At 46.2% G+C, this 286,650-nt stretch overlaps 8 protein-coding genes and 6 long non-coding RNA genes across 43 annotated transcripts in view; 8 read left to right on the top strand and 6 right to left on the bottom strand.

Annotated features, from left to right (window-relative positions):
• LOC149350769 (uncharacterized) overlaps positions 1 to 353 on the bottom strand; it is a 2,122-nt gene extending 1,769 nt beyond the window's left edge. The window contains exon 1 of one of the 3 annotated variants that reach the window (XR_016290446.1): positions 207 to 353. This is a non-coding gene — a long non-coding RNA (uncharacterized LOC149350769). The other 2 variants (XR_016290445.1, XR_016290444.1) reach the window with 2 other exon arrangements.
• A 6,381-nt stretch (positions 354 to 6,734) lies between these two features.
• LOC149350768 (tubulin beta chain-like) lies at positions 6,735 to 12,989 on the top strand. 2 transcript variants are annotated; one of them, XM_089579908.1, is made up of 7 exons: positions 6,735 to 6,887; positions 8,019 to 8,127; positions 9,137 to 9,244; positions 10,500 to 10,744; positions 10,889 to 11,088; positions 12,154 to 12,590; positions 12,732 to 12,989. In XM_089579908.1, the coding sequence occupies exons 1-7, from the start codon at positions 6,831 to 6,833 to the stop codon at positions 12,911 to 12,913; spliced, it is 1,338 nt and encodes a 445-aa protein (XP_089436034.1). In that variant the 5' UTR covers positions 6,735 to 6,830; the 3' UTR covers positions 12,914 to 12,989. The 2 variants fall into 2 exon arrangements, with proteins under 2 accessions (XP_089436034.1, XP_089436033.1); XM_089579907.1 differs by having other exon boundaries at positions 9,134 to 9,244.
• A 13,651-nt stretch (positions 12,990 to 26,640) lies between these two features.
• LOC149350767 (uncharacterized) lies at positions 26,641 to 38,707 on the top strand. 11 transcript variants are annotated; one of them, XR_016290438.1, is made up of 8 exons: positions 26,641 to 27,256; positions 28,158 to 28,214; positions 29,814 to 29,970; positions 30,033 to 30,233; positions 30,298 to 30,354; positions 30,492 to 32,282; positions 33,084 to 33,135; positions 33,316 to 38,707. It is a non-coding gene; the product is annotated as an uncharacterized LOC149350767 (long non-coding RNA). The 11 variants fall into 11 exon arrangements; XR_016290443.1 differs by having other exon boundaries at positions 26,642 to 27,647; XR_016290442.1 differs by having other exon boundaries at positions 26,646 to 28,214; positions 30,033 to 30,094; positions 30,159 to 30,233; positions 30,440 to 32,282.
• Positions 38,708 to 45,368: 6,661 nt separating this feature from the next.
• Positions 45,369 to 51,623, bottom strand: LOC149350766 (tubulin beta chain-like). Of its 2 annotated transcripts, none has more exons than XM_089579905.1 (7): positions 51,471 to 51,623; positions 50,231 to 50,339; positions 49,114 to 49,224; positions 47,614 to 47,858; positions 47,270 to 47,469; positions 45,768 to 46,204; positions 45,369 to 45,626 (listed from the first exon to the last, which is right to left on the bottom strand). In XM_089579905.1, exons 1-7 carry the CDS (start codon positions 51,525 to 51,527, stop codon positions 45,445 to 45,447), a joined length of 1,341 nt encoding a protein of 446 aa, XP_089436031.1. In that variant the 5' UTR covers positions 51,528 to 51,623; the 3' UTR covers positions 45,369 to 45,444. The 2 variants fall into 2 exon arrangements, with proteins under 2 accessions (XP_089436031.1, XP_089436032.1); XM_089579906.1 differs by having other exon boundaries at positions 49,114 to 49,221.
• A 14,116-nt stretch (positions 51,624 to 65,739) lies between these two features.
• Positions 65,740 to 68,666, top strand: LOC149350765 (uncharacterized). Its single transcript, XR_016289468.1, has 2 exons — positions 65,740 to 68,142; positions 68,542 to 68,666. It is a non-coding gene; the product is annotated as an uncharacterized LOC149350765 (long non-coding RNA).
• Positions 68,667 to 71,162: 2,496 nt separating this feature from the next.
• On the top strand, positions 71,163 to 72,887 carry LOC149350764 (uncharacterized). The gene is made up of 2 exons (XR_016289467.1): positions 71,163 to 72,363; positions 72,763 to 72,887. It is a non-coding gene; the product is annotated as an uncharacterized LOC149350764 (long non-coding RNA).
• A 28,075-nt stretch (positions 72,888 to 100,962) lies between these two features.
• On the top strand, positions 100,963 to 102,347 carry LOC149350763 (uncharacterized). Its single transcript, XR_016289466.1, has 2 exons — positions 100,963 to 101,823; positions 102,223 to 102,347. It is a non-coding gene; the product is annotated as an uncharacterized LOC149350763 (long non-coding RNA).
• A 6,740-nt stretch (positions 102,348 to 109,087) lies between these two features.
• On the top strand, positions 109,088 to 109,935 carry LOC149350762 (uncharacterized). The gene is made up of 2 exons (XR_016289465.1): positions 109,088 to 109,411; positions 109,811 to 109,935. It is a non-coding gene; the product is annotated as an uncharacterized LOC149350762 (long non-coding RNA).
• Positions 109,936 to 135,925: 25,990 nt separating this feature from the next.
• On the top strand, positions 135,926 to 141,230 carry LOC149350761 (uncharacterized). 2 transcript variants are annotated; one of them, XM_089576931.1, is made up of 4 exons: positions 135,926 to 136,259; positions 137,041 to 137,158; positions 137,776 to 138,097; positions 140,545 to 141,230. In XM_089576931.1, exons 2-4 carry the CDS (start codon positions 137,141 to 137,143, stop codon positions 140,571 to 140,573), a joined length of 369 nt encoding a protein of 122 aa, XP_089433057.1. In that variant the 5' UTR covers positions 135,926 to 136,259; positions 137,041 to 137,140; the 3' UTR covers positions 140,574 to 141,230. The 2 variants fall into 2 exon arrangements, with proteins under 2 accessions (XP_089433057.1, XP_089433055.1); XM_089576929.1 differs by lacking the exon at positions 140,545 to 141,230 and having other exon boundaries at positions 137,776 to 137,945; positions 138,000 to 139,047.
• A 2,656-nt stretch (positions 141,231 to 143,886) lies between these two features.
• Positions 143,887 to 255,286, top strand: LOC149350758 (uncharacterized). Of its 12 annotated transcripts, XR_016290425.1 has the most exons (9): positions 143,887 to 149,342; positions 150,144 to 150,195; positions 150,376 to 150,504; positions 232,366 to 232,469; positions 233,294 to 233,366; positions 245,272 to 245,359; positions 248,813 to 248,948; positions 252,612 to 254,587; positions 255,081 to 255,286. XR_016290425.1 is itself a non-coding variant. In XM_089579903.1 (8 exons), the coding sequence occupies exons 3-6, from the start codon at positions 150,452 to 150,454 to the stop codon at positions 248,813 to 248,815; spliced, it is 303 nt and encodes a 100-aa protein (XP_089436029.1). In that variant the 5' UTR covers positions 143,887 to 149,342; positions 150,144 to 150,195; positions 150,376 to 150,451; the 3' UTR covers positions 248,816 to 248,948; positions 252,612 to 254,587; positions 255,081 to 255,286. The 12 variants fall into 12 exon arrangements, 1 of the variants encoding a protein (XP_089436029.1); XR_016290423.1 differs by lacking the exon at positions 233,294 to 233,366; XM_089579903.1 differs by lacking the exons at positions 232,366 to 232,469; positions 233,294 to 233,366 and adding an exon at positions 152,688 to 152,846.
• LOC149350760 (tubulin beta chain) lies at positions 160,929 to 167,262 on the bottom strand. 2 transcript variants are annotated; one of them, XM_089579898.1, is made up of 7 exons: positions 167,109 to 167,262; positions 165,817 to 165,925; positions 164,676 to 164,786; positions 163,171 to 163,415; positions 162,827 to 163,026; positions 161,329 to 161,765; positions 160,929 to 161,189 (listed from the first exon to the last, which is right to left on the bottom strand). In XM_089579898.1, exons 1-7 carry the CDS (start codon positions 167,163 to 167,165, stop codon positions 161,008 to 161,010), a joined length of 1,341 nt encoding a protein of 446 aa, XP_089436024.1. In that variant the 5' UTR covers positions 167,166 to 167,262; the 3' UTR covers positions 160,929 to 161,007. The 2 variants fall into 2 exon arrangements, with proteins under 2 accessions (XP_089436024.1, XP_089436025.1); XM_089579899.1 differs by having other exon boundaries at positions 164,676 to 164,783.
• Positions 228,929 to 229,885, bottom strand: LOC149350759 (NEDD8-conjugating enzyme UBE2F-like). Its single transcript, XM_089579902.1, has one exon. The coding sequence runs from the start codon at positions 229,703 to 229,705 to the stop codon at positions 229,136 to 229,138; it is 570 nt and encodes a 189-aa protein (XP_089436028.1). The 5' UTR covers positions 229,706 to 229,885; the 3' UTR covers positions 228,929 to 229,135.
• Positions 252,692 to 263,595, bottom strand: LOC149350757 (uncharacterized). Of its 3 annotated transcripts, XR_016290421.1 has the most exons (6): positions 263,285 to 263,595; positions 262,991 to 263,103; positions 262,392 to 262,468; positions 260,502 to 260,649; positions 260,237 to 260,365; positions 252,692 to 254,599 (listed from the first exon to the last, which is right to left on the bottom strand). XR_016290421.1 is itself a non-coding variant. In XM_089579900.1 (5 exons), the coding sequence occupies exons 1-5, from the start codon at positions 263,424 to 263,426 to the stop codon at positions 254,495 to 254,497; spliced, it is 585 nt and encodes a 194-aa protein (XP_089436026.1). In that variant the 5' UTR covers positions 263,427 to 263,595; the 3' UTR covers positions 252,692 to 254,494. The 3 variants fall into 3 exon arrangements, 2 of the variants coding, with proteins under 2 accessions (XP_089436026.1, XP_089436027.1); XM_089579900.1 differs by lacking the exon at positions 260,237 to 260,365; XM_089579901.1 differs by lacking the exon at positions 260,237 to 260,365 and having other exon boundaries at positions 262,991 to 263,169; positions 263,285 to 263,424.
• A 13,278-nt stretch (positions 263,596 to 276,873) lies between these two features.
• Positions 276,874 to 286,105, bottom strand: LOC149350756 (lysozyme 2-like). The gene is made up of 6 exons (XM_089576928.1): positions 285,892 to 286,105; positions 280,685 to 280,826; positions 279,079 to 279,170; positions 277,826 to 277,889; positions 277,219 to 277,294; positions 276,874 to 277,091 (listed from the first exon to the last, which is right to left on the bottom strand). The coding sequence occupies exons 1-6, from the start codon at positions 286,036 to 286,038 to the stop codon at positions 276,977 to 276,979; spliced, it is 636 nt and encodes a 211-aa protein (XP_089433054.1). The 5' UTR covers positions 286,039 to 286,105; the 3' UTR covers positions 276,874 to 276,976.
• Between the last annotated feature and the right edge of the window lie 545 nt (positions 286,106 to 286,650).

The following is a 286,650-nucleotide window of genomic DNA, read 5'->3' as shown; positions in this document are numbered from 1 at the left end:
AGAGCAGCCTAGCTGTATCACTTTAACAAAAGCTCAAATACATGCAAATGCCCTGTTTTAATATATTCAACGCTGCACTTTGGTATGTAAAACACTGGCTGATATTGTTTTGTGTTTTGTAAACCAAAGGTTAAATCAGGCGCGTTAGTGGCTTAGCCGGCAAAGCCGACGCTTTCACCACAGAAGAGAAATGGAAGGTTGCTTACTTTTGCGGAAAACCAGGCTCACATCTCAGTGCAACACTGGTAGTAAACGATACCGCAGAAAAAGGGGAAAGAAAATGCAAACTGCAGCGGCGTGCCAACCAGCGCGGAAAAAACTGCGCAGCGAAGCTTACTACAACGTGCGCAGCATCCGCTTCGCGCGCGTAGCTATCGCTAGCCTCTGCAACGCCAAATGACCAAATGAAGTACTAAATTTCTAAACGTAAAAATAAACAAATCATCAAAGAACCAAAAAACAAATTGAATCTAATACTTTCAGGTAAAATAAGCACTTGAAGCTTCCATTTTTTCTGCTTTAAACGGTTAAAACCACTTTGGCAAACTATCCTGCATCGCCACCGTGCGGAGCGACACTAAACAGCAAGCTGCGGCGTGACTCAAGAAAGATTGCCTCCAAGATACGCCGCCACGAAAAGATAGCGCGCGGGTGATCTGCGCGATAAACCGCGCGAGCGAGCTCGGCGAAGGCGGCGGGAAGGCGGCGAAGGCAGCGTGCGCTGCGCCTGTCAATCCGCATGCTGCCGCCAGCTAGCCGAGGCGTAACAGAGGCGTTCGCAACATGCAGCAAATTTTTTCACTCGCGTAACTACCGTCGGCTTTCAGGGCCATTATATGTTACCTAAATCCAGTCTTACGAGTGGTGGGTTAGCTGCACTCGATGTGGAACGTGATTCGGGCTCCGTAGGAGAAAACGCGCTTTCTGTGTTCGAATACAAAGAGCGCGGTCTTTGCACCGGCGCGCCTGCTCTTCGAAACGTCAAGCAGGAGAGCCATCTAATTTATATGTGCCGTGATTTAAGCATGTTTAATCCACGGAGGCAACTCTCTGCTGATTGCTGGCGCATCTCCTTGACGTGGTCTCAAGTTCCACGTGTTAGAATCAAGTCTAGAAAACATCTGACTACAGATGTTTCACAGAAGTTTCACAGCAAACGTCTGACTGCAGATGTTTAAGAGACGTCGCAGAGGAAACTTCTTCTTGTCGACATCTATGAGACGTTTGAACACAGCGCAAGACGTTTGTAGTCATTTGAAGCTGTTCCGAGACGTTCGTAAGACGTTTAGTGTTTCGTGGGCACTGTCAAGCCGCGCACTCCTTAAATAGTGTATCAAGCAGAAAATACACTTATAGTGAGCAAAAAAAATCTGGCAATACGGGGAAATTATGGCATAGAACAACTGGAACGCAACATCGACTCTCATTTTATGCGAATCACTGACATGTTCACTAGGATAGCAAAACCTAAAAACTGGGACTTGTGCTGTAGCTTTCTTGAAAGCATGAATTCACAATTTCTGGAAGTAGTAAGCCAAAGGAATGCTCTACAGGAGTAACCGCGCAACCTACGCTTAGAACAGGTACCTGAAAACTGTTTCGGCGTGGCCGACAACAATGGTTGGTTCCGTCCATCATGCAGTTTGAAATGCCGTATCTATAAACCGCATCAATTAATTATTTCAATGTCTCATCGTTTTATGTTTTTGGAGGGCAAAAAGACGTGCATATAGCCAGGCGGCGCTCAGGCTCAAAGACGTCGCTTGCGGCGCTCGAAGTGAAAGACGTTGAAGTTTGCAGGCTCCCCTCCCGAGGGACATATATTTTGTAAGGCCAACAACAACAACGAAAGCTGCCAAGCTCTCCCATCTCTTTGTTGTCAAAGGCACCGAGACAAATCTGGTGGAACATTTGTTTAAATCATTCTGGGCGTCACTGAATATCCAACTGCCGTGCAAGTTTTACCCACCCAGGTTACGTTAGTGAAGCATTTTATGTAACACTGTCAAGCCGCGCACTCCTTAAATAGTGTATCAAGCAGAAAATACACTTATAGTGAGCAAAAAAAAAATCTGGCAATACGGAAAAATTATGGCATAGAACAACTGGAACGCAACATCGACTCTCATTTTATGCGAATCACTGATATGTTCACTAGGATAGCAAAACCTAAAAACTGGGACATGTGCTGAAGCTTTCTTGAAAGCATCAATTCACAATTACTGGAAGTAGTAAGCCAAAGGAAAGCTCTACAGGAGTAACCGCGCAACCTACGCTTAGAACAGGCACCTGAAAACTGTTCCGGCGCGTGGCCCACAACAATGGTTGGTTCCGTCCATCATGCAGATTGAAATGCCGTATCTATAAACCGCATCAATTAATTATTTCAATGTCCCATCGTTTTAAGTTCTCTGAGGGCAAAAAGACGTGCATATAGCCAGGCGGCGCTCAGGCTCAAATACGTCGCTTGCGGCGCTGGAAGTGAAAGACGTTGAAGTTTGCAGGCTCCCCTCCCGAGGGACATACATTTTGTAAGGCCAACAACAACAACGACAGCTGCCAAGCTCTCCCATCTCTTTGTTGTCAAAGACACCGAGACAAATCTGGTAGAACATTTCGGGTGTTTAAATCATTCTGGGCGTCACTGAATATCCAACTGCCGTGCAAGTTTTACCCACCCAGGTTAAGTTAGTGAAGCATTTGATGGTACACTGTCAAGCAGCGCACTCCTTAAATAGTGTATCAAACAGAAAATACACTTATAGTGAGCAAAAAAAATTGGCAATATGGGGAAATTATGGCATAGAACAACTGGAACGCAACATCGACTCACATTTTATGCGAATCACTGACATGTTCACTAGGATAGCAAAACCTAAAAACTGGGACATGTGCTGAAGCTTTCTTGAAAGCATCAATTCACAATTACTGGAAGTAGTAAGCCAAAGGAAAGCTCTACAGGAGTAACCGCGCAACCTACGCTTAGAACAGGTACCTGAAAACTGTTGCGGCGTGGCCGACAACAATGGTTGGTTCCGTCCATCATGCAGATTGAAATGCCGTATCTATAAACTGCATCAATTAATTATTTCAATGTCCCATCGTTTTAAGTTCTTGGAAGGCAAAAAGACGTGCACATAGCCAGGCGGCGCTCAGGCTCAAAGACGTGAAAGACGTTGAAGTTTGCAGGCTCCCCTCCTGAAGGACATATCTTTTGCTACAACAACAACAACAACAACAACGACATATATTTTGTGAGGCGAACAACAACAACAGCTGCCAAGCTGTCCCATCTCTTTGTTGCACCGACACCGCGACAAATCTGGTGGAACATTTCGGGTGTTTAAATCGTTCTGGGCGTCACTGAATATCCAATTGCCGTGCAAGTTTTACCCACCCAGGTTACGTTATTGAATCATTCCATGGTATACTGTCAAGCCGCGCACTCCTTAAATAGTGTACCAAACAGAAAATACACTTATAGTGAGAAAAAAAAAATTGGCAATAGGGGGAAATTATGGCATAGAACAACTGGAACGCAACATCGACTCTCATTTTATGCGAACCACTGATATGTTCACTAGGATAGCAAAACCTAAAAACTGGGACATGTGCTGTAGCTTTCCTGAAAGCATCAATTCACAATTTCTGGAAGTAGTAAGCCAAAGGAATGCTCTACAGGAGTAACCGCGCAACCTACGCTTAGAACAGGTACCTGAAAACTGTTGCGGCGTGGCCGACAACAATGGTTGGTTCCGTCCATCATGCAGATTGAAATGCCGTATCTATAAACCGCATGAATTAGTTATTTCAATGTCTCATCGTTTTAAGTTCTTGGAGGGCAAAAAGATGTGCATATAGGCTCAAAGACGTCGCTTGCGACGCTCGAAGTGAAAGACGAAGTTTGCAGGCTCCCCTCCCGAGGGACATATATTTTGTAAGGCCAACAACAAGAACGACAGCTGCCAAGCTCTCCCATCTCTTTGTTGTCAAAGGCACCGAGACAAATCTGGTGGAACATTTGTTTAAATCATTCTGGGCGTCACTGAATATCCAACTGCCGTGCAAGTTTTACCCACCCAGGTTACGTTAGTGAAGCATTTTATGTAACACTGTCAAGCCGCGCACTCCTTAAATAGTGTATCAAGCAGAAAATACACTTATAGTGAGCAAAAAAAAAAATCTGGCAATACGGAAAAATTATGGCATAGAACAACTGGAACGCAACATCGACTCTCATTTTATGCGAATCACTGATATGTTCACTAGGATAGCAAAACCTAAAAACTGGGACATGTGCTGAAGCTTTCTTGAAAGCATCAATTCACAATTACTGGAAGTAGTAAGCCAAAGGAAAGCTCTACAGGAGTAACCGCGCAACCTACGCTTAGAACAGGCACCTGAAAACTGTTCCGGCGCGTGGCCCACAACAATGGTTGGTTCCGTCCATCATGCAGATTGAAATGCCGTATCTATAAACCGCATCAATTAATTATTTCAATGTCCCATCGTTTTAAGTTCTCTGAGGGCAAAAAGACGTGCATATAGCCAGGCGGCGCTCAGGCTCAAATACGTCGCTTGCGGCGCTGGAAGTGAAAGACGTTGAAGTTTGCAGGCTCCCCTCCCGAGGGACATACATTTTGTAAGGCCAACAACAACAACGACAGCTGCCAAGCTCTCCCATCTCTTTGTTGTCAAAGACACCGAGACAAATCTGGTAGAACATTTCGGGTGTTTAAATCATTCTGGGCGTCACTGAATATCCAACTGCCGTGCAAGTTTTACCCACCCAGGTTAAGTTAGTGAAGCATTTGATGGTACACTGTCAAGCAGCGCACTCCTTAAATAGTGTATCAAACAGAAAATACACTTATAGTGAGCAAAAAAAATTGGCAATATGGGGAAATTATGGCATAGAACAACTGGAACGCAACATCGACTCACATTTTATGCGAATCACTGACATGTTCACTAGGATAGCAAAACCTAAAAACTGGGACATGTGCTGAAGCTTTCTTGAAAGCATCAATTCACAATTACTGGAAGTAGTAAGCCAAAGGAAAGCTCTACAGGAGTAACCGCGCAACCTACGCTTAGAACAGGTACCTGAAAACTGTTGCGGCGTGGCCGACAACAATGGTTGGTTCCGTCCATCATGCAGATTGAAATGCCGTATCTATAAACTGCATCAATTAATTATTTCAATGTCCCATCGTTTTAAGTTCTTGGAAGGCAAAAAGACGTGCACATAGCCAGGCGGCGCTCAGGCTCAAAGACGTGAAAGACGTTGAAGTTTGCAGGCTCCCCTCCTGAAGGACATATCTTTTGCTACAACAACAACAACAACAACAACGACATATATTTTGTGAGGCGAACAACAACAACAGCTGCCAAGCTGTCCCATCTCTTTGTTGCACCGACACCGCGACAAATCTGGTGGAACATTTCGGGTGTTTAAATCGTTCTGGGCGTCACTGAATATCCAATTGCCGTGCAAGTTTTACCCACCCAGGTTACGTTATTGAATCATTCCATGGTATACTGTCAAGCCGCGCACTCCTTAAATAGTGTACCAAACAGAAAATACACTTATAGTGAGAAAAAAAAAATTGGCAATAGGGGGAAATTATGGCATAGAACAACTGGAACGCAACATCGACTCTCATTTTATGCGAACCACTGATATGTTCACTAGGATAGCAAAACCTAAAAACTGGGACATGTGCTGTAGCTTTCCTGAAAGCATCAATTCACAATTTCTGGAAGTAGTAAGCCAAAGGAATGCTCTACAGGAGTAACCGCGCAACCTACGCTTAGAACAGGTACCTGAAAACTGTTGCGGCGTGGCCGACAACAATGGTTGGTTCCGTCCATCATGCAGATTGAAATGCCGTATCTATAAACCGCATGAATTAGTTATTTCAATGTCTCATCGTTTTAAGTTCTTGGAGGGCAAAAAGATGTGCATATAGGCTCAAAGACGTCGCTTGCGACGCTCGAAGTGAAAGACGAAGTTTGCAGGCTCCCCTCCCGAGGGACATATATTTTGTAAGGCCAACAACAAGAACGACAGCTGCCAAGCTCTCCCATCTCTTTGTTGTCAAAGACACCGAGACAAATCTGGTGGAACATTTCGGATGTTTAAATCATTCTGGGCGTCACTGAATATCCAACTGCCGTGCAAGTTTTACCCACCCAGGTTACGTTAGTGAAGCATTTGATGGTATACTGTCAAGCAGCGCACTCCTTAAATAGTGTATCAAACAGAAAAAACACTTATAGTGAGCAAAAAAAAAATCTGGCAATACGGGGAAATTATGGCATAGAACATACTTCGGGTTGCCCACGTAGCCTCGTGAGTCTATAATGTGCAACGACAATGAAAACAAAATCGGCAGATTTTACGCCTAAACAAATTCCGTTCTAGCGCGAATAATATTAAACGGTGGCACAACGAAAACAGAGTAAACCAGCCAGAGGCGCGCATGCGGCGACAACACCGTTCGCCCCTGCTGCTACAGGGAGAACCCCGTCCGTCAGGATACGTTTTGAAACAAGAAATAGTTCCTATTGCATTAGGAAGGTATTTTACGCTTCATTCGCTACGTGAGCTTAAGATCTGATAACCAAGTTCGCTAGTGTATTTTACTAAAAAAATTATTGCTCCCGCGCTTTTTTATTAGCTATCAAACTGCCACGCTTACGCGTAGGAACACAGATGTGCAAGAAGTGGTGCTGCGCCCCACGGCTATAAATGCCCTCGCCCCTACCCCGAGCCCGGCAGTCAGAATTTTGACAGGTCTTGCCCGGTGAAACATTGGAACCTCAAGATGCGTGAGATAGTGCACATTCAGGTGGGGCAGTGCGGAAACCAAATCGGCGCAAAGGTAAGTCACTGCTTACCGACGTGGATTATTTCGTGGCTCAAGCGCGTGCTGTTCTCTTCCTGACCGCACCAGTGTCCGTTCTGGTATGTTATGCGTTCAGATTCTGGTTGTCGGCACCGTTTTCGAAAATTTCGTTGCAGGATATCGGCGTAAGTATTGAGCTGTTTGGCAGCAGTCTCGTAATCACGTCTGCTGTGCGTGTGTTTGTGTGGATGGGGATATTGTACCGAGCGCACATTTTCAAATCTCTTGATCGCTGCTTTCGTTCTTGTGTAAACGTTTTACCGGCTGCTTGCGCTATGCGTTATATCTCTTTTTCATTGCGTCTGCTGCCTCATCTTGTGCAAATCGTTACTTTACTGCGGCATTCTGCATTGGAGGCGGGGTGCAGCATATCGCGAACACTGCAACCGTCTGATGCCCGTCGACCACCTAGGAGTGATGAGGGAGGTTGGGGAGCGTATTGCGCCAGTTTTTGATTCGTTATGTGGTGAAGCGATTTGAAAGGCTAATGTGCTATTGGCCATTAACGTATCTGCGAGTGGCGAGCTCCGTGATGCGTCACCGGTTAGATCAGAGAGCCCTAGAATGCCCGTTGTCATTGGGGACCGGTAGCAGCCATGCTACGTCGTTTGAAATCCAGTGACGCGCCACAGCGTGTTTCGCGCGAATTTTGAAGAAGTGTAGAGAAGTTTTGGTTCCGAGTCTTTCTTTTTTTGTTATAATTAGCAAGATATTGCTCTACTTAGAACAACTGTGTGGTATTCGCAGCCATAACCGCTATATAATTTACAATTGCATTTCTTCTCTCACGCTGTTTCGGTTTCAACAGCCGAACGAGGCATGAAACTGCACTATAGTTGCTGCTCACTGCAGCGATTGTGTTGCAATTTTTTTTATGCCTAACGTCACCCATACTGACCTTAGACTTTGCAGCTGTCATTTAGCTGTTTGAAATATCTACAGCATGAGATAACAAATTCAGTTATAAATTGTTTAACGGCCGTACGCAAATACCACGTGGTGATCCATGTACAGTAACGTCTTGCGCATCATTACAAAGAATATGTGCTGCAGCAGTCATCGCTGTTTGGATTGACATCATGCAAATTTGAATTTTCCTGTTTGCAGTTCTGGGAGGTGATCTCAGATGAACATGGTATTGACCCTACTGGCACATACCACGGTGACTCTGATCTCCAGTTAGAGCGTATCAATGTTTACTACAATGAAGCATCAGGTACTTGCCAATCTTTATTTCGGTCAATACTTTTAGTCATTGCATCGGGCGCGCCCTGCTGCTGTTTTGCTCTGTTAAAATGACGTCTGACCTGTAGCGGAACAGTTTAAGCGGTGCGCTCATGCATGGTTCGGACATGCTTTTTGCCATGCTCGCAGTGGAACTAGTGTTGTGGCCTTCAGTTCCTGGTGTTACAGTTCTGCTCGCTGTATTTCATTCCACGATAGCCACTATAGGACGGGCTAACAAATTAACGCTGACTTGTCTTGTATCGCCCTTTAGTGTTTCTGAATGGCTTTGTACTTGTCTTTGATGTCTAGCTATATATACTCAGTGTCATATTTAGTATTCTTTCCAATTTTTGTATAAATGCAGATATACAGCTCTTTGGTTCAGGATCTCTTGTAATTGGCATATGAAGTTATAAAGATGCACCTGACTTCTCACCAAAACTTCATTGACCTTTTTACAGTAGCATTACATGGATGGATTGAAGCTTTGGCTGTAATACAAGGAGTTGCTATTACAAGCTTAAACAGTGGAGACTAAAGCTGGTGCATTTACTGTGCTCAAAGAGGAATTCACAAATGCGAGCTGACTGCCATTGTCACATTGCCTCTGTTGCCTTTTGTGCAACTTTATAGATGCCTTCCACATGTCGAAAACAACCATCATTGTGTTCCATATATAACTGCCACCAAACATCAATGGTTCCAGTGGCAGCAAGTGGCTTGAACACAGTGAACATGTGTTGCTGTTCTCCTGCTTTGCGGCATTGTTAACAATTAGCACTCACTGCCTGTCAAATTCAATCCTTCTTGGAACTACTGTTTCAGTCTGTCAGTATTCTATTTGCTTGTCGTTATTTGTTGCATTGTTCTTCCTTTCCTTGCTTAGTTGCTGCCTTTTGTCTCATTGTTCTGACAACTATGTGTTCACTGCATGATGTAATTTCAAACACCCAGCCTCTCTTCTACCATTGAGTGCGATTTTCTTTTTGCTTGAGGAGGTAAATACGTGCCTCGGGCCATTCTGGTTGATCTGGAGCCGGGAACCATGGACTCTGTGCGGTCTGGACCCTTCGGACAGCTCTTCCGTCCAGACAACTTTGTCTTTGGTAAGCAGCTGCTCACTACTGTTGCAGTCGGCATCTATTCCTTCACTGTGCACTTAATTCTGAAACAGCTTGCGGGAAGATAACATTTTTATGCAGGCGATGTGTGGCTCAATGGTTGTGGCGCTCGGCTGCTGACCCGAAAGACGCGGGTGTGATCCCGGCCGAGGCAGCCGAATTTCGATGGAGGCGAAATTCTAGAGGCCCATGTACTGTGCGATGTCAGTGCACGTTAAAGAACCTTGGATGTCCAAAATTTCCAGAGCCCTTCACTATGGCGTCCCTCATACCCCTAGTCGCTTTGCACGTTAAACCCCATAAACCAGGTCAAATTTTTATGCTATGCCTTGAAGTGCTTTTCGATATTTCAATGCCTACAGTAGAGACCCATCTTCTCTCTGTCTGGCTAGCTGCTGCAAGATGTCCCATATGACTGTTCTAATGGAAAGTGGCCTTATAAGACTACTGTCTAAGGTCATTGACCCACTTAGGCTTGCGATACACAAGCTGTTGTTGCATGTACATCTGTTGCCTTTGGATTTTAGTGAATGCTGTTAATGGGCAATCCTCCAGGGCAGATGGTGATGGCATTATTGTCTGTCATGATCCAAAGCTTCAGTGGCCACTTGCCGGTGAATTGGAATATGAACTTGGCGGGACAAGGGAATGGGCACCCCAACTGTGCAGTCAAGTGATCCAGGTTGCCTAAAGAAACCTGTCTGTACGTGGTCTTGCAAGATAGGACTACAGCTGTAGCTTTTGCTTTTCCCCTGGAGGAGGGTGAAGTCCCCTTCTGGAATTTAGCTTACTCTTTCACTTGTGTTTAACCTTTGTTGCTGGCTTAACAAGTCTGCAAAAATTGTCTTTCTTTTTCCCCTAGTTTATTTTGCAACCTGTATTACCTGCTGCAGTGGCTTCATGGCTATGGTGTTCCAGCTGCTGAGCCCTAGGACAGAGGATCGAATCATGGCCGCTGCCTTTTGGCGCAGGCAAAATGCAGAAACTCCTGTGTGCTGTGCGATGTCAGTGCAGCTTTGGGATGCTAAACCCCATATACCATGCCATTCATTGGCTAAATCATTTACACAAGACTCTGCTTAACAGTTACGTTCGGGCATGTTCCTTTTTAGTTGCTGCTCACTCTTGCCTTCACATCAATTGGCCCTTCGCAGGTACTTCTGCGCCTGCTGCCAGCAGTATCCTTCTGTGTTGAATGTTTCCGTTCACAGTATACCCTTCTCCTTGTCTGCCTGTTCAGGCCAGAGTGGTGCTGGCAACAACTGGGCCAAGGGCCACTACACAGAGGGTGCGGAGCTGGTGGACTCGGTGCTTGATGTCGTCCGCAAAGAAGCTGAGGGGTGCGATTGCTTGCAAGGTTTTCAACTTACCCACTCCCTCGGTGGTGGCACTGGATCTGGCATGGGCACACTCCTCATCTCGAAGATTCGTGAAGAATATCCCGATCGGATCATGAACACCTTCAGCGTTGTCCCCTCCCCAAAGGTTTGTACCAACATCATTCCTACTGTTTGTACCATGTCTTCCATACTCTGGCCTCTCTTTAAGGTGTCTTCCTTTTGATTTCTCATTATTTTTATTGCTGTCTGTGTGCATCTGGTTCTCATGGTCTCTTTCACTTTCCACCAGGTTTCGGACACAGTCGTTGAGCCCTACAATGCCACCCTTTCCGTGCACCAGCTGGTCGAAAACACAGACGAGACCTATTGCATTGACAATGAGGCACTTTACGACATCTGCTTCCGAACCCTTAAGCTCACCACTCCCACCTATGGAGATCTCAACCACTTAGTCTCTGCAACGATGTCTGGTGTCACCACTTGCCTCAGGTGAGAGTTCAGTAGGTAACAGTTGCCCAAAAAGTTCAGTTGCAGTTGACACAGTTGTGCACAGTACTCCACTCTTTTGATAAGGATGACAGAGAGAGCACTCCTGTGACTTCAGAGTCTAGTGTAGTTGGAACTTCTCTTTAGTCCTCTGCCACAGTGCTCCTCGTAGGCTATATATGTGGAAGCTCTGTATATCCTTGGACGTGTGCCAATCGCAGCTTTTTTCCTTGTGCTCTTATGCAAATAGTCACCATTTGTTGTCAACACCTTTCGGAGCTCACCTATAAATTTTTAGGGCACACATTGACAGAGTAAAGGTAGGAACTCAAAGTTATTTTAGTAATATTAGGAAGCACGGATGCTACAGTGAGGTTTATGGCGGTGAGAGTGGGGAGGGCTTCCTCTTGGTGTAATATCTTCGCATTTTCTGTTGTCGCCAACTTCCACATTTACCTTGTGACCAGTAAGCAAGCTATACAGGTGCCATGTTGACTTAAGAATGGGCACTTTCTGATGTAGTGTGTGTGTGCTTTTGCAATGCTGTCTCACCCTGCATCGCATCGGCACTTTCATTAAACAGGAGCAGATGAACTTGAAAACAGGTTTCCCTGTATTATGTCCTTTGATTAGTCCTGAGTAGCGTACATGTCAAGGACTTAAAACTGCATCCATGTGCACAGCAAGAACTAATGTTCTTTTCGTCGTGAGTTTCCTTTAAAGGCTTCATTGCATTCAGAAGGGCCAGAGAAGCCCCCCCCCCCCCCCCCCCCCTTTTTTTTTTTTGCATGCTCTGAGAAGTATGTCCACCAGTAGTACCAGTACCAAACTTCAGTTGTTTTCCTGCAAGTACTGAAACTATTTTACAATTCAGTATTCATAAAAGTTCGGCTTCATGCAATTGACCCTGATGTGTACAATACACTTCAGGTGGTTGTTTGTGATAGTTTTACCCCTGTTGGTCCTTTGGCCTTGCAGTGCCACATGGCAATGTCAACCAATGGAAGCAAATTTGCCTTCTTGCTAATTTGCATCGGCACTTATCAAGGATCTTCACTTCCCTCCCAGGTTCCCTGGACAGCTCAACGCTGACCTTCGCAAACTGGCAGTCAACATGGTGCCCTTCCCGCGCTTGCATTTCTTCATGCCAGGCTTTGCCCCACTCACATCCCGAGGCAGCCAGCAGTACAGGGCCCTCACGGTACCAGAGCTGACGCAGCAAATGTTTGATGCGAAGAACATGATGGCTGCTTGCGACCCTCACCACGGACGTTACCTGACAGTCGCAGCTGTGTTCAGAGGTCGCATGAGTATGCGCGAGGTTGATGAGCAGATGCTTAACGTGCAAAACAAGAACTCTAGCTACTTCGTGGAATGGATCCCGAACAACGTAAAGACCGCTGTCTGCGACATCCCTCCTCGTGGTCTCAAGATGTCTGCTACTTTCATTGGAAACAGCACTGCCATTCAGGAGCTCTTCAAGCGCATCACTGAACAGTTCACTGGTCAGTATCCTGCTTGTTCTGAAACTACTCCTTTTATGTGCATGCTGTCATTAAACTGCCCATTTATGTCAGATTTTCTGGTTCAATGTATTGGTTATGTGGCTGATTTACCTGTGACCATTTTACTCTATACTTGTGCAGCCATGTTCCGTCGCAAGGCTTTCCTGCACTGGTACACTGGGGAAGGCATGGATGAAATGGAGTTCACAGAAGCAGAGTCCAACATGAACGACCTGGTGTCCGAGTACCAACAGTACCAGGAGGCCACGGCTGACGAAGAGGGGGAGTTTGAACATGAAGAGGAGGCCCAAGCAGAGGCTTGAATTTTTTTTTTGCTCTATTACTTTATGCAGGGGCATTTTTTTTTTGTTTGCTTGTAAATAAAGTGTATATATTTAATCCTGTCCTTAATTTCTCCTACTGCAAGTCTATATATATGCTTCAAAGCAGCCAGTTCTGTCTTTTAGTGTACCCTTTCAGCCTTCCCACCGTTTCCCAGAACTGTAGATAGGGATCGAGTTAGAGTTGAAAAACAACGTGGCAAATGGCCCTAAAAGGAGGCCTTCCAACTAATGCCATTGGCTGATTGCCATTTTTGACTATTGCCATTGATATTGGGAGGGGGAGCCACCTCTGAATGGCATTTGATGCTTTATGCTTGTTTTATCCATCTGCAATGCCTTCTTGCAGGCCTTGAATGAAAGCATATTAATGCTCAATCTGGTGGCTTTACCAAACCCTCAAAGGCTATCATCAGCTCTGCATATTTTTCGCTTGCTCGGTTGTGGCTGTTTCTGTTCTTAGATTCAGGGCAGTTGGGTCAGTGCAGATCTTGTATTGTGGGAGAGAGGAGGTTGATGAGATGAACTTTAATGGGACATGTAATGTGGAACAGGTAACAGTGGAGCAGATTCCAACAGGAAAGAAATTCCTAGGGGAAGGGGGCAGCAGAGCGTATAGTGGGGAAATGTACATTGGAGATAAACTCTATTGTTGCAGCTGTGGCTAGTATGGACGTGCCTATACTCTATTTCATACATAGCAGCAACGCTGTAGAAATAGTGCGCCCGCGAAACCATATTACTCCGTCGCGTATCATTTGTCCTTCTCGAAACCTCTTGAGTGTTTGGACAAAAACAGAGCAGTATAAAACGAAGTGGTAGCACAGGAAATTGCGGTTGATGTTCCGTACTCCGACCCTCTGGCTGTAGTTCTCACTCGGTGTGAACTACATTTTAGGCACGGATGGAGTAAGGGTGATCCGCCCTACCAGCCATGTATCGGTCTGCCAAAGTCATTCTTGCTTCTCAAAGTCTCAGAGTTGGAGGACAAAAATGTGGCAAGAAGCAATACGACGTCTAGGAGATTACCATTCATGGCACTTTGCAACAAAACATGCTTGTGTTCACTTTGGTTGTAGGGTGAACTACTTATTGGGCGCGGACTTTACCTGCATGAACAGGCACGCTAGCTTTGGCTGCGGTGCCTGCTGTGTACGAAATGGAGTATAATTGGAAGTTAATGGAAGAGGCCTTTGTCTTGCAATAAACATAACCTTGCTGACGTTGTTAGTTCGTGTCTGTGTGGTTTGTGCTCTGAGAGGATCCTCACGGCTTTGTGGTTGATTTTTTCCATCCCTGTCAGTCCCTGCCGATTGGCCTCAGTCAGGGCTAGAGCTATGACAACCTCTTCTGCTGCCTGTGTAGTCTTTGTGCGCACTGACGCACCAGTAATTATTTTGCCTTTGGCATTCACTACTGCTACTGCCCTCGCATTTTCCTCTGTTCTGTATTTGGATATGTCCACATACAAAACCATCAGTTTCTTCTTTAGAAACCTGTCAAACTCCGATAATCTCGCGCCCTCCTTCCTTCAGGCTCTTCAGGTCAGTTTTTCTGGGCACCGGTTTAGCCAAGAAAGTGCTCCTTGTTTTGTTGTCAATGTCTGTCTTGTCTTTGCCCCCGTCTTCTGCCAGGTATCCCAGCTTTACCAGTAGCGCTCTACCAGCGGGCGTTTTTTAAGTCTTTACAGTTGAAAAAATCCAGTTGAAATCTGAGCATGGTTTTGCTGTGGTCCTCATAGGTGCCATACGCCCCCATGTTATGAGCTTCTCAATCGAGATGCAGTTCTTGACGCCTAAGGATTGCTTATAAGCCTTTCTAAAGCGTATTTCCATTTTGTTCTTTTCTGTTTTGTTAAGTTATAGGTACACTACCATCATTTGGGTCCCTGACACTGGGGTTGAGGGAAATGTCATGATAGACACCGTTGTCCAAGGGCTCACGAACCCAAAGGCAGGTATGCCGGTCGAACCCTTCAGCACGCCAGAATCTTACGGGGAGGCAACGAAGGCATTGCTGGGAGCGCGCAAGAAGTGCTCAGACGACTGCAAACGGACACCTATCCAAGCATAGCCATATATCATAAAATTTGCCCGAATAGATAGGTGAAAGCGTGCATGGGGTGTGGGGGGCAATGCTGCGACGTGCCACGCCACCTGGGGCTGTCAAAAAAGCCCTTCGCTACCCAAGATAACTAGCCCTAGTCTAGATCAGTGGGAGGCCCTCCTGACTGACTCCGACCCGCGGGCACACAGCTTATGCTGGTTGCAAGGGCCAAGGCAGTGGCGGAGGCCAACAGGATCCTGGGATAGAGAAGACCGACCACTGAAGCTCAAATCTCTCTCTCCACCACTCCTATATGCCCTACCTTTCTCTTCCAAAATGTGTTTACTGCTACAACTGGCTGATGGCAAATCACATTTGATTTGTATTGCTAGCCTGAATGTGTGGGTAGGGTGCATAGTGCTGGGTGCAAAGTATGTAAAATGCATCAACTGATTTCACTGACAAAGGAAGGTAAAGGATAGTTAACTCAGTAGTTTGGGAAGTATGCTACTGACAAGTACAAGTCCAGACTTGGTTGTGTCGAGTGTCGACATGGACACTGTGCTGTTTTTCACTCAAACTAATCCCAACCTGTTTAACTGGAATTGGTGAAAGAGTATGGTATGGTAGCCTGTGATCCACTACGCTTAACCCACCCAGGTTCTGTTGTTTGGGCTGTGTTGCGCTTTATGGCTCATAACCCTTTGTGAAGCATGAAATTTTATGAAGTTTCACATGCATAAAAATGGTAAAATTTTACTCAGAATGACTCTAGCAACTTACATTGCGTCCGTTTCACGTTTAAAAAAAATTTGCATTACAGCGGAAAGTCTTGGTGTTGCAGATCACTGAGGATGCAGATCCCCAATACTTTTATTCATAGAGCCATGGTTGGAAGGAGTAATGTGTTCTGCGAAACGCTTGTTCAGTTCATTTACAAGTGAACAGACCTTTCCAAGCCTATTGTTGCCTCCCTAGCTTTGCAATGATGCACCGTCGTCTTTATAGACAGATAGACAGCACCATTCAAAGCTAGCACAGATTTCCTTTTTTTAGGCTTCTATTGCTGTTGTGAACCCCTGTGCTTCGCGTTACAAGGCTTACTATTGTTTGCTTCACTTTCATGTGCTGTGCAAAAGTCAAAATCTACGCATGGCACATCTACGACACCTGTTAGCAAAAAATAGAAACTCTGTAATGTTTGTTTAAGAACTCGATAGAAGGCAGAAAACAAAAATTGTTTGATGGGTGTACCGTTGTTTGTCTGCGTGCATGAAAAGCAAAGCAAGAAAGTGGTAGTATATGGGTAGCACTGTCCTACAAAGGGATAAGCAAATAAGGGTATTGTGCACCAAATGCAAGGTTTAATATGTTTGCTTAGTGGGTAAAAAAAGTTTTGAAGCGAAAAGCTTCACTAGGCTAGTCAACACCGGGTCTGGCGTATGCTCCGTGATCAGAATTAGCCACAGCTGCGCAAGCACAGAACCGAGCGACGTCACAGAAGAGGCGCAGGTGGTCGAAGCGGCCGCAACCGCTGCCTGACCTTTCGGCGAAGCCGCGCGCTACTGCGCATGTGCGCCGCCTCCTCACCGCCGCTACTACTGCGCGCTTGCCTCCTCGCCACCGTTTGACCTTTTGTTGCAGCCGTGTGTTTACCACAGTTACTACGCATGCGGAAGGAGGGCTATATAACTAAGCATAACAAAGTCAAACAAAGGATAACTGCAGCTTTTCGCTTGTAAATCCAGGCTTAACCAGAGCTAAGCCACTGGCAATTTTTTTTAGACATTATAATCTGTTCAGGATTTTCACTTCTTTTAGGAAACTAAAAGTGTAGGAAATCTTGACAAGAGAATAGTATTCCAGAGGCAAGCTTGAGTGGAAAGGGATGCGTTCATTGTGAAATTGCATATTGTCTTTTATTCTCTAGCTTCTTGAGTTCTCTACATGAATATAAAATGCAGTTCATGGTGACCACTTCACCACATTGTTCGCATGCAGGTTTCTTGTAGAACAAGGTAGAGCTGTAGTATCAAATGAACTGCCAATTTCATTTTAAAAAATTTCTGTGCTGCCCTCCACATCATTCCATAGGGGAGATGCTGGAAGAGTACAACCGTGTTGCAATTCTTTGATCACTGCTTCAGGACTGCTACAAAAAGGAAATGACCTAAGATGTAGAAATCTGTCCACTTGCTGCTTCTTCATGACAGCGCCTTCCTGCCATCAAGCCCGCTTGCACTATAGGTTTGTTAGGCACAACTAGGCATCAGCCATGCATGCCAACACCTTACAGCTCAGATATATCTCCTTTTGACTATTTCAAAAGATGTAGCTACATTTGGAAGAGGCAACGGATTTCAGGCAGGAGACTGTTTCATCAATGAACTACAAGTAGTCTTGAATAGTAGTAATAATAAAACAGCATAGACTCCCTTTAAGACAAACTTGAAAAAAAAATTTGTTCGTCTTAATGGGAGAAACCCCCCAAAAATGTGAAACATGCTATGAGAGTAAATATGGTAAATGAAAACAAATAAAATGACCCAGCAGTAAGAGGATAATTGAACATGTATGGCACTATGCATGTAGTGAGCTGAACAGATGAGGACATAAAACAGCCCTTTACAGTGCAGGATATGCTGTCAAAGCTCCGGGGGAGGGGGGGAACGCGCCGCGTGGCCTCCGCACAGAGTTGAAAACGACGACGAAGCGGTGGTTAGCTCTCGAGACGCGCTGGCTCTGTAATTAAAAAAAGGCTCTGTCTTGGGTTCTCTCCGACGCCTGCCTGCACAGCTCCTCAGGTCGTGACACTGCTGGAGATGCAGCCGATGCTCCCTTATCCTGCGGATGACTCGATGTGCCCACCGCTTGTGACCACCCTTGTCCATCATGCCAGCCGGAGGCTCTGAGCCTGTCCCCCAAGGTCTTCCCTCTTGACGGCGCACCATTGACCTCCACTCCACTCAAGGCGACAGCAATGCCCGCCCTGACTACGACTGTCCCTTCAGCCAGCCCCACCTATCTGACCCTTGAGACCCCACGAACCCCTAAGCCCTTTCATGGTGACCAGTTCGAGGATGCCGAGGACTGGTTGGCTCGCTACGAATCGGTTTTGCAGGAAGAATGTTTGGCGGTAATCTGGGCCGCCGCTAAGTTCCAACCATACCTGTATGGCAGAATGTTTTGTGTTGTCACCGACCGCCACTCGTTGTGCTGGCTGAAAAAATAAAAGGACCCTTGCGGCCGCCTAGCTCGTTGGGCATTACGCCTACAGAAATTTGATTTCACTGTCACCTATAAATCAGGCCGGAAACACGCTGATGTTGATAGCCTGTCACGCACTCCCATCAAACCTCCTCCACAAGACACCACGAGCTGCGTCTGCTAATCGAACATCTTGAAGCTGGGCCCCCTGAAATACCACGGTACCTAGCTCGTGGGCTATCATCGTTCTGCCTTCGGAGAGGGGTGCTTTATAAAAGAACTCTACTTCCAGTCTGACAACTTACCTGCTCGTCATACCGTCTGATCTACAATATGAAGTCCTCCTTGTCTGCTATGATGAACCGACTTCCAGCCACCTTGGTGTTACATGCACCTTATCCTGAATTCGGCAGAACTACTACTGGCCACAGCTCACTTCAATGTCAAGCGCTATATCCAGACATGCCGGCAATGCCAGCGGTGAAAAAAACCCGCACTCAAGCCTCCTGGACTGCTTCAGTGCATCGAGCCGCCACAAATACCATTCAGCAAAGTCGGCATGGATCTTCTGCGGCCATTTCCTCTCTCGTCGACCGGCCACAGGTGGATAGTAGTCTTCACAGACTACTTCACCCGCTACGCTGAAACGAAGGCCCTTGCGTGAGGTACTGCCGCCAAAGTTGCACACTTCTTTATGCATGACATCGTGCTTAGACACGGCGCCCCATCAACCATCATTACTGACCGAGGCAAGGCGTTTACAGCCCGGCTCTTCCGTGACATCTTAATGCTTAGCCATATAGCTCATCGACCAACAACAGCATATCATCCCCAAACCAATGGTCTAACGGAACGGCTCAAGAAAACATTGGCGGACATGATCTCCATGTACGTCGACGGAACATAAAATGTGGGATGAGATCTTGCCATACGTCACCTTCGCATATAATACAGCGATGCAGGAAACCACCCAGTTTACCCCGTTCTGTCTCTTCTATGGCAGGAAGGTCCGCATGATGTTGGACGCAATGCTCCCGTAGGGCGACGCAGAGGTCCCTGCTGAAGCAGGCCACTTTATGGAACAAGCAGAGTAAGCCGGTCAGCAGGCCCACTTGCACATCATCATCATCATCAGCAGCCTGACTACACCCACTGCAGGGCAAAGGCCTCTCCCATGTCTCTCCAATTAACCCTGTCCTTTGCTAGTTGCCGCCACTGTATCCCCGCAAACTTCTTAATCTCATCCGCCCACCTAACTTTCTGCCGTCCCCTGCTACGTTTGCTTTCTCTTGGAATCCACTCCGTTACCCTTCAGGACCAGCAGTTATCATGCCTTCGCATTACATGCCCTGCCCAAGCCCACTTCTTCCTCTTGATTTCAACTAGGATGTCATTAACCCGCGTTTGTTCCCTCACCCACTCCGCCCTCTTCAGATCTTTAAAAAATATCTGAAGCAAACACGAAGTCAAATTAGCATATTCAAGTTTATTAATTCTGACATTACGGAAAACCAACTTCCTGCTGGTAATGGCAAGCTTATAGTGAACATCTTACCGGGAACTGCAAGAAAAGGAAACCGAGGGGGTCATGTAGGGATGCTACTGACGTTGACCTTCATGCACTGACGCGCGCTCGCAAAGTTCGCTTCTGAGCTGTCCACTTCTTCATCGGAAGAACTGATAAGCACAACGCCAGCACTGCCGTCCTCACTCCCTGAAACAATGTACACTTCGGTGTCTCAGTCACCATCGTCTGGAGAAGATTACGACGAAGAAGAGCGTCTTTTCCGAGAAGACGGGCCAGCAAAACACGCGTCGCCTCCGCCGGGTGCCATTTTTAAAACCCAGGTTGCCATACGAAAGAAAAAACGTTTATGCGATAGAAGAAAACGAAATTAACAGGTCAGTGCCGCCATCTGTCGAGCAAAATGTCATCTAAGCCACTCGTCCGAAACGAGGAAGAGAACAACCTATTCAGAGAGGACGAGCTACAGTCGTCCAAAACGGTTTGGGGACGACTTGGCAAGGACGAGCACAGCTCGTCCAAAACGGTTAAGGGGTTAACTTAAGCTGAACCCTCTTTGTTAGCCTCCACATTTCTGCCCCATAGGTGAGTACCGGTAGGATACAGCTGTTATATACTTTTCTCTTCAGGGATATTGGTAAGCTACAATTCATGACCTGAGAGAACCTGCCATACGCGCTCCACCCCATTCTTATTCTTCTAGTTATTTCCCTCTCATGATCCGGATCTGCGGTCACTACCTGCCCTAAGTAGACATATTCTCTTACTACTTCCAGCACCTCGCTACCAAGTGCGAACTGCTGTTCCCTTGCAAGGCTATTGAACATCAAGGATCAGCAATCCGCTGATGCCCGACACTATAGCCTTCGGCACAGGGACGTGCAGTACGAGCCAGGTGACCAGGTGTGGGTGTGGACACCCGTGTGCCGCAAGGGGTGGTGTGAAAAGCTTATCCATAGGTATTTTGCCCACGCAAAGTCCTGCGCCGCCTCAACAACGTCAACTACAAAGTTGTTCCCGATGGAACTGTGATCGTCAGCCCTCAGCGCCAACGGCCTGAAATCATCCATGTGGTACGCTTAAAGCCATACTTTTCACGTGACTGAGCGACCTTTATCCCCTTACCCCATGTGCGAACTTGACTCTCCCCGCATCTCAACTAGCACGGATTGCCTCACACCTATTTTTCATTTTTGTTCCTTCTTCTCTCCCTGTACATATCCCATTCCACATCGAGACAATGTTTGCTTTCGTGGGGGGGGGGGGGGGGAATAATGCCACGTGGTGCCGCACGGCTACCGCGCCGAGTTGAAAACAACGACGAAGCGGCAGTTGGCTCTTGAGGCAAGCTGGCTCTGTGGTCTGGCTCTCTAATTAAAGAAAGGCTCTCAGTCGTGGGTTCTCCCCGATGCCTATCTACACGGCATCTCAGGTCATGACAATATAAATATCCCATTTGAAAACGGCATTGGTCTATACTTCGTCTCACAAGATGTTTGCAGCACTACAGAAGGCAGAGCTCTCTCGTCCAATCAGGGCTGCAGGAACACAAAAAATAGTCCCTCGAATATTTCAGCAGTGTAGGACTATTAATCAAACAATAAGCACAGCAATTGAAAACATAGTTTGGACTGGTAGATTTAGATGGTATAGATTGCATCAATCACTTGTGAAATTTACAGACAAAGCCCGTACGAACACAGCTCTGCGGAGGCTTGCTGCGAGGTAGTGATGCATTGCCATTTTCCAACATGGCGCCGGCCGAGTCGGTTGTGTCGTTTGTGTGCCCTACACCGACAGTGTGCCGTTTTTCCAAGCTGGCAATCGCAGTTGGCTTCTTGAAGTGCTTCGCGTCGAGAACGAGGGCACTTCAAGTACGAATGCGCTCATCAAGAGGACGGCAAAACTCACCCAGGTGAGCGAGCGAACGCTTTACCAGTGGACAACGCAGACGTTGAAGGCGGGCCGAATGTTGTCGCCGAAGAAGCCGGCAGCGTTACAGTGATGGACAATGCTCCATATCGTTCTGTGAAGCAGGATAAAGTGCGGCGGATGGCCTCAAAAAAGGACATAGAGACTTGGCCGTCCAGAAAAGGTGTCGCGTGGAGTAGCGACATGGTGAAGGCCGAGCTCATGAAGCTTGTCAACAACGTGAACACAGGTGTGGACCGATACCGTGTGGACTGCATCGCCGAAGCTGCTGGCCGTCTCGTTCCGCGCTTGCCACCCTACCACTGCCAAGTGAACCCGATAGAGCTTGTTTGGAGCGATGTCAAGGGGTGCGCGCAAAAGTCGGGACCATTCAGTACTGTCGCAGTGAAAGTAAATCGTCTCTCATGAGATATGGCAATGGCTGTTGTGGACGGCTCCGGATTAATATTGACCGCGTGTGCGTTGACTTTCGCACAGCGCATGTGGTTGTTTTGCATTTCTCCACCATCGACATTCGTCTGCCCCGGCCTGTATTCGACCCAGCTTAATAGTGTAGTCACCATGTTGGAATAAATTCATATACACATGACAGGAAGACTGAAAATAACTGTAACGTTACTACAGAGGAACTGATACGAACAAGTGGCGACAAAAAAGAAAGTGGGGCCAGTCCCATTGGAACGGGCGTCTGCCTGCCCAAAAACAAACAGATGAAAGAATAAAGAGACATCAAGCGCCACCTGCTGGAGGTAAAAAGAAGCTAACTACTAGTACGCCTTCTTTCACCATGATGGAGCCACCTGTCAATAACTGCCAGTGCGAGAGGCACGTAGGAACACACTAATGTAGTGACGCGCCATCCTGATTGGACGAGAGAGCTCGTACCTTTCGTAGTGCTGCAAACATCTTGTGAGACGGAGTATAGCTTTCTTTTTTTTTCACCATCTCTTTTTCGCTTGCTCTCCTCCGCAGCGACTGCTGTTTGCATTGTTTCTTTCGTTCCTGACTGGATTTTTGAGGCTCCGAGTGCTCTGAAGGTCCCCAGCTGGGAAGCCATCACAGTAAAAAAAAAAAACCATTGTGACCAATTGGAAATTACAAATGGATCCAAATGAACTTAATAGGAGTCGTAGCAATTGGTTGGTCCAATTGGATCATCCATCTGGTTTTGCAGATTCACTTGAGTATCCCACTGGTTCCAGATTCCATTTAGAGTCATCTCTCCCAGTTGGATGATTGGGAGGGGTGACACCATTTGGAATCTTGGGAACCAACTGGAATTAGCAACACCAGTGTAATCCAATTGGCTCGATTGAGATTCCAATTGGACATGCCAGTTGGTTCCCGAGATTCCGAGTGGTATCCCACTAAAAAAAAAAAAATGGGTACCAATTGCAGTTGCGTATTTTGAAGCAGTTGGAAGCTCCAACTTGAATGCCTTGAGCACTCCAAGAATTTTGACGCACATCATGGACGCAACATGCCGGGCAAGACGGTACGCCTTCTGCATACGCAAGGGGCTTGTGCCTGAAGAAGTTAGCGCTTGTGTCTCGTCGTCGTTCCTTCTCGTGGTGTGCATGGTTTGCGCTATTTTTTCTCTAATTCAAGTGAACCAACAGAAAGATCCAATTGGATGTTCCAGTTGGTTTCAAATAAACAATTAACTAGAATTCGTCGTCATTCCTTCTCGTGGTGTGCATGTTTTGCGCTAGTTTTTCTCTAATTCAAGTGAGCCAACAGAAAGATCCAATTGGATGTTCCAGTTGGTTCCAAATAAACAATTAACTAGAATTTCCTACTGAAAAAATGAATTGGGAGGAAATGGTTGCCTTGACTGAGATCAGAATCATAATCATCAGCCTGACTAAGCCCACTGCAGGGCAAAAGCCTCTCACATGTCTCTCCAATTAACCCTGCCCTTTTTTTGCCAGCTGCAGCCACCGTATCCCCACAAACAGTGAACTATAGTGAGGTCTTTGTAAAAAGTTATGAGCAGCTTTATCTGCCGAATTGTTCTCATCATTTTCACCATCACTGCGCGCATATGCATAAATGAAATAACCTTGTTCATCGGACAAGCACCACTGTCTCCAGCAGGAGGGTCTCATGAAGTGGGTGCATATAAGTGGAGGAATAGCTAGTGTGTTCTGTGGTCATACATTTACTGCGCCTGTGTTCCTTCCACATGATGCAGGCTTGTTTGTCTTAATTCACTTCATAAAAGCGTGGAATTCTCATAAATTCAGTTCCCACTTAAAAATGTTGGCACTAAGCACACAGCGGTGCAGTCCTACCCACAAAACGCAAAAAGTGCTAGTAGAAATCTAAAAGACTACTACACCAAGATGTTTTGAAGTGTTGAAGACCTCCTGTAGCTTACGATAATACAATGGTATCTAGCGACTATTACCCGGATGTCTTGTAGACTTCTGAGTGATACCTAGATTAGCTGTATAGATGTGTTTTAGCCGTTTTGTATCCGTGGTAATATAATGCTATTAAATGAAAGGCACTTTATGAAGAGCCCATGCTTGACGTAACATCACAAGCAGTAAGAACTGTGATGAAAATACAAATGTCTTGCATGCTTGGGAGATAAGAGAGCGTGTGAAAGAGCTTGTTGCTGTGCTGTCTCTTGCTCCTCTTGTGTACCTTTGGCCTGTTGTCTCCAGATTAAAGGTGCATTTGCTCTGAGAAGAGGTCTAGGCAGCAGGTAATTGGTGCATGAGATAACATAGCAGTTTCTTTCGTAACAAAATTTTGCATATCAAGAGTGCAAAAAAAACTGCTGCGTCATCTCATGTAACAGTTTCCTGATCTGATAAGCTCAAACATGCCTTTAATTTGTAGACAACAGGCCAAATGTCAGGGAAGAGGGACAAGATAGCATAGCAACAAGTTTTCTCACACACCCTCAATACACACATTTTTTCTCCCAAGCGTGCAAGACTTCTGTATTTCCTCCAAACTGAGTTCTTATTGCTTGCTCGTGAGACATCAAGATGGGCTCTTCGTAAAGTGCCTTTCACTTTTCCTGCTGCGTAACTACAAGTGAATTTTGTACACGGTCGTCCACTTCTAGTTTGAACACGGCTCCGGGCAGCCGGCGCTCCGCGCTGCGCCTCTCTCGGGCGCCTTGGTAACTAGCGCGCAGGCGCAGTGGAAACCATAGGCGCGGCTTTCGCCGCGTCGTCTGCTACAGCGCGCCAGCACCGCGGAATCGTGCTCGCCTTGCGGTGAAGTTGACTTTCGCATTGAGCGCGCAGAGCGCGCAGGCGACTCTTGTTTCCGACACACCAACTTGGAAGCCCAGCACCTGCGCGTGGTTCAGAGCTGCGTCCACGGTGGCAAATGCTTTTCCTTACCGGTTTTTCGTGCAATCAACGCGTAATGAAAGGCTGCTAGGGGAAAAAAACTTCCTTCAAGTGTAAGTTCAAATCATTTACTCTGAGACCGCCGCCATTACTTAGTTGCAATATTTTACAATTTAAATTGGAATCACTTCGTGCCCACTAGCCACAATAAGCCGCCGAGTCACGGGTCCTTTCATCCGCTCAAAGTTCCGCTTTGCAATGTCAGTGCTAAATATATGGCGCGCTACTATGGAGACTGATTAACACATGCATTGCACCATGCGAATCGTCAAAAAGAAAGAGTAAACGAAACTCATAGGCATGTTTACTCGACATGTAGCACAAAAAAGTTACAAATTTGAAAAAATGAAGACACAAACAAAAAAATAAAAAGTCATGAAATAGGATTCTATGCAACTAGGGAATGAAATGGCATGTGTGCAGGAAAAGTCGACGTAGAAAGAGAAATAAAAAAGAGTGACAGCAATGCAAAATTCGTACTGTTCGAGCTTACACTGGCACAGTTAGCACAGGCTAGGTTCCTTATATCTCACGCTTGAGAACTAATAGCGCGTGGCATCACCGCCGGCTTCAATTACTGCTCTCATTCTGTCCGGAAGAGATGTGTACAAAGAATCACACAGGTCAACATTGGCCCTCAGTTCTTGCCACCTCTCTTCAACTGCAGCCCACAGGTTGTCCGCTGATAGGCCATGAAGGCTTCGAGAAGACAACGACACCCTCACATTGCCCCATAAATGTTCGATTATGTTTAAGTCTGGTGACTGAGGTGGCCAGTCAAGCACTGCGACTTCACGCCCCTCCAGGTAAGAGGAAACCTTCCTCGAAGTGTGAACTGGGGATCGGTCATGCTGCAGGATGAAGTCCTCTTCTGGAAAGGGTCCCCCCACCAAGAATGGTAGCAGCACGTCATCGAGAATGCAGCAGTAGCTGTCCGACGTGAACCTGCCGTGTATTCTGACCAGCGGTCCGAGGCCGTCCTTCGTGAGCGCTCCCCAAACCGTCACTGAACTTCGCCCGCTCGCGGCAACTCTTTGGAGGAACTGGGGCATGTAGCTGTAAGAAATGGAAAGCATACGGATGATTCTTTTCAGATGGATTGGTGCTCCGGCTTGTTGGTTCCTCACTGAGGGGGAAAAAGGAGCGCAAAAAATAAAAAACAGCCTAATGAAGACGGGCACACACAGAGAGCTAACTTCCAGGCGTCGCAGAAAAAAAAAACCACCACGCATTGGGTTTCCCAATACACATTGCAATAACTCATGACCTACTTGTCCTACTGGTATGGCGTGCTAACGCAAAGATATACTCGATATTCTCGGCACTGATCTGAGCTTGCATAATTTGACGGCAACATATATATATTAAGCGCACGCTTTGTACTTTTTTTAGTCGAATAACAGCTATGTTTTTGGTACTAACATACCCAGTCAACCACGGATATCCGTAGTACGTACGATTAAGATCCGAATCTCCAGTGCCAGGCGGGGATGTCCGTAGGGCATGCCTACGGACGTCCATATCCGGACATACGCATCGGAGATTCGGAATATGTCCGAAGGACGTTCGTTATCGGATGGCTGGCGGATATCCGCGGACGGATGTCCGACGGGCATCCGGGAATATGCCTGTAGGGATCTGAACTTACGACATCACATAAATATTTTGTTTTTCCTCGCATAAAAAAAATTAAAAGAATTTCTATTTTGCAAACGACAAATTCAGCCGATCAAATTTTTATACCGGCAATTAGTTGCATATTCGGATTAATGAATTAACATCACTCGAATATGGCGCTGATATGAAAGACCCTGAATTAACTAATTACGTGACTCTCCGATCAATGCCCTTTTCTCTTCCAGCATTCAGCCGAGGTAACCGAGGCATGCTGCCTTCCATGAAAGCGAAACTCCTACCAGGAGCCGCGGCAGAACGACAGGCCTTAAAGTCGATCCAATCCAATCCGTCAGCCACCAGTTACGGCGTGGGCTGCACGGTGCACAACAGCGCGATCTTTGCGTAGTTTTTCGTGGCATCGTGCTTCTTTCGACCTTTATTTTTGCTACAGTATGCGGTTTGTTTGTTCCGCGGTTGGTTGGCTGTGCTATAAATGTGATCAATCACCTATGCGCTCGACAAGACCTCCTTCTGCACCCGAAGCTGTCGTGAAATAGCCCCGACGTCGTACTGCACCCGACTCTGTTTCCTCGGATGAAAGAAGCGGCGTGTTATAACTTGCAAGTAAGTAAATGTGCTTGAAGATTACTTTGATGGTGTTGCCGTGGGATGAGCAAAGTGCTGTGGAAGTTACAAGTACGATGCGATAGCTGCCGCAAACGTGTTTACAGCCTGTCGCGAAGCTTTGTAAGCCAGTGCATCGCGCTTCTCTCGTTCTACACTACGAAAAAAATTGAGACGAGGTGTAAACATGCATGGTGTGAATCTTAAGGCAGTTGTACGTAAGTTCTTAATAGCGATAAAACAGAACGCACGAAAAGGACAATGTCGGGGCTGTGTGTTTTGCAGTGATTCGCGACTGATTTCTTATTTTCTTACTGTCTTTGCGGTGTGTATGTGGCCCGCCTGCGGAGTGTATTGGTGCCTAAATTATGCCATGCCATGGAAAGTGCAGGTAGGTTGAAAATAAATAAAGCTTATCGACTTGTTTCAACATTAGGCTTGTCAAATAGATGTTTCCAGCCATCTACAGCACAGTAATTTGCGCTGTGCAGTAGCATTGTTTAGAAAACTGAAGTGTTCTGTTAAATTTCCAAACTTCAGTCACACGTTATTCACCTATTATCGCTGCGTACTAACTGCAATGAGGCCATGCAGTGCATTGGTGTAGCTTTGTCAAACATGTTCATGCTCATAGGGCTCAGTGCTGAGCAAGGTAGCAGGTCCATATATGGCACTCCTAGAGATACATATCCCTGGATTGTGAGCAGACCTCTCTTCCTTACTCCTGTGGAGCTGTGGATCATCAGATTTGTTGTTAGTGCCGGCTGGGTGCTTCATCAGCGAACCTTGTGAGCGGGCTTGTTTCAACAAAGCCATGTTTTGCTGCATCATGACGTCTACGTTATGTTGACAAAGTGCAGTACAGGTTGCTCTCTCATATTTTGTTTCCTTGGCCATGCAGTATGGATGTGACTGACCTATGACCTATATTACCTGAGAGTACAGCAGCAGCTTACAGGTAAGTTTTAGGCAAATTACAGGCAAATTTCTTCCTCTCATATGATTGATACTTTCTTTTTCTTTGCTCTGTGCAGTGGAGGGCATCTGGCTATAGTGCAGTGTACTTGTACAGTGGTGGATAAAAGTTTTCGGGAGGCGAGTTCTTGGGAAAAATTTCTGTACTGTGCTGTTAGCCAGAGCAGTTTAATGAGGGGAGATAGATGTTCAAACTTATTCAACAAGTTTCAGCTGACTGCCTAGTGAGGCAGTGTAAAAATAAATATTTTTCTGGAAATGCACATCCCACAAACTTTTCTCTACTGAGCCTTGTGTTAACCACTAAGTCATCAGGTAGCTTGCAGGTGTGTGTTACGGATTCCTATTCTCACACTTGAATTTTTTAGACATTCAGTATGGATGTGATTGCCTGTGGGAGTAGCTGTAGTGTCTTGCACTGCAAACACATTGTTCATGCACTGGCACAAAGCTGTTTGCAGTGGGGTGTATCTCTTCTTTTATGTTTGCAGTGTTTTTAAGCAAAATATATTGCATTTCAAGAAATATTGTCACCTCCGTTGGTTACTACATAAGAGTTGTGCAAGATTTAAACTTGTTCTCGTAGCTACAGATGCCTAACCTTGAACTATTTGTTGCAGAAACAGTCATAGTGAAATATATGTGCAGTCTGAGGAACACTGCACTCGTTACACACCTGCCCATCACCTCTGAATGCATGAACGGCTTTTATAATTTGACAGAACTCAAGAATGCAGTGGTGAATGCCTTCCATCCAGTGGCATTGACCAGTTCTCAGACGTCATAGTTATTTCCTTAACGTGAAATCCCAGGTGGCTGGCATGTACCTCCGTGAAATGTGATTAACCGCCACATCATGAAAACCAGTCGACGGCATTGGCTGGAGGGCTTTTGTTAAGGGGCATTCGCTGCTGCATTCTTGAATTGCATCCTACTATAGTGCCAAAAGTTCATATTAGATGAAGGGAACATACCAGCCTCTGTTATGTTCCACTACTTCTTCACAAGCTTCCTAATGAAATGTTCTTGCTTAATGCGTGCAAAGCTGTTAAACTGTATTTTCAAATTCTTCCAGCCCTAACACTCCTGACCGCAAATTGTCCCATGCCGATTTTCTTCGTGCCTTTACAAGTCTTTTTTTTAACTTCGTAGCCTGTTTAAAAATTTATCTTCATTATTACTATTTCAGTAATATGCAGGGAAACATAAATGTGGTGTTATCTTTTCTCATGCAGCCGGTGGGAAAAAAATTGCCTGCTGTCATATTTTTGTCTTTTTTTCAGACCTTTGCGACCCGAAGGTAACATACCTCTGCAAGCCGTGGTTGGCACGGTGACATTGTAGATTATTAGCTTGATTTTGTTGTGTGTGCTATATGTATTGTAAACTCTTGTGCACCTCTTATCTCATCATAGAGTTGCATTGGTATGTGGCAGCAAGGCTGGAGAAACTATGGGTCAAAATTACGCAATTCTCTTGATATTGTCTTTCATTAATGTTTTTACTTACAGTATCTCGCACTTAAATATTTGCTTAACCTTTCAGTAAAAGTATTCTATTTGTGTTTCGGTTTGTTTTTCAGAGCATCCCTTTTTTTGAATACCAAGTTCAACCATGAGAGTACTGCCTGCACGCAGTAACCTTTCCTATTGCATGAAACTTCTGCCGGTATGACGTGAATAGCCTGTTGTGCTACTGTTCTGCTATAGCAGGTTGCAATACAGAGCAGCAGTCTACATGTAAGTTCGTAGTGTTAAAATTTCCAACTCCCCAAATGCATTTTTCACTTTTTCCTTTGCAGCTTGTATGTGGACAGCTCGTGCAATTGATTGTTGTTAATGTGCCACATCGTAGTGTCAACAGGTATGTATTAGTTGCAGTGTAAGTGCATGTTGCCCACTCACAACCTGTCCACTTGTTCCCTCAGGGTTGCTGCACGGACGTCACCAGCCCATTCAGAGCAACCGTGTTGTAGCTTGCGCTACAGAGCATTGGTCTACATGTAAGTTCGAAGTGTGTTGAAATTATCAGCTCCCCTCATGCACTCTTCATATTTTTCTTTGCAGCATGTGTGTGGACGGTTCGTGCAATTGATGGTTGCGAATGTGTGACATAGTCAGCAGGTATGTTGTAGCTATAGTATTTTTTATTATGATCTTCAGTGGCAGTATCTTGAATTGCAAAAATCATGTACTATTTCAGTGACAGTATTTTTGCATTTTTGTTTGTTTTCTTGGGAAAAACTTCTTTTTTACAACAGATTCAACATGAGAATACAACCTGCATACAGTAACCCGTCCTATTGCATGGGACCTCTTCCAGCGTCAAGCGTGAAGAATGCCTCTTGTAGGTTGAAAGCATGCATTAATGCCTTTAATAAAAATGTTTGATTTCAAGACAACTTGCTTTGTGTTTGGTTGCTTCCTATAGGCGTATGCATTTGACGTATGATGAGGCCTGTGCCTGATATAGAACACTGCGGGCTTGTATATAAACTCATTTAGTATATGACAGTTATATTAGTGGCTGCAGTCACCAAGGCCTGCAACATGCCAATGTCCTCTTTAGATCCGCGGATATCCGTATCGGATGTCCGTGGGAGATCTTTCCAGTTACAAATGTACCTCCGTCGGACGTCCCTCAGAGATCCGTCGGCGGATCTCCCACGGATATCCGTACATCCGTTAAGGGACGTACATCGTACGTCCACTGGACATACAGTGGTTGATTGGGGTACAGTGACATATCACCTACCATAAGCTAAATTAACCCCACCACACAAGGAGCTGTCGCGGGAAGAAGCCGTAGCTTGGAGGCCGCTACGAACAAACACATACCGACCCTATGCAGCATTAAACGTCATGAGGACGTCCTCAAATGGTCACAACATCCTCATCCCGAACAAGACATTCTGAGTACCTTTGAGTGCATTGATAGCTAAATGTCTCGTGAGGATGTCCTCATTAATTAAACAATTGGAGAGACACTTAAGCTCCACCTTAAGGGTATGATGCGACAGCTGTAATGGGTTAATGCCCATATATGCAGTAGCTCATTCTCTACTTTAGATTCATAGATCCCTGGGAGTACTCCCCTCCTGGCGCCACTGCCCTGCGATGGCAGGTGCTGCCAGCGGTGGGCCTTGTGTAGCCAAGATTTCTCTTCCCGAGCGACCAATCATTAATTTAACTGCCACTGTGGGCCCAACACGGTGGGCAGGCCAGGTGAGCAGCCTGCCACAAAACCGGCTGCAGACAAACACACAACAGCTAAATGCAGAGAATGGCCACTATAAATGCTAGCACAGTAAAACGCCTGTGTGCTGTGCGGAGTCAGCGTATGTTAAAGAACTCCTAGTCGTCCAGATTAATTCGGAGCCCTCCACTACGGCGTCCCTCGTTGCCCATGTGTCGCTTCGGGACGTTAAACCTTGCAATTTACAACTAATCATGAAGTGAAAGTTGTATTAGTTTTATGAAATTCAGTGACTGCATGAATAAACCAAGCAAGCCAAGAACTCAAGCAGTATATTGTTGATGGCTTGTTTTGTGGTATGTCATGATGAAAATATGGAAGAACACTTTGTTGATGAATTATGATTGCCACATTTCAGTTTATTTGTGCAGCGCTGCCCTGAGCTGTATCATCTGCTGTTTGCCCTTTTATATGCCTATCTGCTAAAGCTTATGCAAGCTTTGTGTTTTGCTTCAGGTCCACAGTTGGTTGTGAACGGAGGAAAAATAAGAGAGCTGAGGGAATCATGACAATCTGGGTGCATTACTGCATGGACTTGTCAGGTTTTTGTTTCATTGCAGCTGAGGGTTCCAGAACTGAGTCTTCTGACTGGTGCTGCTCTTCATGTGTGCTGACTGTTTGACAATGTAAGGGAGTGGCCCTTTTGCAAGCAGGGATCCTTGAATTTTTTGGTAAACCATTGCACTGTGCACATGTAGCGTTGACCCTGCCTCACTTTGTACATTTCTTTTTGGGCATAGGCTGTTCAGCAGTGGTTTTCAGAGGACGTCCTGGTGTGCTCAACTTCTAAAGTTTTGTAAGCACTCTTTACAGCTAATACTGTTTTTCTTTCACTTCTTGCTTTCTTGTATAGGTGTAGGCTGTTTGCTAAAATTTGGTTCACAATTCCTGTTTGTTTGGCCTGACATTTTGGTTTTGTTAGGTCTGCTACAGTTTATTTATACAAGTACCTGCAGCGCCCAGGGGCATTATAGCAGGGGGGACAATAACAGTAAACATATACCTAAAATGAGCATGTCACAAATATTAAAAATAAACAATAAGGCACATTTGTCTAAAGTGAAATAGAAATAGTTCTACTATGATTGACCAGAAGAGCAAGGCTTACACTATGTTCATGTAGATTCATTGCGGCAGCTTGTGCGTGGTTGTTAAATGAAACTGTATGCGTAAAGCACATGCAAGAGCAAATCAAGAACACCAGCCATTTAATGTTGACGGCTTGTTTTGTAGAAGGTGAGAGGAAAACATGGTAGTAACAGTACTGCCATAGCATGGTTAAAGAGCTCATTTCTTTGTGACTTCTCTGGGCTAATTTATCTGTGCTTTGTTGATTTACATGCCTAGTTCCTGAAGCTTATGTGAATATTTTGTATATTGCCTGAGGTCGGCTGCTTATTGCTCAGAGGGAAAATAAGTAGTTGAAGGAATTATGTGCCAACACTTATACATTACTACATGGGCCATTTGTCTAATTTTTGCTTCATTAGCATTGAAAGTTCCAGCAACAAAGGGATCTGATTCAAGATCAGCTTTTGATATTTTGGTATGTTGATTGTTCTCCTGGCCTCAGTGGTGCTGCTCCGTGTGTGCGCAGGTTGTTCGAAGGTTTACAAAAGTCACCTGACTGGCTGCGCTCCTGACATTTGGTAAGCCAGCTGTGCAGCTTGCACAGTCCTTGCTTCCTTTGCATGCTTAAGAATCGTGTGTAACATGAGAAACAGTTATTAGTTGTGGGCTGTCCTGTCTATTTTGTGTCTGTTTACATGCATACAATCAGACAAAAAATATTGAGTGCTGAAAACTGACAAATTTTTCTGTTTGCCCAGTTACCATGGCCTTATTTCATGCCCTCTGTGGAGTGCGACCGCTGGCAACATTTGTGTTGGAGTCTTTACGGAAGACATGGGCCTGGTGCCTACCATGTATAGCAGGCGCACATCAACTGCTCCTTCCAAGTGACGTTTCTTATTGTTATCTTGAGGTCATTTTTCACGTGTTTTGATTCAGCACTTTTTTGTTGTTTTCAATCTTAAGTAGCAGGTATGTTTTATTGAGGGACTAAAACTTTAACTGAAGCCATTTCTTGCTTTTCTTTTGCACTAAGAACAATGCCTGCATTGAGAAACAGCTGCATTGGTTATTTTTATTTCTTTAGTGTAATTTTTTACTTGAAGTTTTACTACGATTGCACTTAATTAACACAATTTGCCCTCTTAAAGCTTTCGTCTCTCAGCAGGCATTGCAGGAATAAGTCACATGTACAAAATTCACTTGTAGTTACGCAGCAGGAAAAGTGAAAGGCACTTTACGAAGAGCCCATCTTGATGTCTCAAGAGCAAGCAATAAGAACTCAGTTTGGAGGAAATACAGAAGTCTTGCACGCTTGGGAGAAAAAATGTGTGTATTGAGGGTGTGTGAGAAAACTTGTTGCTATGCTATCTTGTCCCTCTTCCCTGACATTTGGCCTGTTGTCTACAAATTAAAGGCATGTTTGAGCTTATCAGATCAGGAAACTGTTACATGAGATGACGCAGCAGTTTTTTTTGCACTCTTGATATGCAAAATTTTGTTACGAAAGAAACTGCTATGTTATCTCATGCACCAATTACCTGCTGCCTAGACCTCTTCTCAGAGCAAATGCACCTTTAATCTGGAGACAACAGGCCAAAGGTACACAAGAGGAGCAAGAGACAGCACAGCAACAAGCTCTTTCACACGCTCTCTTATCTCCCAAGCATGCAAGACATTTGTATTTTCATCACAGTTCTTACTGCTTGTGATGTTACGTCAAGCATGGGCTCTTCATAAAGTGCCTTTCATTTAATAGCATTATATTACCACGGATACAAAACGGCTAAAACACATCTATACAGCTAATCTAGGTATCACTTAGAAGTCTACAAGACATCCGGGTAATAGTCGCTAGATACCATTGTATTATCGTAAGCTACAGGAGGTCTGCAACACTTCAAAACATCTTAGTGTAGATGTCTTTTAGATTTCTACTAGCACTTTTTGCATTTTGTGGGTAGGACTGCAACGCTGTGTGTTTAGTGCCAACATTTTTAAGTGGGAACTGAATTTATGAGAATTCCACGCTTTTATGAAGTGAATTAAGACAAACAAGCCTGCGTCATGTGGAAGGAACACAGGCGCAGTAAATGTATGACCACAGAACACACTAGCTATTCCTCCACTTATATGCACCCACTTCATGAGACCCTCCTGCTGGAGACAGTGGTGCTTGTCCGATGAACAAGGTTATTTCATTTATGCATATGTGCGCAGTGATGGTGAAAATGATGAGAACAATTCGGCAGATAAAGCTGCTCATAACTTTTTACAAAGACTTCACTATAGTTCACTGTTTGCGGGGATACGCTGGCTGCAGCTGGCAAAGAAAGGGCAGGGTTAATTGGAGAGACATGTGAGAGGCTTTTGCCCTGCAGTGGGCGTAGTCAGGCTGATGATTATGATTCTGATCTGTCAAGGCAACCATTTCCTCCCAATTCATTTTTTCAGTTGGAAATTGTAGTTAATTGTTTATTTGGAACCAACTGGAACATCCAATTGGATCTTTCTGTTGGCTTACTTGAATTAGAGAAAAAGTAGCTCAAACCATGCACACCACGAGAAGGAACGACGACGAGACACAAGCGCTAACTTCTTCAGGCACAAGCCCCTTGCGTATGCAGAAGGCGTACCGTCTTGCCCGGCATGTTGCGTCCATGATGTGCGTCAAAATGCTTGCAGTGCTCAAGGCATTCAAGTTGGAGCTTCCAACTGCTTCAAAATACGCAACTGCAATTGGTACCCATTTTTTTTTTTAGTGGGATACCACTCGGAATCTCAAGAACCAACTGGCATGTCCAATTGGAATCTCAATCGAGCCAATTGGATTACACTGGTGTTGCTAATTCCAGTTGGTTCCCAAGATTCCAAATGGTGTCACCCCTCCCAATCATCCAACTGGGAGAGATGACTCCAAATGGAATCTGGAACCAGTGGGATAGTCAAGTGAATCTGCAAAACCAGACGGATGATCCAATTGGACCAACCAATTGCTACGACTCCTATTAAGTTCATTTGGATCCATTTGGAATTTCCAATTGGTCACAATGGTTTTTTTTTTTTACTGTGATGGCTTCCCAGCTGGGGACCTTCAGAGCACTCAGAGCCTCAAAAATCCAGTCAGGAACGAAAAAAACAACGCAAACAGCAGTCGCTGCGGAGGAGAGCAAGCGAAAAAGAGATGGTGAAAAAAAAGAAAGCTATACTCAGGTCTCACAAGATGTTTGCAGCACTACGAAAGGTACGAGCTCTCTCGTCCAATCAGGATGGCGCGCACTACATTAGTGTGTTCCTACGCGCCTCTCGCACCGCCAGTTATTGACAGGTGGCTCCATCATGGTGAAAGAAGGCGTACTAGTAATTAGCTTCTTGTTACCTCCAGCAGGTGGTGCTTGATGTCTTTTTATTCTTTCATCTGTTTGTTTTTGGACAGGCAGATGCCCGTTCCAATGGGACTGGCCCCACTTTTTCTTTTTTGTCGCCACTTGTTCGTATCAGTTCCTCTGTAGTAACGTTACAGTTATTTTCAGTCTTCCTGTCATGTGTGTATGAATTTATTCCAACATGGTGACTACACTATTAAGCTGGGTCGAATACAGGCCGGGGCAGCCGAATGTCGATGGTGGAGAAATGCAAAACAACCACATGCGCTGTGCGAAAGTCAACGCACACGCGGTCAATATTAATCCGGAGCCGTCCATAACAGCCATTGCCATATCTCATGAGAGACGATTTACTTTCACTGCGACAGTACTGAATGGTCCCGACTTTTGCGCGCACCCCTTGACATCGCTCCAAACAAGCTCTATCGGGTTCACTTGGCAGTGGTAGGGTGGCAAGCGCGGAACGAGACGGCCAGCAGCTTCGGCGATGCAGTCCACACGGTATCGGTCCACACCTGTGTTCACGTTGTTGACAAGCTTCATGAGCTCAGCCTTCACCATGTCGCTACTCCACGCGACACCTTTTCTGGACGGCCAAGTCTCTATGTCCTTTTTTGAGGCCATCCGCCGCACTTTATCCTGCTTCACAGAACGATATGGAGCGTTGTCCATCACTGTAACGCTGCCGGCTTCTTCGGCGACAACATTCGGCCCGCCTTCAACGTCTGCGTTGTCCACTGGTAAAGCGTTCGCTCGCTCACCTGGGTGAGTTTTGCCGTCCTCTTGATGAGCGCATTCGTACTTGAACTGCCCCCGTTCTCGACGCGAAGCACTTCAAGAAGCCAACTGCGATTGCCTGCTTGGAAAAACGGCACACTGTCGGTGCAGGGCACACAAACGACACAACCGACTCGGCCGACGCCATGTTGGAAAATGGCAATGCATCACTACCTCGCAGCAAGCCTCCGCAGAGCTGTGTTCGTACGGGCTTTGTCTGTAAATTTCACAAGTGATTGATGCAATCTATACCATCTAAATCTACCAGTCCAAACTATGTTTTCAATTGCTGTGCTTATTGTTTGATTAATAGTCCTACACTGCTGAAATATTCGAGGGACTATTTTTTGTGTTCCTGCAGCCCTGATTGGACGAGAGAGCTCTGCCTTCCGTAGGGCTGCAAACATCTTGTGAGACGAAGTATAGACTAATGCCGTTTTCAAATGGGATATTTATATTGTCATGACCTGAGGTGCCGTGTAGGTAGGCATCGGGGAGAACCCACGACTGAGAGCCTTTCTTTAATTAGAAAGCCAGGCCACAGAGACAGCTTGCCTCAAGAGCCAACTGCCGCTTCGTCGTCGTTTTCAACTCTGTGCGGTAGCCGTGCGGCACCACGTGGCATTATTCCCCCCCCCCCCCCCCCTCCCCCACGAAAGCAAACATTGTCTCGATGTGGAATGGGATATGTACAGGGAGAGAAGAAGGAACAAAAATGAAAAATAGGGGTGAGGTGAACTATACAATCCGTGCTAGTTGAGATGCGGGGAGAGTCAAGTTCGCACATGGGGTAAGGGGATAAAGGTCGCTCAGTCACGTGAAAAGTATGGCTTTAAGCGTACCACATGGATGATTTCAGGCCGTTGGCGCTGAGGGCTGACGATCACAGTTCCATCGGGAACAACTTTGCAGTTGACGTTGTTGAGGCGGCGCAGGACTTTGCGTGGACAAAATACCTATGGATAAGCTTTTCACACCACCCCTTGCGGCACACGGGTGTCCACACCCACACCTGGTCACCTGGCTCGTAGTGCACGTCCCTGTGCCGAAGGCTATAGTGTCGGGCATCAGCGGATTGCTGATCCTTGATGTTCAATAGCCTTGCGAGGGAACAGCAGTTTGCACTTGGTAGCGAGGTGCTGGAAGTAGTAAGAGAATATGTCTACTTAGGGCAGGTAGTGACCGCAGATCCGGATCATGAGAGGGAAATAACCAGAAGAATAAGAATGGGGTGGAGCGCGTATGGCAGGTTCTCTCAGGTCATGAATTGTAGCTTACCAATATCCCTGAAGAGAAAAGTATATAACAGCTGTATCCTACCAGTACTCACCTATGGGGCAGAAACGTGTAGGCTAACAAAGAGGGTTCAGCTTAAGTTAACCCCTTAACCGTTTTGGACGAGCTGTGCTCGTCCTTGCCAAGTCGTCCCCAAACCGTTTTGGACGACTGTAGCTCGTCCTCTCTGAATAGGTTGTTCTCTTCCTTGTTTCGGACGAGCAGTGCTCGTGTGTGGCTTAGATGACATTTTGCTCGACAGATGGCAGCACTGACCTGTTAATTTCATTTTCTTCTACCGCAGAAACGTTTTTTTTTTCGTATGGCAACCTGGGTTTTAAAAATGGCACCCGGCAGAGGCGACGCGTGTTTTGCTGGCCCGTCTTCTCGGAAAAGACGCTCTTCTTCGTCGTAATCTTCTCCAGACGATGGTGTCTGAGACACCGAAGTGTACATTGTTTCAGGGAGCGAGGATGACAGTGCTGGCGTTGTGCTTATCAGTTCTTCCGATGAAGAAGTGGACAGCTCAGAAGCGAACTTTGCGAGCGCGCGTCAGTGCATGAAGGTCAACGTCAGTAGCATCCCTACATGACCCCCTCGGTTTCCTTTTCTTGCAGTTCCCGGTAAGATGTTCACTATAAGCTTGCCATTACCAGCAGGAAGTTGGTTTTCCGTAATGTCAGAATTAATAAACTTGAATATGCTAATTTGACTTCGTGTTTGCTTCAGATATTTTTTAAAGATCTGAAGAGGGCGGAGTGGGTGAGGGAACAAACGCGGGTTAATGACATCCTAGTTGAAATCAAGAGGAAGAAGTGGGCTTGGGCAGGGCATGTAATGCGAAGGCATGATAACTGCTGGTCCTGAAGGGTAACGGAGTGGATTCCAAGAGAAAGCAAACGTAGCAGGGGACGGCAGAAAGTTAGGTGGGCGGATGAGATTAAGAAGTTTGCGGGGATACAGTGGCGGCAACTAGCAAAGGACAGGGTTAATTGGAGAGACATGGGAGAGGCCTTTGCCCTGCAGTGGGTGTAGTCAGGCTGCTGATGATGATGATGATGTGCAAGTGGGCCTGCTGACCGGCTTGCTCTGCTTGTTCCATAAAGTGGCCTGCTTCAGCAGGGACCTCTGCGTCGCCCTACGGGAGCATTGCGTCCAACATCATGCGGACCTTCCTGCCATAGAAGAGACAGAACGGGGTAAACTGGGTGGTTTCCTGCATCGCTGTATTATATGCGAAGGTGACGTATGGCAAGATCTCATCCCACATTTTATGTTCCGTCGACGTACATGGAGATCATGTCCGCCAATGTTTTCTTGAGCCGTTCCGTTAGACCATTGGTTTGGGGATGATATGCTGTTGTTGGTCGATGAGCTATATGGCTAAGCATTAAGATGTCACGGAAGAGCCGGGCTGTAAACGCCTTGCCTCGGTCAGTAATGATGGTTGATGGGGCGCCGTGTCTAAGCACGATGTCATGCATAAAGAAGTGTGCAACTTTGGCGGCAGTACCTCACGCAAGGGCCTTCGTTTCAGCGTAGCGGGTGAAGTAGTCTGTGAAGACTACTATCCACCTGTGGCCGGTCGACGAGAGAGGAAATGGCCGCAGAAGATCCATGCCGACTTTGCTGAATGGTATTTGTGGCGGCTCGATGCACTGAAGCAGTCCAGGAGGCTTGAGTGCGGGTTTTTTTCACCGCTGGCATTGCCGGCATGTCTGGATATAGCGCTTGACATTGAAGTGAGCTGTGGCCAGTAGTAGTTCTGCCGAATTCAGGATAAGGTGCATGTAACACCAAGGTGGCTGGAAGTCGGTTCATCATAGCAGACAAGGAGGACTTCATATTGTAGATCAGACGGTATGACGAGCAGGTAAGTTGTCAGACTGGAAGTAGAGTTCTTTTATAAAGCACCCCTCTCCGAAGGCAGAACGATGATAGCCCACGAGCTAGGTACCGTGGTATTTCAGGGGGCCCAGCTTCAAGATGTTCGATTAGCAGACGCAGCTCGTGGTGTCTTGTGGAGGAGGTTTGATGGGAGTGCGTGACAGGCTATCAACATCAGCGTGTTTCCGGCCTGATTTATAGGTGACAGTGAAATCAAATTTCTGTAGGCGTAATGCCCAACGAGCTAGGCGGCCGCAAGGGTCCTTTTATTTTTTCAGCCAGCACAACGAGTGGCGGTCGGTGACAACACAAAACATTCTGCCATACAGGTATGGTTGGAACTTAGCGGCGGCCCAGATTACCGCCAAACATTCTTCCTGCAAAACCGATTCGTAGCGAGCCAACCAGTCCTCGGCATCCTCGAACTGGTCACCATGAAAGGGCTTAGGGGTTCGTGGGGTCTCAAGGGTCAGATAGGTGGGGCTGGCTGAAGGGACAGTCGTAGTCAGGGCGGGCATTGCTGTCGCCTTGAGTGGAGTGGAGGTCAATGGTGCGCCGTCAAGAGGGAAGACCTTGGGGGACAGGCTCAGAGCCTCCGGCTGGCATGATGGACAAGGGTGGTCACAAGCGGTGGGCACATCGAGTCATCCGCAGGATAAGGGAGCATCGGCTGCATCTCCAGCAGTGTCACGACCTGAGGAGCTGTGCAGGCAGGCGTCGGAGAGAACCCAAGACAGAGCCTTTTTTTAATTACAGAGCCAGCGCGTCTCGAGAGCTAACCACCGCTTCGTCGTCGTTTTCAACTCTGTGCGGAGGCCATGCGGCACGTTCCCCCCCTCCCCCGGAGCTTTGACAGCATATCCTGCACTGTAAAGGGCTGTTTTATGTCCTCATCTGTTCAGCTCACTACATGCATAGTGCCATACATGTTCAATTATCCTCTTACTGCTGGGTCATTTTATTTGTTTTCATTTACCATATTTACTCTCATAGCATGTTTCACATTTTTGGGGGGTTTCTCCCATTAAGAAGAACAAATTTTTTTTTCAAGTTTGTCTTAAAGGGAGTCTATGCTGTTTTATTATTACTACTATTCAAGACTACTTGTAGTTCATTGATGAAACAGTCTCCTGCCTGAAATCCGTTGCCTCTTCCAAATGTAGCTACATCTTTTGAAATAGTCAAAAGGAGATATATCTGAGCTGTAAGGTGTTGGCATGCATGGCTGATGCCTAGTTGTGCCTAACAAACCTATAGTGCAAGCGGGCTTGATGGCAGGAAGGCGCTGTCATGAAGAAGCAGCAAGTGGACAGATTTCTACATCTTAGGTCATTTCCTTTTTGTAGCAGTCCTGAAGCAGTGATCAAAGAATTGCAACACGGTTGTACTCTTCCAGCATCTCCCCTATGGAATGATGTGGAGGGCAGCACAGAAATTTTTTAAAATGAAATTGGCAGTTCATTTGATACTACAGCTCTACCTTGTTCTACAAGAAACCTGCATGCGAACAATGTGGTGAAGTGGTCACCATGAACTGCATTTTATATTCATGTAGAGAACTCAAGAAGCTAGAGAATAAAAGACAATATGCAATTTCACAATGAACGCATCCCTTTCCACTCAAGCTTGCCTCTGGAATACTATTCTCTTGTCAAGATTTCCTACACTTTTAGTTTCCTAAAAGAAGTGAAAATCCTGAACAGATTATAATGTCTAAAAAAAATTGCCAGTGGCTTAGCTCTGGTTAAGCCTGGATTTACAAGCGAAAAGCTGCAGTTATCCTTTGTTTGACTTTGTTATGCTTAGTTATATAGCCCTCCTTCCGCATGCGTAGTAACTGTGGTAAACACACGGCTGCAACAAAAGGTCAAACGGTGGCGAGGAGGCAAGCGCGCAGTAGTAGCGGCGGTGAGGAGGCGGCGCACATGCGCAGTAGCGCGCGGCTTCGCCGAAAGGTCAGGCAGCGGTTGCGGCCGCTTCGACCACCTGCGCCTCTTCTGTGACGTCGCTCGGTTCTGTGCTTGCGCAGCTGTGGCTAATTCTGATCACGGAGCATACGCCAGACCCGGTGTTGACTAGCCTAGTGAAGCTTTTCGCTTCAAAACTTTTTTTACCCACTAAGCAAACATATTAAACCTTGCATTTGGTGCACAATACCCTTATTTGCTTATCCCTTTGTAGGACAGTGCTACCCATATACTACCACTTTCTTGCTTTGCTTTTCATGCACGCAGACAAACAACGGTACACCCATCAAACAATTTTTGTTTTCTGCCTTCTATCGAGTTCTTAAACAAACATTACAGAGTTTCTATTTTTTGCTAACAGGTGTCGTAGATGTGCCATGCGTAGATTTTGACTTTTGCACAGCACATGAAAGTGAAGCAAACAATAGTAAGCCTTGTAACGCGAAGCACAGGGGTTCACAACAGCAATAGAAGCCTAAAAAAAGGAAATCTGTGCTAGCTTTGAATGGTGCTGTCTATCTGTCTATAAAGACGACGGTGCATCATTGCAAAGCTAGGGAGGCAACAATAGGCTTGGAAAGGTCTGTTCACTTGTAAATGAACTGAACAAGCGTTTCGCAGAACACATTACTCCTTCCAACCATGGCTCTATGAATAAAAGTATTGGGGATCTGCATCCTCAGTGATCTGCAACACCAAGACTTTCCGCTGTAATGCAAATTTTTTTTAAACGTGAAACGGACGCAATGTAAGTTGCTAGAGTCATTCTGAGTAAAATTTTACCATTTTTATGCATGTGAAACTTCATAAAATTTCATGCTTCACAAAGGGTTATGAGCCATAAAGCGCAACACAGCCCAAACAACAGAACCTGGGTGGGTTAAGCGTAGTGGATCACAGGCTACCATACCATACTCTTTCACCAATTCCAGTTAAACAGGTTGGGATTAGTTTGAGTGAAAAACAGCACAGTGTCCATGTCGACACTCGACACAACCAAGTCTGGACTTGTACTTGTCAGTAGCATACTTCCCAAACTACTGAGTTAACTATCCTTTACCTTCCTTTGTCAGTGAAATCAGTTGATGCATTTTACATACTTTGCACCCAGCACTATGCACCCTACCCACACATTCAGGCTAGCAATACAAATCAAATGTGATTTGCCATCAGCCAGTTGTAGCAGTAAACACATTTTGGAAGAGAAAGGTAGGGCATATAGGAGTGGTGGAGAGAGAGATTTGAGCTTCAGTGGTCGGTCTTCTCTATCCCAGGATCCTGTTGGCCTCCGCCACTGCCTTGGCCCTTGCAACCAGCATAAGCTGTGTGCCCGCGGGTCGGAGTCAGTCAGGAGGGCCTCCCACTGATCTAGACTAGGGCTAGTTATCTTGGGTAGCGAAGGGCTTTTTTGACAGCCCCAGGTGGCGTGGCACGTCGCAGCATTGCCCCCCACACCCCATGCACGCTTTCACCTATCTATTCGGGCAAATTTTATGATATATGGCTATGCTTGGATAGGTGTCCGTTTGCAGTCGTCTGAGCACTTCTTGCGCGCTCCCAGCAATGCCTTCGTTGCCTCCCCGTAAGATTCTGGCGTGCTGAAGGGTTCGACCGGCATACCTGCCTTTGGGTTCGTGAGCCCTTGGACAACGGTGTCTATCATGACATTTCCCTCAACCCCAGTGTCAGGGACCCAAATGATGGTAGTGTACCTATAACTTAACAAAACAGAAAAGAACAAAATGGAAATACGCTTTAGAAAGGCTTATAAGCAATCCTTAGGCGTCAAGAACTGCATCTCGATTGAGAAGCTCATAACATGGGGGCGTATGGCACCTATGAGGACCACAGCAAAACCATGCTCAGATTTCAACTGGATTTTTTCAACTGTAAAGACTTAAAAAACGCCCGCTGGTAGAGCGCTACTGGTAAAGCTGGGATACCTGGCAGAAGACGGGGGCAAAGACAAGACAGACATTGACAACAAAACAAGGAGCACTTTCTTGGCTAAACCGGTGCCCAGAAAAACTGACCTGAAGAGCCTGAAGGAAGGAGGGCGCGAGATTATCGGAGTTTGACAGGTTTCTAAAGAAGAAACTGATGGTTTTGTATGTGGACATATCCAAATACAGAACAGAGGAAAATGCGAGGGCAGTAGCAGTAGTGAATGCCAAAGGCAAAATAATTACTGGTGCGTCAGTGCGCACAAAGACTACACAGGCAGCAGAAGAGGTTGTCATAGCTCTAGCCCTGACTGAGGCCAATCGGCAGGGACTGACAGGGATGGAAAAAATCAACCACAAAGCCGTGAGGATCCTCTCAGAGCACAAACCACACAGACACGAACTAACAACGTCAGCAAGGTTATGTTTATTGCAAGACAAAGGCCTCTTCCATTAACTTCCAATTATACTCCATTTCGTACACAGCAGGCACCGCAGCCAAAGCTAGCGTGCCTGTTCATGCAGGTAAAGTCCGCGCCCAATAAGTAGTTCACCCTACAACCAAAGTGAACACAAGCATGTTTTGTTGCAAAGTGCCATGAATGGTAATCTCCTAGACGTCGTATTGCTTCTTGCCACATTTTTGTCCTCCAACTCTGAGACTTTGAGAAGCAAGAATGACTTTGGCAGACCGATACATGGCTGGTAGGGCGGATCACCCTTACTCCATCCGTGCCTAAAATGTAGTTCACACCGAGTGAGAACTACAGCCAGAGGGTCGGAGTACGGAACATCAACCGCAATTTCCTGTGCTACCACTTCGTTTTATACTGCTCTGTTTTTGTCCAAACACTCAAGAGGTTTCGAGAAGGACAAATGATACGCGACGGAGTAATATGGTTTCGCGGGCGCACTATTTCTACAGCGTTGCTGCTATGTATGAAATAGAGTATAGGCACGTCCATACTAGCCACAGCTGCAACAATAGAGTTTATCTCCAATGTACATTTCCCCACTATACGCTCTGCTGCCCCCTTCCCCTAGGAATTTCTTTCCTGTTGGAATCTGCTCCACTGTTACCTGTTCCACATTACATGTCCCATTAAAGTTCATCTCATCAACCTCCTCTCTCCCACAATACAAGATCTGCACTGACCCAACTGCCCTGAATCTAAGAACAGAAACAGCCACAACCGAGCAAGCGAAAAATATGCAGAGCTGATGATAGCCTTTGAGGGTTTGGTAAAGCCACCAGATTGAGCATTAATATGCTTTCATTCAAGGCCTGCAAGAAGGCATTGCAGATGGATAAAACAAGCATAAAGCATCAAATGCCATTCAGAGGTGGCTCCCCCTCCCAATATCAATGGCAATAGTCAAAAATGGCAATCAGCCAATGGCATTAGTTGGAAGGCCTCCTTTTAGGGCCATTTGCCACGTTGTTTTTCAACTCTAACTCGATCCCTATCTACAGTTCTGGGAAACGGTGGGAAGGCTGAAAGGGTACACTAAAAGACAGAACTGGCTGCTTTGAAGCATATATATAGACTTGCAGTAGGAGAAATTAAGGACAGGATTAAATATATACACTTTATTTACAAGCAAACAAAAAAAAAATGCCCCTGCATAAAGTAATAGAGCAAAAAAAAAATTCAAGCCTCTGCTTGGGCCTCCTCTTCATGTTCAAACTCCCCCTCTTCGTCAGCCGTGGCCTCCTGGTACTGTTGGTACTCGGACACCAGGTCGTTCATGTTGGACTCTGCTTCTGTGAACTCCATTTCATCCATGCCTTCCCCAGTGTACCAGTGCAGGAAAGCCTTGCGACGGAACATGGCTGCACAAGTATAGAGTAAAATGGTCACAGGTAAATCAGCCACATAACCAATACATTGAACCAGAAAATCTGACATAAATGGGCAGTTTAATGACAGCATGCACATAAAAGGAGTAGTTTCAGAACAAGCAGGATACTGACCAGTGAACTGTTCAGTGATGCGCTTGAAGAGCTCCTGAATGGCAGTGCTGTTTCCAATGAAAGTAGCAGACATCTTGAGACCACGAGGAGGGATGTCGCAGACAGCGGTCTTTACGTTGTTCGGGATCCATTCCACGAAGTAGCTAGAGTTCTTGTTTTGCACGTTAAGCATCTGCTCATCAACCTCGCGCATACTCATGCGACCTCTGAACACAGCTGCGACTGTCAGGTAACGTCCGTGGTGAGGGTCGCAAGCAGCCATCATGTTCTTCGCATCAAACATTTGCTGCGTCAGCTCTGGTACCGTGAGGGCCCTGTACTGCTGGCTGCCTCGGGATGTGAGTGGGGCAAAGCCTGGCATGAAGAAATGCAAGCGCGGGAAGGGCACCATGTTGACTGCCAGTTTGCGAAGGTCAGCGTTGAGCTGTCCAGGGAACCTGGGAGGGAAGTGAAGATCCTTGATAAGTGCCGATGCAAATTAGCAAGAAGGCAAATTTGCTTCCATTGGTTGACATTGCCATGTGGCACTGCAAGGCCAAAGGACCAACAGGGGTAAAACTATCACAAACAACCACCTGAAGTGTATTGTACACATCAGGGTCAATTGCATGAAGCCGAACTTTTATGAATACTGAATTGTAAAATAGTTTCAGTACTTGCAGGAAAACAACTGAAGTTTGGTACTGGTACTACTGGTGGACATACTTCTCAGAGCATGCAAAAAAAAAAAAGGGGGGGGGGGGGGGGGGGGGCTTCTCTGGCCCTTCTGAATGCAATGAAGCCTTTAAAGGAAACTCACGACGAAAAGAACATTAGTTCTTGCTGTGCACATGGATGCAGTTTTAAGTCCTTGACATGTACGCTACTCAGGACTAATCAAAGGACATAATACAGGGAAACCTGTTTTCAAGTTCATCTGCTCCTGTTTAATGAAAGTGCCGATGCGATGCAGGGTGAGACAGCATTGCAAAAGCACACACACACTACATCAGAAAGTGCCCATTCTTAAGTCAACATGGCACCTGTATAGCTTGCTTACTGGTCACAAGGTAAATGTGGAAGTTGGCGACAACAGAAAATGCGAAGATATTACACCAAGAGGAAGCCCTCCCCACTCTCACCGCCATAAACCTCACTGTAGCATCCGTGCTTCCTAATATTACTAAAATAACTTTGAGTTCCTACCTTTACTCTGTCAATGTGTGCCCTAAAAATTTATAGGTGAGCTCCGAAAGGTGTTGACAACAAATGGTGACTATTTGCATAAGAGCACAAGGAAAAAAGCTGCGATTGGCACACGTCCAAGGATATACAGAGCTTCCACATATATAGCCTACGAGGAGCACTGTGGCAGAGGACTAAAGAGAAGTTCCAACTACACTAGACTCTGAAGTCACAGGAGTGCTCTCTCTGTCATCCTTATCAAAAGAGTGGAGTACTGTGCACAACTGTGTCAACTGCAACTGAACTTTTTGGGCAACTGTTACCTACTGAACTCTCACCTGAGGCAAGTGGTGACACCAGACATCGTTGCAGAGACTAAGTGGTTGAGATCTCCATAGGTGGGAGTGGTGAGCTTAAGGGTTCGGAAGCAGATGTCGTAAAGTGCCTCATTGTCAATGCAATAGGTCTCGTCTGTGTTTTCGACCAGCTGGTGCACGGAAAGGGTGGCATTGTAGGGCTCAACGACTGTGTCCGAAACCTGGTGGAAAGTGAAAGAGACCATGAGAACCAGATGCACACAGACAGCAATAAAAATAATGAGAAATCAAAAGGAAGACACCTTAAAGAGAGGCCAGAGTATGGAAGACATGGTACAAACAGTAGGAATGATGTTGGTACAAACCTTTGGGGAGGGGACAACGCTGAAGGTGTTCATGATCCGATCGGGATATTCTTCACGAATCTTCGAGATGAGGAGTGTGCCCATGCCAGATCCAGTGCCACCACCGAGGGAGTGGGTAAGTTGAAAACCTTGCAAGCAATCGCACCCCTCAGCTTCTTTGCGGACGACATCAAGCACCGAGTCCACCAGCTCCGCACCCTCTGTGTAGTGGCCCTTGGCCCAGTTGTTGCCAGCACCACTCTGGCCTGAACAGGCAGACAAGGAGAAGGGTATACTGTGAACGGAAACATTCAACACAGAAGGATACTGCTGGCAGCAGGCGCAGAAGTACCTGCGAAGGGCCAATTGATGTGAAGGCAAGAGTGAGCAGCAACTAAAAAGGAACATGCCCGAACGTAACTGTTAAGCAGAGTCTTGTGTAAATGATTTAGCCAATGAATGGCATGGTATATGGGGTTTAGCATCCCAAAGCTGCACTGACATCGCACAGCACACAGGAGTTTCTGCATTTTGCCTGCGCCAAAAGGCAGCGGCCATGATTCGATCCTCTGTCCTAGGGCTCAGCAGCTGGAACACCATAGCCATGAAGCCACTGCAGCAGGTAATACAGGTTGCAAAATAAACTAGGGGAAAAAGAAAGACAATTTTTGCAGACTTGTTAAGCCAGCAACAAAGGTTAAACACAAGTGAAAGAGTAAGCTAAATTCCAGAAGGGGACTTCACCCTCCTCCAGGGGAAAAGCAAAAGCTACAGCTGTAGTCCTATCTTGCAAGACCACGTACAGACAGGTTTCTTTAGGCAACCTGGATCACTTGACTGCACAGTTGGGGTGCCCATTCCCTTGTCCCGCCAAGTTCATATTCCAATTCACCGGCAAGTGGCCACTGAAGCTTTGGATCATGACAGACAATAATGCCATCACCATCTGCCCTGGAGGATTGCCCATTAACAGCATTCACTAAAATCCAAAGGCAACAGATGTACATGCAACAACAGCTTGTGTATCGCAAGCCTAAGTGGGTCAATGACCTTAGACAGTAGTCTTATAAGGCCACTTTCCATTAGAACAGTCATATGGGACATCTTGCAGCAGCTAGCCAGACAGAGAGAAGATGGGTCTCTACTGTAGGCATTGAAATATCGAAAAGCACTTCAAGGCATAGCATAAAAATTTGACCTGGTTTATGGGGTTTAACGTGCAAAGCGACTAGGGGTATGAGGGACGCCATAGTGAAGGGCTCTGGAAATTTTGGACATCCAAGGTTCTTTAACGTGCACTGACATCGCACAGTACATGGGCCTCTAGAATTTCGCCTCCATCGAAATTCGGCTGCCTCGGCCGGGATCACACCCGCGTCTTTCGGGTCAGCAGCCGAGCGCCACAACCATTGAGCCACACATCGCCTGCATAAAAATGTTATCTTCCCGCAAGCTGTTTCAGAATTAAGTGCACAGTGAAGGAATAGATGCCGACTGCAACAGTAGTGAGCAGCTGCTTACCAAAGACAAAGTTGTCTGGACGGAAGAGCTGTCCGAAGGGTCCAGACCGCACAGAGTCCATGGTTCCCGGCTCCAGATCAACCAGAATGGCCCGAGGCACGTATTTACCTCCTCAAGCAAAAAGAAAATCGCACTCAATGGTAGAAGAGAGGCTGGGTGTTTGAAATTACATCATGCAGTGAACACATAGTTGTCAGAACAATGAGACAAAAGGCAGCAACTAAGCAAGGAAAGGAAGAACAATGCAACAAATAACGACAAGCAAATAGAATACTGACAGACTGAAACAGTAGTTCCAAGAAGGATTGAATTTGACAGGCAGTGAGTGCTAATTGTTAACAATGCCGCAAAGCAGGAGAACAGCAACACATGTTCACTGTGTTCAAGCCACTTGCTGCCACTGGAACCATTGATGTTTGGTGGCAGTTATATATGGAACACAATGATGGTTGTTTTCGACATGTGGAAGGCATCTATAAAGTTGCACAAAAGGCAACAGAGGCAATGTGACAATGGCAGTCAGCTCGCATTTGTGAATTCCTCTTTGAGCACAGTAAATGCACCAGCTTTAGTCTCCACTGTTTAAGCTTGTAATAGCAACTCCTTGTATTACAGCCAAAGCTTCAATCCATCCATGTAATGCTACTGTAAAAAGGTCAATGAAGTTTTGGTGAGAAGTCAGGTGCATCTTTATAACTTCATATGCCAATTACAAGAGATCCTGAACCAAAGAGCTGTATATCTGCATTTATACAAAAATTGGAAAGAATACTAAATATGACACTGAGTATATATAGCTAGACATCAAAGACAAGTACAAAGCCATTCAGAAACACTAAAGGGCGATACAAGACAAGTCAGCGTTAATTTGTTAGCCCGTCCTATAGTGGCTATCGTGGAATGAAATACAGCGAGCAGAACTGTAACACCAGGAACTGAAGGCCACAACACTAGTTCCACTGCGAGCATGGCAAAAAGCATGTCCGAACCATGCATGAGCGCACCGCTTAAACTGTTCCGCTACAGGTCAGACGTCATTTTAACAGAGCAAAACAGCAGCAGGGCGCGCCCGATGCAATGACTAAAAGTATTGACCGAAATAAAGATTGGCAAGTACCTGATGCTTCATTGTAGTAAACATTGATACGCTCTAACTGGAGATCAGAGTCACCGTGGTATGTGCCAGTAGGGTCAATACCATGTTCATCTGAGATCACCTCCCAGAACTGCAAACAGGAAAATTCAAATTTGCATGATGTCAATCCAAACAGCGATGACTGCTGCAGCACATATTCTTTGTAATGATGCGCAAGACGTTACTGTACATGGATCACCACGTGGTATTTGCGTACGGCCGTTAAACAATTTATAACTGAATTTGTTATCTCATGCTGTAGATATTTCAAACAGCTAAATGACAGCTGCAAAGTCTAAGGTCAGTATGGGTGACGTTAGGCATAAAAAAAATTGCAACACAATCGCTGCAGTGAGCAGCAACTATAGTGCAGTTTCATGCCTCGTTCGGCTGTTGAAACCGAAACAGCGTGAGAGAAGAAATGCAATTGTAAATTATATAGCGGTTATGGCTGCGAATACCACACAGTTGTTCTAAGTAGAGCAATATCTTGCTAATTATAACAAAAAAAGAAAGACTCGGAACCAAAACTTCTCTACACTTCTTCAAAATTCGCGCGAAACACGCTGTGGCGCGTCACTGGATTTCAAACGACGTAGCATGGCTGCTACCGGTCCCCAATGACAACGGGCATTCTAGGGCTCTCTGATCTAACCGGTGACGCATCACGGAGCTCGCCACTCGCAGATACGTTAATGGCCAATAGCACATTAGCCTTTCAAATCGCTTCACCACATAACGAATCAAAAACTGGCGCAATACGCTCCCCAACCTCCCTCATCACTCCTAGGTGGTCGACGGGCATCAGACGGTTGCAGTGTTCGCGATATGCTGCACCCCGCCTCCAATGCAGAATGCCGCAGTAAAGTAACGATTTGCACAAGATGAGGCAGCAGACGCAATGAAAAAGAGATATAACGCATAGCGCAAGCAGCCGGTAAAACGTTTACACAAGAACGAAAGCAGCGATCAAGAGATTTGAAAATGTGCGCTCGGTACAATATCCCCATCCACACAAACACACGCACAGCAGACGTGATTACGAGACTGCTGCCAAACAGCTCAATACTTACGCCGATATCCTGCAACGAAATTTTCGAAAACGGTGCCGACAACCAGAATCTGAACGCATAACATACCAGAACGGACACTGGTGCGGTCAGGAAGAGAACAGCACGCGCTTGAGCCACGAAATAATCCACGTCGGTAAGCAGTGACTTACCTTTGCGCCGATTTGGTTTCCGCACTGCCCCACCTGAATGTGCACTATCTCACGCATCTTGAGGTTCCAATGTTTCACCGGGCAAGACCTGTCAAAATTCTGACTGCCGGGCTCGGGGTAGGGGCGAGGGCATTTATAGCCGTGGGGCGCAGCACCACTTCTTGCACATCTGTGTTCCTACGCGTAAGCGTGGCAGTTTGATAGCTAATAAAAAAGCGCGGGAGCAATAATTTTTTTAGTAAAATACACTAGCGAACTTGGTTATCAGATCTTAAGCTCACGTAGCGAATGAAGCGTAAAATACCTTCCTAATGCAATAGGAACTATTTCTTGTTTCAAAACGTATCCTGACGGACGGGGTTCTCCCTGTAGCAGCAGGGGCGAACGGTGTTGTCGCCGCATGCGCGCCTCTGGCTGGTTTACTCTGTTTTCGTTGTGCCACCGTTTAATATTATTCGCGCTAGAACGGAATTTGTTTAGGCGTAAAATCTGCCGATTTTGTTTTCATTGTCGTTGCACATTATAGACTCACGAGGCTACGTGGGCAACCCGAAGTATGTTCTATGCCATAATTTCCCCGTATTGCCAGATTTTTTTTTTGCTCACTATAAGTGTTTTTTCTGTTTGATACACTATTTAAGGAGTGCGCTGCTTGACAGTATACCATCAAATGCTTCACTAACGTAACCTGGGTGGGTAAAACTTGCACGGCAGTTGGATATTCAGTGACGCCCAGAATGATTTAAACATCCGAAATGTTCCACCAGATTTGTCTCGGTGTCTTTGACAACAAAGAGATGGGAGAGCTTGGCAGCTGTCGTTCTTGTTGTTGGCCTTACAAAATATATGTCCCTCGGGAGGGGAGCCTGCAAACTTCGTCTTTCACTTCGAGCGTCGCAAGCGACGTCTTTGAGCCTATATGCACATCTTTTTGCCCTCCAAGAACTTAAAACGATGAGACATTGAAATAACTAATTCATGCGGTTTATAGATACGGCATTTCAATCTGCATGATGGACGGAACCAACCATTGTTGTCGGCCACGCCGCAACAGTTTTCAGGTACCTGTTCTAAGCGTAGGTTGCGCGGTTACTCCTGTAGAGCATTCCTTTGGCTTACTACTTCCAGAAATTGTGAATTGATGCTTTCAGGAAAGCTACAGCACATGTCCCAGTTTTTAGGTTTTGCTATCCTAGTGAACATATCAGTGGTTCGCATAAAATGAGAGTCGATGTTGCGTTCCAGTTGTTCTATGCCATAATTTCCCCCTATTGCCAATTTTTTTTTTCTCACTATAAGTGTATTTTCTGTTTGGTACACTATTTAAGGAGTGCGCGGCTTGACAGTATACCATGGAATGATTCAATAACGTAACCTGGGTGGGTAAAACTTGCACGGCAATTGGATATTCAGTGACGCCCAGAACGATTTAAACACCCGAAATGTTCCACCAGATTTGTCGCGGTGTCGGTGCAACAAAGAGATGGGACAGCTTGGCAGCTGTTGTTGTTGTTCGCCTCACAAAATATATGTCGTTGTTGTTGTTGTTGTTGTTGTAGCAAAAGATATGTCCTTCAGGAGGGGAGCCTGCAAACTTCAACGTCTTTCACGTCTTTGAGCCTGAGCGCCGCCTGGCTATGTGCACGTCTTTTTGCCTTCCAAGAACTTAAAACGATGGGACATTGAAATAATTAATTGATGCAGTTTATAGATACGGCATTTCAATCTGCATGATGGACGGAACCAACCATTGTTGTCGGCCACGCCGCAACAGTTTTCAGGTACCTGTTCTAAGCGTAGGTTGCGCGGTTACTCCTGTAGAGCTTTCCTTTGGCTTACTACTTCCAGTAATTGTGAATTGATGCTTTCAAGAAAGCTTCAGCACATGTCCCAGTTTTTAGGTTTTGCTATCCTAGTGAACATGTCAGTGATTCGCATAAAATGTGAGTCGATGTTGCGTTCCAGTTGTTCTATGCCATAATTTCCCCATATTGCCAATTTTTTTTGCTCACTATAAGTGTATTTTCTGTTTGATACACTATTTAAGGAGTGCGCTGCTTGACAGTGTACCATCAAATGCTTCACTAACTTAACCTGGGTGGGTAAAACTTGCACGGCAGTTGGATATTCAGTGACGCCCAGAATGATTTAAACACCCGAAATGTTCTACCAGATTTGTCTCGGTGTCTTTGACAACAAAGAGATGGGAGAGCTTGGCAGCTGTCGTTGTTGTTGTTGGCCTTACAAAATGTATGTCCCTCGGGAGGGGAGCCTGCAAACTTCAACGTCTTTCACTTCCAGCGCCGCAAGCGACGTATTTGAGCCTGAGCGCCGCCTGGCTATATGCACGTCTTTTTGCCCTCAGAGAACTTAAAACGATGGGACATTGAAATAATTAATTGATGCGGTTTATAGATACGGCATTTCAATCTGCATGATGGACGGAACCAACCATTGTTGTGGGCCACGCGCCGGAACAGTTTTCAGGTGCCTGTTCTAAGCGTAGGTTGCGCGGTTACTCCTGTAGAGCTTTCCTTTGGCTTACTACTTCCAGTAATTGTGAATTGATGCTTTCAAGAAAGCTTCAGCACATGTCCCAGTTTTTAGGTTTTGCTATCCTAGTGAACATGTCAGTGATTCGCATAAAATGTGAGTCGATGTTGCGTTCCAGTTGTTCTATGCCATAATTTCCCCATATTGCCAATTTTTTTTGCTCACTATAAGTGTATTTTCTGTTTGATACACTATTTAAGGAGTGCGCTGCTTGACAGTGTACCATCAAATGCTTCACTAACGTAACCTGGGTGGGTAAAACTTGCACGGCAGTTGGATATTCAGTGACGCCCAGAATGATTTAAACATCCGAAATGTTCCACCAGATTTGTCTCGGTGTCTTTGACAACAAAGAGATGGGAGAGCTTGGCAGCTGTCGTTGTTGTTGTTGGCCTTACAAAATGTATGTCCCTCGGGAGGGGAGCCTGCAAACTTCAACGTCTTTCACTTCCAGCGCCGCAAGCGACGTATTTGAGCCTGAGCGCCGCCTGGCTATATGCACGTCTTTTTGCCCTCAGAGAACTTAAAACGATGGGACATTGAAATAATTAATTGATGCGGTTTATAGATACGGCATTTCAATCTGCATGATGGACGGAACCAACCATTGTTGTGGGCCACGCGCCGGAACAGTTTTCAGGTACCTGTTCTAAGCGTAGGTTGCGCGGTTACTCCTGTAGAGCTTTCCTTTGGCTTACTACTTCCAGTAATTGTGAATTGATGGTTTCAAGAAAGCTTCAGCACATGTCCCAGTTTTTAGGTTTTGCTATCCTAGTGAACATATCAGTGATTCGCATAAAATGAGAGTCGATGTTGCGTTCCAGTTGTTCTATGCCATAATTTTTCCGTATTGTCAGAATTTTTTTGCTCTCTGTAAGTGTGTTTTCTGTTCGATACACTATTTAAGGAGTTCGCTGCTTAACAGTATACCATAGAATGCTTCACTAACGTAACCTGGGTGGGTGAAATTTGTACGGCAGTTGGATATTCAGTGACGCCCAGAATGATTTAAACATCCGGAATGTTCCACCAGATTTGTCGCGGTGTCGGTGACAACAAAGAGATGGGACAGCTTGGGAGCTGTCGTTGTTGTTGTTGGCCTTACAAAATGTATGTCCATCGGGAGGGGAGCCTGCAAACTTCAACGTCTTTCACTTCCAGCGCCGCAAGCGACGTATTTGAGCCTGAGCGCCGCCTGGCTATATGCACGTCTTTTTGCCCTCCGAAAACTTAAAACGATGGGACATTGAAATAATTAATTGATGCGGTTTATAGATACGGCATTTCAATCTGCATGATGGACGGAACCAACCATTGTTGTCGGCCACGCCGCAACAGTTTTCAGGTACCTGTTCTAAGCGTAGGTTGCGCGGTTACTCCTGTAGAGCTTTCCTTTGGCTTACTACTTCCAGTAATTGTGAATTGATGCTTTCAAGAAAGCTTCAGTACATGTCCCAGTTTTTAGATTTTGCTATCCTAGTGAACATAACAGTGATTCGCATAAAATGAGAGTCGATGTTGCGTTCCAGTTGTTCTATGCCATAATTTTCCTGTATTGTCAGATTTTTTTTTGCTCTCTATAAGTCTTTTCTGTTCGATACACTACTTAAGGAGTTCGCTGCTAAACAGTATACCATAGAATGCTTCACTAACGTAACCTGGGTGGGTGAAATTTGTACGGCAGTTGGATATTCAGTGACGCCCAGAACGATTTAAACTTCCGAAATGTTCCACCAGATTTGTCGCGGTGTCGGTGCAACAAAGAGATGGGACAGCTTGGCAGCTGTTGTTGTTGTTCGCCTCACAAAATATATGTCGTTGTTGTTGTTGTTGTAGCAAAAGATATGTCCTTCATGAGGGGAGCCTGCAAACTTAAACGTCTTTCGCGTCTTTGAGCCTGAGCGCCGCCTGGCTATATGCACGTCTTTTTGCCCTCCAAGAACTTAAAACTATGGGTCATTGAAATAATTAATTGATGCGGTTTATAGATACGGCATTCCAATCTGCATGATGGACGGAACCAACCATTGTTGTCGGCCCCGCCAGAATAGTTTTCAAGTACCTGTTCTAAGCGTAGGTTGCTTGGTTACTCCTGTAGAGCATTCCTTTGGCTTACTACTTCCAGAAATTGTGAATTGATGCTTTCAAGAAAGCTACAGCACATGTCCCAGTATTTAGGTTTTGCTATCCTAGTGAACATATCAGTGATTCGCATAAAATGAGAGTCGATGTTGCGTTCCAGTTGTTCTATGCCATAATTTCCCCGTATTGCCATTTTTTTTTTCCCTCACTATAAGTGTATTTTCTGTTTGATACACTATTTAAGGAGTGCGCTGCTTAACAGTATGCCATGGAATGCTTCACTAACGTAACCTGGGTGGGTAAAACTTGCACGGCAGTTGGATATTCAGTGACGCCCAGAACGATTTAAACTTCCGAAATGTTCCACCAGATTTGTCGCGGTGTCGGTGCAACAAAGAGATGGGACAGCTTGGCAGCTGTTGTTGTTGTTCGCCTGACAAAATATATGTCGTTGTTGTTGTTCTTGTTGTTGTAGGAAAACATATGTCCTTCAGGAGGGGAGCCTGCAAACTTAAACGTCTTTCACGTCTTTGAGCCTGAGCGCCGCCTGGCTATGTGCACGTCTTTTTGCCTTCCAAGAACTTAAAACGATGGGACATTGAAATAATTAATTGATGCAGTTTATAGATACGGCATTTCAATCTGCATGATGGACGGAACCAACCATTGTTGTCGGCCACGCCGCAACAGTTTTCAGGTACCTGTTCTAAGCGTAGGTTGCGCGGTTACTCCTGTAGAGCTTTCCTTTGGCTTACTACTTCCAGTAATTGTGAATTGATGCTTTCAAGAAAGCTTCAGCACATGTCCCAGTTTTTAGGTTTTGCTATCCTAGTGAACATGTCAGTGATTCGCATAAAATGTGAGTCGATGTTGCGTTCCAGTTGTTCTATGCCATAATTTCCCCATATTGCCAATTTTTTTTGCTCACTATAAGTGTATTTTCTGTTTGATACACTATTTAAAGAGTGCGCTGCTTGACAGTGTACCATCAAATGCTTCACTAACGTAACCTGGGTGGGTAAAACTTGCACGGCAGTTGGATATTCAGTGACGCCCAGAATGATTTAAACATCCGAAATGTTCCACCAGATTTGTCTCGGTGTCTTTGACAACAAAGAGATGGGAGAGCTTGGCAGCTGTCGTTGTTGTTGTTGGCCTTACAAAATGTATGTCCCTCGGGAGGGGAGCCTGCAAACTTCAACGTCTTTCACTTCCAGCGCCGCAAGCGACGTATTTGAGCCTGAGCGCCGCCTGGCTATATGCACGTCTTTTTGCCCTCAGAGAACTTAAAACGATGGGACATTGAAATAATTAATTGATGCGGTTTATAGATACGGCATTTCAATCTGCATGATGGACGGAACCAACCATTGTTGTGGGCCACGCCACAACAGTTTTCAGGTACCTGTTCTAAGCGCAGGTTGCGTGGTTACTCCTGTAGAGCATTCCTTTGGCTTACTACTTCCAGAAATTGTGAATTGATGCTTTCAAGAAAGCTAGAGCACATGTCCCAGTTTTTAGGTTTTGCTATCCTAGTGAACATGTCAGTGATTCGCATAAAATGAGAGTCGGTGTTGCGTTCCAGTTATTCTATGCCATAATTTTCCCGTATTGCCTGATTTTTTTCTCACTATAAGTGTATTTTCTGTTTGATACACTATTTAAAGAGTGCGCTGCTTGACAGTGTAACATGAATTGCTTCACTAACGTAACATGGGTGGGTAAAACTTGCATGGCAGTTGGATATTCAGTGACGCCCAGAATAACTTAAAATTCCGAAATGTTCCACCAGATTTGTCTCGGTGTCTTTGACAACAAAAAGATGGGAGAGCTTGGCAGCTGTCGGTGTTGTTGTTGGCCTTACAAAATATATGTCCCTCGGGAGGGGAGCCTGCAAACTTCAACGTCTTTCACGTCTTTGAGCCTGAGCGCCGCCTGGCTATATTCACGTCTTTTTGCCCTCCAAGAACTTAAAACGATGGGGCATTGAAATAATTAATTGATGCGGTTTATAGATACGGCATTTCTATCTGCATGATGGACGGAACCAACCATTGTTGTCGGCCACGCCGCAACAGTTTTCACGTACCTGTTCTAAGCGTAGGTTGCGCGGTTACTCCTGTAGAGCATTCCTTTGGCTTACTACTTCCAGAAATTGTGAATTGATGCTTTCAGGAAAGCTGCAGCACATGTCCCAGTTTTTAGGTTTTGCTATCCTAGTGAACATATCAGTGGTTTGCATAAAATGAGAGTCGATGTTGCGTTCCAGTTGTTCTATGCCATAATTTCCCCCTATTGCCAATTTTTTTTTCTCACTATAAGTGTATTTTCTGTTTGGTACACTATTTAAGGAGTGCGCGGCTTGACAGTATACCATGGAATGATTCAATAACGTAACCTGGGTGGGTGAAACTTGCACGGCAGTTGGATATTCAGTGACGCCCAGAACGATTTAAACACCCGAAATGTTCCACCAGATTTGTCGCGGTGTCGGTGCAACAAAGAGATGGGACAGCTTGGCAGCTGTTGTTGTTGTTCACCTCACAAAATATATGTCGTTGTTGTTGTTGTAGCAAAAGATATGTCCTTCAGGAGGGGAGCCTGCAAACTTCAACGTCTTTCACTTCGAGCGCCGCAAGCGACGTCTTTGAGCCTGAGCGCCGCCTGGCTATATGCACATCTTTTTCCCTTCGAGAACTTAAAACGATGGGACATTGAAATAATTAATTGATGCGGTTTATAGATACGGCATTTCAATCTGCATGATGGACGGAACCAACCATTGTTGTCGGCAACGCCACAACAGTTTTCAGGTACATCTTCTAAGCGTAGGTTGTGCGGTTACTCCTGTAGAGTATTCCTTTGGCTTAGTACTTCCAGAAATTGTGAATTGATGCTTTCAAGAAAGCTTCAGCACATGTCCCAGTTTTTAGGTTTTGCTATCCTAGTGAACATAACAGTGATTCGCATAAAATGAGAGTCGATGTTGCGTTCCAGTTATTCTAGGCCATAATTTTCCCGTATTGCCAGATTTTTTTTGCTCACTTAAGTGTATTTTCTGTTTGATACACTATTTAAGGAGTGCGCTGCTTGACAGTGTACCATCAAATGCTTCAATAACGTAACCCGGGTGGGTAAAACTTGCACGGCAGTTGGATATTCAGTGACGCCCAGAATGATTTAAACACCCGAAATGTTCCACCAGATTTGTCTCGGTGTCTTTGACAACAAAGAGATGGGAGAGCTTGGCAGCTGTCGTTCTTGTTGTTGGCCTTACAAAATATATGTCCCTCGGGAGGGGAGCCTGCAAACTTCAACGTCTTTCACTTCGAGCGTCGCAAGCGACGTCTTTGAGCCTGAGCGCCGCCTGGCTATATGCACGTCTTTTTGCCCTCCAAGAACTTAAAACGATGGGACATTGAAATAATTGATGCGGTTTATAGATACGGCATTTCAATCTGCATGATGGACGGAACCAACCATTGTTGTCGGCCGCGCCGCAACAGTTTTCAGGTACCTGTTGTAAGCGTAGGTTGCGCGGTTACTCCTGTACAGCATTCCTTTGGCTTACTACTTCCAGTAATTGTGAATTGATGCTTTCAAGAAAGCTTCAGCACATGTCCCAGTTTTTAGGTTTTGCTATCCTAGTGAACATGTCAGTGATTCGCATAAAATGAGAGTCGATGTTGCGTTCCAGTTGTTCTATGCCATAATTTCCCCGTATTGCCAATTTTTTTCCTCACTATAAGTGTATTTTCTGTTTGATACACTATATAAGGAGTGCGCTGCTTAACAGTATACTATGGAATGCTTCACTGACGTAACCTGGGTGGGTAAAACTTGCACGGCAGTTGGATATTCAGTGACGCCCAGAACGATTTAAACTTCCGAAATGTTCCACCGGATTTGTCGCGGTGTCGGTGCAACAAAGTGATGGGACAGCTTGGCAGCTGTTGTTCTTGTTCGCCTCACAAAATATATGTCGTTGTTGTTGTTGTAGCAAAAGATATGTCCTTCAGGAGGAGTGCCTGCAAACTTAAACGTCTTTCACGTCTTTGAGCCTGAGCGCCGCCTAGCTATATGCACGTTTTTTCGCCCTCCAAGAACTTAAAACGATGGGACATTGAAATAATTGATGCGGTTTATAGATACGGCATTTCAATCTGCATGATGGACGGAACCAACCATTGTTGTCGGCCACGCCGCAACAGTTTTCATGTGCCTGTTCTAAGCGTAGGTGGCGCGGTTACTCCTGTAGAGCTTTCCTTTGGCTTACGACTTCCAGAAATTGTGAATTGATGCTTTGAAGAAAACTACAGCACATGTCTCAGTTTTTAGGTTTTGCTATCCTAGTGAACATGTCAGTGATTCGCATAAAATGAGAGTCGATGTTGCGTTCCAGTTGTTCTATGCCATAATTTCCCCGTATTGCCAATTTTTTTGCTCACTATAAGTGTATTTTCTGTTTGATACACTATTTAAGGAGTGCGCTGCTTGACAGTGTACCATGGAATGCTTCGCTAACATAACCTGGGTGGGTAAAACTTGCACGGCAGTTGGATATTCAGTGACGCCCAGAACGATTTAAACTTCCGAAATGTTCCACCAGATTTGTCGCGGTGTCGGTGCAACAAAGAGATGGGACAGCTTGGCAGCTGTTGTTGTTGTTCGCCTCACAAAATATATGTCGTTGTTGTTCTTGTTGTTGTAGGAAAACATATGTCCTTCAGGAGGGGAGCCTGCAAACTTTAACGTCTTTCACGTCTTTGAGCCTGAGCGCCGCCTGGCTATGTGCACGTCTTTTTGCCTTCCAAGAACTTAAAACGATGGGACATTGAAATAATTAATTGATGCAGTTTATAGATTCGGCATTTCAATCTGCATGATGGACGGAACCAACCATTGTTGTCGGCCACGCCGCAACAGTTTCCAGGTACCTGTTCTAAGCGTAGGTTGCGCGGTTACTCCTGTAGAGCTTTCCTTTTGCTTACTACTTCCAGTAATTGTGAATTGATGCTTTCAAGAAAGCTTCAGCACATGTCCCAGTTTTTAGGTTTTGCTATCCTAGTGAACATGTCAGTGATTCGCATAAAATGTGAGTCGATGTTGCGTTCCAGTTGTTCTATGCCATAATTTCCCCATATTGCCAATTTTTTTTGCTCACTATAAGTGTATTTTCTGTTTGATACACTATTTAAGGAGTGCGCTGCTTGACAGTGTACCATCAAATGCTTCACTAACGTAACCTGGGTGGGTAAAACTTGCACGGCAGTTGGATATTCAGTGACGCCCAGAATGATTTAAACATCCGAAATGTTCCACCAGATTTGTCTCGGTGTCTTTGACAACAAAGAGATGGGAGAGCTTGGCAGCTGTCGTTGTTGTTGTTGGCCTTACAAAATGTATGTCCCTCGGGAGGGGAGCCTGCAAACTTCAACGTCTTTCACTTCCAGCGCCGCAAGCGACGTATTTGAGCCTGAGCGCCGCCTGGCTATATGCACGTCTTTTTGCCCTCAGAGAACTTAAAACGATGGGACATTGAAATAATTAATTGATGCGGTTTATAGATACGGCATTTCAATCTGCATGATGGACGGAACCAACCATTGTTGTCGGCCACGGCGCAACAGTTTTCAGGTACCTGTTCTAAGCGTAGGTTGCGCGGTTACTCCTGTAGAGCTTTCCTTTGGCTTACTACTTCCAGTAATTGTGAATTGATGCTTTCAAGAAAGCTTCAGTACATGTCCCAGTTTTTAGATTTTGGTATCCTAGTGAACATAACAGTGATTCGCATAAAATGAGAGTCGATGTTGCGTTCCAGTTATTCTATGCCATAATTTTCCCGTATTGCCAGATTTTTTTTTGCTCACTATAAGTGTATTTTCTGTTTGATACACTATTTAAGGAGTGCGCTGCTTGAGAGTGTACCATCAAATGCTTCACTAACGTAACCTGGGTGGGTAAAACTTGTATGGCAGTTGGACATTCAGTGACGCCCAGAATGATTTAAACATCCGGAATGTTGCACCAGATTTGTCGCGGTGTCGGTGACAACAAAGAGATGGGACAGCTTGGCAGCTGTCGTTGTTGTTGTTGGCCTTACAAAATATATGTCCCTCGGGAGGGGAGCCTGCAAACTTCAACGTCTTTCACTTCCAGCGCCGCAAGTGATGTCTTTGAGCCTGAGCGCCGCCTGGCTATATGCACGTCTTTTTGCCCTTCGAGAACTTAAAACGATGGGACATTGAAATAATTAATTGATGCGGTTTATAGATACGGCATTTCAATCTGCATGATGGACGGAACCAACCATTGTTGTCGGCCACGCCGCAACATTTTTCAGGTACCTGTTCTAAGCGTAGGTTGCGCGGTTACTCCTGTAGAGCTTCCCTTTGGCTTACTACTTCCAGTAATTGTGAATTGATGCTTTCAAGAAAGCTTCAGCACATGTCCCAGTTTTTAGGTTTTGCTATCCTAGTGAACATATCAGTGATTCCCATAAAATGAGAGTCGATGTTGCGTTCTAGTTGTTCTATGCCATAATTTTTCCGTATTGTCAGATTTTTTTTTGGTCTCTATAAGTGTGTTTTCTGTTCGATACACTATTTAAGGAGTTCGCTGCTTAACAGTATACCATAGAATGCTTCACTAACGTAACCTGGGTGGGTGAAATTTGTACGGCAGTTGGATATTCAGTGACGCCCAGAATGATTTAAACATCCTGAATGTTCCACCATATTTGTCGCGGTGTCGGTGACAACAAAGAGATGGGACAGCTTGGCAGCTGTCGTTGTTGTTGTTGGCCTTACAAAATATATGTCCCTCGGAAGGGGAGCCTGCAAACTTCAACGTCTTTCTCTTCCAGCGCCGCAAGCGACGTCTTTGAGCCTGAGCGCCGCCTGGCCATATGCACGTCTTTTTGCCCTCCGAGAACTTAAAACGATGGGACATTGAAATAATTAATTGATGCGGTTTATAGATACGGCATTTCAATCTGCATGGTGGACGAAACCAACCATTGTTGTCGGCAACGCCACAACAGTTTTCAGGTACATCTTCTAAGTGTAGGTTGTGTGGTTGCTCCTGTAGAGCATTCCTTTGGCTTACTACTTCCAGTAATTGTGAATTGATGCTTTCAAGAAAGCTTCAGCACATGTCCCAGTTTTTAGGTTTTGCTATCCTAGTGACCATATCACTGATTCGCCTAAAATGAGAGTCGATGTTGCGTTCCAGTTGTTCTATGCCATAATTTTCCCGTATTGTGAGATTTTTTTTTGCTCTCTATAAGTGTTTTCTGTTCGATACACTATTTAAGGAGTGCGCTGCTTGACAGTGTACCATAGATTGCTTCACTAACGTAACCTGGGTGGGTGAAATTTGCACGGCAGTTGGATATTCAGTGACGCCCATAATGATTTAAACATCCGAAATGTTCCACCAGATTTGTCTCGGTGTCTTTGACAACAAAGAGATGGGAGAGCTTGGCAGCTGTCGTTGTTGTTGTTGGCCTTACAAAATATATGTCCCTCGGGAGGGGAGCCTGCAAACTTCAACGTCTTTCACTTCCAGCGCCGCAAGCGACGTCTTTGAGCCTGAGCGCCGCCTGGCTATATGCACGTCTTTTTGCCCTCCAAGAACTTAAAACGATGGGGCATTGAAATAATTAATTGATGCGGTTTATAGATACGGCATTTCAATCTGCATGATGGACGGAACCAACCATTGTGGTCGGCCACGCCGCAACAGTTTTCAGGTACCTGTTCTAAGCGTAGGTTGCGCGGTTACTCCTGTAGAGCATTCCTTTGGCTTACTACTTCCAGTAATTGTGAATTGATGCTTTCAAGAAAGCTTCAGCACATGTCCCAGTTTTTAGGTTTTGCTATCCTAGTGAACATGTCAGTGATTCGCATAAAATGTGAGTCGATGTTGCGTTCCAGTTGTTCTATGCCATAATTTCCCCATATTGCCAATTTTTTTTGCTCACTATAAGTGAATTTTCTGTTTGATACACTATTTAAGGAGTGCGCTGCTTAACAGTATACTATGGAATGCTTCACTGACGTAACCTGGGTGGGTAAAACTTGCACGGCAGTTGGATATTCAGTGACGCCCAGAACGATTTAAACACCCGAAATGTTCCACCAGATTTGTCGCGGTGTCGGTGCAACAAAGAGATGGGACAGCTTGGCAGCTGTTGTTGTTGTTCGCCTCACAAAATATATGTCGTTGTTGTTGTTGTTGTTGTAGCAAAAGATATGTCCTTCAGGAGGGGAGCCTGCAAACTTAAACGTCTTTCACGTCTTTGAGCCTGAGCGCCGCCTGGCTATATGCACGTCCTTTTGCCTTCCAAGAACTGAAAACGATGGGACATTGAAATAATTAATTGATGCGGTTTATAGATACGGCATTTCAATCTGCATGATGGACGGAACCAACCACTGTTGTCGGCCACGCCACAACAGTTTTCAGGTACCTGTTCTAAGCGCAGGTTGCGTGGTTACTCCTGTAGAGCATTCCTTTGGCTTACTACTTCCAGAAATTGTGAATTGATGCTTTCAAGAAAGCTAGAGCACATGTCCCAGTTTTTAGGTTTTGCTATCCTAGTGAACATGTCAGTGATTCGCATAAAATGTGAGTCGATGTTGCGTTCCAGTTGTTCTATGCCATAATTTCCCCATATTGCCAATTTTTTTTGCTCACTATAAGTGTATTTTCTGTTTGATACACTATTTAAGGAGTGCGCTGCTTGACAGTGTACCATCAAATGCTTCACTAACGTAACCTGGGTGGGTAAAACTTGCACGGCAGTTGGATATTCAGTGACGCCCAGAATGATTTAAACATCCGAAATGTTCCACCAGATTTGTCTCGGTGTCTTTGACAACAAAGAGATGGGAGAGCTTGGCAGCTGTCGTTGTTGTTGTTGGCCTTACAAAATGTATGTCCCTCGGGAGGGGAGCCTGCAAACTTCAACGTCTTTCACTTCCAGCGCCGCAAGCGACGTATTTGAGCCTGAGCGCCGCCTGGCTATATGCACGTCTTTTTGAACTCAGAGAACTTAAAACGATGGGACATTGAAATAATTAATTGATGCGGTTTATAGATACGGCATTTCAATCTGCATGATGGACGGAACCAACCATTGTTGTCGGCCACGGCGCAACAGTTTTCAGGTACCTTTTCTAAGCGTAGGTTGCGCGGTTACTCCTGTAGAGCTTTCCTTTGGCTTACTACTTCCAGTAATTGTGAATTGATGCTTTCAAGAAAGCTTCAGTACATGTCCCAGTTTTTAGATTTTGGTATCCTAGTGAACATAACAGTGATTCGCATAAAATGAGAGTCGATGTTGCGTTCCAGTTATTCTATGCCATAATTTTCCCGTATTGCCAGATTTTTTTTTGCTCACTATAAGTGTATTTTCTGTTTGATACACTATTTAAGGAGTGCGCTGCTTGACAGGTTACATGAAATGCTTCACTAACGTAACCTGGGCGGGTAAAACTTGTACGGCAGTTGGACCCAGCAAACCACAAACCTCCCATAGATGTCAAGATTAAGTCTGAACGTCTATGTACCAAAGCAAAATCTCTCAGACGTCTTATCTACCAACCTTTTTTCGTGGAAAAGCTGGAGACGTACCCACGACATTATATCTGCCTTAACCTAGACTCCTCGTAGATATTATTTGTCACGTCCAGAGATATATAATTTAAGAATTCCATATTTTTCAATCGTTCGATATTTCGTGTTGATTTACTGCATTTAAAGTTGGAAATCGCTGTTGACTACAAATTGGAGGCATGACCAGCGCTGCCCGTGTTTTTGTGTTTTTTCGTGCTCGCTTCACGGCAACATTATCCTACCTAGAAAGAAGAAAAATACGGGAAATAGTAACGACAAATCTGAACGCACACGCATCAGGTTTCTGACTCAACTATACGCAGTTGGTTTTAAATGCCGGTCACTTTGGTCAGGATTCGCATTGTTATTTCATTACTATTCTTACATTCAATTTATACCTTGTGCTACAGCCTGCAAGCTATCTCAACCACACTGAAAAGTGAGGACACACTAAAAACATTTTTATTTAGCAGCCAGGACTATATAATAACCATTTTTCTGATTAAGCATGTTTTATTCAACTATTTAAAGTACAAAAATTGGTTCAGTTCAATTTTTTGGAGTTATTTTTGCTCAAAAATGTCTTAAATCTGCTAATCGCGGTAGCAATGATAACTAACTATTGGAATGTTGAACTGAGGAAAGCTTAGGCATTTGTGTAGCTGAATGTGTGACCTCATATTTCTCGAGAATAAACTTCTTGAGTCCCGCTTTTTATCATCATGTCAACACTGTAATCATGTCCAGTGCAGTCCAAAAATTTCTCCAGTTAACCCTGTGCCAGTGGCGGCCCCCTTATGCCAGCAAACTTCCGAACCTCATCCGCCCACCAGCCCTGATCCTCTCTGCTGTGCTTGCATTCTCTCTGAATCCAGCCCGTTACCCTAACGATAATTGGTTATCTTGCCTTCATGCTACATGCGCTGCCCATATGCCTGATCTGTGCCGCGGACAGGCGGCGGCGGGGAAAGCGCGGTGAATTGTCTACGCCGCCATCGCGTTGTAGTTCGTATTAGGTGAGGTGCGTTTCCAGATTCAACGTAGAGGCTCATGGGAAAGTCGTCTGCTACCGCTACTTCCGGTTCCAAATTTCTCCCGCTACTAGCTTGCTTCACAGCAGTCGCGGTGTTAATTCGCTTCTTATACTGATTTATTTTCACTGCAACACCGCTGATTGTATTGCATCGTCGCAGGACCAACAAGACGTCAACTCTGTTCTGCTTCGTAACGTGTTTTCGCATCAAGTACAACCAGAATAGTGCAAACAGTAGGAGGCTTTGAATGGGTATGCAGTGCGACGGGTTGAGACGCGCTGTGCGCGCGGTGACATGTATGGATAGTCCGCTAGTACAATGAAAGCTTTTACACACTTTGAGGCAAATGCATCTATCATTTGCTAAACTGTGCAAGCTTATCCTTCGCTGCCTTCGTGGTGCAGCAAAAAAAAACTAATATGTAATGGTTTGGTTTATTAGGGTTTAACGTCCCAAAGCAACTCAGGCTTTGAGGGACGCCGTAGTGAAGGGCTCCGGAAATTTCGACCACCTGGGGTTCTTTAACGTGCACTGACATCGCACAGCACACGGGCCTCTAGAATTTCGCCTTCATCGAAATTGAGCCGCCGTGGCCGGGATCGAACCCGCGTAATGTCCAACGCGTTAAAATAGTTCGACAGCGCACACAGCCGACTGCCGTGCATACGCAGATCAGCCAGCCTACGCTGGCAATATTATAACCACGAGAAAACACTCGTATTTTTCGTTATTGTTAATTTTTGTGCTCAGGACGCGTTCATATGCAGCACACGCTGATCTTACGGTGATGCTGTGCAATACGCAATGTCGCAGAACAAACAGATTAGCAAATAAACGATGCCCGAATGCACGGCAATGGCTATGCAGAAGGCATTGCGTGGGAGAAATTTGGAACCGGAAGTAGCTGGCAGACGATTTTTTCATGGTTGTTCGCATTCATTTCGGAAACGCACCTCACTTATAATAGCGCAAACTGCGCATGGCGATTGCAGCTGTGAAAAAAGTAATATGCTACAATTTAAAAATTATTAACTTATTTTTCGTGCCACAGCAAGCCTGCTACTAAGTACAAAAAAGAGACGATACAAAATATGTGACAGTTTCGCACATCCGCACGAGGCTAGGTTCAGCCATGGCGGCAGTGGTAGAGCGCAAGGCGTGTGCGATTTCTCATCGTGTTCCGTGGGAACGTTGGGTTTGAAGAACCTCGACACAGAATTAATTATTCCCTTATTATTGCTGGCGAGATTGTTCAACCGTTCTTTCCTTGATGGAGCTGAAGGAAGACAGTTTGCCTGCTTTTACTACTCGGCGAAGTGGACCCGTCAGTACGAATTAGGACTACAAGTCGTTTTCACCGGCTGTAATCGTGACCTTTCCTGGTGCGTACTAGTCTCAGTTTACTCATTGAAGTGTGTTTTATGCTATTTTTGCGTTCGTAATGAAAAAATTCTAACGCATTTATCGGCACGTTGTATTTTTACGCTCACTCGTTTGGCTGTTTTGCCAAACTCGCTGTGTATTTTTGAAACAAAGGCTGGTGATGTATGCAACTGGCCTCTACTACCGAAATGTGGGCATGCGTTCGGATGGTGTGCCGAAGTACGTGTGCAAGCACACTCCGCTCAGCACGACTGTCTTTTAGTGCTGCAAGGGCAACCTTTGACGCTTCATAGCCTTGCGTCGGTAAAAGTGGCGTAAATTACTGGGTTTATTTGTTGTGGTTGCTGTGCCATTCTCTTGTCACCTGTAAAAGTGAACAATTATGCTTTCTTTTGCAGCAACCCTTGCTTATTGGGCTCGGCAGAAGAGTATTGATGCCACCGCAACTGTAAACGATTATGCTCAACGAGAAGATTCAGTGAAAGCGCCGAGCGCAATAAAATACTGACGCACTCGGAAGTCATCTGCAGTGTTTTGGGTTCCCGTGATGGTCATGTAATCGCTTACTCAACTGTATTTGAGCTAGCTGGAGTGCTTGGACGTCCCGACGACTCCATAGGGAAGTCTGTGGCTGGGATGCAGTAGGTCTCCGTTCCATCTGGAATTGTAACAGGTGTCAGCTGCATCTCGTATTGCAGCTGGTTCCAGTCGCAACTGGTTTAAGGAACAAATTTCCAGTTGCAACAACTGGAAATGTGTCCCCTAAAACAGTTGGACTGGAACCAGTTAGAAATTTTCTCCTGGGTATTGATCTATGTATGGTCATATTCTGATGTCTGCAGTACGTACTTACAACGTGAACTGGACCCCAATTTTCATGTTGTGGTACGTAGATTCTTCGTAAACGGTACTAAAATGGATGTCTAATGGAGGTGTCTAATGTCCAGCGTAAATATCTCGCTGATGTCTATGGTACGTTTTATGGTTTACTCGGGATATTCAGTGACGCCCAGAATGATTTAAACATCCGGAATGTTCCACCAGATTTGTCGCGGTGTCGGCGACAACAAAGAGATGGGACAGCTTGGCAGCTGTCGTTGTTGTTGTTGGCCTTACAAAATATATGTCCCTCGGGACGGGAGCCTGCAAACTTCAACGTCTTTCACTTCCAGCGCCGCAAGCGACGTATTTGAGCCTGAGCGCCGCCTGGCTATATGCACGTCTTTTTGCCCTCCGAGAACTTAAAACGATGGGACATTGAAATAATTAATTGATGCGGTTTATAGATACGGCATTTCAATCTGCATGATGGACGGAACCAACCATTGTGGTCGGCCACGCCGCAACAGTTTTCAGGTACCTGTTCTAAGCGTAGGTTGCGCGGTTACTCCTGTAGAGCATTCCTTTGGCTTACTACTTCCTGTAATTGTGAATTGATGCTTTCAAGAAAGCTTCAGCACATGTCCCAGTTTTTAGGTTTTGCTATCCTAGTGAACATATCAGTGATTCGCATAAAATGAGAGTCGATGTTGCGTTGCAGTTGTTTTATGCCATAATTTCCCTCTATTGCCAATTTTTTTTTGCTCACTATAAGTGTATTTTCAGTTTGATACACTATTTAAGGAGTGCGCTGCTTGACAGGTTACATGAAATGCTTCACTAACGTAACCTGGGTGGGTAAAACTTGTACGGCAGTTGGACCCAGCAAACCACAAACCTCCCATAGATGTCAAGATTAAGTCTGAACGTCTATGTACCAAAGCAAAATCTCTCAGACGTCTTATCTACCAACCTTTTTTCGTGGAAAAGCTGGAGACGTACCCACGACATTATATCTGCCTTAACCTAGACTCCTCGTAGATATTATTTGTCACGTCCTGAGATATATAATTTAAGAATTCCATATTTTTCAATCGTTCGATATTTCGTGTTGCCTTACTGCATTTAAAGTTGGAAATCGCTGTTGACTACAAATTGGAGGCATGACCAGCGCTGCCCGTGTTTTTGTGTTTTTTCGTGCTCGCTTCACGGCAATATTATCCTACCTAGAAAGAAGAAAAATACGGGAAATAGTAAAGACAAATCTGAACGCACACGCATCAGGTTTCTGACTCAACTATACGCAGTTGGTTTTAAATGCCGGTCACTTTGGTCAGGATTCGCATTGTTATTTCATTACTATTCTTACATTCAATTTATACCTTGTGCTACAGCCTGCAAGCTATCTCAACCACACTGAAAAGTGAGGACACACTAAAAACATTTTTATTTAGCAGCCAGGACTATATAATAACCATTTTTCTGATTAAGCATGTTTTATTCAACTATTTAAAGTACAAAAATTGGTTCAGTTCAATTTTTTGGAGTTATTTTTGCTCAAAAATGTCTTAAATCTGCTAATCGCGGTAGCAATGATAACTAACTATTGGAATGTTGAACTGAGGAAAGCTTAGGCATTTGTGTAGCTGAATGTGTGACCTCATATTTCTCGAGAATAAACTTCTTGAGTCCCGCTTTTTGTCATCATGTCAACACTGTAATCATGTCCAGTGCAGTCCAAAAATTTCTCCAGTTAACCCTGTGCCAGTGGCGGCCCCCTTATGCCAGCAAACTTCCGAACCTCATCTGCCCACCAGCCCTGATCCTCTCTGCTGTGCTTGCATTCTCTCTGAATCCAGCCCGTTACCCTAACGATAATTGGTTATCTTGCCTTCATGCTACATGCGCTGCCCATATGCCTGATCTGTGCCGCGGACCGGCGGCGGCGGGGAAAGCGCGGTGAATTGTCTACGCCGCCATCGCGTTGTAGTTCGTATTAGGTGAGCTGCGTTTCCAGATTCAGCGTAGAGGCTCATGGGAAAGTCGTCTGCTACCGCTACTTCCGGTTCCAAATTTCTCCCGCTACTAGCTTGCTTCACAGCAGTCGCGGTGTTAATTCGCTTCTTATACTGATTTATTTTCACTGCAACACCGCTGATTGTATTGCATCGTCGCAGGACCAACTAGACGTCAACTCTGTTCTGCTTCGTAACGTGTTTTCGCATCAAGTACAACCAGAATAGTGCAAACAGTAGGAGGCTTTCAATGGGTATGCAATGCGACGGGTTGAGACGCGCTGTGCGAGCGGTGACATGTATGGATAGTCTGCTAGTACAATGACAGCTTTTACACGCTTTGAGGCAAATGCATCTATCATTTGCTAAACTGTGCAAGCTTATCCTTCGCTGCCTTCGTGGTGCAGCAAAAAAAAAACTAATATGTAATGGTTTGGTTTATTAGGGTTTAACGTCCCAAAGCAACTCAGGCTTTGAGGGACGCCGTAGTGAAGGGCTCCGGAAATTTCGACCACCTGGGGTTCTTTAACGTGCACTGACATCGCACAGCACACGGGCCTCTAGAATTTCGCCTTCATCGAAATTCAGCCGCCGCGGCCGGGATCGAACCCGCGTAATGTCCAATGCGTTAAAATAGTTCGACAGCGCACACAGCCGACTGCCGTGCATACGCAGATCAGCCAGCCTACGCTGGCAATATTATAACCACGAGAAAACACTCGTATTTTTCGTTATTGTTAATTTTTGTGCTCAGGACGCGTTCATATGCAGCACACGCTGATCTTACGGTGATGCTGTGCAATACGCAATGTCGCAGAACAAACAGATTACCAAATAAACGATGCCCGAATGCACGGCAATGGCTATGCAGAAGGCATTGCGTGGGAGAAATTTGGAACCGGAAGTAGCTGGCAGACGATTTTTTCATGGTTGTTCGCATTCATTTCGGAAACGCACCTCACTTATAATAGCGCAAACTGCGCATGGCGATTGCAGCTGTGAAAAAAGTAATATGCTACAATTTAAAAATTATTAACTTATTTTTCGTGCCACAGCAAGCCTGCTACTAAGTACAAAAAAGAGACGATACAAAATATGTGACAGTTTCGCACATCCGCACGAGGCTAGGTTCAGCCATGGCGGCAGTGGTAGAGCGCAAGGCGTGTGCGATTTCTCATCGTGTTCCGTGGGAACGTTGGGTTTGAAGAACCTCGACACAGAATTAATTATTCCCTTATTATTGCTGGCGAGATTGTTCAACCGTTCTTTCCTTGACGGAGCTGAAGGAAGACAGTTTGCCTGCTTTTACTACTCGGCGAAGTGGACCCGTCAGTACGAATTAGGACTACAAGTCGTTTTCACCGGCTGTAATCGTGACCTTTCCTGGTGCGTACTAGTCTCAGTTTACTCATTGAAGTGTGTTTTATGCTATTTTTGCGTTCGTAATGAAAAAATTCTAACGCATTTATCGGCACGTTATATTTTTACGCTCACTCGTTTGGCTGTTTTGCCAAACTCGCTGTGTATTTTTGAAACAAAGGCTGGTGATGTATGCAACTGGCCTCTACTACCGAAATGTGGGCATGCGTTCGGATGGTGTGCCGAAGTACGTGTGCAAGCACACTCCGCTCAGCACGACTGTCTTTTAGTGCTGCAAGGGCAACCTTTGACGCTTCATAGCCTTGCGTCGGTAAAAGTGGCGTAAATTACTGGGTTTATTTGTTGTGGTTGCTGTGCCATTCTCTTGTCACCTGTAAAAGTGAACAATTATGCTTTCTTTTGCAGCAACCCTTGCTTATTGGGCTCGGCAGAAGAGTATTGATGCCACCGCAACTGTAAACGATTATGCTCAACGAGAAGATTCAGTGAAAGCGCCGAGCGCAATAAAATACTGACGCACTCGGAAGTCATCTGCAGTGTTTTGGGTTCCCGTGATGGTCATGTACTCGCTTACTCAACTGTATTTGAGCTAGCTGGAGTGCTTGGACGTCCCGACGACTCCATAGGGAAGTCTGTGGCTGGGATGCAGTAGGTCTCCGTTCCATCTGGAATTGTAACAGGTGTCAGCTGCATCTCGTATTGCAGCTGGTTCCAGTCGCAACTGGTTTAAGGAACAAATTTCCAGTTGCAACAACTGGAAATGTGTCCCCTAAAACAGTTGGACTGGAACCAGTTAGAAATTTTCTCCTGGGTATTGATCTATGTGTGGTCATATTCTGATGTCTGCAGTACGTACTTACAACGTGAACTGGACCCCAATTTTCATGTTGTGGTACGTAGATTCTTCGTAAACGGTACTAAAATGGATGTCTAATGGAGGTGTCTAATGTCCAGCGTAAATATCTCGCTGATGTCTATGGTACGTTTTATGGTTTACTCGGGATATTCAGTGACGCCCAGAATGATTTAAACATCCGGAATGTTCCACCAGATTTGTCGCGGTGTCGGCGACAACAAAGAGATGGGACAGCTTGGCAGCTGTCGTTGTTGTTGTTGGCCTTACAAAATATATGTCCCTCGGGACGGGAGCCTGCAAACTTCAACGTCTTTCACTTCCAGCGCCGCAAGCGACGTATTTGAGCCTGAGCGCCGCCTGGCTATATGCACGTCTTTTTGCCCTCCGAGAACTTAAAACGATGGGACATTGAAATAATTGATTGATGCGGTTTATAGATACGGCATTTCAATCTGCATGATGGACGGAACCAACCATTGTTGTCGGCCACGCCGCAACAGATTTCAGGTACCTATTCTAAGAGTAGGATGCGCGGTTACACCTGTAGAGCTTTCCTTTGGCTTACTACTTCCAGTAATTGTGAATTGATGCTTTCAAGAAAGCTTCAGCACATGTCCCAGTTTTTAGGTCTTGCTATCCTAATGAACATATCAGTGATTCGCATAAAATGAGAGTCGATGTTGCGTTGCAGTTGTTCTATGCCATAATTTCCCCCTATTGCCAATTTTTTTTTGCTCACTATAAGTGTATTTTCAGTTTGATACACTATTTAAAGAGTGCGCTGCTTGACAGGTTTCATGAAATGCTTCACTAACATAACCTGGGTGGGTAAAACTTGTACGGCAGTTGGATATTAAGTGACGCCGAGAAAGATTTAAACATACGGAATGTTCCACCAGATTTGTCGCGGTGTCGGCGACAACAAAGAGATGGGACAGCTTGGCAGCTGTCATTGTTGTTGTTGGCCTTACAAAATATATGTCCCTCGGGAAGGGAGCCTGCAAACTTCAACGTCTTTCACTGCCAGCGCCGCAAGCGACGTATTTGAGCCTGAGCGCCGCCTGGCTATTTGCACGTCTTTTTGCCCTCCGAGAACTTAAAACGATGGGACATTGAAATAATCAATTGATGCGGTTTATAGATATGGCATTTCAATCTGCCTGATGGACGGAACCAACCATTGTTTTCGGCAACGCCACAACAGTTTTCAGGTACATCTTCTAAGCGTAGGTTGTGCGGTTACTCCTGTAGAGTATTCCTTTGGCTTAGTACTTCCAGAAATTGTGAATTGATGCTTTCAAGAAAGCTTCAGCACATGTCCCAGTTTTTAGGTTTTGCTATCCTAGTGAACATAACAGTGATTCGCATAAAATGAGAGTCGATGTTGCGTTCCAGTTATTCTAGGCCATAATTTTCCCGTATTGCCAGATTTTTTTTGCTCACTTAAGTGTATTTTCTGTTTGATACACTATTTAAGGAGTGCGCTGCTTGACAGTGTACCATCAAATGCTTCAATAACGTAACCCGGGTGGGTAAAACTTGCACGGCAGTTGGATATTCAGTGACGCCCAGAATGATTTAAACACCCGAAATGTTCCACCAGATTTGTCTCGGTGTCTTTGACAACAAAGAGATGGGAGAGCTTGGCAGCTGTCGTTCTTGTTGTTGGCCTTACAAAATATATGTCCCTCGGGAGGGGAGCCTGCAAACTTCAACGTCTTTCACTTCGAGCGTCGCAAGCGACGTCTTTGAGCCTGAGCGCCGCCTGGCTATATGCACGTCTTTTTGCCCTCCAAGAACTTAAAACGATGGGACATTGAAATAATTGATGCGGTTTATAGATACGGCATTTCAATCTGCATGATGGACGGAACCAACCATTGTTGTCGGCCGCGCCGCAACAGTTTTCAGGTACCTGTTGTAAGCGTAGGTTGCGCGGTTACTCCTGTACAGCATTCCTTTGGCTTACTACTTCCAGTAATTGTGAATTGATGCTTTCAAGAAAGCTTCAGCACATGTGCCAGTTTTTAGGTTTTGCTATCCTAGTGAACATGTCAGTGATTCGCATAAAATGAGAGTCGATGTTGCGTTCCAGTTGTTCTATGCCATAATTTCCCCGTATTGCCAATTTTTTTGCTCACTATAAGTGTATTTTCTGTTTGATACACTATATAAGGAGTGCGCTGCTTAACAGTATACTATGGAATGCTTCACTGACGTAACCTGGGTGGGTAAAACTTGCACGGCAGTTGGATATTCAGTGACGCCCAGAACGATTTATACTTCCGAAATGTTCCACCAGATTTGTCGCGGTGTCGGTGCAACAAAGTGATGGGACAGCTTGGCAGCTGTTGTTCTTGTTCGCCTCACAAAATATATGTCGTTGTTGTTGTTGTAGCAAAAGATATGTCCTTCAGGAGGAGTGCCTGCAAACTTAAACGTCTTTCACGTCTTTGAGCCTGAGCGCCGCCTAGCTATATGCACGTTTTTTTGCCCTCCAAGAACTTAAAACGATGGGACATTGAAATAATTGATGCGGTTTATAGATACGGCATTTCAATCTGCATGATGGACGGAACCAACCATTGTTGTCGGCCACGCCGCAACAGTTTTCATGTGCCTGTTCTAAGCGTAGGTGGCGCGGTTACTCCTGTAGAGCTTTCCTTTGGCTTACGACTTCCAGAAATTGTGAATTGATGCTTTGAAGAAAACTACAGCACATGTCTCAGTTTTTAGGTTTTGCTATCCTAGTGAACATGTCAGTGATTCGCATAAAATGAGAGTCGACGTTGCGTTCCAGTTGTTCTATGCCATAATTTCCCCGTATTGCCAATTTTTTTGCTCACTATAAGTGTATTTTCTGTTTGATACACTATTTAAGGAGTGCGCTGCTTGACAGTGTACCATGGAATGCTTCGCTAACATAACCTGGGTGGGTAAAACTTGCACGGCAGTTGGATATTCAGTGACGCCCAGAACGATTTAAACTTCCGAAATGTTCCACCAGATTTGTCGCGGTGTCGGTGCAACAAAGAGATGGGACAGCTTGGCAGCTGTTGTTGTTGTTCGCCTCACAAAATATATGTCGTTGTTGTTCTTGTTGTTGTAGGAAAACATATGTCCTTCAGGAGGGGAGCCTGCAAACTTTAACGTCTTTCACGTCTTTGAGCCTGAGCGCCGCCTGGCTATGTGCACGTCTTTTTGCCTTCCAAGAACTTAAAACGATGGGACATTGAAATAATTAATTGATGCAGTTTATAGATTCGGCATTTCAATCTGCATGATGGACGGAACCAACCATTGTTGTCGGCCACGCCGCAACAGTTTTCAGGTACCTGTTCTAAGCGTAGGTTGCGCGGTTACTCCTGTAGAGCTTTCCTTTTGCTTACTACTTCCAGTAATTGTGAATTGATGCTTTCAAGAAAGCTTCAGCACATGTCCCAGTTTTTAGGTTTTTCTATCCTAGTGAACATGTCAGTGATTCGCATAAAATGTGAGTCGATGTTGCGTTCCAGTTGTTCTATGCCATAATTTCCCCATATTGCCAATTTTTTTTGCTCACTATAAGTGTATTTTCTGTTTGATACACTATTTAAGGAGTGCGCTGCTTGACAGTGTACCATCAAATGCTTCACTAACGTAACCTGGGTGGGTAAAACTTGCACGGCAGTTGGATATTCAGTGACGCCCAGAATGATTTAAACATCCGAAATGTTCCACCAGATTTGTCTCGGTGTCTTTGACAACAAAGAGATGGGAGAGCTTGGCAGCTGTCGTTGTTGTTGTTGGCCTTACAAAATGTATGTCCCTCGGGAGGGGAGCCTGCAAACTTCAACGTCTTTCACTTCCAGCGCCGCAAGCGACGTATTTGAGCCTGAGCGCCGCCTGGCTATATGCACGTCTTTTTGCCCTCAGAGAACTTAAAACGATGGGACATTGAAATAATTAATTGATGCGGTTTATAGATACGGCATTTCAATCTGCATGATGGACGGAACCAACCATTGTTGTCGGCCACTGCGCAACAGTTTTCAGGTACCTGTTCTAAGCGTAGGTTGCGCGGTTACTCCTGTAGAGCTTTCCTTTGGCTTACTACTTCCAGTAATTGTGAATTGATGCTTTCAAGAAAGCTTCAGTACATGTCCCAGTTTTTAGATTTTGGTATCCTAGTGAACATAACAGTGATTCGCATAAAATGAGAGTCGATGTTGCGTTCCAGTTATTCTATGCCATAATTTTCCCGTATTGCCAGATTTTTTTTGCTCACTATAAGTGTATTTTCTGTTTGATACACTATTTAAGGAGTGCGCTGCTTGAGAGTGTACCATCAAATGCTTCACTAACGTAACCTGGGTGGGTAAAACTTGTACGGCAGTTGGACATTCAGTGACGCCCAGAATGATTTAAACATCCGGAATGTTGCACCAGATTTGTCGCGGTGTCGGTGACAACAAAGAGATGGGACAGCTTGGCAGCTGTCGTTGTTGTTGTTGGCCTTACAAAATATATGTCCCTCGGGAGGGGAGCCTGCAAACTTCAACGTCTTTCACTTCCAGCGCCGCAAGTGATGTCTTTGAGCCTGAGCGCCGCCTGGCTATATGCACGTCTTTTTGCCCTTCGAGAACTTAAAACGATGGGACATTGAAATAATTAATTGATGCGGTTTATAGATACGGCATTTCAATCTGCATGATGGACGGAACCAACCATTGTTGTCGGCCACGCCGCAACATTTTTCAGGTACCTGTTCTAAGCGTAGGTTGCGCGGTTACTCCTGTAGAGCTTCCCTTTGGCTTACTACTTCCAGTAATTGTGAATTGATGCTTTCAAGAAAGCTTCAGCACATGTCCCAGTTTTTAGGTTTTGCTATCCTAGTGCACATATCAGTGATTCCCATAAAATGAGAGTCGATGTTGCGTTCTAGTTGTTCTATGCCATAATTTTTCCGTATTGTCAGATTTTTTTTTGCTCTCTATAAGTGTGTTTTCTGTTCGATACACTATTTAAGGAGTTCGCTGCTTAACAGTATACCATAGAATGCTTCACTAACGTAACCTGGGTGGGTGAAATTTGTACGGCAGTTGGATATTCAGTGACGCCCAGAATGATTTAAACATCCTGAATGTTCCACCATATTTGTCGCGGTGTCGGTGACAACAAAGAGATGGGACAGCTTGGCAGCTGTCGTTGTTGTTGTTGGCCTTACAAAATATATGTCCCTCGGAAGGGGAGCCTGCAAACTTCAACGTCTTTCTCTTCCAGCGCCGCAAGCGACGTCTTTGAGCCTGAGCGCCGCCTGGCCATATGCACGTCTTTTTGCCCTCCGAGAACTTAAAACGATGGGACATTGAAATAATTAATTGATGCGGTTTATAGATACGGCATTTCAATCTGCATGGTGGACGAAACCAACCATTGTTGTCGGCAACGCCACAACAGTTTTCAGGTACATCTTCTAAGTGTAGGTTGTGTGGTTGCTCCTGTAGAGCATTCCTTTGGCTTACTACTTCCAGTAATTGTGAATTGATGCTTTCAAGAAAGCTTCAGCACATGTCCCAGTTTTTAGGTTTTGCTATCCTAGTGACCATATCACTGATTCGCCTAAAATGAGAGTCGATGTTGCGTTCCAGTTGTTCTATGCCATAATTTTCCCGTATTGTGAGATTTTTTTTTTTGCTCTCTATAAGTGTTTTCTGTTCGATACACTATTTAAGGAGTGCGCTGCTTGACAGTGTACCATAGATTGCTTCACTAACGTAACCTGGGTGGGTGAAATTTGCACGGCAGTTGGATATTCAGTGACGCCCATAATGATTTAAACATCCGAAATGTTCCACCAGATTTGTCTCGGTGTCTTTGACAACAAAGAGATGGGAGAGCTTGGCAGCTGTCGTTGTTGTTGTTGGCCTTACAAAATATATGTCCCTCGGGAGGGGAGCCTGCAAACTTCAACGTCTTTCACTTCCAGCGCCGCAAGCGACGTCTTTGAGCCTGAGCGCCGCCTGGCTATATGCACGTCTTTTTGCCCTCCAAGAACTTAAAACGATGGGGCATTGAAATAATTAATTGATGCGGTTTATAGATACGGCATTTCAATCTGCATGATGGACGGAACCAACCATTGTGGTCGGCCACGCCGCAACAGTTTTCAGGTACCTGTTCTAAGCGTAGGTTGCGCGGTTACTCCTGTAGAGCATTCCTTTGGCTTACTACTTCCAGTAATTGTGAATTGATGCTTTCAAGAAAGCTTCAGCACATGTCCCAGTTTTTAGGTTTTGCTATCCTAGTGAACATGTCAGTGATTCGCATAAAATGTGAGTCGATGTTGCGTTCCAGTTGTTCTATGCCATAATTTCCCCATATTGCCAATTTTTTTTGCTCACTATAAGTGTATTTTCTGTTTGATACACTATTTAAGGAGTGCGCTGCTTAACAGTATACTATGGAATGCTTCACTGACGTAACCTGGGTGGGTAAAACTTGCACGGCAGTTGGATATTCAGTGACGCCCAGAACGATTTAAACACCCGAAATGTTCCACCAGATTTGTCGCGGTGTCGGTGCAACAAAGAGATGGGACAGCTTGGCAGCTGTTGTTGTTGTTCGCCTCACAAAATATATGTCGTTGTTGTTGTTGTTGTTGTAGCAAAAGATATGTCCTTCAGGAGGGGAGCCTGCAAACTTAAACGTCTTTCACGTCTTTGAGCCTGAGCGCCGCCTGGCTATATGCACGTCCTTTTGCCTTCCAAGAACTGAAAACGATGGGACATTGAAATAATTAATTGATGCGGTTTATAGATTCGGCATTTCAATCTGCATGATGGACGGAACCAACCATTGTTGTCGGCCACGCCGCAACAGTTTTCAGGTACCTGTTCTAAGCGTAGGTTGCGCGGTTACTCCTGTAGAGCTTTCCTTTTGCTTACTACTTCCAGTAATTGTGAATTGATGCTTTCAAGAAAGCTTCAGCACATGTCCCAGTTTTTAGGTTTTGCTATCCTAGTGAACATGTCAGTGATTCGCATAAAATGTGAGTCGATGTTGCGTTCCAGTTGTTCTATGCCATAATTTCCCCATATTGCCAATTTTTTTTGCTCACTATAAGTGTATTTTCTGTTTGATACACTATTTAAGGAGTGCGCTGCTTGACAGTGTACCATCAAATGCTTCACTAACGTAACCTGGGTGGGTAAAACTTGCACGGCAGTTGGATATTCAGTGACGCCCAGAATGATTTAAACATCCGAAATGTTCCACCAGATTTGTCTCGGTGTCTTTGACAACAAAGAGATGGGAGAGCTTGGCAGCTGTCGTTGTTGTTGTTGGCCTTACAAAATGTATGTCCCTCGGGAGGGGAGCCTGCAAACTTCAACGTCTTTCACTTCCAGCGCCGCAAGCGACGTATTTGAGCCTGAGCGCCGCCTGGCTATATGCACGTCTTTTTGCCCTCAGAGAACTTAAAACGATGGGACATTGAAATAATTAATTGATGCGGTTTATAGATACGGCATTTCAATCTGCATGATGGACGGAACCAACCATTGTTGTCGGCCACGGCGCAACAGTTTTCAGGTACCTGTTCTAAGCGTAGGTTGCGCGGTTACTCCTGTAGAGCTTTCCTTTGGCTTACTACTTCCAGTAATTGTGAATTGATGCTTTCAAGAAAGCTTCAGTACATGTCCCAGTTTTTAGATTTTGGTATCCTAGTGAACATAACAGTGATTCGCATAAAATGAGAGTCGATGTTGCGTTCCAGTTATTCTATGCCATAATTTTCCCGTATTGCCAGATTTTTTTTGCTCACTATAAGTGTATTTTCTGTTTGATACACTATTTAAGGAGTGCGCTGCTTGAGAGTGTACCATCAAATGCTTCACTAACGTAACCTGGGTGGGTAAAACTTGTACGGCAGTTGGACATTCAGTGACGCCCAGAATGATTTAAACATCCGGAATGTTGCACCAGATTTGTCGCGGTGTCGGTGACAACAAAGAGATGGGACAGCTTGGCAGCTGTCGTTGTTGTTGTTGGCCTTACAAAATATATGTCCCTCGGGAGGGGAGCCTGCAAACTTCAACGTCTTTCACTTCCAGCGCCGCAAGTGATGTCTTTGAGCCTGAGCGCCGCCTGGCTATATGCACGTCTTTTTGCCCTTCGAGAACTTAAAACGATGGGACATTGAAATAATTAATTGATGCGGTTTATAGATACGGCATTTCAATCTGCATGATGGACGGAACCAACCATTGTCGGCCACGCCGCAACATTTTTCAGGTACCTGTTCTAAGCGTAGGTTGCGCGGTTACTCCTGTAGAGCTTCCCTTTGGCTTACTACTTCCAGTAATTGTGAATTGATGCTTTCAAGAAAGCTTCAGCACATGTCCCAGTTTTTAGGTTTTGCTATCCTAGTGAACATATCAGTGATTCCCATAAAATGAGAGTCGATGTTGCGTTCTAGTTGTTCTATGCCATAATTTTTCCGTATTGTCAGATTTTTTTTTGCTCTCTATAAGTGTGTTTTCTGTTCGATACACTATTTAAGGAGTTCGCTGCTTAACAGTATACCATAGAATGCTTCACTAACGTAACCTGGGTGGGTGAAATTTGTACGGCAGTTGGATATTCAGTGACGCCCAGAATGATTTCAACATCCTGAATGTTCCACCATATTTGTCGCGGTGTCGGTGACAACAAAGAGATGGGACAGCTTGGCAGCTGTCGTTGTTGTTGTTGGCCTTACAAAATATATGTCCCTCGGAAGGGGAGCCTGCAAACTTCAACGTCTTTCTCTTCCAGCGCCGCAAGCGACGTCTTTGAGCCTGAGCGCCGCCTGGCCATATGCACGTCTTTTTGCCCTCCGAGAACTTAAAACGATGGGACATTGAAATAATTAATTGATGCGGTTTATAGATACGGCATTTCAATCTGCATGGTGGACGAAACCAACCATTGTTGTCGGCAACGCCACAACAGTTTTCAGGTACATCTTCTAAGTGTAGGTTGTGTGGTTGCTCCTGTAGAGCATTCCTTTGGCTTACTACTTCCAGTAATTGTGAATTGATGCTTTCAAGAAAGCTTCAGCACATGTCCCAGTTTTTAGGTTTTGCTATCCTAGTGACCATATCATTGATTCGCCTAAAATCAGAGTCGATGTTGCGTTCCAGTTGTTCTATGCCATAATTTTCCCGTATTGTGAGATTTTTTTTTTGCTCTCTATAAGTGTTTTCTGTTCGATACACTATTTAAGGAGTGCGCTGCTTGACAGTGTACCATAGATTGCTTCACTAACGTAACCTGGGTGGGTGAAATTTGCACGGCAGTTGGATATTCAGTGACGCCCATAATGATTTAAACATCCGAAATGTTCCACCAGATTTGTCTCGGTGTCTTTGACAACAAAGAGATGGGAGAGCTTGGCAGCTGTCGTTGTTGTTGTTGGCCTTACAAAATATATGTCCCTCGGGAGGGGAGCCTGCAAACTTCAACGTCTTTCACTTCCAGCGCCGCAAGCGACGTCTTTGAGCCTGAGCGCCGCCTGGCTATATGCACGTCTTTTTGCCCTCCAAGAACTTAAAACGATGGGGCATTGAAATAATTAATTGATGCGGTTTATAGATACGGCATTTCAATCTGCATGATGGACGGAACCAACCATTGTGGTCGGCCACGCCGCAACAGTTTTCAGGTACCTGTTCTAAGCGTAGGTTGCGCGGTTACTCCTGTAGAGCATTCCTTTGGCTTACTACTTCCAGTAATTGTGAATTGATGCTTTCAAGAAAGCTTCAGCACATGTCCCAGTTTTTAGGTTTTGCTATCCTAGTGAACATGTCAGTGATTCGCATAAAATGTGAGTCGATGTTGCGTTCCAGTTGTTCTATGCCATAATTTCCCCATATTGCCAATTTTTTTTGCTCACTATAAGTGTATTTTCTGTTTGATACACTATTTAAGGAGTGCGCTGCTTAACAGTATACTATGGAATGCTGCACTGACGTAACCTGGGTGGGTAAAACTTGCACGGCAGTTGGATATTCAGTGACGCCCAGAACGATTTAAACACCCGAAATGTTCCACCAGATTTGTCGCGGTGTCGGTGCAACAAAGAGATGGGACAGCTTGGCAGCTGTTGTTGTTGTTCGCCTCACAAAATATATGTCGTTGTTGTTGTTGTTGTAGCAAAAGATATGTCCTTCAGGAGGGGAGCCTGCAAACTTAAACGTCTTTCACGTCTTTGAGCCTGAGCGCCGCCTGGCTATATGCACGTCCTTTTGCCTTCCAAGAACTGAAAACGATGGGACATTGAAATAATTAATTGATGCGGTTTATAGATACGGCATTTCAATCTGCATGATGGACGGAACCAACCACTGTTGTCGGCTACGCCACAACAGTTTTCAGGTACCTGTTCTAAGCGCAGGTTGCGTGGTTACTCCTGTAGAGCATTCCTTTGGCTTACTACTTCCAGAAATTGTGAATTGATGCTTTCAAGAAAGCTAGAGCACATGTCCCAGTTTTTAGGTTTTGCTATCCTAGTGAACATGTCAGTGATTCGCATAAAATGTGAGTCGATGTTGCGTTCCAGTTGTTCTATGCCATAATTTCCCCATATTGCCAATTTTTTTTGCTCACTATAAGTGTATTTTCTGTTTGATACACTATTTAAAGAGTGCGCTGCTTGACAGTGTACCATCAAATGCTTCACTAACGTAACCTGGGTGGGTAAAACTTGCACGGCAGTTGGATATTCAGTGACGCCCAGAATGATTTAAACATCCGAAATGTTCCACCAGATTTGTCTCGGTGTCTTTGACAACAAAGAGATGGGAGAGCTTGGCAGCTGTCGTTGTTGTTGTTGGCCTTACAAAATGTATGTCCCTCGGGAGGGGAGCCTGCAAACTTCAACGTCTTTCACTTCCAGCGCCGCAAGCGACGTATTTGAGCCTGAGCGCCGCCTGGCTATATGCACGTCTTTTTGAACTCAGAGAACTTAAAACGATGGGACATTGAAATAATTAATTGATGCGGTTTATAGATACGGCATTTCAATCTGCATGATGGACGGAACCAACCATTGTTGTCGGCCACGGCGCAACAGTTTTCAGGTACCTTTTCTAAGCGTAGGTTGCGCGGTTACTCCTGTAGAGCTTTCCTTTGGCTTACTACTTCCAGTAATTGTGAATTGATGCTTTCAAGAAAGCTTCAGTACATGTCCCAGTTTTTAGATTTTGGTATCCTAGTGAACATAACAGTGATTCGCATAAAATGAGAGTCGATGTTGCGTTCCAGTTATTCTATGCCATAATTTTCCCGTATTGCCAGATTTTTTTTTGCTCACTATAAGTGTATTTTCTGTTTGATACACTATTTAAGGAGTGCGCTGCTTGACAGGTTACATGAAATGCTTCACTAACTGTCGTGTCCGGTCGCTGTGTTGAATGCAGCGAAAGACGCACACGGTACTTTAAGACTTCGTTTATTTAAAGCCGATGAGGGTGCGACCAGCGTCGACCGAGGCAGGAGCCGAACTGGCCGCCCGAAGAAAGGAGGGAGTGGAGGAGCGTCCACGGCAGGGAGTGGCTTCCCAGAACAGGAGGAGGGTGCGGGGGCGCACCGTGGGGGGGCCTCTGGTGACAGCGTGCGACGAAGGGCAAGCGGTCGTTAGGAGGAGGATTGAGTGGTCGTTAGGAGGAGGATGCGAACTGTCGTTAGGAGGGGAATGCGAGTGGTCGTTAGGAGGGGGCGCACACACACAAAAGCAATAAGGGGACACAACACTTCCTTCCCCCTTAGAAAGTTGCCTGGTATCGTGCAGGGGGTCGGCGCTCACGCGTGGAGGCGCGCTGGCTTTGTGCGCTCGGGGGAGAAACACTTGTAGGCTGGCTGTTGTTCGCTGTGTCTCCTAGGTCTGTCCTGGGCGAAGTCTCTTCTTCCGGGAAGAGGTGCCAGGCTATGTGGGAAAATGGTGCACGTGCTCTCTCCGCTGGCGGACAGCTCTCAGACGGCGTCCCCTTACAAAAATGACTTTTGAGCTTCAGTTGACGCCTTGTTGAGCTCCTGTTGAATCAACTGGAAACCAACATGAACTCAATGTATGTTGAGCCTACTCAACACCTGCTACACGGAATGTTTGTTGAGCGTAGTCGAGAGATTTACTGTTGAGCAATTTCTGTTGGATTTAAGTTGAATCATCTCAAGGCAGCCGTTTCTAAGCCTAACTAAATGAAATCATTTCGACATCCATCGTGTAAACAGAACCTGATCACATTACACACATTAAGAACGCATGCAGCACCCGTTAAAACTTTCATAAACCGCTCAAAGTCATTTTCTTGCATGGAAAAAAGTGCACTTTGCTCATTCAGGCATACCTACTTTGGAGGATTCGTATGTGCTCTCATAAAAAAGGGCGCTTAATTAATGCTTGAATTAAGTTGTTTACGAATAAATCAAGGTCGTCAAATAATAGACCGTTGCATATGAACTTCATTACTTCTACTACACATAAAATAAATAAATATTAAGAGTAATAACTGACATAACTTTGCTGATCGGCAGGCCATAACCTGCGCAGGTCCGGACACCCCTGAGTAGGACTATATAAGGGCGAAGCCGAGGTTGCACTAAAGATCAAGATGAACTCCAGCTGTCAGTTCTTCCTATAGCCTCGTGTGCAGTGCTGTCCCATGCTCTTTATCTGATGGATGTGTATGTATATATATATATATATATATATATATATATATATATATATATATATATTTATATACATAAGTGTTTGTGCGTATGTGTGGAGCGCTACGTCACAGGGGGTGATGGCTTCACGTTAACAAGAAATCGCAGCAATATAAATATACCGCCGAAAATTGCATTGGTAGTCGGTCCATCTGGCGCAATACGAATGCATTCCCAGGATTTTTTGCTGTTTTACCCCAGCCAAGATTCAGAATGGCGTGTTGATTCACTCCCGTAATTCCAACATGAATTCAACATGAACGCAAAGCAGAAATTTCATTGAGAATGCTCAACTCTAGCACAGTGGCCACTTTTCCAATGAGTTTCAACTCGGCCTCAACAATTCACCAACACTAGCCAATCCTGGTCACAACAAAAATTCAACATGGCGTGTTGAGTCTGCTCATGAGAACTTCAACACTGTCTCAAGAAGCATTTTTGTAAGGGTCGTAAATCTACGCAGCTGGTTGAGATGTCGGCGTGCTACTGTGCCATGTATGTTGACGAGCCAAGAGCGCAGGCCTATGCGTCTGACAATTGTAGCTTCCTCCCAGCGTGGCTTTTTCAGAAACTGTCGGGCGAGGACGCGCTGCCCCTCATTAAGCGTGCCGCAGCGCGGAATTGCTTTTTCTTCCCGGAACGTCTCTGCCTTTGGCTCGGGGAGGATGGCTGTGAGCTGGGTTCGCATTTCGCGCTCGAACATCATTTTCGAGGGGGTCTCGCCTGTTGTGCTCTGAACCGTCGTGTGCTGCTTGAAGAGAAAGCGCGCAAGGCGGCGCTGCAGCGAGCCTGTCTGATCTCTTTCAAGGGCGCGTTTTAGCTCGGCTACGTAGCGCTCGGCTTGTCCGTTTGTCGCTGGGTGGTAGGGGGCCGATGTAACTGATGAGATCCCGTTGTCGCGATAAAACTTGAGGATCTCCGCAGACACAAACGGTGTTCCGTTGTCCGACACTACCTTGCGCGGCAGGCCGAACGTTGCAAATAGTGATCGGAGGTTGTCAATGACTGCTGCCGAAGTCGTCTGTCCCATTTGCCTTATCTCAAGCCACTTTGTGTAGGCATCTACGACCACAAGGAAAGTGCAGCCCTCAATTGGTCCTGCAAAATCAATGTGCAGTGTGTGCCATGGTGTGTCTGGCTTTTCCCATTCTGGGACAGGAGCTTTCGGCGGGGCGCTCCGGCTGCTCTGGCAAGGCTTGCATTCTCGCACCACTGTTTCGATGTCGTTGTCAATGCCAGGCCACCACATGTAGCTTCTGGCACACTTTTTCATTGCAACGATGCCCCGATGTCCGGCGTGGATGAGAGACATAGCTTGTGCGCGTAGTTCTCTCGGCATCACAACTCGGGACCCAAATATGATGCAGCCGCGATGGGTGCTCAACTCTGTAGCTCGCCTGCGGTAAGCGTCGAAGTTGTCCCCTTTGAGTTTATGCACGTTGCCTTGTTGAACAGCTGTGTAAACTAGCCGGAGAGCTGCGCACTTCTGCGTAGATGCTGCAACTGTGCCTGCTGTAAGCGGAGGTTCTGGCAGTGCTTCGAACATCAGAACGTCTCCTGGTGGAAATGGTTCGTCAACAGTTGCGTCTAGTGGCAGACGGCTTAGCGCATCGGCGTTTTGATGTTTGCCGCATATCATCACGCCTAGTGGAGAAAACCAGTTTCTCCCTAGAAGGCTTGATCCTGTGCCCTTCACAACAAGCAGAGGTAGCGTATGGGTCTGGCCGTTGTAGTTAACCTGCACGTTGGCAGAGCCCAATAGTGGCAGATTCTGTCCTGACCACGTTCGCAGGTGCGTGTCGTCTTGTTGCAGGGCGGGTGCGTCAGATGGCCATGAAGTTCGGAACGTGTCCTCACTGATCAGAGTACAGGCTGCGCCGGAGTCCACCTCGAACTTAATCAGCTGGTGATGTACGCTTACTTCTGTAAAAATCTTCGGTCGCGTGCCGAGATTCATGGTGTTCAGGTCGTACAACACAGATGGTGTTGCTGATGTTGTTCCATGGAGATCAGATAGCGGCGTATTCTCTGAGGCGTTGACGCTGTGATTAGGCTGGGAAGGTGACTTTATCTTGGCAAGTCTCCGTTTCGTAATGCATGCTCTTTCGATATGCCCTCGCTTGTGGCAAAAATTACACGTGGCTGACTGGAATCGACATCCCTGGGGGTTGTGTTGGTCGTCACACCGCCAGCAGCGTTGTGCCTTTTTGACCGATTTTACAACAACAGAAGGCTTGCGCACCTGGTTGCTTGTCTGGTGTACCGGCTCGGTGTTCCGGCGAATCCCTCTCTGCTGGTGACCGGCGCTCTCCGCTCGAACGGCGATGTCGTAAGCTTTGCTGAATGTGAGGTCCTTCTCAGCGAACAGGCGCTGCTGCAGTGACTCGTCACTCAGTCCGCACACAAATCTGTCGCGTAACATCACGTCCAAGGGAAGCATGGTGGTGTTAGCAGAAGAAGCTGCGTCTCCCTCCTGCCCGGTAGCTGTTGTCGACAGCGTTCCAAAATTGCAGTCGGCAGCGAGCTTCTTGAGCGCGGCTACGTAGGCGCTCACAGTTTCTCCTCCCAGTTGATCTCGTCGTTGGAAGCGAGCCCGGCTGTAGACCTCGGATGGCCTTGGGTCGTAGTGCTTTTGCAGCGCTTTTACGATGTCGTCGTAAGACACTGCCGCTGGTGTGCTTGGCTGAATAAGGGCGCAGACAGTATCGTAGGTCTGCTCCCCGCACAGCGTCAGCAGGTTGGCCCTCTTCAAGGCTGGGTCTGTGATGTTGTTAGCTTCAAAGTAGAACTGAAGGCGTCCAACCCACGATGACCACGATGAGCCGTTGAATTCTGGTATCTGATTGGGAAACCCTCGCGTAGCCATGGCTTGTCAATAGCGTTGCGTAGCGCGGGTCGAATCCACTTTCTCGTCGCCACTGTCGTGTCCGGTCGCTGTGTTGAATGCAGCGAAAGACGCACACGGTACTTTTAGACTTCGTTTATTTAAAGCTGAAGAGGGTGCGACCAGCGTCGACCGAGGCAGGAGCCGAACTGGCCGCCCGAAGAAAGGAGGGAGTGGAGAAGCGTCCACGGCAGGGAGTGGCTTCCCAGAACAGGAGGAGGGTGCGGGGGCGCACCGTGGGGGGGCCTCTGGTGACAGCGTGCGACGAAGGGCAAGCGGTCGTTAGGAGGAGGATTGAGTGGTCGTTAGGAGGAGGATGCGAACTGTCGTTAGGAGGGGAATGCGAGTGGTCGTTAGGAGGGGGCGCACACACACAAAAGCAATAAGGGGACACAACACTTCAGCAGCGAAAGACGCACACGGTACTTTAAGACTTCGTTTATTTAAAGCCGATGAGGGTGCGACCAGCGTCGACCGAGGCAGGAGCCGAACTGGCCGCCCGAAGAAAGGAGGGAGTGGAGAAGCGTCCACGGCAGGGAGTGGCTTCCCAGAACAGGAGGAGGGTGCGGGGGCGCACCGTGGGGGGGCCTCTGGTGACAGCGTGCGACGAAGGGCAAGCGGTCGTTAGGAGGAGGATTGAGTGGTCGTTAGGAGGAGGATGCGAACTGTCGTTAGGAGGGGAATGCGAGTGGTCGTTAGGAGGGGGCGCACACACACAAAAGCAATAAGGGGACACAACACTAACGTAACCTGGGCGGGTAAAACTTGTACAGCAGTTGGACCCAGCAAACCACAAACCTCCCATAGATGTCAAGATTAAGTCTGAACGTCTATGTACCAAAGCAAAATCTCTCAGACGTCTTATCTACCAACCTTTTTTCGTGGAAAAGCTGGAGACGTACCCACGACATTATATCTGCCTTAACCTAGACTCCTCGTAGATATTATTTGTCACGTCCAGAGATATATAATTTAAGAATTCCATATTTTTCAATCGTTCGATATTTCGTGTTGATTTACTGCATTTAAAGTTGGAAATCATTGTTGACTACAAATTGGAGGCATGACCAGCGCTGCCCGTGTTTTTGTGTTTTTTCGTGCTCGCTTCACGGCAACATTATCCTACCTAGAAAGAAGAAAAATACGGGAAATAGTAAAGACAAATCTGAACGCACACGCATCAGGTTTCTGACTCAACTATACGCAGTTGGTTTGAAATGCCGGTCACTTTGGTCAGGATTCGCATTGTTATTTCATTACTATTCTTACATTCAATTTATACCTTGTGCTACAGCCTGCAAGCTATCTCAACCACACTGAAAAGTGAGGACACACTAAAAACATTTTTATTTAGCAGCCAGGACTATATAATAACCATTTTTCTGATTAAGCATGTTTTATTCAACTATTTAAAGTACAAAAATTGGTTCAGTTCAATTTTTTGGAGTTATTTTTGCTCAAAAATGTCTTAAATCTGCTAATCGCGGTAGCAATGATAACTAACTATTGGAATGTTGAACTGAGGAAAGCTTAGGCATTTGTGTAGCTGAATGTGTGACCTCATATTTCTCGAGAATAAACTTCTTGAGTCCCGCTTTTTGTCATCATGTCAACACTGTAATCATGTCCAGTGCAGTCCAAAAATTTCTCCAGTTAACCCTGTGCCAGTGGCGGCCCCCTTATGCCAGCAAACTTCCGAACCTCATCTGCCCACCAGCCCTGATCCTCTCTGCTGTGCTTGCATTCTCTCTGAATCCAGCCCGTTACCCTAACGATAATTGGTTATCTTGCCTTCATGCTACATGCGCTGCCCATATGCCTGATCTGTGCCGCGGACCGGCGGCGGCGGGGAAAGCGCGGTGAATTGTCTACGCCGCCATCGCGTTGTAGTTCGTATTAGGTGAGGTGCGTTTCCAGATTCAGCGTAGAGGCTCATGGGAAAGTCGTCTGCTACCGCTACTTCCGGTTCCAAATTTCTCCCGCTACTAGCTTGCTTCACAGCAGTCGCGGTGTTAATTCGCTTCTTATACTGATTTATTTTCACTGCAACACCGCTGATTGTATTGCATCGTCGCAGGACCAACTAGACGTCAACTCTGTTCTGCTTCGTAACGTGTTTTCGCATCAAGTACAACCAGAATAGTGCAAACAGTAGGAGGCTTTCAATGGGTATGCAATGCGACGGGTTGAGACGCGCTGTGCGCGCGGTGACATGTATGGATAGTCTGCTAGTACAATGACAGCTTTTACACGCTTTGAGGCAAATGCATCTATCATTTGCTAAACTGTGCAAGCTTATCCTTCGCTGCCTTCGTGGTGCAGCAAAAAAAAAACTAATATGTAATGGTTTGGTTTATTAGGGTTTAACGTCCCAAAGCAACTCAGGCTTTGAGGGACGCCGTAGTGAAGGGCTCCGGAAATTTCGACCACCTGGGGTTCTTTAACGTGCACTGACATCGCACAGCACACGGGCCTCTAGAATTTCGCCTTCATCGAAATTCAGCCGCCGCGGCCGGGATCGAACCCGCGTAATGTCCAATGCGTTAAAATAGTTCGACAGCGCACACAGCCGACTGCCGTGCATACGCAGATCAGCCAGCCTACGCTGGCAATATTATAACCACGAGAAAACACTCGTATTTTTCGTTATTGTTAATTTTTGTGCTCAGGACGCGTTCATATGCAGCACACGCTGATCTTACGGTGATGCTGTGCAATACGCAATGTCGCAGAACAAACAGATTACCAAATAAACGATGCCCGAATGCACGGCAATGGCTATGCAGAAGGCATTGCGTGGGAGAAATTTGGAACCGGAAGTAGCTGGCAGACGATTTTTTCATGGTTGTTCGCATTCATTTCGGAAACGCACCTCACTTATAATAGCGCAAACTGCGCATGGCGATTGCAGCTGTGAAAAAAGTAATATGCTACAATTTAAAAATTATTAACTTATTTTTCGTGCCACAGCAAGCCTGCTACTAAGTACAAAAAAGAGACGATACAAAATATGTGACAGTTTCGCACATCCGCACGAGGCTAGGTTCAGCCATGGCGGCAGTGGTAGAGCGCAAGGCGTGTGCGATTTCTCATCGTGTTCCGTGGGAACGTTGGGTTTGAAGAACCTCGACACAGAATTAATTATTCCCTTATTATTGCTGGCGAGATTGTTCAACCGTTCTTTCCTTGATGGAGCTGAAGGAAGACAGTTTGCCTGCTTTTACTACTCGGCGAAGTGGACCCGTCAGTACGAATTAGGACTACAAGTCGTTTTCACCGGCTGTAATCGTGACCTTTCCTGGTGCGTACTAGTCTCAGTTTACTCATTGAAGTGTGTTTTATGCTATTTTTGCGTTCGTAATGAAAAAATTCTAACGCATTTATCGGCACGTTATATTTTTACGCTCACTCGTTTGGCTGTTTTGCCAAACTCGCTGTGTATTTTTGAAACAAAGGCTGGTGATGTATGCAACTGGCCTCTACTACCGAAATGTGGGCATGCGTTCGGATGGTGTGCCGAAGTACGTGTGCAAGCACACTCCGCTCAGCACGACTGTCTTTTAGTGCTGCAAGGGCAACCTTTGACGCTTCATAGCCTTGCGTCGGTAAAAGTGGCGTAAATTACTGGGTTTATTTGTTGTGGTTGCTGTGCCATTCTCTTGTCACCTGTAAAAGTGAACAATTATGCTTTCTTTTGCAGCAACCCTTGCTTATTGGGCTCGGCAGAAGAGTATTGATGCCACCGCAACTGTAAACCATTATGCTCAACGAGAAGATTCAGTGAAAGCGCCGAGCGCAATAAAATACTGACGCACTCGGAAGTCATCTGCAGTGTTTTGGGTTCCCGTGATGGTCATGTACTCGCTTACTCAACTGTATTTGAGCTAGCTGGAGTGCTTGGACGTCCCGACGACTCCATAGGGAAGTCTGTGGCTGGGATGCAGTAGGTCTCCGTTCCATCTGGAATTGTAACAGGTGTCAGCTGCATCTCGTATTGCAGCTGGTTCCAGTCGCAACTGGTTTAAGGAACAAATTTCCAGTTGCAACAACTGGAAATGTGTCCCCTAAAACAGTTGGACTGGAACCAGTTAGAAATTTTCTCCTGGGTATTGATCTATGTATGGTCATATTCTGATGTCTGCAGTACGTACTTACAACGTGAACTGGACCCCAATTTTCATGTTGTGGTACGTAGATTCTTCGTAAACGGTACTAAAATGGATGTCTAATGGAGGTGTCTAATGTCCAGCGTAAATATCTCGCTGATGTCTATGGTACGTTTTATGGTTTACTCGGGATATTCAGTGACGCCCAGAATGATTTAAACATCCGGAATGTTCCACCAGATTTGTCGCGGTGTCGGCGACAACAAAGAGATGGGACAGCTTGGCAGCTGTCGTTGTTGTTGTTGGCCTTACAAAATATATGTCCCTCGGGACGGGAGCCTGCAAACTTCAACGTCTTTCACTTCCAGCGCCGCAAGCGACGTATTTGAGCCTGAGCGCCGCCTGGCTATATGCACGTCTTTTTGCCCTCCGAGAACTTAAAACGATGGGACATTGAAATAATTAATTGATGCGGTTTATAGATACGGCATTTCAATCTGCATGATGGACGGAACCAACCATTGTTGTCGGCCACGCCGCAACAGATTTCAGGTACCTATTCTAAGAGTAGGATGCGCGGTTACACCTGTAGAGCTTTCCTTTGGCTTACTACTTCCAGTAATTGTGAATTGATGCTTTCAAGAAAGCTTCAGCACATGTCCCAGTTTTTAGGTCTTGCTATCCTAATGAACATATCAGTGATTCGCATAAAATGAGAGTCGATGTTGCGTTGCAGTTGTTCTATGCCATAATTTCCCCCTATTGCCAATTTTTTTTTGCTCACTATAACTGTATTTTCAGTTTGATACACTATTTAAGGAGTGCGCTGCTTGACAGGTTTCATGAAATGCTTCACTAACGTAACCTGGGTGGGTAAAACTTGTACGGCAGTTGGATATTAAGTGACGCCGAGAAAGATTTAAACATACGGAATGTTCCACCAGATTTGTCGCGGTGTCGGCGACAACAAAGAGATGGGACAGCTTGGCAGCTGTCATTGTTGTTGTTGGCCTTACAAAATATATGTCCCTCGGGAGGGGAGCCTGCAAACTTCAACGTCTTTCACTGCCAGCGCCGCAAGCGACGTATTTGAGCCTGAGCGCCGCCTGGCTATCTGCACGTCTTTTTGCCCTCCGAGAACTTAAAACGATGGGACATTGAAATAATTAATTGATGCGGTTTATAGATATGGCATTTCAATCTGCCTGATGGACGGAACCAACCATTGTTTTCGGCAACGCCACAACAGTTTTCAGGTACATCTTCTAAGCGTAGGTTGTGCGGTTACTCCTGTAGAGCATTCCTTTGGCTTACTACTTCCAGTAATTGTGAATTGATGCTTTCAAGAAAGCTTCAGCACATGTCCCAGTTTTTAGGTTTTGCTATCCTAGTGAACATGTCAGTGATTCGCATAAAATGAGAGTCGATGTTGCGTTCCAGTTGTTCTATGCCATAATTTCCCCCTATTGCCAATTTTTTTTGCTCACTATAAGTGTATTTTCTGTTTGATACACTATTTAGGGAGTGCGCTGCTTAACAGTATACTATGGAATGCTTCACTAACGTAACCTGGGTGGGTAAAACTTGCACGGCAGTTGGATATTCAGTGACGCCCAGAACGATTTAAACTTCCGAAATGTTCCACCAGATTTGTCGCGGTGTCGGTGCAACAAAGTGATGGGACAGCTTGGCAGCTGTTGTTCTTGTTCGCCTCACAAAATATATGTCGTTGTTGTTGTTGTAGCAAAAGATATGTCCTTCAGGAGGAGTGCCTGCAAACTTAAACGTCTTTCACGTCTTTGAGCCTGAGCGCCGCCTGGCTATATGCACGTCTTTTTGCCCTCCAAGAACTTAAAACTATGGGTCATTGAAATAATTAATTGATGCGGTTTATAGATACGGCATTTCAATCTGCATGATGGACGGAACCAACCATTGTTGTCGGCCACGCCAACAGTTTTCAGGTACCTGTTCTAAGCATAGGTTGCTTGGTTACTCCTGTAGAGCTTTCCTTTGGCTTACGACTTCCAGAAATTGTGAATTGATGCTTTCAAGAAAACTACAGCACATGTCCCAGTTTTTAGGTTTTGCTATCCTAGTGAACATGTCAGTGATTCGCATAAAATGAGAGTCAATGTTGCGTTCCAGTTATTCTATGCCATAATTTTCCCGTATTGTCAGATTTTTTTTTGCTCTCTATAAGTGTTTTCTGTTCGATACACTATTTAAGGAGTGCGCTGCTTGACAGTCTACCATAGATTGCTTCGCTAACGTAACCTGGGTGGGTAAAACTTGCACGGCAGTTGGATATTCAGTGACGCCCAGAACGATTTAAACTTCCGAAATGTTCCACCAGATTTGTTGGGGTGTCGGTGCAACAAAGAGATGGGACAGCTTGGCAGCTGTTGTTGTTGCTCGCCTCACAAAATATATGTCGTTGTTGTTGTTCTTGTTGTTGTAGGAAAACATATGTCCTTCAGGAGGGGAGCCTGCAAACATAAGGTATGTCACCACCTTTGAAAAGGCGTTTTTTTTAAAACGATATTTTTTTCTTTTTTATATTTCAAGAATCCCCAAAGATTCAAAAATGTTTTGCAGCATGAATAATGTTCGTATTTTATTTTGTTCAAAAGTTATAGCGAACTTTCGATTAGGTGGTGAACAGTTCTGAAACCGAAACTAATGTGTTTTGGTAAGAGAAAATGATAACTCAGCGATAATCAACGGCGTATATTGAAAATTTTCTGTTTTTTTAGTAGTTTCATATATAAAAGCTTATTCGAAGGCAATTTGTAAGGCTTTCTTTTTTTTAAACAATGCTTTAAATTTCACAAGGGGGATGCGTGACGCTACAAGCATCTCAGTTGTTTACTTGCGCGCGCTTCACGCTATCGGTTTGAATGCTACCGGATTCGTCCTTGAATGATGGCAACAGAAGTACAGCAGATATTTCGAGGGAAGCAGGCATCGAATCTGACCACCACGCTCACGTAGCATGTTGCACCAGTGACCATTACTGTGTGAAGAAGGCCCAGCGTCAATCAAAGGGTGAGGCAAAACATCTCCGCAAGAAAAGACGGGCAGCAACAGATGCCAAAAGAGAGCTCGTATCAACTACGGAGGGCCCTAGCTATGAACCTGGATGATTTTAACTTCCTAGGGTATGATGATCTTGTTTCTACAAGGATTGAAAAACTTTCATCTTGTTTTTCTCAAAATTTCATTTCTTGCACTTTCGTGTTGCGCAAACAATGATAACTTCGAAATGAATAAATATTTTTCAATGAAACCTTGCATGCTCGTTCCTTTGTTACTAGCCTCTGCAATGAACTAGGATAAATGAAATCGAATGGTGAGTTTTGATATAATCATGTTTTACGTGAAGGAATGCAGGCAAAAATGACACATTTATTTTTGTTTTCATTGGCATATTTGCTATAACTTTTTTCCAATTCTCGGATGGCAAAGATCCTAGTTCGTTGCACAGTATGGTTAGTTGGCTAACTCTGTGCCAAAAAGTTTACCATTCCTGCTCTCCATTCGCTAGTTATGAATGTTTGCATAACAGCCAAGTTTGGGCAATTTTTTGTGAATAATAAATGCCAGCACGACTTTTTTCACCCTTTCTTGCTTTTGAATATCATATAAAACAGTGCTTTATAAGGCAAGTGTGAAATAAAAATTTAATGGTCAAAATTTTAAAAAATTTTGAAAAAGGTGGTGACATACCTTAAACGTCTTTCACGTCTTTGAGCCTGAGCGCCGCCTGGCTATGTGCACGTCTTTTTGCCTTCCAAGAACTTAAAACGATGGGACATTGAAATAATTAATTGATGCAGTTTATAGATACGGCATTTCAATCTTCATCATGGACGGAACCAACCATTGTTGTCAGCCACGCCGCAACAGTTTTCAGGTACCTGTTCTAAGCGTAGGTTGCGCGGTTACTCCTGTAGAGCATTCCTTTGGCTTACTACTTCTAGTAATTGTGAATTGATGCTTTCAAGAAAGCTTCAGCACATGTCCCAGTTTTTAGGTTTTGCTATCCTAGTGAACACATCAGTGATTCGCATAAAATGAGAGTCGATGTTGCGTTGCAGTTGTTCTATGCCATAATTTTCCTCTATTGCCATTTTTTTTTGCTCACTATAAGTGTATTTTCTGTTCGATACACTATTTAAGGAGTGCGCTGCTTGACAGGTTACATGAAATGCTTCACTAACGTAACCTGGGTGGGTAAAACTTGTACGGCAGTTGGATATTCAGTGATGCCCAGAATGATTTAAACATCCGGAATGTTCCAGCAGATTTGTCGCGGTGTCGGTGACAACAAAGAGATGGGACAGCTTGGCAGCTGTCGTTGTTGTTGTTGGGCTTACAAAATATATGTCCCTCGGGAGGGGAGCCTGCAAAATTCAACGTCTTTCACTTCCAGCGCCGCAAGTGATGTCTTTGAGCCTGAGCGCCGCCTGGCTATATGAACGTCTTTTTGCCCTCCGAGAACTTAAAACGATGGGGCATTGAAATAATTAATTGATGCGGTTTATAGATACGGCATTTCAATCTGCATGATGGACGGAACCAACCATTGTTGTCGGCCACGCCGCAACATTTTTCAGGTACCTGTTCTAAGCGTAGGTTGCGCGGTTACTCCTGTAGAGCTTTCCTTTGGCTTACTACTTCCAGTAATTGTGAATTGATGCTTTCAAGAAAGCTTCAGCACATGTCCCAGTTTTTAGGTTTTGCTATCCTAGTGAACTTATCAGTGATTCGCATAAAATGAGAGTCGATGTTGCGTTCTATTTGTTCTATGCCATAATTTTTCCGTATTCTCAGATTTTTTTTGCTCTCTATAAGTGTGTTTTCTGTTCGATACACTGTTTAATGAGTTCGCTGCTTAACAGTATACCATAGAATGCTTCACTAACGTAACCTGGGTGGGTGAAATTTGTAGGGCAGTTGGATATTCAGTGACGCCCAGAATGATTTAAACATCCTGAATGTTCCACCAGATTTGTCGCGGTGTCGGTGACAACAAAGAGATGGGACAGCTTCGCAGCTGTCGTTGTTGTTGTTGGCCTTACAAAATATATGTCCCTCGGAAGGGGAGCCTGCAAACTTCAACGTCTTTCACTTCCAGCGCCGCAAGCGACGTCTTTGAGCCTGAGCGCCGCCTGGCCATTTGCACGTCTTTTTGCCCTCCGAGAACTTAAAACGATGGGACATTGAAATAATTAATTGATGTGGTTTATAGATACGGCATTTCAATCTGCATGGTGGACGAAACCAACCATTGTTGTCGGCAACGCCACAACAGTTTTCAGGTACATCTTCTAAGTGTAGGTTGTGTGGTTGCTCCTGTAGAGCATTCCTTTGGCTTACTACTTCCAGTAATTGTGAATTGATGCTTTCAAGAAAGCTTCAGCACATGTCCCAGTTTTTAGGTTTTGCTATCCTAGTGACCATATCACTGATTCGCCTAAAATGAGAGTCGATGTTGCGTTCCAGTTGTTCTATGCCATAATTTTCCCGTATTGTCAGTTTTTTTGCTCTCTATAAGTGTTTTCTGTTCGATACACTATTTAAGGAGTGCGCTGCTTGACAGTGTACCATAGATTGCTTCACTAACGTAACCTGGGTGGGTGAAATTTGCACGGCAGTTTGATATTCAGTGACGCCCATAATGATTTAAACATCCGAAATGTTCCACCAGATTTTTCTCGGTGTCTTTGACAACAAAGAGATGGGAGAGCTTGGCAGCTGTCGTTGTTGTTGTTGGCCTTACAAAATATATGTCCCTCGGGAGGGGAGCCTGCAAACTTCAACGTCTTTCACTTCCAGCGCCGCAAGCGACGTCTTTGAGCCTGAGCGCCGCCTGGCTCTATGCACGTCTTTTTGCCCTCCAAGAACTTAAAACGATGGGGCATTGAAATAATTAATTGATGCGGTTTATAGATACGGCATTTCAATCTGCATGATGGACGGAACCAACCATTGTGGTCGGCCACGCCGAAACAGTTTTCAGGTACCTGTTCTAAGCGTAGGTTGCGCGGTTACTCCTGTAGAGCATTCCTTTGGCTTACTACTTCCAGTAATTGTGAATTGATGCTTTCAAGAAAGCTTCAGCACATGTCCCAGTTTTTAGGTTTTGCTATCCTAGTGAACACATCAGTGATTCGCAAAAAATGAGAGTCGATGTTGCGTTGCAGTTGTTCTATGCCATAATTTCCCTCTATTGCCAATTTTTTTTTGCTCACTATAAGTGTATTTTCTGTTCGATACACTATTTAAGGAGTGCGCTGCTTGACAGGTTACATTAAATGCTTCACTAACGTAACCTGGGTGGGTAAAACTTGTACGGCAGTTGGACCCAGCAAACCACAAACCTCCCATAGATGTCAATATTAAGTCTGAACGTCTATGTACCAAAGCAAAATCTCTCAGACGTCTTATCTACCAACCTTTTATCGTGGAAAAGCTGGAGACGTACCCACGACATTATATCTGCCTTAACCTAGACTCCTCGTAGATATTATTTGTCACGTCCTGAGATATATAATTTAAGAATTCCATATTTTTCAATCGTTCGATATTTCGTGTTGCCTTACTGCATTTAAAGTTGGAAATCGCTGTTGACTGCAAATTGGAGGCATGACCAGCGCTGCCCGTGTTTTTGTGTTTTTTCGTGCTCGCTTCACGGCAACATTATCCTACCTAGAAAGAAAAAAAATACGGGAAATAGTAAAGACAAATCTGAACGCACACGCATCAGGTTTCTGACTCAACTATACGCAGTTGGTTTGAAATGCCGGTCACTTTGGTCAGGATTCGCATTGTTATTTCATTACTATTCTTACATTCAATTTATACCTTGTGCTACAGCCTGCAAGCTATCTCAACCACACTGAAAAGTGAGGACACACTAAAAACATTTTTATTTAGCAGCCAGGACTATATAATAACCATTTTTCTGATTAAGCATGTTTTATTCAACTATTTAAAGTACAAAAATTGGTTCAGTTCAATTTTTTGGAGTTATTTTTGCTCAAAAATGTCTTAAATCTGCTAATCGCGCTAGCAATGATAACTAACTATTGGAATGTGGAACTGAGGAAAGCTTAGGCATTTGTGTAGCTGAATGTGTGACCTCATATTTCTCGAGAATAAACTTCTTGAGTCCCGCTTTTTATCATCATGTCAACACTGTAATCATGTCCAGTGCAGTCCAAAAATTTCTCCAGTTAACCCTGTGCCAGTGGCGGCCCCCTTATGCCAGCAAACTTCCGAACCTCATCCGCCCACCAGCCCTGATCCTCTCTGCTGTGCTTGCATTCTCTCTGAATCCAGCCCGTTACCCTAACGATAATTGGTTATCATGCCTTCATGCTACATGCGCTGCCCATATGCCTGATCTGTGCCGCGGACAGGCGGCGGCGGGGAAAGCGCGGTGAATTGTCTACGCCGCCATCGCGTTGTAGTTCGTATTAGGTGAGGTGCGTTTCCAGATTCAGCGTAGAGGCTCATGGGAAAGTCGTCTGCTACCGCTACTTCCGGTTCCAAATTTCTCCCGCTACTAGCTTGCTTCACAGCAGTCGCGGTGTTAATTCGCTTCTTATACTGATTTATTTTCACTGCAACACCGCTGATTGTATTGCATCGTCGCAGGACCAACTAGACGTCAACTCTGTTCTGCTTCGTAACGTGTTTTCGCATCAAGTACAACCAGAATAGTGCAAACAGTAGGAGGCTTTGAATGGGTATGCAGTGCGACGGGTTGAGACGCGCTGTACGCGCGGTGACATGTATGGATAGTCTGCTAGTACAATGAAAGCTTTTACACGCTTTGAGGCAAATGCATCTATCATTTGCTAAACTGTGCAAGCTTATCCTTCGCTGCCTTCGTGGTGCAGCAAAAAAAAACTAATATGTAATGGTTTGGTTTATTAGGGTTTAACGTCCCAAAGCAACTCAGGCTTTGAGGGACGCCGTAGTGAAGGGCTCCGGAAATTTCGACCACCTGGGGTTCTTTAACGTGCACTGACATCGCACAGCACACGGGCCTCTAGAATTTCGCCTTCATCGAAATTGAGCCGCCGTGGCCGGGATCGAACCCGCGTAATGTCCAACGCGTTAAAATAGTTCGACAGCGCACACAGCCGACTGCCGTGCATACGCAGATCAGCCAGCCTACGCTGGCAATATTATAACCACGAGAAAACACTCGTATTTTTCGTTATTGTTAATTTTTGTGCTCAGGACGCGTTCATATGCAGCACACGCTGATCTTACGGTGATGCTGTGCAATACGCAATGTCGCAGAACAAACAGATTAGCATATAAACGATGCCCGAATGCACGGCAATGGCTATGCAGAAGGCATTGCGTGGGAGAAATTTGGAACCGGAAGTAGCTGGCAGACGATTTTTTCATGGTTGTTCGCATTCATTTCGGAAACGCACCTCACTTATAATAGCGCAAACTGCGCATGGCGATTGCAGCTGTGAAAAAAGTAATATGCTACAATTTAAAAATTATTAACTTATTTTTCGTGCCACAGCAAGCCTGCTACTAAGTACAAAAAAGAGACGATACAAAATATGTGACAGTTTCGCACATCCGCACGAGGCTAGGTTCAGCCATGGCGGCAGTGGTAGAGCGCAAGGCGTGTGCGATTTCTCATCGTGTTCCGTGGGAACGTTGGGTTTGAAGAACCTCGACACAGAATTAATTATTCCCTTATTATTGCTGGCGAGATTGTTCAACCGTTCTTTCCTTGATGGAGCTGAAGGAAGACAGTTTGCCTGCTTTTACTACTCGGCGAAGTGGACCCGTCAGTACGAATTAGGACTACAAGTCGTTTTCACCGGCTGTAATCGTGACCTTTCCTGGTGCGTACTAGTCTCAGTTTACTCATTGAAGTGTGTTTTATGCTATTTTTGCGTTCGTAATGAAAAAATTCTAACGCATTTATCGGCACGTTATATTTTTACGCTCACTCGTTTGGCTGTTTTGCCAAACTCGCTGTGTATTTTTGAAACAAAGGCTGGTGATGTATGCAACTGGCCTCTACTACCGAAATGTGGGCATGCGTTCGGATGGTGTGCCGAAGTACGTGTGCAAGCACACTCCGCTCAGCACGACTGTCTTTTAGTGCTGCAAGGGCAACCTTTGACGCTTCATAGCCTTGCGTCGGTAAAAGTGGCGTAAATTACTGGGTTTATTTGTTGTGGTTGCTGTGCCATTCTCTTGTCACCTGTAAAAGTGAACAATTATGCTTTCTTTTGCAGCAACCCTTGCTTATTGGGCTCGGCAGAAGAGTATTGATGCCACCGCAACTGTAAACGATTATGCTCAACGAGAAGATTCAGTGAAAGCGCCGAGCGCAATAAAATACTGACGCACTCGGAAGTCATCTGCAGTGTTTTGGGTTCCCGTGATGGTCATGTACTCGCTTACTCAACTGTATTTGAGCTAGCTGGAGTGCTTGGACGTCCCGACGACTCCATAGGGAAGTCTGTGGCTGGGATGCAGTAGGTCTCCGTTCCATCTGGAATTGTAACAGGTGTCAGCTGCATCTCGTATTGCAGCTGGTTCCAGTCGCAACTGGTTTAAGGAACAAATTTCCAGTTGCAACAACTGGAAATGTGTCCCCTAAAACAGTTGGACTGGAACCAGTTAGAAATTTTCTCCTGGGTATTGATCTATGTATGGTCATATTCTGATGTCTGCAGTACGTACTTACAACGTGAACTGGACCCCAATTTTCATGTTGTAGGTACGTAGATTCTTCGTAAACGGTACTAAAATGGATGTCTAATGGAGGTGTCTAATGTCCAGCGTAAATATCTCGCTGATGTCTATGGTACGTTTTATGGTTTACTCGGGATATTCAGTGACGCCCAGAATGATTTAAACATCCGGAATGTTCCACCAGATTTGCCGCGGTGTCGGCGACAACAAAGAGATGGGACAGCTTGGCAGCTGTCGTTGTTGTTGTTGGCCTTACAAAATATATGTCCCTCGGGACGGGAGCCTGCAAACTTCAACGTCTTTCACTTCCAGCGCCGCAAGCGACGTATTTGAGCCTGAGCGCCGCCTGGCTATATGCACGTCTTTTTGCCCTCCGAGAACTTAAAACGATGGGACATTGAAATAATTAATTGATGCGGTTTATAGATACGGCATTTCAATCTGCATGATGGACGGAACCAACCATTGTTGTCGGCCACGCCGCAACAGTTTTCAGGTACCTGTTCTAAGCGTAGGATGCGCGGTTACACCTGTAGAGCTTTCCTTTGGCTTACTACTTCCAGTAATTGTGAATTGATGCTTTCAAGAAAGCTTCAGCACATGTCCCAGTTTTTAGGTCTTGCTATCCTAGTGAACATATCAGTGATTCGCATAAAATGAGAGTCGATGTTGCGTTGCAGTTGTTCTATGCCATAATTTCCCCCTATTGCCAATTTTTTTTTGCTCACTATAAGTGTATTTTCTGTTTGATACACTATTTAAGGAGTGCGCTGCTTGACAGGTTTCATGAAATGCTTCACTAACGTAACCTGGGTGGGTAAAACTTGTACGGCAGTTGGATATTAAGTGACGCCGAGAAAGATTTAAACATACGGAATGTTCCACCAGATTTGTCGCGGTGTCGGCGACAACAAAGAGATGGGACAGCTTGGCAGCTGTCATTGTTGTTGTTGGCCTTACAAAATATATGTCCCTCGGGAGGAGAGCCTGCAAACTTCAACGTCTTTCACTTCCAGCGCCGCAAGCGACGTATTTGAGCCTGAGCGCCGCCTGGCTATATGCACGTCTTTTTGCCCTCCGAGAACTTAAAACGATGGGACATTAAAATAATTAATTGATGCGGTTTATAGATACGGCATTTCAATCTGCCTGATGGACGGAACCAACCATTGTTTTCGGCAACGCCACAACAGTTTTCAGGTACATCTTCTAAGCGTAGGTTGTGCGGTTACTCCTGTAGAGCATTCCTTTGGCTTACTACTTCCAGTAATTGTGAATTGATGCTTTCAAGAAAGCTTCAGCACATGTCCCAGTTTTTAGGTTTTGCTATCCTAGTGAACATGTCAGTGATTCGCATAAAATGAGAGTCGATGTTGCGTTCCAGTTGTTCTATGCCATAATTTCCCCCTATTGCCAATTTTTTTTTGCTCACTATAAGTGTATTTTCTGATTGATACACTATTTAAGGAGTGCGCTGCTTAACAGCATACTATGGAATGCGTCACTAACGTAACCTGGGTGGGTAAAACTTGCACGGCAGTTGGATATTCAGTGACGCCCAGAACGATTTAAACTTCCGAAATGTTCCACCAGATTTGTCGCGGTGTCGGTGCAACAAAGTGATGGGACAGCTTGGCAGCTGTTGTTGTTGTTCGCCTCACAAAATATATGTCGTTGTTGTTGTTCTTGTTGTTGTAGGAAAACATATGTCCTTCAGGAGGGGAGCCTGCAAACATAAGGTATGTCACCACCTTTGAAAAGGCGTTTTTTTTTTAAATGATATTTTTTTCTTTTTTATATTTCAAGAATCCCCAAAGATTCAAAAATGTTTTGCAGCAAGAATAATGTTCGTATCTTATTTTGTTCAAAAGTTATAGCGAACTTTCGATTAGGTGGTGAACAGTTCTGAAACCGAAACTAATGTGTTTTGGTAAGAGAAAATGATAACTCAGCGATAATCAACGGCGTATATTGAAAATTTTCTGTTTTTTTAGTAGTTTCATATATAAAAGCTTATTCGAAGGCAATTTGTAAGGCTCTCTTTTTTTTTTAAACATTGCTTTAAATTTCACAAGGGGGATGCGTGACACTACAAGCATCTCAGTTGTTTACTTGCGCGCGCTTCACGCTATCGCTTTGAATGCTACCGGATTCGTCCTTGAATGATGGCAACAGAAGTACAGCAGATATTTCGAGGGAAGCAGGCATCGAATCTGGCCACCACGCTCACGTAGCATGTTGCACCAGTGACCATTACTGTATGAAGAAGGCCCAGCGTCAATCAAAGGGTGAGGCAAAACATCTCCGCAAGAAAAGACGGGCAGCAACAAATGCCAAAAGAGAGCTCGTATCAACTACTGAGGGCCCTAGCTATGAACCTGGATGATTTTAACTTCCTAGGGTATGATGATCTTGTTTCTACAAGGATTGAAAAACTTTCATCTTGTTTTTCTCAAAACTTCATTTCTAGCACTTTCGTGTTGCGCAAACAATGATAACTTCGAAATGAATAAATATTTTTCAATGAAACCTTGCATGCTCGTTCCTTTGTTACTAGCCTCTGCAATGAACTAGGCTAAATGAAATCGAATGGTGAGTTTTGATATAATCATGTTTTACGTGAAGGAATGCAGGCAAAAATGACACATTTATTTTTGTTTTCTTTGGCATTTTTGCTATAACCCCTTTTCCAATTCTCGGATGGCAAAGATCCTAGTTCGTTGCACAGTATGGTTAGTTGGCTAACTCTGTGCCAAAAAGTTTACCATTCCTGCTCTCCATTCGCTAGTTATGAATGTTTGCATAACAGCCAAGTTTGGGCAATTTTTTGTGAATAATAAATGCCAGCACGACTTTTTTCACCCTTTCTTGCTTTTGAATATCATATAAAACAGTGCTTTATAAGGCAAGTGTGAAATAAAAATTTAATGGTCAAAATTTTAAAAAATTTTGAAAAAGGTGGTGACATACCTTAAACGTCTTTCACGTCTTTGAGCCTGAGCGCCGCCTGGCTATGTGCAAGTCTTTTTCCCTTCCAAGAACTTAAAACGATGGGACATTGAAATAATTAATTGATGCAGTTTATAGATACGGCATTTCAATCTGCATGATGGACGGAACCAACCATTGTTGTCAGCCACGCCGCAACAGTTTTCAGGTACCTGTTCTAAGCGTAGGTTGCGCGGTTACTCCTGTAGAGCTTTCCTTTGGCTTACTACTTCCAGTAATTGTGAATTGATGCTTTCAAGAAAGCTTCAGCACATGTCCCAGTTTTTAGGTTTTGCTATCCTAGTGAACATATCAGTGATTCGCATAAAATGAGAGTCGATGTTGCGTTCCAGTTGTTCTATGCCATAATTTTTCCGTATTGTCAGATTTTTTTTTTGCTCTCTATAAGTGTGTTTTCTGTTCGATACACTATTTAAGGAGTTCGCTGCTTAACAGTATACCATAGAATGCTTCACTAACGTAACCTGGGTGGGTGAAATTTGTACGGCAGTTGGATATTCAGTGACGCCCAGAATGATTTAAACATCCGGAATGTTCCACCAGATTTGTCGCGGTGTCGGTGACAACAAAGAGATGTGACAGCTTGGCAGCTGTCGTTGTTGTTGTTGGCCTTACAAAATATATGTCCCTCGGGAGGGGAGCCTGCAAACTTCAACGTTTTTCACTTCCAGCGCCGCAAGTGATGTCTTTGAGCCTGAGCGCCGCCTGGCTATATGCACGTCTTTTTGCCCTCCAAGAACTTAAAACGATGGGGCATTGAAATAATTAATTGATGCGGTTTATAGATACGGCATTTCAATCTGCATGATGGACGGAACCAACCATTGTGGTCGGCCACGCCGCAACAGTTTTCAGGTATCTGTTCTAAGCGTAGGTTGCGCGGTTACTCCTGTAGAGCATTCCTTTGGCTTACTACTTCCAGTAATTGTGAATTGATGCTTTCAAGAAAGCTTCAGCACATGTCCCAGTTTTTAGGTTTTGCTATCCTAGTGAACACATCAGTGATTCGCATAAAATGAGAGTCGATGTTGCGTTGCAGTTGTTCTATGCCATAATTTTCCTCTATTGCCATTTTTTTTTGCTCACTATAAGTGTATTTTCTGTTCGATACTCTATTTAAGGAGTGCGCTGCTTGACAGGTTACATGAAATGCTTCACTAACGTAACCTGGGTGGGTAAAACTTGTACGGCAGTTGGACCCAGCAAACCACAAACCTCCCATGGATGTCAAGATTAAGTCTGAACGTCTATGTACCAAAGCAAAATCTCTCAGACGTCTTATCTACCAACCTTTTTTCGTGGAAAAGCTGGAGACGTACCCACGACATTATATCTGCCTTAACCTAGACTCCTCGTAGATATTATTTGTCACGTCCTGAGATATATAATTTAAGAATTCCATATTTTTCAATCGTTCGATATTTCGTGTTGCCTTACTGCATTTAAAGCTGGAAATCGCTGTTGACTGCAAATTGGATGCATGACCAGCGCTGCCCGTGTTTTTGTGTTTTTTCGTGCTCGCTTCACGGCAACATTATCCTACCTAGAAAGAAAAAAAATACGGGAAATAGTAAAGACAAATCTGAACGCACACGCATCAGGTTTCTGACTCAACTATACGCAGTTGGTTTGAAATGCCGGTCACTTTGGTCAGGATTCGCATTGTTATTTCATTACTATTCTTACATTCAATTTATACCTTGTGCTACAGCCTGCAAGCTATCTCAACCACACTGAAAAGTGAGGACACACTAAAAACATTTTTATTTAGCAGCCAGGACTATATAATAACCATTTTTCTGATTAAGCATGTTTTATTCAACTATTTAAAGTACAAAAATTGGTTCAGTTCAATTTTTTGGAGTTATTTTTGCTCAAAAATGTCTTAAATCTGCTAATCGCGCTAGCAATGATAACTAACTATTGGAATGTGGAACTGAGGAAAGCTTAGGCATTTGTGTAGCTGAATGTGTGACCTCATATTTCTCGAGAATAAACTTCTTGAGTCCCGCTTTTTATCATCATGTCAACACTGTAATCATGTCCAGTGCAGTCCAAAAATTTCTCCAGTTAACCCTGTGCCAGTGGCGGCCCCCTTATGCCAGCAAACTTCCGAACCTCATCTGCCCACCAGCCCTGATCCTCTCTGCTGTGCTTGCATTCTCTCTGAATCCAGCCCGTTACCCTAACGATAATTGGTTATCTTGCCTTCATGCTACATGCGCTGCCCATATGCCTGATCTGTGCCGCGGACAGGCGGCGGCGGGGAAAGCGCGGTGAATTGTCTACGCCGCCATCGCGTTGTCGTTCGTATTAGGTGAGGTGCGTTTCCAGATTCAGCGTAGAGGCTCATGGGAAAGTCGTCTGCTACCGCTACTTCCGGTTCCAAATTTCTCCCGCTACTAGCTTGCTTCACAGCAGTCGCGGTGTTAATTCGCTTCTTATACTGATTTATTTTCACTGCAACACCGCTGATTGTATTGCATCGTCGCAGGACCAACTAGACGTCAACTCTGTTCTGCTTCGTAACGTGTTTTCGCATCAAGTACAACCAGAATAGTGCAAACAGTAGGAGGCTTTCAATGGGTATGCAATGCGACGGGTTGAGACGCGCTGTGCGCGCGGTGACATGTATGGATAGTCTGCTAGTACAATGACAGCTTTTACACGCTTTGAGGCAAATGCATCTATCATTTGCTAAACTGTGCAAGCTTATCCTTCGCTGCCTTCGTGGTGCAGCAAAAAAAAACTAATATGTAATGGTTTGGTTTATTAGGGTTTAACGTCCCAAAGCAACTCAGGCTTTGAGGGACGCCGTAGTGAAGGGCTCCGGAAATTTCGACCACCTGGGGTTCTTTAACGTGCACTGACATCGCACAGCACACGGGCCTCTAGAATTTCGCCTTCATCGAAATTCAGCCGCCGCGGCCGGGATCGAACCCGCGTAATGTCCAACGCGTTAATATAGTTCGACAGCGCACACAGCCGACTGCCGTGCATACGCAGATCAGCCAGCCTACGCTGGCAATATTATAGCCACGAGAAAACACTCGTATTTTTCGTTATTGTTAATTTTTGTGCTCAGGACGCGTTCATATGCAGCACACGCTGATCTTACGGTGATGCTGTGCAATACGCAATGTCGCAGAACAAACAGATTAGCAAATAAACGATGCCCGAATGCACGGCAATGGCTATGCAGAAGGCATTGCGTGGGAGAAATTTGGAACCGGAAGTAGCTGGCAGACGATTTTTTCATGGTTGTTCGCATTCATTTCGGAAACGCACCTCACTTATAATAGCGCAAACTGCGCATGGCGATTGCAGCTGTGAAAAAAGTAATATGCTACAATTTAAAAATTATTAACTTATTTTTCGTGCCACAGCAAGCCTGCTACTAAGTACAAAAAAGAGACGATACAAAATATGTCACAGTTTCGCACATCCGCACGAGGCTAGGTTCAGCCATGGCGGCAGTGGTAGAGCGCAAGGCGTGTGCGATTTCTCATCGTGTTCCGTGGGAACGTTGGGTTTGAAGAACCTCGACACAGAATTAATTATTCCCTTATTATTGCTGGCGAGATTGTTCAACCGTTCTTTCCTTGATGGAGCTGAAGGAAGACAGTTTGCCTGCTTTTACTACTCGGCGAAGTGGACCCGTCAGTACGAATTAGGACTATAAGTCGTTTTCACCGGCTGTAATCGTGACCTTTCCTGGTGCGTACTAGTCTCAGTTTACTCATTGAAGTGTGTTTTATGCTATTTTTGCGTTCGTAATGAAAAAATTCTAACGCATTTATCGGCACGTTATATTTTTACGCTCACTCGTTTGGCTGTTTTGCCAAACTCGCTGTGTATTTTTGAAACAAAGGCTGGTGATGTATGCAACTGGCCTCTACTACCGAAATGTGGGCATGCGTTCGGATGGTGTGCCGAAGTACGTGTGCAAGCACACTCCGCTCAGCACGACTGTCTTTTAGTGCTGCAAGGGCAACCTTTGACGCTTCATAGCCTTGCGTCGGTAAAAGTGGCGTAAATTACTGGGTTTATTTGTTGTGGTTGCTGTGCCATTCTCTTGTCACCTGTAAAAGTGAACAATTATGCTTTCTTTTGCAGCAACCCTTGCTTATTGGGCTCGGCAGAAGAGTATTGATGCCACCGCAACTGTAAACGATTATGCTCAACGAGAAGATTCAGTGAAAGCGCCGAGCGCAATAAAATACTGACGCACTCGGAAGTCATCTGCAGTGTTTTGGGTTCCCGTGATGGTCATGTACTCGCTTACTCAACTGTATTTGAGCTAGCTGGAGTGCTTGGACGTCCCGACGACTCCATAGGGAAGTCTGTGGCTGGGATGCAGTAGGTCTCCGTTCCATCTGGAATTGTAACAGGTGTCAGCTGCATCTCGTATTGCAGCTGGTTCCAGTCGCAACTGGTTTAAGGAACAAATTTCCAGTTGCAACAACTGGAAATGTGTCCCCTAAAACAGTTGGACTGGAACCAGTTAGAAATTTTCTCCTGGGTATTGATCTATGTATGGTCATATTCTGATGTCTGCAGTACGTACTTACAACGTGAACTGGACCCCAATTTTCATGTTGTAGGTACGTAGATTCTTCGTAAACGGTACTAAAATGGATGTCTAATGGAGGTGTCTAATGTCCAGCGTAAATATCTCGCTGATGTCTATGGTACGTTTTATGGTTTACTCGGGATATTCAGTGACGCCCAGAATGATTTAAACATCCGGAATGTTCCACCAGATTTGTCGCGGTGTCGGCGACAACAAAGAGATGGGACAGCTTGGCAGCTGTCGTTGTTGTTGTTGGCCTTACAAAATATATGTCCCTCGGGACGGGAGCCTGCAAACTTCAACGTCTTTCACTTCCAGCGCCGCAAGCGACGTATTTGAGCCTGAGCGCCGCCTGGCTATATGCACGTCTTTTTGCCCTCCGAGAACTTAAAACGATGGGACATTGAAATAATTAATTGATGCGGTTTATAGATACGGCATTTCAATCTGCATGATGGACGGAACCAACCATTGTTGTCGGCCACGCCGCAATAGTTTTCAGGTACCTGTTCTAAGCGTAGGATGCGCGGTTACACCTGTAGAGCTTTCCTTTGGCTTACTACTTCCAGTAATTGTGAATTGATGCTTTCAAGAAAGCTTCAGCACATGTCCCAGTTTTTAGGTCTTGCTATCCTAGTGAACATATCAGTGATTCGCATAAAATGAGAGTCGATGTTGCGTTGCAGTTGTTCTATGCCATAATTTCCCCCTATTGCCAATTTTTTTTTTGCTCACTATAAGTGTATTTTCTGTTTGATACACTATTTAAGGAGTGCGCTGCTTAACAGTATACTATGGAATGCTTCACTAACGTAACCTGGGTGGGTAAAACTTGCACGGCAGTTGGATATTCAGTGACGCCCAGAACGATTTAAACTTCCGAAATGTTCCACCAGATCTGTCGCGGTGTCGGTGCAACAAAGTGATGGGACAGCTTGGCAGCTGTTGTTCTTGTTCGCCTCACAAAATATATGTCGTTGTTGTTGTTGTAGCAAAAGATATGTCCTTCAGGAGGAGTGCCTGCAAACTTAAACGCCTTTCACGTCTTTGAGCCTGAGCGCCGCCTGGCTATATGCACGTCTTTTTGCCCTCCAAGAACTTAAAACTATGGGTCATTGAAATAATTAATTGATGCGGTTTATAGATACGGCATTTCAATCTGCATGATGGACGGAACCAACCATTGTTGTCGGCCACGCCAACAGTTTTCAGGTACCTGTTCTAAGCGTAGGTTGCTTGGTTACTCCAGTAGAGCTTTCCTTTGGCTTACGACTTCCAGAAATTGTGAATTGATGCTTTCAAGAAAACTACAGCACATGTCCCAGTTTTTAGGTTTTGCTATCCTAGTGAACATGTCAGTGATTCGCATAAAATGAGAGTCGATGTTGCGTTCCAGTTGTTCTATGCCATAATTTCCCCTTATTGCCAATTTTTTTTGCTCACTATAAGTGTATTTTCTGTTTGATACACTATTTAAGGAGTGCGCTGCTTGACAGTGTACCATGGAATGCTTCGCTAACGTAACCTGGGTGGGTAAAACTTCCACGGCAGTTGGATATTCAGTGCCGCCCAGAACGATTTAAACTTCCGAAATGTTCCACCAGATTTGTTGCGGTGTCGGTGCAACAAAGAGATGGGACAGCTTGGCAGCTGTTGTTGTTGTTCGCCTCACAAAATATATGTCGTTGTTGTTGTTCTTGTTGTTGTAGGAAAACATATGTCCTTCAGGAGGGGAGCCTGCAAACATAAGGTATGTCACCACCTTTGAAAAGGCGTTTTTTTTTTAAATGATATTTTTTCTTTTTTATATTTCAAGAATCCCCAAAGATTCAAAAATGTTTTGCAGCAAGAATAATGTTCGTATCTTATTTTGTTCAAAAGTTATAGCGAACTTTCGATTAGGTGGTGAACAGTTCTGGAACCGAAACTAATGTGTTTTGGTAAGAGAAAATGATAACTCAGCGATAATCAACGGCGTATATTGAAAATTTTCTGTTTTTTTAGTAGTTTCATATATAAAAGTTTATTCGAAGGCAATTTGTAAGGCTTTCTTTTTTTTAAACATTGCTTTAAATTTCACAAGGGGGATGCGTGACACTACAAGCATCTCAGTTGTTTACTTGCGCGCGCTTCACGCTATCGCTTTGAATGCTACCGGATTCGTCCTTGAATGATGGCAACAGAAGTACAGCAGATATTTCGAGGGAAGCAGGCATCGAATCTGGCCACCACGCTCACGTAGCATGTTGCACCAGTGACCATTACTGTATGAAGAAGGCCCAGCGTCAATCAAAGGGTGAGGCAAAACATCTCCGCAAGAAAAGACGGGCAGCAACAAATGCCAAAAGAGAGCTCGTATCAACTACGGAGGGCCCTAGCTATGAACCTGGATGATTTTAACTTCCTAGGGTATGATGATCTTGTTTCTACAAGGATTGAAAAACTTTCATCTTGTTTTTCTCAAAACTTCATTTCTTGCACTTTCGTGTTGCGCAAACAATGATAACTTCGAAATGAATAAATATTTTTCAATGAAACCTTGCATGCTCGTTCCTTTGTTACTAGCCTCTGCAATGAACTAAGATAAATGAAATCGAATGGTGAGTTTTGATATAATCATGTTTTACGTGAAGGAATGCAGGCAAAAATGACACATTTATTTTTGTTTTCTTTGGCATTTTTGCTATAACTTTTTTTCCAATTCTCGGATGGCAAAGATCCTAGTTCGTTGCACAGTATGGTTAGTTGGCTAACTCTGTGCCAAAAAGTTTACCATTCCTGCTCTCCATTCGCTAGTTATGAATGTTTGCATAACAGCCAAGTTTGGGCAATTTTTTGTGAATAATAAATGCCAGCACGACTTTTTTCACCCTTTCTTGCATTTGAATATCATATAAAACAGTGCTTTATAAGGCAAGTGTGAAATAAAAATTTAATGGTCAAAATTTTAAAAAATTTTGAAAAAGGTGGTGACATACCTTAAACGTCTTTCACGTCTTTGAGCCTGAGCGCCGCCTGGCTATGTGCACGTCTTTTTGCCTTCCAAGAACTTAAAACGATGGCACATTGAAATAATTAATTGATGCAGTTTATAGATACGGCATTTCAATCTGCATGATGGACGGAACCAACCATTGTTGTCAGCCACGCCGCAACAGTTTTCAGGTACCTGTTCTAAGCGTAGGTTGCGCGGTTACTCCTGTAGAGCTTTCCTTTGGCTTACTACTTCCAGTAATTGTGAATTGATGCTTTCAAGAAAGCTTCAGCACATGTCCCAGTTTTTAGGTTTTGCTATCCTAGTGAACATATCAGTGATTCACACAAAATGAGAGTCGATGTTGCGTTCCAGTTGTTCTATGCCATAATTTTTCCGTATTGTATGATTTTTTTTTTGCTCTCTATAAGTGTGTTTTCTGTTCGATACACTATTTAAGGAGTTCGCTGCTTAACAGTATACCATAGAATGCTTCACTAACGTAACCTGGGTGGGTGAAATTTGTACGGCAGTTGGATATTCAGTGACGCCCAGAATGATTTAAACATCCGGAATGTTCCACCAGATTTGTCGCGGTGTCGGTGACAACAAAGAGATGGGACAGCTTGGCAGCTGTCGTTGTTGTTGTTGGCCTTACAAAATATATGTCCCTCGGGAGGGGAGCCTGCAAACTTCAACGTTTTTCACTTCCAGCGCCGCAAGTGATGTCTTTGAGCCTGAGCGCCGCCTGGCTATATGCACGTCTTTTTGCCTTCCAAGAACTTAAAACGATGGGGCATTGAAATAATTAATTGATGCGGTTTATAGATACGGCATTTCAATCTGCATGATGGACGGAACCAACCATTGTGGTCGGCCACGCCGCAACAGTTTTCAGGTACCTGTTCTAAGCGTAGGTTGCGCGGTTACTCCTGTAGAGCTTTCCTTTGGCTTACTACTTCCAGTAATTGTGAATTGATGCTTTCAAGAAAGCTTCAGCACATGTCCCAGTTTTTAGGTTTTGCTATCCTAGTGAACATATCAGTGATTCGCATAAAATGAGAGTCGATGTTGCGTTCCAGTTGTTCTATGCCATAATTTTTCCGTATTGTCAGATTTTTTTTTGCTCTCTATAAGTGTGTTTTCTGTTCGATACACTATTTAAGGAGTTCGCTGCTTAACAGTATACCATAGAATGCTTCACTAACGTAACCTGGGTGGGTGAAATTTGTACGGCAGTTGGATATTCAGTGACGCCCAGAATGATTTAAACATCCTGAATGTTCCACCAGATTTGTCGCGGTGTCGGTGACAACAAAGAGATGGGACAGCTTGGCAGCTGTCGTTGTTGTTGTTGGCCTTACAAAATATATGTCCCTCGGAAGGGGAGCCTGCAAACTTCAACGTCTTTCACTTCCAGCGCCGCAAGCGACGTCTTTGAGCCTGAGCGCCGCCTGGCTATATGCACGTCTTTTTGCCCTCCGAGAACTTAAAACGATGGGACATTGAAATAATTGATGCGGTTTATAGATACGGCATTTCAATCTGCATGATGAACTTAACCAACCATTGTTGTCGGCCACGCCGCAACAGTTTTCAGGTACCTGTTCTAAGCGTAGGTTGCGCGGTTACTCCTGTAGACCATTCCTTTGGCTTACTACTTCCAGAAATTGTGAATTGATGCTTTCAAGAAGGCTACAGCACATGTCCCAGTTTTTAGGTTTTGCTATCCCAGTGAACATGTCAGTGATTCGCATAAAATGTGAGTCGATGTAGCGTTCCAGTTGTTCTATGCCATAATTTCCCCATATTGCCAATTTTTTTTGCTCACTATAAGTGTATTTTCTGTTTGATACACTATTTAAGGAGTGCGCTGCTTAACAGTATACCATGGAATGCTTCACTAACGTAACCTGGGTGGGTGAAATTTGCACGGCAGTTGGATATTCAGTGACGCCCAGAACGATTTAAACTTCCGAAATGTTCCACCAGATTTGTCGCGGTGTCGGTGCAACAAAGTGATGGGACAGCTTGGCAGCTGTTGTTCTTGTTCGCCTCACAAAATATATGTCGTTGTTGTTGTTGTTGTTGTTGTAGCAAAAGATATGTCCTTCAGGAGGGGAGCCTGCAAACTTAAACGTCTTTCACGTCTTTGAGCCTGAGCGCCGCCTGGATATATGCACGTCTTTTCGCCCTCCAAGAACTTAAAACTGTGGGTCATTGAAATAATTAATTGATGCGGCTTATAGATACGGCATTTCAATCTGCATGATGGACGGAACCAACCATTGTTGTCGGCCACGCCACAATAGTTTTCAGGTACCTGTTCTAAGCGTAGGTTGCTTGGTTACTCCTGTAGAGCATTCCTTTGGCTTACTACTTCCAGAAATTGTGAATTGATGCTTTCAAGAAAGCTACAGCACATGTCCCAGTTTTTAGGTTTTGCTATCCTAGTGAACATGTCAGTGATTCGCATAAAATGAGAGTCTATGTTGCGTTCCAGTTGTTCTATGCCATAATTTCCCCCTATTGCCAATTTTTTTTTGCTCATGCACTATAAGTGTATTTTCTGTTTGATACACTATTTAAGGAGTGCGCTGCTTGACAGTATGCCATGGAATGCTTCACTAACGTAACCTGGGTGGGTAAAACTTGCACGGCAGTTGAATATTCAGTGACGACCAGAACGATTTAAACTTCCGAAATGTTCCACCAGATTTGTCGCGGTGTCGGTGTAACAAAGAGATGGGACAGCTTGGCAGCTGTTGTTGTTGTTCGCCTCACAAAATATATGTCGTTGTTCTTGTTGTTGTTGTAGCAAAAGATATGTCCTTCAGGAGGGGAGCCTGCAAACTTAAACGTCTTTCACGTCTTTGAGCCTGAGCGCCGCCTGGCTATATGCACGTCCTTTTGCCTTCCAAGAACTGAAAACGATGGGAGTTTGAAATAATTAATTGATGCGGTTTATAGATACGGCAATTCAATCTGCATGATGGACGGAACCAACCACTGTTGTCGGCCACGCCACAACAGTTTTCAGGTACCTGTTCTAAGCGTAGGTTGCGTGGTTACTCCTGTAGAGCATTCCTTTGGCTTACTACTTCCAGAAATTGTGAATTGATGCTTTCAAGAAAGCTTCAGCACATGTCCCAGTTTCTAGATTTTGCTATCCTATTGAACATAACAGTGATTCGCATAAAATGAGAGTCGATGTTGCGTTCCAGTTGTTCTATGCCATAATTTTCCCGTATTGCCAGATTTTTTTTTGCTCACTATAAGTGTATTTTCTGTTTGATACATTATTTAAGGAGTGCGCTGCTTGACAGTGTACCATTAATTGCGTCAGTAACGTAACCTGGGTCGCTAAAACTTGCACGGCAGTGTGATATTCAGTGACGCCCAGAACGATTTAAACTTCCGAAATGTTCCACCAGATTTGTCGCGGTGTCGGTGCAACAAAGAGATGGGACAGCTTGGCAGCTGTTGTTGTTGTTCGCCTCACAAAATATATGTCGTTGTTGTCGTTCTTGTTGTTGTAGGAAAACATATGTCCTTCAGGACGGGAGCCTGCAAACTTAAACGTCTTTCAAGTCTTTGAGCCTGAGCGCCGCCTGGCTATGTGCACGTCTTTTTGCCTTCCAAGAACTTAAAACGATGGGACATTGAAATAATTAATTGATGCGGTTTATAGATACGGCATTTCAATCTGCATGATGGACGGAACCAACCATTGTTGTCGGCCACGCCGCAACAGTTTTCAGGTACCTGTTCTAAGCGTAGGTTGCGTGGTTACTCCTGTAGAGCATTCCTTTGGCTTACTACTTCCAGAAATTGTGAATTGATGCTTTCAAGAAAGCTTCAGCACATGTCCCAGTATCTAGATTTTGCTATCCTATTGAACATAACAGTGATTCGCATAAAATGAGAGTCGATGTTGCGTTCCAGTTGTTCTATGCCATAATTTTCCCGTATTGCCAGATTTTTTTTTGCTCACTATAAGTGTATTTTCTGTTTGATACATTATTTAAGGAGTGCGCTGCTTGACAGTGTACCATTAATTGCGTCAGTAACGTAACCTGGGTCGCTAAAACTTGCACGGCAGTGTGATATTCAGTGACGCCCAGAACGATTTAAACTTCCGAAATGTTCCACCAGATTTGTCGCGGTGTCGGTGCAACAAAGAGATGGGATAGCTTGGCAGCTGTTGTTGTTGTTCGCCTCACAAAATATATGTCGTTGTTGTTGTTCTTGTTGTTGTAGGAAAACATATGTCCTTCAGGACGGGAGCCTGCAAACTTAAACGTCTTTCAAGTCTTTGAGCCTGAGCGCCGCCTGTCTATGTGCACGTCTTTTTGCCTTCCAAGAACTTAAAACAATGGGACATTGAAATAATTAATTGATGCGGTTTATAGATACGGCATTTCAATCGGCATGATGGACGGAACCAACCATTGTTGTCGGCCACGCCGCAACAGTTTTCAGGTACCTGTTCTTAGCGTAGGTTGCGTGGTTACTCCTGTAGAGCATTCCTTTGGCTTACTACTTCCATAAATTGTGAATTGATGCTTTCAAGAAAGTTTCAGCACATGTCCCGGTTTCTAGATTTTGCTATCTTATTGAACATAACAGTGATTCGCATAAAATGAGAGTCGATGTTGTGTTCCAGTTGTTCTATGCCATAATTTTCCCGTATTGCCAGATTTTTTTTGCTCACTATAAGTGTATTTTCTGTTTGATACACTATTTAAGGAGTGCTATGCTTGACAGTGTATCATTAATTGCGTCAGTAACGTAACCTGGGTGGGTAAAACTTGCACGGCAGTTGCATATTCAGTGACGCCCAGAATGATTTAAACATCCGAAATGTTCCACCAGATTTGTCTCGGTGTCTTTGACAACAAAGAGATGGGAGAGCTTGGCAGCTGTCGTTGTTGTTGTTGGCCTTACAAAATATATGTCCCTCGGGAGGGGAGCCTGCAAACTTCAACGTCTTTCACTTCGAGCGCCGCAAGCGACGTGTTTGAGCCGGAGCGCCGCCTGGCTATATGCACATCTTTTTGCCCTCCAAGAACTTAAAACGATGAGACATTGAAATAATTAATTGATGTGGTTTATAGATACGGCATTTCAATCTGCATGATGGACGGAACCAACCATTGTTGTCGGCCACGCCGCAACAGTTTTCAGGTACCTGTTCTAAGCGTAGGTTGCGCGGTTACTCCTGTAGAACATTCCTTTGGTTTGCTACTTCCAGAAATTGTGAATTGATGCTTTCTAGAAAGCTACAGCACAAGTCCCAGTTGTTAGGTTTTGCTATCCTCGTGAACATATCAGTGATTCGCATAAAATGAGAGTCGATGTTGCGTTCCAGTTGTTCTATGCCATAATTTCCCCCTATTGCAATTTTTTATGCTCACTATAAGTGTATTTTCTGTTTGATACCCTATTTAAGGTGTGCGCTGCTTGACAGTATGCCATGGAATGCTTCACTAACGTAACCTTGTTGGGTAAAACTTGCACGGCAGTTGGATATTCAGTGACGCCCAGAACGATTTTAACTTCCGAAATGTTCCACCAGATTTGTCGCGGTGTCGGTGCAACAAGGAGATGGGACAGCTTGGCAGCTGTTGTTGTTGTTCGCCTCACAAAATATATGTCGTTGTTGTTGTTCTTGTTGTTGTAGGAAAATATATGTCCTTCAGGACGGGAGCCTGCAAACTTAAACGTCTTTCACGTCTTTGAGCCTGAGCACCGCCTGGCCATGTGCACGTCTTTTTGCCTTCCAAGAACTTAAAACGATGGGACATTGAAATAATTAATTGATGCGGTTTATAGATACGGCATTTCAATCTGCATGGTGGACGGAACCAACCATTGTTGTCGGCCACGCCGCAACAGTTTTCAGGTACCTGTTCTAAGCGTAGGTATCGTGGTTACTCCTGTAGAGCATTCCTTTGGCTTACTACTTCCAGAAATTGTGAATTGATGCTTTCAAGAAAGTTTCAGCACATGTCCCAGTTTCTAGATTTTGCTATCCTATTGAACATAACAGTGATTCGCATAAAATGAGAGTCGATGTTGCGTTCCAGTTGTTCTATGCCATAATTTTCCCGTATTGCCAGATTTTTTTTTGCTCACTATAAGTGTATTTTCTGTTTGATACACTATTTAAGGAGTGCGCTGCTTGACAGTGTACCATTAATTGCGTCAGTAACGTAACCTGGGTGGGTAAAACTTGCACGGCAGTTTGATATTCAGTGTCGCCCAGAATGATTTAAACATCCGAAATGTTCCACCAGATTTGTCTCGGTGTCTTTGACAACAAAGAGATGGGAGAGCTTGGCAGCTTTCGTTGTTGTTGTTGGCCTTACAAAATATATGTCCCTCGGGAGGGGAGCCTGCAAACTTCAACGTCTTTTGCTTCGAGCGCCGCAAGCGACGTCTTTGGGCCTGAGCGCCGCCTGGCTATATGCACGTCTTTTTGCCCTCCAAGAACTTAAAACGATGGGACATTGGAATAATTAATTGATGCGGTTTATAGATACGGCATTTCAATCTGCATGATGAACTTAACCAACCATTGTTGTCGGCCACGCCGCAACAGTTTTCAGGTACCTGTTCTAAGCGTAGGTTGCGCGGTTACTCCTGTAGAACATTCCTTTGGTTTGCTACTTCCAGAAATTGTGAATTGATGCTTTCAAGAAAGCTACAGCACAAGTCCCAGTTGTTAGGTTTTGCTATCCTCGTGAACATATCAGTGATTCGCATAAAATGAGAGTCGATGTTGCGTTCCAGTTGTTCTGTGCCATAATTTCCCCCTATTGCAATTTTTTATGCTCACTATAAGTGTATTTTCTGTTTGATACCCTATTTAAGGAGTGCGCTGCTTGACAGTATGCCGTGGAATGCTTCACTAACGTAACGTGGGTGGGTAAAACTTGCACGGCAATTGGATATTCAGTGACGCCCAGAACGATTTAAACTTCCGAAATGTTCCACCCTATTTGTCGCGGTGTCGGTGCAATAGAGAGATGGGACAGCTTGGCAGCTGTTGTTGTTGTTGTTCGCCTTACAAAAGATATGTCCCTCGGGAGGGGAGCCTGCAAACTTCAACGTCTTTCACGTCTTTGAGCCTGAGGGCCGCCTGGCTATATGCACATCTTTTTGCCCTCCTAGAACTTAAAACGATGGGACTGAAATAATTAATTGATGCGGTTTATAGATACGGCATTTCAATCTGCATGATGGACGGAACCAACCATTGTTGTCGGCCACGCCGCAACAGTTTTCAGGTACATCTTCTAAGCGTAGGTTGTGTGGTTACTCCTGTAGAGCATTCCTTTGGCTTACTACTTCCAGAAATTGTGAATTGATGCTTTCAAGAAAGCTTCAGCACATGTTCCAGTTTTTAGGTCTTGCTATCCTAGTGAACATATCAGGGATTCGCATAATATGAGAGTCGATGTTGCGTTCCAGTTGTTCTATACCATAATTTCCCCGTATTGCCAATTTTTTTTTTGCTCACTATAAGTGTATTTTCTCTTTGATACACTATTTAAGGAGTGCGCTGCTTGACAGTGGTTCATGAAATGATTCACTAACGTAACCTGGGTGGGTAAAATTTGCACGGCAGTTGGATATTCAGTGATGCCCAGAACGATTTAAACTTCCGAAATGTTCCACCAGATTTGTCGCGGTGTCGGTGACAACAAAGAGATGGGACAGCTTGGCAGCTGTTGTTGTTGTTGTTCGCCTCACAAAAGATATGTCCCTCAGGAGGGGAGCCTGCAAACTTCAACGTCTTTCACTTCGAGCGCCGCAAGCGACAACGTCTTTGAGACTGAGCGCCGCCTTGCTATATGCACGTCTTTTTGCCTTCCAAGAACTTAAAACGATGAGACATTGAAATAATTAATTGGTGCTGTTTATAGACACGGCATTTCAATCTGCATGATGGACGGAACCAACCATTGTTGTCGGCCACGCCGCAACAGTTTTCAGGTACCTTTTCTAAGCGTAGGTTGCGCGGTTACACCTGTAGAACATTCCTTTGGCTTACTACTTCCAGAAATTGTGAATTGATGCTTTCAAGAAAGCTTCAGCTCATGTCCCAGTTTTTAGGTTTTGCTATGCTAGTGAACATGTCAGTGATTCGCATAAAATGAGAGTCGATGTTGCGTTCCATTTGTCAAACCAAGAACAGGTTTAGGACAGTAGTTAGTTTTTCAATCGTGATGGATGGATGTTGATGATTGAAGATGATGGTGGTGATTTCGAGGTTCCAATGGTTCGGAGATTCGGCTGCACGTTGCGGAACACACTATAGATAGCTTAATACTTCGGAACACTATGTATGCTGTATAACACAGGTCAAAAATTACACTTGGCCAGTACTATTACAGCACTGCTCTGCCTGTCATAAAATGGTGACTTACCCGCCAAATCGAAGTATCTCTCGGAGTTCCGCGAAACACTACGTGTCTCTCCAGAATTGACCTTCCCAACAAACACAAAACCTCCTCAGAAACTCCAAAAAAGGATGGAATGTCCCAGTCCCAGTACAGCATTTTTCAAACGTTTCCAGACCATAGAGGCAAGAGATAGAAACACAAGAAAAAAGGCAGTGCTCCCACTATAGGTCTAGAAACGTTCTTTCGAGAGTTTTAAGCAGCAACAAAAAAGAATTAATGCATTTTGGTCCCAGAAAGGTAACTGGGTATAACGTTTTCGGGACCAATGGTTTTCAACAAGAAATAAAAATTGACAGCTCGCTCTCTTTTCTCTCTCCCTCGCGCCACAACCTGCGGGGAGAGAAGGTTTTCCTCTTGCACTCGCCGTTTTGAGAGATGAAACAGCAGTTCCATTCGAACAGTCGAAGGAAACGGTAAACCCCGCATCTCTCTCGGCGTATGCGTTTCTCGCACGTGGGCCGTCGGCTCCATGCTGCAGGCAGGCGGCGGCGGTCTGCATTTTCATCGCGCCGCCGGCAGCGGCGGTCACCAGCTTTCACGTCTTCTAGCGTTTTCCCAGCTTGCGCCCAACTTCAACATTATGTGGTGGTCCCTCCAGGCGTCTCCGACTATCGGCACTCCTCGCTGCGCCGCTGTCTAGCAGAAGTGCAGTAATGGCCTCCCGTCGCTCGCCCGGCTTCCTCGCTGGACGGGCGCCATTTTGCGCGCGCTTATTCGCGCTGCCCGAGACGTTCGAGCACAAGCCCCAGCGCGCGGCAGTTCTTGCTCTCGTCACTGCCCCAACTGGGCTCGTCGTGGACTTCGTATCTACGGATTCACGGAAGTTTTCCCGCGCACCTCGGCGTGCCCACACCATTCCTTTTGGAACTGATGCCGCGGCGGCGCATCGCAAGTCCTTTGCGCAGCTCCACGGCCCTACTGATGCCGCTGTTCGAGGCGGCGTTCGCGGCAGCGGAGTTCGTGGCAATAGGTGACTCCTCGCACGCACCCTGCATTCCTCAGCGCCTCCGACGACTGCAGCACGTTGGTGGTGGCAGCGTGGCCGTCTACTACGGTCTGAGGCGGGAAGGACCTTCGGAGACCCACCACTCTCTTTCTGCGAGTGCCCATGGATTAGCCTGCTCTACCTACTTCGCCACCGCGCAGCCATCCTGCCGCAGCGGTATAGTTTGTGCAGTGTTCGCGTGGTTATATTGACTCTCTCCCACTGGATTAATCGTGCCTTGATCTCGACTCCCAAGCTGGACTGTGCCGCATGCGCGGTCTGCCGCACCATGGATGCAGCGCGCCACCGCACGTACCTGAGCACGTTCACCTTCCCGCCTGGCTCCAAGCAGTCTTATCCCCACACTTAGTCACAAGAAAATAAAACTCCCAGGATCGTTACGAGGGTGTAACGCGTATGTTTGAGCGCTCGCTGTGCTGTGAGAAGGCGCAGGACAGAAGCCTGCGTTTAATATATGGTTTCAGCTGTTGCAGCCTTGTATTTCATCCCTGGGTTTCCGTAGGCAACGTCGTTGACGTCGTCAAGGTATGCTTTTTTATTTTAATTATTTATTTATTTAAGCATACTGCAGGCCCTTTTCGCACTTTTTTTATTTTCGCCTAGTAGAACTAATATTTTTTTTCTGTTTTGATAACACGTCGCTGAAGCTTGCTCCGAGTCTCTCAGCGTGAGGGGGGTTTCAACTTGAAGAAAATCCGTGACCTGAAACTGCGTGTCTGCAGCGTACGCCCATGTTGCTCTTTACATACCTTTGCTTTTGCGTGTGCATATCTGCTTTTGTAGCCCTTAGAATGCTCGTTTAAAGGGGTCGTGAAATGTTTTCCGAAAATTTTGAACGACGTGTGTGTTTGGAATTCTGACCCTTCATTCTATAGTCTACTTTGGTTCGTTACATTGTCTGGGTTGATTGAATAGCGAAAAAAAACTAAATTTCGGTTTCCCAGCGCGCGTCCCCCTCAACTCATAGCAAACGTCATTTTAAGAAGCCAATCAGAGGCTTCTGTCGTCAACACAACATGGCGGCTTAGCGAGGCCTGTTTAGCCAACGTTACTAGAGTAGGTTCTAGTAACGTTGTGTTTAGCCATAGTTGACCGAGGTTACAGCACGCATATTGACTCGAATGTGGCACCGTCGTCTGCTCAGAATGGAGTCTGCTAGCTGTCTACCTGACACATGTGCGAAAACTTGGCCGGCGCGCCGCACCAGTCGATGTTTGCGAGCTGCCGCCTACTGCAAGCAGGGACACGGAGCGGCCATGGGCGTCCGGAGGGGGGGGCAAGGGGGGGCGGCTGCACCCCCCTGGAAAATCACTCACTCGAACCGTGAGTGATGGCCGCACGCCAGGGGCGGTGGTGCGCTCAGTCAAAAGGGTAAAAGCAGCCCCGCATGGTCACATCTGCGAAATGCCGCGTCCGGGCGTGCGTCGTTCCGCCGTTTTCAAACCACGCCATCGTTAGCTCTACTGAAGGGCGACCTGTTCCAGACATACAGCGGCACCGGCGAGCATGTGTTTCGAGCCGCCTTGAGATGGGTGTCTGTTTCTTTGATCTCTAGAGAGATAGCGACACAGAGGCAGACAGTGCACGGGGCATCTTGTTTTCGCCTATCGTTACGCCGGGCACCGATGAATTCTTAAGGAGGGAAGGTAAAATCAGCCGTGTCCACCCCCGCTTTGTCGGGCTGCTCAGGGGCAAGCGGGCGATGAGTTGGCGCCGCCGCCGCTCGCTGTCTCCTCCGATCCACGGGTAGCGCAGTTCGGTAGAAGCGCCGCTTTCAGAATCTCCGGCAAAGGGGATTAGCTGCTTTTGTTCACGGCGACGCAGTCTCCCGAGGCGCCCCCACACCAGCGTTCTTTGCGTCTTCTGCGAAAACCAGCGCCTTTGGTCAACGCAGCCCGATGGCGCCTGCCTGGCTCGCCTGTCACCTCTGGCTGGGCCTCAAATCACAACAGCGCCCATGTACTGTGCGTGTCAGTGCATGGTAAAGAGACCCAGGTGGTCGACATTACCCGGAACTCTGTACTACTCCATCCCTCATAGCCTGAGTCGTTTTGGGGCTCTGAACCCCATAAAAACAAAAACAAATTTTCCGACTGGAGTGGCGAGTGTCCCTTCCCCTCGGAAGTTGCGCGGCGTTCCTTTCACCCCCAAAGTGCGCATTCGGGGATACTGCGGCAAGTAAGCCCTTGCACGTGTGCGCGCCTCTGTGTTTGTGCTTGGGTGTTTTTAGTGGCCGGTTGTCAGCGAAGCTGAGAACAACCAAGACAGCGGACGAGAAAACGACGAGCGGAGAGCAGTGTGTGTGCGGTTGCTCGACTGTGCGGATGCGCAAGCAAGATGGAGCGAGGTGTATGAAGCTGCGAGCGTGCATTTATCTTGTAAATAAGTTTTCGTTGTATATATAGTCATCTTTTGTTTTCAACGTACGCGTTCAACAGTTTTTCCAATCAATGTGTATGATGAGTGTGCACCGAGAGCGTGTAATGAAGCACAGAAGTGAATTTATCACACGTGTAATTACGCAATTCGCCCAGAAAAATCCGAGGCGCCTACAGTTGCTGTTCAAGGAAGACTGACTGAGTGACTGTAGTTGCGTGTTTGTGAACATATTGTGCTGTGTGCTGGTCATCAATCCGGGTGAGTCGAGAACCTGTATGCAGCAAGAATGAGCACTCTTCTCCACGAAGTGATATAGCATCTTTTTGCATTTTTATTAATTTTAGTTGTTTCTTCGTTGATAAACTCCAATGTACCTCTCCTAGCCGCGCTTTAATTTGCTGTTTGTAATTTTTCTTTCATGTGTGCATTTTGTTTAATTTTTATTTATATATAAATAAATAAATTTACTCCGCAAATAGCGCCCTTCTGCTACGAACATACCCCCCCCCCCCCCCCCCCCCGGGGCACCAACGGGCCCCCCCCCTGCAAAAAATTCTGCGGACGCCCTTGGGAGCGGCAAGCATCTTTGCGCCGCTAGACCACGGTGTAAGTCCGCTAGACTCATGCCCGGCCCACATCCGGTGTAACACTTTGCCACCGCACACCAGCGCCTGCGCGCTGCTTGGCTACTGCAGTTCGCACCAGAAAAGACAAAATAGCGATGTTATCAGAAAGATTGCGGGCTGTACTCGGGCGGCGACAAAGCATGCCTGCCCACGTAGCGCGCTTTCGGCAACGGCGCTGGACGCGGGCGCGCCGGGCGACGAACTGCACTGCTCTCTCTGGCTGCCCTGGTCGTCGCTAGGACTGTTTCGCATCGAAGTTGCGGTGGATAGCACTTCGGAAGTAGCCTGGGTTATAATAAAATGCCTGCTTTTGGCATCGCTTTACTGTCAACAGCATCGTCTCACAACAAAAAATATGGTCATTGTTGCGGTGCGCTCGGCAGTGGAGCTATATAGCGGACGCCAGGCGCGCAAGCCGGACCGCAACGGCCGGGCAGCGGCAGCTGAGCGGCGGTTGTGGCAAGAAATTTGCTCGTATTACAGTTGCTGCTTCTACCAGCAACTCGGCATTGTTCAACGATCCTCAAAAATGATCTATTTTCCACACTTCTTGCTCCCACAGTTTATTATTTACGTGAAGAAAAATCTTTAGCTCATTTTTATGACGCCAGCGGACGCGTGATCCAGGTTTGCCGGCCGGCCTGCAGACTCGCTGTATTTCACATTCACACCAGAAAAAACAAAACAGCCATGCTATCAGAAAGGCTGCCTGTTATATTCGAGCAGTGGCAGCATGCCGAGCTATCGGCAACGACGCCGCCTGCGGACGCGCCGGGCGATGAATTCAATGCGTGGCTTGCCGGCGGCCCTGGTCGTCGCTAAGCCTACCTGGTTTTGCATCGATACTATCGATACCGCAGCTGAGGGAGCTTCGGAACTGGTCAGCGCTGTAAAAGGTACTACTCTCGCCACCCCTTTAACTGCGAACCTGTCCCATAATAAAATAAAGATATGCTCGATTTCCGCGACGCCAGCGGAGCTAGCAAATGCCAGCTATGCGAGCGGCGACCAGCCAGTAAATAAAGCGGTCATGGGATGAAATTTGCTTGTATCGCCGAATTAAATACTGCCAGCAACTCGGCATCAGCCAACGATCCTAAAAAATGATTCATTTTTGGCATTCATCTATTCCAGTGCTTGTTATGAGCGTGAACAAGTAATACTAGCGTGTTTTTCTGACGCCAGCGGCCAGCATCCAGACTGACAGGCCGGCCCCGAGAAACGCGCCCCCACGTCATTATGACTCTGGCGCTCTGCGCGCTCGCATTCTGCCCCTTGTCAGTGCGACGCGCCGCGTGCGTTGAGCGCAGGCGGCGAGCTGCTGTCAGTCGTTGTTACGCCTCTCGCAACGGCACGTCGCGCGCCCGGCAAGTAGCAGTCATGCCGAGAGCCCGCGACACCTCTGCCTGCGGGAGCCCCGACCGTGAACTTCCGAACCCGGTCGTGGACTCGAGTCTTCATCTCTATCGCAAGGGGTCGGTTGACTCGCAGCCCCGTCTGCAAATTATGCCTAACCCTCTTCACGCTTCTGGAATATATTTTTCTGCAGCAAAGAACAGAAGCGCGGAGCCGATGCGCGCCGCGATAGCTGACTCGTTCGTATCGACTTCATGTAAACAGAGTCGTCGAGATGGGCTGGCCTTGCTCAGCTCGATTCTCTGACTCAAACCACCGCTGACAAGGAACACCACCTAGATAGGTTCACGTAAGCAAGGCTACCCAGTAAACCATAAAACGTACCATAGACATCAGCAAGATATTTACGCTGGACATTAGACACCTCCATTAGACATCCATATTAGTACCGTTTACGAAAAATCTACGTACCTACAACATGAAAATTGGGGTCCAGTTCACGTTGTAGGTACGTACTGCAGACATCACGCTCTACATTTATCAGATATTTGTGAACATGTAAGTACGCCCAGTCTACGTAGCCTAGACGTCTATATAAAGAGAATATGACTATACATAGATCAATATCCAGGTGAAAATTTCTAACTGGTTCCAGTCCTACTGTTTTAAGAGACACATTTCCAGACTGGAACCAGCTGCAATACAAGATGCAGCTGACACCTGTTACAATTCCAGATGGAACAGAGACCTACTGCAGCCCAGCCACAGACTTCCCTATGGAGTCGTCGGGACGTCCAAGCACTCCAGCTAGCTCAAATACAGTTCAGTAAGCGAGTGCATGGCCATCATGGGAGCCCAAAACACTGCAGATGACTTCCTAGTGCGTCAGTATTTTATTGCGCTCGGCGCTTTCACTGAATCTTCTCGTTGAGCATAATCGTCAGGTTAACAGCCATGGGCGTCCGGAGGGGGGGGCAAGGGGGGGCGGCTGCACCCCCCTGGAAAATCACTCACTCGAACCGTGAGTGATGGCCGCACACCAGGGGCCGTGGTGCGCTCAGCCAAAAGGGTAAAAGCAGCCCCGCTTCCACGCTTTGGGTCACATCTGCGAAATGCCGCGTCCGGGCGGGCGTCGTTCCGCCGTTTTCAAACCACGCCATCGTTAGCTCTACTAAAAGGCGACCTGTTGCAGACATACAGCGGCACCGGCGAGCATGTGTTTGAGCCTTCTTACGATCGGTGTCTGTTTCTTTGATCTCTAGAGAGATAGCGGCACGGAGGCAGACAGTGCACAGAGCATCTTGTTTTCGCCTTCGTCGCTCGCTATAATCAGGATACGTTCGTACGCCGGCCACCGATTAATTCTTCAGGAGGGAAGGACAAATCAGCCGTATCCACCCCCGCTTTGTCGGGCTGCTCAGGGTCAAGCGGGCGGTGGGTTGGCGCCGCAGCCGCCGCTCGCTGTCTCCTCCGATCCACGGGAGAGCGCAGTTCGGTAGAAGCGCCGCTTTCAGAATCTTCGGTAAAGGGGATTAGCTGCTTTTGTTCACGGCGACGCAGTCTCCAGAGGCGCCCCCACACCAGCGTTTCTTGCGTCTTCTCCGAAAACCAGCGCCTTTGGTCAACGCAGACCGATGGCGCCTGCCTGGCTCGCCTGTAACCTCTGGCTGGGTCTCAAATCACAACAGCGCCCATGTACTGTGCGTGTCAGTGCACGGTAAAGAGACTGTTAAGGTCCTAGTACATGGGCCTGGAAAGACTACTTCCCGACGTGTGTCATCGGGAAGCAAGATGCGGTGTCAGGATCGAAGAACGCACGTCTGGGAGAAATTACCACCAAACGTGGGTCGTCGTTAAGCAAGATACGGCGAAGGCTAAGCAGCGGCGGAGGCAGCTGGCACACTTATGTCTCCTGGGTGGCTGAGAGTACCTGCTTTCTACTCGGCGACCGTTGCCCCAAGCCTGCCGTCATGGACCACACAGGGGACCCAGGTGACAGCTGATTCCATTCACCGAGCCCTTCCCGGTCGGAGTACAGAACCATAAATAAGGGGTTGAAGTTTTAGCAAAAACAGACCGCCTTTCCGAAGTGTCTTCAAGTGTCGCCGCCGCCGCCGCGGGGAGACCGACGTTATCTTCCCTAATTGCTGCGAGCGTGCACGGGGACAAAGGGCTTGCTCTTTGGCGTGCCAAGCACCGCGACGAGCTGGCGGGCATCATTTTGAACATCTGCAAGGACAAAGGACCACTTTCCGGCCTTTTCCTGACCTCTTTGTTCCGGCCTCGAGCGGCGGATGCCATCTGAGGAACAACAGATGTCGGTGACCCGCGGGACTTTCAGCTGGCCAGAAACCACCACCTACCGCAGTCAACGCCTCGACGGCGGCCTTCTTTCCTTCGGAATCAACACGTGACAGGGGCGTGACCCTAGGTGCGGTGTTGTGTTTGTGCGCAGAGGTAAAAGTTATAGGCCCCTCCCAATCCGGCGTGGGCGTCCTCAACCTAGGGAATTTGGGGACGAAGAAGGGTATAAAAGTCGACAACGAATGCGGCAGAATAGTCTCCCACTTCGGTCTCTCACTCAGGTCTCTCACTTCTCTTACGCTTGTAAATATGTGAATAAACCTTCCGTACACTTTCCTCCTAAATGGAGTTCGCCATCTTCCTTTGGAGCCGGGACCTGCTGCCCTGAACGACCCTCCACAACTCGCTGGGCCCCTCCGTCCACAACAAGACCCAGACCCAGGTGGTCGACATTATCCGGAACTCTGTACTACTCCGTCCCTCATAGCCTGATGCGTTTTGGGGCTCTGAACCCCATAAAAACACAACAACAAATTTTCCGACCGGAGTGGCGAGTGTTCCTTCCCCTCGGAAGTCGCGCGGCGTTCCTTTCACCCCCCAAAGTGCGCATTCGGGGATATTGCGGCAAGTAAGCCCTTGCACGTGTGCGCGCCTCTGTGTTTGTGCTTCGGTGTTTTTAGTGGCCGGTTGTCAACGAAGGTCAGAACAACCAAGACAGAGGACGAGAAAACGACGAGCGGCGAGCAGTGTGTGTGCGGTTGCTCGACTGTGCGGATGCGCGAGCAAGATGGAGCGAGGTGTATGAAGGGGCGAGCGTGCATTTATCTTGTAAAGAAGTTTTTGTTGTATATATAGTTGTCTTTTGTTTTCAACGTACGCGTTCAACCAAGGGCGTCCGCAGAATTTTTTGCAGGGGGGGGCCCCATTGGTTGTTGGCGCCGGAGGGGGGGGGGGGCATGTTCGTAGCAAAAAGGCACTATTTGCGGTATGAATTTATTTATTTATATATAAATAAAAAATAAGTGAAATACACACATGAAATAAAAATTACAAACAGCAAATTAAAGTGTGGCTAGGAGAGATACATTGCAGTTTATCAACGAAGAAACAATTAAAATTAATAAAAAATCCAAAAATATACTGTCACTTCGTGGAGAAGAGTGCTCAGTATTGCTGCATACGGGTTCTCGACTCACCCGGATTGATGACCAGCACACAGCACAATATGGTCACAAACACGCAACTACAGTCACTCAGTCAGTCTTCCTTGAACAGCAACTGTAGACTCCACGGATTTTTCTGGGCGAATTGCGTGATTACACGGGTGATAAATTCATTTCTGTGCTTCATTACACGCTCTCGGTGCACACTCGTCACACACATTGATTGGAAAAACGGTTGAACGCGCACGTTGAAAACAAAAGATGTCTATACATACAACGAAAACTTATTTACAAGATAAATGCACGCTCGCAGCTTCATACACCTCACTCCATCTTGCTCGCGCATCCGCACAGTCGAGCAACCGCACGCACACTGCTCGCCGCTCGTAGTTTTCTCGTCCACTGTCTTGGTTGTTCTCAGCTTCGTTGACAAACGGCCACTAAAAACACCGAAGCACAAATACAGAGGCGCGCACACGTGCAAGGGCTTACTTCCGTGCGACTTCCAAGGGGAAGGGACACTCGCCACTCCGGTAGGAAAATTTGTTTTGTGTGTTTTTATGGGGTTCAGAGCCCCAAAACGACTCAGGTTATGAGGAACGGAGTAGTACAGAGCTCCGGATAATGTCGACCACCTGGGTCTCTTTACCGGGCACTGACCTCGCACAGTACACGGGCGCTGTTGTCATTTGAGGCCCAGCCAGAGGTGACAGGCGAGCCAGGCAGGCGCCATCGGGCTGCGTTGACCAAAGGCGCTGGTTTTCGGAGAAGACGCAAGGGACGCTGGTGTGGGGGCGCCTCTGGAGACTGCGTCGCCGTGAACAAAAGATGCTAATCTCCTTTGCCAAAGAGTCTGATAGCGGCGCTTCTACCGCACTGCGCTCTCCCGTGGATCGGAGGCACAGCGAGCGGCGGCGGCGCCAACTGATCGCCCGCTTGCCCATGAGCAGCCCGACAAAGCGGGGGTGGACACGGCTGATTTGTCTTTCCCTCCTGAAGAATTCATCGGTGGCCGGCATAACGAAGGCGAAAACAAGATGCACTGTGCACTGTCTGCCTCCGTGTCGCTATCTGTCTAGAGATCAAAGAAACAGGCACCCATTTCAAGACGGCTTGAAACACATGCTCGCCGGTGCCGCTGTATGTCTGCAACAGGTCGGCCTTCAACAAGCTAACGATGGCGTGGTTTGAAAACGGCATAAAGACGCGTGCCCGGACGCGGCATTTCGCAGATGTGACCCAAAGCGTGGAAGCGGAGCTGCTTTTACCCTTTTGGCTGAGCCCACCACGGCCCCTGGCGTGCGGCCATCACTCACGGTTCGAGGGAGTGATTTTCCAGGGGGGTGCAGCCGCCCCCCCTTGCCCCCCCCTCCGGACGCCCATGCGTTCAACCGTTTTTCCATTCAATGTGTATGATGAGTATGCACCGAGAGCGTGTAGTGAAGCACAGAAATGAATTTATCACCCGTGTAATTACACAATTCGCCCAGAAAAATCCGAGGCGCCTACAGTTGCTGTTCAAGGAAGACTGACTGAGTGACTGTAGTTGCGTGTTTGTGAACATATTGTGCTGTGTGCTGGTCATCAATCCGGGTGAGTCGAGAACCCGTATGCAGCAAGACTGAGCACTCTTCTCCACGAAGTGATAGTATCTTTTTGTATTTTTTATTAATTTTAATTGTTTTTTCGTTGATAAACTTTAATGTATCTCTCCTAGCCGCGCTTTAATTTGCTGTTTGTAATTTTTCTTACATGTGCGTATTTTACTTATTTTTTTATTTATATATAAATAAATAAATTTACTCCGCAAATAGTGCCTTTTTGCTACGAATATACCCCCCCCCCCCTCCGGCGCCAACAACCAATGGGGCCCCCCCCTGCAAAAAATTCTGCGGACGCCCTTGTTAACAGCTGCGGTGGCATCAATACTCTTCAGCCGAGCCCAATAGGCCAGGGTTGCTGCAAAAGAAAGCATAATTGTTCACTTTTACAGGTGACAAGAGAATGGCACAGCAACCACAACAAACAAACCCAGTAATTTACGCCACTTTTACCGACGCAAGTCTATGAAGCGTGAAAGGTTGCCCTTGCAGCACTAAAAGGCAGTCGTGCTGAGCGGAGTGTGCTTGCACACGCACTTCGGCACACCATCCAAACGCTGCACACATTTCGGTAGTAGAGGCCAGTTGCATACATCATCAGCCTTTGTTTCAATACAACAGCGAGTTTGGCAAAACAGCCAAACGAGTGAGCGTAAAAATATAACGTGCCGATAAATGCGTTAGAATTTCTTCATTACGAACGCAAAAATAGCATAAAATACACTTCAATGAGTAAACTGAGACTGAGTACGCACCAAGAAAGGTCACGATCCCAGCCGGTGAAAACGACTTGTAGTCCTAATTCGTACTAGGCCGCCGCGGTGGCTCAGTGGCTATGGTGCTCGGCTGCGGACCCAAAAGACGCGGGTTCGAACCCGGCCGCGGCGGCTGGAATTTCTTTGGAGGAGAAATTCTAGAGGCCCGTGTACTGTGCGATGTCAGTGCACGTTAAAGAACCCCAGGTGGTCGAAATTTCCGGAGCCCTCCACTACGGCGTCTCTCATAGCCTTAGTCGCTTTGGGACGTTAAACCCCCTAAACCAAACCAAACTCTAATTCGTACTGACGGGTCCACTTCGCCGAGTAGTAAAAGCAAGCAAACTGTCTTCCTTCAGCTCCATCAAGGAAAGAACGGTTGAACAATCTCGCCAGCAATAATAAGGGAATAATTAATTCTGTGTCGAGGTTCTTCAAACACAATGATCCCACGGAACACGATTGAAATCGCACACGCCCTGCGCTCTACCACTGCCGCCATGGCTGAACCTAGCCTCGTGCGGATGTGCGAAACTGTCACATATTTTGTATCGTCTCTTTTTTGTACTTAGTAGCAGGCTTGGTGTGGCATGAAAAATAAGTTAATTATTTTTAAATTGTAGCATATTACTTTTTCCACAGCTGCAATCGCCATGCGCAGTTTGCGCTATTATTGATAAAATACGATACGAACTACAACGCGATGGCGGCTTATACAATTCACCGCACTTTCCCCGCCGCCGCCTGTCCGCAGCATAGAACAGGCATATGGGCAGCGCATGTAGCATGAAGGCAAGATTAGGGTAACGGGCTGGATTCAGAGAGAATGCAAGCACAGCAGAGAGGATCAGGGCAGGTGGGCAGATGAGGTTCGGAAGTTTGCTGGGATAAGGGGGCCGCCGCTGGCACAGGGTTAACTGGAGAAATTTTTGGCCTGCACTGGACATGATTACAGTGTTGACATGATGATAAAAAGCGGGACTCAAGAAGTTTATTCTCAAGAAATATGAGGTCGCACATTCAGCAACACAAATGCCTAAGCTTTCCTCAGCTCAACATTCCAATATTGCTAGCGCGATTAGCAGATTTAAGACATTTTTGAAAAAAAAAATAACTCCCAAAAATTGAACTGAACCAATTCTTGTATTTTAAATAGTTGGATAAGTTGAATAAAACATGCTTAATCAGAAAAAATGGTTATATAGTCCTGGCTGCTAAATAACAAACAAGTTTTTTAGTGTGTCCTCACTTTTCAGTGTGGTTGAGATAGCTTGCAGGCTGTAGCACAAGGTATAAATTGAATGTAAGAATAGTAATGAAATAACAATGCGAATCCTGACCAAAGTGACTGGCATTTCAAACCAACTGCGTACAGTTGAGTCAGAAACCTGATGCGTGTGCATTCAGATTTGTCTTTACTACTTCCCGTATTTTTCTTCTTTCTAGGCAGGATGTTGCCGTGAAGCGAGCACGAAAAAACACAAAAACACAGGCAGCGCTGGTCATGCCTCCAATTTGTAGTCAACAGCGATTTCAAACTTTAAATGCAGTAAGGCAACACGAAATATCGAACGATTGAAAAATATGGAATTCTTAAATTATATATTTCGCTTACATACCCAGGACGCGACAAGTAATATCTACGAGAAGTCTAGGTTAAGGCAGATATGATGTCGTGGGTACGTCTGCAGCTTTTCCACGAAAAAAGGTTGGTAGATAAGACGTCTGAGAGATTTTGGTTTGGTACATAGACGTTCAGACTTAATCTGGACATCTATGGGAGGTTTGTGGTTTGCTGGGCTATGTCGAGCCGCTGATACTGAAGCCAAAGAAGATGGAGAAGCAGAACCGTAACCGAAACTGGTCTCAGGTCAGTGATTGATGTATGACCACGTACTGCAGTTTAACAGAGTGCAGTTACGCGTGCAAATATTTGGAAAACCTTGTTTCACTTTCGGAATTTCTCATCAAGCTACTATTTTAGGGCAAACGAAAGTTGAAGATATCTGTACGTTTCTGAAGATCTTAAAATGACGTAGTCGAGTAGTGCGTGTGCCAGCCGACGGTGGCGCATGGTCGTTTCATGAGCACAAAAAAGCAGCGATTTCGAACGGGCTTTATTAAATGCAGACTCAATATTGAGTCGAAATATTTCGGAATCAGCATGTCTAATGTTTATGGAAGCAGTAAAAATTGAAACCGGGCAGCTTCATTTCCTTTTCACAACCCGTTTAAGGTGCATCAACTTTCAGCCTGTATTCTGTTTTACTTCCTTCATATTGCAGACTTCTCAGGGCTGGAGAAAAAAGTGGCCATCATTATATGCATGGCGCCGTAGTGTTATGTACACTGTGTATTAAATGGTGCATACGTTTGCGTCTGCTGTTTGTATTCATTCAGATTTGCGCCGTTGAACGTAAGTTTTGTTCGGCACGGACTTTCAATTCGGTCTCTATTGTTTTCTTTTTTTTTGACTGAAACATGAATGCATTTTGATTGTTGTGGTGTATGGTGCGGTCGCCGGCATGGGGCCCGATTCTCGATATTCACATTCGCCTGTCGGCGCCATATTGCCTCTCTGATTGGCTGTCAGAAGTGTCAATCACCATCAATGGGCGTGTCAATCAGGGTCGGTTACAGCAGCACTTTTCGCGGTGACGTCGTTTTGACGTGTCATTGAAAATGCATTTTCGCAGCGCTATTCTTGGTGCCCGGCTGGTACGTATATGTGATTGTGAAGGGAAAAGAAGCTACAAGTGGCCTGTGCGAGAGCACTTGCGCTCGACTTGCCGATTTGGAGAAAATAGCTGCACACCGGAAATGGCAACTTCCTAAAATCTGATTGGTTGGAACAATATCACGTAAAGCACGTGATAGGCACACATTTTGGAGTGATGTCAGAATGACGTTTCTTCACGTTTACGTTGTGCCGCCATTGCAAAAAATGGCTGAAATTCGCCGCCATCATTTCGCCCGGCGAAAGGTACCCGAATCATGCAAATGAGTTAGTGAAATGCTGATTTATACGGCGTTAGGTAGCCGCATTTTAACGGGTATTTATTTCAAGACAAAACTAAGCTTATAAAAGTCTTGTTTTGATTGCACAATGTAATGATATGGCGTTGTAAGAGCACATCTGAAATAAGCAACCCCTGAGACGTTAATAGTGAAGGCTTAAGCGTACAGCCGCTTAGGGGCGCTAACTGCTCTCCCGTTGCAAACCCTTCGCTCGCAGTGAGAAATCATCCGTCCGTGCGGTTAGTGAAGCGCGAAAATTGCTCGAATGGCGGTGCCGGCGCTGCGATTTGCTGCTCCTTGCATTCATTCGTCGTTTGTTAAACCCTAGAAGTGGGAAAGGTGAGCGAATTTCGAGGTCACCGCGATGCTTTCGAGTTGTCTCTGACTAGACAGCTCGTCTGTGCAATCACCTGACGAGGCATATGGTGTGGTGGCTATGCAAGGATGCATTGCGGCGAGAAGCAGTGCCGAACTGTCGAGCTCTGAGGGGCGATCGCCAGCTGTGAAACGTCGCTGAACTGATGCGCTTTGCGCGCGTGATGAGCGGATGACACGACAGGTGTTCGCGCGGCCGACCAACAAACTCCAGGAATGTGTCGGGCTTCTCGACGAGACACCCGTGTGTGTGTAGCGTCATTCTCATTCCTTTTGCATGCATGCTGGAAATGACTTTAAAACAAATGCAGGATGCATGCTGCGAATCCGAAATTTTTATTCGCCATTTCGTGTTTCTTTTTTCATCATACTGTTTTCAGTTTTTGCACACGGCTCAAGTTGAGAAAACAAAGTCTAGCATGCTAGACGTTGGTCGATTTCTTTGTTTTTGGTGTTGATGAATGTGAAAGGCAGCATAGGTGAAATCAGCTGGAAGGCGTCGTTTCCTTAAGTGTGGAAAAAAAAATTGTGTGAAACTCTAAAAGAATACTATACCCTGGCTTAAGCATTATTAGTGAAGTACACAAAAGTGATTTTGCTATTCAAGGTAAAATTTTCATAACAGTGTTACATCATCAGTTACACAGCAGTCACGTGGAAATGACCGTAGGAGGGTGAAAAAAATCATTTCTCTTAGGGCGCGCGAAAAACAAACATGTATGACTCTTGTACATTTTATTTACAGGTGTGTTGTTCCTGCCGGTGAAGGTTCCAGCTCACACGAAGTCTGTGCGGTATCCATCCATGACCCGTTTGTGTGCAATCTCTCTTGATGTGCTGCCTGCATGGAAATCATCAAACTGGTGAGCACATGCTTAGTGTGCATGTAGTGGCAAGCATTAAGGGATAACATGTTTGCCTTTAGTAAGATTGCGTATGGCTAATGATATCTGATTGCATTTATATATAGTTTATTCAGCAAGCAAGAACAGTGTAAATAGAACCAGATATGAAAATAATGTAAATTAATCATGTCTGTACTTCTCAGGTGACAACGGAGATAGGTGTGCGTGACACGCAGTGTTGTTCTGTGGTTTTGAATTTCTCTCAGTGACCACAGTGTCAAGGTAGCCCCATTTCGATTGGTGCAAAATGCGAAAGCATGCATATACTGGAAAACTCAAGGTAGTCATAAACAGTTAAACTTGTGCCCTTCCTTGCAGTGCATTCTGTAGAGGTTTTCTTGAGTATAAAAAGACTGTAGTAATTATTTGTGTGCATCAGTTTGGGAAATCTGCCATCAAGTACCTCTAGCTATATAGAAACAGTTTGTTTCGATACTAATGATTGGTTTTGCAGTGAGCGTATTTTACATTTTTACGTAAAACTAGACTATTTTTGAACACAATGTCTAGTTCGTTGGGAGATTTCAGTGCACAGCATTGATTAGTGTGCAGGTGATGGTGTGCATCTTATGCAGACGTGGCAGACCACCCTCACCATGGGGTCTCATGTGCTCTGGAGCCAGGATACCAGATTCATGTTTGGTCACCTCCCAGCTGGTCTGGTTACCCAGCTGGGTGGCCATACCGGGCTCCTGAGGTGTCTGCAAAGGCCATGGTACAGCATGATCAAGAGTTCTCTGCGAAGGTCAGCACAGCTTGCATTGTGCAACCCAACATATTCATGCACACTCAGCTGCAGGACCATGACACCTCTGGCAAGTGGTGGTAATAGCAGGAGCACCAACATCTACAACAAGGAGGAGGACAGAGCACCATTTGGATTCTACCTGACAGACAGTAAGTGCACGATCAGCAGCTGCGTGCAGGAATTGCACTCACTGCCGTGGTTGTCACGTGTAGCTATGCCACAAGTAATCAGCGTACATTTGCTCTGCTTCAAGTTTGATAGCATACTGCTAGGAAGCTGGTGAAGTCTTCATCATTTTGGTGCTGTTCTTTGAATAGGACCGTATTGGTGGTATCCATGACAGTAGAAATCATTTTTGTCTGGTGCTGCAGTTTTGTGTGAGTCAGGAAGTGCCCCAAGTGTTTTCAGCCTACCGTCTGCCAACTTCTTGAGTGCGTGCTTCAACACATGCTTTGGTGATTGTGAAGAAGTGCCATCCCTTCGTGTGGTGCCTCCCTATGTGTCCTGCTTGTACACAATGCACATTTTATTTGGTGCTTAAGTTCAGTGAAGCACAGGAAGGCACCAAAATGTTTTCCTTCCAGCACCATTGTGTTGACTGGACATGCTTTCACCAATGCATTTCTGTTTGCTTTGGTGTTTGTTGAGAGCCAGCAGTCCAGAACATGCTCAACATACAGCATGGTCGCTGTGTCTCTAGTTATGTACAACATCTCTTCTTCAGGGTGCAACATGCCTTGTGTGGCACTGTTTGTGTGATAAGATCACAACATGCTTTGCCTCATGGCATTTGGTTGCCTTTGTCTGCTTGCTTTCGACTGAGTCTTTCACATGCTGCACGTAGTTATACAGCAGTGAACTATTTTTCCTGAAGGAAAAGTGACGCAGTTGTTTCACGCTCAATTTCCCGGATGAAAATGCAAGGCCTGGCCAGCGTTCTGACACGTGTACCCATTCCCATCTTCTAGCTGAAATTTGTACCCCTGACGAAAACCTACAAATTGTACATTAGTTCAGTTGAAGGTAACTGGAAGTATAAATTATGCAGCTGGACATAATTTGTGTTTCAATAATAAAGCTCCAAATAATAAAGCTCCAAGCGCTGGTGTTTTGTCCTTCTCTTGTGTTGTCTTTCACTGCGCTGTTTTTCCAATTCGTAAAACATGTACCAACCAGCCCGTATTTGCCCTCTTCTGGAACTCCAAATGGCATTTTGTAGCTGGAAGGGCATGATCCGGTTCAATAAGTTAGCTGGAAATGGATCATAATAGTAGTAGTAGTAGTAAACGCTATTGATCTTTCTGGGTTACGCAGGCGGTTTTTCCAGGTCCGGGATCTTTTTCTGTGCTGGGCTATCAACCTTGAATGCAACCTTGAATGGAAGGTCACTGCCCACCTGTCCTCCCAGTGAAACTGTGTTAGATCCCATTTTCATTGACTCGTCCCCTTGCACTTTGATTCATATAAGTTGGGGTTGCTGTTTGGTCATTTTAAGACAAATCCTAGACAACCTGTTTACCCTCTGCACCCTTAGTGTGATTGGACCGTATCAGTGTCCGTGCTGCCATTTTTCCGTTTAGCAAAGGTGGCTACTTCAGCTGGCTACCTCAGTTTGCAAACTAGGCAACACTAATGTGCATGTACACCACTGTCAAACGTTTATGAAAGACTACTCTGTCCCGAAAAAATTCTTATCTTTGTAGATGAGACATATTCGTCAATATGTATTGTTGCACTATTTAATGATTCGCAGTTAGGCTGCATAATGAATTCTAGGATGCATGAAGTTCAGTGATGAAAATAAATTATTTTGCCAATAATGGCTTCCACAAACTTTTCACTGTGCATGTAAAAGACACCTCACCTTTTTTAGGCAAATTGCAACACCTAAGAGGCAATGCAACTTGTCTTGCTCCCCAAAAATGTAGGGGCACACTTAAGCTCAGCATTCATGGGTATGACACGACAGTGTTTATGGCTCCCTTCAGCGGTTTCTCTTCACACACACAGTCACTGTTCTTCATTCGTGTTCACACATTTATCACAGTTGCCTCAACGCAGGTTTCCAATTCTTGCGTTTGAACTCTTCCACACTGCAGTTCACCTACGTAATGGTACTGTAGTTAGTTTCTCACTAATTGGCACATCTCTAGTTCACTGCAGTAATTACATTGCTAGGCTTCAAATTAAGCCAACAGCACCCACACATCGCTCCCCCCCCCCCCCCCCCCTTTGTACCTCAGCAAAGTCAATCTGCCTACATGGCCTAGTTGGTATTTTCAGAAGCGCTAAAACAGCAAGGACGCAGAGGAAACAGACAGGGATGAGCGCTACTAAGTAGCGCTCGTCCCTGTCTGTTCCCTCTGCGTCCTTGTTGTTTTAGCGCTTCTGAAAATGTCAAATCTGCACCAACTAGCCCGATCCGCTACCCTTCTGGCCTAGTTGGTAGTGTGCCTGGCTGGCGATCCAGGGGTCATGGGTTTCAAAGCAGACAGAAATTTAGTCATTTTCTGTACGTAAAGTCTATTATTTTATAACGTGAAGTAGCTTCAGACATGTGCTGACGTTTGATTCAGATTACAAATCTTCTTTTCAGTGACTTTCACTGCGGACATCCACGCGTGAAGCTTGTTTTTTGACACAATGCCGGCTGGATAACACTGGGTTTCCTGCTGAATCGCAGCCTCTCTCCTTGACAGTGGTGTGTGCAGGCTTTCCATACCTTTCTTTTCTGGTTGCACATGGCACCCAATATAATTTTTCAGGGGGCTTAAATTTTGTGCACAGGCACTTGCAATGACTCCAATTTCATCAACATTTTGCGACCTGTTCTATCATTATATTGGTGATGAGTAGCTTCTGTTCTGTTCTCCTCTTGGAAACTCTGAGTCAGACTTGCTTAACATTTTTCAAGCTGCCTTAATCATGCTCAAAAAAAACAATTTACCCTTCATGTGCACACACCACTAGGCATTTTAAATGTTCTATTTTTTTTTTTTCATGCAGTGGAGTGTAATACATACATAGAGGGGAGAAATCTCCAACCTGTCACTTATGCTCGAGCACCAGAGCGGATTTTGAACGCACATATCAGGCTTGCCCAAACAAACCGAAACCTCCTTCCCAAGGGATGGAATCACAGGAGCGATGGGAGGCTGCTCTGCGCAGCTCACAGGCAGAGCTACAGCTTTGCATCATGGCCTGGGCCTTGAAGGTCACCGCAGCCAAACAGTGCCTCGTCACCTAGAGTGGCCTGAGGGCCGTCACCGACCTGTTCAACACCCCTTCACCCACGCTCACCTGATCCACTGAAGTGGGACTAATAAAGTTATTACCAACCAAGGGCTGTAATAGCCTTCCTGCCAACGCACTTCACCACGGTAATTTTGAACTGCTTCTTTGAACAAATAATCTCTGAGCTGTATGCAAGCTTTGTTCTCAGTACAGGTAGGCCCTTCGTTATTGGAATGTGGTACTCTATTGTTGCAGAGCAACTTCGATTAGTCCTCAGTGTCCTTTCAGACATTTGCTGACATTTCAGCACCTACATCTGGTATGGTGCCCTTCACTGAACTGTAGATGTCATATTTTGAGTGTACATAGAGGGTTGTCTACTTTAGTTCACAGTAAAGGAAAGTACTTTGAGAGTGAACGCATTTCATTGAGCATTACTCTCCTGCAGTGCACAATAGTGGCATCACAGGGTCTTTATTGCATCAGTGTATGGTGTAAATGTTGCCTAACGGCATTGTGATCCACTGCTCAAAGAGAACCTTGGTTGGTTTAACGTCCCAAAGCGACTCAGGCTATGAGAGACGCCGTAGTGGAGGGCTCCAGAAATTTCGACCACCTGGGGTTCTTTAACGTGCACTGACATCGCACAGTACACGGTTCTCTAGAATTTCTCCTGGCCCTGATATGTATGTGGTCAGGAGTGTGCACAGAGGGAAAGTCATGCACTTGCACATCAGGCTAGAAACATGACTGAGGCCTCTTGTAGATTGCTCGTGGAGTGCACAGGGCTTGCCAAAACCAATCCACATCATCCAGTGTTATCATGCTGCATTAATGGACCTTTTGCCAGAATACCACTGCTTGTCTGTGACGCTGCCTCCCTCAAATACTGTGGGCCATGTTAGCCTTGCATTTCTTGCCCCCTTTGTGTGTTATCTTGCTGCTGTGCATGCTTGTGCTTTTCTTGTTGTGTTGGTGTTCTTCCTTCTTAACTCAACATTGTTTTTATTCTCCTTCAGCTCCTTGACCTCACCCTGAGACATGTTCAGGCTTGATATGACATGTGCACTAGACAATACACGTGTATGTGCATGCTATGATAATAACTTGCATGCCCGTTAAAGGACCCCAGGTGGTCAAAATTTCTGGAGCCCTTCACTACGGCATTCCTCGTAGCCTGAGTCGCTTTGGGACGTTAAACCCAAATAGACCAAACCAATAACTTCATGAAGCAAATAAAGCAAGTGTCTTACACACTGGATTAGCTGTTTGTAATGTGGCATCACCCTCCACCTTCACTATCCCCCTCTATATTCGTCCCATTCCCCAATGTTGAGAGCATATGTGAAGATATCTTTTTCCTGCCGACTTCACCTCTCTTGACATCACACGTTGCCCTCTTACAAGGAATCTTGCTGCATTGAAAGGAGCTGCCTGGTGCTGCTGTGGATGCATTACTGTTGTCCTGCAGCAAAGGAATTGTAGGGATGGGCTTGACAAATTTTGTTTCACCTCTCACATTTTGGTGCGTACTTGCATCACACGAGTGGTGTACCTGCCTATATGCCCTTGGTAAGTGCTGTGTGCTCATTGTTAGACAGAATTAACGAGATTGAGGGCTTTTTGAAACATTGAAATTTTATTTCAATGTTTGAAAGCCTTTTTTTATTTGAATGAAATAATGTCCTGCCACTCTACGCCATGCATTCGTGAGGTGCTTTTATATAAAGTCCGTGAAGTCTGCTTTCAGGCAGGCTTAGTTAATGTTCACAAAGCAAAAGATGAGATTCAGATTAAGTGAAACGCCAACACTGTGAAATGCATGCTTCTGTTAGCTAGTCTGTTTCTCTTTAAGTACTGGCGGGAAACAATATCTCTCTATTTTGCTTTCGCATTTGACGCTTTTCATAATAAGACGTACGCGCTCATAGCGTTGCACTTGACGCGATTCGCAGTCGCGTTTCGTGCGCGACCGCTTGCAAACGTAACCAAGGGTAGCGTTAAGTTCTATGCACCTGAAGAAGTGACACGATGAGGTAAAGCTTTCCAACGCCACTGACGCGTTGTGGTTACGATCGAGAGCCAGCCGTTTCTCCGCCAATTCCTCTCCCCGTGACGCTGATCGCATCTCACAAGTACGGAGACGCGACACGCTGCGCGATGGCTTCGGGCAATAAGCGGTCGCTTCATGCAGTACAATTACCGCTAAACTCTTATTTCCGTGACGACCGGCCACAGGGTCTTGTCGCATTCAGCACCATCACTCAGCTCATGTGTGCGGCGAGTACGCCGAGACCGCCGCCGCAACGCATTTCACCGTCCATCTCTGCGGCGCTACTGTGCTAACTCACCTTCGCGCCGCAAATCGGCGGTGTTTTTTGTACTTGGCGCCATGTAGCAGACGACACTGTTTATTTTTTGTCATAGTTTTTTCTTTATTCTTCAATGTCGTCATTCTATTCTGCTGTTACGCATTTTCGCACCGCCCCGATTCATACGTCACGGGTACGCCCCGCTCATGGCGGATTGGCGAATATCGAGAATCGGGCCCATGGACGGCAGGATGCAATTCGTGCTAAGAACACAGCTAGTAAACTGAAATATTGACGTCATCCGCAAGGGGCGCTAGCAGCCGGCGCGGCATTCGCCATGTTGGTGGTCGCGCGCGCGGCCGCCGCAGCCAGCCGCAGCGTTTGAATAGGCCTCTTGCGCTGGAGTTTCAGGTAACGTGGCGGCGCCTGGTGGCGGCAAGGAGAAGTTGGCTGGGTAGTACCAGGTTGGGTCAGTAGTGAGCCGTGGCTGTGTTGGCGCACCTTTCTAGCCTGCGTTTTGCGTCGATTCGCACGTTTTTCTGCGCTGCTGTGAGTGCGATAAGGCTCGTCACTTGTGATCAACCACGCCGCGGCTTGGCCGTGGCTTAGTATTTAGAAAACCGACGCTCCGTGTGCCTCAGCACGAAACGCAGGCAGCAGAAGGAATCGGCGACGCCGAGAGACCTCGCTCAGTCTCGAAAAAGCGTCACCGTCGTTACTGCTGCGTCGTGGGCTGCCACGAGCAAGAAGGTCTGAATCCCAATATCAAATTCCACCGTTTTCCTTCAAGGTCTCACGAAGCGGAGCGCCGGACGCGCTGGATAGCTGCAGTTCGACGCACTGAGTAAGCGAACCTTCGCGTTGTGCTGGCTGCTTCGCCTGCCTTGATGTTTGTTTGGTTATCCGCGTTGCTGATATTCGTTCTTTTTGCACATGCAGTCCGGACGGCAAACCGTGGGATGCAGTGCGGAACATCAGTATATGCAGTCGCCACTTTGTGGGTAACGAGAAAAACAATTCGGCCAGTCATCCCGCATATGTACCTAGAATCTTCCCCGCGGTCTACAGCCGGCCTCATCCTCCTTGTGTTCGTCTTCTTTTGGCGCTTACCTCTCTCAAAAAATGTATACGTAGCGAGCAGCCGCATATGCAGGCGTAGAATGAGAATTTATGCATTCTACAACACAACTTGTCTAGTAGATCCCTACATAGGCAGTTGGACCAAGCAAGCAGCAAATCAGCAAAAAGTGTACCATGACAATCATCAAACCGTAGGGAATGCACAACAGAGCAAGCAGTAAAAAGTAAGAAACGAACAGCATAATTCAGAGATCATATCAAGGGAATGCACAACACAGCAAAGAGCGCAAAAAAAAAATACATGGTATAATTCATGTCATGTCAACATCTCACTTCAGATAATCACTATTAAGGCAAATCGACAAATCAGCAGGCATGGCTGGTGATTCACGACTAGAGACCCGGCCACTGCGACAATTGAGACAATTCCACTGGTGCAACGTGGTGAGGTGGCCAGGTGCATGCAAATGACCACAAATGGGCGGGTTGATTAGGTGCGAATTCGCTACGCACTACGAGCAGCCCAGCGTCGAGAGTGAAATGTGCACATTGTCGACCTCAAACCAGCACGTATGTGGCAGCGCGGCATCACTGATAACAGCGAACGTGTTCGAGCGATGTCGTTTTAAGGATGAAAAGCTACATCAAGAAAACGACATCAAGCGCGCAGCGCACGAGCTCGCGCTGCAGCGTTATTCGGCTGCGAGCTCATATATTCATTGCATCATGTTAGCATTTGCTGAAGGAACAGATGGCGGCTACTACAACGCAGGCATGACTACTTGTTTAGCGAGCTGCAGTCAAGAAAGACTGCAGGAGGCCCACCGTTTCGTGGCATATGCTGAAAGACCGCTGCTGGCGCGGCGTGTACCGTCGTGCGCTCGAGCAGTCCCGTATACATGTCTGTTTAGAACTGCTGCGAATTCATATATTGCAAGTATTTCATCGCGTTGGTGCGCTTGAATCTCGAAGCGTGCAGACCTTATCTGAAGTTCAACTTCGTACGCGACTCTCTTCACTTGCGAATGACACCACGTTGAAACTTCGCCGCTTATTTATTGAACAGAGCGCACGTACTTGCCATTGCATAATTTCTTCCCTTTACACAGCGTGCCAGCCCTGAAAAAATCTTCGGCGCCCGATATTCGCTGTAGGCCATGGCACAGCACAAGCGAAAGTCGCGGGTCCATACTGCCAACGTGCTTTCCGAAGCAGACGCCAGAGCCCGGTACTACCCAGCCGAGGGCAGAGGGCGCTCTTTAGCACCATTTTCTGTCCGTAATTTCTGTCCGACCCGTGCCGCCGCGTGACTGAGTGAATATTCCGTGAACTGTGCGAAGCAGAAAAGAGCGGGCACGCTCAGAAGGTTCTACTTTGTGAAAAGGTCGACCCCCCGTAGGAATGCGGAGGCACCGGCATGGTGTGCGACGTATACAAGACTGCTGCCGCGCGTTGAATTCACCGGTATCGAGGCCCACCTTGTGCACGGCTTAAGTTTGCTGGAAGGCCAAGGAATTAAAGGATATAAACCTATGAGAGAGTGCAATTACTTGACAAGCGGGTGAGTCCAAGAGTCGTGCTGTGGGTGCCGACGTCCGCGGTGCCGACGGCCGCGGTGCCGTTTTTGAAGAGGTGAGTAATTCGAAGGGTCTGTTCACTTAGCTGTAGCTTAACTTGTCATCTCTACCTGCTGAAAGTGACGTGTTACAACTGAATCTAGCGGAATGGCTGCATACTGCGTTGCTGCGAAAACGGTCTTGTGCATACGAAGCAGCGCTACGTAGCTACAATCAAAACTGCAAAACATTCTCGCTGTGTCTGCCGTTCGTGCTGCGAGCGCATGGCAGTATTTGTTTGGCCGTTCTGTCGGGTAAATAAGCCAGCTATGACGCTTTGCCTTTCTGCTGAAAGACCGTACGTCTGAGAAACGTCAGCAGTTCGCGGACTACAGCTAGGCGCTTGAATTATCAATTTCTGCGGTGGCAGTTCTGGAATTTCGGTAATTAATCGTGCTGTTTATCCACGATGTGCCCTGTATGACTATCTGACAGTTATCAACAGATATTAAAAGCTGCAAGTCGTGTACGTTCTTGCGTGCAGCGCGGCCAGCCAGTTTTGCTGCCGAGTTGAGGCAGCTCGGTTATATCACGGCGCAGAACAATTCTGCTGCAAACTTCATGCACAATACGCGCTCCACAAAGATAAGTGGTCGGTGACGTATTCAACAACGTACAAATATGTTACGGATCACTAACAGTTCAGGCCGGGTCCGTGACACGGCGCGAGCTGGCCTGAAACGACCGCAAACATGGCGCGCCTGCCGCGCCGACGCTCGCGCCGTCTGGTAGCGCGGCCCAGCGCGGCCTCAGTGAATACCTCCTATATGGGCCAAATCAAGTTACTTTTTGAGTTCATATTTCCTTTGTGTGCAAAATGCTAATTAACACATTTCAAGTAAACGGATAAGTGCAGAACGGCCGAGCCAGCACGCATTCAGACGAGTGGAAAGGTGGATTACACCACCTGTAACGTAAGTATGCACCTGAAATTTGGCACATATGTGCGCTTGAATGCCTGCATGCTGCATGAAAAAGGAGGAATAATTTTGTTGAACCAGAGCCAAGAAATCGAGCATTAACCTTTTGGGGCTTTCCATGTGACGCACAACTTTTCGGACATTGCTAGTTGTGGAGACATTTTTTAGATGTGTTCGGGAAAAATGAGCACCTCCTGGGGAGATTCCAGATGTCCCGATGGGTCATTTTTGGGAGATTGAGGTTTTGTGTTTGTTGGGTTCCTTGGACGTATATATCTGCCCCCTTTCGCGCCGAAAAGCCGCCCTTAAATACGTTTCCCCAACATTCTGGGGACCATTTTAGTAACCAGAAAGAAATGCGCTTTTCAGAGCCACTTAGGATCGAGAATTTCGTTCAAACTGAAGACGCCAATAAAACGCCGGTGCCCACGAGGTTGTTTACTCGCGAGCAACGCATGAATTCCTTGAAGGCTTAACGCAAGTTTGTTTGTAGTTATGGCAAACGTACACAAACGCTAAAATGTCAGCTAAAACAGGAGAAGGCAAACACATAGTCAGAACCACGCGCACTGCCCTAGTCACGCTCCCATCCTTCGCCACTCGTCTCTCGGACATCCGCTCCGTCACGCGGTGCGCCGTCGAGGGCAATAAATTTACACGCGGACCCTCTTCAAACCCCAGGGGCCCGTGTTTCGGCTCCGCTTCGTGGCCCGAACACAACCATCCAAGCTACCGTCTTTTCGCTTCCGGTTAACCGTCGTCGCCTCAGTTTGCGCGTTTGTTATAATGCGCGAACTTACTGAAACTGCCCTCCTGTGGCTAAGTGGCCACGAGTCTCTACGCGGTAATCAGCGCGCGCACGCCGCAGCCCGATGACTTACTAACCGGGCCCTGACAGATGACTCAGCAGTACCGCAGCCGGTACCACAACGTACAGTGACATATCACCTACCATAAGCTAAATCAACGACTCTAACCCCACCACACAAGGAGCTGTCGCGGGAAGAAGCCGTAGCTTGGAGGCCGCTACGAACGAACACATACCGACCCCAGGCAGCATTAAACGTCATGAGGACGTTCTCAAATGGTCACAACATCCTCATCCCGAACAAGACATTCTGAGTACCTTTGAGTGCATTGATAGCTAAATGTCTCGTGAGGATGTCCTCATTAATTAAAGGGTATGATGCGACAGCTGTAATGGGTTAATGCCCATATATGCAGTAGCTCATTCTCTACTTGAGATTCATAGATCCCTAGGAGTACTCCCCTCCTGGCGCCACTGCCCTGCGATGGCAGGTTCTGCCAGCGGTGGGCCTTTTGTGTAGCCAAGATTTTTCTTCCCGAGCGACCAATCATTAATTTAACTGCCACTGTGGGCCCAACACGGTGGGCAGGCCAGGTGAGCAGCCTGCCACAAAACCGGCTTCAGACAAACACACAACGGCTAAATGCAGACAATGGCCACTATAAATGCTAGCACAGTAAAACGCCTCTGTGCTGTGCGGAGTCAGCATATGTTAAAGAACCCCTAGTCGTCCAGATTAATTCGGAGCCCTCCACTACGGCATCCCTCGTTGCCCATGTGTCGCTTCGGGACGTTAAACCTTGCAATTTACAACTAATCATGAAGTGAAAGTTGTATTAGTTTTATGAAATTCAGTGGCTGCATGCATAAACCAAGCAAGCCAAGAACTCAAGCAGTATATTGTTGATGGCTTGTTTTGTGGCATGTCATGATGAAAATATGGAAGAACACTTTGTTGATGAATTATGATTGCCACATTTCAGTTTATTTGTGCAGCGCTGCCCTGAGCTGTATCATCTGCTGTTTGCCCTTTTATATGCCTAGTTGCTAAAGCTTATGCAAGCTTTGTGTTTTGCTTCAGGTCCACAGTTGGTTGTGAACACAGAGGAAAAATAAGAGAGCTGAGGGAATCATGACAATCTGGGTGCATTACTGCATGGACTTGTCAGGCTTTTGTTTCATTGCAGCTGAGGGTTCCAGAACTGAGTCTTCTGACTGGTGCTGCTCTTCATGTGTGCTGACTGTTTGACAATGTAAGGGAGTGGCCCTTTCGCAAGCAGGGATCCTTGAATTTTTTGGTAAACCATTGCACCGTGCACATGTAGCGTTGACCCTGCTTCACTTTGTACATTTCTTTTTGGGCATAGGCTGTTCAGCAGTGGTTTTCAGAGGACGTCCTGGTGTGCTCAACTTCTAAAGTTTTGGTAAGCACTCTTTACAGCTAATACTGTTTTTCTTTCACTTCTTGCTTTCTTGTATAGGTGTAGGCTGTTTGCTAAAATTTGGTTCACAATTCCTGTTTGTTTGGCCTGACATTTTGGTTTTGTTAGGTCTGCTACAGTTTATTTATACAAGTACCTGCAGCGCCCAGGGGCATTATAGCAGGGGGGACAATAACAGTAAACATATACCTAAAATGAGCATGTCACAAATATTAAAAATAAACAATAAGGCACATTTGTCTAAAGTGAAATAGAAATAGTTCTACTATGATTGACCAGAAGAGCAAGGCTTACACTATTTTCATGTAGATTGATTGCGGCAGCTTGTGCGTGGTTGTTAAATGACACTGTATGCGTAAAGCACAGGCAAGAGCAAATCAAGAACACCAGCCATTTAATGTTGACGGCTTGTTTTGTAGAAGGTGAGGGGAAAACATAGTAGTAACAGTACTGCCATAGCATGGTTAAAGAGCTCATTTCTTTGTGACTTCTCTGGGCTAATTTATCTGTGCTTTGTTGATTTACATGCCTAGTTCCTGAAGCTTATGTGAATATTTTGTATACTGCCTGAGGTATGCTGCTGATTGCTCAGAGGGAAAATAAGTAGTTGAAGGAATTATGTGCCAACACTTCTACATTACTACATGGGCCATTTGTCTAATTTTTGCTTCATTAGCATTGAAAGTTCCAGCAACAAAGGGATCTGATTCAAGATCAGCTTTTAATATTTTGGTATGTTGATTATTCTCCTGGCCTCATTGGTGCTGCTCTGTGTGTGCGCAGGTTGTTTGAAGGTTTACAAAAGTCACCTGACTGGCTGCGCTCCTGACATTTGGTAAGCCAGCTGTGCAGCTTGCACAGTCCTTGCTTCCCTTGCATGCTTAAGAATCGTGTGTAACATGATAAACAGTTATTAGTTGTGGGCTGTCCTGTCTATTTTGTGTCTGTTTACATGCATACAATCAGACAAAAAATATTGAGTGCTGAAAACTGACAAATTGTTCTGTTTGCCCAGTTACCATGGCCTTATTTCATGCCCTCTGTGGAGTGCGACCGCTGGCAACATTTGTGTTGGAGTCTTTACGGAAGACATGGGCCTGGTGCCTACCATGTATAGCAGGCACACATCAACTGCTCCTTCCAAGTGACGTTTCTTATTGTTATCTCGAGGTCATTTTTCACGTGTTTTGATTCAGCACTTTTTTTTTTCAATCTTAAGTAGCAGGTATGTTTTATTGAGGGACTAAAACTTTAACTGAAGCCATTTCTTGCTTTTCTTTTGCACTAAGAACAATGCCTGCATTGAGAAACAGCTGCATTGGTTATTTTTATTTCTTTAGTGTAATTTTTTACTTGAAGTTTTACTACGATTGCACTTAATTACAACAATTTGCCCTCTTAAAGCTTTCGTCTCACAGTAGGCATTGCAGGAATGTGTCACATGTACAAAATTCACTTGTAGTTACGCAGCAGGAAAAGTGAAAGGCACTTTACAAAGAGCCCATCTTGATGTCTCACGAGCAAGCAATAAGAACTCAGTTTGGAGGAAATACAGAAGTCTTGCATGCTTGGGAGAAAAAATGTGTGTATTGAGGGTGTGTGAGAAAACTTGTTGCTATGCTATCTTGTCCCTCTTCCCTAACATTTGGCCTGTTGTCTACAAATTAAAGGCATGTTTGAGCTTATCAGATCAGGAAACTGTTACATGAGATGACGCAGCAGTTTTTTTTTGCACTCTTGATATGCAAAATTTTGTTACGAAAGAAACTGCTATGTTATCTCATGCACCAATTACCTGCTGCCTAGACCTCTTCTCAGAGCAAATGCACCTTTAATCTGGAGACAACAGGCCAAAGGTACACAAGAGGAGCAAGAGACAGCACAGCAACAAGCTCTTTCACACGCTCTCTTATCTCCCAAGCATGCAAGACATTTGTATTTTCATCACAGTTCTTACTGCTTCTGATGTTACGTCAAGCATGGGCGCTTCATAAAGTGCCTTTCATTTAATAGCATTATATTACCACGGATACAAAACGGCTAAAACACATCTATACAGCTAATCTGGGTATCACTTAGAAGTCTACAAGACATCCGGGTAATAGTCGCTAGATACCATTGTATTATCGTAAGTTACAGGAGGTCTTCAACACTTCAAAACATCTTGGTGTAGTAGTCTTTTAGATTTCTACTAGCACTTTTTGCGTTTTGTGGGTAGGACTGCACCGCTGTGTGTTTAGTGCCAACATTTTTAAGTGGGAACTGAATTTATGAGAATTCCACGCTTTTATGAAGTGAATTAAGACAAACAAGCCTGCATCATGCGGAAGGAACACAGGCGCAGTAAATGTATGACCACAGAACACACTAGCTATTCCTCCACTTATATGCACCCACTTCATGAGACCCTCCTGCTGGAGACAGTGGCGCTTGTCCGATGAACAAGGTTATTTCATTTATGAATATGCGCGCAGTGATGGTGAAAATGATGAGAACAATTCGGCAGATAAAGCTGCTCATAACTTTTTACAAAGACCTCACTATAGTTCACTGTTTGCGGGGATACGGTGGCTGCAGCTGGGAAAAAAAGGGCAGGGTTAATTGGAGAGACATGTGAGAGGCTTTTGTCCTGCAGTGGGCGTAGTCAGGCTGATGATTATGATTCGGATCTCAGTCAAGGCAACCATTTCCTCCCAATTCATTTTTTCAGTTGGAAATTCTAGTTAATTGTTTATTTGGAACTAACTGAAACATCCAATTGGATCTTTCTGTTGGCTCACTTGAATTAGAGAAAAAATAGCGCAAACCATAAACACCACGAGAAGGAACGACGCTAACTTCTTCAGGCACAAGGCCCTTGCGTATGCAGAAGGCGTACCGTCTTGCCCGGCATGTTGCGTCCATGATGTGCGTCAAAATGCTTGCAGTGCTCAAGGCATTCAAGTTGGAGCTTCCAACTGCTTCAAAATACGCAACTGCAATTGGTACCCATTTTTTTTTTTTAGTGGGATACCACTCGGAATCTCGGGAACCAACTGGCACGTCCAATTGGAATCTCAATCGAGCCAATTGGATTACACTGGTGTTGCTAATTCCAGTTGGTTCCCAAGATTCCAAATGGTGTCACCCCTCCCAATCATCCAACTGGGAGAGATGACTCCAAATGGAATCTGGAACCAGTGGGATAGTCAAGTGAATCTGCAAAACCAGATGGATGATCCAATTGGACCAACCAATTGCTACGACTCCTATTAAGTTCATTTGGATCCATTTGCAATTTCCAATTGGTCACAATGGTTTTTTTTTTTTACTGTGATGGCTTCCCAGGTGGGGATCTTCAGAGCACTCGGAGCCTCAAAAATCCAGTCAGGAACGAAACAAACAACGCAAACAGCAGTCGCTGCGGAGGAGAGCAAGCGAAAGAGAGATGGTAAAAAAAAAGAAAGCTATACTCCGTCTCACAAGATGTTTGCAGCACTACGAAAGGTACGAGCTCTCTCGTCCAATCAGGATGGCGCGCACTACATTAGTGTGTTCCTACGCGCCTCTCGCACCGCCAGTTATTGACAGGTGGCTCCATCATGGTGAAAGAAGGCATACTAGTAGTTAGCTAGGTTCTTTTTACCTCCAGCAGGTGGCGCTTGATGTCTTTTTATTCTTTCATCTGTTTGTTTTTGGACAGGCAGACGCCCGTTCCAATGGGACTGGCCCCACTTTTTCTTTTTTGTCGCCACTTGTTTGTATCAGTTCCTCTGTAGTAATGTTACAGTTATTTTCAGTCTTCCTGTCATGTGTATATGAATTTATTTATTCCAACATGGTGACTACACTATTAAGCTGGGTCGAATGCAGGCCAGGGCAGCCGAATGTCGATGGTGGAGAAATGCAAAACAACCACATGCGCTGCGCGAAAGTCAACGCACACGCGGTCAATATTAATCCGGAGCCGTCCACAACAGCCATTGTCATATCTCATGAGAGACGATTTACTTTCACTGCGACAGTACTGAATGGTCCCGACTTTTGCGCGCACGTTAGCAGGTTAATGGGGCTCATCTCATCGTCATCACAACTCCATTCAGCTCTGCTGGTTGTGTCATCCTCCAGGTTGACAACAATAGCCGGTCCTTGGTAAACAACATCGTCGATGAAGTGGTCCAGTTTCCTCATGACATCTTCCTCACTAATAACATGTTGCACGTAATTCTTCCATTTCTCAGCAGTCACTTGCATGATGCTTTGCCAAACCAGAGGCTTCACGTCTTGGAGATTAAACGTCTTGGTTCGACTGGGAACGAAACCCTTGACATCGCTCCAAACAAGCTCTATCGGGTTCACTTGGCAGTGGTAGGGTGGCAAGCGCGGAACGAGACGGCCAGCAGCTTCGGCGATGCAGTCCACACGGTATCGGTCCACACCTGTGTTCACGTTGTTGACAAGCTTCATGAGCTCGGCCTTCACCATGTCGCTACTCCACGCGACACCTTTTCTGGACGGCCAAGTCTCTATGTCCTTTTTTGAGGCCATCCGCCGCACTTTATCCTGCTTCACAGAATGATATGGAGCGTTGTCCATCACTGTAACGCTGCCGGCTTCTTCGGGGACAACATTCGGCCCGCCTTCAACGTCTGTGTTGTCCACTGGTAAAGCGTTCGCTCGCTCACCTGGGTGAGTTTTGCCGTCCTCTTGATGAGCGCATTCGTACTTGAACTGCTCCCGTTCTCGACGCGAAGCACTTCAAGAAGCCAACTGCGATCGCCTGCTTGGAAAAACGGCACACTGTCGGTGTAGGGCACACAAACGACACAACCGACTCGGCCGGCGCCATGTTGGAAAATGGCAATGCATCACTACCTCGCAGCAAGCCTCCGCAGAGCTGTGTTCGTACGGGCTTTGTCTGTAAATTTCACAAGTGAATGATGCAATCTATACCATCTAAATCTACCAGTCCAAACTATGTTTACAGTTGCTGTGCTTATTGTTTGATTAATAGTCCTACACTGCTGAAATATTCGAGGGACTATTTTTTGTGTTCCTGCAGCCCTGATTGGACGAGAGAGCTCTGCCTTCCGTAGTGCTGCAAACATCTTGTGAGACGAAGTATTGACCAATGCCGTTTTCAGATGGGATATTTATATTGTCATGACCTGAGGAGCCGTGCAGGTAGGCATCGGGGAGAACCCACGACTGAGAGCCTTTCTTTAATTAGAGAGCCAGGCCACAGAGCCAGCTTGCCTCAAGAGCCAACTGCCGCTTCGTCGTCGTTTTCAACTCGGCGCGGTAGCCGTGCGGCACCACGTGGCATTATTCCCCCCCCCACGAAAGCAAACATTGTCTCAATGTGGAATGGGATATGTACAGGGAGAGAAGAAGGAACAAAAATGAAAAATAGGGGTGAGATGAACTATACAATCCGTGCTAGTTGAGATGCGGGGAGAGTCAAGTTCGCACATGGGGTAAGGGGATAAAGGTCGCTCAGTCACGTGAAAAGTACGGCTTTAAGCGTACCACATGGATGATTTCAGGCCGTTGGCGCTGAGGGCTGACGATCACAGTTCCATCGGGAACAACATTGTAGTTGACGTTGTTGAGGCGGCGCAGGACTTTGCGTGGGCAAAATACCTATGGATTAGCTTTTCACACCACCCCTTGCGGCACACGGGTGTCCACACCCACACCTGGTCACCTGGCTCGTAGTGCACGTCCCTGTGCCGAAGGCTATAGTGTCGGGCATCGGCGGATTGCTGGTCCTTGATGTTCAATAGCCTTGCAAGGGAACAGCAGTTCGCACTTGGTAGCGAGGTGCTGGAAGTAGTAAGAGAATATGTCTACTTAGGGCAGGTAGTGACCGCAGATCCGGATCATGAGAGGGAAATAACTAGAAGAATAAGAATGGGGTGGAGCGTGTATGGCAGGTTCTCTCAGGTCATGAATTGCAGCTTACCAATATCCCTGAAGAGAAAAGTATATAACAGCTGTATCCTACCGGTACTCACCTATGGGGCAGAAACGTGGAGGCTAACAAAGAGGGTTCAGCTTAAGTTAACCCCTTAACCGTTTTGGACGAGCTGTGCTCGTCCTTGCCAAGCCGTCCCCAAACCGTTTTGGACGACTGTGGCTCGTCCTCTCTGAATAGGTTGTTCTCTTCCTCGTTTCGGATGAGCAGTGCTCGTGTGTGGCTTAGATGACATTTTGCTCGACAGATGGCAGCACTGACCAGTTAATTTCGTTTTCTTCTACCGCATAAACATTTTTTTTTCGTATGGCAACCTGGGTTTTAAAAATGGCACCCGGCGGAGGCGACGTGTGTTTTGTTGGCCAGTCTTCTCGGAAAAGACGCTCTTCTTCGTCGTAATCTCCTCCAGACGATGGTGACTGAGACACCGAAGTGTACATTGTTTCAGGGAGCGAGGACGACAGTGCTGGTGTTGTGCTTATCAGTTCTTCCGATGAAGAAGTGGACAGCTCAGAAGCGAACTTTGCGAGCGCGCGTGAGTGCTTGATGGTCAACGTCAGTGACATCCCTACATGACCCCCTCGGTTTCCTTTTCTTGCAGTTCCCAGTAAGATGTTCACTATAAGCTTGCCTGATGACTTGCTTGAATATATTTACCACTCATTACCAGCAGGAAGTTGGTTTTCCGTAATGTCAGAAATAATAAACTTGAATATGCTAATTTGACTTCGTGTTTGCTTCAGACATTTTTTAAAGATCGAATTCGTGCTTTTTATTGCAATAATATTCGAAATCAAGAATCAAAAAAATAAGCAGTTTTGTTAAGAAATTCGTTGATATAACAAAACGGTGAAGGGGTTAAGACAACGCAGCGAGCTATGGAAAGGAAAATGATAGGTGTAACGTTAAGAGATCGGAAGAGGGCGGAGTGGGTGAGGGAACAAACGCGGGTTAATGACATCCTAGCTGAAATCAAGAGGAAGAAGTGGGCTTGGGCAGGGCATGTAATGTGAAGGCATGATAACCGCTGGTCCTGAAGGGTAACGGAGTGGATTCTAAGAGAAAGCAAACGTAGCAGGGGACAGCAGAAAGTTAGGTGGGCGGATGAGATTAAGAAGTTTGCGGGGATACAGTGGCTGCAACTAGCAAAGGACAGGGCTAATTGGAGAGACATGGGAGAGGCCTTTGCCCTGCAGTGGGTGTAGTCAGGCTGATGATGATGATGATGATGTGCAAGTGGGCCTCCTGACGGGCTTGCTCTGCTTGTTCCATGAAGTGGCCTGCTTCAGCAGGGACCTCTGCGTCGCTCTACGGGAGCATTGCGTCCAACATCATGCGGACCTTCCTGCCATAGAAGAGACAGAACGGGGTAAACTGGGTGGTTTCCTGCGTCACTGTATTATATGCGAAGGTGATGTATGGCAAGATCTCATCCCACATTTTATGTTCAACGTCGACGTACATGGAGATCATGTCCGCCAATGTTTTCTTGAGCCGTTCCGTTAGACCATTGGTTTGGGGATGATATGCTGTTGTTGGTCGATGAGCTATATGGCTAAGCATTAAGATGTCACGGAAGAGCCGGGCTGTAAACGCCTTGCCTCGGTCAGTAATGATGGTTGATGGGGCGCCGTTTCTAAGCACGATGTCATGCATAAAGATGTGTGCAACTTTGGCGGCAGTACCTCGCGCAAGGGCCTTCGTTTCAGCGTAGCGGGTGAAGTAGTCTGTGAAGACTACTATCCACCTGTGGCCGGTCGACGAGAGAGGAAATGGCCGCAGAAGATCCATGCCGACTTTGCTGAATGGTATTTGTGGCGGCTCGATGCACTGAAGCAGTCCAGGAGGCTTGAGCGCGGCTTTTTTTCGCCGCTGGCATTGCCGGCATGTCTGGACATAGCGCTTGACATTGAAGTGAGCTGGGGCCAGTAGTAGTTCTGTCGAATTCAGGATAAGGTGCATGTAAAACCAAGGTGGCCGGAAGGCGGTTCATCACAGCAGACAAGGAGGACTTCATATTGTAGATCAGACGGTATGACGAGCAGGTAAGTTGTCAGACTGCAAGTAGAGTTCTTTAATAAAGCACCCCTCTCCGAAGGCAGAACGATGATAGCCCATGAGCTAGGTACCGTGGTATTTCAGGGGGCCCAGCTTCGAGATGTTCGATTAGCAGACTCAGCTCGTTGTGTCTTGTGGAGGAGGTTTGATGGGAGTCCGTGACAGGCTATCAACATCAGTGTGTTTCCGGCCTGATTTATAGGTGACAGTGAAATCAAATTTCTGTAGGCGTAATGCCCAACGAGCTAGGCGGCCGCAAGGGTCCTTTTATATTTTCAGCCAGCACAACGAGTGGCGGTCGGTGACAACACAAAACGGTCTGCCATACAGGTATGGTTGGAACTTAGCGGCGGCCCAGATTACCGCCAAACATTCTTCCTGCAAAACCGATTCGTAGCGAGCCAACCAGTCCTCGGCATCCTCGAACTGGTCACCGTGAAAGGGCTTAGGGGTTCGTGGGGTCTCAAGGGTGAGATAGGTGGGGCTGGCTGAAGGGACAGTCGTAGTCAGGGCGGGCAGTGGTGTCACCTTGAATGGAGTGGAGGTCAATGGCTCGCCGTCAAGAGGGAAGACCTTGGGGGACAGGCCTCAAAGCCACCGGCTGGCATGATGGACAAGGGTGGTCACAAGCGGTGGGCACATCGAGTCATCCGCAGGATAAGGGAGCATCGGCTGCATCTCCAGCAGTGTCACGACCTGAGGAGCTGTGCAGGTAGGCTTCGGGGAGAACCCAAGACTGAGAGCCCTTTTTTAATTACAGAGCCAGGTCCCAGAGCCAGCGCGTCTCGAGAGCTAACCGCCGCTTCGTCGTCGTTTTCAACTCTGTGCGGAGGCCACGCGGCGCGTTCCCTCCCTCCCCCGGAGCTTTGACAACATACCCTGCACTGTAAAGGGCTGTTTTATGTCGTCATCTATTCAGCTCACTACATGCATAGTGCCATACATGTTCAATTATCCTCTTACTGCTGGGTCATTTTATTTGTTTTCATTTAACATATTTACTCTCATAGCATGTTTCACATTTTTGGGGGGTTTCTCCCGTTAAGACGAACAAATTTTTGTTTTCAAGTTTGTCTTAAAGGGAGTCTATGCTGTTTTATTATTACTACTATTCAAGACTACTTGTAGTTCATTGATGAAACAGTCTCCTGCCTGAAATCCGTTGCCTCTTCCAAATGTAGCTACATCTTTTGAAATAGTCAAAAGGAGATATATCTGAGCTGTAAGGTGTTGGCATGCATGGCTGATGCCTAGTTGTGCCTAACAAACCTATAGTGCAAGCGGGCTTGATGGCAGGAAGGCGCTGTCATGAAGAAGCAGCAAGTGGACAGATTTCTACATCTTAGGTCATTTCCTTTTTGTAGCAGTCCTGAAGCAGTGATCAAAGAATTGCAACACGGTTGTACTCTTCCAGCATCTACCCTATGGAATGATGTGGAGGGCAGCACAGAAATTTTTTAAAATGAAATTGGCAGTTCATTTGATACTACAGCTCTACCTTGTTCTACAAGAAACCTGCATGCGAACAATGTGGTGAAGTGGTCGCCATGAACTGCATTTTATATTTATGTAGAAAACTCAAGAAGCTAGAGAATAAAAGACAATATGCAATTTCACAATGAACGCATCCCTTTCCACCCAAGCTTGCCTCTAGAATACTATTCTCTTGTCAAGATTTCTTACACTTTTAGTTTCCTAAAAGAAGTGAAAATCCTGAACAGATTATAATGTCTGAAAAAAAATTGCCAGTGGCTTAGCTCTGGTTAAGCCTGGATATACAAGCGAAAAGCTGCAGTTATGCTTTGTTTGACTTTGTTATGCTTTGTTATATAGCCCTCCTTCCGCATGCGTAGTAACTGTGGTAAACACACGGCTGCAACAAAAGGTCAAACGGTGGCGAGGAGGCAAGCGCGCAGTAGTAGTGGCGGTGAGGAGGCGGCGCACATGCGCAGTAGCGCGCGGCTGCGCCGAAAGGTCAGGCAGCGGTTGCGGCCGCTTCGACCACCTGCGCCTCTTCTGTGACGTCACTCGGATCTGCGCTTGCGCAGCTGTGGCTAATTCTGATCACGGAGCATACGCCAGACCCGGTGTTGACTAGCCTAGTGAAGCTTTTCGCTTCAAAACTTTTTTTACCTACTAAGCAAACATATTAAACCTTGCATTTCGTGCTCAATACCCTTATTGGCTTATCCCTTTGTAGGACAGTGCTACCCATATACCACTTTCTTGCTTTGCTTTTCATGCACGCAGACAAACAACGGTACACCCATCAAACAATTTTTTTTTTGTTTTCTGCCTTCTATCGAGTTCTTAAACAAACATTACAGAGTTTCTATTTTTTGCTAACAGGTGTCGTAGATGTGCCATGCGTAGATTTTGACTCTTGCACAGCGCATGAAAGTGAAGCAAACAATAGTAAGCCTTGTAACGCGAAGCATAGGGGTTCACAACAGCAATAGAAGCCTAAAAAAAGGAAATCTGTGCTAGCTTTGAATGGTCATCTCCTAGGAGATTGCCATGAATGGTAATCTCCTAGACTTCGTATTGCTTCTTGCCACATTTTTGTCCTCCAACTCTGAGACTTCGAGAAGCAAGAATGACTTTGGCAGACCGATACATGGCTGGTAGGGCGGATCACCCTTACTCCATCCGTGCCTAAAATGTAGTTCACACCGAGTGAGAACTACAGCCAGAGGGTCGGAGTACGGAACTTCAACCGTAATTTCCTGTGCTACCACTTCGTTTTATACCGCTCTGTTTTTGTCCTAACACTCAAGAGGTTTCGAGAAGGACAAATGATATGCGACGGAGTAATATGGTTTCACGGGCGCACTATTTCTGCAGCGTTGCTGCTATGTATGAAATAGAGTATAGGCACGTCCATACTAGCCACAGCTGCCACAATAGAGTTTATCTCCAATGTACATTTCCCCACTATACGCTCTGCTGCCCCCTTCCCCTAGGAATTTTCTTCCTGTTGGAATCTGCTCCACTGTTACCTGTTCCACATTGCATGTCCCATTAAAGTTCATCTCATCAACCTTCTCTCCCCCACAATACAATATCTGCACTGACCCAACTTCCCTGAATCTAAGAACAGAAACAGCCACAACTGAGCAAGCGAAAAAAATATGCAGAGCCGATGATAGCCTTTGAGGGTTTGGTAAAGCCACAGCTGCACACAACACAGTTGAAATGGTCAACGACAGTGATATGGTGTCAGTATATGGTCCCACATAATTTCAGAAAAAAACATGCCACCAGATTGAGCATTAATATGCTTTCATTGAAGGCCTGCGAGAAGGAATTGCAGATGGATAAAACAAGCATAAAGCATCAAATGCCATTCAGAGGAGGCTCCCCCTCCCAATATCAATGGCATTAGTTGGAAGGCCTCCTTTTAGGGCCATTTGCCACTTTGTTTTTTTAACTCCAACTCGATCCCTATCTACAGTTCTGGGAAACGGTGGGAAGGCTGAAGGGGTACACTAAAAGACAGAACTGGCTGCTTTGAAGCATATATATACATGCAGTAGGAGAAATTAAGGACAGGATTAAATATATAAACTTTATTTAAAAGCAAACAAAAAAAAATGCCAATGCCTGCATAAAGTAATAGAGCAAAAAAAAAAATTAAGCCTCTGCTTGGGCCTCCTCTTCATCTTCAAACTCCCCCTCTTCGTCAGCCGTGGCCTCCTGGTACTGCTGGTACTCGGACACCAGGTCGTTCATGTTGGACTCGGCTTCTGTGAACTCCATTTCATCCATGCCTTCCCCAGTGTACCAGTGCAGGAAAGCCTTGCGACGGAACATGGCTGCACAAGTATAGAGTAAAATGGTCACAGGTAAATCAGCCACATAACCAATACATTGAACCAGAAAATGACATAAATGGGCAGTTTAATGACAGCATGCACATAAAAGGAGTAGTTTCAGAACAAGCAGGATACTGACCAGTGAACTGTTCAGAGATGCGCTTGAAAAGCTCCTGAATGGCAGTGCTGTTTCCAATGAAAGTAGCAGACATCTTGAGACCACGAGGAGGGATGTCGCAGACAGCGGTCTTTACGTTGTTCGGGATCCATTCCACGAAGTAGCTAGAGTTCTTGTTTTGGACGTTAAGCATCTGCTCATCAACCTCACGCATACTCATGCGACCTCTGAACACAGCTGCAACTGTCAGGTAACGTCCGTGGCGAGGGTCGCAAGCAGCCATCATGTTCTTCGCATCAAACATTTGCTGCGTCAGCTCTGGTACCGTGAGGGCCCTGTACTGCTGGCTGCCTCGGGATGTGAGTGGGGCAAAGCCTGGCATGAAGAAATGCAAGCGCGGGAAGGGCACCATGTTGACTGCCAGTTTGCGAAGGTCAGCGTTGAGCTGTCCAGGGAACCTGGGAGGGAAGTGAAGATCCTTGATAAGTGCCGATGCAAATTAGCAAGAAGGCAAATTTGCTTCCATTGGTTGACATTGCCATGTGGCACTGCAAGGCCAAAGGACCAACAGGGGTAAAACTATCACAAACAACCACCTGAAGTGTATTGTACACATCAGGGTCAATTGCATGAAGCCGAACTTTTATGAATACTGAATTGGAAAATAGTTTCAGTACTTGCAGGAAAACAACTGAAGTTTGGTACTGGTACTACTGGTGGACATACTTCTCAGAGCATGCAAAAAAAAAGGGGGGGGGGGGGGGGGGGGCTTCTCTGGCCCTTCTGAATGCAATGAAGCCTTTAAAGGAAACTCACGACGAAAAGAACATTAGTTCTTGCTGTGCACATGGATGCAGTTTTAAGTCCTTGACATGTACGCTACTCAGGACTAATCAAAGGACATAATACAGGGAAACCTGTTTTCAAGTTCATCTGCTCCTGTTTAATGAAAGTGCCGATGCGATGCAGGGTGAGACAGCATTGCAAAAGCACACACACACTACATCAGAAAGTGCCCATTCTTAAGTCAACATGGCACCTGTATAGCTTGCTTACTGGTCACAAGGTAAATGTGGAAGTTGGCGACAACAGAAAATGCGAAGATATTACACCAAGAGGAAGCCCTCCCCACTCTCACCGCCATAAACCTCACTGTAGCATCCGTGCTTCCTAATGCTACTAAAATAACTTTGAGTTCCTGCCTTTACTCTGTCAATGTGTGCCCTAAAAATTTATAGGTGAGCTCCGAAAGGTGTTGACAACAAATGGTGACTATTTGCATAAGAGCACAAGGAAAAAAGCTGCGATTGGCACACGTCCAAGGATATACAGAGCTTCCACATATATAGCCTACGAGGAGCACTGTGGCAGAGGACTAAAGAGAAGTTCCAACTACACTAGACTCTGAAGTCACAGGAGTGCTCTCTCTGTCATCCTTATCAAAAGAGTGGAGTACTGTGCACAACTGTGTCAACTGCAACTGAACTTTTTGGGCAACTGTTACCTACTGAACTCTCACCTGAGGCAAGTGGTGACACCAGACATCGTTGCAGAGACTAAGTGGTTGAGATCTCCATAGGTGGGAGTGGTGAGCTTAAGGGTTCGGAAGCAGATGTCGTAAAGTGCCTCATTGTCAATGCAATAGGTCTCGTCTGTGTTTTCGACCAGCTGGTGCACGGAAAGGGTGGCATTGTAGGGCTCAACGACTGTGTCCGAAACCTGGTGGAAAGTGAAAGAGACCATGAGAACCAGATGCACACAGACAGCAATAAAAATAATGAGAAATCAAAAGGAAGACACCTTAAAGAGAGGCCAAAGTATGGAAGACATGGTACAAACAGTAGGAATGATGTTGGTACAAACCTTTGGGGAGGGGACAACGCTGAAGGTGTTCATGATCCGATCGGGATATTCTTCACGAATCTTCGAGATGAGGAGTGTGCCCATGCCAGATCCAGTGCCACCACCGAGGGAGTGGGTAAGTTGAAAACCTTGCAAGCAATCGCACCCCTCAGCTTCTTTGCGGACGACATCAAGCACCGAGTCCACCAGCTCCGCACCCTCTGTGTAGTGGCCCTTGGCCCAGTTGTTGCCAGCACCACTCTGGCCTGAACAGGCAGACAAGGAGAAGGGTATACTGTGAACGGAAACATTCAACACAGAAGGATACTGCTGGCAGCAGGCGCAGAAGTACCTGCGAAGGGCCAATTGATGTGAAGGCAAGAGTGAGCAGCAACTAAAAAGGAACATGCCCGAACGTAACTGTTAAGCAGAGTCTTGTGTAAATGATTTAGCCAATGAATGGCATGGTATATGGGGTTTAGCATCCCAAAGCTGCACTGACATCGCACAGCACACAGGAGTTTCTGCATTTTGCCTGCGCCAAAAGGCAGCGGCCATGATTCGATCCTGTGTCCTAGGGCTCAGCAGCTGGAACACCATAGCCATGAAGCCACTGCAGCAGGTAATACAGGTTGCAAAATAAACTAGGGGAAAAAGAAAGACAATTTTTGCAGACTTGTTAAGCCAGCAACAAAGGTTAAACACAAGTGAAAGGGTAAGCTAAATTCCAGAAGGGGACTTCACCCTCCTCCAGGGGAAAAGCAAAAGCTACAGCTGTAGTCCTATCTTGCAAGACCACGTACAGACAGGTTTCATAGAATTAGGCAACCTGGATCACTTGACTGCACAGTTGGGATGCCCATTCCCTTGTCCCGCCAAGTTCATATTCCAATTCACCGGCAAGTGGCCACTGAAGCTTTGGATCATGACAGACAATAATGCCATCACCATCTGCCCTGGAGGATTGCCCATTAACAGCATTCACTAAAATCCAAAGGTAACAGATGTACATGCAACAACAGCTTGTGTATCGCAAGCCTAAGTGGATCAATGACCTTAGACAGTAGTCTTATAAGGCCACTTTCCATTAGAACAGTCATATGGGACATCTTGCAGCAGCTAGCCAGACAGAGAGAAGATGGGTCTCTACTGTAGGCATTGAAATATCGAAAAGCACTTCAAGGCATAGCATAAAAATTTGATCTGGTTTATGGGGTTTAACGTGCAAAGCGGCTAGGGGTATGAGGGACGCCATAGTGAAGGGCTCTGGAAATTTTGAACATCCAAGGTTCTTTAACGTGCACTGACATCGCACAGTACATGGGCCTCTAGAATTTCGCCTCCATCGAAATTCGGCTGCCTCGGCCGGGATCACACCCGCGTTTTTCGGGTCAGCAGCCGAGCGCCATAACCATTGAGCCACAAATCGCCTGCATAAAAATGTTATCTTCCCGCAAGCTGTTTCAGAATTAAGTGCACAGTGAAGGAATAGATGCCGACTGCAACAGTAGTGAGCAGCTGCTTACCAAAGACAAAGTTGTCTGGACGGAAGAGCTGTCCGAAGGGTCCAGACCGCACAGAGTCCATGGTTCCCGGCTCCAGATCAACCAGAATGGCCCGAGGCACGTATTTACCTCCTCAAGCAAAAAGAAAATCGCACTCAATGGTAGAAGAGAGGCTGGGTGTTTGAAATTACATCATGCAGTGAACACATAGTTGTCAGAACAATGAGACAAAAGGCAGCAACTAAGCAAGGAAAGGAAGAACAATGCAACAAATAACAACAAGCAAATAGAATACTGACAGACAAACAGTAGTTCCAAGAAGGATTGAATTTGACAGGCAGTGAGTGCTAATTGTGAACAATGCCGCAAAGCAGGAGAACAGCAACGCATGTTCACTGTGTTCAAGCCACTTGCTGCCACTGGAACCATTGATGTTTGGTGGCAGTTATATATGGAACACAATGATGGTTGTTTTCGACATGTGGAAGGCATCTATAAAGTTGCACAAAAGGCAACAGAGGCAATGTGACAATGGCAGTCAGCTCGCATTTGTCAATTCCTCTTTGAGCACAGTAAATGTACCATGTACCAGCTTTAGTCTCCACTGTTTAAGCTTGTAACTGCAAGGTTGCTGCAAAATAGCAACTCCTTGTATTACAGCCAAAGCTTCAATCCATCCATGTAATGCTACTGTAAAAAGGTCAATTAAGTTTTGGTGAGAAGTCAGGTGCATCTTTATAACTTCATATGCCAATTACAAGAGATTCTGAACCAAAGAGCTGTATATTTGCATTTATACAAGAATTGGAAAGAATACTAAATATGACACTGAGTATATATAGCTAAACGTCAAAGAAAAGTACAAAGCCATTCAGAAACACTAAAGGGCGATACAAGACAAGTCAGCGTTAATTTGTTAGCCCGTCCTATAGTGGCCATCGTGGAATGAAATACAGCGAGCAGAACTGCAACAGCAGGAACTGAAGGCCACAACACCAGTTCCACTGCGAGTATGGCAAAAAGCATGTCCGAACCATGCATGAGCGCACCGCTTAAACTGTTCCGCTACAGGTCAGACGTCATTTTAACAGAGCAAAACAGCAGCAGGGCGCGCCCGATGCAATGACTAAAATTATTGACCGAAATAAAGATTGGCAAGTACCTGATGCTTCATTGTAGTAAACATTGATACGCTCTAACTGGAGATCAGAGTCGCCGTGGTACGTGCCAGTCGGGTCAATACCATGTTCATCTGAGATCACCTCCCAGAACTGCAAACAGGAAAATTCTAATTTGCATGATGCCAATCCAAACAGCGATGACTGCTGCAGCACATATTCTTTGTAATGATGCGCAAGACGTTACTGTACATGGATCACCACGTGGTATTTGCGTACGGCCGTTAAACAATTTATAACTGAATTTGTTATCTCATGCTGTAGATATTTCAAACAGCTAAATGACAGCTGCAAAGTCTAAGGTCAGTATGGGTGACGTTAGGCATAAAAAAAAATTGCAACACAATCGCTGCTTCTACATCAGTCGTCATTCTAGCTCTTCAGGCAGGCCGTTTTCAGCGCTGCAGTGAGCAGCAACTATAGTGCAGTTTCATGCCTCGTTCGGCTGTTGAAACCGAAACAGCGTGAGAGAAGAAATGCAATTGTAAATTATATAGCGGTTATGGCTGCGAATACCACACATTTGTTCTAAGTAGAGCAATATCTTGCTAATTATAACAAAAAAAGAAAGACTCGGAACCAAAACTTCTCTACACTTCTTCAAAATTCGCGCGAAACACGCTGTGGCGCGTCACTGGATTTCAAACGACGCTGCATGGCTGCTACCGGTCCCCATTGACAACGGGCATTCTAGTGCTCTCTGATCTAACCGGTGACGCATTACGGAGCTCGCCACTCGCAGATACGTTAATGGCCAATAGCACATTAGCCTTTCAAATCCCTTCACCACATAACGAATCAAAAACTGGCGCAATACGCTCCCCAACCTCCCTCATCACTCCTAGGTGGTCGACGGGCATCAGACGGTTGCAGTGTTCGCGATATGCTGCACCCCGCCTCCAAAGCAGAATGCCGCAGTAAAGTAACGATTTGCACAAGATGAGGCAGCAGACGCAATGAAAAAGAGATATAACGCATAGCGCAAGCAGCCGGTAAAACGTTTACACAAGAACGAAAGCAGCGATCAAGAGATTTGAAAATGTGCGCTCGGTACAATATCCCCATCCACACAAACACACGCACAGCAGCGTGATTACGAGACTGCTGCCAAACAGCTCAATACTTACGCCGATATCCTGCAACGAAATTTTCGAAAACGGTGCCGACAACCAGAATCTGAACGCATAACATACCAGAACGGACACTGGTGCGGTCAGGAAGAGAACAGCACGCGCTTGAGCCACGAAATAATCCACGTCAGTAAGCAGTGACTTACCTTTGCGCCGATTTGGTTTCCGCACTGTCCCGCCTGAATGTGCACTATCTCACGCATCTTGAGATTCAATTGGTTCACCGGGCTCGACCTGTCAAAATTCTGACTGCCGGGCTCGGGGTAGGGGCGAGGGCATTTATAGCCGTGGGGCGCAGCACCACTTCTTGCTCATCTGTGTTCGTACGCGTAGGCGTGGCAGTTTGATAGCTTATAAAAAAGCGCGGGAGCAATAATTTTTTTAGTAAAATACACTAGCGAACTTGGTTATCAGATCTTAAGCTCACGTAGCGAATGAAGCGTAAAATACCTTCCTAATGCAATAGGAACTATTTCTTGTTTCAAAACGTATCCTGACGGACGGGGTTCTCCCGGTAGCAGCAGGGGCGAACGGTGTAGTCGCCGCATGCGCGCCTCTGGCTGGTTGACTCTGTTTTCGCGTTGCCACCGTTTAATATTATTCGCGCTAGAACGGAATTTTTTTAGGCGTAAAATCTGCCCATTTTGTTTTCATTGTCGTTGCACATTATAGACTCACGAGGCTACGTGGGCAACCCGAAGTATGTTCTATGCCATAATTTCCCCGTATTGCCAGATTTTTTTTTGCTCACTATAAGTGTATTTTCTTTTTGATACACTATTTAAGGAGTGCGCTGCTTGACAGTGTTCCATGAAATGCTTCACTAACGTAACCTGGGTGGGTAAAACTTGCACGGCAGTTGGATATTCAGTGACGCCCAGAATGATTTAAACATCCGAAATGTTCCACCAGATTTGTCTCGGTGTCTTTGACAACAACGAGATGGGAGAGCTTGGCAGCTGTCGTTGTTGTTGTTGGCCTTACAAAAATATATGTCCCTCGGGAGGGGAGCCTGCGAACTTCAACGTCTTTCACTTCGAGCGCCGCAAGCGACAACGTCTTTGAGCCTGAGCGCCGCCTGGCTATATGCACGTCTTTTTGCCCTCCGAGAACTTAAAACGATGGGACATTGAAATAATTAATTGATGCGGTTTATAGATACGGCATTTCAATCTGCATGGACGGAACCAACCATTGTTGTCGGCCACGCCGCAACAGTTTTCAGGTACCTGTTCTAAGCGTAGGTTGCGCGGTTACTCCTCTAGAACATTCCTTTGGTTTGCTACTTCCAGAAATTGTGAATTGATGCTTTCAACAAAGCTACAGCACATGTTCCAGTTTTTAGGTTTTGCTATCCTAGTGAACATATATCAGTGGTTCGCATAAAATGAGAGTCGATGTTGCGTTCCAGTTGTTCTATGCCATAATTTCCCCCTATTGCCAATTTTCTTTTTTGCTCACTATAAGTGTATTTTCTGTTTGATACACTATTTAAGGAGTGCGCGGCCTGATAGTATACCAGGGAATGCTTCACTAACGTAACCTGGGTGGGTAAAACTTGCACGGCAGTTGGATGTTCAGTGACGCCCAGAACGATTTAAACTTCCGAAATGTTCCACCAGATTTGTCGCGTTGTCGGTGCAACAAAGAGATGGGACAGCTTGGCAGCTGTTGTTGTTGTTCGCCTCACAAATTATATGTCGTTGTTGTTGTGGTTGTTGTCGTAGCAAAAGATATGTCCCTCAGGAGGCGAGCCTGTAAACTTCAACGTCTTTCACGTCTGTGAGCCTGAGCGCCGCCTGGCTATATGCACGTCTTTTTGCCCTCCGAGAACTTAAAACGATGGGACATTGATATAATTAATCGATGCGGTTTATAGATACGGCATTTCAATCTGCATGATGGACGGAACCAACCATTATTGTCGGCCACGCCGCAACAGTTTTCAGGTACCGGTTCTAAGCGTAGGTTGCGCGGTTACTCCTGTAGAACATTCCTTTGGTTTACTACTTCCGGAAATTGTGAATTGATGCTTTCAAGAAAGCTGCAGCACATGTCCCAGTTTTTAGATTTTGCTATCCTCGTGAACATATCAGTGATTCGCATAAAATGAGAGTCGATGTTGCGTTCCAGTTGTTCTATGCCATAATTTCCCCGTATTGCCAATTTTTTTTTTTTTGCTCACTATAAGTGTATTTTCTGTTTGATACACTATTTAAGGAGTGCGCTGCTTGACAGTGTACCATGTAATGCGTCACTAACGTAACCTGGGTGGGTAAAACTTGAACGGCAGTTGGATATTCAGTGACGCCCAGAACGATTTAAACTTCCGAAATGTTCCACCAGATTTGTCGCGGTGTCGGTGCAGTAAAGAGATGGGACAGCTTGGCAGCTGTTGTTGTTGTTGTTCGCCACACAATATATATGTCGTTGTTGTTGTGGTTGTTGTTGTAGCAAAAGATATGTCCCTCAGGAGGCGAGCCTGTAAACTTCAACGTCTTTCACGTCTTTGAGACTGAGCGCCGCCTGGCTATATGCACGTCTTTTTGCCCTCCGAGAACTTAAAACGATGGGACATTGATATAATTAATCGATGCGGTTTATAGATACGGCATTTCAACCTGCATGATGGACGGAACCAACCATATTGTTGTCGGCCACGCCGCAATAGTTTTCAAGTACCTGTTCTAAGCGTAGGTTGCGCGGTTACTCCTGTAGGGCATTCCTTTGGCTTACTACTTCCAGAAATTGTAAATTGATGCTTTCAAGAAAGCTGCAGCACAAGTCCCAGTTTTTAGATTTTGCTATCCTAGTGAACATATCAGTGATTCGCATAAAATGAGAGTCGATGTTGCGTTCCAGTTGTTCTATGCCCTAATTTCCCCGTATTGCCAATTTTTTTTTTTTGCTCACTATAAGTGTATTTTCTGTTTGATACACTATTTAAGGAGTGCGCTGCTTGACAGTATGCCATGGAATGCTTCACTAACGTAACCTGGGTGGTTAAAACTTGCCACGGCAGTTGGATATTCAGTGACGCCCAGAACGATTTAAACTTCCGAAATGTTCCACCAGATTTGTCGCGGTGTCGGTGACAACAAAGAGATGGGACAGCTTGGCAGCTGTTGTTGTTGTTGTTCGCCTCACAAAATATATGTCCCTCGGGAGGGGAGCCTGCAAACTTAAACGTCTTTCACGTCTTTGAGCCTGAGCGCCGCCTGGCTATATGCACGTCTTTTTGCCCTCCAAGAACTTAAAACGATGAGACATTGAAATAATTAATTGATGCTGTTTATAGACGCGGCATTTCAATCTGCATGATGGACGGAACCAACCATGGTTGTCGGCCACGCCGCAACAGTTTTCAGGTACCTGTTCTAAGCGTAGGTTGCGCGGTTACACCTGCAGAACATTCCTTTGGCTTACTTCTTCCAGAAATTGTGAATTGATGTTTTCAAGAAAGCTTCAGCACATGTCCCAGTATTTAGGTTTTGCTATGCTAGTGAACATGTCAGTGATGCGCATAAAATGAGAGTCGATGTTGCGTTCCATTTGTCAAACCAAGAACAGGTTTAGGACAGTAGTTAGTTTTTCAATCGTGATGGATGGACGTTGATGATTGAAGATGATGGTGGTGATTTCGAGGTTCCAATGGTTCGGTGATTCGGCTGCACGTTGCGGAACAGACTATAGATAAATTAATTCTTCGGAACACTATGTATGCTCTATAACACAGGTCAAAAATTACGCTTGGCCAGTACTATTACAGCACTGCTCTGCCTGTCACAAAACGCTGACTTACCCGCCAAATCGAAGTATCTCTCGGAGTTCCGCGAAACACTCCGTGTCTCTCCAGAATTGACCTTCCTTGGACGTATATATCTGCCCCCTTTCGCGCCGAAAAGCCGCCCTTAAATACGTTGCCCCAACATTCTGGGGACCATTTTAGTAACCAGATAGAAATGCGCTTTTCAGAGCCACTTGGGATCGAGAATTTCGTTTAAACTGAAGACGCCAATAAAACGCCGGTGTCCACGAGGTTGTTTACTCGCGAGCAACGCATGAATTCCTTGAAGGCTTAACGCAAGTTTGTAGTTATGGCAAACGTACACAAACGCTAAAATGTCAGCTAAAACAGGGGAAGGCGAACACATAGTCAGAACCGCGCGCACTGCCCTAGTCACGCTCCCATCCTTCGCCACTCGTCTCTCGGAGATCCGCTCCGTCACGCGGTACGCCGTCGAGGGCAATAAATTTACGCGCGGACCCTCTTCAAACCCGAGGGGCCCGTGTATAGGCTCCGCTTCGCGGCCCGAACACACCATGCAAGGTACCGTCTTTTCGCTTTCGGTTAACCGTCGTCGCCGCAGTTTGCGCGTTTGTTATAATACGCGAACTTACTGAAACTGCCCTCCTGTGGCTAAGAGGCCACGAGTCTCTACGCGGTAATCAGCGCGCGCACGCCGCAGCCCGATGACTTACTAACCGGGCCCTGACAGATGACTCAGCAGTACCGTAGCCGGTACCACAACAGTACAGTGACATATCACCTACCATAAGCTAAATCAACGACTCTAACCCCACCACACAAGGAGGTGTCGCGGGAAGAAGCCGTAGCTTGGAGGCCGCTACGAACGAACACATACCGACCCCAGGCAGCATTAAACGTCATGAGGACGTCCTCAAATGGTCACAACATTCTCATCCTGAACAAGACATTCTGAGTACCTTTGTGTGCATTGATAGCTAAATGTCTCGTCAGGATGTCCTCATTAATTGAACAATTGGAGAGACACTTAAGCTCCACCTTAAGGGTATGATGCGACAGCTGTAATGGGTTAATGCCCATATATGCAGTAGCTCATTCTCTACTTTAGATTCATAAATCCCTAGGAGTACTCCCCTCCTGGCGCCACTGCCCTGCGATGGCAGGTGCTGCCAGCGGTGGGCCTTGTGTAGCCAAGATTTCTCTTCCCGAGCGACCAATCATTAATTTAACTGCCACTGTGGGCAGTTTGCTCACTATCCGGTGGGCAGGCTGTGATGACGTCTCAAGGTCACGTGACCTAGGTGGCCAACCTGCCTCATAGGTTGCTCTCTGAGGACCGCCTGCCACAGCCGCCATGCCCTTGATTTTTCGTTCACAACGCCGACACCGGATTTTCTGGTGAACGGGGCCTATAACGCTATCGCGTTGAAACTGCAAGTTTATTAAACGATATGTGTGTAAAATAGTGACGTAAAAAAGGAAAGCATTGGGATCCCGAAAATTATATGCCTTAAGGAGATATCTTAACATATTTTTGCTTTCAGACCATGCTGCTGGTGGGGTTGGGCTGTTTAGATTTCTGGGCCACTCATCTTTTCCATTCACGCAGCAGAATTCAACTATTGCGGGCCTGGTCATGGTAAACCTTTGCTGTGTCTCTTCTTTTTTGCCTTTACTGGTTTGCTTCTCTCACATTAGTTTTGAATACGACACTCGCATGAAAAAAAAAGTTCTTGATAAAATTCTTGATGTAGTACTGGAAACGTCCCGAAACTTGATCCTAAAGACATCCTGAGTATGCGCAACGGACGAACAAATGGATCCTAGCTGGACCGCTTGTGGACCAGTTAGAGACAACCTGAGGACGTCTGAACATCGTGACGCGGGCATCCTGAGGCCATACTCTGGGCGTCTTTGCGTTGACTGAGACATATCAGCCTTGCACAGCATACACCAAACATTATACCCAAACAAATTCCCGCTATGCGAGGAACACCCCCCATTGTATCACATTGCATGGGCTTGCCAAAGCATGTGGGCCGCCCCGAAAAGCCTAAGACCACAACCTGAGCAGTGGGAGGCCGTGCTGTCCAGCTCAAGCCTAAAGGGCCAAAGACGGCTGGTTCCGCGGGCGCAGTAAACAGCTCAGGCCGTAGGAAACCTGGACTAAGGGCCCCTCCCAGTTCAGGGGTGCAACGCTCTTTACTGAATCTAGTTTACCACCACCACCCCCGAGAGTTTTTTTTTTTTTTTGCAAAACAACCCACTTCGACGGCGCCGTGTTGGCGGCTGCTCAAGGAGCCCAGACTAAAAGTTAAAAACCAAAGAACGATGAGAACCTATGGCTTCGGGGTGCGCGCCGCCCGATCACCTCATGCGGAAGGCGCCGATGATGAGAATAACGAGTTAAATGGATGCTATAATAATGTAACGTGAAGACGTCTAATACAAATGAATATATTTACAAAGGGAAAGCACACACCAGCACCACCAACACACTTCGTTCTCTTCGCGTTCCACGCACGAGCGGAGCACGTGGTAGGCCGCAACATAACTCCCGGCGGCAAAGGAGGATGTACCAGGCGCGTGGTAGGGTTTGAGGCGAACGACATGGACGATGTCAGTCGCATGACGGGTGGACGACGTCGAAGAATCGAAGGGAGTAATCTAGTAGGTGACGTCGGTCACCTGAGGGAGTACTCGACAAGGGCCACCGTACTGACGAAGTTTCTCGGAGAGACCGACACGGCGAGAAGGGGTCCAAACGAGGACGAGTGGGCCCGGTGAATAGTGTACCGGGCGATGCCCACGGTCGTAAGCGGTAGGTCTGGGCGGCGGGGAGCCGGTCGCGGGCGATTTGGCGGGCCATAGTTGCTTCGGAGGCGGCGCCATGGGCATACACCGTGGTAGAGTGAGTAGAAGTCGGTAACAATGTATCCAAAGGCAGTGCCGGATGCCGACCGAACACAAGGAAGAAAGGCGAATAGCTAGTGGTGTCATGCTGCGACGAATCATTAGAAAAGGTTACGTAGGGCAACGCAACGTCCCAATCGCGTTGTTCGGGTGAGACATACATAGATAGCATGCTAACCAGGGTCCTGTTGAGCCGCTCGGTAAGCCCGTTCGTCTGGGGATGGTAGGCTGTAGTGAGCTTATGCTGCGTGGCACAAGACAGGAGGATGTTGTTAACGACTCGGCGCGATATGTAGCAATATTATCGAATGCTCATACGCAGCTTACGGAGTTTTCATCTTATCTTTAGATGGAGAATATTGGTTCGAACAGCACTTTGCTTTGATTCGAATTTGTGGACCGGTCGATCATGCCACGCCAAAAGCAGGCACTCTGAACTTTTCCGATTCTAGGGCACAGAAGTGACGAAGGGAAAAAGAAAGCGGTAATTCTACGGCGATCTGCGGACGCGCTCGCATCTTCTCGTGCGGACTGGAAGAGTTTCAAGCCGTGAAGAAAAGCGTCGGGAGGAGCTGAAGGAACTTCGAGCCGTGAAAAAGAGTCGGGGACAGCAGCGTGGTCCTTCGATTGCTGTACTAAACCTGTCCCCGCTTGATGCGAGCGCCTGCGTACGACAGCCGGCGCCGATATCGAGAGCTGGCGGCGCTGGCGGCTCGGCACTTCATCCACCATGGACGCCCGAGGCATGTCGGGAAGACCGCGGTTTCAATTGACATTTGGTGGCTTTTGTTGACTGTGCTACGGATTGGATTTTTTTGTTGTTGTTCTATTTCATGTTCACCATTGTAGTTTTCACTAATGGTTTGTGCACATTGTGGTGGTGTAGTTATCCTGCTAGCACGAAGCTCATTTGAGATCTGAAGTATCCGAAGGCGCTCGAAGTGAGCTGAGCACAGTGTCTGGTGCCTAATTGGCCTAACGTCCGTTTGCCCCATCGCTTGGAACCATTTACGCAGCAAGCTGACTTTGTCCAGCAGAAGCCTGCGCTACCTGTGCACTGATTAGTTGATGGGGTTTTAACGTCCCAAAGCGACTCAGGCTATGAGGGACACCGTAGTGGAGGGCTCCGGAAATTTCGACCACCTGGGGTTCTTTAACGTGCATTGGCATCGCACAGTACACGGGCCTCTAGAATTCCGCCTCCATCGAAATTCGGCCGCCGCGGTCGGGATCGAACCCGCTTCTTTCGGGTCAGCAGCCGAGCGCCGTAACCACTGAGCCACCGCGGCGGGTACCTGTGCACTGAAAGGTGAAAGAATGGAACAAAGTTTTTTTGCAAATTGAGAACTCAACAGTCTGCTCTGTGACCATTCTAGATGTAGAAGTCTCGATCGGAGGCACTTATCTTTTAAAAGCGCAGAGTACTTCGGCAAACGCAACTTATGTTAACCGTACTCGTCGTCGAGGACTGCATTTGCTTCGTTTCGAAGACTGGCGGTGGCCGCGCATTGCATGCAGGAACGACTTTCACTTCATGAATTAATTCACGCAAATACCCGCATGTTGCACTTGCCAGCATGAACTCGGCCATGATTTAGGTAGGACAAGTTGCAGCTTCCTAATTCGCGTTTTTGTTGGCAACATCTGTAAGCGCAGCACCAGGACATGTCGAGAGCCGGCACTTAGTGCGTGCAGACTAGTTTCGCATAGAAAAGCGAGGGCTCGGACAAGTTTATCATGGCTCGAACCTTAGCTTATGCACGGACATGGGGCGCTAACCCGCAATAGCATACTACACCAATGAAACGTTTCTGTTTTTCACAGTGTGAAAATAGAAGCTTCTAAAGTGTACTATTTTAAGCGCTGACATTTTTTTTGCAAGAATATGTGCTCTAAAAAGCGTGTCTCTTAAAAGCAAGAAATTATTTTCCATGGTTCGCTATATTTGGCGGCATGAAGAGAAAGCCCTCCCTCGCCATGGGCAAATTCGGTGCTCTCTTACGCCTATCTGCTTTTCTGCTCATTTATTGCAATGTACAGTACGCATACTTTATTACAGGACATACTGATTAGAAAACAGTGCTTGCTTGCAACATATTATGTGCGAAAACTTCTATTTCTGCAGTCGTAGTTATGTTTTAGAACCAAGCCAAGTTCCATACGCTGTCTTTCCGGAATTACCACGGTGGATGCAGTGCCATTTAAGACGGTGGCGCTCGGCTTTCCTTCTAGGTGATATTTAGAAACTCTATGTCTTTCATGCACAGATGCCTGCACCACGTTCGCGCCTCGCGTCTCGCGCATGCGCAGACCGACAGAAGAAGATGGCGATCGGTTTCCAACATGGCGGGAAGGAAAATGAAATGACGAACAAAAAACAAACAGCTGATGTGTTCCTATCGTGCTACCAGATTCCTCTCGCGGTCTTACTTCGTTTTTCATCGTATATAGCTCTACGTACCCTTAAGCAAACAAGGGAAGGGGAATGAGGGGCTCGTTATAAATATGAGAGAAGCCAACAGCCACAGAAACCAAGGAGCACAGGGGATTTTTTAATTAATTAATTTTTTTGTGGTGTTGATCAAGTAAGAATATTACTGAATATGTTGCCGCTTAAAGCTAATTGATTAGAAAAGCAGAAGAAAAAACAACCACATGCCGCCGGTGGGATCCGAACCCACGACCTCCGAATTACGCGTCCGGTGCTCTACATCTGAGCTACGGCGACGGCTGTCAAACCTTCTGCTTTCGGGGGTATTTATGTTTACAAATAACCTAACCTTGAGAGTGTTCATCAGCGCCACCCACGTTCGTAAGCGGCGGACGTGGAACGTCCTGAGTTACCGCTGGTGTGACGTAGAACGCCATCGAACGGCGAGGGTGGAAGCTGTGTGAGAACCCTCTTATGCTTCCTAAGGCATCAAGGTTGCCAGAACCGAGGCCCTCGCTAAGCAATTAAGCAAACAAGGGAAGGGGAATGAGGGGCTCGTTATAAATATGAGAGAAGCCAACAGCCACAGAAACCAAGGAGCACAGGGGATTTTTTAATTGATTTATTTTTTTGTGGTGTTGATCAAGTACGAATATTACTGTCGCTTAAAGCTAATTGATTAGAAAAGCAGAAGAAAAAACAACCACATGCCGCCGGTGGGATCCGAACCCACGACCTCCGAATTACGCGTCCGGTGCTCTACCTCTGAGCTACGGCGACAGCTGTCAAACCTTCTGCTTTCGGGGGTATTTATGTTTTATTTATGAATGTGCTTAATAGCGTCAGCTGGAGCTGATGTGTGCAGTGTCTTCTAGGCAAGGGCTATTCCCATAGTCTCCCTCCCTATCCCCTGTAAAATAATCGATAACATATCAGTCACAGTGCAGTGCCATCTGCTGCGCTCGTTCCTTTCGCAGCGAGAGTTGGCAGATTGAGGGTCGATGCGGCTGTGCAGCCTTGAATACAGTCCAGATTGGGCTCAGGGGCTGTTGCCTCACGCTATCATAAAAATTTTGACGGAGGGGTCCACTGCCGGTGAGGTTTCGTCGAAGTGATCCAGGTCACCGAACTCAGCTGCTTATATATGTGCCGCATTTTTTGCATAGCTTCCGGTGAGTGCGTTCACTCAGTCCCAACTTTCTTGCACGCATAATCTCAGCTGTCTACGACCTTGCACCCCGGCTGTGTTCGAGAGACCCTCCAGCAGCTAGCTACCTGCGGCCGCTGTCATCGCTGATGCATGTCCATCGGAGGCATAAGCTTGTCCTCGCAACCTCGGCTCGTCGCTCCCGCGTCCCCTCTTATGGGATACTGTTGAACAGTGTGTTCGTAGGAAGGGCAGTTTTAAAGAATAGGTTTCCTGGAAAATAATCGTACCGGTACTCACCCACGGGGCAGAAACGTCGAGGCTAACGAAAAGGGTTCAACTTAAGATAACACAGCGAGCTATGGAAAGAAAAATTATAGGTGTAAAGTTAATAGACAGGAAGAGGGAACAATGGGTCAGGGATCAAATGCGGGTTAATGAAATCCTAGTCGAAATCAAGATGAAGAAAAGGGCTTGGGCAGGGTATGTAATGTGAAGGCAAGATAACCGCTGGATCCCAAGAAAGGGCAAGCGTAGCAGGGGGCGGCATAAAGTTAGGTGGGTCAAATGTTTAGAGGAATCCCCCAAGGTGGAGTAGATTTGTAGTAAGGGAGCAAATTTCTCATTGGCATCCACCCAAGCTCAGCCATGCGGCTACAAAGGAAAGCTATACAGCTTCCTCAGAAACTTCGTAGTTAAAGAAAACTTCGTCCTGGTCCGGGGTTCTAACCCTGGACCAGCGCTTCACCGGCGCAATCACCCTATACCAAGTGAGCTAACCGGGACGGCAAGCTTACGGTGTCGCTAAGACACGCCTACGACCAAGCCCCAGGCCTCCTGCCACAAGCCCGCTGTCCGAGGACAGATGAGCCAAACGTACCAGATTATGTTTCAGTGCCATATGCTCGCAGGCTGGCATGGAACACCTGCAGGTGTCGCTGTATATATAGACAAGCAGTTATGTCACAGGTGCCATTCTCTTCTTCGGAAATGTTCGGTTGGTATCAGGCGCTGGCTTCTTCGGACGTTTGTGCCAAGTATGGATATGAGTGAGGATGCGGCTTCTGGTGTACTTTCTTTTCGCCAACCCCACGGCGGACGCAGCTTGCAGGCCTAATCGCATGCCCATCTCGTCCTCTGCGTGACACCGCGGGCGCAGTCAGGTCACGGGTGGCGGGTCTTCTCCGAACCGTAGAAAGTCAGTGCTTTGACATTGTAATGCTTGTTCTTGAAGTGGGTCAGACTGGGAAAATATGCCTCGCACGTTTTCTATGGGTCTGCTCTAAATCGCAGAAAGGCGTAAATAATGTGACTGTGCGCACACCTCGGTGACCAAGTTCACGCCGCAACGCGAAATTACGCCCTGTGCGCGACGCTGTTCTGTATGTGTTCTCATTTCTGCGTGTCGAAGAGGGAAACACAATAATCGCTCATGCTTTGCAAGCCAACGTGCTCTGGCTGCGGCGCTGGCGCGTTCGACCGCTGCTGACCGGCGAGACGAAAACGCCAAGGCGAACGGCAGCGCTTAAGACGAAAACGCGTGCCCGCTAAGGTTCGACATGGAATTATCTCAAAAATATACACAGCATATCCCGCATAGACCCGTGGTTTGCTATTGCTTATATGCACAGCCTGCTACGTTTCTCTCTCTCTCTTGGAATCCAAGGTGAGGGTGGTGGGAAGTCAGGTGGGCATATGAGATGAAGTTTGCTGGGATAGGTTAGCCGCAGCTAGCGCAGGGCAGAGTTAATTTAAAATTAATGGGAGAGGCCTCTGTCCCGCAGCAGACAAAGCCATAATTATGATCATTGTAATGATAATGTGTACCGCAACAGACGTGTCATGTCGCTGCATGTGGCGCCTCTTCACCTTATTTTGCTTGTATTTTCGTCTGTCTGGAGACGTTTCCACACATATGCAAAATGAACCCCTTCCCTTTTGCGATTACGTTGCCGACTGCAATTAGCGAGCAAGATCTTGTTTGAACATAAGCGATTTCCGCTCTTAGACGTTCGCATTAGGCTCAATGCGAGAAACGCAACTTCTGAGTCGGCCCGCACCAAACAAACCAGACCCACGAGCGGCGGCCCGGGTAATTCTCTGCTTGAAAAACAAAGGCGGCGCTCAGCTGGCAGCGCCGCGTGGCACTGAACGAGTCATGCGCGGAGCCGCCGCGTCGTCGTGTGTGCCGCCGCTTCCGCCATCGGCTTAATTAACGACGCGCCTCGGATGTGTGCACTACACAAGTCATTAAAAGGAAACCCTCCATTCGCGCGAGGAGGGGAAAAGAGGGTGACGTCACCCTACAGCAGGCGTTGCGCGCATTGCGGGTGGCTCGCCGTTGCAGCGCCTAGCCGAGGCAGAGGGAAGGAGCGCTTGCGTTGGTGAGCGGCGGCGTGGGCACTGGCCGGTCGGGCCCTCTCCTCTAGTCTGGCTTGTTCTCGCAGGAGCTGACCCGCCCTAGCAGAACAAAACCACAGCGGGCCGCCTACTAGGTTGCAAAGGGAGAGAGGGGTGATGCAGGTCTTTATCGCGTGAAGGTCAAGCAGTCTGGCGCGCGTGGACGACACTGGAAATAAGGCTGCTGACCAAAATAAGCTCTGAAGCGTCATGCACGGCGTTAAAGCAGTCGGAGAGTTATTGCTGGAGGAAAAAGGCGTAAAAAGAAACTTTATTTCAGAGGTGCCTAATCGGCGCTCTCGAAGTGGAGAAGCGACAGCGATCGTCTGGCGGCTGGCTGTAGCGAACTGCAGACGCTGCGTTTTGCATCCGCGCGATTGCGTCCAGCAGACACGCGCCCACCGAAGCCGACATCTCGGACTGATGCTAACACGCAACGACAAAGCTTGCAGCTTTTCAGAGTGAATTTCCAGCCGCGAAATTTTGTGGCCGTGCTGTTCTTTATTGCTCAGCGCCTTATTGATTCGTGAATGATGGCCGCAAGATGAAAATAATATGCCCGTTATCACTAGGCCGTTCGAGCCGACCTCTCGCGATAAAAACTTTATTCCAGCCCCATCTTTGACAACAATACCAGATCTATATAATAAATATAGCGCTCTGTGCGGCGACAGTTAACGCTCCACCGTTGTTGGAAGCTTTACTGCAGGTCACATGAAGTCGTGGTCTCGATACCGCAGAACATTTGGGCGGACTGCAAAGACTACAGCGGAGTTCAGGAGCCGCCATCTTTGACCCGAAGTCATTGCAGATCCTTCTCCACTACGGTGCCCTTCATATAGACCATGGTTGCCGCCGTGGGACATTTGCCGCGCTGATTTCTAGAATGAGTGAAGCCTCGATCTACAGCATGCACAGCACGTGATGACCGCTGCGCAGCCACATATGGGAAAGAACCCCTGAGTAATAGTTTAATATGCGAAGCAGCCGACGGTCAGCCAGCGGTGCCTCTAAGTGACCAAATAAAATAATGAAAAGAACTTCTCACGTTGGTGCAGTGCACGAGACCATTTGTAATGTTAATCTTGCCAACACTGGCCGCTGACGTTCGAGACCGCGTAGCCAGACTTGGCTCACGGCCAGTTGGCGACTCACAGAACACGTGTGCTAAGGACGAACGTGCGTACGTCAGCACTTCGTGGCGGTTCGCCTTTGCCAGCATGTCCCGAGACGGAGGGGTACACTGTACGTGCAGCCTTTGTCAAAAGTAACGAGCACAAGGGGTTTCAATATGGGCCATGCCTTGTGCCTCGTATGTATAGCTAACGTTACAAATCTCTTGAAGGTGCGAGGAACTATCTTCTTTACCCCTCCGAAAGCTATGACTTGCACCGTGGTGCTACAGATGCACGCCGCCAAGGTTCAGAAGCAAACGCCTTGTGCTTTTTACAAAGGCTGTGGTGGAATTTTTTTTTTTGTGTGCGTGTGTGTGTGGAATTTTCACGGTGAACGTTATCCTACAGATCACTCAGCTGCGCTCCCTCACGCAAACGCGTAAGCGCCGAAAGCACATTTTGCTGCGAAATTTACTGCAACCTTTGAAGGGTAAAACATGAAAAATGTGGCACCAACAAGCCGTTAATTGCTTCTAGCTGACTGCATCATAAAGCGGACGCGCTGTACAGACTGTGGCAGAATCGATACCCGCATTGTGCAGTGATTGTAAGCACACGCTTCGCTGCCCAGCGGGGTTTTGCCGACGAGTCCATTTCGCACACGGCATGAGCTAACCCTCGCAGCATGAGCGTCCCTCATTGCTTTAGCGGGGCTCAAACAAAGTATCACTCGCAAAGTTTTCTAACATACGCCTCTCAGCTGGCCTGCTGCGCAGATCTTTTTTGTTTTTTTTTTTATGCTGGCGACAAGGACCGTTTATGAACTCTCCACAGCACACATGAAGCCTCTCTGCCACGCCCATGCACTGAACCGCACTGAGCTTTCTGTGTGCGCGCTTGCGTGTGTTTTATTAAACAGCGTCATGGAAGGTGTTCGAGTATTACGGGATTATCTTCGATTAAAAGTAATTATCAGAGCGCTCGTAGGAGAAACCAGCGTTTCTTGCATACGCTCGCCGGCGCGTCGCCGTTGCGCTATCGCGCGGACGCAATGGAGCGCAGGCTCCGTGGCAGAGATGAGGCCGCCGCAGTTCTCCGGCTTCTGCAGCTTTTTCTTGTTTTATCGTTTTTTTTCTCTCTCCCTTCCGTTCCTGCCAGCGGCGTGTCGTCTCGAGAGAGCATTGCCTTTTATAGCGAGCCGTCCGGGAGGCAGACGGAGGCAGAGTACGCGGCGTATCTGCGTGGATCCGCAAACGCGGCAATGTGCGCCGCGCCAACGGAGCTGCCTCTCCGCGCTGGCACATTCTGAGCCGGGCGCGAAAGGGTTTTGTCAAAGCTGTTCTGTCGAGAGTGCACAGCTGTACAGAGTGCCGTTCCATGCCGTGCGGCCCCGAACACGTGCGCTCGGTTCCGAACCAAACTTGCATACGGGGTGTGTGGGTGTCTGTTTTCTAACGGAGAGTTTGCATTTGCCTTGAAGATGCGAGGCAGTGTTTTGGATGCGGGCTTCATGCTCCCTGGAGGCACTGCGGAGATAGCGCTGCATTTACGTCTCTGAGACTCGAATGCGTGCTTCTGTGCCTTGTGTGTGCAGGACGCTTCCTTCATTTCTGAGATGAGCGTGACCCGTCTTTTCAACAAGGGAATAATTTTACTCACCGACGGGCCCATTATGACAATCTTGACAAGCCTAATCGCAGCTGGCGCCATAGAGCTCGGGCTTTGCGCAGGGACAAATTGTTGCCAATTTTCGGGGGGGGGGGGGGGGGGGGGGCGGTTCCACATGCATTCACAAAAAAAAATCAAATAAGTGAAGGATGGTCACTCTGGTTTCCCCGCAAAATATTTCTCGAGTGTTCGGGAAGGAGGGCAGTAAGGAAGGAAGAGCAATCTTGCCCCTTGCACCCCCACGTAATAGTCTCGCCCCGCGGACCGGGCACCTTCACACCAGGCTCGGACGTCCGCTCCGGGTTCGGCAGCCGTTTCGCTCCTAAGTCTAGACGGGGAAGTGCACTGGGCTGACTTCTCCGTCTGTCTTTTCTTCTTTTCTTGCCGCTTCCTTCGCTCTCTGTCTCTGCTTCTTCACACCGCGCCGGCCGCCGGCGTGAGGGCTCTTTTGCTCCGTTTTACTTGCCCTCCTCGCTTCCGCTCTTCAGGAGGAAAGTTCGCCAACTATAAACACACCGACGAAACGCAAGAAACACACCCAGCCTCGCCGGCCGCGTGGCTGCTGGGTACAGCGGCGAGCCGGCCGGCGAGGCGGTCTTGCGGGGCCTCCTCGCCGTCGAAACGCGGCCTGCGGGGCAGCCACTGGCGCGATCGCGCATCTCTCAGGGAACTCGGGCGGGGAAGGTGCGCTGCTGTACAATGCTGGCGGAACAGGCTAGAAGAATCGCCGAACGCCGCTGCGCGACGCTATCGGTGCTTGCGCTGACCACTCGTGTTTGAAGAACGCGCGCTCAAATTCTGGTTAAATAGAACGCTTATATTTAGGGCCCTTCGTTTTCGGGTTTTATTCTTTTCCAGAATCCGAGGGGCAAAAATTGGGTATATTTTTTTAGTTCAAATTCGGGAACAAATCGGGTACAAAGCAAAAATTTAAATAACGGGTTTTGTCGAGTTGTTTTTTTTTTTTTTGCACCCAAAGACAGTTGATTAAAGCGCTCCGTTTTGTGCGGGACACAAAATGCAGTATTTTTGCTCAATATTTCTCAAACAGAAACGCCAACTAGCGCAAAAAACACTTTTTACAATAAATATTGTCTCATCTATTATTTCGTTGCGTAAACCCTCCAACTACTACACAGCACTTCGCTGGCATGCATGACCTGCCTGCCTTGTGCACTGCGAAAACAGTCATTCAACGTCACAGAGGCCATTTAAACAGGCAAAAGACCTGGCGCCGGACGTCATGAGCGCGGATATTGCTTGACACAATGATGCAGAATAAATGCTCGGTGAGTACCCATGTTTTGGCCTCTCGCTTCTAAAAACTGCTTTTCGATCTTGTCCTCAAATTACGCCACATGAATAACAAGCATTCAGAGAGGTTTAAGATCTCCATTTGAACCAACACTACTCTAGAAGAAGCGTAATATATCCGCTGATCTTCGTGCGGAGTTTTCAGCTTTGCTCCAAGAAAACATACGTTCTCTATGCGCTTTCATATATATACGTATATCAAACCGAACCCTTCATTCCCTTGCACTTGTGTGTCCTCCAGAAGGGGCATTTTCGGGGAGAAATCGGGTTTAACCCGATTTTAAGAAACTTGTTCGGTGTGCAAGAATTGGGTAACGAAGGGCTCTACTTATATTTATAAAAGATGGGTCTTTAAGTGGAACTCGCTTAATTCGAACTTCCATTTTTTCGGACAGATGTTTCGGTCCCGTCAACATTTAGTGCATTATATAAAACGCCCCCTAACTCAAACTCCGCATAATTTGAACAAATTTTTGGTGCCATCCGAGTTTGTGTTCCCGAGAATCGAAGTCTCCTCTTATGGAGTAAATTTATAAGCGCCCTTCTACCGTCTTCCCACAATGGTCAATTTGTACCGAACTGCCTGCCTCTCTTTCTTTGTTATTTGTCTGTATTCGCAGATATGAACGAGTTTGGCTGCAAGATATCGCGGAAAAGCATATTTCGAGTCTTTCTAAGCCGTTCTCGTTGAAATGAATATTTAGCCTGATAATTTTTCCCCCCTGCTGCGGTGCTTCACAATGTTGGGCTCTGCGTGGTGATGCACATGCTATTGCTGGAAGCATTGCATCGACACTAAAGTAGCAGCTTTCTGGTTCACACCGGCTGAATATGCAGTAGAGAATTCTCGCCATGAGCCATGAGTCTGTGAAAGGTTTTCCCCGAAACACCTGTACCATACAGCTCGTGGCCTCGCAGTAAGCGCACAAATGCTCTTCTGAACAATCACACCTTTGACATTTTAGCCGATGCAGTTTTCAACCGCGCGTATTATGGTGGTTGCGGTTCTTCGATTTCACTTTCGCGTGCTCTCGGGACCGCGATTGAAGCTGTCGCCGAGGGCCTCTCTCCCCCCCCCCCCCCCCCCCCCCCCCCCCCCTTCGTCCTCACCAGGGGTGCCGTGGGCGACAGCGCTTGCGTGCGTCCGGCGCGGGACGCTCGCGTGGCATCGATTTTTCACTGGAAGTGACTTCACGAGACCTTGGCGCCCTGGGCCGCTCGGTGGGCGGTGGTGGGTTGCGAAGTCGTCGACAAACACGTTGACACGCTCGCGATTCGCGATTCGCGCTCTGTCCGCGATTTTTCGTTTCGGTTCGTTCAGCGCGTCCCTCAACCAACGATACAGAGCGCGGGGTGCTTCTTCGCAAGGCCGCCGACTGCTGCTTGGTCAGCGCTATCGCCCCCCCCCCCCCCCCCCCCTTCCTTACCCGTCCCTGACGTACGAATGGTTAGCACGACCCCCAGTGCGAGAGTGGAGAAACGCGGCGGCTCGCAGGAGCCACGCATCGCCGAGCACGTCGGCCGGTCGCCTTCCGTCGGCGGTGGGGCGGGGGCCTGCGCGTCGCCCGCCGAGCGGGATGCCAAGGGCGCGCGCCGCCGCCCGTGCACGCGCGCGCAGCACCGCCCGAAATGCAAAGCGCCGCGGCGTGTGATTCAGCAGCAGCGGCTCGCGTAATCGGCACGCGTGCATCTCTGGCACCTGTGTGTTTCCGCCTAGACCCGTGGCTCTGCTGTCCTTCTTTTGCGCCTCGTTCGCCCAGCATGAACGTCGCTGAACCGACTCGGGCGAGCCGCTCGATTAAATTCCTCGTCGATCGCCGCGATAGGGTTTTGATAATGGGACGCTTACCGCCGCCCGGTCAGAGAGGAGTGGTGAGGATGTTTACCTAGACAACAGATGGTGCGTACCCACACTGGGGGGTGGCAGCCAGAGTTCTTGGGAAGTTAAAAAAAATTATATAAGAAAGACTGGGACCGAAGCAAAAACGTGGACGATAACACACGCAGTAGAGCATCATCAGATGAGACTATTGAAGATAGGAGGTGGTCTTAATTCAACAGCGACAGAAATTGAAATATTGTGAGAATTAGTATGACAGCTGGGAGTGCATTCCTTTTTCTTTTCGTGCGTGTGTGTTCGACGCTTGTGTCGGAAGTGTTCTATATAAAAATGTGTGTTTCGCCTACTGGCAGCGCTGTACCAACTCGCTATCGTTGAAGGGGTACACACACGGAAATTTAGAACGCACACAAACGATATGATTTGTTTCATGGGCATAAGGAAATGCTTTCTAGCAAGTTTCAGTCGCAGGCGATGTGTGGAACATAATTTAATATGATTTCCAGTGTTGTCCGAGCAGCCGCTCGGCAATTCCACCCGCATCGAGTGGCGTCGAGGTGCACTCGCCCCACTTATTGTGGCGTCACCGAACCCAGTGATTGTTCACAGGAATAACCAGTGCTTGCCGGCGACGTTATCAGAAATGCGGTAGTCCAGGCTGGCCGGCAGACTGTGACGTCACGGTGCACCTCAGCGCCGACCGAGACCGAAACTGCCGGTACAATATCGTCTGTGATGAATTATTACTCCGCACTGGAGCTTTGAGCTCATTTTCATTATTACTAGGCCCGCAAGCCTACTTCAAGGTGAAAAAAACGGACGCCCAAAAAACTTTTTAAGTGCTTCGTGTCTCCAGCCAGGCGGACCAACGAGCTGCGCATCGAGGTCACGTGCCAGGAAGAACGCGCTTTCTCATCCCAAAGGCCTCCATTGTACACACTCGTCCGGTCGCGGACGAGCGTACAGTAGCGGTCCTTTGTCTTCTGGCGTCTTTGTCTCCCGAAGTGGTCGCTGTCATTCGAGACAGTGTCCCGACTCGCCGGGTGAAGACAATGAAGACGAATCTTGCGTCCGGTACATGTAGGAAGGGCCTCTGTGTGTGTGCTTCGATGCGTCCTCAGTTACGTCAGAACATGTCAATGCAGGCAGCTCTAGTCGGCCCTTCTACAATGATTTTGTCTTACTTTTAAACGCACACCGTTGCAAGTATAAACTGCGACAAGGAAAGAAAAATGTAGGGGGATGCTTTATTTGCCCATAACTGACTCTCCGGCGCGAGCGCATTGTGCTACCGCTCAGGTTCGGTGGGTTAGTTTTGTCGGAGTGATCGCTTAGTAAGACGCCGCTGACAGCTAATGAATGGGCTGCGTATATCAATAAAACAATGAACTGCAGGCGTCGGCTGTTTTGAGGAGCCCTCCGAGCTGGAATACACGTTTGTGGCGAAAACTGGTACGAAGATTTGTCCGAGTTAAAGATTTGTTCGAGCTGGAGGCCAAGCGGCCGTTCGCCCGTGCAGTCAGCCGAGTGATGATTCCTTTCCACAAGCTGGGCGAAACGTCTATAGGGAGTCCCTAGTATGGTTGGTTTCGTCAGAGGCGGACTCTTCTCTCGATCGTCTTCGACGCCTTGGTCCGATACCTTCGATGCGATCGTTGGTCAACTCGCAGAAGTAAGGCGCCGGTTGCAAAGATGCTTCACACACGTGCAGCAAAAATGGCTCTGTATGAAACGACCTAGAAACCCAATTTCCAGTGCTATTTTTGTTTTCTCTCAGTTACGCGGACGATCACCGAAATGGTCGCCTGCGATCACCCCCAATGCGTCCGGTCAGACAGGCGTCGACACACAGCCGTATTGCGGTCGGTTCACGCAATATGCATGTGTACGCACGTGTCGCTCGTAACGCGGCGGTATTCGTCGTGTCCGCCTTCGTTGAAGCGAAGAGTTCGCCCCGTCGACGCGCTGACTTTCGACTGACGGCCACAAACAGACAAAAACGAGTCGACGTCAGAAAAGAATGCGCAGCTTTGGGGTTCGTTGCATGTGATTGCATTCAGAGTCGGAGCTCCCTCGACTGTGCAGCAGCGCTGCCTAACCTTGAAAAAATCACGTACAACGACATTAAAGAAAAGGAGGGACAAGAAAAAAAAGCTGCAGTTTCAGGTACGTTGGTAAGTTACAGTGTAAACTGTGCTGTGTACAAACCGATGAAAGGGTGATGCATGCAGCTCTTCCTTAGCTTAGGGTTTATGGAATCAGCCTTACTACTGCTCAGGGTATACACGCGTGGTGCGCGCAAGTCATTCACAGCGGGACAACGCACGGGATGCGCTGGCTTGCTAAATTCTCGCTCAAGTACGCAGTGTCGAAGCTTTTGGCGAATAACCTCTTAAGTTCTGATGTAGGCAAACGTTCGCACGTCCTCCTTCGAAAGGAAACACCGGTAAGGGAGGCGCCCAGGCGACTTCGCGCATCTCCAACGTTATGCGTTGGGCATGCACCGAGATGCCCCGAGGAGCAGTTATGATCTGAATAGCGTTCCGGACACTGAGTGCTCTCTCAGGGCTGATATGTGACTGTCGGAGGTCCGTCATCAGCAAACACGCTTGAAAAGAAGCCATTGCTGAACCGCGTACTGTCTTCGCCATGAAACGCACTTTCGATCGTGTACGCCAAGTGCGCAGCGTGATGCTCACGGATGATGTGAACGAGCTCATTCACGCCGTTGCCCCTTGCTGCCGTCCGAACTGACTCGGCTATCCCCTGCTTCGATTCGCCAGTTCTGGTGGCACCAGCCCCGTCTACCACCTCCCTCTCCCCGGTGCTTTTCTTTTACCACGCTCATGCGCCCTTGCAGCATCCCGGAAGGCTGGCGTACTACGTGTTGTCGAATCCCTGTCGGCAGACATGCCAAGTTTCCTTCCTCGCCCCCCTTTTCCAGGCGCAGTTCTGTGCGCCCCTGGCGCAGTGGGCAGCAGCGCGCGCGATCTCGCTCGGGGACGAGCGGGGTAGGGGCGCTCGCGTGTCCGGCGGCAGGGGAGGGCGGCCACTGCGGCTGATCCCCGATCACGGCCCTGTCACGGGCTTGACGAGCGCACGGCCGGCCGGAATGGGCGGCCCCGACCCGCGCAGACGGCGGCGGCGGCGGAAGAACCGGTGCAGCCGCCGCTCTGCCCGCCTCGGTTCTTCCCGAAATAACGCCGGCGCGCCACAGTGCACGCAAAAGCGGGACTTGTCTGCGGCGGCGGAGGGCAACGGCCTTTCCGGCCTCCGCCTCCTCCTCCGCCGGGGAGCGGTGGCCCCGGCGGTGCAATGGTTTCACGCTCCAAGGTACGCGCACTGCAGCCGCGGTTGCGCAACATTGGTCCCTTGTCCATCGGCAGGGCAATGAGCTCCCACGGAAAACACTCCCACGAATCGACGGGCATCGGCAGTTACTTGGAAAGCGAATAGTGCTCCAGGTGTGATAAAACCTCCTGCTTCACGTGCGTGTTTATTTTTTTATGTATATATATAGACATACTGGGCGTTTACATGAGCCCGACAAAAGTCGGGTTAAGGGGGCTGTCGGGCCGAGAACCGGTTGTCGGGCTCATGTATACGCTAGGGGGTAGAGCTAAGGGACCGTCGAGTCGAGCTGGGCCAGCCCGACTGCAGGGGGTGGGTTGACTCTGCCCGACCCGGCTGGAAGGAGCATGTATACGCTGCCGCATAGGTTTAGCGCCGCCTCTCCTGCCTCCTCTCTTTCCTCCTCTCTGGTCTGGCTGGCGCTGATCAGGAACTCGGAGATATTTTTTCCAGATGTGCGCCGAACACCGCCATGTTGCTTTCCTCCTCTCTAGCTGGTTCGGAAAGGCGGTATCTGTGCGTCCCGTGCGTTCTCTGCGGTTCTCCGTGTTTATTGTATGCGGTTGCTTAGCTGTAGTAGCCCGATTTGGGTGTATGTGCGATTAAAGCTGAAACGAGGTCTTCGGAAAACCACTGCGCAGTCGTCTGCTGTTCAAAAAACTACAGGAAGCGAAGGCGGCTTGAAGCGGAGCAGTGTGAAGAACACAGAGAGCCACGGCGGCTGTGCGGTTGCGGGCTGTTTCAGCTACACATACCTTACACGCGAGCACCTACTGCTGATGTCGCTAAGATATGTGTCGTCTGTGACCCTTGCAAAATCAAAACATAATAATTTGGGTAAATGATGCAGCAGCATTGCGGGTTACGTGAAACATTTCTGTTATAACTGCCGACACTGGCGACTGATTATTAACGACACTGTAAACTTAGCTACTTGACAGTACTTCAAAGCCATGATGCATTGCACAAATGCCACAGCTGTTTGCTTGCAGTAAATATCCGATAAACCAGCAGGACTTAAAAAACTGAGGGCCGCAGCTTTGACGTGTCCACCTTGCATCGTGACACCTCATCGACCAAATACTATTTTCAACTGACGCCATAATACAAAGCGCCGATTGTTTTTAAAAAAATGTGCCTATTAGGGACGTGCAATCAACAGGCACGCAGTCCCCACCCGACCACACGCATGCACTTTTTCGCTCTTTCGGCATTAATCAGAGGCCGCACCCGAGACGGACCAAACAGATACACTCCTCAGGAACTGTCACAACATGTGCACCAGTTTCGAGTGTGTAAATTACATCGCGTTCGAAGGCCAGATGCCTCTCTACTACATCCTTTTCCGAGTTTAGCGAAATGTCAGACGACGCGAAGCTCCACATCCAGTTTCCTCTGTTCCTGCGACACTTTGCTTCGACGCGCGGCGCCGACGGATGCACTGGCGCTCCGAAGAGCGCTGCCACACACTCGCATGTTAACGCTAAGAGTGGACCACCCTAAATTTGCAAGCTTCACCAGTTATTTTACCGTTAGTACGAAGTAACCAAGAAATTTATGCAAAGCCAAAAGCCGCAACAGAATTCTGTGCGCTTATGCGCTCCAGCGGTGCCTTCTCCATGTAGCACTACAGAAAGTACCGTTTTTCAGGACAGTGCAGAGGGTAAATGTAGTGAAAGACTTGGTCGAACGCAGTTTCAATCTGTTCGTGTCACCGGCGCAACGCAGGGCAGACCGCTTGAGCGCTTGACAGCAACACTGCTGTTAGCCCGGAACGGAGCGGTTTTTCTATTATAATTATAACTACAACATAGAAGCGCTCAGCAAGTTTCGTGCTCGCATTGATAAATGTCTCCTTTATAGATACCAGAAAGCCGTTAAATGAATTTCGCACACTTGAGTAGAAGCGCACCTCCATTGTCGATTTTCGGCACAACTTGCAGGGAAACATCTGTGTTGCCGCTCGCCGAAGCACGGGCCATTTTGTTCACAGTTGCTGAGTGCATACAGTGCAACACTTTGCAGGTCAAAATCATGCAAAAATTAATACTCGGATAAGGCTGAACAGCGCGGTGAGTACTCGCTGCCTGTATGGCCACCCAAGCCAACATGGCGGCGAAATCAGCCAGACGCAAGATGGCGCTGCTGTCGAAAGATGGAGCGCGCACCTGAGCGAAGCACTCGACAGCAAGCGACAGCGAAATCAAGACGTATATAAAGAATTGGAGCGGGAGATGCGCGGTATGGGTAATAATTTTACATGGGAACAGCTGCGCACCTGCTGGAAGAACATGAAGAAAAGGTTTACGCTTGTAAATATTGAAAAAGTCTTCCTTGTGTGACCTCCCGGGTAATTTATTCGCGGATTTTAGGAGCTGTTCGGATCGGACCAGTCGTCGCTCAGTCTTGAACGAGACCATTTTGACGTGAGGCTTTGGAAGCGGCGGAAGCGAACGTTTTGACGTTGCATCAAGTACCATGTTGTGCACATTCGTCCATGAAACTAAAATCTCCATGAAATAGAGCTGATCCAAACATAACATGAAGCTCAACGAAGCAGCGGAGACACCCATTGTAAATCAAACCGAGCCGCGGCCGGCTTCGAAGAGAGCGCGCACGCGAACGTGCAAACCAACCGACGGGAAAGAGCAGCAGTCGGGAAAGGGAACTTTTCGTCCGCGCGTTCCTCCTCCTCTAGCATGCGTGTGGTTTGCTTGCTCGACGCTAGGGGTAGCGACGATCTCTGCCCGACCGGAAACCGGTTCATGTAAACGCGGTGGGGTCGGGCTGGTTAGCCCGACATCTGGCGCACCCCGACCCGACCCACAACGTCGGGCTCCATGTATACGAGGCTATAGAAACGCGTTCAGTTTGCTTTAGCAGACCTGCGGTAATTCATTTAAGACAACTCGAGGCTATTTCACGGTCATTCTCAGTGCCATCGGAAGTAACGTGTTCTAACAGCATTACGGCGTCGACAACATGCAGTCCAGCGCGCATCTTGCAGTAGCCACTCTACACACCGCGCACGGCCAAGGAACGATAGCTGCGTTCCTGCCGGTCCCGTCCACTCCGTTTTCTCTCAAGGTACCTGAGGCCACGCGACATTGAATTTCCATAGCTGCACACTAAAAAATGTGCCTGCCGGCAGAGACTTCTTCCCCTCTTCGTAATATGAATGATACTCCAGATGTGTTCATTGCTAGGAAGAGCACTTACGAAGACGATCTGTGTTTGGTTGCTTATTATAAAGGGCCCTGCTTTCGTGCTCTGTAACCGCCGCTCCTACGCCCTTTAGTAGCAACAGGAAAAACCTCATGCAAATTCTAGTTAACCAGAACAGTCGAAACCGGAATCTTATTGTAATTACGTTGGATGTTGATTCGTCATAATTGAGAAGATTATAAAGCCACAAAAGCTCCCCAAGTTTCCAACAGAATTGAATAGAGGGCACTGTATGGCAAGTTAGCTCGTGGAGTCCGCGTAGCACGTAATTCTTTATTCTTGTAAAAACCTTTTTTTACCAGTGCATCCACGTCAAGCCCGTTTTATCAACGGGAAGCAGTTTATGAACGCATTTTTCACGTGCATCGTAATATTTTACTACAACGATCAATATATCCGCAGATCTCTGCTCGGGACGCTTGTAGTTTTGTGCTATTTATTGTAAAAAATGTACCCTATTGGTTTTCCACGGCAGTCTTAACTGCTATGTGCGAGTCTAGGACAAACTGCAAAAGCAAGATTTCGCTACGCATCGTACGGCTAGACCATTACTGTCAGATGTTCATAACAGTATCTTATGATATTCCACAGCTACCTCACAACTAAAAGTGTTGTCCAAGACAGCTGGACTTGAGTCACAGCTTCAATGCGCAACCTTCCGCATTACTTTGGTAGACGTTTCCGGATCATGTCCTCAATGGGCTCTACATTTAAGGTCTCGTATGCTGCGCTTGTGTACTCAAGTTCTTGTTTTAAGTCATGTTCGAACAGGCCACCCTGTCTTTACGTTTCCTTTACTCTATCACACATTTTTTTTTTTTTCCTGCGCTATGAGCGGACAGCAGATAAATGCTTGGGGTCCACGTGTAGGACCGGAAATGCCAACTCGTCCCCAGATCACCGCTGAGTGGTGTTACTGAAATACCCAAAGGACTGCCGACAGCACATCTTTGCACGACCATTGAACTGAACCTAAGTGAATCGATTCTTTTCGTTTTATGGGGTTTATCGTCCTGAAGCGACTCAGGCTATTAGGGACGCCGTAGTGGAGGGCTCCGGATAATTTCAACCACCTGGGGTTCTTTAACGTGCGCCGAAATCGCACCGTACACGGGTTTCTAGCATTTCGCCTCTATCGAAATACGACCGCGTCTCTCGGGTCAGCAGCCGAGCACCATTACCACTGAGCCACCGCGGTTGCGGCATCTGAATCGACAATGAACTGAACATGCTGGTGTTATTTCTTCGCATTCGTGCAAGACCTAAACACTTGCACTCCACATACGTTCAGGTATCACACTCAGTGAAAACGGGAATATTGTGCGTTATATCTGCGTTTTGTGGTCGCCAGATCCAGTGTGTTTTATTCCCTTATGCGAAAACAAGTAGCCGGCGCCGCTGTCTGGCGCCAACCTCTCCATCAATGTCCACATCAATTATAAATATTAATATTTGTACTGTGTGTGCGTGCGTGCGTGCGTGTGTGTGAGGGATGTCCGTCCAATTGTCCTGCTTTCTTGACAGATGCGTCCAAGCGCGCCTTGGGTAAGAGGGCTACACAGAGCACCAGCAGCGCTCTCCCTCCACTTCCGTGTGTCCCCCAACCTCAGAATTGGCAGGGCTAAAAATAAAGAATGGCAGTTATATAAAGCGCAGTTTTGCCCAACCTGTCTCGCTTTCGTGTTTATTATATTCAACTCGTCCCGCCGGGTATTACCGGAGCCCCTCGCAAATTGCACGCTGCGTAAGTAAGTGGTCTGCAAGACCGAGCTTGCCGCTTGCAACACAGGGGATGTTGCGCTGTCGCGGGCCACACGGGACGCTGTGCGGAGTAGTAGTAGTGGAGGCGAACCAGGCGCAAGGGGAGATTCGCGTCTAGTGCCGGATGACGTTCCCGTCGTCGGCGGAGGAAGCGGAAAAAGCGATAATGGTAATAAGTGGCGCTGACGACTGCGACGCGGAGCATCGGTATACCTTCATAGCTGACTCGGTATTAGATACCCCATCGGAATCGGACGTACCCTCGTCCGAATGACCGCTCATGTCACGCATCGGCTTTGGGGGATCGTTGCGCCCCGTCCGGCCAGCAGCAGTTCACCGCGTGACGGTACATGGCATAGCGAACAACGAAATCCAGGGAGACGGCGAAAGCAGGATTTTGCTAAAGGCAGAGGGCGGAGACCACCACTGCGGTATACCTCTCTCTCTCTTTCTTCTTTCACTCTCTCCTTTCTCCCTGCCCCTACGGCGCGGTTCAGGTGTCCACCGAGATATTGGAGACATACTGCGCCATTTCCTTTCCTTAAAACCAATTTTAGAGGGCACTCGGGGCTGCGAGTAATGAAAGGTAAGCATGAAGGCCGGTGAAGGCTTAGATGTTCACACGCGTGCGGTAGCTGATGACCCGTGGCTTTGAGTCCACTGGATGAGTGAGACGTCAGCGGAAACCTTCACCGGTCGCTTCGTGCACATATCCAGAGAGTTCAGCCGCGGGACTAAAATGCCTGCTCTCCAGAAGGCGGAGGAACGACAAGACAACTCGACCTCGCGGCCTTGCCCGCACATCTTTTTCCTGGCTTATTCGGATGCGAACTTTTGCGGCCGGGAAATGTGTGCATGAGTGCAATCATTACGAGCCCTCGATTTCCTCTTGCTGAGTTGGCAGCGCCACCCTCTTTTCCGTGCGGAGCGTGCCTCGGCCTTGCTTCTTAATTTTTCCTCCTCTTGTCGACGTCTTGCACAGTGCCAATAACCTGTTCAGCTTTCGAAGGCAGACAATGTGCCTTAGTGCGAATTTGAGAGGGTTTGCTGCGTACCTCCGTAAGGAGAGATGGTAAAGCAAGCAAGCACGCTGTCATGTTTGTGTTCTTTTTATTTGGTGTTCCAAGCAGCACATCAAAGGAAGCGGCAGCCAAACGGCTGCGCCGTCAACTAATGCGAGCGCCGACAGCAACCGCGGCTGCGCGATGTCCAAAGCGTGAGGCTGTGTCATTATCGCATCTCCATGTTCGATTGCTGTCGTTTTCATTACGACGATCTCTGCATCGCTATCATTCTGGAAAACTGATTCACTGCGAACTTTTTTCCTCTCAAAACACTATTCGGAACTTAGGTAATTCATTTGTGCTGTTTCATTTCACTGCCGTCGACACGCGGCCGCCGCGGCCAGTTGTGCGTTCTGCGACCGTAGACCCAGCCACCGCTGCGGGCGTTCAGCGTTTCGATATCGGCTTTCACGTGAGGCACTGCCGCCCTGTCCCATCAGTCGAGGCTGCGTATTACGGGCAAGCGGCGCAGCGGCCGAAACCCCCGAACACGCAAAGCCCGCCTCAGGAGGAGTGGCCCACTTGCGGAACGACGGCAGCGACGATATTGATCACCGCCTATTTTTCACCTCGAAATTACGCGTGCGCTTGGCCGCGGCGCGAAAACAAAGGAGGCCGGGCTGCGCAACCAGGTCGCCTGCGCGGTATACGGCCAAGTGGAGCGCCGCCGCGGGCTGACGACGAGCGGGCAGCACGCGCCATCCGGCCCCGGGGGGACAACGCTGCGCTTTGAGCAGTCACCTCCTCCTCACCCGCTTCGATCAGACTCCCGCTGCTGTTCCCATGGCAGTTTAGGGAGAGACTCTTTTATGGGACGAGGTACTCAGACGCGCTCGTGACACGGCATCAGTGGCCGCGAATATTGATCGAACGTCGACAGTCGACGCAAATCGGCCGCTTGGTGGCGACGACATCGACCGCGGCGTTCGTGCTTTTGTTGAGTCACAGAGCGCGGCGAATGAGGCATGCACTGACGTGGCAGGCAGTTCGCAAAAGCCCGCTTCGGGCTCTCAATCTCCTCGCACTGCGAGCAGCCTCTCTCGTTGTACGGAGCTTTCATTGATCACTGAAGACAAAGAAGCCATTGCGTATTTCGAGTTCCGTCAGTGCCAAGTTTATTCGTGAATCGAATTTGCGTAAACAGAGGGATGTTATGAAATCTGGTTGTTCTGCTAAATGAAATTTGAGGAGGGTAGGGAGTATGGATATCAATCGCACACGTTTCGATGTAGTAGCCCCACAACAATACAGGGAATCACAGGTCGCGGTTGGAATTGCGCTTGCGGGACGGGGGTATTATAAATCGTTATCCATTTATTTATTTGTTCCGCAAAGGCCCGGCTGCGGTAAGAACATAAAAAAACAGGCATGAATACGGCGTTAACGTTAAGAGATGACCTTGGATGGTTGTCTTGTATTGGTGATGGTTCATTAACAAGGTAATATTGGCGGAAAGATCCTTGGCTCTACGTAGAAAAAAAGTACTTCTGAAATGTTTTTGTATGGAAGCGCTGGGTGTAAACGGCTGTAAGATGGCATGGATGAAGCTGTCATTAGGCAGATCAGGATAGCGTATAGATGCATGATTTATGGTATGGTATTGTATCGTATGGTATGGTATGGTATGGTATGGTATGGTATGGTATGGTATGGTATGGTATGGTATGGTATGGTATGGTATTGTGTAATATGGTATGGTATGGCACACTGACGTCGCAAAGCACGCGGGCATTTTATTCATTTCGCCGCCATCGAAATGCGACCGCCCCGGCAGGGATTCGATCCCGTTACATTTTGAGCAGATTGATTGGGTTAACTTGATGACGATCGATCACAAAAAGATATCGCATATTATAGTTCGGGCCTTGCGAGTGTTACGTAGATAAGGGACCAGCCTGGGCTGGTTCTTGAACAGCGGCCGGTATAGAAGTGAGTGACAATGCGGGAGTAAAGAATAGAATGAGGGGGCAAGGAGACGGAAAGAAGTAGGGAGAGCGGGGTATTTACATACGGCGGTCGCCCCCCCCCCCCCCCCCTCTTGCAGGATTTCATGTTCGAAAGAAGAGGGGATGGGCAATGTTTTAAAGCAGAAAAAATTCAGGGGGCACTTTGACTGTCTAAAGTGCGTAGAGGCGAAAGCGTTTTCCGAACCACTTTCGCTGCTTCTGTGGCACTGGTGGCGTCAGATATAATTGAGTACTAATTACTAAGTGATGACCAATCACTGATTAATGGTTAATTACCGATTAATGTCTGGATACTAATTAACTGCTAATTAATGACGCTTAAGCTTCGCCTCTAGGAGTGGAACGCGACAGCGTGTTGTAGCGCTGCCAGGGAGTCCACGGAACGCCACCACCCGTTCGGCGCGATGCCTTGCCCTTTGAACACGCTTTTTGAGGAAAGGAAATGGCGCAGTAATTCTCTGTCATCTCGGTGGACACCTGAACCGCACCGTAAAAGAAGGGAGGAAGTGGGAGTGAAAGAAGAGAAAGAGGGCCCGTAATGAAGAAAATGAAAATTGTATTTGAGGAAAGGAAATTACGCAGTAACTGTCTCACATATCTCGGTGAACACCCGTCAAAATTCAGGGGGCACTTTTTTGACCTAAAGTGTGGTGAAAGAAGTGGGAGTGAAAGAAGAGAAAGAGGGCCCGTAATGAAGAAAATGAAAATTGTATTTGAGGAAAGGAAATTACGCAGTAACTGTCTCACATATCTCGGTGAACACCCGTCAAAATTCAGGGGGCACTTTCTTGACCTAAAGTGTGGTCACTGATGTGTGGTTAAGATGTTAGGCTTCGCCTCTAAGAGTGGAACGCGACAGCATCCTGCAACGCTGCCAGGGAGTCCATAGAAAGCCATTGCCCATTCGGTTCTACGCCTCGCTCGTCGGTAAATTGGTTTTTGAGGAAAAGGATTGTATCTGTCTCTCATATCTCGGTGGACACCTAAACCTCGCCGGAAGGGAAAGGAGGAGGATGGGAGTGAGCGAAGACACCGTATTCACTACACGCGCCTTTGTTCATTCCAAACCATCGAGCTGGCATGGCGGAGTGGATAGCATGCTCGTCTCGCACGCCGAAGACCGGGGGTTCGATTCCCGAGCTCGACCAATTTCCTACTCGGTTTTATTTATTTATATGGCCTGACTAGAAAAGTTAATTAGACTAATTGGGTAATTAAGTAAGTAACTAAGCTCAGTCCCACTTACTTAGAGCATCACTATACGATCCGCTCAATTGGTTACATGGTGACTAGCCAAAGTACAATTGGCCCCGTTTGAAATTCGCGCACTGTGACGTCACGGCCGTTTTGACCAATTGAAAAGCGTGACATTTCTGTCGACAACTGCTGCTTACAACGATGCTGCTTACAACTGCTGCTTACAACGATGAGACATTAAAGGCTTTCGCCTTCATATAGTCAACTGTTCTGCCTTAGCTCTGTACTGCGTGCGCATTACTGTGTCTCGTCTGTCGTGTAATACAAGCGTGTAGGGCTATACTATACTATACTATACTATACTATACTATACTATACTATACTATACTATACTATACTATACTATACTATACTATACTATACTATACTATACTATACTATACTATAATTACTGTACTATACTACACTATAGTAGGACACAACTTTAAAAAGAAACAGCAGTTGCTAACACCTGAGCGCGGTCCTTGGCGTCCTGTATTACTCTTCTGGCCAATCGCAACAGTAGATGAATTCAGCCTTTTATGTTTGATTGTAATGTTTGACTATATGAAGCAATCCGCGTATCAAAATTCTAGATGTTAAACCTGGAAAGCGCATAAAAACAACGGACAACAGAAAGAGACAGACACACGAGCGCTTACTTCCAACTGATTTTTATTTTCATGCGAGAGCAGAATATATGTACACTTCAGATCACCTGCGCATGCGATGAAAACTCAAACAAGATAAAATATTATCTGGCTGCACATGCAAAAGAAGAAAGATATGCAATCTCTTTCTCAGACAGCAAAATCGACGCACCACTTACACATTCATCGCCAGATCGTGCTATCTCACTTGCCTCAACAATTTCACGCGTTGTTTTACACTTGCTTTTATACAGAACTTTACATTGATGAAAGAGAGGACGACAATTCTTGCTTTTGCACTTGAGGCAATGAATGCTCAAATGCCCACCTTTTCTGTTTTCGACAGCGTAATTGTGTTCACCTAATCTCTCATTCAGGCATCTACCAGTTTGGCCTATGTAATATTTACCGCAAGTCAATGGTATCTTGTACACAACCCCTTCTGTGCATTTTACAAATGGTTTTTGGTGCTTGATCATGCAACCTGACTTCAGCCTGTTTTTTGACGTGCTCTGTTTGCTTAGCGCACTCAGCTTACTTGGGGCAGAGAACAACACATTTACATTCACTCGGTTACCAATTTTTCTTAGGTTGTGTGACAACCTGTGCTTATAGGGTATGACTGCAAACTTTCTTTTATCTTTTGTCTTATCCGGCTCTTGCTTTGAGTTAGCATTCCTTTTGTTTGTTTTAACAAGTCCTTCTGCAACGGACACCAGCATGTGCAATGGGTAGCCAGCATCTTGCAACTTTCTTGACTGTAAAAAGATGCTTTCTTCAACAGAATGTGGGCATGACTTTTTCAAACAGTTTATGAAACCTAAACGAGCTATGTTACGTTTAATGAGTTTAGAATGCGCGGAGCTAAAAGGTAAAGGCAATTTTCCATCTCTGGGATGATAAGTCCAGCAAGTATGATCTGCAAAAAATGTTAATATGATGTCAAGGAAGCGTATGCTATTGTTATCAGGGAGCTCATGTGTGACAACAAGTGGAGATAAACAATTCGAAAAACAATCTAAAACACTTCCAACGGCCTCATCGAGGGTGATTACAGTTGTGTCTAACAAAATTAAAAAGTCGTCAACGTAACGAAATACATTTAACACCCCTACGTCTTTCAGGCGGGCAAAGAGCCTTCTGTCACATTCAGATAAAAACATGTCACTTAAAATGGGAGCCACACTGGACCCTATACAAATTCCTTGCTTCTGTAAAAACAGGTCATCGCCCCACCTAACAAATGTAGAATCAAGATATGTTCCTAAAAGTTCTAGAAAAGCGCCAACACTCACACCCACTGAATTCTGAAAATCAATTACACCAGAGTTCTCGATACATCTTTCAACGCACTGCAGCAAACCATTTTGAGGCAAAGAGTAGTAGAGGTCCTTTATATCTACCGAGAAAGCACTGAGACTTCTTCTTGCTTCGATTGCGTGACTACTTTTCTTAAGCAAAGTGAAAGAAGAAGTCTCAGTGCTTTCTCGGTAGATATAAAGGACCTCTACTACTCTTTGCCTCAAAATGGTTTGCTGCAGTGCGTTGAAAGATGTATCGAGAACTCTGGTGTAATTGATTTTCAGAATTCAGTGGGTGTGAGTGTTGGCGCTTTTCTAGAACTTTTAGGAACATATCTTGATTCTACATTTGTTAGGTGGGGCGATGACCTGTTTTTACAGAAGCAAGGAATTTGTATAGGGTCCAGTGTGGCTCCCATTTTAAGTGACATGTTTTTATCTGAATGTGACAGAAGGCTCTTTGCCCGCCTGAAAGACGTAGGGGTGTTAAATGTATTTCGTTACGTTGACGACTTTTTAATTTTGTTAGACACAACTGTAATCACCCTCGATGAGGCCGTTGGAAGTGTTTTAGATTGTTTTTCGAATTGTTTATCTCCACTTGTTGTCACACATGAGCTCCCTGATAACAATAGCATACGCTTCCTTGACATCATATTAACATTTTTTGCAGATCATACTTGCTGGACTTATCATCCCAGAGATGGAAAATTGCCTTTACCTTTTAGCTCCGCGCATTCTAAACTCATTAAACGTAACATAGCTCGTTTAGGTTTCATAAACTGTTTGAAAAAGTCATGCCCACATTCTGTTGAAGAAAGCATCTTTTTACAGTCAAGAAAGTTGCAAGATGCTGGCTACCCATTGCACATGCTGGTGTCCGTTGCAGAAGGACTTGTTAAAACAAACAAAAGGAATGCTAACTCAAAGCAAGAGCCGGATAAGACAAAAGATAAAAGAAAGTTTGCAGTCATACCCTATAAGCACAGGTTGTCACACAACCTAAGAAAAATTGGTAACCGAGTGAATGTAAATGTGTTGTTCTCTGCCCCAAGTAAGCTGAGTGCGCTAAGCAAACAGAGCACGTCAAAAAACAGGCTGAAGTCAGGTTGCATGATCAAGCACCAAAAACCATTTGTAAAATGCACAGAAGGGGTTGTGTACAAGATACCATTGACTTGCGGTAAATATTACATAGGCCAAACTGGTAGATGCCTGAATGAGAGATTAGGTGAACACAATTACGCTGTCGAAAACAGAAAAGGTGGGCATTTGAGCATTCATTGCCTCAAGTGCAAAAGCAAGAATTGTCGTCCTCTCTTTCATCAATGTAAAGTTCTGTATAAAAGCAAGTGTAAAACAACGCGTGAAATTGTTGAGGCAAGTGAGATAGCACGATCTGGCGATGAATGTGTAAGTGGTGCGTCGATTTTGCTGTCTGAGAAAGAGATTGCATATCTTTCTTCTTTTGCATGTGCAGCCAGATAATATTTTATCTTGTTTGAGTTTTCATCGCATGCGCAGGTGATCTGAAGTGTACATATATTCTGCTCTCGCATGAAAATAAAAATCAGTTGGAAGTAAGCGCTCGTGTGTCTGTCTCTTTCTGTTGTCCGTTGTTTTTATGCGCTTTCCAGGTTTAACATGTCTAACCAACTCGCCCAAACGCAGCCATTATTGAAAATTCTAGAGCTCAATTTTTTTTTCTTGTGATAAGCTTCTTGTTTAGATAACAAGAAAAGTTTAAGCAGCGGGCTACTTTTTCGTCGTGGAGAAATTCTGTGCGCGGAGGATGAATGTCGGCGGAGCTTCACTGCAGTCTTAAGTTGAATCCGACAGTGCACGCACCCACGCGTTCCTTCATGCACTAGGAAAATTGAATCTATGTCATAAGAAACTAATAACGGCTCTATTTTCTTCTTCTGGATGCAAACAAGGCTATAAATCTTATTGTTCAACTGCTTTTACACAACTCACAAATTTAATCAAGTTTTCTGTAAGTCATAAAAACATTTAAAGAACAGAAAAGTGACTACCTAAAATGCTTTCTCCATAAATTTTGGTGGGTCATGGGTAACGAAGTCCGTTAAATAACATGAAATGCTAAAAGATATTGCGAGCTTTATACTTTTGTTTTTACAGAAAGAAAAATGTTAAAAACAACAGTAACAGTAAACAGGATGTCGCAGTAGAAACTTTCTCGGGCAGGTCAGCGTCCAGAAAACATTGTATTTTGAAATAGACGTTTCTTATAGAGTATGTGTCATAGATAATAAGGATATTGCCCACGCGCAACAATGGATACCAACAAGCCACCAACTTTTTGAATGCTCATTATCTCGCCAGTTGCAACGGTACTATAACATGCATTCTGTGCAAGTGTACTTCGGTTGCGAGGCCGCATTTAGACGCGATCAATAAATATGCAGCGCCAGAGAACGCAGTCGACGCTCTTTTCAACGGATCCGGATAAAACGGACAGCCGGGTATAATCGACATTATGACTAATTTTGCTTGGTCACCACGCATTTTAAATCCAACATGTTTCGTTTTTAACGGACCTGATTACAACAGACCATCGCTCACGGCGGACTGAATTGGTTCCGATATTTGGTTCAGAACATCATTTACAGCGGAAGTTTGAGTTGGACTCCAACTCGTCACCAAACAATGCTTCACAGTGATGCCCCCTTCCTTATCGATCATGGAGCCCCAATGGCCAGCGCACCAGTGTTGCGAATCCCGCCGTCAAGGCGTGTGAGCCCGCCACCTTCCATATAGTAGGGAGGCGGAGCGTTTCGTGTTGTCTTAAAGCAGATGCAAAAGTGTGAATGAAGATGTAGTCTCCGAGTGGCAAAGACGCTGCCTGATCATTTGAACAAATACGTACACTTTCTTGGGAGACAAGTGTCATGGTGGTAAGCTTTCCAAAGAGCGCCTAACTGTGTTTTTTTTTGTTGTGTTTTTTGTTGCTCTGAAAAACGAAAACTTTTGGCGATTGTAAGACAAGCCGCCACGCGCCTAAAGGCCGGAATACATGGAGCGTTTTTACCGCGGCGAATCGTCGATTTTCGCCCGACGGCGCAGATTTGACGCCCGGCGTCGAGAAAAACGCCCGCCGCCGCCGTTCAGGACCGGCTAGATTTTGACGCGCGGCGTCCGGTGAGACCGGAAGCGGCGGCTGAAGCGAGCCAATAGCAGCGCAGAAAGCCCGCTCTTCCGGTCCTCTGCCTGCCGCCGCCAACATGACCGACATGGCCATCGAGCTACGCAGTGTTTTTGGCACGGAAATGTTATTGTCGTGAAAATAAACGCTTCATCAGACTGGAAATGTCGCTTTTTTTGGAGAACATGCCCGAATCTTGGATCGGAATGCCTGCGCTCCCTCCTTGAAGCGAATGTGTCGAAGAAAACCGCAGCCGCTGGTGTCCGCGGCCGGCTGAGCGGGCGTCCAAAGGTACGCGACGGCATGCATTTGAGAACGCAATTCTTTATAGATACTTAAGCGCGCGTGCTAAAATTTGTACAATGGTGCCGAAGTGAAACTTTCCTGATTTTAACAGAATGGTCAGCGTCGCTGTTCTCACAGACCTCCTAGCACAGTGGTGTTTGCCACGCCTGGCTAGTCAATTTCGACAAGAGTATATATGGTAAAAGAAAACAGAAGGTGCTTCCTTTACTCGACAATTGCTCCAGCCGCATGAAGGCTTCAAAGCTCGAAGCGATTAAAGTGGTGTGTTTTCCACCAAATGCTACGCCAGCTCTATAGCCTGTTGACCACAGTGTGGTGCATGCAGTCGACGGCGCCTGCGGGACCAGGCTAGCGGAGCGATTGTTGTTCGATATGAAGCATGAACAGGCAACTGAGATTGATATTGCATTACCAATGGAGTCTGTTCTCTGCAGTATGGGAGAAACTTAGAAGTGACATCGTTAGAAGCTTCAAGAAAGTTGCATTTCAGGATGATGCTAGAGATGGGGACGCAGGTTTGCCTGCAGTTCGGTGAATGGTGGGAGAATCTTTTGTACCAGAGGATTATTCTGAGTTTGTGACTTCTGACGATACTGTTGCGGACAGCAAAGAGCTCACAGACCAGTGCATTGTAACCGTCATCGAAGGCCCATCAGTGTCTGCGTCAGATGAAGACAGCACAGGTGATGAAAGTAGCAGTGCAGAGAGGGAGTTCCTGATTAAACTGAGCAAAAAAGATGCCATTCGACAAACTAAAACTCCCAGGGGAAATTTCCAACGGCAGCAAGACTTCTCTACTAAAGTTCTACAGCTATAGTAGCAATGCAGCTGAAGGCTACTGCAGGTTTGCTGAAACGGTCGCGGCAGACCATCATTACTGAGTTTTTTTCGAAGTCATAAATAAACTTTCATGAAGTCTTGCTGCAAAAGGTTCTTTTGTGTCAAAGAGATCTCGCACGAACTCATTCAGCAGATCGACACAACCAGGGGATTCAAGACCAGCTAGGCAACTGTTCTGCTGCTTGTCTGCAACTAGAAATGCGATGCAAAGTTGCACCTGGCTCACTTAAAGAAAAGAAGAGTCATTTCGCATAAAGCGTACTCCAGATACAACGGACTTGTTTTACCGGATTATGTGAATCCGTTGTAACGAGCTTCGACTGTACCGACAGTTTTGGCCGAACTCAACGCGCTGAGGAGACGCCTAGCTATCCGCAAACTGGCCTCCGCGAGTGCCTCAGCTCTTTGGTCGGAACGTTCGGGCCGCTTTCTCGGCCCACTTTCAATCCTCACGGATCAGATCGTAGATGAAGAAGAAACAGAAAAGAAAACGTTCATCTCATGCACGGCTTGAAGGCGAAATTCGTGCGGTCACGGTGCCACCCGCGTGGCCTTTTCGTTGTGCAAACCTTTGCCTTCGATGTGTCGTCTCCCCGAGCCCCGTTTACCTGCAGCGAGGAAGGGCTTGAGAGATAGGAGGCAGAGAGCAATGCGATGCGAAGCGTGCTCCCTCCCTCCCCCCTCTCTCTCTGTATCGAATGCGGCTCGTGAGCGCCGTTTTTACGGTTAACAGAAGCCAGTCACGAGCCCGGCAAGTGGCACCTACTGAAGGCTAAAACATTTTCCAGAAGGCACTAAAACGTACGAGGGTCAGATCCTCATTCGCGTGCCCTACCCTCCACCTTCTTTCGCTTGAGGCCGCATAATAGCGCAATTAGGCTCGTGGCCACCCGGCGCGGCTGACGCAGCGACCTTGCATTTATAATGAAGGAATAAAAAAAAAATCTGAGATGCTCGTTGTGTGCGGAAGCACCTCTGCGGGAAGCCGCACCAATGGCATGGGTATGGCTTGCCTTGGATTTGTTTTATTCTGCGCCGTCAGGTTTATTTTTCTTTCATCTTTCCGGTCTTCTTCGCCTACCTATTTAGACTTTATTAGTTTTTATGCGCAAGCAAGAATTGATACCAGACCCTCGCCGTTCGCACCTCTGCGGCTTCTTGTATTATGCACGGCCACAGCAGCTGTCGCGAAACAGCGGTCATTCTGGTTTCTTTTTAAACGCTGTTGTTGACAGTTGTCTCACATGAGTGGCAAAAAAATGGGAGGAGGGATGCGGCTACGGAAGATGACAACATTGGGCAGCTGACAGCGTAGCAAGGCATCTGCAACTGCTTATCGCAGGAAAATCGGTTTATCGGCGGAAAAAAGTGTAACTGAAGAGCGGAAAGACAAGTGGGAAGACCAGAATGGGCGTTTGCGCCTGCGGGACCACGCCTGTTTACGTAACGCTGTTTACAACACAGCTAGCGAACGCGCAATAGAAACAGCCTGTTTTAAAAGCCAAAATAAAAGCAAGCGCACAACTTTGTCCCCATTGCACGAAATAAATGCGCAAAGGCCGAACTTCGCTACAAATTCGCTACCGGATACAACTTGCTCCTTTCTTGCACTTTACGAGGGGGCGGGGTAAGGGAAGCAGGACATGATTCGTTATGTACAGGGTCCGTCAAAAGTTCCCAGGCCACATGGTCCGCTTTTCATCGGTATACCCTGGCACCTAAGATTCCGATAGAGCTATCGAGGTTCTCAGATGGTAGAACGATCCTTCTTCTATTCTCTACAGATATTTTGAGCTTCGAGGGTATCTCAACAGCCCGACTATGCTGCTCAAAAGCAAACCCTGTGGCCTTGGAACTTTTGACGAACCCTGTACATTGACGCCCTTACGCGAACAGCTTTCGAGAGAAGTTCATTTCGCTTTCATCTGCTGACTTAGCGAAGGCCTTCGGTATTCATCACTCGCACGCGATTATTATGGACGAGTGATTAGCGCCGGTACCGGTGCTGCTCGACTGATCTGCCCTGGGTCATCCGGTACTGCCCCATGTGCGGGAGTGCGGCCCCAAAGGGCGCTCAACCCACCCCTGCGGATCGATGCGGGCGGCGCGCGCCGCGCCGTCGCCGGCCCCAGACGCGCGCCCCCGCCCCTGTGCATGTGCTCACTGCCTGACTCATCGCCGGGCGAGGGCTTCTCCCGTACTCTCTCGGCCGGCGCCATGTTGGGGCGCGGTGCGGTGCGCTCACCCCCGCCGGGCTTGATTGCTGCGCGGGCGGCAAAACAGCGATCGACTGTTGCGGCACGCGTCGCGCGCTGTCGCTTGCGAGCGCCGCTACGCTCCAGCGCTGCCTCGACTCGGGGAAAGTCGGAGCACGACTTAATGCCACGCGTAACATTCCACGAGACATGGAAAACGAAACAAAAAGGAGCATTCATGTATAGATCGATGTTTTCGATAATAGAGGTCTGCTTCTGTTATATTTTTTTTTTTTGGGGGGGGGGGGGGAGGTAAGGGGAGCCGCATAGGGCGGCACCCGAAACTCGCCCACAGGCCTCACCACTATAGCTTACTCAAATTCGAAGACGAATGAAAAATTTGAAATATCAGTGCGTTCAGTGCCGTAACTAACACATAATTATTAAGCTTGCGTAAATGCTCGAGTCGATGTATTGAACAACACACACACACACACACACACACACACACACACACACACACACACACACACACACACACACACACACACACACACACACACACACACGCGCGCGCACGTACACACACACACACACACACACGCACGAAGAATAAGAATGGGGTGGAGCGCATATGGCACGTTCTCTCAGATCATAAATGGCAGTTTACCAATATCCCTCAAGAGAAAAGTGTACAACACCTGTATCTTACCGCCACTCACCTATGGGGCAGAAACGTGGAGGCTAACGAAAAGGGTTCAGCGTAAGTTAAGGACAACCCAGCGAGCTATATGGAAAGAAAAATGGTAGGTGTAACGTTGAGAGACCGCAAGCGGGCAGAGTGGATAAGGGAACAAACGCGGGTTAATGACATCCTAGTCGAAATCAAGAGGAATAAATGGGCTTGGGTAGGGCATGTAATGCGAAGGCAAAGATAACCGCTGGTGCTTAAGGATAAGGGGGCGGATTCCAAGAGAAGGCAAACGTAGCAGGGGGTGGCAGTATAGCAGGGGGTGGCAGAATGTTAGATGGGCGGATGAGATTAAGAAGTTTGCGGGGATTCGGTGGCCGCAGCTGGCAAATGATAGGGTTAATTGAAGAGACATGGGAGAGGCCTTTGCCCTGCAGTAGGCATAGTCAGGCTGATGATGATGATGTTTTCTCTCCCAAACCTTTCGCTCCACCTCCGTCCCTTGAAATCCGCTCTTGTTTAGCGCCTGCAAGAGGAAGCTGCAAACTGCCCACGCACGTTCCAATCCTGCCCGCCATTCTCGGGCTCACCGAATTCACAGAAGACGCAATTGTGCGTTATCGGACACAGACGGCGAATCGGTCTGCAAAGGCAGATTGGCACGAATGCAAAACGACTCCCGCATGCATTCCTTTCGGTGAATGCTTTTTTTATATACTAATTTTGCCGTAGCATGCATGCCATCGACTTTTCCAAGATTCTGCTGAAATGTGTGATAGATGTTCTGCCTTGGCCTAGCATATTCCATTTTGGGGAGGTATGTTGTTTACTTTTCTCTTGACCTGTTGTCTGAAATCTGCCTAAAAACTGTGCCGAAAGCCACCAGAAGATGTCCCATTTTGAACACCTCTGCTTCATGTAACAGGCTATGTCTGTCGGTCAAGCTGCAACACATAACGTGTTTACTCGATTCTAACGCGCATGTCAGTTTCTTCATCAATATCGCATCAGTTTAATGCGCGTCTTCAGTCACGCCTCTGATTATTAAATTACTTTTCGCGGACCATCGTCTAGTTCATCAACCTGTCTAGCGAGGCTCGGCATGTCATGATTCCACCTATCAGCAAGGGCTTCAATGTTTGCAAGCCTGTTCTGAGTATCGTACAGGATTTCTAGCTTCTGTTACATTAAAAAAAGTTGACTTTGCACTTCAAGCAATCTCGTTCCAGAGAAAGCCTGATTTTTCTGCACCTTGGTGAGTTTGACAGGATCTTCTTTTAGTTCTGGATCAATGCTTCTTCATCTATATTCTTCTGTTCGGATATTCTGACTTCTGTACGCATCACATGTATATGCCGGATGAACAGCATTACAAAAAAATATTCGTAAAGATGTTGCCTATAATTTTCCTATATTGCTAGCTGCAAATGTCTTCCGCGAACTAGGACTCCCATAACTTCAAATATTTGTTCATTGAAACAGTTGTACTTAAGAATTATTGGAAACATATTCGTTCCGTGGTTTCTCGTTCAGTCACAAGATATGGTGTGGCCATACGCTGTGCTTATGTTCCAGATATCTTTAAAAAATTGCCGGATGGGCTCCATTCCGCGGCTTCTATATAAAGGCAATAGGGAATTATTGATGAATGAATGGTAAAGACAGTCAAGGTTTCTAGAAATTTTTCGCATCGTTAGATTTAGTTTTTTTTAACAGGCTGTCAACTTTTATAGAATTCTTGTTGTCCATTTATTTCAATTCTTTATCTTGTTTATATGCTTATGGATTGCTATATATGTCAATCACTATGTATATCATTAGGCACGGTATTACAAGCCATCTAAAGGCGTAGGCCGGCTTGTTTTGTGTTGTATCGCATTTGGCGGTGACAATAAAATTATTATTATTACTATTATTATTAATAACCTTATCAGCAGTGTAACTGCCTTGTGATAACTGATCCTAATTCACCGGGGAATGTCTTTAATATTTTCTGCGACCAAATAAAGAAGTTAAAAAATATTTCTAAACACGTCCTAACGAAGAAATGTAGAAATGATTATATGACTGGGGACATAATGCGTGCCATTTCAGAGACATGCATTGGACACTGTGTAAACGTTCCCCTCAAAAATAAAAACCGAAGTCTGGAGTACAAAGCCGCAACAAATAAGATAATCGCTTTGATAAGATCCAGGAAGCGCCTTTTTCCAAAAATTTCCGTAGTCATCGAGGGATGCCGCAAAAATGGGCTCACTAATAAACTACGCGCAAGAGCTCTGCAAAGATCCCCGATCTCTTTTTTTTTTTTTTCAGGTGACTCAGTCGACGTCGCAGTTATGTTCAACCATTTGTTTGCACTGGCTTCCGAGAATGCATCTTGGTGTCATGCCGTCCAACACACGTTTAAATGGAAGCTGGAACGATTTTCTGAGAATTCTAAATTATTCAAGGATTCGAAAGTATGAAGCTACCAGGTGAAACATGCCAAGTAGTTTTGCTCTAGCATTTAAAATGCTGACATAACCGCCGATTACAACAGCTCCAATGATGGAGCTTCTCACGAATTATAAAACATCTTCAGTTGTCCTTTAAGAAATCGCACTCGTTTCAGGAAACGAACTCGACCAAGTAATTTTCAGCTGTAAGCGCAAACAGCCTCCTGGTACTGGCGGTTAATCAGCGAGTCTGCTAGAAAAGAGCTTTGCGGCCTTATTTATATTGTGCTTTTCTTATCCATACCCAACAATTCTGGACAAAAGCATTTTTGAGCACGAAACCCTTTATGAACGCAATTTTTTCATATAATGTAAGATTTCACTACAACAATCAATATATCCGCAGATCCGACAGCAGCCTTGTATTTTTTTTGTCTATTAACGTTTTTGCTATCGCTCAAAGCGTTCTCCACTGGTTCTTATGGCAGACTTAACTGCTCCATGCGAGCAATGGAAAAAGTTTAAAAGAAAGATTTTGCTACACATCGGAATAATGGACCATTGCCTTCGATATTTACAATACAGTGTCTTGCAATTTTTCAATTTTCAGATTTTTTTCCCGAGAATGTTGGGCGTGTAAACAATTTTCTTGATACCGCCCTTATCCTAAAAGAGCTGGAAACTGCAAAATCTAATCTGCTTTTCAAAGGAGGGCAAATGGGTGACATGAAAAAACTATCGACCTTCTTCAATGCTACGTATACTTTCCGATATTACTGAAAAATTCCTTTTGATCTCCGCGCACAGGACACAACAGGACAGCACTGTTTTGTCTAAGTCTATAGTCCCTCAAGACGAAAATTGCTTGAGGGACTTGGCCCGGCAAAATCGGCTAAAAGACGTAGAGAAAAACCAGCAAAAAAAATCAAAGATTGGCTTGTAAGAAAAGAAAGAGACAGAAATATAAAAAATTGTTAGACCTCAGGTTGGTCACAACAAATTGAGTAAAAAATGAGAAACCAAAAAAAATGCAGGAGAACAATACAGTCACTGAATGCGCAGGAAGTATCATAAGCACAAGATTCCGACAGACCCAAGAAGCACGCAAATGGACATTAGGTAACAGATATTCACATACTTCACGTATCGATAATCTTTCTCTATATCTTTCAGATATATAGAGAAAAAAAAAAGACAGTACTCATGATTGCGCGGAAGGTACGTATATACGACGACTAACATAGCGGCACAGAAATAGCACAACCCAGAGAAGAACAAAAACTATAAAAAGGACTTTTGCAGCTTATATTTAGAGTCTGCTGAGAGGATCTCATCCGAAAGGCTATCGAAAATTCTCGTGCAATTTTTTATATGGGAATAATTTTTATTATATGCTAATTTATTTTTAAAATTTTATACCGGGGTAATTAGTCGAATAATTTTATAACCGCTGCGACAGAAGCCCGATTCTAGTGCGCATGAGCCCCGTTCGCTGGTATAGACTAGATGGCCCGTTATTTCTTACTTCGTCTGTCTCTTTTTTTTTTCTTTCGTGCTGTCCCTTCCTCGCGTAGAATGCGAAACGATTCCTGTAACTGCAGTCCTCGCTCCGCTGTCGATCGAAGCTGGGAAGCCCACGGAGCTCCACGGTACGTTGCGATGGAAGAGGCGTATACAGTGCAACGTCATATACATAGTGCATTCCAGAGTCGCGCCGTGAGGTGCACTAAGCGGGCAGCTATTATTTCTTTTTCCTCTGACTGTTTCCTCTGACAAAAAGGCCCACGTGGCGGCTCCACGGAAGGCGCTTGAAATTGACCATCGCAGGAACCACGAATTAGTGATTTGATTCTGACAGGTTAAAAATGCCCGAGTTAACGTCACCGCGAAGCGTTAATGCAACTGTATACGCTGGCGATGTCTTGATATCGCATTGACAGTTTCCTTTTTTTTCTTCCTGCTTGTTTATCTTAAACGGAATTGAGAGATCGTGAATTGGGGGTAGGGAGGAAGGTCGGAATGATATGGCATGCATGCACGCAAGGGCATACAGCGTGAAGGTGCAACATGCCGCCAATATGCGAGGATGCAATTTTTTTGCTAGGAAAGAAACACCGCAGTAATTGTTGCGCTCTCGGTGTACACCAAAGGGATTTAGGAAAGAATAAGGAGGCAGAGAGAAAGATGCGGTTTTGAAGCGAAAAGCTTCACTATAGGCTCGTCAACACCGCGCTTCGCGTGAGCCACCCTTCGGCGCCGCCGTGGCGCGCGCTACAGAAAAAACTTATAAGGCCTGCGGGCTGTTACTTCCCACCCTGAGCTACGTCACGCGAAAGAGGCCCACATAGAAGTTCCGTGCAGCACGTCTCGAAGCTACGAGCAGCGCACTCGTGTTGAAAATGAGGCCTGGAAGGTACACAATGGTTAACCCCACCTGGACCGAGAAGTCAGAGTGGGGGATGAAGGAGACGACAATGCGATCCGTTCTGGAAACACGTGACACTTCCTTCACTACCTGTGGGAAAGTCATGGCATGTCGCGACATGCTTCCGAACGCACATTTTTTTCTAGACGTTGACTGTGCCTAACCTCGTGCTGCGCGTGCGGTTGTGTCCGAGACGATGTTCTAGTGCCATCGCTGGATTACGGAATGTGGATTACGCTTCTGCCAGGATATGCCTAACAAGTGCTGCCTGCCCAATTGCCGGACTAACTACAAATCGGGTCCCAAAAACCACGTTTTCAAGTTTCCCTGTCATGAAGAAGAACAGAACGCCTGGATTAGGGCAATACCGCGAGAGAACTTAGTTGTATCACCGCACTCCAGGGTAAGATGTTCGAAACTTCCTTATAGAATAGTTACTTTTGCAAAATACGATAAGCTTAAGCTCATGCATTGTAAAAAAAAAGTGTATTTAAACTAAGCGGCTGGTTAGCACTGTGGGTAGCGAATGCAGACTTTCAAGAAAAGTGTTGCCAAGCTACAACTGCTATTTAAACAAAAATTTAACTTCCTTCTAGGTTTGTGAGCTTCACTTTATTGAGGCTGACATCGTGCGCGAGGCCTCCCACATCGACGAGGTTACAGGGCGCACCACCACTGCACCCCTTTCGCATCTGCGCCTTCGCCCAGGTGCAATCCCTTCAAGGTATTCACATGACGTCATCCGCAAGGGGCGCTAGCGGCCGGCGCGGCATTCGCCATGTTGGTGGTCGCGCGCGCGGCCGCCGCAGCCAGCCGCAGCGTTTGAATAGCTGGTGATGGGTGAAATGTGAGTGTATTTCGCGTCTCGCCGCACGTAATTTCTGTCCGGCCCGTGCCGCCGCGTGACTGAGTGAATATTCCGTGAACTGTGCGAAGCAGAAAAGAGCGGGCACGCGCAGAAGGTTCTACTTTGTGAAAAGGTCGACCCCCCGTAGGAATGCGGAGGCACCGGCATGGTGTGCGACGTATACAAGACTGCTGCCGCGCGTTGAATTCACCGGTATCGAGGCCCACCTTGTGCACGGCTTAAGTTTGCTGGCAGGCCAAGGAATTAAAGGATATAAACCTATGAGAGGGTGCAATTACTTGACAAGCGGGTGAGTCCAAGAGTCGTGCTGTGGGTGCCGACGTCCGCGGTGCCGACGGCCGAAGTGCCGTTTTTGAAGAGGTGAGTAATTCGAAGGGTCCGTTCACTTAGCTGTAGCTTAACTTGTCATCTCTACCTGCTGAAAGTGACGTGTTACAACTGAATCTAGCGGAATGGCTGCACACTGCGAAAACGGTCTTGTGCATACGAAGCAGCGCTACGTAGCTACAATCAAAACTGCAAAACATTCTCGCTGTGTCTGCCGTTCGTGCTGCGAGAGCGCATGGCAGTATTTGTTTGGCCGTTCTGTCGGGTAAATAAGGCAGCTATGACGCTTTGCCTTTCTGCTGAAAGACCGTACGTCTGAGAAGCCTCAGCAGTTCGCGGACTACAGCTAGGCGCTTGAATTATCAATTTCTGCGGTGGCAGTCCTGGAATTTCGGTAATTAATCGTGCTGTTTATCCACGATGTGCCCTGAATGACTAGCTGACAGTTATCAACTGATATTAAAAGCTGCAAGTCGTGTACGTTCTTGCGTGCAGCGCAGCCAGCCAGTTTTGCTGCCGAGTTGAGGCAGCTCGGTTATATCACGGCGCAGAAGAATTCTGCTGCAAACTTCATGCACAATACGCGCTCCACAAAGATAAGTGGTCGCTGACGTATTCAACAACGTACAAATATGTTACGGATCACTAACAGTTCAGGCCGGGTACCTCACGGCGCACCGTGACACTGCGCGAGCTGGCCTGAAACGACCGCAAACATGGCGCGCCTGCCGCGACGACGCTCGCGCCGTCTGGTAGCGCGGCCTCAGTGAATACCTCCTATACTTCTAAGCCAAGCACCTCAAGGCAGGCTATGCAGTGTACGCAACACTTAAAAAGCTCAAGTGTACAAAATGCAGGGATGCGCTCACGGAAAAAAGGACATCAATATCCGACACGGATGGACGATACGACCTTGTGAAGCAACTTGACAGGGGCGGGCTTGTTTACCCAGCAACATTTGCCGTCAACGCTGTCGCACACAACTACGTAGTTGTTAACCCTTTCGGCCCTGAATTTTTTATTTCGGCCGTAGATTTTTTTTGCTCCGCGTTTTTACGATGCCTACGGCCCCATAACCACACAGTAAAAATTTTAAGTTTGTGGTGCGAGTATTAATCGATTTACAGGTATGGTGTCAAAATCGGACATCAGGGCTCAATGGGTGTAAAATGCTAGTGGGACCGTTTTGGTAACCATAACCGACAAGAAAGAAATTAACGAAAAAATGTCTTATTGTGCAGTGTGGAGACCTATAAAGAAGCTTTTGTTACTTTGTAAGGGATAGATAATATCGCAGTTTCCACAAAAAACTTCGCTCGCTCCTGTTTACCTTGCGTTTTGTATCGTACCTCCACGTTCTTGTTCCTGCCAGGTTTGTGTTCCAGCTTGTGTAAGTTACGTCAACAGCTCACATGTTCAAAACTTGCGTAGCCTTCCTGGAAGGCGACTGTGGTCAAGATAAAGACTTTCCTCGAATCTGTAATGCCCTTCTCTATTGAGCTTCACGAAGCACTACCGTAGCACCCAGCGCGAAGGTCGGCAAATCTAAGTTCTAAGCTTGCGCGCGGCACACTACATCTCGCTTGCGCTTGTTTTCAAACCAGCGTTTCGCTCTAGAAAAATTCATAAAGTGGAACATAATCTCGTCGTGTCTGTGTCTTGACCGAATGCTGTTCCCTTCAGGTGATAGGAAGTTCCCTCTCATCCATAGGCTTATGAATTCAGGATATCTCACGGCCGGGCAGAAAGCAGAAGCTGATTATCAGCACACCAAACACGCTTTCTGAAGAAAACACTGCCAAACACGCTGCATTGATCCGAACGTAGAGCGCGCGCCACACGTGCTGCACGAGCGGCGGAGCGCGAGTTTCAGTGTAAATACCCCGGTCGCTTCTTGCAGCTCAGTGTCGATGCTCACTGCTTACAGGAGAAGGAGAGAGGTAAAAAAAAAAAGGAATAAAAGCGCAAGGTCAGGCGTGCATTTCTTCTCGCTATTCCTTTGGTCCGGTTCCTGTTCGCCGACATCCGCATGGTCATTTCAAGGCTCAATCCGAATATTCACCATGTATGATAGCGAAAATTTTCATTTTTCAATTCATCAGAAAGCCAATTTTAAGATTTTGTCCATTTTCTGTAATGAACATTCATGTCAGCAGTCCAAAAAGGCCGTTAGTATAGGTGCATCTGCTAAAATACTAGCAGATTCTATTCTACAAAGATGACCTATCATCACTCAATGGCCACCGCTGGCAACCGTTGAGCCCTGATGGTGTCAAAATCGCACATGTCAAAAATGTGTTCAAACGCAGCGTCTACGCATTCAGTGATATTTACGACGTGGATGTGAGCTTGGATAGGCGTTTCACACAACATATAAAAACCTGAGCGCAGAAGACTGAATGGTTAGTGAGATAAAAATGCACAAATTTGCTACACCTCGGCTTCTTCACTCCATGCCTCCCATGCTGCTACTTCTTCTTCCTTAGACCTCACAGCTCAATGGAAGTCCATGAACAGCGGTGTCGATAGCAGCAGGGATCCCTAAGAAACTACTGTATTAAAAATTAATAGTATTTTCTTCTGTTACTGAGGCGAGAGCGTAATATTTGTGGTGTGGTGTCAATTGACACCGCCAGGGCCGAAAGGGTTAAGCAACTATCAACAAACAAGAACTTCGTCAATCTGCCGAACCAGCGTCATTTAGTCACGGACCTCACGCTTTAACTGCTCGCCGGTGACGATTCCTCAGAGTTTGACACCTGCGAGGATGGCCACAAGTGCGAAGTTGTTCTAAAACACCTCTTGTATGTAGCACGAACATTTTGCTCAAGAATTACTGCTGCAAGATGAACGACAAAATATTGGATGCCAACGCCAAGGCGAAAAAGAGAAAAGCTGAGACTCTGCGGAATAAGGCAGCGGTTCCGTTGTAAATAGCAACATGAGTGTTTTATATGTCAACTTCTAAACCCACTTGCTATGTTGAAAATACTTAAACTGTGGCAATGTATGTACCTGTATCGAAAGCGATCGTATTCATTTAAAATATGACACTAGAACAAATACATGTATCTCCAATAAAAATACAAATACGCAGTTGTGAAGCTATTCGAGAGTGTTTAATTCTTCATTATTGCTGTGCTTCATAAAACTAGGTGAAAAAAAGGAAAAGTTTTAAAATATTGGCAAATTTATTTCAAGTAACGCATGAAGAAAAACATTTACTGAGAAAGACGAGAAAGCGCAATGCGATAGAGGTGCTGACATCAGTGCTTAAACAATCATTGCACAGATGGTTTGCGGCTAGTGCCTCAAAATAAATTCCGTGTAAATTGTCTGCTATTCATTCCAGTATTTTAACTCAAGAAAAAAATGTGGACTGATAAATGTAAGCTTATTGCTGCTAGTTGATTCCGGTCGCGATTCCTTAAGCTCCGCCGTAAGTGGCGGCGACTGTGGGCCTCTTTTCGTGACGTCACGGGAGGAGCACTCAGGCCTTGTCAAACTTTAGAGGGTCGCTACGCAGCCACTTCTCCTCGCCACAGGTTTACCCCTCGCCGCTGCCGCCTGGTCGCCGCCGCCGTCCCAAGAGGAGAAGGTTCTTTCGCAAGGCGTTGCGAGAACGCGTGAGCGGCGGCGGCGGCCGTAGAAGAGGCGCAGACATTCGCCATGGAAGGAGGAAAAGAAGACCCAGTAGTGGTAGCGAGGGAGTTGGCTACTGCGAGCTCGCCTCCTCACCACCGTTTGCCCTTTCGTTGCAGCCGCGTGTTTACCACAGTTGCTACGCATGCAGAAGGAGGGCTAATAACGCGCTTGCCTACCCAGTGCATTGTGCGCGAACTGCGACAGCCATGACGTCATACAAAGCATAACTGCAGTTTTTCGCTTGTACGAGGTCTGTTAGAAAAGTATCCGACTTTATTTTTTTTTGCGAACACCTGATGGATATGAGACAAGCGCGCTTGCATCAGGCGACCTTGAACCTTCATGCGCATGCATGAATTTTTTCCCGCCTGCCGATAGCGTCAGTCGCTGGGAAGCAGCGTTTGAGTGAGGCAGTGTGCAGTGCTCTCGTCGGTTTTTTATTGCAAGGAAAATGGCGGAGTGAAAGGAGCAGCGCTACTGCAACAAATTTTGCCATAAACTTGGCGACAGCCGAGTGGAAACCATTCGAAATATTCAGACGGCTTTCGGTGAAGATGCTATGAGCAGCACACAGTTTAAGCAGTGTTACAATTGTGTTAAAGATGGCCGCACATCGGTGGAGAACGAGCCACGCTCCAATCGGCCATCAACATGCCAAAATGACCAGGTCATTGCGAACTGAACGCTATGGTGATGCGGGACTGTCGCGTGACTATCCGAGAAATTGAGGAAGAGGTGGACATGAGCAATTTCTCCGCACATTCCATTATCACCGAAGATTTGGCCATGGAGAGAGTTGCGGCGAAATTCGTGCCTAAGCTGCTCACGGTGGAGCAAAAGCAGCTTCGTGTTGAAGTTTCACAGGACATGCTGGATTCCGCAAACAGTGACCCCGACTTCATCAACATCATAATCACTAGTGACGAGTCTTGGGTGTACAGGTACGACCCGGAAACCAGATCCCAGTCGTCAGAGTGGAAGCATTCCACGTCACCAAGACTTAAGAAGGCCAGCCAATTGCGCAGCAATGTGAAAGTGATGCTGACTGCTTTCTTTGACACCCTCTGTGTGGCAGACCACGAGTACGCACTCTACAGGGTCAAACAATGACCAAAGAGTACTACAGGGATGTCCTCCGTTGCCTACGTGATGCTGTGCGGCGCAAGAACCCGGAGCTGAGGTCAACAGGAAATTGGCGCACCCATCGCGCCAATGCTCCTGCACATTCCTCGCACTCGAATCAGATTTTTTGGTGAAAAACCAGACTCCTGTAGTTCAACAGACTCCTTACTGTCCTGATATGGCCCCTGCGATTTCTGGCTGGTTCCCAAAATCAAAAGGCCATTGAAAGGAGCGCGATTTCAGACAAGGAAGAACATTATGGCTGCAACGACAGCTGAGCTAAACTCCATTCCGAAAAGGGCCTTTTCGGAATACTTCCCACAATGGCAGCACCGCTGGGAGAAGTGTGTGGAGTCCCAAGTAGACTACTTTAAAGATGACTAGGTTTGCAACGCTCCAGTTATGCAAGTTTTTTTTCAATGGCCAAAGGTCAGATACTTTTCCAACAGACCTCGTATATCCAGGCTTAACCGGAGCTAAGCCACTGTCAATTTTTTTAACGTGTGCTGACATCGCACAGCTCGCGCGCGTTTTTGTATTTGCCACCATGGAAATGCGGCCAAAACAGAGCGGCTTTTTGTGCGTGCATTGGTTTACAAATTTATTGCTTGCGCGCAGAATTTTAATCACTTTTCATCGTTGGGTGCGCTTGAAGATTTTTTAACACATGAAGCAACAAAGCGTCAGTCAAAATACTGAACGCTGCGGCCTTCGAAACACAATGCTTCTGCTACAGTTTTCTTCTGCGAGCCCGCCATCTATCGAAAGGCGTTCGAGGTTCCAATAGCTCCCAACCAATTAGTTACGTGCTGAGCTTTCGAGTGGATGCTGTCGGCGCGTTTGAACGGCTGCAATTCCGGGCCGTCCACTGGCGCTGTATGCTGGGGAAACAATGAAAAAGTGGTACAGGGTTTTAACGTTGTTAGACCGAGTAGACGTGCGAAAGCATGCGTGAATTCGTCGCCTCTTCTTTCTGGCATCTGCATGTGCACGAATGTGCGTCGCATTAGCTGCCGCCGAGTGGAGAGAGGGTGTGAAGATGAAGAGCGAGAAACGCACCCCTCCCCACTCGGCGGCAGCTGGCGCCACACTCCTCCGAACTTACCCGAGCTTACCCGAGTTACTCCGAGGCTTCACACAAGATTCTTGATCGGGTCGTTAAGAAGGGCGTTGGCACTGACAACGCGCTTTCCAAGATGACGGAATGCTATGAGGTGCGGCGCTTTTGCTCGAATACGTGCCTTCTTGGTTCGAGGTGCAGTGGAGTTAAAAAGCAGTTTTCTCAGGATAATATGAAAGAAAGCACATTTCCTAAAGTCATAATGGGGAATAGCTCCAATAGGACACAACTGACTCTAGACGATGCAGCACTTCGACTGGAAAACTGCACAAGTGGCAAGAACATGCAGGCCTGCAGGGGAAAGCTGTCAAATACAGGGTGATTTTTTTTTCTGCACAAGATGGTATGCTGCACCCAAGGTCGGGTCACAGGCCCATTTTTCAAGCATTCCGCCCCAGATAAGCTGCGCACCAAGCTAGGGGAAAACTTGCACCCACTGCATCACCGGTGGGCACCGGCGGCACTGGAGATCGAACTCCGCACCTTCCGCATGCGAGGCGGAGGCTCAAACCATTTGGTCAACGCTGCGGTGGCCACACCACCACAAATTAAAAAAAAAATTCCCTACGTTTTCCTTGGTTTCGGTGACTATTGGCTTCCTTCATATGTACGCCGTAAGGAGCCCCTCATTTCCCTACCATTATCTGCTCAATAGTAGCATCTGCTCTATTTCAAGCAATCCCTGCAGCATCTGCCCTGGCACATTACTTTGACTCGACTTATCCGCTTGTTCATGTGACACCTTCAGAACCCCCTCCTTGGCAGTGTCCTCAGGTCACCGACAGCCGACCGCCGAGTGTCATACGCAACTTTCACCGTTCAGTGACAGAAGCAGAGCACCCTCTCTCAATCGACTTCATAGGCGGGCTTCAAGCTTACGTGGGCGCAAGCAAGAAATACCATATTTTGCACACCAGTCTCCTCTGTCCAGCTCTCCCTGAAGTACGCCAGGCATTTACCTATATCATACACTCTATAAGCAGAAAGGAGTAAAAAGGGAGCAAAGTTGTCCTCTACGCACACCCTTTAAAGAAGGGAGTGCGCTATAGGACAGCTTATACTCCCTTTTTACTCCCATATAGGTGTATTTGTGATTAGAGTGCTATAGAGGCATGGAGGAAAAAAAACTGAGGAGGGAGCGGCCGGCGACAACCTTGAAGCCTAGTCTTAACAAGTAAAGATATAGTAAATAAAAAGAGAGTGTGTCCCCCCCGTGATCACACCACGTGATAGCGTGCGGTAAAATCTAGCCCCGCTGCGCGCGCGCATGCGCAGATTAGCGCGGCAGACTGACTGTAGATCAACCTCCTTGCTGTAGACGCCCGCGCCGCGGGTCGCACATACGCGCGCACTAAAACGTACCAGATTCAAAACATAAAGGACAGACTCGGAGAGCGAAAAACTGAGGGAGAAAACGGCTTCGTAAACACTCGGCTTGCGAACGCTGGTCGCGTGACGTCACGCTCCCTCCTCAGTTTTTTTTCCTCCATGTATAGAGGTGCCGCTTCTCACTGTGATAGAGCTAATAGCCATTCCTGACGGTTTGTACTTTAAAAGACCGCCTCTGTATTCAACCACCGACCCGTCTTCTCCTATATACAGACTCCACACAAGCAGCTCGGCCTCTACGGTGCTTAGCCAGTCCCCTGGGCATCGTTGTCGATGTGTGCCACATTGAGCAATAATATTCATGCCCTGTCCAAGTTATGTGGGCTCGATGCACTACACACCATCTTAGGGAAGCGGTAAATGCGTCCCATCTACTGCAGGTGACATATACGCTCTTCCCATAAAGAAGTTATCCGCAGGAGACGCCGTACTGCCTCAAAAGGAATTTCCCCGCCGCTCCACGCGTGCTTTAATTTCACCGCGTAGATCCAACCTTCCCAGCGAATTAACTCGCCGTGAGGAGGTAGCGTTGAGGAGAACCCGGATGGGTGTTGCGCTGACGCCTGCGGTCAGCGCTTCCTGGACATCGCAGGCTCCTCCTCTTACCAGCCCCTTCTGCCCCGCCACCGCTACAGAGGCGACATTCGTTCACTTCATGCTAACTTGCCCCGGGCTTGCCCCCCCCCCCCCCGTGTGTGTGTGTGTGTGTGTGTGTGTGTGTGCGCGCGCGCGCGCGTGTGTGTGTGTGTGTGTGTGTGTGTGTGCGTGCGTGCGTGCGTGCGCGCGCGCGCGCGCGCGTGTGTGTGTGTGTGTGTGTGTGTGTGTGTGTGTGTGTGTGTGTGTGTGTGTGTGTGTGTGTGTGTGTGTGTGTGTGTGTGTTTACCGTCCCAAAGCGACTCAGGCTATGAGAAACACTATAGCAGTTTCTTCTACAAGCACTGCTTCAAGTACTACCATTTGCACGTTAATTAAGAACACCAAAATAGAGTTTAAGCCACTTTTGACCACACAAAATTGCTACATTAGATCACCGAAAAAAGTCAGCATTTCATTCGCTGAACATAATATTCGCCGAAAAAACAAACAAAACCTGCGTTCGGAAATAAAAAAAAAAACGAAAAAAAAGTCCGCCGATGAACCTATGCTTGAGCGTCGAATATGTTGCTCCCGCTCATGCTATATTTATTTTTATTTTATTTATTGATGCTTCAAAGGCCCATTCACGGGGTATTACATGAGGGGTGGGCGTGGAGTACGGCAATATAGGAGATTTTCGATAGAGGTCTTGAATTGATGATGGTCTGTTAACAAGGCGATGTGGCCAGGAAGGTCTTTCCAGTCCTGGGCTGTCCGTAGAAAAAAATCATTCCTGGAATTTTGTAGTATGGGCGCGCTCGGGATAGACTGCTTTTGGGTGGATGTGGCGGGTTAAGCGATAGACTGGGCTGTTGAAGATGTCCGGAGGCAAGGTATGGAAAAATCTGTGATATACGCAAAGGCGTGCTAGTTTACGGCTGGAAGCTAAGGTGTGGAGATCAAGTTGGGACTTCAATTTAGTGATGCTAGTGTGGTAGGAGTAGTTGAAAAGTATGAATCTAGCCGCGCGATTTTGAACCGACTCGAGCAAATTAGTTAGGTAAGCTTGATGAGGATCGAATATGGAATGAGCATACTCTAGTTTGGTTCTGACAAGTGCGACATAAGCGACAAAATTTTACAGTAGGGGGCGCTAAGGCAAGGTTACGGCGTAACTCTAGCCAGGAGTGCGGTTTGCAGAGTTAGCAATTTGATTAATATGAGTGCACCCAAGACAGGTCTCGGGAAAAGTTAATGCCTAGGTACTTAATTGTGTCGGTTACGTTTAGAGGACAGTCGTAAAGGCGGTAAGTGGGAGCCTGGTACTTACGACGCTGCTGAAAAGACAACAAAGAAGTTTTGTTGACATTTATTTTCATAAGCCAGGTATCGCACCAATCTTGTATTTTAAGGAGGTCGTTCTGCAGAGCGCTAACATCAGACAGGTTATTTATGGGGCGGTACACTACGAAATTATCAGCGAAAAGCCGGATGTTAGATGTAATGTTAAGGGGCAGGTCATTAATATAGATTAGGAAGAGAATGGGGCCTAGTGCAGTGCCTTGAGGAACACCCGATAAGACGTTGGAAAAGGCGGATTAACAAGAGTTGGCAACGACGAACTGCAGACGATTGGTTAGAAATTCGCTGATCCAATTGAATACACATGGGTCTAAGTTTAAGGCACGAAAGTTTTAGTAGTAAGCGACAGTAGGGAACTTTAGCGAAAGCTTTTTCGAAATCCAGAAAGAGAGCTTCAGTAGGTGTCTAGATATGAGAGAATGTCATGAAAAAAAAAAAGAGCGAGTTGCGTTCCGCAGGAGTAACTTTGACGGAAGCCATGCTGATTAAGGTGAAAGAAGTTGACGGATGACAGGAAATGGGCTGCCTGGGAATAGATAACATGTTACGTGATTTTAGAACAAACACTTGGGGTAGGTATAGGACGATAGTTCTGTATACACGATTGGTTACCTTTTTTGAAGACAGGAACGACCTTCCCGACTCTGCAGGAAGGGAACTGGAGGATAGCGACTGCTGAAATAACAGTGACAAAATGACGCTACCAATGTGTTTAGTGTTTTTAAGTACTTATTTATACCGTCAATTCCCGTTGAGGATGAGTTCTTTGGTTTGTCAATGACGTTAGAAATACCATTTGGATCAAAATTAACAGCTGTCATTCGAGGATGCGCACAAGGTAATGGTGATCGGAGGTTGACAGCTGCTCTAGAGCGGTCGTCGGCGCATTGTGCGGACGTTTCGCGTCCTGTACGTGCAGTGTGTGTGTGCCATTCGCGCTCCCGTTTACATCGGCAGTGAAACCTCGTTGCTACCTATGCGTGTTCTTGCAACGCTCCAGCGATTGTCACTGACGTCGGTATAACTGTCATTTTCGTTTTTCGACGATTGCGCTTGTTTGAACGGCGGGGGCCATGACATGGGCGGAGAGCGATATTGTAAAGGAAGCAGCTGCGCTCGCTTTGCTCTTAGTATACAGAAACTTTGTTACATGCCCGTTTGAAACGTGTAACGTTTGAAGCGTCTAGCGAGCTATTTGCCTCTGGGACGTGCCGGGCTCAAGTGTATTCGTTCATATTGTAGCGTGCAACGCGAAATCGAACACCGGAGTACGAAAAACTGCGGCGGTCCCTCAGTGGTCCGAGCGCGCGAGCGAGAGCCAACTAACTTCTTTCTCTTCTAGTGCATGCACTACTTCTGTCTCTTCGAATGCATGTATCAATATCGTGGCCAATTCTGTGCTTTTGGTCACGCGCTATGTTTATACCGGTTTCCTGTAGCAGGAAACATACGCATATAGTGACGTTTTATAGTGACTTCAATTTTCTGTTACTCTCCTTTCTCTTTCTTTTTTTATCCCCTCACCCCCTTCCCCCCGTGTAGGGTAGCAAACCGATTATTATTTCGGTTAACCTCCCTGCCTTTCCTCTTCTATATCCTCCTCCTCCTCCTGTAGCAGGTTTGCAATTGCTTTTCTAGCTGATGTCATGGTCAAGAAGTGCGAAAAAGGCGATCGCTCTAACTGAATTTGGAGGCCTTTTCTCACATGCGTTTATTGTGCCCATGTCCTGTGATAGTGTTATTTCTCGTAAAAAGTACATGGTGAAATGAGGATCCGCATGTGCGCTGAATTTCATTGATGCTTGTGGTGGTTACTGTGATCAGGAAAGTAAAAACAGCGCTAAATTTTACACAAACCACACAGAAAGACGGACAGCGCCCGTCCTGTCCATCTTTCTGTGTGGTTTGTGTAAAATTTATGCTGTTTTTACTTTCCTGAACATAATGTCACACCAACTAGCCCAGCAAAAAGGCCTGTGGTTATGTTGAAGAAAAATAATTTGATGCATTCATTACGTACAACAGATCGACTTTCATTGCCTGTATTGTCGATCACAAGTAAAGTGTGCTACTATGCAGTGACATTACAAGCTAGTATTTCACCAAGTAGAGAAAAGTGGAGCGTACAGCTGCAGCTCTGCACATTAAATATGAAACACAGCATTGAAATGAGGCACAACACCATGAAACTTATACTGCAGCCACTGGGGACTCCTAAACTTCTAGAAGTCTGAAAAGCTACGGTCATATATATTATGCACAATACTAGATCTGTGGATGCGAAACACATGCGATGTTGCCATGCTACAAAGGGTGGATTTACGGAGGGGGCAGTCACATTTTAAACGTATATTTTCTGAAATTTTTTAATTGAGAAAGAGGTGTTCAGAATGGTTGTCCTATGTAAAATTTCAGTCTTTTGGAGGGAAGCGACGCCCCCCCCCCCCCCCCCCACCCCCCATCCATAAATCCTCCCCTGCCGTCTACTATATGCACTTTGGCCCTCTCCGTTTCTGTCGCCTCTATGAATGGCTTTTGGAGTTGTGAATCAAAAGTCATTGTTGGCACGGCCACCATTACAACACGTTATGATACTACATTTTGTGTTCAGGGTCAAGAACTCAAACTTATTAGTATATTTGCCCATCCTCACTGCTGTATGAGAAAGCATTCCTTGCATGGCCAGCCGCACGAAAACATACAATGAAGATAAGTATGGTATTCAACACCAACAAAAAAATAATGCAGAATTTTTCTAATCCTCACTGCTGCAACAGAAGGCACTGTTGACACTGCCAGCTTCCAAAACATACACAATGGAGGCAGATTGCAACATTCAGCGACAAGAGCTGCAATAAAAGGCAGGTTGAACTCTAAGGTGGGGTGTGGTCATGCATGGCAGCATTGTACGACGCAGTACGAAGCAGTAACTGGAAGTAGCCGCCTGTCTGACACGGGTATTTCCGCTTTATTAACTTTTCCGCTGACGAACACCAACATAGGACACCCTAAACCGGCAAGCAGCCAAGCGCCACTCGCGCGGGGGCCTGCGCCCATGCGGTAGCACGCTCCTTCGTTGGCTTTGAAACGCGCGCGCAATCGGCGCGGCGGCAAAATGTAAACAGAAGCCCGCCGGAGTAAGATGGCGCCGAGCTTGTTTCCGGCTTCACAAAATGTCACGTGACGGCCTCTCTTTTTTTTTTCCTTCCTCCATGGAGCTACCGCTGCCTTGTCACGTGCAACGTTTTTAGATCCCTTTCAGTTTGCAAGCTCCCCCGCGCCGCGCCCGAGAAAGCGGCCCCCGTCCGCTTCCACTCACCACGCGGCGCTGCTGTCGCTGTCGGCCCGGAGGCGCCGGAGCGCTCGCGCTTGGCAGTTGCTGTGACAGCCTGTTCTCATCCGCGATAACATTGGGAGCGAACACGTCGAACTCAAATTTGCTGTACTTTTGGAGCTGTCACGTTGAAACTTCAGCCTCATGGTTAAAGAAATGTTTCACCTGGCTAGTAAGGGTGAGATAAAGAGCAGGCTGATGCCAGTTCGCAAAAAACCAATCGTTTGCATTGCGCTTTATCGCATCACGTTTGCGACGTTTAGCGCTGATGATATGCGTATGTTGGAGTAGAGCTATCAATATTTCTTCGGGAGAATGCACGAAACATTAATGAAAGGATAAAACTAGCGATGTTCCGCTTCTAGATCAGTCACGAAATTCCGCGCTATATTATCAACGAAGCACCGCACATGCGAGCAGCATTTTGCACGTTCTTTAGAATTCCAATTTCAGAGAACACAAGTATAAATGCAGACACACTTAGCTGGATGCAGGGAGGGAATAACTATAGAAGAGCTTTTTATTTGCAATGATAGCACAGACAGCAGCAGCGTACTGCACTTTCATTTTTAGAATGTTAATTTCATTGAACACAGACAAGCATTACATGCAGACACACTAAGTCGGAAGCACGGAGGGAATGGCTACTTGAAGGCGAGCTTTTTTATTTGCAATGACAATATTTCTCTGTTCTCTAGCCGACGGTTCACGTCTCTCGCGTGGATGCGGATGCGTGTCACTATGACAAAATGCAGCACTTGGCATGTAAAAGTGGCCATATACTCTGCACATCCAAGCCGAACAAGGTTTTGCAATTCAAGCTCGTCTAGCAGCTCCCAAAAAACGTCCCTTTCAAAAACGGGACCTTCCTTCAAAGAAATCGTGATTGCTTTCTTTACAATGTTGGTAAACTCTAGCATCTTTTTGGTGGGATGCTTTAAGCACCCTTGCTTGAAGCTTTTTTATACTGTAAGATAAGCGTCACTGCCAACAACTGGCACAGGACAGCTGATATCTTCCATGCTGATATCTGCTGGCTGCTCCAAATCAGGCGGCGGTGACCATGGCGGAGACGCGAAGGGCCACGCTATGGCCACGCTGGTCGGGCTGGATGGATAGGAGCGCCCCCTTTGAAACGGGGTGGTGGCAATTGCCACCATGCTCAGCTTTTCTTTATTTATTATTTTTTTTGTTTACTGTGTTGGCAATTCTCATTAAGATTCTCCATCACCTTTGCCTACGGTTTCCTACTATTCTAACCTTATGCCACATCTCTGCTTTTCAGCCACCAATCCTCCAATCGCTTTTTGCTGACTTCCACTGCAGATTTATTTACATGACCATTGTTATCTTTAAACCCTAGGGCCTCAGAAAGAGCGACTGTGCCTGCATCGACATCCGGATGGATACCATCACATTTGATTATGAGGTGTTCAATTGTTTCCACAGATCTACCACACACTGCACATGTGTCAAACCATAAAAACGTTGTGTCAAACAGCGTGGCGAGCGCCACCGCACGGAAGGAAACGGAAAGGCGACAATCCGCGCACCGCAGCTTTCAAACTGAAAGGGATCTAAAAACGTTGGTCACGTGAGGGCCTATTTCCCATGATGCTTTCCACTATATTTTTTATGACTAGGCTTCAAGATTGTGACGTCGTACTCCCTCCTAGTCATGGAGATGCTCCTAGTTTTTGCTTCCTCCATGATGCCAAGGCAGTCGGTGGGGCTGTCGCGACATCTGGCATTAGAAAAACGAAGCAAGATGCGTACTTTATCGCGGACTCCGAGAGGAACTGCAACCGTGCGCGTTGTGCGCATGTTTGATAGCGAGCGCGATTGTGGGCATCCGCGTCTGGGTTGTTTAGGTGTCACCGTATTCCATGTGTGCCATTACGACCTAGTTCTGCCTTGTCACATTCATCATGCGCTGTTCCCTCTGAATCATGTGATCACGCAATGTTTGAACCAACGCTGCTAAGTGCAACGTTGGTTTGAACGGGTCGTACTACGCACGTGAAACGTTGCGTAAGCCATGACTAGCGCTCGCATTCTGAAGCTGTAATGCCGCAACTTTTTCTGCGTGGAAGCACGCGTACACGCGCGTCTGAGAGAGAACCTGATCTGCAGCTCTGAAAATGTTGCAGCTTGTACGTCAGAATAAGGCTGAGGTGTTGATAATCAGCCACTTTAACCAGAGGGAGTGAGGTGGCGCAGAAACTTGGGGTGTTGGGTTGCTTCTCGTGATGTGTGCTTAATTACATCTTTGGTATGACCACAGTAGCAGAGTATTTCGCGCGCTATGTGCTCTACCCGCCACGAAAACAGAAGCATATGTCTGCTGCATATTTCTGCTACACCCCTTACCGACAAACGTGCACCAGAACCGATCTTCGGGAGAACATATGCAACAGAAACATAATAAACACTGATTTAGTGCTATCGGTAATATGGACAGGACCACTGATAAAAAAAAAAAAAGAAATATGGGTGGGAGCAACATCTCTGCGACATTTTCTGGGCGTGCAATATTGCGAAGCCTTGACAAGCCTGAACAGCAAAATGCGATCAGGATTGTCAGCCAGCTGCAGCAGTTGTTCTTTCGCTTGTACACCACAAGAACGAACTTACCCGGTGATGTGCAAGGGCTTACTCGGCGTTATAGCAAAGTAGCGAGTTATAACGGCTGGCGCCTTTATATCTTTTTACACCACCGCAAACTAACACCGAAGGAGCTACATCTATGATTGCACTTCTGCTCTCCGCAACGAAACCAAAGAAAACCTTGCTCTTCCTGATTGCCAGTTTGCTCAAGCTAACAATTAAGCTGCAAACGCTGCCTCTTCAAGCCAATCTTCTTCGGCTGCTGCCACACCCCCCGATGTGGCGTACTGCACTTCTGATTTAGACAAAAGCAGTGTTCACCGTGAGCGCACATTCTTGCGGGGGAACCGTCAATATTTAATAATACAAAGAGGGAGACCATATTGGCCATACATACTTGAGGTTGCAGGCAATTAAAAGATAGCTTTATTCACGAGGTCGCACTACTATAGACTTCGTTTGTACTTTGTAGAGAAGCACATAAAATGAATAGATGCAAAGGATCCAAACACACACAGCACAAGGTCACCATATAAAATGGCAACAGGTAACTACGGGCCCGCGGTGACCCGTAGACGCGAATTACAATTCCGAACGCCGCCCGTATTATTTACCGCTTCGCGTACTTCTGCACGTATTCGCGCACTTTGGCTACGAAGCCTTCTTTGTCTCTCTGGTAGTGCTCGGCAGCCTCGTTGTCTAGAGGATCGTCGAAGTTGAGCAGGTCCGTGAAGAGCGCGTTCAGGCCCCAGACGATTTCCTTGAGTGTCCGCGTCGGCGCCCAGCCCATACCGTCGATGGAGCTTTCACGCAGAAGACTCAGGCACACATTCCCTGCCTCGTTAATGTTTGGATGCCAGAGATGAGTCGTGCATTTCACCTTAGGAGGCACCATGTTGTAGTCTTCAGGAACCTCGACTAGAAACACGAAGCGGCCGCCTTGCCAGTAGCCCTCATCGGGCGCGATGATAAGCTCGAAGTGATGCAGCACGTCTGGGTCATCAAACTTGAGCGAGCATGTATTGGGAAGGTTGGCCTCCATCTCCTGCACTTCGCGCACGAGCAGCTTGTCTCGGACGGAAGCTCGCCGCACAGCTCCGGCGCTCTCGGGCACCAAGCTCTGCACGGAGTCTGTGTTGTTCTGTGAGCTCTGCTTCAGCTTCTTCGACAAAGTGATCATAATGCTTGATTGCGCCTTGCCGGCTTCCTCACGCACAATCCGTCTGAGTCAAGAAATCATGTCTTTCGCGAATACACCACGCGCGGAAATTGTTGCAAAAAAACACTACTTCGTGCCGCGGCAGCTAAGTCGCTAAGTGCCCTCAAGACGCCATCACAGCTTGCAGGGTTACCAGATGGGTCCGAAATCAAACCGCCAGAGGTCTTTAGAAAGTAGCTTTTTTTTTTTTTTGAGGGCAAATGCGAAAATTATATGTAGCCAGAAAGAGCCAAAAATAAGCTGTGATTTAGAGGACAATATTGAGCGTTTCAAAACTAAAAAGATGCTGATGTCCGCAAATTGACACGGGCTCATGAGCACGTGCTTTGTTTTTCTGTTTGCCTCGTAACTTGGCCTTTCCGCCCTTACACTTAAATCAGTGCGTACGTAACTCTTGGATTCGCTATCAGATATGTAACTGGTCATGCGTACTAACCATACTTGAATCTGCTGGCAATGCATGCAAAGCGATGCAAAGGACATGTATCAATCAATCGTCATCGATCGAGTAGCGATGACCGGCGTCGCTGCCACAGAGCGCGTTGTTCGAATCGAAACGAATGCCGGCCACGGCGCTTGGATTTCGACGGAAGAGGTGCTAAAGACACCTGTTGTGCGGTGTCAGTGCACTTAAAGGACATTAAATGGCCGAGCCATCCTTTATGGCATCTTTTTCAGCCCTTTCTCCATCTTATCTCTCACGGCTTGGTTTGGTTGTCCGTCGCTGAGTGAGAGCTGGTTCGGCTGGGTGCTGCGCCGTTGCTTTGCGTTTCGATGGAGGCGAAACTCAAAGGCAGCCGTGTGCTGTGCAATATGTCAGAGCACGTTATAAAGGTCCCCAGGTGGTCGAAATTTTTTCGGAACCTTCCACTGCGGCATCTTCTCTCTTTATTTCACTCTCCCTTCACTCACGGCACGGTTGAGGTACCTACATCCACCGAGAAGTGAGACAGTTACCGCTCCTTTCCATTTCTTGATGACCAATCCTCAAAATAGTCCTCTAGCGTCTCCCTTTTACCACGTCTTCGCTTGAACTTGTGCGGGCAATGCGGTGGATTTGAGTGGTATTCCGCACATTGTTTTCATCTCACAGCGGTACCTTCCTCCCTCTCGGCCGTGACGAAATTTGGAACAAAAATAGCCACATAGCAAAAAAAACAAAAAAACTATGCCCACCTGAACAGGAAGTAGCCCAAATTGGCTATATGTAGACGCTATTTTTACAGTTACTGCGATGATAGCTAGACAGATTACTTGAGGCCATACTCGTTGTAACGGGCGGGCACCGCTAAGTTGGCTGAAAAAAAAAAAAAAAAAAACAGAGGGTTTCGAGGACGGGAAAGGCGCAGTAGCTCACTTCTCGGTGAACACCTCAACTGCACCATGAGAGAAGAGATGAAGGGAGCGAAAGAAAAAAAACGAAAAGGTGGCGTAATGAAGGGCTCCGGAATTTCTACAACCTGCAGATCTTTAAATGTGCAACCCGGGTCCTCTGTAAGTTCGGTGACCCCAGAAAGTTAGGTCACTTCGTTTGGGCTGAATCTACGTTTCATGCCCAACGATAGCCAAGCCAAATACGAAACTTTATCTTCCCGGCATTCCTGCTTCAATTTAGCAGTGATCTGTCGTCGGGCATCGTTATTAAATATATTCCTGCGCTTCCCACCTTTTAAGCAATATTTGTTTCAGCCCATAATTTGCCATTTGTCAGTTTAAATGGGTGACAGCTTTGTCGCCATCCATTGGCTACTCTCAAACTGCAGTTTCTGGCGCCGTAGATTTGAACTCCGACGCTATGGACCTATCGAGTTTGGAAAGTATAAGAAGGACCGGGTCAGGTAATATGCCGTGCCTTGTCAATTTTTGTGTGTTCAGTACTGCGCCGACTGTTAGTCTAAATTCCGTTGCACGTTTTCTGGACGTTTCCGTGTCTGACGTGAAATCTGATGTGCAGCACGGTCCCAGATTCACCTGGCACTGACACTGTTTAGTAGCAGTAACAAATTATTTGAAAGTGATGAGTAGGTGAGCCCGCCGGAGCGAAGCCCTAGTTTTCACGACGTGGCGTTTGCCGGTGGTCAGCTGCGTCGTGTGACGTACAGTCGTGCACGTACTTGTCTAGAGCGTTTGAACGGCGCGCTCTCTTCCACATTTATGACAGTTACCGCTGCCTCGCGCGAATAGACACTGCCTAACAAGTAAAACAGCAAATTTGGATGCTACACTTTTGATTATAATAACTTTTTCGAACCATGCGGTATGAGTAGGCTACTCGTGGTATGTGTTATATGGTTTACACTGCAGTTACGTTAGCACAACGTGCGCAATCATTTGTGGCAACAGCCATGAGAACTCGAGTTGACTGCCTCCATGAACAACTGTTACTTGCTGCCTTGCTTTCATGAACAGTGAATTAATCTTTGATGAAGGGTAATCTTTGATGAAAAACAAGTCATCAAGCAGAAAATACTTTCATTTTCTTGCAAGGCAGAATCATGTATGAAACATCTTGTGTCATAAGCTGCAGTAGCACTGAATGCATGCGGTCCTAATCTCTTAATGACACTGCAGTTACATTGCTTGTTTATTTTCGGTTTTCCTGAAACGCATAGTTTTAACAGGTTGTGGGGAAACCATGGTCAGGCTGCCCTGAACTCTGCACATGTGGGTCTCGTTAATGCCATGGCTACTGGAACAGAAGCCTTGAAGAGCCTTATTTTACCAGGTAATCTAGTCTACAGTTGGCACTGTCACATGAATTATTCTGTGTTCCAAGTTTGTGTAATATTCTCATAATCTGTCTGGTCTCTTGACCATGTCACCCATTCAGCATGCATATGGGTTGACCTTGTTTCTTGGTTAAGTCATAGTGCCATCGTTTTTCAAGTCTTTTTCTGGAATGTTGAAAACTTATGTATCATTGTCGTCTATGGCAGTTTCTCGGCATTGACCTCTGCCTAGAAATTTGCCTAGTTTGCCTGCATGCTCTCTATTTTTGTGTTTCTCATTTTCGCTATTTTTTATCATTTCTCTTTTTGTGAGTGCCTGGCTGATTGCTCCGTTGCTTAATTGTCCATACTGTGTTGTGACTAACTTGCCGTTGTTGATTTCAGTGCATATTGTGTAATGTATTAAAGTGCAATGCTTGAATCTGGCTTCTAGTGACATTATTTCTCAGACTTCCCAGTTCTGATTTATAACTATAGTTTTTAGTGTGAAAGATTTCTGCCTACATGTCTGTTTTCATTAATGAGGGAAGTTTATTTAGGTTTTGGCTCTTGCACAAATATTGGTGCACAGAACGTTGTTCCTGAGGGTGCCAGAAACAAAAAAGATAGTATTAGCAGTTGCATGCTTTGTTAGGTACAGTCAGTTAGCCTGGGCTTTTGCTTTGTTAAGCGCTGTCTTCATTTCAGCTGATTTTTGGACTGTAACGGCATAGGAAGGGTAGGTTGGTTGCTTAAGCATCTGCACTAGCAGCACTGTAGTATGCAGGTGCGCTCATGCCTAAGCACGGTGAAAAATTGGAATACTGTTGGTCTCTTGCAGTCAAGGGCACGGGCTGCCACACAACTTCTTTTAGAGGTGAACCCTGCTGTTAAAAAGCAACTTTGTGGAAGAGGTTTGTGTGCACTGAACTTCTTATATATAGCAGGCATGGTTGCAAAGAACTTGAATGAACATGCACATTCAGTGTGGTGCACAAATGGGATTATGTGATGATTTATGGGGGAAAAATGCTTATTTGCCTGACGTTTGCCTGCAATAAGCATAATTTCTTGATTTGTTTGACTTAATATCATTATTGTGAGTGCATTAATTGTTATGCCTCGTTAAACCGGGCTTTGCAACTTTTCACTGATCTTGGTTTACTCACAGTTGAAGGTTGGAGGTTTATGTGCTTGTTCATTGCGTTCGAGGAATTTTGGTACATATGTAGAATAAGTAGACACATCACATCATGTAGGCACTAGGATGTGTGACAGTGCTTGTTGGACTTTTAAAAAGTATGATATTAGGTGTTTGCTTGCAATTAAGAACCCACTTTACATCCGTTATGCTCGTTGTATGTGTAGTATTCTCCGGATCATGGCATTCTTGCTTGCACAAACAATGAAAAGAAGTAAGCAAGTGTGCAGGTTGGGTACCTACCCTCCTGTATACTTCTCCTGAGAGCATGCATGCATTCTGGGGCTGCCCACACATTCAAAATACCCTTGCTCACTCCCTGTCTCAAATTCCTGCTTGAAAACCCTCTACTTCGCGTTCTAACTGGCTTACTCCACTGTTCCAGCTTTTCCACGCATACCAGGAAGCTCTGGTTAAGCATGCCAAAGCTGTCCTTGCTTCTAACGACATACTTTGTATTTCATTAAAGACCTTTTTTTTTGTTTCTCTGTCTTTCCTCTCTTCCTATCCCCAATAAAATTTCTAGGTGTGCACTTGGTTGGTGCATTGCTTAAGGGTGAAAACCAAGTGTTATTAAATGTAGAACTGACTTTATCTAGGAGTTCATGTTTTATTGAAGTGTTAAAATTTTTACTCTGTTGTTATTGACTGTGTACTTGGTAGGCTAGAGCTTCAGTTTTCCTCTTGATGGGCGATATGATAGCAAAGAAACATCATTTGTTGGCTTTTTCAGACTCCTGAGATTTTGCTAATGCAAAACCCATATTATTTTTTGAAGTTCCTTGCTATTGCCACAGCAGCTGGGAGAAGAGGGAGCCAATAAATGTGTTGGATTTTGTGGGGAAACTCCTATTCAAAGGCAGCCTTGAGCATGCTTGTTTGAATGACTCACCATGAGACTGAAGTTCATGCAGCTTTTATTAGGCACAAGCCTATATTTTAGTGCCTAGCTGGATCAACAAAATTCCGGTTTTGTTAACTGCAAAAGCCTGTGTTCACTTTTGGTTCTCAAGTCCTGTATGGTTTAAGAAAAAATTTTTTAGGTTTTAGTCGCTGAAGTACACAAAAGTGCTGAACTGAAATAAGCAGAAAAGGATTGCATGTGTATTTTTCACGTTCCAGCTTTGGACAAAAATAGGCTCTTTGTTAAACTTAAGAAGAACTGTTAGCAAAATTTTGAACTCGTGGCATGCCATATGTAGCTGTCATCAATGTAATGAGCTGATGCAGGCTTTTGATGCTGATTGAAAGCAGAACTTTTGGCCAGTTTCATATTGCGCAGTGCCGTAATGATGTGGATCGCTTTTGCTCAAGGCACTGCAGCCATTGGCTGGGGGGCTGTGGGATGTAGATGACCTCTCATGATATGTCTTGCTTGTGGGTTTGTTCGATATATGCGCCTGCAGTTTAGCGAGCACACAGGTGAGCTGTATGGACACTACAGGCACTTCGTATGCAAGGCTGTGATATATTTCTTGATTGTCATGGAATCACAGCTCTTGCAGTCGAGGACACAAAGAGGACACACACACAACTGTGCTGCCCTCTTTATGTCCTCGTATGCAAGCGCCGTGATTCCATGATGTCTGACACAAACCAACTAGCCCAGCAACGTACCCTGCATTTCTGTATTAGGATGATTGTTCAATTTTGCAGTCATGGAGATGTGCCCTGACAGTGACTTTGATGACTGCACCTGAAGAAGCAGTTTCGTGCATTGTGTGTTTTTGTTGACTTGGTTGACATGGATGCACTCTCATACAAAATTCACAGTTGCATACCTTATCCTTCTCAAAGATCCGGACGAATAGTGGCAAAAGGTGTGTGGTCTGTTATGTGCTGTTTCATGCCCAGAGTATGATGTATACATATTTCCTAGCTTTCAAACTAGTGTCAACCTTGGAATAAGCTGCTGTGTTAAGGTTTCTGCCTAATTCGGAGAAAGAAAGACTGTTGTTTCTGTTATGTATGAGCTGCTACACCATTTCACTACTACTCATATTAAAATGAATGCTGACATAGCAAAAAGTTACATCTATTGAATTAGGTGTATCATTTGGTTTTTTGCGCTTTGTTTTGATTAAAAAGATGCATTTAATGCTATAAATTTATTAAAGTGACTGAAAAGTTATCCTTATCATGAATATGGTGGGCTCCCCAAAGCGTCACACTTTGCTAGTCTGTTTGCTAGATATGAACTTTGGGAGCACTGTACTGAAATGCTTTTTAAGGTTATTAAATTTGGTGACGGATCAGATACATGATGCAAACTCCTCTTCGTGATGGAATACAGTTGGGCAGGCCTGTTTGGAGATATTACTGGGTGAATGGGTTAGTTTACTTGTAAATGCCAAACCGTTTCCTAACCTGCTGCAGTGGCTCAGTGGCTTTGGCATTCGGCTGCTGATCCTAAGGTCGGAGGTGCGATCCCAGCTGTGGTGACCATATTTCAATGAAGGTGAAATACAGAAGAGCTGATGGTCTGTGTGATGTTAGTGCATGGTAAAAAACCCCAGGTTGTCTAAATTATTGCGGAGCCCTCTGCTATGGCGTCCCTCATAGCCCATGTGTCACTTGGGGATATTAAGCCTCACAATTTACAGTTTATTTACAAGGTGTTTCTTAGTGCTTTCCATTGTAAACAGTTCTTTTAAGTATCTTTCCTAATGTTTTAGAAACCTTTATGGAGATGGTTGCAAGGCAAGAAGCAATTTGATGTGAAATAAGCGCATAGGCATTTATACGTAAGGCCATTAGTTGCAGTGGTGCTCTTTAGTAGGTAAGGCAATGAAGTGTTAAATCACATATGGCTAAATAAGAATCGATTTTCAGAATCTATGTTACTAAAATGCAAATTTGCTTCATGATGATCATGTACAGGAGGAGGTCCTGGAATCCGTGACTGAAATGGGACCTCCTGGAAAAATGATTTATTTGGTCATAATATGCATTTAATGTCACTTAATGACTGTTACACCATTCATTAGCACAGTTAGTTAAGCCACTACGGTGGCTCAGTGGTTATGGTGCTCAGCTACTGACCCGAAAGACACGGGTTCGATCCCGGCCACGGCGGCTGAATTTCGATTGAGGCGAAATTCTAGAGGCCCGTGTACTGTGCGATGTCGGTGCATGTTAAAGAACCCCAGGTGGTCGAAATTATCTGGAGCTCCCCACTACAGCGTCTCTCATAAGCTAAGTCACTTTGGGATGTTAAACCCCACAAAGCCAACTATGGACATTAGCACAGTTAAGGCCTCTTTGAAGGATGTGGCAATCATCTGAAATGGTGATGGTGCAGTAGAAAATGCAGTCGTCAGCATGTCTCATGCAAGATGGTAAGTTAGCAGAAGTGTAGGTTAGGAAAAGTAAGTGGCTGAAAATTGCCTGGACCTCACGAGAACTAACCTAAGGAAGCATGGCTTATTGCAGTAAACTGCTGGCAATGTGACTTTTTGTCACATAGCAATAATGAGTTAAGGAGCCACGATAAGTAGATTTAAGCAGAGAGTAGAAAGTTTCTAAATCAGGCAGCAGTGAGTTGCATGCTTAAATGGTTTAAAGATTCGAGAAATATGCATTCAATTTGCATGTTACTGTGGATAAAAAAATGAATATCAGTAGTAAATTCAGCAGTAAACGACTTGCAGAATATTGCGCGCCATCTACAGTGCAGCGCATGTTTTCCAACCAAAAACCCTCGTTCACAGATGGCATTCTCGCATTCTTTTTCAAAGAGGAAGGGAGGAAGTGCTTCTTAATCTTTATGAGAGGGAAGTTGTTAAAAGGACATAGTAGAGTAGCTGAAAAAGCTTTCCTTTGAATCCAAAATTTCTTTTGACTCTAGGGTGCCATGGTGGCATCCCCTCGCCAGCGTTGGTCTCTAGCATATCCTCAATAAATATTTGCTCTATCCCCTTTTGTGTTCAGAGCAGGAGTATGAACGTGAGGAGCAGGTCGAGGCAGGTACTCATCAAGGGAATGCACCATTGTACCCTTTCGACTACTGTCCTTTACACTCGATCTCGAAAGTTGGTGGTAACCGTTGAGGCTTCTTCAGGTTCATGCAGATTAAGGGGCATCCCCCTCTCTCCTTTTCGAAAAGAATAATGGAGGGCAACTGACCCATCTTCTCTCATGCTAGCCCCTTTGTCAGTAGAGAGGAAGTAAAAACACGGTCTGTGATTGACGGTTTCTGATTGGAAAAGTATCTTCCTGTAAGTCAGCTTTCCTGCAGTTCTGCAAGTTGTCAATTGCGTTTCACATGGGAAGCCGTTTCTAAAGCCACATTGATCAGAGAAGAAGATAGACTTAAATGGTAGCTTGGAGCTCATGCAGGTTAACGAAATGGCATGCAATCATGAGCGCATGATTGCATACCATTTTTGGTCTAGGCATTCACTTTGGAGGTGAATGCCTAAACCAACCTTTATCCAGAGCAGATGCCTTAGTAACCTTCTAGTCAGCTGGTAGCTGGCCAGTAGATGGATTTTTGAATGGTGTGGCATAGAATCTAACTGGGTAAAAAGCATTCTTAAAATTATACATAGGCAGATAGCTTAGTTTACAGAGGGAATGTTGAAATGATCCTATTTGGTAATTATCAGTAAAAAGAATGGGTTAAGTGTGAAAGAGCCATCATGGTCTATAAGGGTATTATTAAGATCTCTATATTAAGTGACATGATTAGCATTAGTTAAGCAAAATTGATTTCCAAAAGATCCTTAGGTCACATTTGGAAACTGAACATAAGCTATTTCAGTGATTATCTGCCTTTAGCAGTGGACTTTGGTGAGCGCAATCCTTTCGGCTGTCATTGTACTTCTGCTATGAAGCTGGATGATGCACTTTTCGCATTCCAATACAAGGGCTTCTTATTGCAGATTTCTCAGAGAGATCTGCTCAACTGTGAGTTATTTTTATCATTAGCGATGGCAATTGACTGAGCATACATACTAACCTGTTCAAACGGTGTACTCTTAAAGAGAAGCAAAATGTCTTCAACCCATAAAGTGGAAAAAAAATGGAAGAAGTACTTGGTTGAAGAATGTCCAATTACTTGTTTGTGTCGTGATAGTTGCCTTTGCTATGTTTTTTTTAGTTGTGATGCCTGAAAAGATTAACAGAAAGTGAACGTATAGTTGGAGTGCAATTTCTACTCAGTGAAGCCATCAAGGTATAGGCTGACCTTATTGTTTTAGGAGCACTGGCTAGGATCCAAAATACTAAAGATGTGGGTGGGCTAGTTAATGACTTAGTAGATGGTCCAAATTTAGGTTGAAGTGGTACAGACATGAAATTTAGAAAGGAACAAAGGACTTTATTTTCTTTCTCAGAGTGTAGGGATGCTTTCCAGCAAGCTTCAACCACTGGCTGTGGTGGTCACATTTAGATGGAGGCAAAATGCTAGAAGCCCGTTTATTGTGCGATATCAGTACACGCTAAAGAACCCCAGGTGGTCGACATTTTCATCTGCACAAAAATCAACATCGAGTGACATGTCTGGGAGGTCAAAAATAGTTGCACTTCTCTCTCTCAGCAATTTGTGGCGTGGAACCTGAGAGGCCGCTTGCTAGCGAGTGGTGGAGGTGCAAGCACATGAGGTTCCCTTTATGCCAGTGACTTCCAAGCTGACATGATCATTGACGCTGTAGCAGCTTGAGCAGGGGCGCTGACCAAATCCAAATCTGATGATAAGTGCACTCTATCCTTCTAGGTTAATTCATATGATTACTATGCCTTTTGGGATCCTTGAAGGCAATGGTGTCGACATGGAAAACTTTGTGTGGTCACCACGCTAATGAAGTCTTCAGAAGCATGGCTGAATGATGACAGATCAGACTCGTTAATGTGGGGGAATTTTAAGTCGCTGAATAGATAAATACAATCTCCATGACGATGCTGCGCGGTCATTGCAATACTACTGCGGTGGACTTCCACTTCCACAAAAGGAAGGACTGAGCTCCATTGGACGGTACGTTGGAGGAATTGGTGGAGGAGCTGGACCCATAGTTTAGACTATTTTCAGCTTAGTGTCCAAATCAGTAAGCAGTTAAATTATGCTTTTCTTGATAGTGCAAAATATGATGATCTTTTTTTTTTTTTTACCACCTAGCTCATATTTATACACACGTGTCGTCATCATGCCTAACAAGTCCACTGCAGGACAAAAGCCTCTCCCATATCCCTCCAATTAACCCTGTCATGTGTCGGCTGTGGCCATCTCATCCACGCAACCTTCCTAATCTTATTTGCCCACCTTACACTCTGTAGCAGCTGCAGTGCTGGTAACAGTGATGGTGTAGGGGTGGTGTGACTGCCTCTCGTGCTAAAGGTTCATGGTTCGAATCCTGGTGCCACAGCAGTTGTCCTCTGAATTAAAAAATAACTTAGTGTTGATGGAACTGAATAACCAAGCTTGTAGTGTGGCCTGAACTTGGTGAACAAAGCCAACAACACACCACCAGAACAGCATTTGGCCACCCTGGTGGAGTACTTGGCTACATACTTCTATATTAATGCACCAGTTAACCAATGCACGCACGTGCACACATTAGTATGGAGATGAATTTCATTGTTCATTTGTTCAATACATGTGTAGCCATGTCTCAGCATGAGGACTACAGAATTATTGTTATTGAGAATGGAACTAATTTGGTAGTCTTTAGGTAGAAAACTTTGGATGGTAGTAAATTAAACTGGCATCAGAGGAACTGGGCTAGCTGATGTGGGCTGTTTGCACATTCATGTGTATGTAGCATTACTTGGACGTCTTAAGTAAGGCTACTGTGCTTATAGCATAATAATGCATTATCTGTATGGAGATTATCAACCAGTTACCTGAGGAGCTTACTTTTCATTTTTGCAAAATCTGTTAGCTGCTTCCTTGCTTTCCACATTGACAGCGAAAACCTTGGATGGAAAATGTTTACCTCTTCGTTTGTCCGCTCAAGACAAAACAATTTGTTTTTGAGAAAGGCAAGCTTCATGATTATAGGCTTCCATTTGTTAGCAGCAAACCAGCCTAACCTGTGCACTCTTCCATGTTTTGTGGTGCTTCTGGTGATGCCTAGTCATTTGAAGCAGAATTTGATTACCTTCTGTTCTCGCAAGCAAGATGAAGTGAAACTAGACGTTGCTTGCATAGGGCAAACAAGCTTTATTATCAGTTATAGCAGCTTTTATATCCATCTGGCTTGTGAAGTCACCGCAACCGCTATTGATAGAATGGGCGTGGCTGGTGAACCTGTAGTGTCGATAATGATGTGCCTGTGGTGCATGCTTTTTTACAATTCTTCCCCCTTAAGGAGTGAAGTGGTCGGGGGGCCACGGCTTCTGTTTGGACCTGTGCAGCATCGCTTCAGCTCGGCCGATTGTCTGTGTATTGTTGGTGCCGTCTGCAGCGTGCACATATTGCGATGCTTGAATGTTGGCGGCTGTTGCTGCTGCACAACCTTGGCGTTGAGACTGCAAGTCTGCGAACGCCTTTTCGCTGCCTTCAGTTGTTGTTTCCTTGATGGTCTTGGGGTTGACCTCTGCTCCTTCTGCGTTGGTCTTCCTGGTCTTTAGCTGCTCGGGGTGGCGGCTATGTTGCTCCGTATCTGCAGTCCTTGCAGTTATCATGAGCGAGCGTTTCGTGGGCTCTAACACGCCCGGTTTTCATTTGTCACACAATCTCATAGTTCTTGAACCAGATGTTCTTGCCCAGTTGTTGACCACTGTTGCATGCACCTGCAGAAGGGAAAGGTTGTGACATGACGTTTTGCAATGAAGAGCATGGCTGATATCCGAGAAGCTTGGAAGCTGGGATTTTTCGGAGGGGCGTGTGCCGATAATGAGAGAGAATGTGGTCTAGACAAGCTTGCAAACTACTGCTCACATTCTTGCTTAAGCCTTTCTTCACAGTCCATACCACTTTTTCGGCCAGACCGTTAGAGCTGTGGTTTGTAGGGGGCTGTCTGCAAATATTTGATGCTGTTGCACTTCATATATGATTTTAAATCCTCACTGGTAAACTGCTGCACATTGTCTGTCACAAGGGTCTTCGGCAAGCTGAACAGCTAAACATCGTTTGCAATGCATTAGATAATTTTTCCGAACTGGCCATCTTCATGGCCGTAACCTCGATTCGTTTCTATGGGAGTCTACCACAATCAGCAGCATGTGACCTTCCACAAGACTCGCAAGATTGGCATGGAGCCTAGACCACGGCTCCCTTGTGTCTGGCCAAGGGTGGGGTTGTCAGGCAGGGGGCACGCTGCATCACTTCATGCAGATTAGATATGTGCTGATCAGATTCTTGATGTCCCAATCGAGTCCTGGGCACCAGAATAAAGAACGTGCCAAATTGTTTGTAGCCGTTGTCCCTTGATGTGCACCATGCAGCATACACAGCACTGGCTGCCGTGCACACATTGGAATTACTGTGCTATGGCTGCATATGAACTTTTCTTTCTTTTCCAAGTGTGTGTGTAACACCTCCTGTGCCGGTTGCAAATATGTCCAACCATTGTGAATGTAATTGCAAACGTGTGTGAGTTCGCTATTGTTAGCAGTCATTTTGGCCAAACTGCTCGCTGAGAGTGGGCTGGTATCGAGATTGATCGGTTAGAAGAATGTACTCACTAGCGTTGTCTTCTGCAACCTTAGAAGTGTTATGCTGTTGCCACTCAGGCAAACAGCTGAGGGTGTTGGTGGGAATCAAAGCCTTCTCTGGCTTGAACTGAATTTTATGTTGTAGGTACTCAGCAGAAGGGACCAGTGCTGAATCTAGGTGGCGACCATTGCTGGAAAGGGCTTGTCGGGGCTGAAAAGGCTGAGAAGAAGTCTGTCATCTATGGCAAGCATGATCTGATTCCCGAGCAGATATTCCTGGCACATTGTAACCCCGAAGACAATAGCCGAAGCCTCTTTCAGTTCGTTTGTAATTTCGCTCAGCAGATGAGAGAGTTTTATGATGAAAATCCGATTGGTCGATCTTGCTGATTTACTCTGTAGTACATTGCAGTGCTGATGCCACATGACAAGTGTTAGTTTCTAAAGTAAGGGGTTTACTGGAATCATAGTGTGCCAAGAACTTAGCTTCTTCTATCAGCCCCTTCACTGTTAGGAAAGCATTAGCTTGTCTCGCTCCCCGCTGCTAGTGTGCATTCTTTCTTAGCTGTTCATGTAGTGGCTCCTGAACAGCAGTCAAGTTTACCAGAAATTAATAATAGTACATCATGAAGCCTAAGAATGCCCATAGTTATGAAACACATTTTGGCTTCAGCATCTTTGCTGTTGTGGCAATGTTGTCTGTCTTAGGCAACAGCCTATCCGCACTTATGCGATGTCCCGGAAATTCAACCTCTGTTTGCCGGAACTTGCATTTCTGCGGATGCAACTTGACTTGACCCCTTATGTGATACTCCTGAATAGGAGTCTTTAAGGAAATAAACTGAACTGAACTGAACTGAATTGTACTAGCGGAGATGCCTGAAAACTTCATGCAGCATGTTGCAGTTGCCATGCTTTTCTGTGACTACCACATTGTCCAGATAAACTTGAATGCCCAGAATGCCTTGCAGGATGCCCTCAGTGCGTCTCTGAAAGATAGAGGGAGCATAGGCTATTCTGAAAATTTGATAGAAAACAGGCCTTTATGAGTGTTTACTACCTATAGGTTTCTTTTTTCTTCGTCAAGTGGCAGCTTTTAAGCATTTTTCAAGTCAATGGTGCTGAAGACTTCACCACTGCTTAGATTAGCAAAGATATCCCATATTTTTGGTAATGGGTATTGCTTCATGACGCATGCATAGGTGGTCACCTTAAATTTGCCAAATTAATGAGGCCATTTTTGACTATGGGAACCAGAGGTGTGGCCTAGTCTGCACTGTCAGTAGGTGAGAGAATGCCTTCTTTGACAAGTCTGTCTCACCAGACACTTGCTGCTGCATTGCATATGGTACAGAACGCTCTTTTGTAGAACTGCGCTTTGCCCTTTCGTGAAACTGTAAATAGACTGGGACCATCAATGAGCCCTAGACCCGGAGTAAACAGAGTACTGAAGTCCTCTAACAGTGCCTTGATCGAAATTGGGTCAGGCAAATTTTGCTCACCAATGGTTGTGCAGCTGGCAATGCTGCGGACAGGCCTCCTGCTGCATTTAGATGCACTTATGACATTGCGTCTAAACAAGTCTGGGCCAGCACACCGCAGTACAGTAAGAGTTGCCTATAGGGTCTCCCCGCGTACAAGACCAGAAGCTTCAACTGCCCTTTCACTGTAAGCTTGCGCAGAAAGCAGGACAACATGCTGGCCAGGTATGTCAGAACTTGTACATTTTCCAAGTAGTAATGATGGAGACAGGTGATCTGGTATCTGCCTGCATTTTGAATGGATCTCTGCTCCAGCAGAGAAGAGTGTGAACCACAGGCATGACCAAGTTTACGGACGCTGTGTACAAACTCAGCAGACAAAGCTCATTGCCGCACTCTCTGAAGAATGCTCCTTCAGTGTGCCACTCCTGGTTGTTTTCAAAAGCACATATTTGCTAGATGCCTTGTACGCTGGCAGAGATAACATTTGCCTGGCGAAACTTGCATTAACCCACTTTGTGTTCATTGCTACCACAACAGGGGAAACCACATCCTCACACGGTCTGGAATACGCATGCGGATGAGTCTCATGGTAATATGGTCGACCCTGCTGCTTGCTCCTCACAGCATGCACGTTGCCAGAATCCTCTGTCTTGTACTTACGATCTATGTTGAGGGCTGCCGCCTCAGCCGCTAAAGTCATAACCTCAGCTTTCTTTAGCGTCAGTTTTTCAGATCAGTGACGATTTTGCCAAAATTTTCTGTCGGACTCTGGTGTCATGAAGCCTGCAAAGAAGTGTGTCTCGTAGCATCCTGTCCCAGGCCTCACCAAAGTTACACCTGCAGTCGGTCCTCCATATTTCAGTTAGGTTTGGTTTATGGGGGGGGTTTGACGTCCCAAAGCAACTCGGGCTATGAGAGACGCCGTAGTGAAGGGCTCCGAAAATTTCGATTAACTGGGGTTCTTTAATGTGCACTGACATCGCACAGCACATGGGCCTCAAAAATTTCACCTCCATCGAAATTCAACCGCTGTGGCTGGGATCAAACCATATTTCAGTGATGAAGTTCTTCATTGTCTTGTCGAAACGTTGGCACCGGGTGAAGAACTTGTAGGACTCCGCTATTTCGTTGCCATGGGACACAAAGTGCTCCGTTGAAACCTGGCTGTCTGGCGTTGGCCACCATGGGGCAGATAGTCTCCTGGTGGTGGGCAGTTTTTTCGCCACAGAAGTGAATTGACATGTGGTTGGTGAACAAGCTTTAGCAGCTTTTATATCCTTCCGGCTTATGATATCACTGCAACTGCTGCCGATAGAATGGCCGTGGCTGGTGAAGCTGTAGTGTTGATAACTGTGTTCCAGTGGTGAATGCTGATTAACAACTGAAAAGATTCTTTTGTTCATTGCTAACAGGAGGCCCTTTCCCAGTCTTCATCTTTGGTGCCTCCTTCTGCATACTTATTGTGTTGTGTATCTTTAACTGAATTGGAGCTTCATATTTCCTATAGTCACATATCTAAGTTGTGTCTTGTTGTCCTAGGCATAAGGATCAAAGAGGATCGGCAGATGCAGAGGAAAATCTTGAGGAGGCCCTGAAAGCTCTCAACAGCTCTCTCAAGCCCTCAGAGGTAATTAACTTAATTGCACCTGCACATTATTGTCTGTTGGTAATTTTTTCCAGGTACACCTCACTGAGGAAGGGTTGCTGCGTAGTTCTTCAAACAAAAGGTTAAAAATCTTGCCCTTATCCTCTAATAAACAGGAAGATATATGAAGAAGTAGTTGCATATGATGGGACTTACTGAAATGATAACATTAATATGCATTAATAATTAAAAACGGCATCCGGTTTTTATGATTTGGCAACACTGTTAGGTGTGGTGTGGAAAATGCCAACATCAAGCTGAAACACCGCATGAGTGTGTACCGTTAGTGCAGACATCGTGGCACCACTGGCAGTATGCAATAGGGATGAGCAGTAAGCATTCTGTTAAATTTTGAGCCTTGAGTAGCCTGATTTTTGGAAATCTAAAATAAAATCCCACAAATTTTAGAATGGCGTTGTTTTTTGGAAGACCTGCCTTGACTGGGCTGCCTACTTACAAATTTTTGCTGGTACAGTGCACAACTGCTGTGACAGCAGCAACAACATGGCCATATTTACCAACGTGGTAGCTTAGTGGCTTCAGCATTCAGCTCTGAGATCACATAATGGAATCCTTCCTGGTCATGGTGGTTACAGAAGGCAGAATGCAAGCATTCTCATGTGCTGTGTGATGTCGGTGGATGTTAAAGAACCCTTCAGGTGGTCTAAATTAATCCAGAGCCACGTACTACGGCATTTCTCATTGCCCGTGTGTCGCTTTAGGATGGTAAACTGCGCATATATCATTTTTCTTTTTGTGGCCAGTATTCTTCAGTTTGGTTTCTTTGACTGGAGGGCTATTGGTAATTAGAGCCTATATTTTATTAATTGGGCGCCTCATGTTGGTGTGATTACCAGACTGAGTCTGGTGCAGACTGTTTCGGGGAGTGCACGGGATGAGCTCATAGCACCTTGTCCTTAGGTGGCCTCATGCTTGTTCCTGCATCTCTGTTTGTTCTGATCTGTTTTTTAAATTTATTATTCATTTAATATTCCTCAAAAGTCTCTTGCGGGACATTACATAAGGGGTGGGGATAACATGGCAAAAATAAAATTAGAGATTACTTATAATGATGGACAATGGTCTACATTGATGAATGAGCTTCCGCGATGGCGGACTTGAACAATCGATGGTTGGTGATGGCTGCCACTTCAGTCGAGAGGTCATTCCAGTTGCGGACAGTCTTTAAAAAAAATTATTGCTGGATTGCTGTGGTATGGGCACGCTTGGGTATACAACGTTCGGGTGGTCATGGTGGGAAATGTGATGTGAGCGTGAGATGATTTGCCCACCCAGTCTTAGGCTCAGCATGGTTGATTGTTTTCAGCCCTACTATTAACAGAACTGTAATGTGTGACTAAGTTCAGATGTTGCGGCTGAAACCGCGGAATTAGTTTTTGTGCCGCCTGTAGTGCTTTTTTCTTCAGTTAGAATGGTTTTTTGTGTGGATTTGTGGGTTTCCTGCAACACATACAGCAATGTTAATTCACTCGAAATTTCCGGAGCCTTTCACTACGGCGTCCCTCATAGCTTGAGATGCTTTGGGACATTAAACCCCAATAAACCAATAAACCAAACTAGTTGCTTTACTTATTAAGAAATGTTTAAACCTGCTTAGTAGCCCCTTTATGGTAGGACATGGAACTGCCTTTTACTATTGAAGTGAATAGGCTTGGGCGTGTTGGTAATACATCTTAACTAAAGAAACATAGCACAGGAACAAAAAGATGGCAATGAGATTGTACAAGCGCTTGCCCCAGCTCGTTGTAGTCTTTTTGTTCCTGTGCTATGTTTCTTGAGTTACTTTCACTGCTGTTACGGATATCATGGTAGCTATTACAGTGACAAATATTGTGAGTTATAAATTTGATAACAATGGGCCTTGCACATCCCTTTCCACTTGTGTTGGAGCCAGGTGTATTTGTCCAGACTGTTCAAAGCTTTTAACTACCCTAGCTTATCAGCACAATGCTGGCCCTGACTGCTTTAGATAAGCCTGGCTTAGCTACTGCACAGCTCACCTTTCCAATTCTAGCATAGCAGCACAATACTGGTATGGCTACTGAACTGGATACCTGCAAATAGTCTCTAATGGCAACAACTAATAACAAATATAGCCCATCAGGTGAAAGAAATAACTAAGTCATGTCGAAAATGTGAGACATGGATTTGTTACAGTTTCATGTCTCATGAAACTTGTAACAAATCCCATAAAGCACACATCAGTGGAAAGCATGAATTGCAAATGGGAGTTTTCTGCTTGTGAACAGGGCACCACTATTGGGTCGTACTCCTGGTGAGGCCACAAGAGGTGCTCGAATCTCTCCCCCTTGCCATGATGCTGTTATTAAAGCATGTTTTAAAAAAAATACCACAGCATTGTGCAGCCCCACCAAAATAGCATGGAACACGCTTCAGCAATTAAACTGTTCTCATGGTGTACCTAGCAAAAATTAGGAAGTACTTTATACATAAATAAGTGCATGCCGCTAGTGTGCTCATGTATGAACCCCAGAAACCATCATATCTTCCATATGGGACGCATGAATAATTTTCAGATACTGAAGCATGCTCCATATAATGCTTACACCTGCACAACTAGAGTTGTGCGATGTGCAGATAGGTAGAACTGCCTACATCAGCCGAGCACTGCTTCGGTTTCCTGTAGTTTTCCATGCCATTGTAGGGATCTTGTATCAAATTCTTTATGTGAAGAGTTGTGCACATACTAGTTTTGTTGCACAAAGTTGTCGTGCATTTTTAGGGCTGCAATGCAGCAGATGAGACTATGCTCACTAAAAAACTGTGTTGCAGCCACTGCAGAATGATTTGCGGAGCTATTTGGTGCATGATATGGACCGAAGAAGCGCCAGCACAGATGAACACAAGAAAGTGACACGGACAATGGTTTCAGCTGTACTGGAGTGGAGTTAGTTGTTTTGATAGAAATTTTAGTGGCAGTTATACCCGTGCCATCTTTGAAATGTAGAGTACTATGTAGGTGTAGTCTCACACAGTGGTGTGTTGCAACTTATACTTCGTCAACAGCCCAAATACCACAATTTCATATCTCAAGTTTTCACAGCTTTCCTGTGGCTTAGTAACTGTTGGCCTGTTGTATTTATGATAACACTACACGGCAAATCGGATTTTTATTTGTGCTCAGTCATGTGGCTGAAAACATTTTTGGGAACAAGGCATTGAAAGCTCTTGTACTGCTCCCAGCTCATAATTTCCATTGAACTACAGAACGCACTGTGTATTCTAGACTACAGTGTTAGGTGTGGTACACACAAAATAAGGCACCTTTCAATACAATCCCCAATGCCTGCTTACTCTTGTGTATGCTGTCACTATTGCTACAGGATTGATTGTTCAGACACTTATTGTTGCATGAATACCTAAATAGTTATCTCTACCTTGTTGCTGTTGCAGTGATCAACCGAGGTTCTCCAGACTCCGAGATAGCATTTTATCCATTCAGAGGGCAGCTGGTAGCTTCCAAAGCAAGTACGACTGCTACCCAGGTTGCTCTGACGATCAGACTGAAAATGAGGCCATTGAATTGAAGGTATGTTCCAAAGTCTTTATTTGTACTTTTTTGTTAGGTCAGTGGTGCTGCTTGTTGCTATGAATGGTGTGGTAGTTACATGGTATTTGTTTCAAATCCAGCTATTATCATTCTCAGTGAAGGAGGCTCCTTTGGTTAGATTGCCCAGCTGCTGTATTCAATATCTTTCATTTCAGTGTATAAATTTATCGCATAGCATAGCTCTGCTCGCTGCTATCCCACCTACTTAATTTGGCTATTAATTAAGAAATACATTCTTGACTCAATCTCGCAATTTCTCTGCCTGCAAAAAAATGTACGGATTTTTTGTTCATCTTTTGGGCTATGCCGAAACCTGGCGGTTTAGCAGTCAGCACCTGCTGAACAGATGGCAGCGCTGTGTTTTTGACTGACAACTCAACCAAAAGTGTGACAGCTTCACCAGCCAGAGCCTGGTACCTACAAAGAACACCAGTACACTGTAACTTTGAGAACTAATGTGACCTCATTCGTAAAGGTGTCATGGGACAAATAGCAAGCAACATTGAAGTGTCATGCTTTCTCTCAGTCATTCAGCATGATTGGAGCATTACGCGATATCTGAGCACTTTCACAAGAAGATGGCTTATGGGGGCTTAACATCCCAAAGCAACTCAGGCAATGAGGGCTGCCGTAGTGAAGCCCTCCAGATAATTTCGACCACCTAGGGCTCTTTAGCATGCACCGACATTGCACAGTATACGGATCTCTAGCATTTTGCCTCCTTCGAAATGCAGCCACAATGGCCAGGATCAAACCCGCGTCTTTCAGGTCAGCAGCCGAGCACCATAACCACACGGCTACCACAGCGGTTCAGACAGTCACAAGATGTAAAGTGCTCTGTGAAGGTGCTGTGAAAAATACAGCGCTATGCGCTATTACTGGTCTGATGTCATGAGTGCATTCATCGCACATGCTGCTCAGACAGCAGTGCGTTGCTTGTGTTGTTTCCTCTTCCCCTTGTATATTATTATGCTTCCCACATGCAAGAACTCCATTGGTGCAGATGCGCATGTTCTAAAGCTGCCATCGTTTTACTTTCACTTTAGGGCTGCCGTCCCAATTTCTTGCAGCAACCCTTTTCCTTGAGTGCTACCGAGTCCAGTCAAACATCAGTCTGGCATTTACACCGCTCCAGTTCTTTACTTTAGTTGCATATCTACACCAGTACCATCCAGCATTTCGCAGGTGTATCTGCAATTTTTTCTCTATTATGCTTGTCATTTTATTGTGGTTGTCTGCATGTAGTCTGTCTAGCACTTGCCTTGCAGGTTGCTACATCACTGAACTGAGATGTGGGCGCACGTTGAAGAACCCAGGTGGTTGAAAATAATCAGGAGGCCTCCATTAAGGCACGTTTTTAGACCAAGAGGCAGTGTTGCAGGACAGTGTTGTATTAAGAGTAAGGTCTAGTATAGAGGAATCTTACTGCCGAGAAAATTGGTAATAAAGAAGCATAAAGATTTTAAGGGAACCAAATTACTGACTCCCGCAAGACATGACATAAACATTTGCAAAAGATCATTATATGAAAGATCAGGACCTCTACACTGACAGCTGAGAACTGTCACTGACCTTTTTTTTCCTTTTTTTACGAGCATACAATGCACCTAATAGTTCTGAAAATTATGCGCTTTATTTTTTACCATTAGCGTGTTATGGAAGGGCACTTTATTTAAAATATTCTCGAACAACCTACTGTACTCGTGTACATGTGGTCTAAAAAATACCTTAAGCTAATTTTGTATGTGCACATCATAGGCATTACTTTGCAAAGTATTACAAGAATGGGGCTGTGACCAGTTTCCAAGGGTGACTGCGTTCAGGAAATGCGAGTTCGCTCGAAGCTTTTCTACAAGTGCCAGTATCCCAATATAGACGTGTTTAGCATGCCAACCATCTTCTGAACATAACAGTAATTATTGTCCTCTGCTGCATCATGGCGGGTTCAAGACATGGTCGTATTACAATCAGCGAAATGACTACTACACACCAAAGCTAAACCTGCAAAAAGGGTAGCCGTGAGCAGTATAACAACTTGAAAAATAGATGATGTAATGGATAAACTTTTCAGGTACTTACTTTGTTCACAGCATGCTCATCAAATGCCTGCAGTTATGAAAATAGCACCCGGCACTCACGGCAAAGGGCAGTGCCGAACACATGTTGAAAGGAAGCCGGAACCCGGAATAAGCTAGCTAGTGTCGTCATATGATAAATCATGACAATGGAGCAGTTATTCAGCCCACCATGGTGGCTGTTCAGTGCCTTTAGCATTCAGTTGTTGAACCCAAAATGATGGGCTCAAATCTTGGCCATGGCAGCTTCACTTCAGAGGTGCAAAAGTACAAAAACGATCCTGATGTGCTGTGTGATTTCAGTGCACGTTGAAGAACCCTAGGTGATCGAAATAAATTCGGCACCCTCTTCTACAACATCCCTCAAAACCCTTGAGTGGCTTTGGGATGTTAAATTTTATGCACAGCTTCAGTCTTGTATGCAATACAGTCTAGCCCGGTTATAACGAAGTCGGCGGGAATCGGAAATAACTTCGCTATATCCGCTTTTTCGTAATATGCGGACTACGAAAAAAAATGCAAACATCGGCATACCAATTTATTGCCGCTGAAAGAAGTCGTCCAGCGTCCCCTGAACACGTTTCGCGAGTGCGGACTTCAGGATTGCGGCTTCCATACCATCCAACTGCGAACCAAAGATCTGGTCGAACTCCGGACTCCCGAGGTACATCCGCAGCGTGTCAACAGCTGCGATGGCCGCTGCGGAGGTGACCGGCTTAGGGGCACAACTAGCATCGTCGCATTCGCTGTCGGAGGCACTCTCTGCCAAGCTGTCTTCCATGACACTCCCGACAACTTCGTCTCTGTTCTTTTTTACATTTTTCCCCTGCGTGGCGTGCTCTACCGCTCTACGCTGTGACGCCGTTCAAGGACGGCGCAACATGAGACCGGCGTGCCATGTGATGCAGTGAAGCAACCTTTCGCTCCGCAGGAGAGCAGACGACGCCACGAAAGGACGCCGTCAGCCGAATTTTGCTCTTATTTTCGCGGTAAAAATCGCCTCAAGGACGCAAAAATGTGTTGATTGGCAGATTATTTTTTGGTTGGTATTAAATCTCTTCATTATATCCGCTGACGCGCTCTTATTTACTTCGTTAAAACCGGACCCAAAATGTATTGAAAATGCAAAAATGGGAATGGGAAATTGAAATCCCTTCGTTATAACCGCTATTTCGCTATAAGTGGCTTCGTTATAAACGGGCTAGACTGTACAGTACCGTTCAGAGTGGACACCTTTGTCCGTAGGAAAAGACCTGTACCACCATAACATTATAGTTGTCAACGTCACTATCAAAGCAGTAGATTGTACTTGCACAAGCAGCAGCTGAAGAGGACAAAACGTAGCACCGACATCGGAACTTGCTGACAGGCGGCCTTACAGTGGAGTTCAGCAGGTATGCTGTGCTCATTGGCAAGAATTTAATTGCCGCATTTGAATTCCAACATATTACGTCCTCAGCATTACAATACCCTGGAACCCAGTGAAGTTCAGTCAATGTAACTCAATGTAATGCTTTCAATGTTTTTAATGTAACTCATGCAGAGGTAGTATTTCTTTTGACTACAGGTGCCAGTATGGTGCCGTCAAGATTTATACTGTGGCAGCATTCTTAGGTGTCTGTGCAGCTGAGGAAGACACCAAACTGGTTGCAGGACGACATGTGCCGTTGAACAATACTTTTATTTAATGCCATGACAACCACTTCAGATACATTTCACTTTTAGCAAATGCTTTCTGTTCTGATGCAGGTACCAGACAAGGTACTGCCACACACACATAAGAAAGAACAATTGCAAAGCCTGGTACTTTTTTTTAATTAAGAAAAGCAATTGCAAAGTGTGCAAGCTTTTTTGTTTTAATTAAAAACAATGATAAAACAAGTTCAGCAGGAACCCTGCTTTAGCAGTTCATGTGAGCTGCAGAAAATTACATGCACGTACACACAAACACACGTGCACAGACAAAAAAGGTAGGCTGGCACAGGTGAGAAACAGGTACTTAGTTTTGACGCATGGTTTTGTATAGATATTGCCAAACTACCCTGCACTGCTGCAAAACAAAACGTGTTGCACTAAAAGCACTGTTCTCACGGGCAAACTTTTTCTAGCAACTGTGTATATAATGGATAGTCCTTGCATTTGCTGCATCTATCATCAAGCAGTAATCCATCCTTCTCATTTGCTAAAAAAAAAAAAAAAAGCACTCATCCCAAATATGGGAAGAATTATATTAAACCCTTAAGTGTCCCATGCCCAGAGTTAGAAAAGACATCACTCAGTGCAACCAGACTAAAAAAAAAAACCTCCTAAACATCACAATCTGCCATCAAGCCTCAGAAAGGCTGTGGCAGTCTTTCAGCTCATGAAAAAAGTGGGTTCTCTGGTCTTTCAACACATATGTACATACCTAAGTGATGTATCCATCAACACAGATGGAACTAAAAAAGCTGCACGTCACACAGATGAATTTTTTTAACAGTAGCTTGCTGCATGTTCTGGGAAGCACTCATACATATAAGTTAAATGACTAAAGTAGCTACAAAGCAATGATTCTTAAGATCAAGCTGCATGCTCCAAAGCATGGTTTAAATAGTTTTCTTTAAAAAACCAAATATGGGACGAGTAATGAACAGTTGACATACATGCCATGATGCACTGTCCCACATTTTGTGAACCACCCTGTACACCCCTTTTCACTGGGAATAGCACTGCTCATGCAGCTCTTCAATGCATGTCATACACACAACAGATACGGTAATAAATAAGACAGATCTGACCAGAAACCAGAAACATCATAAAGCAAAGCTACAAGGCTGAAGCACACAATGGTCAAATACGTCAACAGCTAGCGCTGTTGCATTACCATTTACTTTACATGCTGAGCCTTGTGAGAAGCGTTCACCACAAGCCAAGTCTTGATACCTCGGTACAAAATAATTGCTTTCTTCAACCACTCGTGATCCACTCGTCTAGTATTTTAATAAAATGCACTGCTCAAAACCGTTCTTGCCGTTTTCACAAATGCAAGAGAGAGAGAGAGAGAGAGACTTGTGGCTGTTCACTGCCATTTGCCACTGCAGTCAGTGTGTTTCAGCATTCTTGAGCACCCCTGCCTGCATGTTTCACAGAGCAAGGTAATTTAAAGTGGCAGCGGTCAGCACTTTGTTTTTGAATGGTATCTTTTAAATTGGCAGGTTGTTGCAATGCATGTTTCCATTGTTCATTATAATTTGCCATAAATAATGTGATCCTGCTCTCAAGCCTTCTGTAAGTGCGAAATTAAAAAGCTGCAGCTGAGGTACCTCAGAAGCACACAATAAAGCAATGGAACGACGCTGCCATGTGAAGGACAAGGCAAGGATTCCTGGCTAACTTAGTTGCCGCTCTTGTCATCTACAGAAAAAGCGTGTCCATATTGCTTGGTTAATGCTGACTTTGTGTGAAGCCTCTTCATTTCGGTGCTGGCCTGAAGTTGAGCGCTATGCTGTTGATGCAAAAGCGAAGTCGTGTTGGGAGTGGTCCATCATTGAACACGTGCCCCAGGTGAGAGTTGCACTGCAAATATTGGGATGAAGTACACGCTTGTTATGCATGAAAAAAGAAGCTGTTTATATGTGGACAGAAGTTAAGATATAACACCGGTGCAGTGACATTTGTAAGAAATCTCGGAACAATTATTCTTGTGATACATGTCACCTGCAAATGTGGCTTAATTCTTGCCAATTTTCCCTATCTTTGTTCTTTAAATAAAACTTGTATACTGTACCCCGACTGTTGCGATATAGAATCCACAATAGGAGGATATTTTTCACATTTGCGTAACTCGTACTGGGTGAACATTAGCACCTTTGGTTGTTGCTCCCGATATTAGGCGGTATTACAGTAAAGGCTCTCTGAAAAGAATAGGAAAAGAGGAGCAGAAAGCTTGAATGAATGAAAATGCAGTCGAGCCCACTTGTAACGGCTGCAGATATGAGGAATTCTCGCTTATTACTACTGTCAAAATGTGCATTAGGGCAATGGCAATTCGTTTCAGATACAACGAACAACCTTGGTTGCACCACTCAGTTATAGTGAACAAGGAGGCGCCACAAACTTGCCCCCAAAGCCGAAGAACTCGTGCTTCCAGCAATCGGAAACCAAAGAGCATCTCTCAGCCTTCGTTACACCGCCGAGGAACGAACATGTCGATCCAAAAAAAGTAATAAAAAGGTGGCATTGAAACAGTAAGTGACTGCCAGCCATGTGCGCACCGATAGCCTACAAGGTCTATCATTGCCTGCGTGTTCGCCAGTTGGCCAAAGCATCCTATGTGGAAGCAGAAGCATGGTGGGCACAAGACAGGGGCAGCGTCGAGAGTGAAGTTAATGCGCATGGTCATAGATCAACTAACAGCAACGATTTGAGAAGTTTTATTGCTTTGCTGGCCATGCTAGACACATTGTATGTGTCACCTGCCCCACTGCCTGCTACTACATGCAGGCAGCATCAGACAGCGGACAGTACAGATGATACATTCTGTGTCACAAACGCTGTGCTACTTTCGTTGCTGCATGGGCCCAGGAACGATACATGAAGCTGTCGAAAACACACATGATCAGACGCATGTAGATTTGCTGCAACACATTGCTGATGCACAGCTTGCCAGATGTTTCCTTGGATGAGTATGTTCGTGCTTGATTCGTGCGAACAACATCACAGAGCCGTGTACTCTGACGAAGGCGTTGTACATCAAGTACGAACATTTCCCTACCGCTAGTAATCTAATAAGGCCGACCTGCCACCACGTGCTGTGGACACTTCAACCACGATTAGTTCCATCCCGTCAGTAAAGCTGATTGTTGACAACAGGGTCTCAGCGAGGAGAACATTACCGCTGTGGACAGCCTGGAAAGTGCCGAGGTAGGATCTGCTTTGAATAAGTAGACAGCATAATCCAGTTTTTTTTTTTTTTCAAAAATAAACACCCTTTTTGGCAAACTTAACATTTTTGGCTATAATACGAAGAGTCCACTTACTACGAACACCAGATATAACGGATCAAATTCAAATGATCTCCAGGTTTGTTATCTGTGGGCTCGACTGTATTATGCCAGCCAACAAAACCTGCCCCATAAAAATTTCCCATTTAGAACTTCTATAGAACTGGAGTCAATCGGAAACCATTTAAAACAACTGGATCTTAATTAGTTCTAATAGTTTTTGGAAGTTTAGTAATTTTGACTTCCTTGACATGGACATCACATTTTTATTCTGCTCTTTAAATAAAAGTGTCTGAAGCCATGGCAGGGATTATAGTTGGATTTGGTGTACTAGAGTTTATAGTAAATGACACTGCTTGCTAGAATTTACACCTGCTAAGGCAATACTGAGATATTGCACATAAGGCATTCTTCAGTTCACGTCTCAAAGAATTCCACTCAGTGAAATTCAACCAATGTAGCCACTCTGCATTATGCAGTCTGGCTTCAGAAGCTATATAACTGATCATTCTTTCTTCAGAAAATGCTACCCTTTCTGGTACCTTTGCTCTTGCACATATAGAGAGTAGTACAAAGTAAATCTGTGCTTAAAGTTCAATATGTCAGCACTTTCTTGCAGTAATATTTGTTGAAAAATTTGGGCCTGGTCATTTTTTTAAGCTGAAGAGTATGGTTTCTGTAAAAGGATGGCCATGGTTGACTAATACAGCTGGTTACTGCTTTATTAGCTGTTTGTTTTAGTTATGCAATTAACTGGCAATCCATTATTAAGCCCATGGTTATGAGAGTAGCAGCACGCAGGTCAGGGACTGATAGAGAACAGTAAAAAGCAGCTGTAAGATTGTTCGCAGTACTGAGCAAAATGTAAAAAAATCTTAATTTCTGTAAAGCAACCTCCAGGCCAGAAATGAGGACTCAGCGAGCACAAAGTGCCGTCTTCTGCACAGACAGGAATGCTCTCTAAATGTGAGTACAGGTCGCGCGAAAGTAACTGGGCAACATGGTTTAGCCCTCAAGACCAAAAGGTCTTGAAAGGCGAGGTCAAGGGTTCTTACAGATCTAGAGCTAACGGGTTGCCATAAATTGTCTGCTACACGGCTAAAAAATAAACCACGTTTCTTAGTTACTTTTGGCATAGCTGGCACCTTGCATGGACAGATGATTCGCTTCAAATAAAAGATGAGACAGACGGGAGAAATTAATAATGAAGAGCCCGCTGCTAAAACAAAGCTACAAAATGTCATTCACACGATAGCATTTAGGTGGTCGTCTCGCAAAAAATTTCCTGCTTCTCTGTCACGAAATTCCCTGATTGGATGAGAGAGGTCACGTGACCTTGTGACATCTTCACAACTTGCCCTCTGGATTGTGAGCGAATTGTCCTACATGGCGCAGCACACAAGCCTTAAGGGAGTTGAGGAAGAGCAACCTGGGTCTCACAAGCCCCACCGGTGGTTGTGTTTGAAATGGCCACTTGCCGGAGCAGTGATGTATAGCTTAACTGCTGCACCACTACGCTATCTATGAATGCGATTGAAAGGGTTGTAGCATCAACAACACCACATGACCACCAGTGGTCCAATCATAAGGCACTGCCAAATTTGAAAATATGAGGACCCCTAAAATTTGGAAGTTGGCCCACCTTACAAAATGGATTAAGGTGGATTAGTGGTTTGGATTAGCATAACACCACGATAATCCAATGGAAGGTTCGGGAACATTCTAGAAGGCGATAACAACTCATGCATGCCATATAAGCGCAAAAGAACCAGTTCCAACCGGAGTTTTGGCAGGAAAATTGCAAGGACAACATTAGGTACTCATTGTAGACACCATAGCAGCTAATCTAAATGCCATCAAATTTTCTTCCATAAGAATGTGGTTAAGAAGTCCCCAAGTTTTTCAGCAGCAGTGCTTACATTTACAACAGGACCCACGCAAGAGTTAAAATCATTCTTGTCGTACAGTGCGATTTTAATCAAGTTATCCATGAAGCACAGTAGTAGTCCTCTCTTCATGGATACTGTACAGCTTCAGGCATTTCGACTGACAGTCTGATTACTCTCAGGCTGTAGGCATTAGGTTCTGGCAAAGCAAAAGTAAAAGCAGAAGCTAGGGAGGTTGCAGCAAAACATGTTGTAAAGCACGCTTATTTGTTTCCGAATGTTGGAGCCTGTCGCTAGGACTTGCAAATAAGAATTGTTTAAGGTATTTTGTGCATCTGGAACCAAGCAGACCCGATAGTGATGGTGGTACTGAAAAGACCTCAGCTACTACATTACTGTTACTGGTAGAAACAAGGCACAAGATTATTATAATCAAATCATGAACTGAGCAATTTCCAGTAAAATTGTAATCCGTATCTATTTGTAAAAAGCTCTGCATTTTGCCAGGAGAGTAATATGTGCAGATACCAAAACCATTTGGTCAGTGTCATAACAGCCTTGTGGCGAGACAAGACCATGTGTACCAAACCATTGTATGCTAGGCTATTGCTATAAGGCTTTGGTGCCATCTATTTTACTCTTTGTGCCCATGCAGCAACAATAAACAGAGGTTGTGAATGGAAACTATGTTCTCACGTCATGAACACCTGAGCCAAATAATAGACTTCTACATGGAGCAGAGTACCCACAATCACATGCAAAAGTTCGGAAGACCTTTCCAGTGACTTTTTCATGCTTACGCCCTACACCGTCGCACGCTGCTGTGTAATTCTTTTCAGAGATCACTATTGGTAAGATTCTTTCAAGCGTTCCGCAGCTACCATAGCCACAGCCAGTCAGCAGCGTCACTCCAGTGGGTCAGGAAGCTCCCCGTCGGGGAGTCCCCACGGCGGGGACAGCGGAGGAGTGCCGACCTTTGAGCTTGCGAAAACTGATGAGAGGAGATGAAGCCGCTGAAACTCAAATTTTAGCTGCCAATAACTTAGCTTCTAAAAAACGCATAAAAAAATTCTTGCTGGAAGATATTCGTGAAGCGGCATCCTTTAACATCCCAGGAATACCACACCTTTATTGAAAGCCCCTTTAAAGGCCCTGTGACCACTCTCAGGTAAAAATTTTTGTTGCACTGCGGTGGCTTGAACATTCATCCAACGAACATGTTTCTATAAAAATTTCCTCTAAAGAGTCTCTAACAATGGAGTTATAGCCATCACAACCAAGCAATTTCACCATGCTGCGTATACTCACACCTGTGCCCTCTCCAAGGCGCTGGGAGAAATGAACCCCTCAATGCTGGGAGACTAGCCCCCCCCTTGCATGCCGAGAAACTAGCCTCCACAAGCAAAATTTCCCATTCTCCTTCCATCGAGAGCGAGACATGAAGCTGCAACGGATGCCTACATCATGCACCCCACAGTGTTGTGGCAGGTGTGCACACACATCTGCTGCTTAGACGCAGTAGATCACAATATCATGCCATGTCTTGCGCTATGCTAAAATATGATTATCAAAACAGCACTGTAGGACACAGCAACTTGTCACCACCAAATTTTAGAATGCACTCTTAACAGGGAATGTCTGTATGGGCAAGGGTGGCAAAGGTGCAACACTCAAAAGAAACAAGCCAACAAAGAAAAATTAAATATGGCAAAACATATAGGCCTCAAAGAAACACAAAGGGATTGTACACTGTCTTGCAACTTGCATACATATGAGTGGCAGCTACAAGCACAAGGTGACGACTTCCATAAGTGCGCTGCTGTTACATGCATGTAAGCCAACCACACAGTTTGGAAACTGTTGCCTTGTTCTTGTACCCTCGACTGCACTGCCAATAAACCACGAGACAGAACAAACCTAATCACTTGCTTCTTCCTGCTTGAAAACGAACAATGCAAGGAAGTGTGAGGCCACAAATGCAGGAAATGAGACCTCGGGGAAACTTGCTACCCCTCAATAAGAATGACCAACCAATAAAATTCTCTAGGCCTTAAGCATCACACGCTCATCTGCCATCACCTAGGTATGTGGGCAAGGAGATTTGCTATGTCCACAGGGAATTTTTCATGTCTTTCATGCTGTGCATGAATACCTATAACATTTTGCTAAGACGGCTGTAGCTGTCTCATCTACCCCTGTGCTTGTTTACTTAAAATGTCAAAACCTGGTGATAGGTCTTTTAATGTTCAGCAAAAGACTGTTTTTATTTCCTGGCTCATCTCTGCTTGGTGGAATAGCACTGCAAGGTGATAATCAAGAGGTACCGTTATGAGCTGAAAAGAAGAGCCTAACAACAATAAGGGGTTTGTTGCAACAGTCTTCTTTCTGTTTGCTGTTCAGTCCATCATTGGTTGCTGAACAAGTGGCCACTTCATGTGACTGTGGCACTGCTTCTGAAAGTTGAGGATAATACAACAGGATTCCACCAAGGAGCAGTGCTGGCTGCTGGCAGTGACACTGGTTTGTGTCCATGTCAGCCCAACACATTCTGATAGTCGCAAACTGTAAAAAGACAAATGCTCAGTTTACCTTTTTGCAACACACTTCTGTTCGTATCATGCCATGCGATGAGTCCTCTTTCCGGATAATGTTTGAGTGTGATTCATCACCATCCACTGTACCTAGCGCCATAAAGAATGATGGCCAACCACAATTCGAGACGAATTTGTGTTCAGAGCTGAGGAGGAAATAAACGTAACAGCATTAAGCCACAACTGTATCACTAATACTTGGCTTCTAGACCGTCCCAAAACTCACTGCCAGTGTCCCATGCAAACTCATGCTCCTCCATAGGTTAGTTTGGATCCATTACATGATCAGTGCATTTCAAATGCAATGGTCATGCAGTGGAACAATAGTAAGACACTGCTGTATTTTTATCTTTTCAACCTTATGTTTGCTTGCTTCACTCAAGGCACTGCTGTGAGAGTTAAAAAAACAGAAGTTATTTATTGCTATATTACCAATAACATACAGGGAACACACATTTCCATTTGCTACTTCACTTTTCAACAATCAAAAAGTAGGCTGCATTAAGGGGGGATGCAGGGATAGGAGGTGAAATTACTTATTTTGGTGTAAAGCAGTGAAATTTGGCATACTGTAAAGTCCACTGAATGCTTAGATACAAAAGTTTCACTGAAATATCTCATGTAGTTTTGACATTATTATAAATTTTTATATGCTTCACTGCTATACCAAACTTGCAGAAAGCCTGGCGTGACAACAAAACATGGCAGGAACTTGCAGTCACTCGTAAGAGGAATGGCTGATGCAGCAGCATTTTACATATATTTTAGCAACCTGATTTTTTTTTTTCTACACAGAATGTTATATCCAAGCTTGCATAGCGCACTCATTACTGTCGTGTCAAATTATTGACAGAGTGAACAAATTAAAAAGTAATTCAGAAATATAGGAACACCACTGCATAAAAAATTTATCAGGGAATACAATGCAACAAACCACATGAAAATTTGTGAAGCCACTGTCATGCTATGCTTTCTGCAAGCAGGGGAGTCTGGTCAAAAAACACTTTTGAGAAAATTGTTTTTTTTTTTTTTTCACGGAGATTTCAGCCAGTGTTTTGCTACCTACAGCCACAAAAACATTTTTAAAGTCACATCTTGGCAGTTTTCAGGGAAAATATTCTGGGATATAATTAAAAAGACAGCACTGATAACAAATCTCAAGAATCCATTTTTTTTTCGAGATTTTTGCGATTCAGTCCCTGCATCCTCTCTTAAGCAGGACACACTAGAGTATTCTAGATGCACATGAATTGCCAGTGGTGATGCATGGTAGTGACTGCAGAGATTACAGGGAAGAGAAGTCACACTATATTCACTGTCTGTAGTTGCACGTGTCGATTCCTTTTGTGATTAAGGAAGAAGCTAAGCATACTAACAGGTGCTAGCGACTAAACAGGGCTATTCCCCATAGAACCACTATCATGCAACATGTCATGCTTGGCAGCGTTGTTTCTCTGAGAATTTGTGCAACTGACCTCTCATCTCGGCTGTCTCGACCCAGGTGTTTTCTATTTTCATGTTACTTGTGCATAGTGGGCAAGCATTTTATTTTTCTTGACATCAGACATTTAATTATCAGAGTAACTAATTCCAGCCATGCTGTGTTCCTATTACGGAAAGTAAAGATAAGTAGCAAGTAATGCTGTATTACTTACATTTTACGAGTGTTTGGTGCACAAAATAGCATTCAGCAGCTGTTTTACTGCATGTGGAGATGGTGTGCAAATGCTGTTAGCAGGGATGGCGCAGTATGTGAATGAAGAGCTCTACTGTGCCAGAATTTATGTTCCTTCGTACACTGAGGTAGAGGTGTCAAACAAGCAGGAGCTGTTGGAGATGTTTGTTTGAAAGAACAGTATATTAAAGGCAGACTGCAGGGCACACCCACCTGAACAAATCGGCACCGCAGGCAATACATGTGTATGTGCCCTTTGCTTTATGGTTGACCCACCGGCCCCTGTAAGCCTGCAAATATAGGTAAAGGCAACAAAACGTACAGTAGCTATATATGGCATTCAGCATACGCGGCATTAAGTCGGGGTACGGCAATGGACTGTTAAAACACGCGGCTGAGAAATCAAGCCGACACGTGGTCATGTCCAGTTGCTTGGAGCGTCTTCATTTAATCACGAGCGAGCCCAACCGATACTAGCTCCATGGGACAAGCAGTCAAATGATACGATCTGTTCGGTCCTAGCGTACCAGTAATTCAGTAGACAGGCGTACAATAAAAAGAAAACATTTCGTGAATCACGCGGCTTCAAGGTATACATTGCGCAAGTGGAAACCACGCCCGATGAGAGTCGTCGCATTTTGAGTAGGGCACGTTGAAGCGCTCTGAGAGGGAGAAGTGCGCATACAAGCGTCAAAAAGAAGAGATCGCGCGTCCGTGAAGCAAGTAGACTGCATGACACATATATTAACAGTCGATGTTAGGAGGTAAAGAATGACCGACGAATGCAAAGGAAGTCAGAATGCGGAACTTACTGGTTCTGTACCCCTTTGGCGACAAATGTAAAATTGATCGGGCGTGAGTTTTTCACGCCAGTCCTTTTCAGTCATGTCCTTGACATCCTTCTGGTCTGCCATTCTGAATAGCTCTGCACAAGCGAGTTGACCAAATGATGAGCCGGTCGTCAACACAACATTGCAAAGTAGCTGCTAGTCTGTGAAATACAACGAAAAGCCGCCACTTTCACAGCGCCTGCCGAGTGCTGGCCTGTAGTGGGCCACTAGAAGTCATTCGATCCTCACAGGAACCCGTTTGAAAAGTTGAGGTACCTGAGAGGTGAATAGCTCGGACGACAGGCTTATTATTGGGCGGCCGAACTGCTTGCGCCGTGGCTGCCCTAAAAAGGCATTCGCATAGCCTGCTGAAGAAGGGCTTCTTCACGATATTTCGAGCGCCCCATAGCACAGACATTCCATATTAAGTTTTGGCACCGAACGTTACCCGACGGGCCTTGCTGTTGCTGAAACTGGGCCTCGTTGATAGCTCGTTTAATGCCAGCAACAAATTTTGATTCCTATAATTACACATAGGCCCTGCACTACTGCACCAAGCAGACTACGCACCGGCGACTATCAGCCGCCTAGCGGCTCTACGAACGGCGTTTCAGTTTTCATCTGTCAAGCCGGCTTGCCAGCTGGCTGGTTTCGTCACACTGTGAAGCGGGAAAATATAAATCCTATTTTGCATGCCTGTCGTTGGAAACAGATTATACACTCACCAGTGTATTACGGCCAAACTTAGCTCTTTCCTTAACGCGCCTATTCAAAACGTTCATTTTGAATGGTGGCGCAGAATGGCCAATTCTGCGTTATCTGGGCTGCTTCTGGACAAGTAACGCTATCCATTATATGTTGCGAAAGAGCTGTACTTCAGTTTCGGGTACGGATTTTTCGACAGCCGTACGAGGGAGTATTTTCGCGCTTCCCGCGAAACCTGTCAACGAGGAGCGATCATGGTGAGCGTGGCGTCCAAGGTGGAGTCCATCGAACCGACGCTCCTCAGCATCAGCAACGGCGGTGTTCTCGCGGTTCCGCAGCATCGGCACTTAGCTTTGTAGATGCAAGCGACAGCTTTGTGTGAAAAGATGACGTCCATTCGTCTGACTCTAGTTAGGACAGAGATGACTACTCCGCCCAGCCTGGACTATCGACAGGTACCCGTCTGTAACTTTTGTTTTCGGCTTTGCCAAAGGGTTTCGCTGCTTTTGAAGCCTCTGAAGGTACCGGGCATGTTCTGAAAAATTCTGTACCACCAGCAGTGTAGCGGATTAAGGTTTCTCCGAGGTGGCCCATGATGGACCTTGGCACTGCGCTGCAGAGTAGCCCAAATTTAAGCGCTTCGCGTGAGCACTCAATTCTTTTTTCTTTACCGATTAGAAAGTTTAGCATGAAAAGTTCTGCAATTTTGTAAACTAGTTTCGCAGTAAAGCATAAAACGTATATTCTAGATTTTTGTATTATATTATTTTCTGGCTTAATATATTTATTATTTTGTGACTTTTTTGCGCGTCTTTCAAATTTTTTCATCGTGAGCAATATATGTCCTTTTTTTCTTTATTTCATTAAAAAAGAGCTCTTTTATCTACACTATGATGTGCTGCATTAAAACAAAATTTTGAATTTATGGGTAAATATATTTTTTACGTGCACCACCTTGAAATTACCTGTTTACCCGTGGAAAGGATATGGCTCACTTTGCCTGCTTCTCTGCAACGCTCACGTTTAAAAACTGTGACCAGCCGACTGCTTTCCACTCACATCGGAGAGATGAGAATAGGTAAACAGGCAGTGATATTCCATGCCGTAACCGTAAATTCGCTTAATTAATGCAACCGAACAATCCCTATTTCTGACACTTTTTTCCTGCAGCAGTTTGGAAAGTTCAGAAAGTTGGAATAAGCAAGAAAATATGGGGTTCTAAAGTTTCCTGGAACTTTACAAAAATTCACTTTTCTCAACATTTTATTCCTAAGACTTTCTGACAAATGGAAAATTCCCCGAATGGAACATGACCGTAAACAGGCCCTCAAACTCTGGCAAATAATAACTAGTGCTGCCACGCTGCGAAAATTCCACTTTTCTTTGTAATTCGAAACTCCTTCACGATAAATGGATTGTTTACAAGCGAAATGTTCACGACATTGAACAGTTCGACTGTTGATTCTGGGCGCCAATCAAGCAAAACCAAGAAAATAATGTAACGCGCGACTATCTATGTCAGCGCCGTACGTCAGCGCCTGGAACAGGAAATAGCAGGCGACGCTCGCAGTGGAGAGAATTTTGTGCGCTTGTGCGAATATTCGGCGATTTCCTCGTTTATTGCCCGTTATAAGGCGCTTTAATACCTCGTGATATGGCTAAAAATCCTGGAGGCTGTACAGTGTCACGGACGAAAAGCAAAGTTGAATGAAGAGCCATATACAAGCACGGAGGGAAGTTGCGCCCAGAGTGCAAGCTTGGGCTAGTTAGGGGACTTGGATTTCCATCAACGGTTCTCGAAAATGGATCATAATTGTGTGATAGATAAAATAAAGAAATCCTCAGAGTGCGCTCTGCCTCTGTATACCGCGTGCTTCACTAAAGCCTGCCAATAATATATAAAAAAGAGGCTTTTTTGAGGAATAAAGATGGCTTTTGCGGCGTAACAATAGTGTTGGCGGACATCAAAAAACATTAACGATTAAACTGCTTAACTAATTTCTAATAACATTTTATAACTATTACAGTTGGGAGCCTGGCTGCAATTAGAGGCGTAAAGATGGCTTCTGCGTCATAGTAATGCCATTGCTGGCGGACATCGGAAAACAGGTAATCCATGTTGACTAGTAAGCCGGTTAACTAATTTCCGTCAGTAATAACCAGATCTGTTTTCAGAGTTTTGAAAGCGTAATTACCCACGGCACCTCGGCGTACTCCTCGCGGCGCTCGTGTCACGTGACCTTTTGCTGCGATAGCAGTAACAGTGGAACTTGGCGAAAATGCCGGCGTTGTCCATGTGAAGCCTCGGGGATTGAAGCCTCCACCCTTTAGAGCAGGCATGAGCAGTACCAAAGATACATGCATTTTCGATACTATCTTTCCATATAGTTTGTGTATCGGTATTAGGTATCGTTTGCCAAAAAATGAAAGTTTCGATGTCGAAAGTACATTTTAGTGTATCGTGTATTTTAACGATTATCGATACTCAAAAGGACAATGCGGCAGATTCTTTGCTACATATAGGCCGCTGTATATCAGACTTTTGGGCCGTCGGCGCGCGCTCAGTCGGCAGCACACTGAAAAAAAGGAGGGTGGAGTACAGTTAGAAAGAGGCGATGTCAGTGCCGTTGGCGCCGTCAGTCTTCATCCTACATTAAATGTTTGGCATATAGAAGACGGATACCTTGCGCTTCTGCACAATCGGCGGCAGAAGGAATCAGGAGACAGGCTCACTGTTGTGAAACAACACCCCTTCGCCCTATTAGCCCTATTTCTAGTTGCGGTGGTTGCCAACCGAAATGAACGACTTTCGCTGTTAGGCTCAGGAGCTGGCAGGACATTTGTTGTTTACTTTGTCAGCCCGATAAAGGTCACGCACTCTTCCGCACGCGGGTCAATGAGGTCATCAGCGCCGGCAGCGTCAAATGCACCAGCTGACGCATTCCTTTTCTTTGAAGATGCCAGCGCTACGATAAGTCGTAGTTCCGAAAAGCCGTTCGTGAAAATTGAGTTTCTTCACTATACCGCCAGGATTCTCCTGTCGACGTGGCTGTATGATTCCCTCTTATCCATTGATAAAAGGCATCTTCATAAAATGCAAACATGGCGTCTGCTTCTGCAGAGAGGCTTTTTTCATTTTCTTCGCTTATACAGAATGGCCACATCGCGGGGCTCTTTCGGACCGGCGGTTTGAGCAAACGCTGTCACTTGATACCGTTAGCTTAAAGTAACGCCTAAATAACAGAGATTAGGAAAATCTGTTCTGCCTAATAAAAACTTTCAGCCCTTTTATTTTTTTTTGTGGTTTTTCTTCTAGCTTTTAACGCACAGTGTTCAACTTCAAACATCTGCTAAACACGTTGCTGGAAAAAAAACTGTTCGGTATTCCGAAGTGTACGGAGCTTGCACTTTTTAGCACAGAGAAAAGACAGGGGCGATTCGTTGAATACTGCAGTAACCAACGAAAAACGTCGGAAGAAGTTCCAAGTTTATTATTTTTATGTATAGTCGAGTGCTCACACACAGGTTCGCATGAAGAAGGTTAGCTTAAAAAAGCGATTTTGCTGGGCTGCTTATGGAAGGGATCATTTCAACGTAACCATGGCTTCAGTCCAATGCTATAAGTTTTAGAAACCAGCTGCGTAGACAGTGGAGTTTAAAGATATCCGTGCGGCCACACTACTTTAAGTCATTTAAAAAAACACTGTGCTTTATCGAATACACTAAAGATTCCTGAAATCACCGAAAAAATTCTTAATCATACTACCAACTTTATTATCACTGGCCAATTCATTGATGCGTCGAGGTATCGACGATACAGTATGCATGGAATATATCTCTATCGGAAAGAATTACGGTTCTGTATCTTGTATCGGTATCGGAAACACAATTTTTTAGAGTATCAGGTATCGGTACCGAAGATACTTTTTTAAGATGTCGTGCCGAGTCCTGCTTCAGAAGCACCAGCGTGGACGGCACCAGGACATTCGTGGTGGGACGGCTCTTAGAAGCAGGAACGAATGATGGGGACATGAATTGTTGGGCAAGCATGATGACTGTGTGGCGTTGCTTATCATAAAAATAAACGAACAAAATGTGGTGGGCTGCTATTGAAGGGGTTAAGTACAAGCTACACTATGTCATGAAACATCTGCCTCATCAGGGTCTGAATGAAGCGCTTGGCGGATGTTTTGTGTGGCCTGGCTAATTCTCCCTCCCCTTGGCCCACTCCCTATCCACCGCCACCTTCACCCACCCAGTAGAACATTCATTAATGTCATTAAAGTAATCATCGGGAGTAAGTACAACTGCTATCGCAGCTGTCTCGTAACAGGTTTCGTGACCGCCCAGTCAATCCCCTTATTTGGGTTGGAGCAGAGAAGGTCATGTGGCCCATGCGTCACGGAATGACGTGTACAGGTGGGCGTTGCTGTGTGGACGCCAAAGGCGCGCTATTTTCGAAAATTTCCTGAGATGGCCAAAATTTGTTCAGCCACAGCGCCGAGGGTCGCGATTTAGAAATTCTAAAAACTGACACAGGTCTTAGGCCAGCTGCAAAGCTTAATAGTTAAAAATTAATCATTTAAAATTAATTTTTTATGTTTAACTAGCTTGAAAATTTAGGGGGGTGGTTGTGGTGAAAACATTTATTGATTCTTGAGCCTTATGATTGCAGCCAGGTGACTTCAAAACATGTTTTTGTGACCGTAGCTACCCAAAAGTGGCGAAAGTCTCCGTGAAAATGCCAGTTTTCTCAAAAGTGGTTTTTGACCTGTCTGCCCTGCTAACAGAGAGCGTAACACGACAATGGCTTCAAGGATTTTCATGTGGTTTGTTACATTGTGATCCGAGAAAAATTTTATGCAGTGACGTTCCTATATTTTTTAATTACTTTCTCATTCTTTAAAGTCCATCACTATGCATTATGCAGGCGTGGATATAACATTTTGTCTAAAAAAAATAAAGCTACTAAAATATTTAGGGAATATCACTGCGTCACGCCATGTTTTCTGCAAGTTTGGTATAGCAATGAAGCATATAAAAAATTTGTAATGTGAAAACTACTCGAGTTGTTTCAGTGAATTTTCGTATTTAAGCATTCAGTGTAATTTCCAGTAAGCGTGCCAAATTTCATTTCTCTACGCGAAAAAAAAAAAAAATCACCCCCGAAACTCGCGTCCCCGGGGCCTTACCTGTTTTCTGATGTCCGCCAGCACTGGCATTATTACGCCACTGAAGACATCTTTATACATTGAAGACCGTATTATTAGAGGGACACTGAAGGGAAATATCAAACTATGCAAGACGGGTAGATTATTCCTCGGGAACACTACGGACGTTTTAGAGCACAACTCTTAAGTTGTTGTTGTTGCCTCTGAAGCAATGGCACATACCGACAGTGGGGGATTGCCAGAGTTTGGTGCAGATCCAAACACGAGAAAAATTCATTCATACTTACCTCAAACGGTTCATAAATAAAAACTGAGGAATCTGAGAAAGCGAATAACGAATTTTGAGCGATTTTGAAGAGATTTGGTTGAAAATCGAGGAAACAAAGAGGTGAAGGTCAAAATAAATAATTTAAAAAGTAACAATAATAAATAAAAAAATTTGAGAGGAAAGCGAAGGAAAAGAAGTGTTAACACAAAATTCTCCCGGTATCGATAACATACCTGTGAAGAAGCTCACACATCAGCTTAAGGTGTGTGACGGTTGCACCGAAGGAGAGGAAGACGGGAATAGTAAACGACAGTCCTAATAAAGCGAGGGGAATTTTCAAATACTTAATTCTCTGCCGTGCAAACCGCCGGCAGGAGAGGATGTAACGATCTAAGGATTCAACGTCCCTGCATGACGCACAAAGATTCGACAGCGTGAACCGCTGCGGTGACTCAGTGGTTAGGGCGCTCGGATACTGAGCCGGAGTTCCCGGGTTCGAACCCGACCGCGGCGGCCGTGTTTCGATGGAGGCGAAACGCGAAAGGCGCCCGTGTACTGTGCGATGTCAGTGGACGTTAAAGATCCCCAGGTGGTCGAAATTATTCCGGAGCCCTCCACTACGGCACCTCTTTCTTCCTTTCTACTTTCGCTCTCTCTTTTATCTTTTCTCTTAGGGCGCTGGGGGGGGGGGGGGGGTAGCGGTGGAAGAGAGAAAGGCGGAAGTGTAAGGTGGAAAGTACGGCGTGCAGAGGGGTCTCGCTCAGTTTGCGCAGATAGCCGTTAAGCTGGTAAAGCTTAGAACGTACACCACTACCACTTGCGCATGGGCGGCTACGGTGGATACGAATCAAGAAAAGTTTATTGAACAGTCAAACAATGGCTACAAATGATGCAATCCATGCAGTCTCGATGGTCTTGACGGTAGTGCAAGGTGCTTGGCGTGCTCCGTAGCAGACGGCTCCGCGACCATGGATGCTTGTTTTAGTGAGCGGCGTTGAGACCATTGTTGAGACGTACGGCTGCATACCCGCTCTAGACTCGGCATTTGCGCCATGCCCTCACCAAACAGCCGACATGACAGTGCGCGTACGTGTGTATGCGCGCGTGTGTGTGCGTATCTGTGTACGCGCGTAAGCGACTGGCTAGCATGACGCACTGCGTATTCTCCGTCTGCCTCTTATGGAAACGCTCCATCGTGCTGCGTGTAGTAATAATATTTGCACGCAAAAGAGAAATGGTGCAAAGCAACGTGCGAGGCTGGACAGAAAGATGAGAACTCATATTCCATCGTGCTGCGTGTAGTAACAATATTTGCACGCAAAAGAGAAATGGTGCAAAGCAACGTGCGAGGCTGGACAGAAAGATGAGAACTCATATTCCATCGTGCTGCGTGTAGTAACAATATTTGCACGCAAAAGAGAAATGGTGCAAAGCAACGTGCGAGGCTGGACAGAAAGATGAGAACTCATATTCCATCGTGCTGCGTGTAGTAATAATATTTGCACGCAAAAGAGAAATGGTGCAAAGCAACGTGCGAGGCTGGACAGAAAGATGAGAACTCATATTCCATCGTGCTGCGTGTAGTAACAATATTTGCACGCAAAAGAGAAATGGTGCAAAGCAACGTGCGAGGCTGGACAGAAAGATGAGAACTCATATTCCATCGTGCTGCGTGTAGTAACAATATTTGCACGCAAAAGAGAAATGGTGCAAAGCAACGTGCGAGGCTGGACAGAAAGATGAGAACTCATATTCCATCGTGCTGCGTGTAGTAATAATATTTGCACGCAAAAGAGAAATGGTGCAAAGCAACGTGCGAGGCTGGACAGAAAGATGAGAACTCATATTCCATCGTGCTGCGTGTAGTAACAATATTTGCACGCAAAAGAGAAATGGTGCAAAGCAACGTGCGAGGCTGGACAGAAAGATGAGAACTCATATTCCATCGTGCTGCGTGTAGTAACAATATTTGCACGCAAAAGAGAAATGGTGCAAAGCAACGTGCGAGGCTGGACAGAAAGATGAGAACTCATATTCCATCGTGCTGCGTGTAGTAACAATATTTGCACGCAAAAGAGAAATGGTGCAAAGCAACGTGCGAGGCTGGACAGAAAGATGAGAACTCATATTCCATCGTGCTGCGTGTAGTAATAATATTTGCACGCAAAAGAGAAATGGTGCAAAGCAACGTGCGAGGCTGGACAGAAAGATGAGAACTCATATTCCATCGTGCTGCGTGTAGTAACAATATTTGCACGCAAAAGAGAAATGGTGCAAAGCAACGTGCGAGGCTGGACAGAAAGATGAGAACTCATATTCCATCGTGCTGCGTGTAGTAACAATATTTGCACGCAAAAGAGAAATGGTGCAAAGCAACGTGCGAGGCTGGACAGAAAGATGAGAACTCATATTCCATCGTGCTGCGTGTAGTAATAATATTTGCACGCAAAAGAGAAATGGTGCAAAGCAACGTGCGAGGCTGGACAGAAAGATGAGAACTCATATTCCATCGTGCTGCGTGTAGTAACAATATTTGCACGCAAAAGAGAAATGGTGCAAAGCAACGTGCGAGGCTGGACAGAAAGATGAGAACTCATATTCCATCGTGCTGCGTGTAGTAACAATATTTGCACGCAAAAGAGAAATGGTGCAAAGCAACGTGCGAGGCTGGACAGAAAGATGAGAACTCATATTCCATCGTGCTGCGTGTAGTAACAATATTTGCACGCAAAAGAGAAATGGTGCAAAGCAACGTGCGAGGCTGGACAGAAAGATGAGAACTCATATTCCATCGTGCTGCGTGTAGTAACAATATTTGCACGCAAAAGAGAAATGGTGCAAAGCAACGTGCGAGGCTGGACAGAAAGATGAGAACTCATATTCCATCGTGCTGCGTGTAGTAATAATATTTGCACGCAAAAGAGAAATGGTGCAAAGCAACGTGCGAGGCTGGACAGAAAGATGAGAACTCATATTCCATCGTGCTGCGTGTAGTAACAATATTTGCACGCAAAAGAGAAATGGTGCAAAGCAACGTGCGAGGCTGGACAGAAAGATGAGAACTCATATTCCATCGTGCTGCGTGTAGTAACAATATTTGCACGCAAAAGAGAAATGGTGCAAAGCAACGTGCGAGGCTGGACAGAAAGATGAGAACTCATATTCCATCGTGCTGCGTGTAGTAATAATATTTGCACGCAAAAGAGAAATGGTGCAAAGCAACGTGCGAGGCTGGACAGAAAGATGAGAACTCATATTCCATCGTGCTGCGTGTAGTAACAATATTTGCACGCAAAAGAGAAATGGTGCAAAGCAACGTGCGAGGCTGGACAGAAAGATGAGAACTCATATTCCATCGTGCTGCGTGTAGTAACAATATTTGCACGCAAAAGAGAAATGGTGCAAAGCAACGTGCGAGGCTGGACAGAAAGATGAGAACTCATATTCCATCGTGCTGCGTGTAGTAACAATATTTGCACGCAAAAGAGAAATGGTGCAAAGCAACGTGCGAGGCTGGACAGAAAGATGAGAACTCATATTCCATCGTGCTGCGTGTAGTAATAATATTTGCACGCAAAAGAGAAATGGAGCGTTTTCATAAGAGACAGATGGTGAGATGTTTTCTTAATACGTGGGTGATCGCGACGTTTGTGATGACTCGCTGCGACATCAGTATACCTACGCTTGCAGCAGCGACTGGCCTTGAGGTCGCCGTTAGCTCGCACCTTCGCCTGCCAGTTACTCTCTGATAGCCACTCCGCCGTCACCGTCCGCCGACAGTGAACGCGAATTGAGTTCAAATATAGTCCAAGTTATCAGGCAGCTCTTTCCTTGTGCAATTGGTGGACAAACTTTTCGATAGAACGGCAGCCTGAATCACTCGTATGAGCTGTCAAAGGTCGTCGCGAGCGGAAGTCTGAACAACCTCTCGAATTCAGAGTTTGTTGCCTCTCAAAGTACCCGTTGAATCGGTGACGGTCGACCGGCCTGCGCCACTTTGCACAACGAAAAGGACGGTGTCAATCACTTTTGGAATTAACAAATCTCATAGCCGCTCCACGAGATGCGCCATTTCGAACAAATGCACAGCATTCAATACAGCTAGCATAATCCCGTGCAATCTCAAATCACGCGACAAACACCAACACATAACCGCGGCAGACGAACGTTTCTACAGTTTTGCACTCGATTTGGCCGCTGCACCGAGAGCAGTAGTGTCAGGCTACACTCGCGCCGCAAGAACTGACACTGCACTGGCACGGCACTTTTGTGAACTAGTGCAGTAAGTGCAGCCAAACCGTAGAGGCCTTTATTCAAGCGCATCGAGCACGTACCGTCACGCAATAAGAAAACCGCACGTATTGAGGTCGCATTACCGTAAAATCGGTAGTGGTTGGAAGCCGTAACCAAATGCACATGCAGTGTTGAAGATCAGAGAGTAGACGGGGGTAATGTGGCGCAGTGGTGACACAGAGGGTTTGCATACGACTCACCTGGATGCGCGTTTAAGGATAGTTTTGGGGAGCTAAGTTTATATGCTGCTGACCATTTATAGACCTCAGGTATTCTGGCGCCTGGTCACTCACCGATACTGAGGTATACAGTAAGATTTGGCGCGTAAGGCACTAGTGCAGGACACCAGGTTATGCCAAGTCGGTCATCTTTTCGGAGCATGCGTCGGTATCTAGAGGATCTCCCTTTTTAGGGGGGACGCCCACCAAGGGACACTGAGAAAGGATTTATACATCATGGGTTGTAGGAAAAATTGGCCTCGAAAGAAACGCCCTTCGCAAGAATGGCCCCAGAAAGGAAGGCCCCGGAGGAAGCTGCCTCTGTAGGAAAAAATGGCACCTGGCGAAAAAAAAAAAAAATGTCACGGGAACACTTTTGTATGAGAAAGTTACCAGAGAGTTAACAGCGGATTGTATAGTACGTGCAAAAGTACGCAGTACATCTTCAATTTTTGTCGTCCCGGACGGGTGCCCTGCGCGTAAGTTCTGGAGACCGCATTGCATGGCTGCAGAGCGCCGACTGGGTCCCGGGTCATCTTCACGGTCACGGTCGCTTCTTTAGAACGCTTGCTGTCGACTGCTGTCCCAATGTTTGGCGGCTATCACAGACTATGCTTCCCAGCCTCCTGTTTGCCTTCGGAATGTCTGTTTGTCATGGAGGAAGGAAAGAATTCAGGAGCGGAGGTTACGTCACATTTTTTGAAGCCGGACGTGACGGCGGCTTTATCGAGCCTCTTTATCGAGGGTTACATTTCAAGCAATCCGAACCAGACTGCGAACTCCGACTGCCAGCCATGGCAACTGAAGTGGCCATGGTTGGAGTTCTGATGGGCTTTTTAGCTTTTTATTTGAAGCAATGAAACTGCAGCTCAGGTCTTTTTCTCGATGTGAAAACTTCCTATGTGGGTTTACGGAAGTAGAAGTTGCAGAGCATGCCGAATGAGTAGGCGATGTAGAGATAGTAAAAAAATGCAAGTGTATAGGAAGACGAAAATTCGCCAGTAGAAGTTTTAGAAGAAGAAAATGTCGGAAACTGGGCTTGCTCGCATTCAACGTGGACGCATGTGCAACAGTTAGAAGTATCCGCCATTGTGGAAGTAGCCAAATGACCAAGTTTTTTTGTGCGGTCAAGAGTCAGGATGTTTGGTGCGATCGAATCGGGCACTGGCTATTCGCGGCCAAAAAGCAGAAACGATTTACGGTAGAAGGTTGAGCCGGGACACTTAGAAGACGTGATATACAGAGTGGTGTTGGAGCAGCTGAAAAAAAAAATTGCTTCAAGTCTTCTTATGCATGATAATTACTGCCATAAGCTTTAGTTGCGGCAAGGTTAAGACGATATTTTTGTCGCATGAAAGTATTTTTACAACGAGGGGCAGCGGTAAAACATCACGGGCCGAGTTCACGCCTCTTGCAACCACTCGGCCATAGTGTCCTCATTTCAGCACACGGGCAATATCTTCATACTTGTTCAGTTGCAAGGCTAGTAAAGAAGCTAAATAAGGCAATAAAAAAAAATCCAGAGGCCTACAAAAATTCTAGGGCTGAAATATAGGTTATCAAGACATTTTTATTGCAATTCATTGTTTTTGGTTGTCTTTATCCCTGTAGGCCGCCGCGGTGGCTCAGTGGCTATGGTGCTCGGCTGCTGGCCCGAAAGACGCGGGTTCGATCCAGGCCGCGGCGGTTGATTTTCTTTGGAGGAGAAATTCGAGGCTCGTGTACTGTGCGATGTCAGTGCATGTTAAAGAACCCCAGGTGGTCGAAATTTCCGGAGCCCTCCACTATGGCGTCTCTCATAGCCTCAGTCGCTTTGGGACGTTAAACCCCATAAACCAACCAACCTTTATCCCTGTAGGAAAGAAAAAAAAAAGCTCGATTCACGGCTGATTTTCTGAAACTCTTTCTTTCTTTCTTTCTTTCTTTCTTTCTTTCTTTCTTTCTTTCTTTCTTTCTTTCTTTCTTTCTTTCTTTCTTTCTTTCTTTCTTTCTTTCTTTCTTTCTTTCCTATTCTGCCAGTTAGAGCTAACGAAAAGGTGCCATTTTCGCATGGGTCTGCTATCCATGTGCGTTGGGCGTCTTCCGGAAAGCCGGGGTGGTATTCTCCCGGTGTCGCCTTTTGCGACATGTCGCATTCGCTCTTCGCTGATTGGCTCGAGCCGCGGTGACGGCGGCGTGACGACACGGACCCGCCTTCCTGCTACGTCATCGTGACGTCGCCCAAATTTACTACGCTTAGTCGAACAACGGAATGCGCTGAAGCGATTCGCGCGGTCGACGGGCTACCGTTAGCGTACGAACGCAATCGGCAGTTGCGGCTTCTGCTCCCTTGGCGTGAAAACATGGCGACGTCCTTTCAAGCGAGAGCCGCCCGCTTCAGCCAATTCAGCAGTCCTTGCGATTCCGGTCTGCATGTTTACCGGCAACTACTGGTGTTGTTACTTTTCGCTATGACTTACCTTGCTTCGACGATAAAGTTTAAGCTGCAATTCAGCCTAGTTTTTTTAGATACGCTCTCCATTCTGGAGCGCGCAAGCCGAATGGGACCTCCAGCTACAGTGCTACCGTCTGCAACTGCCCGAAACGCAGCCGAAACCTAGCACAACCGTCCGGAACGAAAGAAAAATAGATTTTGAGTTTTTTCGCGGTGTTTTATAGACTTAAATGAAGTAAAGCGAGTTTATAGTAAATTTGCAAATTTTTTTTGAACATTAGACGTCATGTGATGACAAATATTCTTGCTATAAAAGATACGAAACTACTGCTGCTAGTGAATCAGCAGTGGTAAATTGTCGCTTCTCGGAGTGAATGAATGCACCGCAGACGAAAGTGCCGGCGGCTTTTTCCGTTTCTTCGAGCATCTGTAAGCACTTTTTTAGGCCCCGCCCATATGCGACATGTCGCAAAAGGCGACACCGGCAGAATACCACCCCTGGAGACCAGCGTAGACGAAGGCAAGAGCGGAGCATTACAAGATCTGTTCAGAAGAAACTACGCATTTTGGAAGAATAACGTGTAACCATAACTTACAGAACCTATCGCTAAACGTTGGCTAAACGTTGAACGCTCCCGTTGTAGTAGTTCCCAAACAGCTGTTGCAGCTTCCAAAACAGAAATCGCCAAGGCAGTCATCGACATTCCAAACGCCAATGAACGGCTAAAACAATAGTTTCTATCGGCGACCACTTGAGCCAGTGGGGTAAAACTTCGCCGTTACAGCCATTTCTTCCTCATTTCAAGTTGATGTACCAAAGTTTCTGCGTAATCTACGTGATAACAATAGCGAGAATACAATAATTTAAAATATGTGTTTTTATTTTCTCCCGTAAGTGTAGACGACTGAGTTAACGTTGACAGCGTTGCCGGAAACACATTCGGATAAGTAATTGCTGAAGTTGACTCCTCTGCACAGGCCCCTCCACACGGCCCTGCGATAGTATGGGATAAAAAGGAAAAAAAAAAAGCAGAGCATCAGGCAACAACGCGATAACGACCGATCTTGTAAGACGCGTATAAACGCAGTGTTGTATAAAACTATTTCTGCTTCCAACTCACCAGGCAGAAAATCCGTGCCTCTTATAAATGAGGCGCACGCACTCGACGTCGTCGGTTATGTTGTCGTCCTCCAAATCTGTTCAAGAGGAGAGAAAAAGTATGGCGACTTCCATCACATTTTTTAGAAATTTTGATATTGCTTGTCAGGCTCATACCTAAATTACCGATGATAACTGAGACAAACTTGCGCGCTAGTTGGTTTCGACATGACTGAGGTGTACAGTACAGCGAGTACAGGGACAAGACAGGAGACAACAGCGAAATGATTGTATCCTCCATCGCCTTACAGCGCTTGAAAAAAAAAAAGAAGGGAAAAGCGTACATGTTGTCTTTTGTCTCTGTGTCGGTTGTTCTGCACACTATTGTCATACCAATGCTATTGTTTGCCTACGTAGCGCTGCTTCGGTGGCTCTTGGTTGCAGTAATTCTTCCACTCTCCTCTGCCGTATACGCTACGCTGGCCCCTACCCACCTTCAAAATAAATTTAAGAAGAAAGTCGTCTTCCCTCAGTTTTGTGCCCACCAACCGCGAGATAGTTTAACTAGGTCAGGTTCTTGAAGTAGGAAGTTATGGGTGTAAAAGGATAAAGGAAGAAAGCCACGTTACCAGCGCAATCAATGCGGCATTCATTCTTTGGTCCGGGCGGACTGCACCAGTACCGGTCGTTGATCTGGAAGTGGACAAGACCACGATTTGTTTGTGAGGAACATTAGCCCATGGTCGGATGGCAGCCTTGACTTATGTATTGTACGCAAGTGTAGTGGCGAACGTGATTTACGGCTGTGTATTGGGAAGCCGGCAAGTCGTTGATGGTATTTGCTCAGGAAATAAGCGACGGTTACTACCGCCTGGTGAACACAGCCTGCGCCGAGCGGAGTATTTGTCGCTTAGTAATGATTGCCTGGCTGATCGCTCGCTTTTTATAGTTCTGATACACAAATATGTGCACGGATTCGAGCAGTCAGCTGTTCTCGAATTATGCCTTGGCCGTATGCTGAGGCCATCAGAGGTACAGGCAAACTTAGCCGACCGCCCCTTGAAGTCCAGTCAAGAAGCACGCGTTTATAAATATAGTCCTTCGTACATTCATAACCGATGCGTAGGTGATCTGCTCTGCGTCGGCCAAACAAGACCAATGAATGTTTTCTGGTGCACGATAATCCATGTATATATTAAGTCTGTAGTGATCACCATCTCGCTTCTGAATGCTGACCGCATCGCTGTTCGGTAATGAATGGGTCGGGGCTAGTTGCTGCTAATCATAAACGAGAAGATAATAACGAATCAAGAAAACAGGCAGAGCGCGCTGCGTTGTTGTCTTGATCCGTTTTTTTTTTTTGCGCGCTTACCGTCGATCGCCCAGACAACGGTGCCCACGCTCGCGACTATTACCATTACAAACGGGCAAGAACCATACTGCGCGCGAGCTGTTCCATCATTTACATATATACAAACAACTTGTCAGCATAACAGGGGCATCTTTTCCGAAACTGTTTGAATAACTGTTTGATTCTTTGTTCTTCTCGCTTCCAAGTGCATTCGGAACCCCGGAAACACTACTGAGTGTTCAGCTCGTGACCTAGCAACTGTTCCGCTCGCACGCTCAGAGGGCATCGTGGCTTCTTACAAAGGCAGGCGTTATTTAATGCTCACAGTTGCTGAAACGGCGCCGTTCGCTGTAACGGGCAACAAGAGCAGCCGATGGCGCTCCAAGTCGGGCAGCCAGCGTGTACAAGTGCACATACTAATGCACACTGCATCTGACGTCACTTTGCCCATTGATTACCCTCTGTCTGGGTGTGCTTCCTTGTGTGGAAGTTTTGGCCGCTCAGTCTACACAACGCGCGGGGTTTGCGCACCTGGAACAGGCCGTGGTCTGCGCTGCCGTCCCAGTTCATGTGGCCGACTGCGCTGCTGTTGAAGAGGCTCTCGTGCTCCGCTATGCACACCCCTGCGACAACATTCCCACTGGATTCACTTCGCTGCGGCTCTAACAATGCCGCGCGTTCTCCATATACACACAGCCAGCGAGGGAGCCAGGCTTCGGCAACACGGATGAGCAGCAGGATATTCATGAATTAAGTTTCACTGTCGCACCTTCTGCTACTTGACAACACTTCTCTCTGAACACAAAGACAAGAACAACAGCAGCAACAAACGGACAGCAGATACGCTACAGTCAACGCAGCCACGACATTTTAGAGACGTTGACTATGTTGCAATGTTTGACCTCTCTAAATACCCTGGATGAGTTCACTCAGCGTGTGCACCATTGATCTTAGCTTGTTTTCTTTCTTCTGCTTATCACACGCAATCAACGCCGTACAATTATTGTGTCATCAACATTGTCATCAACATTAGGACAACGCGGGCATTTCGATTGCTCATATGTCCAAGAAGTGAACAACACATCAAAGTGCACCAGTGTGGCGGCAACAGTAGGAAGAGACCGACCAATGCAGATCAGCCAAATAGCAGCCCAAGAGACACACGCGTATGCATCGTTATGATTATCTTAACGCACTCATGGCCACCCGTGTACCCCAGTAACTGCGCTCCGACGGCCCGTGCGCAAGCAACGCGTTGTCCTTCGATCTATATCTCGCTGCCGGCAGATCACCAATGTAAATCACGGTAACTTACCTGTCGAGGATGCATTGAATGCAACGGTCAGACTCAGTCCTTGAATCTGATTCCCAGCCGCTCAGTAAGCACAGCGGTTGTACTATCAGCAACGAATGAAACGCGAACAAGAAAACTGAGGTGGCAACACAATAACGCCAACATATTAGCTCCTAGAGAGGAACTACAAGCGAGATTGATTAACATTTCTCAAGAAGACTGTTAGCGCTTTCGAAATTCAAATAACCTGAGCTTGTATCGAGCTTCCCGCGGCTAAGAGCTTTTTATTTTCCTGTCCTTGGCTCAGTTGTCTTGTTCGCGTTTCATTTCTTGCTGATAGTACATTACGTTGGTGAAAGGGCGCACTTCAAGCTTCATCATCCCGAACAGCGTAATACAATGAAGTAACGTCTAGGCTAATCTCGAGTTAACGTCTGCACTTCCGTTTAGCCGCATACAAGCATGCATAAAAGCGAACAGGGGAGGCCGCACACATAAATCGGCGTTCGCCGCTCGTTCGCTTTTCTTTTCCCTCCGACGCATTCTCTAATAGTATGTCCCAGCGCCCCGCTAGTCGTGCAGGTTAAATGGTATCAGGTAATCCGTCGCCCTAACAGCAATTGCGAGGCCTGCGTCCTCACCTATTGCAGTCTATAACCAATCCGAAGATAACAATTTGCGTTAAAAATTAGGCAAGTTTCGTTCAGTATGCACGCTTTTCGGCCGCAGCACTCGCTGGTGACCTTGTGCTCAGCCCTGTAACGGCCGCCCGAAGTCGAGCACTGCCCGGAAGCACCACCGCCTCCACACGGAGGGCGGCACAGAGAGAGATAGAGTGCTCACACTGCGCCAGCTGGTCCTCGGGGAAGCCGTGCACGAAGTACAGCTCCCGTGCCAGCTCGCACTTGTCGTACACCTTGCCCCAGGAGCAGGGAAGCGCCACCAGGGCGGCCAGGAGCGCGACGTGGAACAGCATCTGCAAGCACTGCGGCAACGGGCGCCCGCGGTCAGCTCCGGTGCGCGGGGTGCGCGCACGTTTTATGAGCGTACGCGCGGCCACAAGAACAGGACGCGGAGCGGACCGCGGGGTGGACGTGTGCGTCGTCCTAATCGGCGCGGTCGCCCGCGCGTCGGCGGTGACAGGTTCGGTCTTCCACAACTCATTGGTAGTCCGCGAGGGGCGCGCCTTGGCCCCGGTAGCGGCGGCCGTGCGACCTCGCGACTCGCGTGAGAGCCGAGAGGGAAGAATACAACACTGCGCGCCGTTATTGGTGGAGCGGGCTTGCGATTGCGTGCAGGGACCTCCGTATGCGCTCGCTGAGTCAGTGTCCGGCAGTGCGCGACCCGAAGTGCATGGCCCATCCTGGTTTGCGCCTGTTTCCTTTTCAAGGGCGGTCGGGGCACGCAGTGTTGCGCCGATATAAACCGATAGAACGCCGATAGAAACTGGACGTCCCCTGAACGTGTTCCCAGAGATATGGGTGCAGGAGGACACACGTAGCACGCATAACAAACACCCTAATATTACTTCTTCAAAGCTGACTATAGTTACGGCATGCATAGGCCTGTTAATTCTTAACAACTTCATCTTTAAGGGATTAAGCATCAATGCGCCAATTTTCTTTACCCTTTTTCTTTGACCAACAAGTTCTTTTTCTTGTCGTAACCAGGTATGGTGAAATATTTCGCTTGGAGTCAAGGCGACCTTTACTCGCTTGATTTAAGCTAAGCAAGCATGCATTCGAGGCGACATGACAAAATGAACAAGCCCTTTCCTTGCTCTGGGAGTCTGCGCCGTTCGCTCTGACAGTGAGTGGGGCAGCCTTCGGCGGCCTCAGCAGGAATCAGGCTGGAAACAAAATTGATCAACGATGTAATAATTTCTTCCTCTGCTGTGGTCGTCGCAGCTGGTGATAAAAAGAACACAATACTCATTATCATCCTGGTTTTCATTGCTGGACGCCCGCTCGCTCCCATTGGATGCCTGCACTTATCGCAGTATAGTTGCCGGCACCAAGTGATTCCAAAAAAAGGGGTCGAATAAGAATAGCAAAAAACACACATTTAAGAAAGCGACATCAATCGTTTTCTTATATTCTGGGATCCTTTAACGAGCGCCGAAATCTCAGTGCACGGCAATTTTTGCAAAATGCCAGATAGTGCTGAGATCTCGGTGGGCGTTTCTGTGGACGAAATTAATCCGGAGTCCTGCACTATGGCTTGCCCCGCAGCCCCCATAAACCTAGCGAGCAAGTCATTACCTTCAGGTTCTTGCCTCCAATCGCTGGTACTCGTCCGACGTGCGCTTCTCGCGCGAAGCGCTTATAGCTGAGGCTGTTGGCGAACACTTTCGTCACTCGCTCAGGTTCTCGTGGCGCAAGAGGCTCGCCTGAGTCACTTCACAGCGAGTGAATCTGTCGCAAGCGCGTACTGCGGAGGGCACCGCTCCCTATTTATATTGGCAGGGCGCTGACAGTGGAACACCGGCTGCTTGACAGACGCCCGAACGGAAAGTCCCGCATGGCTCACGACCGGCCATGTGGGCTTCGACAATGAGGGATGATCGAACTGTGAGGATGGCGAGGCCGGGGATGTGCCGTCAGTGCAGCCAGTGAAACCGCTGCAGTTGTTTCCACGGAAATGACAACTTAGCCGAGACATTGCTGCTGCAAGAAACGGCGCTCAAACGAAACGCAGATAAGAAGAGGAAAACGAGAAAGAGAAGAAACTCGGGAATTTATCGATCTGTATTTCTCGCGCTGATTTTCTTGACATGGCAAAGCGATCGATTGGTCCCACCGTAACACTGCATGCCAAATATTAGGCTCCATATAAATGTCCCGCGTACTACAATACAGACTGTGTACTAGCTTCAGTAGTTGCCGAATTTTCGCGCAAGAAATATAAAACTCTTAACCTTTTACAAATTAAACTGCATTTCTGGACATTTATCGCAAAGTAAAATGAAAGAGTCAGCTGACAGAGGTTCGGAAGGCATGGTGTAAGATCATTCGCTGGAAAAACTAGTCCCTATACCGCCCGTCAAATATCCTAAAAGTTCAACACCCCTACTGCTATACGTCAGCAGCTGTGGACTGGAGGTTTTCAGTTGATTTAATGTACCTTCTTGAGCGCGTGCGTGCTGTTGATCGTTGTTAGGACGTTCAGAAATCAGCCGAATTCGCTAATTTTTGTTTAAACGCTACATTGTTTTTCTCAGTAAATGCATCAATTCTTGTTTTACATTTCTGTAGTTTAAGGGCGAGAAACGACCGAATGGTGAAAGTTCAGCTCTTGTATACCACATTTTCGTTGTCTGGATATTGGAGGGTTAAGGCTGAGCTGCAGCAGGAAACCATTATTCCAGGTTCGTTTTTGAGAACACCTCCGTCTCCACTCTCTCCCGGTTCCGTTTCGTTTTTATAACTAAAGCAGAAAAATACCAACAGAAACGAACTGTTATACTTGCAAAGAGAATATTCAAATTGAGGGCTTCTAATGGCGCTGGCACGGCGCTTTCCTCTCATTTCACAAGCTCGTCATCTTCAACCCTGTCACGCTTTGTACCTTGCACGTCTGATTTGCCGTCAACAACCGCTGGTTGTCATGTCGTCTTGCGTCAAAAGCCGCGGTATGAATACAGTGAGCTTGTTTATTGGATGTTTTTTTTTGTATTAACCCTTTCTTTCGCTTAGGTCCCTCCACAAGGTATTCGGGTGAAGGTCAGGGCTGAGAAATATACTTCGGAAGCGGCTGCGCTTCCTACAGCTACTCTCAGGCTTGTGAACAAAGTCGTAGCTTTCCTCGAGAATGTGCGATTTGAGTAAGCGTACTCATGCACGTAAAGAACCACCGGCCGCGCGACTTGTATTGTGCGCTGCCGTGAACTGGTGGTGGTTGTAAAGGTAGTGCCGCGTGGTCATGCGCGAATATGCCGCGCACATTTTTACCGACCATAAATTTGAGTAACCACGGTATATCTACGCCAACAATCTCATACTTAAGCAGCTTTACAAATCCGTAACTGTACATTTCACCCTAACCTCTTCAGACGCGCTCGCCATTCAGATTCGGTATATCTTTACCAACAATCTCATGCTTAAGAGCTTTACAAATCCGTCACTGTACATTTCACCTTAACTTCTTCAGACGCACTCGCCATTCAGATTCGAAGCAAGTATTTTCCCACCTAAAGAATACATCCCTACTCCAAGAAAGCCAATTTCCATGCAAGAAATTTTTAACTAAGTTTCAGAATAATTAGCAACTAGCACTGAAATACCAGGCTTTGTCAGATAAACCCCCGAAGGATCGCGGAATCATTTCGTCTTTCAAAGATACGCATGACGCTGGAAATTTAAAAAAAAAAAAGATATATTACGAGTGGCGAAATCTGCCAGAAAATGGCGGATGACGTGCTACCAAGACAATTGTTTTGAGATAATACTGCTTCCGCTAATTGACATAAAAAACATCTTATTTGCGATATCAAGGATGCTAAACTTCGCTAAAGTGTTGGGTGTAGCACAGTGAGAGAAAAAGCTGCGAGTCCGCTGCGTGCACAGGTTTGTACAAGGATTGCTACGGTCATGCACGGCTCCATCGTGAAGTTTCTCGCTTGACAGAAAAAAACACACAAACAAACTAATGGTCTGTTTCCTATACGCAGCTCATTTCCACACGATCTGTGCATCCCAGTTCTTGGCCGATCACCCTCTGTGGGCATGCGCCATTGTACGAGGTCAACAATAACGACGGAGCTTCATATTTTTGCACAGTTCCCGTGGTTTGTTAGAGTAAAGCTGCGAATTATTGTTTTTTACGCGTATACCAGGTATTTCAGGGAAGACTAAATAATTCTCAAAAATATGCTTTTTGATGAGATAAAATAATGGCTTTTTCAGCATAATATATTACCAGTGTTGGCGGACTCTAGAAAACCGGGGAATCGTTTTAACTGGTAAGCTGGTTAACCAATTTTTAATAATTAACTTTTTAACTAGCAGAGTTAGGCACCTAGTTGCAATCAGAGATTTGTAGCCGGTCGTTAGTAACAGCCATGCGTATCAGTTTTTAGAATTTAGAAAACGCGATTAACTTTGGCGCTGTGGCTCGACAAAATTTGGCTTTTCTGACTGGTTATGTGCACTGGAAAGGTTGCTTTGCCTGCGTGCTTTTCGAAAGCGTATATATATATGTTGGCACGATGTAGCCAAACTTTGTCGAGCCACAACGCCGAAGATAATCGCGTTCTCGACCGGCTACAAATTTCTAATTGCAACTAGGCGCCTAACTCTGATAGTTAAAAAGTTAATTATTAAAAATGAGTTAACCACTACTTCAGACAATTCACCAGCTTTCCGGAGTCCGCCAACATTGGTAATACTACGCCGCAAAAACCATATTTTTACCCCAAAAAGCCTATCTCTGAAAATTACTTCCCCGAAACACCTGGTATATAAAGCTGTGCTATCTATTACAGCGGCTTGTTCACACAGATTTTTGCGAGGAACCTGCGGTATTTATTGTAGCTGCACAAAGCAGGCGCCTAGTCCTTTGCTGTAGAAGTGCAAAGGCGGGAACTGCATTTTGCTCAAGTTTCTGCAAATGTTTGTTTCCTACAGAATTCAGTACGCTGCCATCTCTCAGCTTTTCGCCCGCTGAAAATTTCCAACGCACCAACGGCGCTGCTAGAGGGTTAGTGGCATCAGAGTTCCACTCGTAGCCCTCTTGAAGACATCCCTCCAGACGCAGCGTTAAGGTCTGCGTGCCTCTCCAGGAAAAGAAAACTCCCCACGTAGTTGTGGCGGTCGGAGCAGAGAGGGTATGAATTGAAAAATAGGATCAGTACAGCACCGGCTCTTCGCTTTTTCTTAGCCACAATCCGAATTAAAATGCAGGCCGCTTACTTCCGGCCCCGATTAGCGAGTCACTGAGCCATCGCGGCGATAGCAGCGTGCGCCTACCGCCTCAGGGTTTCGCAAACCTTATAGCACCGTCCAGTGCCGCGGCAGTCTCTTTATCTCTTTCGGAGTCGACAGGAAGCCCACCTTTGCAGAGAGTCTTCGCAGGCGCGCGCAGAAGCCATCTTGTTGCTGCGGACGGCTCGTTTTGTCCATTCTGGCAGAACCGGCTCGAGCGCCGGGCCAACGATGATCTAACGGCGTGCGGTCCGCGGGTTGTTTGCAAGGCGGCATTCATGCCCAACTCGCGTCGCGCGCGCGCGCTTTCGCAACGCGCGGGATTATCGGTTGGAATTGCGAATCACGTTCCCTCCCCCCGCGGGCAGCCCATCCCCTCCAAGGTCGGGGCGCCCGCCGGAGGACCGCGCTTCACGGACGCCCCAGCGCACGCCTAGGATCACTGGCCGCATCGTGCGCCTTCCGAGTGTGCGGCCGTCTTCATGACGGCCGCACAATCGGTGAGGCCCTCCGATGGTGTCTCAACCTGGCGTCGTGGCATAGGTTAAATTTTGCGCTTGGAGGGCCAAGCGCTTAGCTTAGCGAACCATTGCGGTTGTACCAGTTGCTAAACACACCAAACGAAGGTGGTGGACCGGTGGATAGAGTTTCGTATTGAATTGGCCATGCTGGAGTCCAAGGCTGTCAGCGTCCTGCCTTGTATAGTGTGTCCCTCCAGTGTTGTGAGCGTTTTTAGCTTGGTAAAAATACCAAAGCCGTTCGTGTAGATCTTGTACCCTGTTTGGGTACTTAAGAACAGCTTGCGAAATGGGGTGAATTCAATGCGTTTTTTTTTTTATGATGGAAGGCGGCGGTTGAATCTAAGGAGGCCCCGGTACCTCGGCAGTG

This window comes from Amblyomma mixtum, chromosome 3 (genome assembly GCF_055824585.1).
Source record: "Amblyomma mixtum isolate Tamu chromosome 3, ASM5582458v1, whole genome shotgun sequence".
Taxonomy (NCBI): domain Eukaryota; kingdom Metazoa; phylum Arthropoda; class Arachnida; order Ixodida; family Ixodidae; genus Amblyomma; species Amblyomma mixtum.
The sequence above is the reverse complement of the archived record's forward strand: the minus strand, read 5'-3'. Positions and strand labels throughout refer to the sequence as shown.

Excerpts from the sequence above, each read along its gene's own strand:
- LOC149350760 (XM_089579898.1), bottom strand. The coding sequence starts at position 167,165 with ATGCGTGAGATAGTGCACATTCAGGCGGGACAGTGCGGAAACCAAATC. Across the intron at positions 161,766-162,826 it reads GGTGTCACCACTTGCCTCAG|GTTCCCTGGACAGCTCAACG; the intron begins GTGAGAGTTCAG and ends CTTCCCTCCCAG. Across the intron at positions 161,190-161,328 it reads CATCTCTGAACAGTTCACTG|CCATGTTCCGTCGCAAGGCT; the intron begins GTCAGTATCCTG and ends ATACTTGTGCAG.
- LOC149350759 (XM_089579902.1), bottom strand. The coding sequence starts at position 229,705 with ATGATCACTTTGTCGAAGAAGCTGAAGCAGAGCTCACAGAACAACACA.
- LOC149350766 (XM_089579905.1), bottom strand. The coding sequence starts at position 51,527 with ATGCGTGAGATAGTGCACATTCAGGTGGGGCAGTGCGGAAACCAAATC. Across the intron at positions 49,225-50,230 it reads TTACTACAATGAAGCATCAG|GAGGTAAATACGTGCCTCGG; the intron begins GTACTTGCCAAT and ends TTTTTGCTTGAG. Across the intron at positions 47,470-47,613 it reads GCGTTGTCCCCTCCCCAAAG|GTTTCGGACACAGTCGTTGA; the intron begins GTTTGTACCAAC and ends ACTTTCCACCAG.
- LOC149350756 (XM_089576928.1), bottom strand. The coding sequence starts at position 286,038 with ATGCCGCCTTGCAAACAACCCGCGGACCGCACGCCGTTAGATCATCGT. Across the intron at positions 277,890-279,078 it reads CAGACCACGGCCTGTTCCAG|ATCAACGACCGGTACTGGTG; the intron begins GTGCGCAAACCC and ends GTCCACTTCCAG. Across the intron at positions 277,092-277,218 it reads AGGCACGGATTTTCTGCCTG|GGCCGTGTGGAGGGGCCTGT; the intron begins GTGAGTTGGAAG and ends ATACTATCGCAG.
- LOC149350758 (XM_089579903.1), top strand. The coding sequence starts at position 150,452 with ATGGGCCTGGTGCCTACCATGTATAGCAGGCACACATCAACTGCTCCT. Across the intron at positions 150,505-152,687 it reads ACATCAACTGCTCCTTCCAA|GTGGGGATCTTCAGAGCACT; the intron begins GTGACGTTTCTT and ends ATGGCTTCCCAG. Across the intron at positions 152,847-245,271 it reads TGTTTGCAGCACTACGAAAG|GCATAAGGATCAAAGAGGAT; the intron begins GTACGAGCTCTC and ends TTGTTGTCCTAG.
- LOC149350757 (XM_089579900.1), bottom strand. The coding sequence starts at position 263,426 with ATGTCTGTGCTATGGGGCGCTCGAAATATCGTGAAGAAGCCCTTCTTC. Across the intron at positions 262,469-262,990 it reads GCCAAAGGGGTACAGAACCA|GCTTACAGGGGCCGGTGGGT; the intron begins GTAAGTTCCGCA and ends CTATATTTGCAG. Across the intron at positions 260,650-262,391 it reads TGCGGTGCCGATTTGTTCAG|CTCTGAACACAAATTCGTCT; the intron begins GTGGGTGTGCCC and ends TTTCCTCCTCAG.
- LOC149350768 (XM_089579907.1), top strand. The coding sequence starts at position 6,831 with ATGCGTGAGATAGTGCACATTCAGGTGGGGCAGTGCGGAAACCAAATC. Across the intron at positions 6,888-8,018 it reads GAAACCAAATCGGCGCAAAG|TTCTGGGAGGTGATCTCAGA; the intron begins GTAAGTCACTGC and ends TCCTGTTTGCAG. Across the intron at positions 9,245-10,499 it reads TCCAGACAACTTTGTCTTTG|GCCAGAGTGGTGCTGGCAAC; the intron begins GTAAGCAGCTGC and ends CTGCCTGTTCAG.
- LOC149350761 (XM_089576929.1), top strand. Across the intron at positions 137,946-137,999 it reads ATCAAGAGTTCTCTGCGAAG|GACCATGACACCTCTGGCAA; the intron begins GTCAGCACAGCT and ends ACTCAGCTGCAG.